The 258831-nt window shown below is 39.9% G+C and overlaps 5 protein-coding genes and 1 long non-coding RNA gene across 14 annotated transcripts; 2 read left to right on the top strand and 4 right to left on the bottom strand.

Moving 5' to 3' along the window:
• Positions 1 to 17059: 17059 nt before the first annotated feature.
• LOC137194227 (dipeptidyl aminopeptidase-like protein 6) lies at positions 17060 to 110657 on the top strand. Of its 2 annotated transcripts, XM_067605906.1 has the most exons (27): positions 17060 to 18337; positions 18656 to 18731; positions 81124 to 81238; positions 85045 to 85143; positions 90717 to 90811; positions 90945 to 91019; positions 91107 to 91159; positions 91601 to 91682; positions 97479 to 97599; positions 103238 to 103392; positions 103570 to 103667; positions 103802 to 103928; positions 104222 to 104260; positions 104375 to 104482; positions 104576 to 104667; positions 104751 to 104798; positions 104904 to 105016; positions 105789 to 105836; positions 105954 to 106052; positions 106164 to 106233; positions 107087 to 107281; positions 107367 to 107421; positions 107509 to 107611; positions 107731 to 107786; positions 107912 to 107984; positions 108109 to 108182; positions 109249 to 110657. In XM_067605906.1, the coding sequence occupies exons 2-27, from the start codon at positions 18675 to 18677 to the stop codon at positions 109393 to 109395; spliced, it is 2397 nt and encodes a 798-aa protein (XP_067462007.1). In that variant the 5' UTR covers positions 17060 to 18337; positions 18656 to 18674; the 3' UTR covers positions 109396 to 110657. The 2 variants fall into 2 exon arrangements, with proteins under 2 accessions (XP_067462007.1, XP_067462006.1); XM_067605905.1 differs by lacking the exons at positions 17060 to 18337; positions 18656 to 18731 and adding an exon at positions 64311 to 64613.
• A 1153-nt stretch (positions 110658 to 111810) lies between these two features.
• arhgap21b (Rho GTPase activating protein 21b) lies at positions 111811 to 151702 on the bottom strand. 2 transcript variants are annotated; one of them, XM_067605903.1, is made up of 24 exons: positions 151330 to 151702; positions 150188 to 150390; positions 141791 to 141973; positions 141588 to 141609; positions 135745 to 135837; positions 135146 to 135224; positions 135005 to 135059; positions 126808 to 128380; positions 123135 to 123281; positions 122702 to 122804; positions 122544 to 122589; positions 121826 to 121951; positions 121428 to 121727; positions 120134 to 120195; positions 119864 to 120009; positions 119625 to 119767; positions 119201 to 119359; positions 119022 to 119100; positions 118838 to 118911; positions 118641 to 118730; positions 118357 to 118524; positions 118093 to 118198; positions 115039 to 115070; positions 111811 to 114923 (listed from the first exon to the last, which is right to left on the bottom strand). In XM_067605903.1, exons 2-24 carry the CDS (start codon positions 150260 to 150262, stop codon positions 113340 to 113342), a joined length of 5445 nt encoding a protein of 1814 aa, XP_067462004.1. In that variant the 5' UTR covers positions 150263 to 150390; positions 151330 to 151702; the 3' UTR covers positions 111811 to 113339. The 2 variants fall into 2 exon arrangements, with proteins under 2 accessions (XP_067462004.1, XP_067462005.1); XM_067605904.1 differs by having other exon boundaries at positions 111811 to 114920.
• A 1750-nt stretch (positions 151703 to 153452) lies between these two features.
• On the bottom strand, positions 153453 to 163382 carry prtfdc1b (phosphoribosyl transferase domain containing 1b). Of its 2 annotated transcripts, XM_067605901.1 has the most exons (9): positions 163163 to 163381; positions 162774 to 162880; positions 161553 to 161736; positions 160910 to 160975; positions 157874 to 157891; positions 154708 to 154790; positions 154434 to 154480; positions 154218 to 154294; positions 153453 to 154022 (listed from the first exon to the last, which is right to left on the bottom strand). In XM_067605901.1, the coding sequence occupies exons 1-9, from the start codon at positions 163208 to 163210 to the stop codon at positions 153975 to 153977; spliced, it is 678 nt and encodes a 225-aa protein (XP_067462002.1). In that variant the 5' UTR covers positions 163211 to 163381; the 3' UTR covers positions 153453 to 153974. The 2 variants fall into 2 exon arrangements, with proteins under 2 accessions (XP_067462002.1, XP_067462003.1); XM_067605902.1 differs by lacking the exon at positions 157874 to 157891 and having other exon boundaries at positions 163163 to 163382.
• Positions 163383 to 166988: 3606 nt separating this feature from the next.
• On the bottom strand, positions 166989 to 214064 carry pbx1a (pre-B-cell leukemia homeobox 1a). Of its 5 annotated transcripts, none has more exons than XM_067605896.1 (9): positions 213363 to 214064; positions 212480 to 212553; positions 179901 to 180145; positions 177515 to 177705; positions 177044 to 177179; positions 175944 to 176103; positions 174903 to 175015; positions 173575 to 173673; positions 166989 to 169025 (listed from the first exon to the last, which is right to left on the bottom strand). In XM_067605896.1, the coding sequence occupies exons 1-9, from the start codon at positions 213545 to 213547 to the stop codon at positions 168933 to 168935; spliced, it is 1296 nt and encodes a 431-aa protein (XP_067461997.1). In that variant the 5' UTR covers positions 213548 to 214064; the 3' UTR covers positions 166989 to 168932. The 5 variants fall into 5 exon arrangements, 4 of the variants coding, with proteins under 4 accessions (XP_067461997.1, XP_067461998.1, XP_067462000.1 ...); XM_067605897.1 differs by having other exon boundaries at positions 173584 to 173673; positions 213363 to 214055; XR_010930939.1 differs by lacking the exon at positions 174903 to 175015 and having other exon boundaries at positions 213363 to 214040.
• Positions 214065 to 241394: 27330 nt separating this feature from the next.
• LOC137194222 (uncharacterized) lies at positions 241395 to 245454 on the bottom strand. Of its 2 annotated transcripts, XR_010930938.1 has the most exons (4): positions 245372 to 245454; positions 244232 to 244304; positions 243034 to 243374; positions 241395 to 242767 (listed from the first exon to the last, which is right to left on the bottom strand). It is a non-coding gene; the product is annotated as an uncharacterized lncRNA (long non-coding RNA). The 2 variants fall into 2 exon arrangements; XR_010930937.1 differs by having other exon boundaries at positions 241395 to 243374.
• A 119-nt stretch (positions 245455 to 245573) lies between these two features.
• Positions 245574 to 249508, top strand: glula (glutamate-ammonia ligase (glutamine synthase) a). The gene is made up of 7 exons (XM_067605895.1): positions 245574 to 245722; positions 246395 to 246583; positions 246689 to 246850; positions 247742 to 247888; positions 247982 to 248109; positions 248214 to 248413; positions 248507 to 249508. Exons 2-7 carry the CDS (start codon positions 246418 to 246420, stop codon positions 248817 to 248819), a joined length of 1116 nt encoding a protein of 371 aa, XP_067461996.1. The 5' UTR covers positions 245574 to 245722; positions 246395 to 246417; the 3' UTR covers positions 248820 to 249508.
• The last annotated feature ends 9323 nt before the right edge of the window (positions 249509 to 258831 follow it).

Raw genomic sequence — 258831 nt, 5'->3', positions numbered from 1 at the left:
AGCAAAATAAAACATAATTACATGCTGAGTGGATAAATGCTCAAGGAGCTCTTTTCTGGATGTTGAACTTAATTGATGCCCTTTGGCTATCAGCATTAAGGACTCATTTTCAAGAGAATACCAAAGCACTGTGACTGCAAGATAAAATATGCTCTTTCGAGGGTAATGACCTACACATCGCTAGCCATGCAAGCCATCGTGTGGGTGTTAGTAAAGTCCTGAAGTGCAGTGGTTCAGCTATGCTATTCTTATGAAATAATTGCTTTCTGTTTATGTCGGTGGTTGTTTTCCTTATGGTGATTCGAATTCATGCCACACATGCAATTTAATGATCATTATACATAAACGCTTTGAAATGTTATGTGATGCATCGGTGAACTGTAGGATAATGCAAAACAATCAACATCTTCAAAAGATGTATACCAGTACTGAAAAGTGATGCAAACCACGTTGTCAAAATTGTCTGAAGAAACATCAGATCATTATTTTGCTCTTGTTATGAGAATAAAGTTGCTGATAACATCAGAGTTTCGGGTTAACCACCACCTTACTTCTCATTTTTAGTTTTCCCTGAAAAGTAAGGTTCCCCTTTTCAGGCTTTTAGTGACAAAGCACTGATGCCGCTTAGGGTAGGACAAAAAGCAGCTGCATAGGCAGTTGCAGAATAATAGGACAGACAGCTGGCAGGTGAGCAGATGGATCATATTAATATAACAGAGGAGAAACATGAAACCAGATGCTGGCTGGGCTCTTTGTCTGCAGAAGAACAGGTATTGTCTTATTCAGCTCATATTAATTCACTGCACAGCCAGCTAATTATCTTCCATCGTTACACGCAGAACACATTTCAAAACTTTAGCATGTTGTTAAAAAATTAGGCTCAGTGTGAGTGCTGAGAACCACAGAGAGTACACAAACTTCAAAAGGCTTCAGGATAGGGAATCTGTTTTAATCTTTAATTTCAAAGAGATAAAATGATAAATATTTCAGAGACGAATTTGCATCATAATTTCCTCTGACAACTGGGAGTTTAAACTCAGTGTGGAATGACTGTTACCTTTAAATAGAGAGGGTTTTAATCACAGTCTCATTAAAGAACAAAAAATATGAACTTTTAAGAATAAAACTTCTAGAAGGAGTTTGTTTGATCGATGTAAATTTGTAAAACAGGCAAAATTGGATGAGTGGATGTGAGAAAAAGAGAAAGAAAAAATGAGTCTGTCTCTTCTTCTGGCCATATCTCAGAAATCAAAAGTCTTTGGTCTTGACAAGTTTTGAGTAAAGTGGATAAAAGTGGGAATTGAAAGTTTTAGGTCTCAGCAAAATTAGCAAGTGTACCCAGTGCGTTGGACATTATAAAGGAATAGTATAAATTAAAGCTGCAAGCAGCGTTGGTCGAGACCTCGCACTCTGGCCCAATCAAAATCATGCAAGTTTTGGGCCCATTCACTTGAATTTCACTTAGTAAATTGAGAACTCTTGATGAATTTGTGTGTAAAACAAATTATTTTCCTAATTTTCATCAAGTCTATTTTTAGAAAAGGAAAGACTTTTAACCCACATGACCTGGTCAAAGTTTGATTGACATGTGTACTGTCAGGTGTGTAGAGACAATAAGTAACTGCAGCTGGACACAGAAAAGTACTCATATATTTGAATGGAGAGTGTGAGCGAACCCACACCTTTTTGAACATTTACTGCTTCCACATAGTTTTAGATACAAACTTCATTTGAACTTTAAATGAGTCACGAGACTTTGACCTACAAATCTCGAATTTACATGATTTTTCTATCTTTTATTGTTTTTGAGATATTAGAGTGTGAGTTTTAAAGTCTTTTGTTGATCCTCCTGTGATTTTATGAGTGTGTATTGCGGAATGTTTCACAGCACTGAGGGAGTGACATCACCAGGAGCAGTTGCAGAGGAGGATTTTAGAGAACACCTCTTGTGAAATCTCCTCATAAATCCCATTACTTTGGCCAAATCTTATGTTAAAAATTATATTTTTTTGTAGGAAATTTCGTTGAGAATCCATTGATACAGGTTTGAAAGTGGTCAGACTTATAGTTTAGATGTCAGAAGCCTCAGTTTGACACAAAGTCCATGCTCATAGATTGCCTCCCCATTGGTTTACATTGTAAGGTGTGATGTGGCACTGCAACTCTCAGGGCTTATAAAATTCAAACCATTTTCAGCATAGCATCATAAGTTACCTATTAAAGCTTGAAGCCTATACCATTAACGCCCTCGGAGGAGATAGCGTTTGTCCAGGGGCCAAAATTGGGGCAAAGTCTTATTTTGAAAGGCTAATGGCAGACTTCCTGTTGGATTTAGGTCAGGGGTGTCAGTGTATGATTTGTAGGTCTTGATGAGACGAATAATTGAGTTTTGGTTCGATCTCTCTATGACATTCCTATGGGCCGTGGCAGCCATATAAGATACATAGGTGGCGCTATCAAGCACATTTTCGCACTTTGGGGGATAATTTTTACATTTTATCAAATTTTTCACCAGACCTGATGTGCGTGCCAAATTTGGTGAGTTTTTGAGCATGTTTAGGGGGTCAAATTTAGGGTTGAAGTGGCGGATTAATAAAGAAAGAAGAAAGAAAGAAAGAAAGAAACAGAACAGATACAAGAGGGTCTTCATCCCTTTGGGGCTCAGGCCCTAACAATAGGGTCCTTGTTGCTGTTTTACAGTAGTCCTCTGCCTTTTGGGCTCGGTCCCTAATTATTCAGTAATAGATAACAGGAATTTGGGTAAGCCAGATGGGTATTGGCACAAATATGAACCTTATTAAGTAGATTGGCTATCAGCCACAATACGACTGATCCACATTAAATACATCCTCACCAACAATGTCTTTATAAAATTCAGGATTTCATCAGTGACTATTCAATCATTCACAGTGGTCTGCGTACACAGCTTTTGTGCCACAACAAACCCTGACCTCATGTCTTCTTACATAAAAGAGTGACATGAGTTCCATACCGTCAAGTTCACAGATTCTGGTACTGGCCAGCACTGGTATTGGATCTGTATCAGCAGATACCCTGAATCAAGGTATCAGAAGTGGTATTGGGGGATAAACAGTTAGATTGGTGCATCCCTAATAAACAAATCAGTCAATCTATTAGTTATCGGTCAAAAGATAAGGACACACTGTTTGGAATGAGTATTCACCTAATTTCAGTGTGGCCTCAAAATCCTGAAAATGATTATTCTTTTCTTTTTTAACTGATTGAACACATTTACTCTTTAACACTATTGTATTTTATTACTTTGTACTATATCAGTGTCTTATGATTTGGTGTGACTTTCAGTCATAAAGGTCAAATTGACCTTTCTTAGTCTTAAAACATGGGCGAAATTGATTATAGCACAGAATTATTTTTGAACTGATAAAATATTGGAAAATTAATCTCTGCTTTGTAGAGAAAAAAAATAAATTGAGGCAGGGGGGATTTGCTATTCTTCTGACTTTTGCAAAAGCTTTAATGTATAAAGGCTTCTGAGTGCAGTCCCTACTTGATGAAGAATTCTATTGCCCATGGCTGGAGGAGCTAATTAGAATCTATTTATAATCATAGGGGAATATATCCAAAGAGCTAAGAGAGTGAGAGGATAGAGAAAGAGAGAGGGGGCTAAAGGGGGAGTGAATGTCATAAAATCAGTCTGCATGCTGTGATATCTGAAACCAAGACGTTCACATCCAAGGAGCTAGACAAAACCAAATTAACAGGTTGGCACAGACAAGACAGAGTTTCTTTCTTTTCTTCAGAATCTAGAGAGAAAGGAGAGGAGCAGCAGTTTGTGTGTGTGTGTGTGTGTGTGTGTGTGTGTGTGTCTGTGTGTGCGAGCTTTGTACCTGCATGATGACCAGATTTCCTGAATAAAACACTTGATACGAAGTGAAAATGGTTCAGACGCCACCAGCTGACAAATTCATGAGGCCTTAAAGCAGTCAGATGAAAAACAACATAGTTTTGAAAGTGGAAGATTTTAAATTGGTCAAATTTAATCAGAACACATCACAACGGTTAAATTTACAAGTTTCAGAAACTTCTTCTAATAGCTTTCAATAGTCAAGTCTTATGTAAAGCTCTCATGGGCCAGTACAGAGAGGCCTTCCTCATGAGGACAAGAAAAAGAGAAAATGGAGAAGCAAAATGTTCAAGCTATCACAGCTCATTTGTCAAAAATGAATATTATGATACTTTTGCATATTAACTAGCAGGATTGTAATTCTGCTCCGTGCATCTCTGTGGCTAACCTTTGCACTCAGCGGTTGCATCTTTAAAGATTCCACTATTCTGTGCAAAAAACATGACCATGCCATCAGCATCTCTGTTGCCAGACACTTATGTTTATGCAATTCTATGACCTAGAGCATATGCAAGCCAGCAAGTTCAATGTGGATCACCCATCATCCACTTACATGAAGGCATTAATAGCCCTGACTGGACTTGTGAATCACTAAAACATGCAGTCACATGTGCATAGACAAAGTAGGACACCAGCATGAGCAGACAGGTCAATACACTATGCTTTAGTTATATAACATAGGTTGTTTATGTCACAATAGCTCAGATGAAAAAAAGTTGCTTCACCAGTATTTATTTAAAGGCAGAAATATAAAAATAGTACAAACTGAAATAGCCTCTGATCCACATATAACATCCTGATATACTCAACGCTGATCAATCATTCATTGATGTGACAGGATGAAAACCAGCATATAAAATGTGATGTTTTTGTCTGCCTGTATTTATTAAACATGGGCTTTTTGCCATTATTCTCCGTCACATCTTCTCTCTCTCTCTATGCTGTCATCTTTTCTCTACTTTACTCAAACTGTCCCTACGTACGTTCCTCAGAGGAGAGACTCAGCCCCTCTCCACTTTCTCTTTTGGAAAAAGCAATGAAGAGCTAGTAGACAGTGGGCTCTCTTTCAGGCACACCCAAGAGGCCTTATTAAAGCCAAGGTTAAATCCCACTCTGCTCTGTCTTACACTTCATACTAGTATCCACTCTACAAGTTCTCTAATATCTTGGATTCTCTCCTGCACTCTTTCTCCTCACTCCTCAGAGACACTGGGGGCACTGTACAGGATAGCATAGTAATCCTGGTGGTGTTAAAATGAGCCCAGGCGAGATGCTTCTCTGTTTTTACCCTGAATACCCTGAGGAAAGAAGAAACAAAAGGCCTTCTCAAACTTATCTCGCTTAGGTCAGAGGTTATTCACCTCATCATATGTTATCCGTAGTAGTTGTTTTTCCATTTTATGTTGCTGTTTTTAAAGGAGGGAGGCAAACACCATTGTTGCAATCCCAAGTGAGCCCTCAGCGTCGCCACCTCTCCTGCAGTCATTTGCTCGCTCATGAAAAACTGCAACAGAAACCTTCCATGTGCGAAGCTTTTGTTGCAGCATTATCCCCTGTATCTCAGAAAATTTAATTTGGTATTGTATGGCACCATAAAGCAGCCCGTTGCTGCATAAATCAGTTGTCTGACTCAGATAATGCCTTATGGAATTTCTCTGCCTGCCGCAGCTGTAGAGGAGATGAATTCATAGGGCTCAAGTTCCCATATAAACCCGGGAGAAAGGGTAGTGGGCCATGAGACACCAGAACTGATGCTCTGTCCTCAAGCCATATCGGGGAGTGAAGTGAATGTGACAGAGAAGATTGAGGCAGGCTTAGCTCTGAGATCCTTGGCCTGTTGACAGTATGGTCCTCGCAGGAAAGTAGAGGGGGGGGGAGCAGGAGTGAGGGTGCGAATGATGGTGGGGGTTGGTCAGGTTGCCATATCCTAGTTTTCACCTAAATTTCTTATGCATTAGGATATAGTAGTATATATTTATGATTTGTTTTATTTCACAAAGCAATTACAATAAACATTTTATGTATTAATTCACAGCAACAGCAGAGTTTCCAATCCCTTCACCTCAGTCATCACCACAGATGGTATATAAAGAGGGATGTAGCGAGGTGTGATGTCACTGATTGGTTTGCATTGGAGCCGGATCAAAACATGATTTAAACTGCAATTCTGCAATTCTTGGAGTTTGTTGACTGTTGTACATCTTTTGTTATTGTGCTCGGTGGGAGGAGTGTGACTCCAGAATGAGATTTTAACCAATTAAAGAGAGTAATATCTATTCTGTTAAAATAGATTACATAAGATTAGAACAAATTGTAAAGGGGTTCATCTATGTTTTATTTTTCATCTTATTTGACAAAGTGATGGCAGGTTTACAGATTGAATCTTTCACTGTTAAGAGATCATGAATGATGAACTTGACATTTTTTCAAATGGATTTCTAAGGTTTTTGAACTTTCCATACACTTCATTGTGGGCTTAATTTTTTCTCTTCACTGAACAACATTTCACTTGGATTGCTGCAGTATATGAATTTCAAAGAATTCTAAATGTTGCTGCTGTATGAACCATTGCAGGTTTAGGTGATAAAATAATCTCAACTCAATGGTCCGCTTACTGCTACTTATTAACTATTACTTTCTTTCATTCATTCATTCTGATTTTCTTTCTTTAGTTTTTCTTATATTTTGTTCATTCTCTGACCTTTGAGTTAAGGTGAATTTGTCATATATACTGTTCTAAAGGTCGAGATTGAACTTCCATGTCCAAAACTGCAGGCTTAATTTTAAAACTTTTTTGAAAGATAACATCCCTGCCTGTAGAAAGTTTTTATAATTTATCTCAATTTAGCACATCAGGACATCCGCCTGACAAATCGGAATGACATAATCAAATTCATCAAGGAAAATTGCACATATTTTTGTTTACAGTGTCTGTTTTGACAGTGAGAGTCCAAATGTGTTGCATATTCACTGCACTGATGCTTATCAAACCTGTTGGAATAATCCTATAACATTACACCACACATCACACTCACTCCAATATCAGCGTGCCAACAAATGTCAAACCATCCTTCAATTTGCCTCTGTTTTATTTATTGTTTGTCTCCCCAGAAATATGAATCCTGGTAATAAGCTTGTGCAGAAGGGAGAAATCTGTGACAGTTTGTTGCAAGTGTAATTCTGAGCACTAGACAGGAAATACAGCAACTCATACTTTGTGTTATCAAGCTGTCATGTTGTTTGTTTACATAGTAATGTGTCACAATTCCTGCCTCAGTCCTGTGTCTCCTTACCTGTTGCCAATTCCCCAGTGGCTCTCCTCCTCCCTCTCCATGTGTGTGTGATTGTTTGAGTGGAGACAGGTGTGCTGGAGTCAGAGCAGAGCCCCACCAGCTGCAACCCGTTCCAACTCAACCCTGCCAGATCCACACTGCCAGATCGTAGACTCTGCTCAGTCAGTCTATGCTTCAAGCCATTTTTTTCCCTGCATTTTTCTTGTTCTTGCCTGTTTTCCCTAGCCTGACCCTGCCTCCTGTTCCCTGCAATCCTGTCTTCTCTGTCTCCTGTCCCTCGTCTGTTAGGCCGTGCTTCTTTGCCCTGGACCCCCACTCTGCCCAGCTTCCACGGATTTCACTCCAGACCTGCTCCCCTTGCCCCAGCCTGCGTCAGCTCCTAGTTAGAACTTCCAACTCTAGCCTCAGCCCCAGTGTTCTAGCTACCAGCCTGAGCCCCAGTTACCAGTCCAAGCTTCCCCAGGCCTGCATTCCCTTTACCTCACCTTAAAATAAATACCTTGCTCCTACCATATTCCTGTCTCCTCGTCTGTGTCTGCATTTCATTTCACCTGCCCCACCTCACCTAACAGCAATTAACTATGATGAAATGTGCATACTGTTTCGGAAGTGATTTGCAGGCACCCGCATTTCTCCTCATTACTTCTCTAGTCTCAGCATAGTGTCAAAATCTTAGAAAAGATTAATAACTTCTAAATTAGGATTGGAGAGAGAAAAAACTGAGGTACTTTATATACAGTACCAGTCAAAAGTTTGGACACACCTTCCCATTTACCTGAAGGTGAAAGTGTGTCCAAACTTTTGACTGTACAGTAAGTGAACTTCTCTGTTCTGTGTTCCTACGCCTGAATCAGCACCAGTTTGCCTGCTATCTGGATATAATTAATGTGACTTATGTAATATAATATATTTGCTAGAGAGATGCATGCAATTTACATTTTCCTATTTAGGTAATATGTAGATGATATGGAAACGCTGTTGGTCAGCATTTTGTGGATGGGGCAACCAGTAAAACATGAAGATCTCAGTATCCATCCATCCATCTGCTTATGGAGCCTATCTCAGCACACATTGGGCAAGAGATGGTATACCTGGGCAAGGTGCCATTCTACCACAGGGCTAACACATTAAATTAAACACTATGTATTTCAGCGGTTCACCAAACCTCCACTGAGAGCTGTAGTTTTTAGAAATGATGGTCCTTTCCATTTGAATACTCTGCAATCGTCCACACAGCTTTGGTTTCATTTTGTTATTTGATGAATGAACTAAGTGGTTTTTCCTTTTGTGTCTGTAAGAGAGATTTAGATGTGCAGTAATATTCTAATAAACTATGCTGTTCCAAGTAATAAAATATCAGATCCCAACTGATGAACTAAGAGCATTCAGCCAAGTTACAGTATGGAGGCAATAAAACTGCTCATAGTGCTGCCAGATAAATAAAACTGGCAATGATGCAACTCTAAAGTCCTATGAAGGCTTACATGTTACTGTGGACCTGCTCTATGTGCAGCTTGTATGTCATCGCTGGGGAACGACGAACACTGGCAAGCAGAGTTGATCCAGGTTTGTATTCAATCCAGGTGTTTATACACTACAGCAAGTTCAATAAATAATTCCCCTCACATTCAAATGATTACTATACAGCACCATACCTTAAATACAAGAAGGCAGCACCTGAGGAGTCTGTTATTCAAAAGAATTCAGTTAAAGAATCCTGATTTGTTTTGGTTGTATGAAGGTGATATTAGGTTGGCTTTTTAATTATATTTTTGTTTTGGCAAGTTTTTAGAAAACTAGACACTGTTAAGTACATTGTATCTTCCGTAATAAGATATTTCTGTAATGTAAATTGAATCTTTTGAAATGTTCTCTTTTTGAATTTGTGGAACTGTCTATTATGATTTGTCCTGAGATCAATTTAGTTGTTGATTCTGTCTAGTATCTGGGCTTAGATACTTCAATAAACCAGTCAATCAATCCCCTTGTTATTGAAGATATTTGAATTTAGATGGCATTTCATTTCGGTTTTGATATACTACTGTTAGTCTGGCCAGTTTTCTGGTTATGGTTGTTTCCTGTTCAACTGTGGGTCAGAGCACATTAATTAGCTCAACCTTCTACTGACAAGTTGACAGTTGCAGGACCATTAGGGTTATGAGTGTTTGATAATGTTTTCATCAGTCTTCATCTTATTAACTATGCCTCTCCCTTACGGTCTGATTTAAGGGTCCAGATGGAATATTTCCAAGGGGAGCCACCTTTGAAAATAGGCCAGTTTCTTGAACCAGTACATGCATCTGTCCTAAATCTCTCAGCTGGGCATGAGGGTGAGGAGTCCATCTGTCAATAGTTAAGTATGTACTCATAGGAAATGATGTTTGCAAGCAGTAGGTTATTCATGTAGTAAGCACAGTAGCAGTCAAAAATTTGGACACACCTTCCTATTCACTTGCATGAGAAAGTGTGTCCAGACTTTTGACTGGTACTGTATATTCATGCGTAGTCAAAAAATATTTAGCAGCTTCAGTGAATTCTCATATCTAGATGTCACTCTTGTTTTGTGTTTGTTGTTCTTGATGTTTAAAACTTTGTTTCACAGTTGGTCAGGGAGGAGGTGTTGAGGTCAGTAGCCAAACTCAGAAAAATTAAAAAAAAAAAAAAACAGCAGCTGCTTTACAGCTCTGCTGGCAAGACATAAATCATGAATCTGTGTCTGTTTGTCTGGTTGAAAATTAACATCCACATAAATCCTTGAAAGCAATTGGAATTAACAAAGAGACTAATTAGGATAATATACAAGCTGTCTAAATGAGGTCACTTGGGTTATTTGCACAACTATTCCAAAAAACCAGCCAGAAGACCGTAGCACAAACCTTCATGTTCTCATGTATTTTAGAACAGGGTCTTTGACAATCCAGGAAAAGATGCAGTGAACCAACATGAAATGGGTGACAACTATCCCAAATTCAGGTGCTGAGCTGAATGTGAGGCTGCTGAATAAGTCATGGCATCCAAGTCCATTAGGGAATTGCCAGAATTCTCTTTGCTGGCTACTAAGGGATCACTTCAAAGTTTGATGAGGTAGGCGATGAGATCCCACATGTCACAAACCCAACCAAGGTTTTTCCAGATGTTGTAAATGGAGATCACATGTAAAGAAGTTCTCTGATTGTTTTCACCGATTTATTTATCCAATATGTTGACTGACAAAGGTGATAAACAAGGTGTTTATGTGGACAGCTTTAAGAGAGAGAAAGAGACAGACAGAGAGAGAAGGCTTCTCAGATTAGATAAGGTTGTGCATGTTGCCTGGAAGTAGCCAAGAAAAAAGCCTTTAAGTTTGGCAGATCACAGGCTCTTTGAAATGTTAAATATAATCTCAGACATAAAACACTAAAGGTCTTCTCTAATCTTTAGCCAAACAGAGTGGTTATCAGGCCAGAAGTAGTGCAAAAACATTGTGGGGAGTAAACAGTCTGTGGCTGAGGCATATGCAAAACCGCAGGCAACTGATTCAGGTGTAACCTGAACAATATGCGTTGGAATTGTGGTTCCCAGATGTTTTGGCTCATTTCGGCCCCTTTTAATGATGCAATGTCTGCTTAAACATCTTGTCAGTGGTTGCAGAAGTCTACCAGTTGTCATGTTCAAAGAATGATTGTCTTCATTATTTTATTGGAAAAAATGTATAGGTGTTTGAAGAAGTTTTGTTATGCTTGTCAAGAGAGGGGAGCAATTTAGAGAAAACCCTCCTTAAGTGGGAGGCATTCTGGATTGAGAGGGTTAAATTAGACTTGAAGCTGTCAACTAGATTGTATTTCTTCTCAAAGAGCAGAATTTTTAGAACAACTTAGTTAAGGTTTATTTGTTTTTGGGTCAACTGCAGATGAACTTTATCCATAAATATTTAAGAGATGGTAGAGATTTGAGTGTACTGTGTTTTGAAAGATAAGTTTGAAAAATTAGGTCGAAAGAATACATAATTTGTTGCTTTGTATTGAAAAATGGATATTTAACCTTTACATGCTGTTCATGTTCTGATCCTTCACAGTATCCCTTCATAATTATGCCATATTTCTGAGCTATAAATCTGTTCATAAATACCTCATCAGTCATTAACAACTGGGTGATTCATCCTTAATTAAGCTTCAGAGAGCCTAGAGAGTGTATTCTTTAGGTTTTACACTATTTGTTTATGAAGAAAAAAACATTCTCACATTATATTATGGTCCTATGTTACATAAAAACATGAGATCATAACAGCCACCACAATTTCAATGAAGTTTATTGAACGTGAAGAATTTCCATGTTTGTACATTCTGGGTCATTTTAGGAAAAGTCTTAAAATTTTAGGTTAAGATATTTAGGGTGTTTTTACACTCTCAAATGTAAAAATGGGTCAAATTTGACCTCATTGATGGGTTAAGATGAAAGATTGTATTAGGTAGAGAAAGGATGGTTGTAGTTATATGCTCTTCAAAATTTTTGTATCCATTAAAAGTAAATATCTTTTTTTTTTATGGTGATGACAATGAATGAATGAAGTATGATGATAATGTCTTACAGGTATCAATAGTGATCTATAGGTGACATGACTGGTCAAAGGAATGTTTATAAGTAAACTGGCTTTAGACATCACCCTGATGAAGGCAAGATAGCAGAATAAATGTTCAGTGAATAAAGCATAGTGTGCTGGAGAAGAGTTGCGCAATGGACTTAGATGGACGTTTTTAAATTTAGAAACTGTAAAAACTGTAGAAGTAAAAATTATCCAATAATCACAAGAAGCAAAGCAAAATTGAAAGTCATAAAAAGATAAGCATAACTTAGTGCAGGAGAAATATGATTTTTTACTTCTTTCCTCCACTTGATCATTTTGCAACTCCTAAGATTTATCTCGTGGCATCATGTGAGGATCCTGATCCGCAAGTTGAAAAGTTCTGCAATAGAGACATGAAATGATTGTGATTGTGACTGTAGAGTAAAATGTGATAAGCTATTGACCTATTATGGCACTGCTGACCTGTTTAGCTTAACTCATGAACAATGTTATAGAGCACCAACATTTCTCCCCAGTGAAATATTTACCTATGCACGACAGGCTTGTTTTCCAAACCCAAAGAATCATAAATCATAAACCACAAATCACCACTGTCTCAAAGCCAAAGATCCAGCAGCACTGACTGTGGCTGAATATGCTAAAGTATAGTACAGTGAAAATTCGCAGTGTCTCCCTCCATTCATAGTGATGAATGGTCCCCCTCGCTTTGTCAAAACAACAAAGCACGCATAGACAAAAGGCTCTGATGATGAGTAATTGTTTTTGAGCTGGAATATGTAGACCTTTGTGTGTGCAGAGTATTTCTGTCAACGTGAGATATTTGGCTCATATTTCCCTTCATAATCCCTCTACATAAAGCACATAAGGCTAAATGTGCTGCCAAGGTGATGCATGAAGGTCCACAGAATAATGTGATGGAGCAACAGAGTGGTTGTTTCCCTCTTGTGTGGATCTGATTGGAGTGTGGGTAACATCTTGACCTTTTGATGCCTGTAATTGAGAGCACTAAGCATTTTAGAGGCATTGTAGCTATGGGAAATTACTGGGAATGCAGCTCAGATTGGAAAAAGGAGAGATTTATCCATGCTGTGTGTACCTTACATGACAGCCACTTACTCAGAGTGTATGTTCGTAATGTTGTTTGCTTAGCTCCTCAGCGCAAAACACAATGTTGTGAGCCCACACAAATCTGTCCAAATCAAATCTCTTGCAGGCTTATTTTGTGGACTATATGTCTCCTCTCATCCTTGTGTTGACAAATTCTGTAATAACATATGACAGTTTGCACACAGACTGTGGAGGTTATTGAATTGTTGGCTTATTTTGAAGATTAATCTAGGCCAACATATTCCTTGTAGCGTTGTGAAACAGTATTGCCACTAATGGCATGATTTATCCCTCTAATACAGCCACAGCACTGAGTCTGAGTTGGGAATCCTCACACCGATGTAAGATTGTCATGTTACACATCATGTGATGAATGTTCACCCCACAGAGTACCCATGAAAAGTCTGACAAAATCCCGTAAACAATTTTGAGTGTGCCTCACAACAAATGGCCATACTGCATGCAGTTGTACATCTCTTATATACCCAAGTGGCAAAGTAGCACTTCCACATTACAAAACACATTCATTTGTTGTTTTTTGTGAGAATTTACAACCCTGAGCTGCTTCTAATACAGATGACAAGTGCTTATTTTAATACAATCACACTTTGTATCTCTCAACAGCCAATCTTCTCTTCCAATCTGCAACAAATAGCTTAGGAGAAGAGGTTTTGCTATCCACCAGGCACCAGAGAAAGATGAAGATGCACAATTCAAATTTAATATACAGATAGGATATATGGACTTGCTCCCTGCACAGCCTGCATGCAGTGTGCACACACTATTTCTGTGTAAATTCTAAGAAATTGAATGTGCCCCTGTCAGGGTCAGTTATAATTACTGTATGGATGTCAGTGGAGTGGTAAACAGGAGCTGTGTGGAACTGCATTGCTGAAAGGTAATACGACAGGAAGTCTACATGTCACTCTTGACCACAACCTGAGATAAAGTGGCTGGAAGTCTGAGACCTGCCCCTGAAAGCTGATGCAGGCTGTGGGTCTTGGTCAGTGTGTGAGTGTGTGTGTGCGTGTGTGTGTTTGTACCTTTGTGAGGACAAATTTGAGTTTTAGACTGGGGAGTGAGGACATTTTGGCCTGCCCTCATTTCTTCAAAGGTTTGTTGTTTGAGGGTTAAAACTTGTTTTAAGTTTTAAGGTTAGAAGTGGGCTTAGGTTAAGTGTAGGTTAATGGTTGGGGTCAGGCATTTAGTTATGATGGGTAAAGTTTATTTATTTATTAGCTATGCTAGCACTATTTATCTAGGTATGGCAACATCCGTCTGTTGGATGGATTGCATTCATGGTCTTCAGAGGATAAATCCTACTGACTTTGGTGATCCCCTGACTTTTTCTCTAATGCCACCATGAGGTTCACATTTTTTAATTTTCATAAAATCTCTACAACAATTAAATGGATTGCCGTATAATTTGGTATAGATATATATGGTGGCCAGAAGATGAATCCTAAAGACTTTGGTGATCCCTTATTTTCATCTTGTGCCACCAGCACTATTTCACTCATCCGGTGAAATATCCAAACAACTACAAAATGGATTGGCACAAAATTTTGTACAGTTATTCATGGTTTCTAGATGATGTATCCTAATGACTTTGATGCTCCCTGGACTTTTCCTCTAGTGCCACAAAGAGGTTCCACAACTTTTGGTTTCAAATGAAACATCTCAACAACTATTGGAAGGTTTTCCATGAAATCTGGTGCACACATTTATGTCCCCCTCAGGATATGACATTCCCATCAGCCTCAGATGAACATTGTCTTTAGTGCTATTTAGCAATTGTTAGCATGCTAACACACAAAACCGAATATACTGAATATTATACCCGGTAAACATCATGCATGTTTGTATTGTCATTGTGACCACAACCAAAGCACCACCATCCCTTTAAGTACAGCCTCACCGAGCTGCCAGCATGGCTGTGGGTTCTTTTCCTTGTTTTGCAAATAGAGCACATTTGAACTTGAATGATACTAACTTGAACCTTTACAGCAATAAAGCTCTTATCTCTGGCTTTATAGTTGTCCTGCTCCTCTGTTACAAGTGGTTTTTTTGGAAAGTGGCTTGCCCTCTAAAGTGCTCCTCACCAAATCAGCCACTACAAATGGATTTCAGAGGCATGACATGACCGATGTTCCTGCAGGCAACTGTGTTAAGTAATTCCAGGCAAAGTGGAAGAGTGGAAATGAATGTCAAATGCAGGGGTATTGCTGCTGCCTGTATTCAGTCTTATATCACTTCAACCTCATGTCAGCCCTTCAGCAGCCCACACATCATTAAGTGGAGAAGCTTTTTAAGCTGATAGTGCTGCTTCCCTTGGTCATTCAGGTGATTATCACTACAGGACTTGGTTTTCCATATACTTCCACTGTTCCCCAAAAACCCTGAGATCATCATCCATTAAATCAGTGGTGCTCAGAACAGAGATTTATTTATCACTCAGCTGGGAGAAAAATTGGATTTCCTGCAAGAAGATGATTTATTCTGTGTTAAGATTGCTGTTTCAGAGGTGGTCATGGAATAAATAAGTCATATGCAAATCCATGAAGCCCATTTTGAAATAAACTGGCTTTTGCAGACATTTTTGCCTCATTATTATTAAAACTGTTGAAACTGGATGCTTCCGTCAAAGCCTGAAATCCAAATATCTTGTTAAGTCTTGTTAAGTCAAACATTTTTCATTTATTAAACTTACTTCTTGAACGCATACAAAAACAATACCACTGCAGATCAAAAATAAGAGTAATAAGGCTGACCTCTATCCTGCCATGCTGTATGTCTTTTTTTAATGTCTGAAGCTTATTTAGCTTCATCTAAATAAAGTGCTTTGACCACAGGGACTGAAACAAGATCTGAAAATGCAGCATGGGATACACAGTGCTCTCACGTACCATCTGATAGGAAATACTTTATTGATAACAGGAAACCTTCAGGAACACTGATACTTTGTAATGGTCAGCTGATTTCTTGCTAAAAACTTGTAATTCAGTACAGATAATCACTCAACTGACATGATGGCACAGGTCAAAGAGAGGGCATGGTAATTATATATCAAGTCTTCAAAAGGGATACTGTAGTTATTATCATTATTGTCACAATTTATGCCCCATTTGCCTTACTTTTAGAGAGAGTATGGAAACAGCAACCTCTGCTCCAACCTTTTCTCCAAAGTTAGATCATGAATCTAGTTTTTTTTTAAAAACTTGTGTTGCCAAATTATCTACCTCAACTGTAGATTACTGGAGTGATACTGAAAGCTGACTCTTATATGTTATTCATACTATGTTATCTATTTGTTGGCAATAACACCACAAAGCTGGTTCATAAACACAGACAAAGAAAGCCAACAAGAAAAAAAGAGAGGAGCATCATAAAGCATTTCTGTTATGCAGATTCTCCCCCCTTCATCCTCCTCCACACTATTTCATCTGGCCGATTTCCAGTTTATCTGGGTTCGGTGTAACTCAGTTCCTGGTCTGAAACCTCTACTCCACTTGAACATTTCTACAACAGTATAACAACTGTAATTGGTCTCCTGTGGCTTTAGAGCCCCCTTGTCTGTTCTTCCATTAACACCACCACAGAGCTGCCTGGCTGCTGTCCATGGTGCTGATCTGTAAATGATGGCTTTGTGATGGAGGACGCCTCCATGCTGCTCAGCCCTCTGTCACAAACACTCTACTTTCTAGTATCTCACGCAGGATTGTTTCTCTGGAATACACATGTCGCCATGAAATACCCTTTTTGAAGTTATGACATAGGAAATGCAAAATCCACCTGAAGGAGATGCACCAGCGTGGCCAACAGGAATGACTGAGCCATGATATTCACATTTGAACAAAGAAACAAACACTGAAATCAGTTTTGAATTATTTTCACACACAATTTGAATTTAAATGGATTTTCAATGGGAGCTTGGAAGTTACCTGTGTCTCTACACCATGAGTGTCCAACAAATAGCATGAATTTCGCCTGGCTTTGTTGTGTCTTCTTTATCATCTGCCTTAAAAGGGAGGAGATATGTTTTGTGTTGCCTTGTTACTGTTTCGCCAACGCAGTCCAATTGGGAATTGTCATACCTAAACTGTGTGTCTTTGGGCATTATTCACTACATTTCTACTGTTAAATTATTTATGCTCCAACACCAGTGCAATGCGGCAAAGAAATACCAAAGAAGAAAGAAAGTTGAGGTTACAGCAGACTTTATTTTTCTTTCAACACGTCCTCAATTCTCCACAGAGAGCAGTGTCAGGGTTGTCTTTGCTGGCCAACGGCTCTAATCAGTCATGTTACTCAGTGTGATCTCTGATTTGAGATCGCAACATCAAGCGAGTCTGCAGAATGAAGAAAGAAAGAAAGAAAGAAAGAAAGAAAAAGAAAAGAAGAAAGAAAGAAAGAAAGACAGAAAGAAAGAAAGTAGTGAAAAAAACAGTGCTGTCCCTCACAGGATTTACACAAATATCTTTGACTAAACATCAGTCATATTTTTCTCGTTAACAAAAGAAAAGTCTGTCCTTTGTTCTCTCTAATTAGCTGCAGCTGAAGTTAGAGAAAACTCCGCGGCCCCGGATCATTAGTATTTGCAGAGTGCGCCGCCACTTAGCTCCCTGTGGTTTCACTAAATTCACACTTTACTCTCTATAATGAACTCTTTTGCATCCCTTCCTCATTAGGCCAATGGAAAAAATATTATCCGCCGAGGGGCGAGAGGGTGACATAGTTTCGCCTTTGATCACCACCCACCGCTAAAAGCCTCTAATTGCTGACTTTGTGCGGACGTTTCTGCCCTGAAACAGCAACGGAGGGCAAAAGACGCGCAGGGTCGCGGTACTGCGTCGTGGATGAGCTCGTAACAGGATCAGAGAAACCAACAATTCAGGAATTTTGAGATGCCTTGTCAAAGGAGAGTCAGATGTCTGAACATCTCCAGATAAACAGAGACGCTGGTTTATATTTACCCCTGCGTCCCACAAACGTCACAATCCATCTCGAATATGTTCTGACATGCTAGATTGGGCGTGAACATTTCAAAAAGGTGCAAATGAGGTGGCCTACACAGACTCTTATTCAACTAAGTGGATTCAGACTGTACACTAAGACGTAGACACTGAGGATTGCAGTGGCTCCTCACTCCTGGGAAGGAAACGGATAAGCAATTTGCTGATTAAGCGGCAGCATCTCTTCTCCCCTTTTTCGCTTTTGGTGCATATTCTAATTCCGAGTGCCGACACAGTCTTGGCCGTATATCAGCTCATTTTAAGCAAGACCTAAAGAAACTTCACTCGCTGACTGGAAATCGCAGTGACCTGTCATCGTGAGGAAACTTTCTGCTGATCATCTGTCGCACTGGCTGCCGGCGCGCAGGCAGAAAGCGCACACTGTACTGCCAGTATACTGTATCTCTGGAGAGAGGCTGCGCCTATAGCGCTTTGGTTTGCCACTGGACAACACTTTTTAATAGCATTACTACAGGTGGGTGGCGTTTCATCTCGTTCGTTGCTGGAATAGCTTGAGTTTAACAGCATGCAATTATCAGCAAGCGGATGTCGCCATCTGAAGCTTTTCAACTTGCAGGATTCAAGAAAAAAGCGCAGATATTCTGGTGGTTATTAGCTGATGTCGTGCACCAGTGTTTGTGTGTGAGAGAGACAGTGTGTGTGTGTGTGTCTGTGTGTGTGTGTGTGTGTGTGTGTGTGTGTGTGTGTGTGTGAGAGAGAGAGAGAGAGAGAGAGAGAGAGATATCAAAGTTGATTGTTCAGGCGGCTTCAGGTGAATATTTTTGCATTGCAGACTACTGCTTTATGGGACCATGAACTCATCAGCAGGTGCAGGAAACTACCGCAGGACATCCACCAAGGGAGAGAAGGTAATTTATGTTTTAAACCTCCTCTTTCCACTCCTGGCTCACATTCACCCGGAATTTCTTTTCTTTATTAGGCTTAAAATCCACCGTGGCCAATTGGCACAGTGGTGTTGCAGTAGTTCTGAAGGCGCACCGATGCGCAAGGAGACGATTTTATTTCCTCTGCTGTGGACTCATCCTACAGCAGTAAAAGAAGACGATCAGAGTCGTGTTACGTGCTGTTTAGATGTTGAGGCGTTGCTGTCATCTGGGTGATTTTTTCTTAAATTTAACTTTGGGTACTTTTTGAGATCAGATTCAGAGTTTCCTCTCTGTGTCAAAATGAGCATGTCTCGCTGCACAAATGTTAGTTGTAAATGTCACTTCAGTATTACTATCCCTTTTCACTGCAGTCATTTAAATCGGTGCATTTCTGGAAACAATAAGTGTCACTGTTGTCAAACAAATCCCTCTGCTGGTATCAGGCAAATACACTATCTCAGTTATACTTTCCCACTGGCTTTTAGAAGACTCAATATACCAAATCATTTGATAAGATACTTATTTGCAAAGTTTATGACCTAAATAGTGTCTCTCCAGCTTGACCATGTGCAGTTGAGCCAATTTGGTTGTCCTGATAAGAGTCTGGTTAACATTTTCCATTCCCTTACAGCTCTGACTTGATGTTTTCATCAACTTTTGCTTTGTACATCTGACAGATTGTTTGGGACCTACTTAGTATAGCTGATTGGATTGCTCTTTTTGGATGCTCTTACAAAGAAAACAGCACAAATAAACCCATAGGGAGAAAAAAAAAACACATCTTTTTTTATCTGCCCAGAGATGCCCCAGCAATAACACTCCCATAATGCCATTTCCGAGCAGCACTCACATAAAAAATCCAAAGTTAACTTGAATCACACAGACGGACGCATCGATTGTGGTGTTCAATAAAGGGACAAAAATATGTTGATGCATGAATCAGTTTTCTCTGTTTCTCTGAGGAGCTGTGAAAAATTCAAATTCTTACAAATCTGTCTGCCTCTAGGGGGCACGTCATCTCAAAAAATGTTTGGAGATTACAGGCTGCAGTGGGATGTTTTAGATGCCTTTGTCAGATCAATGAGACCTAGAGTACCACAAGTTCACTTTTTAAGAAGACACTATTTTGACTTTTCTCACTTTCTCACTAATATACAATACATTCCACATACTTGAAAAATCCCTCAAAACAATAGGATGTGGAAAGCTCAGTGTTTTACCCCATAAACTGACTGGAAAACTACTTTAGTCTTGTGAAACGTGTATATGTGTCAGGAGATGCTCATCTGTCAGTGCTATTGGATTGTAATAGATTAGGCCTACATTTTTATGTGAATCACTCATGATTTAATCCACGTGTTCAGATCAACCCATGCTGGAGTTAGTTTGCCCTCTGCTGGAGGCATGAAGTCACATACTGATTCAAGATCAAGATTCTTTCCCAGGCATTTGCAATCTGTTGGCATCTCAGACAGATTTCTCTCCTATCACTTAGGCTTTAGTGCCTCCAGTCAGGAGGCACAAACAAATCTCACAACTGCAATGAGAAGCTCTACCCCTCTACATGACATATTTCTGCTGCCACCAAAACCACGCACAGCTTGATGCCATAAAAAATTGCACACAAAGATCCTGAATATCAAAGTTTCTGTGACCAAAGTTTGACTCATAATGACTCCCAGGCACATCCTATTATAGTCAGCCATAATCTGCCGTACATTTGCATAGAAAGGAAATCATTAAGTCTGGCTGTGGATATCCGAGCCTCCCACCCTTCTCAGAGGACAGAACGTGTAATTGGGACTAAATGCGGACATGTCTTCTCTAAGACTTGTTACATCTGCTATAGTTGTTATGATCCTGTCCTACGAATGAGAGAGCACTGACTTACCGAGACTTAGCTGAATTTACATGGATGCCTTCATAATAATCTTTTTCTTGTATTCTTTTCCTCCTCTTGTTCTGTGTTGAATTATTGCTTTATAAGGATATTAATTTTAGTACAAGTAACATCCAGGATGAGACAAGACATCAGAATCACAGGTCATCAGTGACAGTATGATAATTCAAGCATTTAATCCCACCAACTCTTTTACATATACGTTTTAATCACACTTTTCCAGTAAGGACATTTCAAGATATTGTTTGGGAATCGATATTAAGCTGTGGTAACATACAGTACTGTGCAAAAGTTTTAGGCACTAAAATTAAAATAAGGATGCTTTCAAAAATAATGCCATGGATAGTTTTATTAATCATATCTTCATACAAAGTGCAGTAAACAGAAGAAACATCAATCAAATCAAGATTTGGTGTGAACACACTTTGCCTTAAAAACAGCCCCAGTTCCTTGGTACACTTGCATACAGTTTTTCAAGATAGTTGGCAGGTAGTTTGTTCCAAGCATCTTGGAGAATTTGCCACAGTGTCTCAGTTGCTTCTGTCTCTTGATGTGATCCAGACTGACTCCATGATGTTGAGATCCAGGCTCTGTCGGGGTCATACCATCTGCTGCAGGACTCCTTGTTCTTCTTGTTGCTGAAGATAGTCCTTTATGACTCTGGTTTTATGTTTGGGGTCACTGTCATGCTGCAGGATGAATTTGGGACTGATCAGATCTTTCTAAAGTCCCTAAAATGTTTGCACAGTGCTGCATATAGTAAAGAAAATGTAGGTTTTGGTTGTAGAGAGACTAAGAAGAACACACAATTATATGCAATACTTATTACATAATTATTTCAAGTGTAACATATGAGTGAAAGTTCAAACAAGTGTCAGCACATCAGGGTGTATTGGCAGCGTTCATGGAAGCAAAGCCTCTAGATATCAAGCTTTTTTGCAGTATTTGTTGTGAGTTTGTAAGCTGCCTCTGCTGCTTCCGCTGTATTGAAAATGTTTTTGATGTTTTCTGTGGAGATTATGTCCATGGCTGCTTTCATAATGAAATGTCACCCATGAGGATACACAAATGTTTCCAACTTCTAGAAATGCTTTGTGGAAACTAGTCTGTTACACAGACGCACATTTGCATTTCCTGATATCATGTAGTATTCAGTCTTATTTTTCATAATTTATCATTCAAAACCACAATTTTACAGTAAATGCGTTTAAATCAGACAGAAAGGTTACTCAGCATCATTTAATTATATCTATACGCAGCCCTTGTTTGAATCACCGGCATTCATTTGCACCTCCTACACCACAGAGCAGAAAATACACTTCATATTTATGCCTTACGGTTACTCGTCTCATCTGTTGTCCTGGCTTCCTCTGGTGATGGCCGTTTCCTGAAGATTTCGAGGCCAATACCTCTCTCCTGAGTCTAGACTTTCATTATTTGCATTTACTGAGAGGCACTCAGCTGACAGCTCTCTCTGTTTCCAAGATACAAGTGTTTTTGTTTCAGTCAAAAACATTCAAATTGCAGTTACTGAACCAAATGTTCAGTCACATAGAGATGTTAAAGTGTGTTTTATTAATTTGTCTGTGGGGTCGTGCAGCAAGTTATTATTGTGATAATTCAAGTATATTTTGTGTCTTGGCAAGGAACATGATCATAATAACTTTAATCTATTTGATCAGGTTTTCAGTCAATCTGCATCAGAGCTGTTTGAAAGTGTGTTAAGGATTTACCGGGATCCTGAGCTGAATGTTAAGGTTCCCTGGAGTAGAATTGTACAGACAAACTTTCACTGAAATGATTTGTATGCAGCAGGAACATGTGCGGATGAAATGCCTTTCAAAAGCATTCTGTATTCATCTGGTGAGTCCTCTGTATTTCTGCATTGAACCGTTGCACTTTGAATCGCCTGCTTAAAATATTTGTATTGCTGCCACTATTGGCTGTTATAAAATGACATTCATTTTCCTGATGTGCACATATGCACACATGCTACGTTGTCATGCTGATACCATCTGTTTATTTTATCCAATGACCGTATTGAGAGTGATAATGCAGTGGCGAACAATAGCACATTGTTCAATGAAATGAGAGAGAGAGAGAGAGAAACAACCGGGGATGCCCAGCAGCAAGGGACAACACCATTCAATAGCAGTCATTTGTCACCACTAACTGCTGTGCCGGGGTTTCGGCTCTCCAGGGAAGGTTTCCTGTAGATGAGAACCATGTTTATGAAAGCTGTCCAGGTTTTGCAGCTCCTGCCCACCCTCAAGCACCTAAAGCTCTTCATTCGGGACCCAATCATGCTCTTGCATTGCTCCCTGGGGCACAGGGTTCATCTGTACCTGTCACCTGTAACAGATGACCTGATAGAGCTCTGTCTGTATTGAACGTGCTTGCATGTTGTTGTTAAAGACACATCAGAGCCGATTTGCACGTATTCCTATTCTGACAAACAGCGTTGTGTTCTCTATTCATATCTTGGCACCGCCGCCCTTCCCTGAGCTCAAAGAGGAGCTGATCTGAGAAGCATACCAAGTACAGCGGTATGAATCTTAGGGATCCACAGGGAGGAATGCTGGTGGAGGATGCTTGGGGCCTTTGAGTCGATTAGCCAGGGATAGGCACTGTGGTCTGGCTGAAGGTCAAGATGAAGACATAAAGGTTTGACGGCATCATGGGACACAAAGTTGAATTGAGTTTAGATTATACACTCATACTGCACAGTAGCACACATACAGAGGCACTAATGTATATGTATGCACATTAATGCACACTTAGGCACTTAGTCACATAAATCCTGTGAATGTCTTCATTTGGGTACTTCACGTAGACCATAGTTCTATAAGGTTGATAATCTTTATAGCAGTGCTGAAAGTGGGAAAACAAATGCTGCTTGCTGGAAGAAAGCAACAGGAAAACACTATTAGGGATGCTCCTTGCAGTCCATAGAGAGCTGTTTGGTATTTACCAGACTTATTTATTGATCAGTTTATGATTTATCAATTTAATTCAGCAGCCGTAGACAACAGTTCAGCAAACACTCTTAGATAAGCTAAAATCTTAAGTGATGATTTCATTATCCTCACAGTATCCAATGATAAATCCTGCTTTCTCTTTGGATCTAGAGGTGCTTTAGGCGATTCTCCTGAAAATGCTCATATATGTGATTTAAAAAGACAAAAATACATGCTGTCATAACAGTATTTAAGAGCTTAATAAAGCACCATGTCTCCTTCTATTTGTCAAAGCTATAGATCATGCCTTTATTAATGATTTTGTTTTGACATCAGCAATGGTTTAATAGCAGCTCGTGTTTTGCAAAATCAGCAGGAAGTGACAAATGGGTGGAAATTTGTAAATGAGTGTAAGCGGCGCTTTACAGGGAAGTAAACAAGTAAAGAAATTCAAGCTGTGCATTGTTAATCTTCTGTCAAGCATGATAAAACACCACATCACCTCTGTGCACTACAGCAATAATGGCAGTGACCTTTTACACTAATTGCAATTACATTGACTTATTGTGAGCCAGCAACCTTCATAATCATAGGAGTGTATGTCATGGCTGTAAATGTGCGGAAGATGACCAATCAGACGCTTGTTTAAAGGACCCTGGGGAAATGTCAAGGCATAAAATCAGCTTGTTAACAGCAATGGCTACAACTACAACCACAACGTCTTGTATTAACTCAAAGGACTTTATTATTCCCTGGTACAGTCACTAGAGCAATTATTCTCTCAGATGAAACCTTATTTCCTGTGAACTTTGCAGTATCTCAGCTTTATCCTCAGTATATGCATGGCTTTGTATGTTAGCCTGATTAACATAACCTACGTGAAAACTTTAAATGAATATGTGTTCTTTTCTTCGAGTGTTCTCACTTTGAATACCAACTTGAATTGTCTTGTGTTCAACGATTATATTGCTTACTTATAAAAAAACATATATAAAAAAAATGCAGCTCTTTTTCAACTGCTGCTGCCATTGCGGGTTTGTTGCCTGTGTGCAAATCAAACGTGTAAAATAGGAACCGAAGCCCAGCAGCCATTAGTGATAAACTGCAGCAGCTGCAGGGAGGAAAGACTCCTCTTTAAACGAGTCCATGAGTCACGCTCGAAGAAGAAATTCAGCTGACTTTAAATATAAGTATTTATGAAGTGCTGTGAAATCTCCAACCAGTTACTACCACAGGGTATAAAACATTCCCATGTCCGTGGAGTAAGAACATAGACATCTCAACTTTATTTCATTCACTATTCCACTGAATAATTGGCAAGGTCATGTTGAAATAGTGTACATTTTGCTCATGAATGTTAAATTAGACACCAGCCTCCATAGCTGTAAGGGGTAAAACTTGAGGCGTTGTTTTGTCATGTGATGGCGTCTTAATGACCTTGTGCCATATACAGTGCATCTTCAATGTTCAGACTGCCTCAGCATCTTGATTTCAAACGCAAAGCAAAATGCTGGACAGCAGCATCAATACGAGCCATGATTCAGCCCCTCAGCACGTATCTGAATGGGCAGTGACTGTGGGTAACCTTGTGATTCACTGCTCTTGGAGCCTCCGTGCACCATTTTTAATAAATGAGTTATGAATGTTTTGCTGTACAAGCTGTCTGCGCTGGTCTTCTCAAGGTGCTGTGCTGCTTGCCTCTGGCTTTTGGCATATTTTGTTGAGCAGATTAGATTAAGGCAGGAAACAGAGGGATTTGGATTTTCATTGAGAAATATCACTGCCCCTTGTTGTAAAAGCCATTTCATTCCCTGTCTCCCATGGCTTCGGTTTAGTTGAGTAAACTGGTTACTCAGTCTCAGCCCTGGGATTCAATACACAAGGCACAAATGCTACATAAATAAAGCAGCAGCATGGCTCGTGCCAGGCTTCTGTCCTGTTAGCATGGCTTGATAGGTGTGTGAGTGAGTGAGTGTGTGTGTGTGTGTGTGGGGGTGGTGGGGTTGTATTTTACGATGTGGAAGACAGGCAGCATAAATATTACGTGTGCTTAATCACAACCCAGCTGCAAAACCGACTGAATTGATCCATTTCTTGGTAATATGTGCACACACTGCACAAGTAAAAACACACACCAACATACATACATACACACACACACACACACACTTGAAGGTAAAAATGCCTAGCAGGCAGTATTGGTACTGATGTGTTGAGAACAATTTGTCTTTACTGCTCATATATAGAGCATGCCATGCTGTAAATGCATGTGTGTTTAGCTCCCACTCTCTAATTTACTTACACTATTGAATTCTTCACCTCTGCTGAGAAAAGTCTTGTTGGGAGAGTTTATATGAGAGAGGCAGTGAGTGAGCCAGGGAGGGAGGGAATAAGGACGAGAGAGATAAGTCGCATTCGGAGCAGCTTGAGCGAGGAGAGGCACCCCCCTCCTATCCCACCCGCTCTCCCTCCTGTGGAGGCGATGCCAGTGTCTGTTTGATTGATTCACCCAGGGAGGAGAGAGGGCGGCGTTCTGGTCGGGCTCCTGGACCCCCGGGTCATCCTCTCCCTTGCTATAGGGGAGGGAGGGAGAGGAGGGGGTCGAGGGTAGAGGGGGGGGGGACTTCTCAGACACCTCCAGCAGCCCAACTTCACAGCACAAAGGTGCGAGCACAGCGAGGGGGAAAGGCAAGTGGCACTTTTCACCATGTCTGTTCTCATAGCCACCCAGCTGAAGATAGACACCAGCACTCCTTCCAGAAGGGTAAGGGCCCTTTTAGCATGCATGGCACGGTGTGGGGGAATGTCTGTGTTTATGGGTGAGTCTCCTGCTCCTGACAGAAAAGGCTGCCGGCTGTTTTTGATAGCAACTGGACAGGCAGGAAGGGAGTGGCGGGTCCCGACATCCCCCGTGAGGATCTTGACGGACAAATGCTTCCCGTTTAATTTTCTTTCAAGTGCTGACTTCTAATGAATCCCTCCACACGCTGTGGAGAATGTTTAGTACCTCATTTTTATTCTTTGTGATGTGTTGCTGTCTAATGACTTCAGTGGGAACTGGCCATCATGGGGAAAAGTTGGATAGAAGTACGTATGCATTGTTGTGTGAGACATTCAGATATTTTCAAATGACTGCTTTGCATTCCTTGTTGGCATGTTTAAACATTTTGTTTTCTCTGTGTTTATGTGAAAATCATTTACCCGGGGGGAAAGTAGATGGATGTGAGGTCAGCTAATTACTCAGTTTTGACTAAATGCTGATGACTTTATGCTGCTCTCATGCTTGCATGCAAATGAGTTGCAAGGGCAATTGATGAAGAGCAGAAGTTTGGCATAACTTTTGTTGTTCTTGAGCAATTAAAATGATACAAAATGTAAAAACAGACATAATGTGAGGCTAATTATTGGATGTTTCTTGCTGTTGTTAGATAAAAGAAGGGCTTGTGTCTATGGCTCCAAATCCATCACCAGCAGAACAACACTTACATATACAAGGACATTGGGATAATATAAGAATTTTGAAATTTCTCAGGGATTGAGAAGTGTGAGTGTAAGTGTTATGAGGCACTCCAGACTGCAAGAATGCATAAATGTGGAGCCATATGGAATAATAAATGACCAAAGAGGTGTTACAATGAATTTTGTAGCAGAGTAGGAGATGCAGGGTGGTTTTAGATTACGTCTCATACTTCCCTTGTGATAAGCTACTTAATTTCATTCATAGCAACCACTTTTCAATCCATGTTTTGCTGCACACTGATAACCCTGCACATATAACAACAAATTTCTGGTGACACGCTCTTGTTCAGTTCGCTCGGTTCCTCCGCTCCCACCCTATCTCCCTCCTTCCTCCTTCCATCCTCCTCCTCATCTGCTGCTGCCACAATCCACGAGGCAACTGTGGTCTGCTGCTCCCCTCAAACGTAGCCACAGTCTATTCTACCACATCAGCCAGCATTAAACTCCATTTCCTCAGTGACTTATCTGCTGCCATTTCAATTTGGGCTCACTACATAGCTTCCCTTCATCCGTAATGTACTGGAAGATTCAGCACTTATTCACTGTAGAAGATAATGCCGGTTCCAGCAGGCAACATGCTCAGCTAGTTTCAGTCCTGGAAAGCAGTTAACAAAGTCGAATTTTATACGTGGCTCAGTGAAAAGTGTGCTTAAAGCAAGTTTAAAATACTGGAATATATACATTAATGTAAGCTGTAAGTTATCCATGCAGAAGAGGCACAAATGCTATAATGAGACTCATGAGTTTATGCTGCTTGTTTTTGCATATTATCAGCTAAATATGACCTGAATTGAATTCAAGACTGATGAATTTTTGGAGGCTTTCTGTTTTTGTGCCACGACTGTAATGAAGTTGTGTGACTTACAGCAGGCAGTAATTGACTTCACCATCATTACATGGACCAAAATGAACCATGTGTTGTAGTGTAGTGTAGGGATGTAATATGGTGATAAGGAATGTATTCCTCCTCACAATACTATTGACTTCGGCCTTCAGTGAGACGTAATTACATTTTGATAAACACTGACAGAGAAAGATGTTTCCACCCTGGGAGTAATGGTTGTTATGGGTCAATAGAACATTGTGATCCTGGTGGGAAATGAGTCATATAACATACACAGTTTTTTTTTATGTTTTCATTCACTCTTGTAATAAAACAGCAAAGTATGGAAATTGATGGTGAAAGCAGCCAGGAATCATCTTTGTTTGTCCATACTGTAATCATCATCTATCCGTATCTATTCCTGCTTGAGGACTGGTTCTGATAATTGGACAAACTTGATGTACACGATTCAGTTTAAGTGGATTTCTAAAGATTTTTAATCAATGAGAGAGTAAACTATTTACAGGGTGAGTACTGTTCTGAAGACAGCTATAAGATCAAATATATGTGTCTAGGCCACAGCAAAGCAGGGTATGTACAGTAATCCGCCACATACAGCCAGCGGGATGATAAAGGATAAAGAAACTTGTTGCTGCGGTTGCCCTGGCTCAGCATCAAGGGAAATCATTAGTGTCCAGCTAATACCAAATGGAAAATGGTGCAAAAAATGTGATTATGGTGAGCTGTAACTAAATCCACTCTGTTACATGCATGTAGAGAAGCGCAGTAATTCCCTTATTCAGCTGAGTGATGTTCAGAGGAAATTAGATATTACTGCCCTCGCACCAGACATTGACTGATTGATCTGTTTTTTCTTCCGTCCAATTAATTTGTGTGTCATTCTGTTTCAGTGTGCAGCATGCTGATTGAAACATGTTGGCTCATAGTGGCTACTGCGAACATATTACTGCTATGTGCATTGCAAGTGCATTATATTATTCATGGTTTTAATGAATTATGTATGACTGTGTTGTGACACGACTACACCTTAAGCTATTCACCCCACTTGACTAAATTTTTCATAGGTTCAAACATCAAAATACTATGAATTGTGGTTAAACATGCACGTGTGAAAGAAACTGAAAGGCAAAACATAGAAAATGTAAAATGTTAAAAAGCATTAATCGCCACAATTTACACTTTGCTCACCATTTTTTTATGTCAGGCTGTATATTTCTCAAACTTCTTGGTTCTAGTTCAGCCTTTCTTTTTCATTTTATCCCCTCGTTTCAACAATGAGACGGTGTGATTTCTTTCTGGCACTTACATAATAAAATAACATCTGTGCATTTTTCAGTTAGTAAATCTTCTGGTCACTTTTGGGTGTAAATTCCCCTCTGGAATCAAAAGTAACCTCACCCAGGGGAGTTTATTGCATAGCAGAGCCTCATAACGCTATCACTCAATGAATCATAAAGTGCACAGAAGTGAATCATGTCAGTCAGATTAAAATGTTATGTACTTGAAATATAATTGCAACGTCCCATAGCACACCTGAAGTAAGTTTTAGTTTGTATCGATTCCAGCAGCACTATTAGCTGCCCGCAGAGACATTAGGTATGCTGCAACTCTCAGGAATCATTATAGCTGTTATTACAGTTATTACATGCCCTCCTATAACGCCGAACTTAATTGACTGTGTAGCTCCAGTCGGCTGTTGTATCTGCGAGAAGGTGATAGAGGAGTCAAGCTGAGCCCAGGCTTCCCGCCACGGTCCTGAGGGGCGCGTTAAAGCAGCCAGGCAGTTCACAATAGCTACCCAACAAGGTGAGAGAGATTGAAAGACATCCATCAGAGAGGCTGGGATGGATGTCAAGTGACGTGGACCTATTTCCCGAGAGTGCATAGACCCAGGACAGGCATTTATGAACTGGAGAAACAAATGATGACAGGGACCAAGGCGAGCCACTGTGGAAGAGGAGGCTGCTGGGAGCCCAGAGATGCTCAGTGCACAATATAAATCTTAGCTGAAATGCCAATTAAACTGCAGGCAAAAGCATCAAACAAAGATGTGATTCAATTCATTTATGAATCATACCGAAAGGTCAAAAGTGAACTGATTCAAACTGAAGAGGAAGGGAGGGACTAACTTTAATTAGGCAAAGGCATGAATGTCCTATATCCTTGTTTTTGAATGAATGTCCAAACCTTTGAAATCAATATTCTGTATTCCAGATACATATCCTATTATAGAGGTTATATTCATAATTCAAGCCATGAATCAATGAGCCTCCAGCAGTTCTTTCAAACCTAGAGATGATTCGCCATTTGTTAAAAAAATATTAATTTAAACTTGCTTTTTGTTCATAGTGGATAGAAAATTTTCATTTCTGCTGTTGTAGTCAGTACACCTTGATTACTGCTTTGCAAATTACAAAATTAGCTTGATTTGACTGGGAGATGCAACACAGTAGTATTCAACAGTGGAGCTGTTTTGAGCCATGCTTTAGTGCTGCTTTGAAGTTGTACCCCTGTGAAGATGACCTATTTCCTAGAATTACAGCTCGGCCCTGGTGGAGAGACAGTTAGAGCTGTCACAGTTAGAGGGTGAGGGGTGTTCGCCTGTGGCTTTCGTGACAGGGGTGGCAGAGATTTTAACACTTCGCTCAGAAGCCCCCAATCCCCCCACCCCCAACCCCACCCCAGCCCCGTCCACCTCATATATATACCAATATTCTGCATTTACCAGAGAGCTGCATTGCTTTGGCCTGTGTGAGGCATGAAATCACTTGCAATGTGGGATATGTGCTGAATAACACTTCTGGATTTGAGCTGACTGAAAATATATGATAGAGGGAAACTGCATAAATTAAAGGAAGAAGAGACACTTTGATGGTTTGAAGTATTACAGTAAGAGGGGATTTTAAGAAAAACATTTAAAGATTCTGCATGAGACAGATTCATGGAAGTATTTTTTTTTTTAAAAAACCTTGAGAATAAATGGTTGTCATTTTATTTTCTCACAGGACTTGAAGCATTTGCTGCCTGAAAATGATTTTTAGGACTTTGAAGCAGAATTTGAAGCATATTGATCCTGACTTATGCTTCACAAGACTGACTCAATTTGTAAGAGCTGCACTCTCTATGAAAACGTGAACAAAAACAAGTATATTTGTTGTTTGACACTTGAATACACCTCCTCAGCGGTGTGTGGTCAGCCTGCCCTTATGCAGTGCGCCACAGAGAGGCACTCGAGCTCCTTCCTGGGACCGTGAGCAAATATTTGGGCGAAAATTTCACGACCCCATTCAATGTACTCATTAAAGGGTTCGACTTGCTAATCAGAGCTTTTAAATGAAAGTAAAATTCAGGTGAGTGCTGTGCAGTGCCGGTGCATGTTTGTGCGTAAAGCAGCACACAGAGACGCGCTGTGTGACAGTAGCGCTACAGTAAAGCTGCTCTGTGCTGCTGGTCACTTCTCATGCAGAGCGCGTCTGCGGAGAGTACCGCCGGGCTCTCTGCGTCCTTCACACTCTTCATGCGTGAGGACAGTCTGCCAAAAAAACAGAGCCGAAAGTGTCGAAACATTATCTTTTGGTCTTTTGTTTCGTGGACAATCAGGCGTAGTCCGGGGAGAAGGGGATCGTATATCTTATCGGAAACTCAGAGCATCCGCCTGCTATCTCGCTGTGAGGAGGCATCAGGAAACTGAAGAGGGGAGGCAACGTGTTGTGAATACAGAAGAGAGCAACTATTGACACCTACAGCCCACCAGTCTGCTGTGCGTCTGGACAAAGCTAAAAGGACATCGCTACGAAGAAATCAGCTTTATATCGGTTTTTCACTTCAGCCTGTGAGTCTTCCACTATCCGTAGATGCTTATTGACTAGCGAAGTACCTTCACCTTATCTTTTTGCTCCACCCCGGAGGTGAAAACTGGCTGCCTGCCATCGGTTCCCCTCGAAGCGCACAGAAAACCAATAGATCTGCCCCGAAAAAAAAGCGAACCAGGCGAGATCCGTCTGTGTCTCTGACATGCTGTAAGTTGTTTTATCTGGACTGGACCTATTATGGCTTCGTTGTATCAGAGATTCACCGGGAAGATCAATACGACCAATTCCTTCCCGCACCCACCTGAGGCCAGCCACCTTCTCGGTGGACAGGTTGCAGACGAGGAAAACGCCGCGAAGACCCCCCAGCCCCTCGCTGATGGCAGACCTCACGGCCAGTACCGCAAGAAATGCTTGCGAGAGGATGAGGATGTAAGACACTTATCATTTATTTGCCAGCATAACCACCCCCCAACCCCCTTCCCCTTATGCAAAATCTCCAGATGTATAGTTTAGATTATTCCCCTTCAAAGAGACACACACTCAGACAAGCATGCAGTTATAGGCCTATACTGTTTATCCCTGAAGATGTAGAAGCTCTCTTATTAGTTTCACTCTAATTGGATGGTCAAGAAAGTTTTTAAAAGGTTGATTTTTATGCTATGGCAGTTGCGCTCTTTTTTGAATTTGTGTTTGGTTGCCCTGCAATGTTTTTTTTATGCCAATCTTTATGTCAATATTCTCATATTCCGTTGGTTAAATACCTGAGAGGGCCTGATGAAAGCTGGCGTCTGTGCCTTTTGTCAAACTGATAATCAAAGGTTGTCAGTGCCTTTTCATTTTTTAAAAGCATCCACATCACTGGCATGTTCATAATAATGATGATAAGATGATGATGAAACTGATGATGATGATGATGATTTAATAATCACTGTCAGCTGTCTGTGGATTTTGTGTGTAGAGAGAGGCTGTGATTTCTTCTGGCGCTGTCCATGGTGCTGAAATGGCAAAGAGCATCAAAAGGCTGTTTTGGTCTTAGACTGAGGGAAATTATGGATGTAGTCGTGTTTTTGACACCACTTAGTGGGCTTTTGAATGACCATTTTTAAGATTTGATTTGGGTCTTTATGCTGGATACAATCTTGGCAGTTACTGGAGCCACAGAATTTAAATTTGGTCAAAGAGGAGGGAGCAACAGTGGAAGGTTGGGGCCTTGATGAGTAGTGAGATGTCTTTGAGTGCAGTAGCCCTTGGCCTACTATTTCCAGTTATTCAGTTTGTATTTTGAGAGATAAATTGCACTTTTTTCAAAAAAATACATTAGGTGTTTTCATAGCAGATACATCACAGCCATTTAACTGTTAAACATTTTTCTTCAAGTGACATGAAGCTGAATTAAGTTAAGAATTAAGTCCTTATATGAGATGATATATGACCTATAATTTACAGATATAGCCTCATGTATGTGCGTAATGAAGGTAAGGCTTTGCTTTTGTTCAGGTGGACCAATGTATACCAAAGATTTGTGGCACTTAGAGATGTGAATGTGCAGGTTTCGTCTTCGACAATGCACACGCAGCAAGGTGCAGACCAGTGTGATCTTAAATGCAAATTCTTGGGCTATTTTACTGCATCAGGATGGCATCTAAGTTTTCTTAGTAACTTTTCTTGTTTCTTCATATAAGTTTTCTTTCCAACCAAAGATGTCAGAAGCAGATTTTTGCTGATTAGCCCTCCTTGAACCAATGTTTGTCTGAACCAATAAATGAAATCAGCTGTTTTGGAGTTTGATTAACTAGAGAGCTTGTACACTCTCTGCCTGCACATCACATGGAGTGCCTGGTAAAACATCTTATTAATGACACCAACACAAACCTACAACATGCACAAGTAGACCACTCTGGCCTTTTATCTTTAAATGGCTGCAAACACCGGGATGTTCCTCTGAATTATTGATGTCTGTCACATTGAGAATCAAGTGATAAGGCTGGAAACAGGCTGAACACTGACGTTACTTGGGCTGTCAACAACAACACCTCAGCTGGGCAAAGGGGTGACGGCAATTTCTCAGTGGTCGCCACATTCCCTTATTTCCTTGAAAATGCCCCTGTGTTCATTTTAATGAGGTACCTCATTGCTGGCAAATTGGAAATCATGCTTTTCTGAAGCAATTAAACCTGGGGATTGCATTTTAGGATTGACCAGGAGCTGTTATTCTACTGCTGGATTTCTAACATATTTATTAGGTTTGCACTGTTAACCTTGAGGTCACCTTTAGTCCTGATGTCCCCCTGAGTAGTGCTGGAGCATGAAATTGCCTTTTGCCTCAGGAGATGGGGAGACCATTTCAAGGAATACTATTTCCATCTCCTTCCCCCCTCCAGTAAAAGTTTGAACGAGCTATTGTTGTTTCCATTTATTTTGCAGAGCGAAAAGGGCAAAAATTGACTTGGAAATAGCATGAATTTAATTTCACTTATCTTCATATTTAGCTTCACAGTTGTTCAGCCTGTTTCTAAAATCCCTCAGTTCCAGATGCAGGTAGTGCTGTTTGAGGCAGCAGATTAGTCTGAGCTGGTAAAAAAGGAAAGAATTAGATTTTTTTGTAAACAACTGTTTAATTTGTTTACTGCAGCACTCTTCTGAGCTCACAAAATGCAGGCACTGCATCTTTGTTTGTAGGAGAGCTGTGTGTGTGCGTGTGTGTTGTGGGATTGATTAATTGTTGTGCTTTGTGTGTGAGCATCAGTATTTCGTGGTAGAGTTTGAGTCACCAAGGGAGATATCAGCAGCAGTTCTTTCTCCTTCTTGCTACCCTTTACTGCAAATAGAAAACCATGAATGCCCTTAATTAATGGTCGTTGTTTGCAAAGGTGAAATATAGTGACATTTCACCTTCAGACTGGTGCTCAGGGACAAATATGTGACCTGGCCTGTATTGACTTTTCCTTTATGCACAGACAATTACAGAGAAAATGTAAACATTTCCTCTTTGTTTGCATCTAACATTGTGATAATGAAAGATGACAGGTGACTCTGCTGGAGTCACAGTCAACATACATATGATGGGTCACAAATTAAAGGAACAACCAACATAAAGTGTCTTAGTAAGGTGTTGGGCCACTACGTGCCGCTAGAACAACTTCAGTGCGTCTTGGCATTGATTCTACAAGTCTGTGAACTCTACTGGAGGGATGAACACCATTCTTCAAAAGGATATTCCCTCATTTGATGTTTTAATGATGGTGGTGGAGAGCACCGTCTAACACATTGGTCCAAAATCTCCTATAGGTGTTCAGTTGGGTTGAGATCTGCTGACTGTGAAGGCCATAGCATATTTCATACTCATCAAACCATTCAGTGACCCCTCGTGTCCTGTGAATTGGGGCACTGTCATCCTGTAAGAGACCACTCCCATAAGGTTAGAAATGTTTCATCATAGGATGAAGGTGATCACTCAGAACAACTTTGTTTTGATTTGCAGTGACCCTTCCCTCTAAGGGGACAAGTGGACGCAAACCATGCCAGCAAATGCCCCCCAAAGCATAACAGAGCCACCAGATCCCCTCACTGTAGGGGTCAAGCGTTCAGGCCTGTATGGTTCTTTTGTTGTATGCTACACATGCCCATTTGTCGAGAATATGATGGTCATGACTCATCTCACCATGTCATCATCTTTGTAATGAGGGGTTTATACACTGCAGCCCTACTATAATATCCGTCTCTATGTAATTGTCAATGGACTGTTCTTGCTGACAGTCTGATCACGCCCCGCATTGACCTTCTCAGTCACCTGAGGAAGAGTTGCTCCTCTGTTTTTCCTTACATATCACACTAATGCACAAGCATTGTGGTCACCAAATGTCCGGTGTCAACCATAATTTCCAACCCTATTTACTGATGTCTTTCCCATAGATCTAAATGCAGATGTCACTTTAGTCACTGTTCCTATAGAAAAACTATCCAGTTGAGCAGTCTTTGTGACTGAAGCTCCTGCCATCCGTGCCCTGAAAATGAACCCTCTTTCAAAGTCATTTAGATCTTTTCCTCTTGCCATCTTGATACAGAATCAGAATCAACTGGGACTACTCAGCATTTTTAAACATGCCACAGAGCATGATTGGATGTTAATTGCTTAATTTTACCATGCAGTGCACCTGTGAGAAAGCACCTGCATTCATTATGTTTCTAGACTCATTTATTCAGGTTTTTCCTTCAATTTGTCACCCGTTTCTATATCAAGTGAGTAATTATTCATGCAGTCTCTCTTAGAAGTGTGAAACCTGAGGGCTCAAAGATTTGCAAAGATCTCATTGAGTTTTTATTAACTTTTCCAACACATAAAGACCATAATGCAACCCAAGACAACACCTTACAATAAATCTTAGATTACAGAACTAATCTGGACAAATCAAAAAAATGAAAAAAAATGCTGGAATATTTACTTCCTGTTGTGTTTCCTTCTTTATATGAATTAGAAAATGAGACCAGACTTCAAAGACTTCACAGTGGCTGAGAACAATCCTTACAATAAACAGAACTAATCTGGGCACATAGCTAATACAAATAAAATAAGACAGACTAATATAAAAATAACAAATAAAATACAACAAAGTGGGGAAGCACATTTTCACAAAGAAAATGTAGGAATATTTACTTCTTGTTACGTTTCTTTCTTCATATGAATAAGAAAATGAGACGAGACCTCAAGTTCCCTTGACCATTGTAAGTCCTCACAATCAGAGATTCAAAGGAAGTGATGTCCATTTGAGAATCAACTGACTCTTCCAGCGGTGAAGAACAATCCTTAAAGTGCCACTAAAAATAGGTTGACTCCTTGTTTTTCAGTCAAGCTTCCTTCATTTCAAAGGGACGTTCCTCATAATCCTTTTGTGGAGTCTAATTTTTTAGGAGGAAAATTAGTTGTGTAACATTTATTACATTTGCATTTTCTAAAAGAATTTTACGTTTTACTGATAATGAATGAGGTTCCTGGCTCAAGCTGCTTGCTGCTTGAATCACAATTATATAGATAAGATTATATTTAATCATATTATGTTGATTTTTAGATGATTTACCATCATGAACATCATATTTTTAAAGAAAATATAACATTTTTACTCGAAGATGCTTGAGATAAAATATACAAATTATTGTCCTTTGTGATGGCAACTGTGAATTCATGTTTAACCACAAGGTCTAGTCATTAGTAAAAAGCTTATCTCCCACAGGGCTACCTTAATCTGAGGCTGGCATGCTGCTCTATAATGCATTAGTCATTTTTTTTTCTCTTCCCAGGCTGCAGATTTTGATTAAAATTACACAGGAAATGTGTTTCAATATGATGTTTCATGGGCTTCTCCTGCTTACATTTACTCAGCCTACAGCAATGCCCTTAAAACAGAGAGAATGTGCGATATTCTCCCTGAGGAGGCTGGTGGCAAAGAAGAGATTGTTTTGAGACAGTAAGAGTACACAGGCTACACCTCTGGGGATGAACACAAAGAGCATGAACTCTCTGATTTCTCTTTAGAGATTACTGGGGTGTTTTTATAGTGTGAGCATTGTATTTCAGGGTGTAGTCTTAGCTGGATATTGCAGACCAGCAGCCTTTTAAAGAATCATTACACCAGCATGGCGGTCATTGTTTAATTAATTTGTTTTAGTTTTGTGTTGGTGAACTGTACTTTATCAAAGGTAAACTCTCTGTCCGCATAATGTTGTTATCTTGTTTTGGATCGCAGGAAATTGGAGTTCAAAAGGAATGAATCATAAATTACCCTGACTGTCTGATTTAAGTGTATAATCTAATTCACTTCTGCCCAGGGCCGACAAACACACACATACACACGCGCTGCCTGTCCTCATGAGCACTTCACTGTGCCTTCTACTTAGAGATACTCCAGATCTGAGTAAGGCAGTTTGGCTCGGTTCCCAAGTCTTACTTTAGCTCTGTGCTCCCTTTGAGGTCCAGAGCTCAAATAAATCAGCCAGACAGAGCTCAACAAGAGCGGGCAGATAAAAGAAAGAGAGCAGCGAGATGTGATAAGCTGTCCTCATTATCTCTGCGGCCAGACTAACTGTATGCTTCAGGTGATGGCTGCTTACTGAAGGCTGCAACTAGCTTCATTACCTGCTGCACTCATCCAAAATGATGTTGCAGTGAAATGACCGCCTCTTACAACACAGACCTGTATACATTGCCAGATGGGGAGATGTCAGAGGGGAAGGACATGCAACAAACATCCCTGGCCAGATTCCAGCTGGGGATGTTGTGGTTCATAGTCTACACTTTGTACCTCTTAGGCCACCAGGGCACCACTCTATTTTTATGTCACAAATGACAATTTTTACTTATGGTGTGACAGTTGTAAGTGCGGTGTTGTGGTCACATTTCACCTGCTGTTTTATCTGACTATTTTATCATATGACAACTGTAATGTTGCCTGTGGAAATGTAACTTGGTCATGGGAGGTTTTTCATGACCTCATATGACATAATATGTATGTGTGGGGGGTCTCATTGAATCCAGTAGCAGGTTGAGACAACCTGTCTCACATACTAAACAGTATTCTGGCTCTTTTATCCCACAGGGGATACAGCAGTATAACCAGAACTTTGTATTTTTATTTTGTTTTTATTGATGGTTTAAATGTTTCATATTTTATTTACTGCATTTTTGTAGTCAGCATTGGTTGATTAGGACAGGAGCACTATTCCTGCTCTTATGGATGAATAAATTGAACCTTTAAACCTTTTCAAAAAATACCTCCCTTGTCTTACATTACCTTAAAATACGCACATGGTCTTGAATTATTAATTGATCCCAAAACACAATAACTAATACAACCTAAAATTCAAGATTAAATAATCATAATCTTTATTTTTAGAGCACTTTTGCACTTCTTAGCACATCTGTGAGGCTGTATGAAACTGAGCTAAATGCTGGTGTCAGCATGTTAACATGCTCACAATGACAATGTTAACATGCAAATTTTTAGGGATCATGATATTTACCATGTTCACTGCTTAGCATGTTAGCACTCACATTTGCTAATAAAGTCAGGGGATCACCAAAGTCAGTAGTCTTCATCCCAGGAGGACCGTGAATGTACAAACTTTCCCAGCAAACCATTCAAAAATTGCTGAGATATTTTAGGACCAAAGTGCTGATTCAAGTAACTTACGGACCAACACTGCCATCCCTAAAGACATGCCACGTGTGGATAAAAAACTTCTTTTGTCTGACCTTACCTTGCGCACATGGTCAGGTCATAAAGTCTCACTTGAATTCTACAGTCATTCTCAAAGCACCATAACAAATTTAGGCTGAAGATTTGCAAAATACAGTAATCACAATGTTTGTTATGCATTTCTCAAACCCCCTTAATCTCTCAAAATCCAATTAACAAAGTGCTTCACACTTAAATGCAAAACATTAAACTAGGCCACATTCAAAACAAAATAAAACAGAGTCCAACAAAATAAAGGATTGCTGATCATTCAAACCTGTACGCAGTAAAGGACACACAAGGAAAACGTGCTTGCTGTCACCCAGTGCAGCTCCTCCCCTCCCTCAGGACAGCACAGCATCCTCAGCAGGACCTCTTGCTCAGCGTTGCCATGGTTGCAAAGGTGGAGAGGGTGAGGCTGTGAGCTCTGGGAACACACATACACACACACACACACACACACACACACACACACACACACACATTGTTGCTCACTGGTGACTCCGACAGCCATCTGGAGATGACGCAGCTCTCACACTGCGCACTGAGAGTCCTCTGCTTGTGTCATGCAACAAGATACGTCCACCATAACGAGCATGATGTATATTGTTTTTTTTCCTTGAAAACAGTCTTCCCCCTTTGGCTCCTAATGAATATAAGCCTCTATGCCAGTTTCCGTGTCCTGCTTCCTGTTGACAGACTTATTCAGTGTTGACCTGCTATTTTTTTTTTACGCCTCTGTTCCCAGAGGGCATCTCAACAGGTCATCCATCCCCCGCCAAGCATCTCAAAGCTCTAGTGACACGCTATGTATCATCCCTCGCCACACTGCCCTCCCCCACCACCACCGCCACCTCCACGGACCTCCACTGTCAACAGCACGTCAGCAGGTCGCTGCCTCTGCCTCGCTGTGAGACTGTCCCCTCTTCCTCTTGATGATTTACTGTATTGTTACACAAGCTGACAGCGGGTATTAGTCAGTGTTTAAATACAGAAGCTTTATTACTCTGTGATGAGAAGAGGATCCTGCAGCTTCGGTCTCTTGCGATAGATTTTCTGTTCTGAAGATCATGTGAAGTAACAAAACACACCATCAGTTGTCATTATGCCTCCGTTTTATTCATATCACATTCTAAATCCCTTTCACTTTGAATGATATTTTCATTTTAACAGCAACTACAATCTGTGGTTTAGCTGATTAAATATTCATGCAGTAAAAAAAAAAAAAAAAAAAAAATCACTCTTTTGTCAGCCTTCATTTGTGATGTTCTGTTTCTTGATGGCAGTCACATCCTCTCCCTGCTTTTCACAGGAGATTAACTCACCCCACAAATGAAACTTCTCCGTGGATCTTAAAGATTTCTGCTGCTTTTTTTTTTTTTCACTTTGTGTGCAGCTAAATATAACAGTCTTTTAACCCAGCTTGTTCCCATTTCCTTTTCCTCTTTTGTTCACATCTCTGTTTTTTATTTATATCTTCAGACTATCTTTTCAGTGTTTTCCTTTTGAGGAATAGCTTTATTAGTTGCTTTAGTAGCTGTGCTGCTCTTTTTGAGAGAGGAGGAAAGAGCAAAAAATCTAGATCAAGCATGAATTTACCCCGTGGTCTGCCATTTGTTTTAAGAACAAGGTTTTTATTCAACAGACAGTTTTATTTCACTGATGTTTTAGATGCCAAGCATTTTTATAACCTTTCCATGCACTGCGTCTCTTTTGCCACTAGAGACTGTTGTGTTCCAGTCAATGCACCATTTCTTCACTTTACTGTACACATCAAAATACAGTGCAGTATAGGCTTTGGTTTAGGTGAACACAGACTCAGACAAGCTATTCACCACTGCCATATCAGTATAGGACTTTACCGTCAGCACTTGCAAACCCAAAAATCATTTCCAAGCCTCAAAGTTGCAATGGGCTCCTGCAAGACTAACTAAAGTCAACCAGCTGTCAGAACTGACAGCATATCATCCAGATCCAAGATAAGGAAGATAATGTCACCTCTCATTAGGATTGGAAAGGTTATACGGTCACCTGGCAACGGCGAACGCACCGAGGGATTTTTTTGACCTGTAGACACAGATGAAGACTTTGGCAAACAAGACAGACAAGGTTTCAGGACAGACAAAAAGTTATCAGTGGCATTGCTAATTGCAAAATTGAATTCATGAGAGAGGGGAAAGATCAAATTATCATATCTGTTGCAGAAAGTGTCAGTGTGAAGAGAACCCAGAGGGTAACAGGTGCGTTTCAGCTCCCAGAAGCCTATTCGCCCTTCAGCAAATGTGATCTATTGTAGTGTTTTTTGAGCAAGGCAAAAACACTTCAATCCTTCCTTCAAATCCGTAACTTTACTTTTGTTTCTGCTAAAACTTTAACTCTCATCTTCTGTTTACTTCAAGGCTTTAAAGCTGCATTACAAAGAAAAGAATACAAAATTTCTAATCAAAGAATTAAATAGCCAGATAAAAGAAAATTATCAATAATGAAGACAGAACTTTAAAGCAAGTGAAGGAAATTTCTTCTACAGCATTTCTGTCAGTTAGAATTAGAGCAGCGGAGCAGAGCTGCCATTTCTCCCGAGTCTTTTTCTGAGCTGAGACCAGGCAGCAGTAATCCGTTGTGTCACACGGGCAGATTCGCTTATCGACCCCGCCATGATACAGCAGCGACACACCCCTGGGAGACGCACAAACGCAGACACAAGCACACTGGCACGTATAATTTCACTGGCATACAAACACATGCACACACGGAGAGCGGTAAAAGAAAGGCAGCGCTGCAAAGTCAACAGGGTCGCAGCGAATCCTGCAGGGAGGCAACAACAGGAGCAACGAGTTTTGCTTTCATACATTTTGTAGTAACAGTGTCACCGAGGAGAAGAAGTGATAGTGATGTTTGTGTTAGATGTCACAAAGTGTTAGCTCTATCATCCTTTCTGCGATAGATACATAGATAGATGTCACAAAACAATACAGCATGAGGACAGTCAAGAAAGGAGGCAGGTTATATATAATATACAATAAAAAACAGATAATAAACTAAAATCTTCAACTGAAACTACTTATTTGCTCTTTACAAATAAAAAATCTTGTCAAAGTCAAACAAATCTTCTCAAAAAACATAGTTGAGCAAATTATCCACCCATCTCTTCTCACTTATTATTTTTTTGTCTCAATGTTGCAGCAATAGCCCGTCTTCAGCTGGGTCAGAATGCAGCAGTAAGGCTGCAGGCACTACATACAGTATATCTCTCCGGTCCTCGCTGAAGAACATTTGTTCCCCGTTCGTTTTAGAATTCTATTTAAAGTTTAACTCCTTATTTTGCAACAATACCCCTGAAGTCTGGCAACCAAATGTTGTTAAGAGCTCATCGGTCCAGGTTAGAGACAGGAGGAGATTCACGCTTTTAGTATTTTAGCTCCAACACTGTGGAACAGTGGGAGCAGTTTTGAAATGTTGTTAAGGACTGAGCACTTAAGAACTGAGCTGATATACTCAAAACCACTGCAATGATTTTAGAAATACGTTAAAAAAGAACAAATTTGACAAATTTTCAGTAGGATGAAATATTAAAATCATAACAGTCACATTTTCACAGCTGTATTCATTAAACACTATTATAACAAATATTATTTTTACAACTCTTACTCATGTAAATTTTACATGCAGATTTTATGTTGTTCTTCTCTATGTTTGACCATTTCCTTAATTTTTTGTTGTATTTCATGTTATTGTATTTAATGTAGACATAACTCTGGTTTCCAAAGGTGCAACAGAAATAAAGTGTATTTTATACTAATTTTCTGGAAATCTTCTGAGTAATTTGCAGGTATTTAACAGTAAATTTTACTGAGAGGGTGGTACTACTTGGTACAAATTATAAGAGAAAACAGAAAAAGGTGTTAAGTTGGTTTAGTTGGTAAGTGTTGATTCATTATATTTGGTTTCATATGTATATCATATATAAACTGAAAGGAAATACTACTTTTCAGTGTGTCATTTTGTGTGTCAAACATATTAGCATATTAGGTTGTTTCTAAAGAACTCTATAATGAGCACATTTTCCATATACTACCAAATTAAATAATTCTTTCAAAGAAATGCTTTAAGAATGAACAGTTACACAGTACTACTGCTATTAGAAAATAATTGAAAAAAACCCTAAAATGCTAATATATTGTTTGACACACAAAGCTACACACTGAAAACTAAGTATTTTCTGTCATTTATTAAGTTTTGCAAATTAACAACTATGTATGAACCCAAACATAATGATTGGATACTTACCAACTAAACCAATTTAACACTTTTTTCTGTTCAAATTGCACCACCCTCTGTAAAATGTCTGAAAGAGTAACCATTAAATACCTGCAAATTACTCAGAATATTTCCAGGAAATTAGTATACAAGTGAGGGACCTGTAAAATAAAGCGTTACTCTTACTACATATATACAGTGGTAGTGTTACTCTAGAAAATACTGTATATGCTTCAGGCATTTTGACTTGTCACAGCAGGAAAAGCACACATGTAAGTAATAACATTAATGTTATTAAGATGCACAACACCAGAACACCTGAATGAAAAGCTATCATTATGAACGTATCACCTGTTTGACAAGCCAAAATGTCTGTAAGGTCTGTCGGTGTTGGTTCACCCACAAAATGATGCCACGACTACTTGGACCCTGTCCTGCCTCCGGGCTCTGGTTTAGTCTTCTGCTGAATAACACATGAGATAGGTTTTCATGTTGCAACCTCGCCAGACCTTTTAGAGCGGGGGGAGAGAAAAGTTTTGTCCCTCCGGCTGTGAAGGTGAGTTTTTGGCTTGTTATTTCCTCTAGAAAGCTCGGCATGGAGGTCAGATTCAGTGTGGGGTAACAAGGTGTTTGTTGCATTTCAGCTCTGAATTGGTGGTGTGTGTGTGTGTGTGTGTGTGTGTGTGTGTGTGTGTGTGTGTGAAAGTGTGTGTGTGTGTGTATATAGCCACTTGCTCACGTCCTGTGTACAGGCACATATAGGACACTATCATTGTGGAGAGCTTTTTTTTCCTCCCTGTGTACCAACATCGCATTCAGTCAGGCACATTCTGTATTGCAGAGCTTCTCCTGTGTGTACATCACCTCCAGTCAATATTTCTCTCCTGTTCCTCTACGCCAGGAGTCAGGAGTCTGAATGAGACCCAGAGCTCCAGGGACAGAGGGAAGAAGATTGCTTTTCCCTGAGCCGGGAGTCGAGCGCTGACTTCTGTGATGATGTTCAGTGTGGAGCTCACATGGAGCAGAACAGAGATGGGGGGAGATAATGATTGTTTGGTGTAGTGGAGGTGGAGAGAATGGGGAGTGCTATGGAGTGACTTGCTATTCTAGAGCTGGCCGCCTGTCAAATTGTACCCCACCGAAGATGGGAAAGCTGAACCGCAATGATTGATGTTCCTTCCCTCACCAGATTGGGTGGTGCATCATGGGAATATAGGGACTTTATTGCTGGATGTGTTAAGAGGGCATCTTGCTGCAGTGACATTATGGCTCATGTGTGGAGACATACACTGAGAAATTTAAGTCTATCTTTCAGTCTATCTGTCAGCTGGATATCTCAAAACCTACAAATGTTGTCCATGATATTTTATTGTCAGATAGATCTTAGTCTGAACAACAACTGATTTGATTTTGGTGATGATCTGAATCCCACCTTTTGATGTCCCATATTCACTCTTGCTCCGTTTTGGTCTCCACCAACTCCTGAAGGAAATATCTGGCTCTTTAGCCACTAAATGCTCCACTATGTTCACCAGCTAGTTGCTAACTTTGTGTGCTGTAGGGCTGCAACTAATGATTATTTTCATTATGGATTAATCTGTTGGTTGTTTTCTCAATTAATTGATTAGTCGTTTGGTCTATAAAATATCAGAAATGGTGAAAAATGTCAATCATAGTTTCCCAAAGCCTGTGGTGACAACCTCAAATGTCACAGTCCACAACACAAAGATATTCAGTTTACTATCATAACAATTGTCATTTTTTTTACTAAAATGATTATTGATTATCAAAATACTGGTGATTAATCTTCTACTACTACTAATTCTACTTCTACTAATTGTTGCTGCTGGAAATTATGCTGATGATAGTGACTCGAAACAGTAAAGTCACGGGCCGTGAAAAAAAGGAAAACAGTAAACATAAAGATGCACACATTTTCATTGTTAATATAATTTTAATTAGTGCTGTTTTAAGCTGTCATCATATCATCTGGAGAAGTTTGTGCTTATAGCAATTTTTCGACCTGCACTAACAGAAGAAGCTCATCATGGAGAGAATTCGAGACTACATTTAACATTCTCACAAAGCCTCAGATAGTATGTGTGCTTCGTGACACGTTACAGGTATTAGCTTCACGGAATCTTTGTACATTTGACCCCCCAACACTTCAGCAAATTCTAGCCAGCATTAGTCCAGGAGCTGTAGCTGTATGAACAGCTTTTATCAATCCAGAAAGGTGGTGTTATGGGCAAATTGCTCCTGGGAGAAAAGTGGAGAGGAGACGGGATAAACAGCCCTGGGTAAAAAGCACCATAAAGTGGTCCAGCTCTGTATGTGATGTGTAATGCTGATCTGTGCTGAACAGCAAGATTCAGCTAATGGCCCAGGTAAGTGGTTCAGTGCTGATTGTTCTGAAGGGGCCGAGCGCTTTGGCTTCATCCCTCACTCTCCTGCAGGGTTGTGTTTCAGAGATTAGTGCAGCTGTCGGACACCCTGTTCTGTCTGATTCTCCCTTGGGGCTCTGATGTGACCTCCTCTGGTGTGGCACAGCAGCGGTGTCGAGTTCTCGTTGGCATTCTGGGGTCCCCTTGATGACGTGCTCTGCACTTGAGAAAGCAGGCAGTGTTGCAGTTGGGAAAAGTCAATGCCAACATCCAAACCACACACACACACACACATACCACCACACACCCACGTGGGCACGCTCACTCATTTCAACTTAATGTGTGGAGTGTGGAACTTAGTGCTGGGATGCTGACTGTGGGATTATTCTCACTGAGAGCTGAGGTGTGTCTGTTTTATGTTCGGGTCATTATTACTCTCCCTTTGCATCCTCATCCCTCCTCACTCTCTCTTTCTAACACTGACGCTCCATACGCAGCCGCTCAGTCAGAATGAAAACACGAAAGTTATCCCGAGTGGAGAGACTGTGGAAGGTGAGTGTTTGAATCTTTTTAGGCACATCTGTGACTTGTGTTTGCATTTGTTTTGCAGTATGTTTGTCTTGTGAAGCATTTTAGTGTCATTCTTCTTACTAATTATGCTTTTAATCAGTCTGTTATTGAGCACTTGAAGGATATTTCCGAAAGAAATTACAAGCTGTTTCTATGCTTGAGGAGGCGACAGAACTGTTTATTTATTTATTTAGCTTTCACACAGTGTGATGATATAATGAGCACTTCATGTTGACAGCCACAGTTGTAAGTTGTTGTTGTTAGAGTTTGCTGCAAAATCATAGTCATTATATCTAAAAACTTGTCAGCTGGCAAATTTTAACACCAGGCTGTCCATGGGGATATGCTAAAGGGCAACTTGGTATTATAAACATTTATTAAGTAGCGCTACATTACAGTTTATATAAAGTATTATGGAGTGAAATTTACTTCTGCATTACTTACTGTGTGCATAAATTAAATTTAAAACATTACCCCCGACTATTTTACTTGACTGCTGCAGTGAGATGTAAAAACTAAAACCAGACATTCAGGATCCAGTGTGGAAAATAACTTAATGCACTTTCCTTAGAGACAATACTTGTGATTAAGCAATGGCTGCACTGTAATGCACTGAGTGCTTCCCCGTCATGCATCAGCTTTCTTACGAACATACATATTTAATATATACCCCACCAGACAATGATGGAACCTCAACAGTGCAGACATTAAAGGATACGTTTACAATTTTTCAAGTCTGTCTTAAAACAATAGTCAGGTGCCCAAATGATCATTGACACATGTTTTTCTTGTCGTAATCATTCCTCCTGTTCATACTGACATTTAGATAATGCACTTACGATGTAAGTGACATGGGACAAAATTCACAAGCCTCCCTCTGTGCAAAAATGTATTTAAAAGTTTATTAAAAGATAATCTGAAGCTTTAGCCGTTCAAATTAGTCAAATCAAGTGTATATCTTCCAGAGTTACAGACTTTTTAGTGCCAAAGTCCCTCTTTGTTAGTATACTTCCACTGCAGCTCAACAGGAAAACACTGTAAAGATTGTAAATGAGGAAGATCTACACTTAATTTGACTAACTCAGACAGCTGCAGCCTCATTTTAACTTTAGATAAACTTTTAAATACATTTTTTTCTCCCCCTCTAAGGAAGGGTGGCATGGTGGTGCAGTGGTTAGCACTGTCGCCTCACAGTAACAGGGTTCTGGGGTCAAACCCACTGGCCGGCTGGGGCCTTTCTCTGTGGAGTTTGCATGTTCTCCCCATGCTTGTGTGTGTTCTCTCCGGGGACTCAGGCTTCCTCCCACAGACCAAAAACATGCAGTTATACTATAAGTTAACTCTGTGATTCACTGGTGACCTGTCTGGGTCCGGTCTCACTCAGTGTCAGCTGAGGTTGACATTGAGCTCCAGCTCCCTGCGACCCTCTAGAGGATAAGTGGTAAAGAAAATGGATGGATGGATTTTTATTTGTTTTATCACAAATTATCTTGAAGGTGAAATTGATCTTAAAGCATCAGTTTCTTTTGTGGCAAACTCTGCTTTAGTTCAGGATATATTGAATTTAGTGTCTGAATACACTAGTGAAACTCAATCAGTTTCACCAAAACAGCAGAACTTTTTTACTTGTTCAAGTACAATCTGGGTCATCCTAGTTGCTTAGGTGTTTAAGACGCTGCCAGCCAGCAACCTTTGTAGCATGTCATTCCTCTATCTTTCTCCCCTCATTTTCTCTTCTCTCTTTAACAAACGTGAAAAAAATTTCATTCAAACACTACTTTAATAAAGGAAAATTCCACCAGTTGCGGTACACTTACTGATTAAATATTACTTCATTACAGACATGGTAATACATATTTCGTGGTGTTGGTAGACACACTTTGGGGCTCAGCAGGACAAGATGTTTAAATTGATGCTATCAGCGTCACACGGGGAGCAGGAGGCACCAATGAGACACTGTCTGGCTTTGATAGACTCAGGCTACAGCTTAGCAGCTGATACTGATCTAGCAGTGAGTCCTGGGGTTTTGTCCTTGTGGCTGCCCAGACGCCTTAAATATGCATTCGCTTTGACATGATATGAGTTTGACACAAGTGTTTCAAAACTGCATCCAAATCCCCCGAGAGAGTGAGCTCTGACAGAGAGCTGACAGTGTACAAGCTGTCACAATATGTTCATATTATCTGTGTTTCAAGGTTACCACAGTTACTATCACTATTACTGCCAACACTAGCCTACTAGTTCTATCACTACTTCCAATAATAATAATAATAATAACAACAATAATAATAACAATAATAACAATAATAATAATAATAATAATAATAATAATAATAATAATAATAATAATGTGCTTATTTACAGTTTTTACAACATGTTTGAAGGGGCAAGTTAATGGGTTAGTTCACTTAAATTACAAAAACATTTTCTTACTTAATGGTATGTAGCCATGCAGATAGTTGCAGATTTTGAGACATTCTCTGATATCTACTTCCATACCAAATGCAATGGAGGCCAATGGGATTTTGTTTGTGGTGTTCACAGAGGACATATATTAAAAAATCCATGGTATCTTGCAATTTTTCAGTGCTGTGAGCACCACAAATGAAATTTTGTTCACCCCCATTGTATTATCTGCATGGCTACAATCCAGTAGATTTAAATGAGAAAAACATGTTTGTTTGTTGTTGTTTTTTTCCGTTGTTTTTAGCCACACTAGCAGCAGAGCCCAAGAGATGAAAAGGTCAGTGTTGGTCAGTCCGTTTACCTGTCTATGCACCACTTTGGTCCAAAAACTGTTGGATAGATTGACATGACATTTTTTTTAGACTTTCTTGGCCCCCAGAGGATGAATCCTAATGACTTTGGTGATCCTTTGACCTTTCTTCTAACACCACCATGAGGTTGATCATTTTGGTTTTGAGGAAAATAACTCCACAAAATATTTTGATGGATTTAATTAAATTTGGTACAGATATTCAAGATTCTCAGAGGATGAATCCTAATGACTGTTCCAACAGGATGAATTGTAACAACTTTGGTGACCCCTTTTCTTTCATCGAGCGCCATCATCAGGTCAAAATTCGAATTAGCTCATTACTGCACTGTATGAACAATAACATGCTAAACTGATGACATTTCTGTCAGCCTCTGTGCTATGTGTTTATGCTAATTAACAAAGATTAACATGCTAACACGCTAAACTTAGATTGTTAACATGGTAAACATTATACCCACATAATATCAGCATGTTAGGAGTAGCTTTGTGTTTATTCTGGGTGGGCAGCTCTGCACATCTTTTCTCTCTCTCTCTCTTTGTGTGTGTGTGTGTGTGTGTGTGTGTCTGTGTGTGTGTGTTAAATGCCTCATTTGGGTCTGAAGTGCTAATAAAGAGAGATAGAGGGAATAATTACACATAAACTAGATTGGAAATTTTTTGTTAGTTGGCGGGGGTCCTTGGAGGCTTGGAGGAGCTTGATGATGAAAACCTTTTCAAACGCGCAGTGAATGGGTAACGATGAAGCACTATTCATTCAGATGCTTCTAATTTGCTTTTAATCACTCCCCTTGGTATCTCTGCTACTCCATTCTTAAAAAGAATAGAAGAGTACTGATATATTAATTATCCTTTCCTTGTATGTGATTAATTATAATTTCTTTGGCCCACTGAATCACATTTTTTACACTTATGACTTTTGTTTATTTGACAATTTGTAAGCCCCTGATTTGAATATACCTCACATGTTGCTACTAAATCTTTGTTTATTACCCTTGCGGCTATGCTTTGTCTCCAACAAATTTCCATAACAACTTGCAAAAATGCAGTTTTAACTTTAAACTTTTTTTCTTTTATTTCATTTTATGACCCTCTTGTAAGCCATTGATGAGCACACATAAAGTTCATGAGGCTCGTAAGTCTGTTTTACGAGGACTGGATCAGCAGATGGGTTAACGCTCTGTAAATGCATGCTGACTCACTCTCCTCATCTCCATTTTGTATATATGCCAGATGCCCATGTGCTATACTTAATGAACAACTTTACTGCTTCCTTGTTGACATAATTTTCTTGGTGTTGTGTTTTATTATCGGACTCTTATCCTGCCAGTAAGGTCTGCACTCAACTCCTGTTTGCCTAATTTTGTTTTAGATCACAGTTGCATAAAGGTGCCTTTGGGTGTTTTTGCAAATTACTGCCATCTTGAAAAGACACTTCGATGAAATAAACTCATGAGGGACACTGAGGTGGTTTCTTGGAGTTGTAACTTTCCACACCCAAGATTAGGATGATGTATACAATTCCAGACACCTGAAAAAAACATTGATTGATAATTGCATGTATGCAGTTTCAAGCATTTCAAGTGTTGTTTGGAGAAAGAGCCTGTCTGTGTCATCTCTCTTCTAAGCCCTTGAACAGTGGTTACCTTCCATAAGTTCTTATCGCCCAAACATAAACTCCTCAAGCTGTATATGGGAAAGATCCCCTGATTGCTTCAAATACAGACGGTACCAACAACCGGATCAGCTCTTTCTTCATCGTTGGCCAACAAGACATCAGTGAGATTTATAACGTTCTGCAAACAGCAACAATCAGATAAGAAGACCCCTTTTCGCCCGCATTGCCACTAAACCAGACCACTGACACAAACCACCTTTGACCTTTTGAGACCTCCAAGAGCCAGTCAACCACAGAGGCTAGCTGGCACCAACTTTTATCCTGCTGTGAACACTGATGCTGTTTGCACTCAGACCAGAGAGAACAAAGGACTGACGACCCATGGACATTTTGTCTAAGGACAATTAATTATGTTATATTTGTATGTGTGTGTGTGTATAAAACAATATGTGTTTCCTTTAGTTAGACTTTTATTCACTGCCTTTTAAGCTAGTGTACCACTAAACACTATATGGTGATGATATGATAACTCATATTTGGCACCACTCTGCTTGTTTCATTCTCAAAACGATACAACTATTATGAAAAATGCAAAATTATAAATCATGCAGTTGTTATAAAGCTAACAATTTTGACTAAAAGAGTAAAAGCTTTCAGGAGTTGAACCTGCCTGTCCATGGACAGGAGGGGACTGATGTGTTTGATGAGTTTGGTCCACACCCCTGTTTATTTCTTAACAGCATAGCTAACTCTTTAGAAACAGCTACATTTATTGTGGTTAGGGGCCTTAGAATTTCTGCTAGTCATTAATACAGTGTGAGACAATCATTGTGCACAAAAGAGAGGGACGCAGAGTCCAGAATAGTCTGAGTGTATGAGACAATTGAAAAGTGCTTATCCTGCTTAGTAAAAATTGAGGAGGATTTTGAGATGGAAAATTACTGTGCTGCTGCTTAAAGTTTGTTACTGTGCTGCCACATAAAATGAGAGTAATCTTAGAGGCAAGTCAGAAACAGGACTGGATAGGATCTCACACAAGGGGTAAGCAGACCCCAGTTTAACAGCCACCATCCAAAAGGCCACATAGAGGATAAGTAACTGCAGTTTTTATGTTTAGCAGACAGTAAAGTTGTCTGTCTTTAAGGTGCATATCAGGACAGATTCAGGCAAGATTCCTTGTCTCTCAAGTCCCAGGGCCTTTCTTTGTTAGCCAGCTTGGATGTATCCAGGTTTCTAGTTCATTACAAGACTGTGCTGTATTACCCCCCTTGACCATTAGCTGTGCTATCTAGTGGTTACTCTCTGTGCTAGCTCAGGAAGAAGGAAAGGCTAGACAGGAAAGCATAGAACACAAGCCGTGTAATGTAGTGTGGCTAGAATTTAGCCTTCTTTGAGAGTTTGTGCTCCTCTGATCCACTGCGATCAGGAGTGACATTTTGTACATTGCATGTATTGCTAAAGTGAGTGTACATTCATTTTGTTAATGAAGCAATTGTGAGAGTGCTGGGCCCATTTCTTAATTGCAGTTTGGGGTAAATAGAAGTGCAGAGCATTTACTCCTCTATTTCAAACCTCTTCCAGGATCTCTGCTTGTCGTATGTGCGGTGCAAAGCTGCACTGAACGCCATCTTGTTTTCAATTGGAGGTCGATAAAGCTAAGCAGTCTAGACAGACAGGCCAGCCGTGACCAGTATGTGTTAGTGCCCTCTCATGAGAGTCAGAGTGATTATTCATTCACAGTTTTACCTTAACTGTTAAAGTGAGACCTCACTTTAAGTGATGATAGTTTGAGCTGTTTTCCTTTAGTCATAGCTTAAAGAAGAACACAGCCTAATTTCAAGGAATTATTGAATTTTAGTCAAAATAAAGCAATTTTGCATAGCATTTGACTTGCCTTCATGCTAATTCTGCTTCATAGTGATTCCAAGAATTGCTTTAGTTTTACCCCAAGTCAGACCCAATTCAATTGTACTCAGAAATGTGCATGCTACAACCCCTATTCTAGCACTTATAAAAGCATTCAGTGCTAGTGTCTCACTACAAGCATAAGGAAAGGCAAAACAGTATATATATAGTGAATCTGATTTTAAGAGCAAAGAAAGTCATCAGATAATAATTAGAAGGCAGAAGTAAAAATATTTTTAGAGGAATATATTCAACATAAGAAAGGTAGCATAGAACATCAATACTTTATTTGCATTCATTAGAGTGCTTTCCAGCTTGACTTTATGTTGACACCTTAGCAGGACTTCCAAGACTGACACAAACAGGTAGCCACCATTGCAAAGCAAGAATAGATTGTACTTAAAGCCAACTAATCCCTATAATTGACAAAGACATTTAATGCAACTCCAGTTCCTACAGAAAAGGAACAAACTTTTTTTACTCCCTAAACATACCTTGCCCAGCTAATAGCTAGACTAACAATAATACAGTTACAAACTGAATTATTGTCAGTCTAGCTGAATTAAGTTTGATTGACAAAGGCCAAATTATTAGACAACAGCAAGGTTAACTCTTGTCCCTTGCCAAGTAAACAACCCTGATTGAAACAGCGGGAACACCAAGAGTGAGTCAAAATTTTAACATTTGATTTTGACTGTCAATATTTTAATGACACTTTGCGTCACTATATGATTGTCATTCAATCAATAACTACTGTTTCTTTCGCAGTCTATCTCTCCTTCCCTCTCTGTCTCTTATCTCACTCCCTATCTCCCTTGGCTGACCCCACTCCTCTTAGCTCAGAGGTATTGAGGGCAGAAGCCTTCCCACTGCAACAGCCTATGAAGGCTAGGCATAGCTCTGAGCAGTAAAACTAGAGGTAACAATTTTCCCCAGCACAGTAACAACCAGTCCATTGCAATTAATTGTTAAATAGACACAAACAACTTCGTATCTCTACATGCATACATGCAGTGTTGTCAGTCCTGGTAGAACAATTTAACTAGCCTTTTAAAAGAGTATAGCTTTTATAACTGTGAAGTTTGAACTAAGCACCCCCCGTTAGTCTGTGTGGTAGTCTGTTACAGCCAAAATGTCTCCCAATCCTAACACTTTCACCCAGTGGGAGATCCTGACCAACACCCTCAAGATCCAGGGACCAGACCAGCTGAACAGCCACACAGCTGAACTGATGGTAAACACCCTGGCACACCACCTGATCACCCAGCTGAGGCAGTGAAAGGGAGATAGCTCGGCTAGAGCAGAGGACCAAGGTACACCAGTAGTTGTTCCGAGCCAGGCCACGCATCAGACAACTGGAAGAACCAGAGGAAAGACAACAGACTTAATGCAGGGAGTGAAAACCTACAAATCCCTTCAATGACCTGCAGACTACTTCACAGCATAAAGGACAATTAGAGTGCATGATTTTAAGACACAGCAAGCCAAACGACTCAGTTGTAAGGTTGAGCAGGAATTCAAAGACAGGAATTCCATGATAACCACTTTGCAAAGCCAGCTTGCTGTTGGCTTTAACAAGGACTGAGAGAGAAACTAAAATACAAATTAAAGACTTTGAGAGGAGACACTAAATTGATCAAAATGTACTTGACTCCTGAGGAGAGAGTTCAAATACTCAAAAATACGAACTGAGGCAAGAGTTCTAGATAGGCACAACTAGGTCCTCACCAAACAGCAGAGACCAGTCACCTACCTGTGACCAGCTGCATCATACCTGGGTAAACAACAGCCAGAGAAGAGAGAAACAGCTTCTTCCTCAGGAAGCCACCATCACCTCCACCCTGAATGGGAACCCCCCAGAGGCAGATGACAGAGTTTTCCCAGCAGAACACAGCTCCCTGAGACACTTGCACCATCATGGGGTACCCACTAGAGACCTGGACAGAGTGACCCGCAACATCAATCCCTTTGTACCCAGCCTCTCTGGTGGCTATGACATCCATGCCCACCTGTGAGACATCGACTTCTTCCTCCAGAGGTTAGACCATGCCACCACAGAAGACAAGTTCTACCTCATCAGGATGACCTCTAACCCTGAGGTACGCAGCTTCCTTGACCGTCAGCCAGGCCATGTCAAGGCTGACTACCAGCTGCTATGCCAAGCATTAATATGGGAATATGGACAATCAGAAGCTTAACAAAGCCTCACAGCTGCTCTAGAGCAGAGCAGGAAAGACGGGAAAGACACACAGGCCTATTATCATTGCATCCACTGTGCATACTTTAGCCCCAAAAATGAACAGAACATGGAAGAGGACCTAGACGTTGCACCTTTCTAATTAATGGACCGAATATGGTGTCACCCATGTCCCTTGTTGGACACTCCCCTTGCCTCTGTTAATCTTGGACAATGATTGACCAGAAGCCACATGACCATATATCCAACCCATCTTTGTAGATGCCCCATTGGCTGATACGTGTCTGGATGTATATGATTGGTTGTCTTTTATATATATATATATAAATATATATATACAAACCCTGATATATATATATATATATATATATGTGTGTGTGTGTGTGGGTATATATATATTTATATATATATATAACTTTTTTACCTTTTTTCATACCCAACTGTTGTTTGTAATGTGTTTTACGATGACCCTGATGAAGGCCACAAGCCGAAACGCGTCGGTCAACTAGTAAAGTTGTTTTTGTAGAGTTCTCATCTTTCTAGACTTCTTTCCCTTCTCTGTGCACCTTGGATGTAGGTGAAGTTGTACCAGAGACCCTTACTCTGCATCTAGAGGATCCAGACATCAAAGCTCTGTTCCTCAGAAACATGCACCCTAAAATCAGTCACCAGGTGTCATGGCCTGCCCCCGCACCATGACAACTCAGCAGCTGTGTGACCTAGTCTTCAAAGCCTACAGCAAGCGGAGGCCTCAGAGCAGAGAAGACATTCAAACAAAGAACTGTCCTGAGTCGCCCATGGGAGCCCAACCTCCAGCAAAGCAAAAACATCACAACAGACAACGATGCCCCCCAGTCAGCCATGACAACTCCTCCCAAAAAAACTCATGGCAACAACACAACAACTTAGACTGGAGACCAGGATGTCAACAGAGGGACAGACTCAGCTGGACCTCAATCATCATACAGTCAACATACAGCTCCAAGCAAAACCATACAGGCTCCAGGAAGGCCAGCCTCACATAAGCAGAGATGGATGAACGGGTATAGATGAGAAATGAGACTGCCCCAAACCTGATCTCTGCACATGAATTGGCATGTCCCTGACAGAAAACAAACCCTGAAGGACTCATGTCAACACATGACCTCACCTCCCCCCTCACAGAAGTGCCTGCAAAGGAGCAAAGACCATAACAATTCTAAGTGAGAGACATAGCCCCCCTCACCAGGCATTCACCAACCAACTGGGGAACATCAGCCACCCAAGACTCATAAGGAGCATACTCCAAATCACAAACTGTCAGATACCACAGTGACTAAATCCATGATAATTATAGTGCTTATTAATCATTTACAACTGGGGGTGTACTTTTATCAATTCAATTTACATAAAAAAACTCAACTTTCTCTTTCAGGACTGAATTATTAATATGCTCTTTTTCAGGTCACACCCATAAAAAAGGGTGTAAACTTAAGACAACCAGTGCAAAACCCATAAGACCAAATTGTGTCATGCTGACAATAGAAAAGTTAAAAGAATATAAGAACCATTGTTAGACAGATGAATCACAACCTAACCAAAAGTCTTTTGGACCTTACTGTATGTGTGTATTAATCTCTATCCCTTGGTAGTTCAATAAATATCTTGATTTATCGCCAAGTCATTGTATATGTGTATTCCTTTACAACAGAGATGAAAATCCCTGTATTCAGAGTTCACAACTTTCAGATATAAGACTAAAGTGATATTAATTTGGTTTAATTACTTCAAATTGAAGAGTGTTGCCCCCTATAATTTTACGAGGGCGAATTTAAATCCAAATGTAGTGAGATTCCCTACAGCTGTCATCTATCTTCTAACATGGAGATATTGAACACTACAACATGGCAGTGTCTGGTTTTGTTGCAGGTTAGCAGGCTGCAGAGTCCTACATTAAAGAAAATTAGGTCCTAGCAGCCTTCAGGTGAGATCATAAAGTCATGGGAGCCTAATGTCAGACTAACAAAAAGTGACGGAAAACACACCACTAGCTGATTTGGACTGAGATCCACAGTGGAGGCCAAACTGGGACTACATTATGAGCATTTATTATCGGCTACTTTAGTCCTGTCTCCCTCACAGTTATTTTCTCCAAGGGTGCAGTTTTCTCTTGGAATAATCACATTTTGGTCCCCAAGGCTAATGTTTTTGTCAGACAATGATTCGTATTGAATCTTTTGTTTCTGTTTCTATTTGGAGACATTTACTGAAATGCGTGTTCCTCGCTGCTCTGTGTTGTGTTGTGCAGATGAGATTATCTTTTTCCTCAGGAGAGTGGCTCATGTTGAAAGTTGTGAGTGCAGGTAGTAGAGAAGTGATGGGATTTTGTTTAGCGTTCACAGGAGCAAAACCGTTTTTAGGTTACTGCATATGGAATTATTTTATGTAGCACACAGCAACACAGTAGACTGTGGAGCATAAAATACAGTCAGGAGCTTGAGTCAGTCAGAGGAGGCGATGTGAAAAACTGCCATAATGCAAAAAGCAACATGTGAAATAAACCAATTTCATACTCAGTGGTCTTATTTTTCTACAGACATTACACTATGCTTTTCAAATAATTGGAGAATATTTTTTGCACTGGATCTTCACAAAATGCCATCCATTATTAAAACACATTTTATTCAACATTCGTAAAATGGAAATTGAAAGTGCAGACTGATGAGAAATTATGCTTAAACTGGAAAAACTATGTTTTAAAAAACCAGTTCCTAGTGAGATTTGAAACATGACTTTTGTGTCTTACTCATTGACTGTATATAAATACGGACATCATGACAGCTCCCCAAAAGTGAGGCCAAAACAGCTCGACTGCCCCCTGGTGGCTGGCTGTAGTATAGATCATAAGTCCCGCCCCCTCCATGTTAGCGGATGGGATATGAGCCAAACTAAAAAATGAAAGTACATGTCAAATAATTTTTTCCCAAAGATGGTTTCTGTAATTTTAGGTAGCTCTTATCACACTGATGTTTGTCCAAATGCTCATTTTTCTGATAAGTTTGTTTTTAATTAGTTATTAAAAAGGGAGTGGGATGTAATGATTGACAGCTGTGACAGCCGCTCTCAAACCTCCATTAGGCGGCGGGATGGCTGAGGGGCATGTCCCGCTGGTCGTCATTGCAGTCTTGCAGACCTACACGACACACCCACTTTACCACATGACACACCCACTTTACTACACAGTACACCTTCTGCGATGTTGTCACCATAACAGCATGTTACACGACACACCCTCCTGACCTCTAACCCTAACCATCTCACTGCTCATGCCTAAACCTTACCAAGTGGGTGTGTCACGTAGTAAAGTGGGTGTGTTGAGTAGGTCTATCTGTAGAGTTCGCAGATAGACCTACTTGCATCATCCTGCCACCTGACTCTACTGCGCAAACTCTGGCTCCAAATGACATCGCACAAGCAAGATGGCAGCTCTGAGAAACAAGATATTTTGGCCTCAGTTTTGCTTAGCAGTAGGAACTGGAGACGTGTCGTCCATCTTTATATACAGTCACTGGTCTTACTTAACGAGTAAGTTGACCTGTGGGCCAGTCTTCCCAGAAAAACAATTAAGTATTGATGAGGGTCAAGGAGTGAGGTTTAGAGGCGAGGGAATGATACAAAGTTAATGTAATTTTTTATAGTGTGTGTGTGTGTGTGTGTGTGTGTGTGTGTGTCTAAACAATCCAGACAAGACAATGGTAGATTAATTGTTTCCCCCTGAAAGTCCTCTCTTGGTAAAGCACCAATAATGAGTCTGATTAAAGGCTTGTGGACTTGTTAATTACCCCTCTGTAATGTCCAGACAGTGAAAAACTGCCTCTGCCTGCAGTCTGAAAACTTCTCTGCCTTTCATCACTCTGTGACTTATGGAGGCGTGTTTCCTCACGGCCGAATGTGTGACCTTTAAGTACAGTAATGATCAATGATGAACTATGAAGTGCTGCCCACATGGTGGCTCCATCTTTAACCTGTGATTTACAGCCGTAGTTCAGCAGACTGAGCAGAGATGCAAACAGCAGTATTTACACTCAGTGATGCAGGTGTGCCGCCAGTTGGACAGCTGAAGGTGTCTCGGCAGGCCAGAGGGCGAAGGAGATGTGACTGATGATTGAGTTGGCCGGGCTGACAGCTGGCACCACGCATGAACGGAAGCAGCTTGTTCTTAAATCAGCAGCCCTCATTGATTGATAGGGTTTTATTGGCATTGTGGAAGAGAACAATTTATTTAAAATTACTGTCAGGCTGATTTATTGTCATTTGTTTTCTTTGCATGCTTTATTAAATTATTCAAAATTTCAATTCCAGTTAAGGATAGGGTTCAACATGCCTCAGAGAGCCCTTAAAGAGTTTCACTCACTCAGTGTCAATGGTTGAAACGCTGCCTGAGAGGCCGTATAACTGGGATTTTAGATAAGCTACATCCCCCCCAACACAAACTCAACCCATCAGAACATTTTGACCAACTGACACAAAAATAAAGTCAAAATGATTTGTATTAGTCATATTTTATGTATTCAAAATGTAAAATATATTTTCTGTAAAAGTTTTACATTACATTTACCTAATGGTTTAATGCCTGTTCATAGACATCTCCATAACAACAAGAATAAAGTTCTGGTTGGGGAAAACTGAATCCTTTTTTAAAAAAAATATTGTGACTAAAAATATAGGAATCAGCCAATAATATACCCACCACATGTTAGTGTTTTTAATAGTAGCATGTAATATTCTTAGGTTGCCAAAATGCCCAAATTACCCCCCAAAAATAAACTAAACTACAGATAAAAAGACTTCACTAATTTATAAAATACACTAAATACTGCATGTGAGAAAGTCAGATTTAGACATTCTTATTGTCAATAAACAATTTTGGCCATTAGACCAATCCAAAAATGTGGGTTACTGATTAATAATGTATGAAACATTAACAGCAACATCACAACTACAGAATCAACCATACAGTTGAATTAGCACCTCTCTGACACAGTTTAGACTAAATGTGAACATTATAAGCTTCCCAAAGCTGTTTATTGTAACGTATTAAATTGCACAGGTGTTGATGATATTATGTGCATCCCCTGTTCATCAGCACAGCGATATTATGCCGTCAGTGGGCTGGGAAAAAAAAACCCTCCGGGATGCATTTACACAAAAACATGGATAATGGTTCGCTGCCTGGCATTGTTGGTTTTATGTGGCTGTGTGAGGCTTTCAGCTGTGCTGTTTGGTCTGTGGAGAGAGAGCAGCTGATAATGATCGGTTATCAAACAAAAGTGTCCCGGCCTTTGTTAGGCGTCCTTGTCTCTCTCTCTCTATCACACTTTCTCTTCAGTTTTAACTGACAGAGGCAGGGAGGGCCTGACTTTTATATCCACAATCTACTTACTATAATACTTTCATCAAATGAAATGATTTGCTTTTTTAATAACTGTACAGCTCCCCCAACTTACAAATTAATGTCTTCATAATAAAGCCTAGTTTGTGTTTTTGTAATAAAATGAACACAAGCCCTGAAGTAAAAACCATTAAAAGAGGAATTGTCTTGTGAGAAATGTATTTTTTGACCAACATAAAGATGTCAGACATCTAGTGATCACTTGGGGGAGCTAGCACGCAGTCGAAGACTTTCACACTGTTTGTTGACAGTTAAATAAATGTCTGTTTGCTGGTCCCTGGGAAAGAAAAAAAACAAGACACTGCCAATAACTTCAGTAACAACAATGCACATTCAACACTTGGTGTAAAGTGCTTGTTTAAGAGCTCTGGAATGCAGGATTTATTTGACAGGTGCTGCCTAGAGGTGCTATCTCAGGCAGTCCATAAACCACTAAATGATAAAACAGAAAAGGATAAAACAGAATATAAATGAAAATGTTGTCAATTAGCTGATGAAAATGCGGTTTAAAGGAGAGCGTGTGTTTTAAAAGCAAAGGCTCTGCTGGCACACTCTGACCCCACACGGCTGCAGATTTTCTTTTGCTTCTCCAATTAAGCCTCATTGTCTCTTGTTTCTTTGGTAGAATATTATTGCCAGGATCCAACATGTACTTTATTGTGATTATCAGTCTTCGTACCCCTCACTGTGTTTGGGTTTCTCGTCTTGTTTATTGGAGCTTGGTCGGTCTCTTAGGCTTTCCTTGTGTTTGCTCTTTGTTTAATGCAGTGTTTATCTTGTAAATGCTGGGCTTTCACTTCTCTTAAAACTTTGTTGAAAATTCTGTGTGGCTCATTGTCAGGAGCTCTGACAGCGAGACGAGTTTAATCTTCCACTGAGCGACCGCGGAAATCACCATAGTGAAAACAGATAATAGGGAGAGCGGAAAGGCTGTCACACATTTGAGGATGGAACTGTAATCTTCTGTTGTGAAATTCATTTAATTCAATGCTGTTTTCTTATTTATTGCTCTATATATCCAAAAACACACCCAATTAGATATGTGATATAACTGAATTAGATGATATGAATGATTATACGAATGTATTTTGGTGAAAGCTGCACACGCTTTCTGCTCATGTGTCAGCGGAGCTGTCCACAGCACCAGTGCTGAAATAAGCCGCGGCAAGAGGAGAGCTGGACATGCAGCTCCCTCAGACCATGTGTGGAGGTGCACAGTCGCAGCAGCACCAAATGTAATGTTTGGTGCCGTGTATGGCCTTTTAAAGTCAACTATCAGATCAGTCAAAGTCAACCAAAATGTTTCATCTACAACGTTATGAAACATTAAATATGTATCCAACTGTTTACGGTGAATCTATGTGTTTACTGTCTATCTACTTTTCTCCTCTAATTTTATCCTGACTATAATGTTGAGAGGCAATAACTACCAGGGTAAGGCTGCCAAGAGTTGTGACCTCTGTGGTGATGATGTAACATGCTGCTCATGATGTTATTTGTATTATTAATAATTGATTCATATGTCTATCTCTGTTATTATGATTGTGCTCATCCCTGGGCTCTTATCTTTTGTTGTTGCTGCTATAATGTTTTTTTATTTGTTTGTTTGTTTTGTGCTTCACATGGTCACTCCACAGTTTGCTTATTATGAGCAGTATTACTCAACCTGTGAAAACAGTTGTGCAATGTCTTTTGTGGCTCTGGAGGGAGTTTTGTCTAGAAGATAATCCTGTTGGTGTCATCATAGTTATCTCAGATTGCAACAGAAAATCTTTGTTACAAACAGGATGTATTTGAAAGGGAAGTTTGCCAAATTTGTGGATATAATATACTAGTCAGTATGCGTCTGGGGAATAATGCTATAGAGCTGCATTATGGGAAATGTAGGATCCAGCAGTTTTGGAGCACTAGGCACTAAAAGTCAGGATATCTTGGATATCTGTTTCAGATATATCTTTTGTAAGTCCTCCAATAATACAGAGGTGCAAACCTAAATCGCTGGAGTATCCCTTTAAAGCATTTCTGTCACTTGTTACATTTAATGAAAAAAAGGAAAATTATCTATTTCTCAGTGTATACAAACTTATATTTCTGGCATAAAGAAATATAATCATAAATAATAAACTAAACCCTAATCTCAAAGTACACCTGATGGGCCTATAACTAGGATGATGATGATGATGATGATGATGATGATGATGATGATGATGATGATGATGATGATCAGGACATGAGAGCACAGGAATTTTGAAAAGGTGAATTATGTTCACCAAGATTATAGTTTCACATTCTGAAGAAATCTTTCAAAAGAGGAGGAAAAAATCTCTAAAAAGGTAATTATACTTAAATGACTTCTTTTATAGTGTGCCGTGGGCTGAACATGTTCTGTACTTTTCCCTATGACTATATAATATGACTATATGATTTGGCAGAATTTCATTAATCTAATGTTCGTAACTTCTAAGTAAGTAATGAACAGAGATGTAATCTTAGAACTCAGATTTCACATCTGAATTTCCAAGAGTTATTCGGGCAATCAGAGCATTTAATGACTTACTTTACTTTACTTTTTTATTTATCATTTATTGTAATCAACATGGAGTTTAAAGATTTTTATAATGAATGGACAATCTCCTCTGAAGTTTGCTCCATCGATTCTCATTAATTTATAGATCCACAAATGCCTGAGAGAGAATGAATCATCTCTGCCTTCTCTGTAAAAACAATAATTACCCCTTTAGAAAATACACAACACTAATCCGCATTATGCTGAAGATATTGTTGTAACAAGGGAATTTTTATGTCAAACTGGTGCCAAACATATTCTCTTCTCTGCTTGTGGCTCACTGCATGGACTTTCTTATTTTTCTGATGTGAGATTGTTCAGTTTTATACTTTTCCTCCAACAGATGATTGGTTCAAAAGGCCAGGAGCTCTGCAGAGACTGTGTATGACTTTTGAAGAAACACTCTCCAGTACAAGAGCAGTGTGTGCGTTTGTGTGTGTGTGTGTGTGTGTGTGTGTCAGTGTGTGTGTGTGTGTGTGTGTGTGTGTGTTTGTGTGTGTGTGTGTGTGCAGTAGAAATAGGCAGACGAGCTGTGCTAACAAGAATATGGATTGTGCGTGCACAGAGATGTGACACACGGTGAGCGAGTTGCAGCACAAACAATGTTTTGTTAGGAACTGGAACTATTTCTGCTCTATGTGGGAGGACGGTAGCACTGCCTCTCAAGAGCCTGGCCAGCAGCAACACTTTGTTTTATTGGCAGACAATACAGCAGCATTGGCATACAATGGAGTGAATATGATTTTTATGGGTGCTCTATAGACACACCATGTAAATCTTTTGTCTCCTACTCCCTAAAGTGCAATCCACAGAACATTGCCAATCATGAACGTACTTCTAAATTCAGCAAGATAGGACTAGATCTCACCTGAAAAGATCTGCACTGATACCTGAAAGTACTTTTGTTCTTGTTGCATTGATTCCTGTTTCCATTTCCTGTGTAATGGACTTGCCACTAATGAGTGCCTACAGTGATCTGATCCAAACTGACAGGTCTCCATATTATCAGTTGCTCGGGGAGAGCTGAGCGGTGGGAAGTGGAGTCTGTGGAACTTAATATAGGCCCAAATGGAAGGACAAAACCTTGAGCTCTCCTTTATATTGTGGAGGAGAAGTGAAAAAAACGGAGAAATAGAAATGGCAAAGCCTTGCAGCTTCAGATTGGACTGCGGAGGAGGGTGAGGAGACTTTTACACTATACCTGGAGCTGCTAAGTTTTGTAAATGAGGTTATTTTTGGCTTCGTTTTCCTGTGTAGGTCTGAGCTCTGTACTTCGACTTTGCTGTAAAAACGAAACAAACCTGCATACATACACCTGATAGCAGTCTGCTTAGTGGGCAGGCAGTTTTACAGCTGAAATGATCGCCCACTGCCTGCTCCATGATTTTTCTTCTCCTCGAATAAATCGTCTTAATAGCGCAGATTGAAGACTAAACCCTCTAGAAATCAGGTATATGTTTGAGTAAAAGGGGTCCATTCAGCTGTGGGTGATGACACTGCCTCTCTGAAAAGGTAAACTGAACCTCCCACATCGCGGCGGACCACAGTTTCCTGCGCATCAGCTGAACCCTGCGCTGTCTGCACCCACGGTCTTCATTATTTTAGCAAATCACTGGATATCCTTGAACACTTTGTACGCCTCTCTCTCTCTCTCTCTCTCTCTCTCTCTCTCTCTCTCTCTCTCTCTCTCTCTCTCTCCTCCCCCGGTCTGCGCGTCTCTTCTCTCCGCTTCATTATTCTGCACCTGTCAGCAGCGGACGCCGGCGCGCTCTTCCCTCCTTCCTCTCCTCTCCTTTCCTCTCCTCTCTTCTCTTCTTCTCTCCTCCGTTACTGACCGTCATGACTTCTGCAAAAGACGCGAACGGGCCGGTGAAAGCGGCTCAGCAGCAGCAGGATCAGGTAAGGACTTCAGACGTTGTTTCCTATCTGTGTTTATATGATTCCGTTGCGTTTTTCCTGTGCGTTTTGGCGCTCGTTATCTCTCATAAACAAGCACACAGACGTGAGCAGCAACGGAAACAGCTGATTTTTAACAAGATCACCAAAATATTTCACACAGCGTGGTTTCCATTCGATGTTGCGTTGAGCATTTTAACACTGCTTCTGTTTTGACTTTTGGATTTCCTGGCTGAGAATATGTAATTCCTGCACTATAGATGTATGGGCCAACAATGCCCAACTTCTAAACTTCTGCCTAAATATTTAATGAACTCCTGATGTAACCTCAGCACACAGGAGTGGCCTCTATGCCATAATAGCAGGAGTGGTGTCCTGTTTTCATGAAAACAATTTGACTGTGTAAAAACAGCTTCTGCTCTAGTGATACACAGTATTTTGAATAGTTTTAGTTTCAAGGACAAAATTTATTTATTTTTTTGGTTCTGAACCAAAGATAAAGAGCCAAAAAGGAAAAAAGTATGTGTGTGAATGTGTGTGTGTGTGTGTGTGTGAGAGAGAGAGAGACAGAGAGAGAGAGAGAGAGAGTGGGTGTTAATTGCTCTGTATTGTTCTGTCAACTCATTGAGTTTAAATCGTGCTGTAGGAAGCCATAGGGAACACTGTGAAGTGATGGTGTGTAGACACACGATCCACTTTTGGGTTTACATAACTGAGCTTCTGGCGGTGATATTATAATTTAGGTTGAAAGGTGCTTCAGCAAAATAAACACATGCTTGCTCATATTGAGTGAGAACATCTTGACAATAAATATCATTGCATAACAGTGGTTGATTGTTGAGTATTTGGATGTTGAGTACCTTTTCAAAGCCTGCAAAGTAGCTATAAAAGGGCTTTTTCATTATGAGGTGAACGCTCTCCACTTACATGAATGCCCAGCATGTAATTAATTTTGGTATTTGTCTCAAGTTTCCTGCAAAATTTAAAGAACTTCATCTACATTTTACTTTTTTATTTCCTTGTGCACTTGAGTGAACAATTGCATGAAGATCTTCCTGTCTTGAATGCAGTCAGTCAACAGTCACTTTTGAATATTTTAAGTGTAAAGTGTTTATTTTTGCGCCCTATTCATACATTTATGAAGCGGGAGTGCAGAGTAGACAGCAGCATAGTAGATATTTAACCATGTTCAGATCGAAAAAAAAAAAGGGGGAGCGCAAACTCTTTCAAAGGTTGAGAGGAAATCGGATGTCAGACTTGAAAAAGGAAGCTCGCAGTGAGTGAAATGCTCATATGCCCATCTGCATATGTCAATGCAACACAACAGAACACACTGTGCAATCATTACACATGTGCAGCAATCATTTCACCTTTGTTGAAAAGGATTGATACATCTTTATTTGCTCCGACTGATTTTTACATGTGGCCGGCCTTGACTTCTTTTCTTCTATTCAGTATGAGCAATCTGTACACAAAACACCATTTCCTGCTGGATGAGAGAGCTTGGAAAATACACTCCCCTGTCACTACTGATGCCTTAGCTTCAACAATGACCTTGCTCATTGGTAATATCAGTTTCAAATCCAAATGCCAGCATGTGCATGTACTCCTTAATGATGCAGAGACAGAGACAAAGATATCATAGCACAGGAAAAACCATGCAGCAAAGAAGCACATCTGAGATTTGAACTCCAGCCCTCCGGACTGCACCATCACTGCTGCTAGCAGTAGAGGTTTTAATGCACTTTGTTGCTTTGTATCCAGCTTAAATCTGAAATATAAGTGAATAAACAGATTGAAAATTCAAGGCATCTTATCTTGTCCTCCATTAAAAATGCTGCTGTCCTCATCAAAGGTTCAGAAAATGCATCTCCACATTCTTTATCTGAAACACCATCACTCTCTCTTTTTGCACTACTGCAAACAGCCCTCACATTACTGCTCATCGTGATGCTTTAAAGACATACAGAATGAATACATACAGAATCACAGAATGTTTTGTTGCTTGCAAAAGTGCCCTCTAAGGTGCCCCCAGAGTACAGCAAACATGATAAAAGGCCCTTTAAGTTGTCTGCACATAATGACTGTCTTAGTTATGGGTAAACCAGGATGAAGTGCCCTATAGAGTGCCTCTATATGTGTCTGGAATGACGTGCCCTCATGGTGCCCTTTCAGTCAGCGAAAATGTGATAGTGCTTAGTAAAGCAGTGGTTCTCAAATTTTTTCACGTCAAGGACCCCTAAACTGACACACATTAGACCAAGGACCCCCATCTGATAAGATTTTTGCTTTCAGATGTTTTATTAAAGAAAGTATATGAAACCCATGACCAAAATAGTCTCACATTCTGTCATCGAGTTACTTATGGATGGAATTTTAGTGAAAATAAATTATTCCCCTTTTTGCTTGGGACCCCCTGGAACCACCTCAAGGACCACTGGGGGTACCCGGACCCCACTTTGAGAAACACTGTTGTAAAGTATCCCCACAAGATATTCAGTTCAGAAGATCAGTTGTAATGGGGTGAGCAGGAGGTTCTGTATACGTGTCCTTCAGTGAAAAAAAGTGGAAAATGTGCCATTTAGGGTTTCCCTAAGTCTAACATATGGAAGTGCAGAATTGGGTGCCCTTTCAATCAAAGAAAATACATGGTGGACTGCCCTGTAGGATGCCCTGTATGGGAGAAAAACAAGTACCCTTCCAGTGAAGAACATACTGTGCCCTATAAAATGCCCTTACAGTGAAGTAAACTGGCCCTTATTGTAGCAATTAATATATCCTTTATGTAGGCTGACCATTAGGAAAATAAAGATGATGTAGTTGCTGTAGTTGACATTATTCCACTCAATTGATTTTGGTACAATACCACTCACTAGTTTGCTCAATCACAACACCTGTTTTGGATTTAGATTGTTTGGGTCAGAGCAGTCTAAGCTGTAACCTTGATCCTACTACAGTTTGTTTGTTTTACAGTTTTTGCAATTAAATTGAGTTTGTGGATTAAATATTATGAAGGATGCATTACTAATGTATATTATCTGTATTTCCTAAGTTGGTTTTATATGTAGACCTGTGAAAAGCTGTATAACGTGATAAACAATGTGCTAGATGGATAGCGGCTTGCTTGCTGCATATGTACTTAGCCACCTAAATATTTGATACAAAGTGGAAGTAAATCTTGTGGTGTAGTAAAACCTTAAAAGGAAGTCATTAGATTATTCTTTCCTCAAAATGCATTTACAATCCTTTAGCTTGGTTTAACTTGCTCTTGTAGGGATGGAAATTAGCATTGGGTTACCCTATGATTATAGAATGACAAGAAGAGACAGAAAATTGAAGACAATACAAAGAGAAAATACAAAATACAGCTAGAGGCAGCGAAGGGAGGAGATGAGAGAGATAAAGGTTTGCATTAGCCATCAGCAATTTGATGGAATGCCCAGTAGAAAAAGTTTTTTTAATTTATTCTGTCATGAAACTTATGAAATCTGGAAGAGAACCTTTTGAGTAGCCCTGCTAATAGACGAAACTCCTCACAAACTGGCTACATTGCCAGTGAGAACTGGCTCGGTCGAGCGTTAGAGACAGCTTAGGAACAGATGTGGAGAAGGAAGGCTCTCAGATCTTCTGCTGCTGTCCATTGAGAGGGACATCCCAATTGACCATAACGAGGTCATTAACATTTAATAACTCATGACCAAAAAGATCTTCCTTTGATTTCACCGATCTTGCTTCTCGCTTCCCTGACAAGACTGCTAAAAACAGCTAATTCTCAAAATGTTAATAGTTTCATGTTTTTACTATGGATGTGCTTGAGAAATAAACTTTTAAAACATTACCTATTCCTTGTATTTTATTACAGAGATGTTTGCAAAATAAATGTTTTAAAAAGTAAATCATTTTTAATACAGAGGTGTTTTCTTTATATTCTGAATCACCCTATAAAATGTTAATTTTAATTGGGGATGTAGCCTTTTTACTAAACATGTGTCGTTATTCTCTGCTGATGTGGGCCTATTGAATGTATCAGGTGCCCTTTATATTCTATTCACCCCTGCCCTTCAGACAGCCTGAATCCACCACTGATAATACTGTACCTCCTCCATTGCTATAGCAGCTGCTTTTCAGCTTTAGGTCATTGCCTCGTTCATCCACATTTACTGTATCCCATTTCCAACAGCTGGGTAGTTGTGTGGTTTCAATACGGTAATTTAAAAACACAAGTATCCATCCAGACTGAGGGGATCAAAGGTGACTCATGCAGCAAAGAAGTGCTGTATAAAAATACCTGTTCTAAAAAGGGTGAGATGGGTACACCTCCAGCCTCTAAATATCCCACTGTGGTTAAATACAATTTGAATGTTTTTGTGGTTTTCATCATGCCAAATCCATCTGGTATGCACATAATTATTCTGAAAGGATAATACTGTAGGTCTCTTATCTTTCTTTTAACACAAAATGGATTTAATTTTCAGGGACATTTTGAGGAAAACATTCAATTAAAAAAAAAGAAAGAAAACAGTGAGGGTTGTTTCCAACTGATCCATTCTTCAGTGATTCAACTTCAGTCAAATTGTTGTATGCTACAGTTCTTCTGATGATTAAAAGATACTTTGCAAGTTTTGCCCAGGGGCAGGTGGTAATTAATATCCTGTGAGAAAACACTTTCTCTTCCCCAATCTTGCCTTTTTCACATCAATAGAGTCAGCAGGAGTTACCACTGCCTCAATTTTACTTTTCTCATCTCTCTCCCAGTTCCACATACTCAGTGTGACATGTTATTAATTCTTTCAAAGACCAATGAGCAGGAAGGCACCATAGCTGGAAGCCTCACGGTATCACGGAGAGAGTGAACATGGTGGTGACCTACCAGCCAGGGGTTTACCACTTAGGTGAAGCTTGACAGCAGAGACAAACCAGCCAGGTAGAAGAGAGAGAGGCTGAGAGGAGAGCAGGAGGAAGTGCTGGTGGTTGTGTTGGATCAGATGGTTTGTTCAAATATTTATATTCCCTTGATTTGGCAGACTGGACTTTCCCTTTGGTTTTGGGAAACACTTGCAGAGTGTATGGACTAAAGAGCACAGAGTCAAGTAGAAAAAAGTACTGGGAACTTCAGGGAGGGGATGGAAAATTAAGGAAGAGGGGGAGTCGAGTAAATTCCATGGGAGAGAGAGCAAGAGAAGTGGAAGGTTTTGTTGATGGACCTGGCAGTGTGCTGGCCAGCTGTTCCACCACCAGACGTAGACTTGTCAGTATTACACACAATCAAGAAGAAGGATGCAGGTGATCCTGTGACTTTAGTCAGTGGATTATATACAGATTTACACCGATGGCTCCAATAATCCAAACAATGGAAAAGCTGCAACAGGAATGTGCATTCCTCAGATACAGATACAGAATGGAAAGCGGATGTGTCAGTCTTCACTACGGCGCCTGTGGCAATCTTGTGGGCACTTTGTTGAGTGGAGTAAATTAGGCCAGAAAAGATGATTATATGCTCAGATTCTACTGAAGCACTAATGGCATGAATGATGGGAAAAGTAGGGCCAGACTAGATCTAATAGTGGAAATAAATGTCTTTACCTTTCTCGTTTGCTTCTTTTGTCCACAACAAGTAACTCTACATTGATGCTACTGGGACTTTCAGAGGGAAGTGTTGATCATATTTGGCAATCTGGGGGCATGTCAGTATGTAAATGAGCCTGTATGTGCATGAACAGATGGATGAAGAACAGGTGAGATTTGTTCATTGCATGGAGTTGTGCATGTGTCTGTTTGATAAATACCGATTGTCTTGTTTGTACGGCCCTTCCCTACACACACATTTAGAACTTGTTCTACGCAGGCTTTGATAAATGAGGCCTCAGGATCTCCCTCATTGACGTCTTACACCAGCAGTTTCAATCCTTAAAAGAGTCTTCAACATTCACAGAAAAAAACAAACACTTCACACAAATTTAAAAACACTCATTACACAGATATCGACTCTGGAAAAAGACAACAAAGAAATGAAAGAGACAATTTTATATTTTCAAATCTGCAGCATGAGCGATAATTTAATATTCACTGGACTCCAGAAAGAAAGTCAAGAGGTTCATGCAAACTCAACTAAACATAGCCCCGGAAATAGTCAACAACATTACCTTCCACCGTGTCCACCACATCGGATACAAAAAACAAAATAATGACAACCACCACAGGCCCACCGTAGTAAAATTTGAACATTACAAGAACAAAGAGCTGATGAAGAGAACAAACTTAATGATGAGTCCTGCTGCAAGATCCTGGGAGGTGTAAAAAACTGTTAGATGTCAGAAGGCAATTACTGTAGAAAAGAAAACTGTCAGTACTTCCTTTTGACAAACTGTATGTAGATAGGCGGCTCTATCGAGATAAGTCTGTCACTACCTGAGTATATCGCCATGGTAACTTATGCTGAACAGCTAACCGGCTCTGGAGCAGGTTAACTTCAGAGGATCAGATCACAACCTGTCAACACCACGACCACTGACCAATCAGATCACTTGAAAAAAAGAGTCGTCATTCCTACAGGATCCCAACATGGACAAAAGACCTGAGTTTACAATAAAGTGACAAGTAAAAAAGAGCGATATATATTTTTATAGGTCAGTGGAAACATTTTACTGTTCCAGTTTCCTGTTTTTGTTTCCACTCTGGTTTTAAAACAGAGCTTCTAACAAACGGAGAAAACGTTTATGACTCTAAACTCATGATGATGATTTTAGCTGCATTTTAATTGTGCAAAGTTGATTTTCTCCCTGGAGTGATAGTTGACAGTATGGACGATTTTACATTCTGATCCCGTCTGCAGCTCAGAATAACATGAGACAACTGTGTGATGATAATTAGAAATAAAAACGAAAGCTTGTCTTTAATTAGAAAAATAATCCACACACTGTTAATTGGCTCCCATGATTATAAATGCAACATTTGGGTCAGAGAGACCTCATCAGTCATTAACTACTTTTCCGATCTTTGCTTCGGCAGCAGAAACAGTCTGTCATTACTCTTAAGTTTTTTTTATGTGACATATTCAGAATGGTTTCTTCATCTTCCAACTAAATAGCAAAAAATACTCACTCTATAGTCAAGTCATATATAATAATTCCTACATGTATTTAAAACCTTAGTCCACTTTTAATATTTGGAAATTATTTCTAGTGTTTCTACATCTTCTTACTCAGGCTATCATTTACATTTCACTTTGTTGAATATGACTTTTTGCTGTCACTAAAACAGAAGTTGTCAGCTTGTACTTGGTATCACTGTTTCATCTCATATCATATAAAGTCCTTCATTCATGCTTCTGATGATGTCGCCCATAATTAACAACCTCGAATCTTTCGCATGAACGTGCTTGTAGCTGGATAGGAAAACTGGACGGCTAGTGTTAGGCTCAGTGAAGCCAGCTCATGAAAAGATATTCTAAGTATGCTGAAGTTGCTTCGTAGTAAACGCCCCTGGTTGTTTTAATCAGTCTATCTCACTATTCTATTAAGGTTTCACTAATGCGTCACTACTGCACCGTCTTATGCTGTGCTCTATGTTTTCAACCTTGGTGTGTGCTTATTCTAATTCATTTCCTTGTCATTTTGTCCATGTGTGTTTTAGTTTCATTTCTTCATTGTTATCCCCTCCTCCCCCTTCTCTCACATCTCCCTAACATACATCCCAGAACAGTCTCATCCCATTCATATCAACAAAGCCTTTTATATACCTACATCCCTCTTTATGCTACCTGCTCCCACATTACAACGTTCACTCCCATTACATAGACATCACCTCACTTCTCTTTCCATAAACATGTATTGGTTAGTATACAGTCTGGCCCTACCGTAGTAAGACATGCTGCACTCAACCTTTTATTATTTGTGACACAGTCTTTTATATCCAACATCCACATAAAGTCCGTATCCTCCTTTGAGCATCTATTATGTTTTTTCTCACATATATATGGCAACTCTCTATATACTCTTATTTTATTTTGGTTTATTTGTTCCTGCTCTTTTGTTCTGGATGGTATTAAATATAATTTCCTTTGTAAATATAATCATTGTCAACATTATTATCATGTTGGCGTCACAAACATGTGTTCTCCTGTCTCCTGTTGTGTGTTTTTTGCTCTCTCCATTGGTATCAATGATATATATATTTTTTAAAAATAGCAAAAGACCAATGAAACGCCACACAAATCCCAGAAAATATCTACTGATATCCTGAAGTTTTGTACTTTGTCTTTTTGTTGTCACAGTGACTCACATTCTTGCTTTTGTTCTGTGCATTTTTTTCAGCAATTAACTTCAGGTGGGGTCGCCCCAGAAATCTATATACTTTCAGTTATGGTCACACACTAAGCCACTTTGTTATAGTTTCCTTTGTTTGAATAACAATAACAGATTGGAAAACACAGATTTTGTATCCATGAATCCATGTGTGTGTCTCTTGGGATTTTTGTTGATGCCGATGACTCAATAATAACTTCACCAGGCGGTGAGATTTTAAGCTTCTCAAACTTGCTTCTGTTTTGGAAGAAAAACTCATGGAAGAAAAATTCTTTACCCCCACCTGCTGCTTAATGTTGGAGGACGACGATGAGCAATGGGCTTTGGAAAACATTTTGTTTTCATGCGTAAACAGAAAATGACAGAGCATTGTTATTATTGTTAAATTATTTAGCATAGTGCTGGGTGATCATGTAACTAATTGTTTTTGTTGGCTCTGTGCTCTAATTGCTGAATTATGATGAAAAAGTGATTATTTTTTATGTCTAGCAGAGGAAATCTCTGTGTTTAGAAAACTTTTAACTTTTTAACTTTCGCTTGGCTTTGATCCTGCTATATTTGAGGTTGTTTGTATGTTGCACTGTATATTTGTCGTATGTGCAATTCATACAGTATGTGTTTTTGTATTTTGTGGGTGGTTTGCATGCATTAATGTGCACAGTTATTGCTTAAAATATCCCTGTTTTAACTAGAAAAACATGTCCCACTGGTTTCAAAACTAAATGTAGAAAAGTACACACACACACACGGAGAAGATGTAGATCAGATCCCTCGAAGCATCTCCCACATCGGTCTCGTAATGTATCCGTTCTGATAATAAGACAAGTGCTGCGCTTAGGGTATTTTCAAATGAGACACACTGACTGGATATAATTTAATTTAAGATTGTTAACATACAGGATACTGTAGCCGACTGGAAGAATTTAAGTGTCTAAAGCATGGAACAGAAAAAGCATCTCATCTGATGTTAGATAATTTATCCCCAAGTGAGTTCAGATAATGGCATAAAAGGCAGCGGTCTAAATCATTTAATAGTATTTTGACTTGTTATGAAAGAACAACACAATGCACTTGTCTTCTTCTCGCTTCCCCCACCAACATATCAATGTTACTACTGGCAATACTACTGCCACCACTACTGCTACCACCACCACCACCACTACTAGTACTACTACTCATACAAAATAAGTAGGTACATTTGAAAGCTGCATTAAGCAGCATTTAGAAACTAAAGAGCAGGATATTTTTTGCTCAGGAGTTGGTGGAGACCAAAAACAGGGCTAAAAGGGAGTTACTATTGGACTTACATGCATCATGTTACCAGAAATGAACCGTGACTCGAAATAAATGCTGATGTTGCTCTGTATCTGCTGGATATGTAAGTATTTAGCTATAACAATTATTATAGCTTTAAAGAATTAAAACTGAAAGAAATGTCCAACCCATTAAACATTAGATTTTCCTACAATTCATTTTAATATGGCTAAAGTTGGACTCTGCCTCCCAACATCATAAACATGCTAAATTTGGATCAGTAAATACAATTTTGTAATTATGGTTTTGTATTGCAGAGTCGCTCATAGTCAGATTGGAGCTCTATAGGCGGATTTCATGAGTACTTAGCTACTTGATAGTTATGATGGTACTGGAAAATAGAACTTATTTGTGGTATTGCTTGCAGGTAATTATAGTTTTTCTTAGCTTCTGAGTCAAGTCGAAGAACTTTATGTAACATAAGAGCAGGAACAGCAACTACAGACTCTGTCTTGACTGTTGTGATACATGTTTTCTCTTTTTTTTTCAAATCCTCCACTACAATCAGTGACTTTTGTTACCTTCATTGTGCAGACAGAATAGGTTCCACAATATTATTATATTATTTCCCCAATCTATTTACCATCTTAAAGTACTTTTCTCCATGTTTTTTTTCAGATATGTTTATCTATGTGATCTGGTTTACAATAGGCTCCGCAGAGTCTGTAGAGGTAGCTTGATTCAAGCCTGTTTTTAATTCATAATCATTATCAAAGCTGATCTCTTATCAACAGATATGTCCACAGGTCACAAGATTGCATCTAAAAAACATTTTTGTTTTCTTTGTCTCACCTCCAGTCAGTTGTGTGTTATGCTCACAGTCCACATTTTCCGAAGTAGACAAAGACAAGCTGGATACACAGACAGGCTGATGTCCTACTATCCATGAACCAAAAGCCAGCTGGCATGAATTCTTTATCTCACTCATGAATGCCCATAATTTATTGATGCGGTTCCAGAGGAAAAGTTTACCCCCCTGTCCACAGGCTAGTGCTTCACTCTCGAGTTTGACTGTTCTCAGACAGCGACTATGTTACAGTGGAGTGATATATGTATCGTGTGTCAAGTGTCCAGTGTCTTTAGATGGCTGGAGTTTGCTTTCGTTTCAAATATCTATATTCCCACGTATCTTATTTAAGAGTGGCTTTTTTTCTGAGTCCTGGAGTTAATGTTGTAAGCCCTGGGTCACATTACCCACATGACACTCAGCAGCAATATTAGTCCCCACTGTATGCCAGCCGGCACCATCTTCACTGCAAATCTGACTCAAATGACTCTCTTGGTTCCCTTGGAAACCAGGTGCTCAGAGATCAGGAAAGATCCATTTCACACTTCAGTAGCAAGCGGAAAGACAAAGAGACAGTAAGACGAAGGGAAAGTGGGAGGGAGAGAGGATTAGAGAGAGTGGAAGCAAGCTTGACCGTAAAAGATGCTTCATTCTTATAGCCCCTTTGTCTCAAAATAGAATGAAAATAGTAAAAAATAGATTGGAAAGAAATGTGTTGCTTCCACTCATGGGATTTTCTACCATTTAGAGTAGTCAGTACCCCGATGCAGAGCAATGGGAAAATGCACAGGGTTTGTTTAGATGTGGTATCTGAAGAGAAGAGGGCGAAAATGGCTGCAGTTCTCATTTATTGATGCAGCTTTTATTGTTATCACTTGTAAGGCATGCATGCCTGCACTTCACACAGACTAAAAGAAGGAGATGGCTTAATGCAGACAGCCAGTTATATCTCACCATGTCTGAAAACACTGCCAAAGGTCAAGATTTCTTTTGGCACACAGACGCATTTTTGCCTCTACAGAAAGGTCAGCATCCTGGGAATACTAAAGTTTACAGCTGCACAGTTTGGAACAGTATATCCTTAAATACACTGAACGTCGGGGGAAATCAAATCATCCGTCTGAAGTTAGATTTTGTATGTGTCTTTAGGGTTTTCATTTGCTGGAAACAAAGGCGGTGTTTATCATTTTCATACATTTTATATGCGTGAATTTAGCCTGAGATTGGAGCTCCCTGTTCATATGTGGTTGAGTAGGTGGGTGAAATGCTCCACATTTCACACAGGGATAAAGTAGTCTACCGGGATAAAGCAATCAGAGCTAAGACACTTTAATAACATTGCATTGTATGAAAGAACGGTGCTATTTTAAAATATATAGAGAGTGCTGTGCCTGTGTTTTTTTATTGCTGGATGATTGTAATCACTACCTTTGGTTTCAGCTTTAAATTCACTGATTCAGCATGGAAATTAGAAGAAAAAGAAAGATGATGAATAAACAGATGAAATGAAATAAAATATAACAAGCTTCTACCTTAATTAATGTACTTGATAGATGTTGGTTGTAAGGAGGTGTCATTTTCAGGACGGTTTCCTAAAGAATGTCCTGATGCATTGTATCAGTGCTGATTTTCATAATATTTTTTGTAAAATACAATATTTCATCTTATATCTTCAATGGGTAAAAAAGGTTGAATCTCCACCTTTCAGAAAGTGTGCAGACAAGCGTCTCTATACAGTGGTGCTTTTAGATAAATGTTAATGTCAGCATGCTCGTAGATCTTCATCATGTTCACCATTGTGATTGAGCGCATTAGCATGCTAACATTTGTTAATTAGTGCTGAACACATGACAATTGAGGATGATGGGAATGTCATTAGTTTTACAGGTATTTGGTCATAAACTCAAGTATTGGACATATTAAAAATCTGACTAGATGAAGGTGCTACATTAAAAGTCAGGGGGTCACCAAAGTCATTATGATTCATTGTCTGGGGACCATGAAGGTCTACAGAATTTCTTACCAGTAATTGTTGATAGATTTCAGTTGCAATGCCATGCTGCAAGCAGGGCTAAAAATAGCAAATTAAGCTAAATTCAACAAGTTGTACATCGATAGATGAGTTGTTAAATTTTGATGTACTTAAGCTCATGCTGGTCCACACCTCACAGTAGGTGTGTGTTCTCAATGTTAAAAAGGATATAAACTTTGGTTTATAGGTTGCCATTAACAAACCATCTGTGCTTGTCCTCTGGTGCATCCAACAACACATTTAGATTTCCTCTCCACCATCGTCCCTATGGCAGGTTTAATGTTAGACAGACTGTGTTGTCTGCAGTGCAACTTGAAAAGAAAAACTAAAACAACAAAGGCATGACATAATTTTTTTAAATGTCCAAATCAAATAAAGATCAGCCTATTGGTGTAGACAAATATGTTGCAGCAGCAGTTGTGATCATCCCAATTTCTATAAGATAACAAAGAAACTCTTGAAGAACTTATAAACATAAGAAACACAGGAAGCAACCTCAAAAAAGGCAATTCAAAGAGAGACAGCTGTATGTCAGTGTGCTCTTTGTATTCATATCTTCATGAGGACCAGATAACTTTAACGCCCAGGGTTAACAACTGACATTATCTCAGTTTAGAAAAAGCTTTACTTTGATCTCACAACTGAATTCCGGCCACAAATATTGGTTATTTTTTTCTAAAAGCGTAATTTAAGATCCAGCATTTATTAAAACAGCAAACTTCCTGATGTGAACTTTTTGTTGTTGTTGTGGATGTTGAGGCGCTACATTGTTGTACATGGCTTTTGTTGATTGAGTGGGTGGTTTAAATAGCACAACAGCTGTCCTGATGGCTCTGTTGACTACCACTTAGCTTGTCACAGGAAGTACGATATAATCAATCACATCTTTCTCAAGTCGTTGTTATGTATCCAGGAATATTGACAAAGGTGAAGGTTAATGGTTGTATCCATTTCAAAAGGACGCTGTTTTATTGAGAATTTTACGTTGAAAAAGGCAAACATCCAACAGTATTTGACTGTCTATTGATCTGATTTGTAGAAAAGCTCCCTGACCTCTGATTGATTAATGGGGTGTCTGTTTACAGAAATCACAACCACAGGAGCAAAGCTACTCGTGCGCATGAAGTCATCTACATCCCATATTTCCACAACTTTAATTAGCTAGGGGTGGGACAAAAAAAAAATATCGCAACATATTTCGATATTTCCACTTGCGATACGTTATCGTTACACTGGTGCCAAGTATCAATACATTTTTTTCAAACAAAGGACCACTCAGAATTGATTCAGCTACCTCAGCTTACCACTACCAGAGCGCCACTACCCACAGACTGGTGACAGTCAATTGTAGGTGACAATGAAGAAGAAATGCAAGCAAAATAACCAGCCATGAGCCGCTGCTTTGCTGGAAACACATAGAGTCCGCTGGAGCTTTGACAGTCACCAGAAGCACATTCATGGCCCTTTATAAAAGTTTCTGTGTGGTAGCTGTTTTGTAGCAGAGCTAGTGGCTCTATGAGAAGCTCTCCAGTGTGTGTGTTTGTGTCTGTGGTGTAGTGTCAGTAAGTAGCCTTAGCCCTGCTATTTATCATGTTAATGTTACTGTTGTTAGGCCAGAATATCTCTTAAAGCTCTGAATATAGTTAATTATCGGCTGGTTGTGTGTTGTGTTTACTGCCACAGAATAAATCTTTGGGTTATTAGCATGACGTCGCCTTTCTGTTGCCTCTCATCAGACTTGTTAACGCTACCAGCAGCGCTGTGCACAAACTGAGGCTAAAGTTAGCAGTGTTTTGATATTTATACAAACAGGCTACTGTGAAACTACTGTACTGTTAATAAATATTGCACATTATCTGAATATTTCCTGCTCTTTGAAATAATTTTTTCTCTCTTCTTCAGTTTCATATATCATGATGTATCTTTGAGTATTTCTTGTGATATATCGTTATCGTGGGAAAAATATCGTGATAGTATCGTAACGTGAGTTCAACCCCTTGAATTAGCCCATAGGGCCTTATGGTAGATGTGTTTTAAATTTAAAAAGTAGGCTGTCTGAAATAATTTTACCTTGTACCTCTTGAGCTTGGGCATATGAGTATGGAGGGTTTGTCATGGGTGGAGAAATGACACTTTTCCTCTGCTATGTGGCACAGATCCAGCTGTCACGTTTATAGATCTGTACCTCTCAGTCAGGTACAGCCTGCGCTGAACTGGACAATGTTCTGAGGTACATTTAAATCACCTGCTTGTACTAAATGGTTTGATGTTTTCAGCACAGATACACAGAGAAATAAGTAAGTGGATGCAGAAACAAGACCATTATCTGGATGCCTGTTACAGCATCTGATTGTTTTATATCTGGTTCAGTCAGAGGTCTGAATGATTGTTGATATCATATTAAAGGCAACTTCAACAGCGTGCCTCTCCTCTTATTGTATGATAACAGAAGGAGATTAATATCTTATGAATGCAGAACACAAGTCCGTACACCTTATCTTGAAAATCCTTACCTCTGCGGCAATAAATCAGCTTATTGATGTGCCTGCTGTTTTTCTATGTGTACTCACTGCCTTCAGTATTGATTGGCTTCGCTGTGAGACAAACTGTGCAGAGACAGTAGTTGCACAAGCAGTGTAAATATACACACTCACACACACACAGCGGTACTGTACATTTTAAACATTAAAATGGAAAAGAACTTGTTATATAGCATTTCAAAGACTTTAAAGAATATAAAAAGCACTGTCTCTGCTGCAGAGTTGAGCTATCTGTTTCGCTCTCACATGTACACACACACACACACACACACACACACACACACACACACACACACACACACACACACACACAAATGCACCCCTCATTAACTTGTGGATGGCTCACTGAGCTGCTGCATACTGTATAACCACTCACTGTAGGCAGGCAGAGACCAGGTCTAATTGGTTACAAGGATATCAACAGCTGGACTGATACGGGTGGCTGCTCACTTTCCTCACTGACTACGACCACAGAGATTAATGTGCATATGTGTGTGTGTGGGTGTGTGTGTGCACACGTGTAATTGAACACAATTAAGTGGATAGGAATGACACCTGACAGAAAGCCTGATTTCTGATCTTCCCCTTCAACTTTCTGGAAATTTGCAAATTTCACCCATTCATTAAATGTATCCTAAAACATCTATAGTGCCATTCACATGCCAAATGATGGCATTTCAGAGTAGCCTAACCTGTCCTAAAAATAACAATATACGACATGTAGTGCCTATGCCACAAGCCTAGAAATAAAGGGAGTTAGAGACAGACAGAGTTCACAAGGTTAACTTGCATCTGCAGTTATTTCAGAAAACTGTCTCTCCCTGTTGCTTTAATATGGACAGAATATCCAGGAGCTGCTGTGTGTTTGTGTGCGTGTTGGCAGGCCCACCACTTAAATCACACAAGAAAACCCTTAATGGAGCCTCAAGATCAAACTTGTTTAAGATCTGTATGTTATGAGTGTTGGGCAGCCTTCAGAGGCCATCTGACTGCTGCTTACTGCAGCTAAAATGTTGTGTATGTCCTGTGGATTGTTGCAGTGTACGTTTTTTAAATAGCGCTTATTAGCCATCTACCATCTGCTGGGCTGCGCGAGGAGAGCAGCTCATTATTCTGCCTGTTGTGTCTGCGTCGAAGCCGTAGCTCCACTCAAGCTATCAGACAAAGCTGCAGGGACCGTTCGTATGCAAGCAGCAGGGAGCAGCTGGAGGATGCGGTGTTACTGCACACAAGTGGGTTGTGAGTTGTATCTGGCATCTGTCTGATAGAGAATGAGCTGTCCTCCGGCCAATTTCTGACTCCAACTCTGACAGTGCAAAATACATCTGTCTTATGTATGACAAGATTGTCTCTAAAACGCTGCATATCCATTTTGAAATGAAACTCATTACAATTCAATAGCTTCTACAATGCAGTGGAAAGGATCTAGCCTGTAGGAACAAAATCATTGTATTTGTTACCTAGATGCTTAAAACGTGACACTTTGGCCTGTGTGTGTGTGCATCAGTGTAATGTAATGTGTGTTGTTGTTTTTCAGGACCTGGTTGGCAGTGCTCCGCCGCAGAGGAACTGGAAGGGAATAGCCATCGCCCTGCTGGTCATCCTCATCATCTGTTCCCTGATTGTCACCTCCGTCATCCTGCTGACTCCTGGTATGCACAGTACACACACATGCACGCACTCACACACACACACACGCACATATATCAGCAATCAGAAAGCACATACCTCCACCAAGGCTGCACAATCCTCTCAAATGATTATTTTACAAGTAGAAAATGTTTAGAAGTTTGTAATCTGCATCTGCATCAAAATAACATAGTCACAGACAATCATGGGATGCAGTGTGCCAGATTTTGCATAACAGATTCATGTAAAAATAGCTGAAACATTCAGAAAGTCTCTATTTTGCAATCTTGCAAAAAATAAAATAAAATAATAACTTTAATTTTAAAAAAATTCCACATCCTGAAATCTTCGAAATATTTTGCCAATGAAAAAACAAACAATATGCAGTATATATGTTTTAAACACACTGACTTGACTTTAAATTGAGAACAGCAAACACCACAGATAAACTCAGATTGCATTTCTCTACCAAGGCCACACATTCCTCTCAATTATTATTTTAAAAGTGGAGAATGTTTAGAAATGTTTTTTTTTCATGCATCAAACTACGCAGTGTTAGACATTCACAGGATACAACATGGCAGATTTTGCTCAAGAGATTCATTAGAAAAGAACAAAAATGTTCCAAATCCAGCAGTTTCACAATGTTAAGAAATCAATTAATCTCATCAACACTCATTAAAAACATATTTTTGTTTCTTGGGCCGTGGTCAAACATTGCACCAAATTTCACTCAAATCTGTTCACCTTTTGAGATATTCTGCCAACTAACAGACAAATGGGACATTAAACATGTTATCATGTAACAGGAATTCACACACACAAACGTGCGTTTAGCTGTATTCTGCCTCGTGTACATGTATTCTACATAAAGCCTTTGACTTTAAATCAAGAACAACAACAAAACATTTTACACACCTCAAATGAAACTCAGAGACCACATCTGCCAAGGTTGTACAATCTTCTCAAATGATTATTTTTTATAGTGGAGAATTCTTGAGAAAAGTTCCAATCTGCTTATATATCTGATTCTGCATCAAAATAAACAAAAGGTGCTGGAAACTAATGGGATACAATGTGCCAGATGTTGCAGATGTTGTTGGATCCTTATCAAAAAACCATTGTTTCCAACCAAAATCATTGTTCTTACTGTAAAAAGACCTGATGTACCATCAAGTTCCATTTGAAATCTGTAAATTTTTTTAAAACTTCTTAAAACTTTAAACTTTTAAACTAGATAGAGCTGCAACAATTAGACGATTAATCAATTAGTCGATCGACCAACCATTTTGATAATCAATAAATCGTTTTGCATCACTTTGTAAGAAAAAATACAAAAAATCTCTCATTTCAGCCTATTAAATGTGAATATTTTCAGTTTTTTTAGTCCTCTGTGACAGTAAACTGAATATCTTTGGGTTGTTGGCTGTTGGTCAGGACAAAAAGACATTTGAGGTTTTACTTTGGGCTTTGGGAAACAGTAATCAACATTTTTCACAGTTTCCTGGTATTTTATACAGCAAACGACTGATCAATTAATCAAGAAAACAATTGACAGATTAATCAATAATGAAAATAGTTGTTAGTTTCAGCCCTTCTTCTACATATTCTACACACAGACTGGGCTTTAAATTTAGTATTGAATCTCAAAATGTTCAATATTACTGAATTATTGAATTATTTAGAAGACTAATTAAAGAAAACATTAAAACTCAATTCATTATTAGGAAATGTAATTCCATCATTCATTTTCATAATGACATAATTTAATTGGACATCATTTAACTTAATTTCAAATAGTCAAATTTTATTATTCATTGTCATTTTTATTCATGTCAAGTTGTATTCAGCCAATCACATAATAACCACTTCCGTGTTTAACCAGTTAGCTACTGTTAGCTGAAGCGACAACAACGCCAAAGTAAAACTGAATCCATCAACTAGACAGGGCTGCTGCTGTAAATAAAAATAGTAATTAGACACAGTAACTAAAACCCTTTCAGCTTTTAAGCCTTGGCTTAACAAGGCTGCTACTTACCTAGCTGGTTTACTATTACTATTATTACTATTGTATCAAAGTGAAGAGTCAGTGTTAGTGAGTTCCTGTTGGCTTGAGTGGCAACAGCAAAAGATTCTGTCTCTTTTTCATCTTCAGAGAGTTGTGTGTCTTTCTCTGAGGAACATCTTTGAATTAAAAATGTGGCAGAAGTAATTCTAAATCTCTTCGCTTTGATGCTGAACAATAAACCGAGCTCACAACCCCACCTAGCTAGGTAACCAGCAAGGTAGCAGAGATGCTAATGTGTGTGTTTACAGCAGCTGTGAGACAGTTTATTCAGAATTATTTTGACATTGTGCTGCTCCAGCTAACAGCTAACTGGCTAAATCTGGTAGCAGTTACTGAGTTTGCTAGAGAGACTGAAGGGGCGGTGACAACACTGCGGTTATAAAAAGTGACATAAAACTTGACATGAAAACAGTGTCAATAAAAATGTCAATAAGAAAAAGAGAAATACTGTTGAAAACTGTTGGGCATTTTGAAATAAAAATGTCGAACGAATTCATATAAAGTTTTTTATGAAAATAAGAATAATCATTTCATAATAGTTGAGCCGTAATAATTTCTTACATCATTTCACCAATTATCGTCTCATTTTTTGTTCAATGTATTCATGTGATTATGTATTTCATAATTATTTCTGTTTATTCCACATTTTGGGGCTCCATACAGCCCCTTTCTTTATCCTCAGCAGGATTCTGCTTTTTCTCGCTGTACATGCAGGCAGCTACATTAATTTGATAACCTTGTATCAACAGGAGCGAGATTTTACAGATGACATGATGGCTGCGGTTGGTGATTGTGTACAGATTTTACAAAGAGGTGCGGTCATCCTCTCACTGGATAATGGGCCTTTTAATGGTTAATGCCATTCAGGCCTGTTTAATGGAGATTATTAGTAATAGCTCCAGCCATTTGTCGGATTGTCACAGCATCGGAGAAACCATTTACAGCGTGATGGAAATGATCTTTCTCCCCTCACTCTGCAGCTTCCTGCCAGACAAGAGAATTTCTCTGATTTTTGAAGTCGATAAACACTTGACGATTTACATTCACTCAGATCTTGCTGCTCAGTCGCAACGTAAAGCCTGCTGAAGAATCTGTCAACTTACTGATTTGTACAGTCCGACTGGGTTGTCAACCGTTGTGATAACTCGTGTCTAAGGAAACGATTGATTTCCCCTGGTAAAGGTATGGTGGAAGACAATTAAAAGACTCACACACTTGCTATGTCTCTTCCCTCACATCCACATAAACCCATTGGTGTTCTCATGTTGTCTGCTCCACCTGCAGTTCAGCTGTCAGCTTCAGATTTCATTTTGAGTTTTGGGGATGGAAGGAGTCGTCCTCCCGCTGCTGAAAAACTTGTGAACTGATACTCTCAAGATCAATAGAGCAATACCAGGGGCCCCTTTCTTGTTTGTACCTTGTTCTAAATTGCTCTACCTATAGGGGGGAATAGTTATTGAAGGTGCTATCTCCAGAGATAGAAGATGAGTATATTATAGTGAGATGGTGACAGTCTCTGGGTGAGGCTTCAGCCCCCTGAGCAACACACTGATGAAATCAAAAGTTTTCTTCTTTTTTTCCCGTCTGAATCTAGTAAACTCACTCCCTTGAAATGCTAATAAATCTCACAAGACTGGCTTGAAGTTTTCTACAAATTTATTTATCTAGATCATCCAGACACTTGTGAATTTACATATGAGCTGCTGTGCGTCATACTTAATTTATGTTTGTTTATTTATCTTTTGGTGATGCATTTGACAGGTGAAGATGACAGTCTTGCCCTTAAGAAGAAAGTGGCTATAGAAGATGTCTTTGGTCCAGACCTTCACATCCATGACCCAGATGCCAAATGGCTCAGCGGTGAGTGAACAGTCTGTCTGTTGACATTTAAAATCTGCCTCTCGTGTCAAAACACAAAAAATACCCAGACACATTATGACAGCCATCATTGTTGTCCATGACTCAGAATATAGCGCTGGTTTTAAAATCAGACGTCCTTTCTTCGATAGTAACAGTACTTGTTGTTCAGTGTGTCGTGCACACGCAAGTATCCAGTTCACATGGACCTGTTAGACAAAATATCATTGTAGTGCTGAAACAACCAACTGAGAATATAGCTTCTTACATATAATATTACTAGAGCTGCAACAATTAGTGGATTAATCGATTAGTTGCAAACTATCAAATTAATCAATAACTATTTTGGTAATCTGTTAATCATTTTGTGTCATTTTTTTTAAGAACAAAATGTCCAAATTCTCTCATTTCAGCTTCTCAAATGTGAATATTTTCTGGTTTCAATGATAGTAAACAGAATATCATTGTGTTGTGGACAAAACAAGACATTTGAAGACGTCACCTTGCGCTCTGGAAAACAGTGATCGACATTTCACTATTTTCTGACATTTGATAGACATAATAATTAATCAAGAAAATAATCAACAGATTAGTCATTAATGAAAATAATCATCAGTTGCAGCTCTAAACATTACATTGCATCTTGCAATCTTCAGTCCCAAACTCTACAAATGGAATAAGTTATCTACTTTAATGAAGGATGAGTCAAATACTTCTAACTTTAAGTCAAAGGCAAAACAATGTCTGCTGGACAGAGTTCATGTATAGAATGATGATAACTTTATGTTTTTTGTATCTAACCTTTTATTTGCTTTTTTTATTACTGCATTTTGAACTAGTGTCACACAACTGTTGTCTCTTATGATGTGATGTAATATGAGTCTATGTTGCCTGTTGTCTTGAGTGAGTCCTGAAAACATTTTTTCAATTTCTTGTTCTTGGGATTCAAATCTATGTTTGGTGCTTGTATTGTGATATTTCTGCATGCCAGACAATGAGTTCCTGTCTCCATTTTGTTGGATGGTTGATGGTCTGTGAAAACATCAGGGACAATGACGGTCTAGGTCTTTATTGTTCTATCCCTGAAAAAGATGTGGGTGTGTATATTTTAAAATATACTGGAGTGTTCCCAAAAGACCTAAAAAAATTAATTAATTAATTAATTAATCTGCAACAAAAAAAGGCTTCCTTCCTAAAACACAACTCAATATTTAATCTAATAAGAAGAATTCATCAGAGATTAAAGACATATTTACTGAAGTATGACCCTTAAGTGATCATAAGAAGCAGATTTTTAGCAATAAAACATAAAATGGTCTCATCTACATTAAATAACAAACACATCCTTTCCTCACCAAGAAGACCATTAAACCTGCCTGTTTCCATAGCTAAGAGAAGTATATCTGTGCACACAGAGATCTCTGACTTTTGCTTAAATTCTTGTTTGAACAGTTACAGGAATCATTTATACTGTGTTTATAATTATTCTCTTTCAAAAAAAAGCACACAGATGTTAAGCAACATTATGTAGTTGCACATGAAGCTATTGTAGCTGTGATATTTTTCTGTCTCCATGGCAAAGAGAGGCCACCAGTTGTCAAGCTCATTTTGTATGCACTATAATCCAGCATGTTGTGTGCTGAGCCTACAGTGACGTGGTCTAAATTGAACAGATGTACAGCAGAACGGGTTTGCCGTGGCCTCTGTAACCTTGACAAGGTAGTGAGTAGGAAGCTGCCGGCTGAGCTCATGAATGTTGGATCAGCTGACTCAGTGCCCTCTGGTGTTCGACAGGAAAAGTACTTGAGATATTTTTCAGCTTTTTCATTAGAAACCGAATAAGTGGTACTTTAGTCTGAGATGGATTAGAAGATGTTATCGCACACTGTTTACTGTTAAAAACACAGTAAGAGTCTGAACCAGTGGTTTCTGTTTGTGGCCAACTATTGCTATTGATTCCTTTTTTTCTTGCACTTGTTTGTTTATTAAAGCATTTTTATAATCCCATACGTAAATAATTTGTTAAGAGGGCTTTAATTCAGCTGAGGTTAAAAAACAGATGTTTGGTTGTCATCTGATGGAGGAACAAGGATCTCTGAAGCCTTTCCATGAGTCAATTATTAGAGCAAACTAGTTAAAGTACTTCAGTTGGAAAACAAAAAGACTTTTTCAGGTCATTAAATTTCAAAATTGAACTTCCTATCATGTGAATACAATTTGGTGATTTCCACAGCACTTTGGAAAAAAGGCCTCTTGGATTTCACCTCCTGGTTGGTTTAGAGTTTACATATACAGAGCAGACATTGTCACCTTTTGATTGTCATCTGAGTATTAATATTTTTATTTGACAATTAATTCTTAACCCAAGGTCCACTTTTATATATTTGTTAGGAGCTTTCAACCACAGTCTTCCTCAGTGGTTCGAGTTTGCTCGGAGCAAAATGAACCAGCATGAGCTCTGGAGAAAGAAAGTGAACCTTGAGTGTAGATTTGTTTTTGTCAAACAGCTACGTCCAGGGTCATTGATATAATTAATGCAGATAATACACAGCTGGTCATCTGACATCTGGTGAAACAAAAAGGAAAGATAATATATTAAAGACTATATAGCAAGGATTAATTATGGGATATTTCATCACACAAAGTTGTTCACTATTCACCTTTAAAGCTCTTTCCAGAAATTGAGCGAGCAACTGATTTTATTTTATCTTTTTATTCCTATCGATTTCCCTTGAAGCAATAAACATTATAGATCCAAGTTTATAAAAGAGCTTTTAACTATGTGTTGTAAAATGTTATGCTGCACCACTGTAGCTTTTTGTAGCGTATTGTATATAGTCATCATGATAATCAGTGTTTGTTGCCATTATAAAAAAAAAGTTTTAGTTGTGTTTTAAGACAAAACTCCAACACTCAGAAGAGAACAAAACCACCACAACCAGGCTGAGACACTAATGTACAGACAGCTAAATCAGGAATACCCAGCTAGAAGGGAACGTTCCCTCAACATTGGCCAATGTTACCTACAAGTTCTAATGTTTTAAGGAAAACGTTTTAATGTAATGTTCAAATAATGTTCCTATGAGGTTAAATGTTAACTAAGACATAACGATTTAACAGCTCTTCTGAGGATGTTTTGAGGACGTTGTCGAGGTAACATATTATGGTCTACAATGGTCTATTATAAAACATTCCCACAATGTTACATGATAACAAAGAACATTCTCACTGCAACATTCAGAAAATGTTTTGAGAATGTCAGGGCATAATGTTGTAACAAGGTTATCAATAAACATTTTTAGGATGTTTTTAGAGAACGTTATCCTAAAACCAAAAGAAAATTTCCCATTGAAAACATTATTAGAACATTACATGTAACATTATCAGAACGTTTTTAGAACAAAACATTTCTAGCTGGGTGCACCTAGTGACTTGCATGCATGTAGCTGTACTGTATGTATAAATACATTCACATTATCACCTGCACATATGGAAACTCACATCTTCTACTTGTGTGACAGACTAATGGTGACCTCACATCTTTGCTTTTGTTCTACACGTGCAGAATGTTCCCCTGATTACTTACATTACCAGCTTATTAACATATAATTAGTTAAGTTCCTGTGTTTCTATGCCCTTGATGCACGACCATGATGAAAATGTCCTCAGCACTTGCAGAAACCCCGGCAATCAATCGTGTGACATTGCATCTTGTCAGTTAACTTAATGCAATCAACTCCCATTTGGTACTAATGACCTTCTGATAAGGAGCCCGATGGGACAACCTCACACTTCAGTAGTCCTCATCAATATTTTGTGGGCTTCATTCACAGCAGTGCGTAATTGATCCCTGTTGCTCTTTGATCACTGCTTGCCTCAGTAGTCTTTGGACTCACCTCCGAGTTTCTCACTCACACTCGGATCCAAAGGCAAAGGATTCAACCTTCAGACTGATCTCTGAAACAAAGAACTGCTGCTGCCTGTCTGGCGCATTCATATTTCTGAGATCAGAATACGATATTGTCCAACAGTGAATATAAGTTCAACAAGCAATGTCTGTGGCTAAACCTACTTTTACTATTGAGGAAATAAAAGCAGTGACTTTGGCAACTGCATCACCATCACCATTCTTTATGACTCCGAGCTCAGATCTTCTCATAAAACTGATTTGACTTGATGACAGAGTTCCCATCCTGAACTCAGTATGCAATCACATAGTCAACTCTTGTTTGTGTTCCTTGTCTCAAAAAAGAGCATCAAAAGAAAACAGAATAAACTGTGCAGCTGAAAGATGAACATTTTAACGAAACAGGTGACACCAATTTAATTTGGTTAAGGTGTCATAGCTGGAGCCAGGCATTTTCACACCCATGTTTGTTGAGCATTTGTTGCTGCATTTTTTTTTTTAAATGTGTTTGATCACATTATTAGGTCATACTGTATAATTCAATCTGATGAGGAAAAACATTTTTGTGTTCCAAAGAGGTAAAATCGCCTTTGTTTAAGCCTTGAATAATAGCAAAATATGTGCATCAGTGTTCAATTTTGTATCTTGAATTTCTAAGGTAACCAGAGAAATAATGGGAATGCCTAATCAGATATGAGACTGTTGTTGTCTACAGGGCAGGATGACAAGCACAACAGTATTATAACAGTTCTGTTGTTCACGGCGCAGACAAGCTGTGCTGAGCCTGGACAGATCATATATTCACTTTCTTATGAATGTCTTCCAGCAGGAGATGTTGATCATTTAAGTGAGGCTTTAAGAGAGACCTGACAGTAAGAACAAGCAAGAACAAGAGCAACAGCTGCTTGGAATTAACAAGTGGTTTGTGAGCTTGCAGAGCTGTTTACACTAGTCGTTAGTTGAACATGACTGAAACCAAATGTATTCTTGAGATCCTGATATGTATGTTACTTTGAAATGTCTAAATAATAAGTGTTTGTTGTTGTTTTATTTGTTTGTTGTTTAGCATTATGTGCATCTTTACACATTCAACATTCAACATAAATTCAAAATGGATGCTGATGGATGATTTATCTGGGTGTCCACAGTGGGACTTTGAAACAGGGTTCACTCATGTGCAGGGAAATCTTTATCTTAGTAATTACATAACATGTAAAGAAGTACCTTAGGATGTATGTTTGGATGTGTGTATTGTATCTGTAACAAAATACACAGAAAAATATGACAGACTGAGTTATGACTGATTATCTTACATTTACTGATTTGTACACATTCACAGTCTTCATTTAACAAAATGTCATACATAGAATGATTTACTAGTATTGTAACGTATATTTAGCCCCAAAAGTATGAATCTAATTAAGAAATAATAAGGCTTATTTAGTATAGTTCACATATACTTCATTATTATCATTAATTATTAATGTTACTATGTGTAGTATCATGGAAAAAACCAATATGGATTATCTTTAAGTGTTAAAGGTGAAGGAGGAGGGCAAGACATTATGAAAAGTAAACTTATAAAAAGTAAACTGGGAGTACAAACTGTATACTAGTGCCGTTTCTATTGTCTTCTTCTCTGATGCTTGTTTTTCTCTCTCATTTATAGACAATGAACTGCTGTATCGTACAAGGGATGGGGACGTTGACAGGCTCAATGTTGACACAAAGGAGAGTGTCGTTGTTGTGCCGAACCAGTTGTTTGTGAGTGTCGTCTTTCTTCCGCATTGTTTTTTCCAATTTATTTCAAGAACAGAAAGTATTCTGTCTACTGCTACTGCACTGGATGTGTTAGCGCTGCATTAATTGTACCAAGTGTGTTTTTGATCCTATCCAGGAGAGATCCAGAGCCACCAAGTACCAAGTGTCCCCAGACATGCAACATGTGTTGTTGGCCTTTGAAGTGAAACCGGTGAGAAAATCTTGGGAGTTCTACCTCGCGTTGTATATTTTTCCAGAATTTTTCCTCTTTTGACTGTGATGCTGTTTGTCTCTGCAGATCTATCAACACTCCTATGTGGCCAAGTACATTATATTCAGCCTTGTGACACAGTAAGACTCACTTTCTTTTTATTGCTTGTTGTCTTTTGGTCCCTTTCTGTCCGTTCTGTTCCTCTCATAGATCTCTGACTGGACAATATGCCCTCAACCTGACCTCATGTAACCAGTCCGCTGTCGTCAGCCCCCATTTACCTGCTTTTGCTTTGTGGGAATGCATTTAAATCCCATTTCATTTTGTGTGCTGCAGTCAGCATGGCCTGTTTTTAGCCTTTCATCCATCTACGTCCACTTATTTCCCTACTGTTCCATATTTGTAGTGAGTCAAAGCAAAGTCAGCTTGTGCTAAAAAAAAAAGGCCGTGGATGATTGATGAAGCCTACAGTGAGGGAGAAAGCCGAAAAACACGACTTCCTTGGTCTGACTGAGCATTTGTGTTAAGATATACAGCATGCACACATACTGTATTGGGTCTTTAATGTGTTGTCTCCACAGGGAAAGTTGGCCTCTGACCCCCCCTGAAGTGCATGACGCTGTCTTGCAGTTTGCTGGATGGGGACCCAGAAACCAGCAGCTGGTAAGTAGCCACTACCCTCGAGATTACACTCACTAAACACTGGCACACTGCTGGAGATCTGTCAGAATCCGCCTGGCATCGCAGAGGAGGAACAGCAGTGATTTATGGTTTGTCACAGAGGATCAGACGAATGTGGAGATAAGAAGTGTCTGTACAGTGGACGGTAATGGCCGCCTTAAGGGTTCTAGGGTGAGTTGTCTTTGCTTCGACCTCAGTAAGTGTCACTGTGAAGCCAGAATGATTTTTACTTTCTCAACTTTGTGACAACACATGAGCTGGGGAGAGCCGCAGAGGCAGATGGCATCTCAGTGGCACAACCCATGGTTTGGACAGTCTGGGGTTGCTGGGGGAGAGAAAACACATGGCACTGACACAAGTGTGTGTGTGTGTTTGTGTGTGTGTGTGTATGTCATGAGCCTCATTTGGGGACAGATTTTGTAAAATGCACCAGTTGGATGGAGACAGTTTGTCCAACTGCACAAACAAAACTAGTGTCTTCAGTTTGGTTTTGCATTTGGCATTTCCATTCACTCATTTTTTTCATTAATATGCAGGCTTTATAGAATGAGAAAGAAGCTATATTAAAAAGTTTTTGTAGCTTACACCTGCAAAAATATTTTCCAGGCGATCAGATGCCCTTCACAGTTGTGTCGATCTAAATATTCACTTCTTTGCATTTATTTCCAAACCTTAAATCCTGACTATGTCTGTAACGAGCTGCACGAGAAAATTTAAAAAGACAGTAGAGCGAACTATTGTTTTTAAATTGAATATAACATAATTTCACGTTTTTAATAAACTTCAGTGAAGATCAGCTTCATGGTCCAACCTCTGCAATTCTTTTGACCATGGAAAGTACAAGTACATCATGTTCACATGAGTTGTGACCAGACCGTCCTTCCTAGAAAACGACAGTATAGGTCATAATGTTCAAAAACGACCTATAGTTGTGTTTGAGTGACAGGTGGGTAATTATGACCCAGAAGAGTGACGCAGTTCAGATGATGTACTATATAAGGTGACAAATTTCCATATTAGGAGGTGATTGGTAGGGTGGATGGCTAGATAAATAGATGGCAAAAAGTGGACTTAACTGAAGGAGACCACCGGAAACAGGAAGCGTACCGTTTTAAAAATTCCTTACAATTGTTGTGGTGTTTACTGTTGCCATGATGACAAAGGTTGCCTAACTTTAATTAAGTAGTAACTTTAACCCACACCACATTTCAAGTGATCATGTAACCAAACCATGATCTTTTCCTGACCCTAACCAAATGGTTTTTGCGCCTAAAGCTAACCAGACCTTAACCACAGCGTTGTCACAAAAAATAAAGCCTAAAAAAAAAACATAAAACATTTTTAACAGTGATTTGTTTGTTTTGGAAAGCACTCCTATGGGTCGTTCTGGAGTGCATGGTACAATCGACCTATGTGGTCAATTAATTATGAGGACGTGTTGGCTCATGGTTGATGAGTCACAGCCAAAAGCGTTCCTGATACACCTTCATCAGAAAACATTAATAAACAATCTTAGTCCATGTATTAAAGGATGAGTAGATCAGTTTGGTTGGGAGTAAGTTATTAGGTATACCTGCACACCTGCTCGTTACTGCAAATATTTAATCTACTGTGGCAGAAACTCAATGTATGAAAGCATGCAGACATGGCCAAGGGGTCTAGCTGTTATTCAGACCAAACATCAGAATGGGGAAGAAGTGGGCACAGGCTCACCAAAACTGGACAGTGGAAGATTGGAACGTTGCGTCACCTGACAAATTTCAAGATTTCTGCTGAGATGTGCAGATAGTTGGGTCAGAGTTTGGCTTAAACAACAGGAATCCATGGATCCATCCTGCTTTATGGCGATGGTTCAGGTTGGTGGTGATGAATATTGTGGAAAATATCGTCTTGGCACACATGGGGCCCTGATTCTCAGCATGACTGTATGGTCAACAAATCAATCTGGAAGTAAAGGGATGTCCTACCAACCGAGAAGATTAGAAAGGTGTTCCTAATAAAGTGGTCATTGTATAATGACCTCTAGCAGCTGGAGAGATCATGACTCTTGTCTGTCTGGAGTAAAAGAGGAGGTAGTGTTACCTTGTTAGAGAGCCACAAAGTCTGCAAAGGAAGTAGTGTAGGGAAGATGTGTGGGTTAATGAAATGTGACCGCAATTATTAACCATGATGACAAAGGTCCTTCATCAAAACCACAGTTTTCCTCCTAACCCTAACTAAGTAGTTTTTCTGCCCAAACCTAAACAAACTTTAACCACACCATTTGGAAGGCACTGACGAATGATGTCATCCCGCCAATAGAGAGAGATCATTTGCTTATTTACTTGGTGTTCATTGTTAAATGATACAATACAATATTACATTATTCTTTATTTTTCCGATTGTCAACAAATTCCACGAAAAGACCAAAACCAACAACAAATTTATCCTGTGAAGCTACAAAGTTCCTTTGTAGCCAAAACCTGATATAGATAGCTTTTTTCTTTGTGCCATTGAGCTCCATTAATGAGCACATTAATGAGCCTCACTGCTGCACTGGGTGACATGTTTATTTTGAATATCATAAATATGGTCTCTGTAATTCAATCATTCCCACATCAACCATCCTGCTGCAGTACATACACACCACAGCACCAAATGTGTATTAATCCGCTGCCAAAAACAGTCTGCAACAAATGCGCTATTTACTTATGTTGGAGAAACATTTGCTAAAAACTACAGTGTCCAGCAGGTCAAGACAATGACTAAGCCTTTTCAGAACAATATAGTTTTATATTTGTGACTTGAGTATTTACCTATAAAAGATTATGTCTGGACTTGGGGCCACAGACAGGGTCAGGAAGTCAGAGAGTACTGAGAAATGACTAACACATGTTGATTTTGGTCATTTCATGGGATTTGATGACAGTAAGTAAATAGTGGCAGCCTTATCCTATAATGAGCTTAAAGATTTCATTAACTATAGAAACATCCAAGCACCTGATAATCTTTTGTTTTATCCTTACTTCATATAATACTCCACTTTTTTCCCCCCTTGTTAATTTTAAATTAGTTTCTGTTTGGATTATGGTTCTTAGACAACAGGCAGCGCTGTGTTTCATCAGCTATTACTTCAAAGCTTTTTTTCCCCTGCATAATTGTTCTTATCATATCATTTGCTTAAATTACAGATACACTGCTGTGAGAAAATATTAACATTTCAATTGTGTGATGAGACTTTGCCTGCCGAGGGAAGAAAGTCGATTAATTTGCATATGGTAATAGTGTACCTGATTGTTCCTTTCGTAATGCTGTTTCATAATGCTGATGTTACTGTAGCTCCATGTTTGATTTAATGAACAGCGAGGTTATGTGAGAAAAACGAGATGAGCTCTCATCTTTTGTCTCCGTCTGACCTGGTGATGTCGGATGTGTTTTCTGTTTTTTTTCCCCTCACGGTTTCTGAATATAATGATTTCTCATTAAGTTTATCAGAATTGGAGCAATTTATCATCAAGTGTTTCGTCAATATGTAAAAGTGAGAGGTGTGTTTGTGTGTGTGTGTGTGTGTGTGTGATAGTATGGCTGTGTGCAGTGAAGCATCAGATGTACAGTGAGGAGAACAGGGAGATCAATCCTGCTAGGCTCCCCTCATTAAACCACAAGCGATTACTCTACCGTGACAGAGCAATCAGTGAGGCTGGGTCAACAGACACACACACACACACACACACACACACACACTCACACACACACCTGGAAGAGAGGTTATATTGACACAAAAAAGGAGGTGAAAGTAGAGAGAGATGATTTTAAAGGAGAATGAAATGAAACCAAATGACAAAATAGGGCAATAATTCATAATAAAAAAACACACAACCACATGTGCACACACTCAAACAACAAATATATATATTTATATATATTTTTTAAAACCTGCTATTTTCTGATCCACAGGTATCTTTGATCTTGCTTTCATCTCTCCAACCTTTTGAAAGGACTTTTTTTTAGCCTTTGCTCACTCTCCATTTTCTCTCATCTAATCCCTTGAAGATTGAGAAATCATCGAATAAGTGAACACAAGTCAAGAGATTACCACCTGCTTTGCAAACTGTACAAGTTTTCAGAGGCCATTCAGGATAATTTAAAACTAAATGCTGTAATGCATTCTCGGTAATGAGTCCCTCAACATGGAGACTTTATGTATCTCTACTAATCATTTACAATATTATGAAGTAAAATTGAGGTTTTGAGGTTGAGCTTCGAGGGACCTTTGGCCAAAGTGTAATCCATAATCATTAGAATACTAAGAATTGAGCATAGCGTTAGTTCAGGCAGGCCACAAAGACAAACCCAGCCTACATCAGCTGATAGCAGCTGATCTTAAAGCCAGCCCGCATCAGCTGATTCCCTTCTATGTGTTCAATTGGCAAATCTCATACAGGGCACCTTATTTAAGCTGCTCAGTCTGCCTACCCTTGCTGCTTCCTCTGCAAGCCACCTTGCAACCCACCTCCATCCTAGCTCCTCCTTTACATATGTCTGATTTAATCAATGTCATTTCTGTTGTCATTGCCTGCTCAGTTCTGTACCCTACAGGGGTCTTTGCTGCTGCCCTCCCTGCCTAAAGATTTCCATATATGCACGTGGAAGGGCAGGGAGGTCCCAGAACAGAGCCATAACCCCAAATATAACTTACTGCAGATGGCAATAAAAGTTTTCTTTGACTAAAGTGGTCTTGGCTGAAATTCAGTTTTTATGTAACTCTTTGAAATCTGCCTACAGTTATCGTTATGTCCCGTGGCGGTTTTGCAACATTCACCAACCAGCAGCTTCCTTTTGCTTTACACAGCCTTGCATTGATCTGTTTTCCTCAGATGTTGATCCCACAATATAAAACTTTGATTTTCTCAACAGCAGCCATAGATCAGTGCGAAAGAGCCATGTCTTTCTTTTTCTGATTCTTGTGCCGACTATTGGATGCTTAGATTTAACTTAAGTGGTTTCAGCTGACATCCCCGTCACACCAACACGGCCTGAGCTTCAGATACCAATCAATCCCACATTCATCTCCCTAAGACTGGCACCAGACGAAGCAGCAAAAACAGTGGAGTGGATTGACAGAGGGTTTTAAGTGTCACACACTCACATCTGTTGGCGATGTGTCTTAATTCCTTCAGGCCATGCCATCGTTGGCTCTGAGGGCTCAAATCAGCAGTCTAACCTGCAGTTTAGCTCAGCCATCTCCTGCCCTCAGCAGACAGCGTAATGTCTCAATAAGCACAGAGGGAAAAATGGTCTGCTTGTGTGCATCTTTAATGATATGTGTGTGTGTGTATGTGTGTGTGTGTGTGTGTGTGTGTGTGTGTGTGTGTGTGTGTGTGTGTGTGTGTGTGCCTGTGGGGCTTCTGCCAGCTCCAACGCCTTGATTAGCAACAGAAAGGGTTTCATGCTGCTTTGGAGAGGGATTCAGCACAAACTGTAATGAGGCAAAGCAAATATCCGTTAATACAGCGCTTAAGGCAGGTGTTGACTGAGTCTGTATTAGCTTATAAGTGGCATCGAGTGGGTAGCCGTGTTTCTATCTGGATTAAGATAAAGTCATGTTTTGATAAAGAGGCACAAGTGGGTTTGGCGTAAGGCTCCAACTCAAGATGGAAAGCAGTCCCAGCTTCGCACTGCAGGAAATTGAAGTTTAGGTGTATGAAAGCAATACACATAACAAGTCTTAGAAAGTCTAGACATCATACGGTGATGCAGGAACTAATGATGGTCACTGCTCTTCATGTCTCTGTCCAGATCTTCATATTTGAAAACAACATCTACTACAGATCAACAGTAGAGAGTCGCTCGATCCGCCTCGTTGCCACTGGTAAAGAGGGAGTTGTCTTCAATGGCCTTCCTGACTGGCTCTATGAAGGTAAGACAACTACCTGAAATACTGCATCACCCTGAACAATATCATTTCATTGTTGCAAACGGTGGACTTTTTTCAAAATTTAAAGAATTGGTGAATCCTGCCACCTTCTGAACTGAAAAAACTGAGTGGAGTGAGTGAAATTGTACCAAATTAAATAAAAGGGATGTATCATGCACATTTCCAGGTCTATATTTTTATTCTGGGGCTCTACTGGAATATCTTTGTATGATTTACAGTTTAAAAAACCCCTTATTTATCTTATACTGACCCTTTATGCAGCCCCTCAGTTCAGCGTCTGTCTGAAACAGACCATTTTAGCTCCTGTCTCTTTAAAGCCCCCCTCCAGATGAACCCACTCTATTCTGATTTGTTAACTCCCGGATGTTTCTGCCAGCTACAGAGGCTACGTAAAACAAACAGTAGTAGGATTTCACATCTTTATCACATTCTGTACTCAAAATCTCAACTTATCAAATACAAATACATGTTCGAGCTGAAATCCAATCCAACAAAGCCTAGAGAACGGACAGCCGTTTATGAGCATGCGCGAACAATCTGACATGAGTTCAATGAGGAAGTAGAGGTGATTATGCAAATAGAGTATTCAGAGCAAGTTGTAGCCTGGGCTTTTGACTTACAGGTAGCATTTTTACATATGTTTACCTCATATTTTTGACATAGACATCCAACGTTACAACAGTATATAAATGACAGAAGATGACAAAAAGCATGTTATGTCCCTTTTAAGATTTCTGTTCAACCTGTTTTAATGGGTTGTTTTAGCCACTTGAGGGCATCAGAAATGAGCTGCAAACACAACATCAACATACTGTATTATCGCCTTTTAAGTTGATATAGCAAACTGTTATTAACACATTAACACATCCAGAAGACATGGAGCAACATTAGCATTCATTTGGAGTCATGTTTCTAGTCATCTGGTTAATGTAGAACACAAAAATATTGATTATAGCAGCTTTAATTGTAATGAGGGTGCCTAGATCAAACCATGAAAAACAGCCCAAGTACACAAAAGCATGTGTATACTTTTGATGGAGGTTGTGTCCACTAACTTCTGGGCATATAGAGTATTTAAGTGACTAAATTTGAGGAACATTTTAATCCAATCCCCCACCTTGAGGCCTGTCACATGTTTGTGTGCATGATTCCGTTTGAAGGAGCACAGCTGGCTGCGTTTCAGTGCCCCTCCTCTAGACCTCCCATAGCTTGTCTTTGTGTTCAGGCAATTTTAATTAATTCATGTCTGTAGCACTGCAATCTCAGCAGATGTTCAAAAGCCAGCATACTCGTAATATGATATGAGACATTTTCTGATCACTGCATATGTGAGACTGACAGTCCAATTACAAAGCACTTGAATATGGCTTTGTTTACAGATGCGCTGCCATGTTTGAGACTAGCATTCCCAGTGTGCATTCATTTATAATAAACTTTATAGGTTTATTGTTTGGTAAGTGACGCCTGCTGTTTCTGGCATTGTTATAATTATTCATTTTGGATTTATTCAGAGGGCAGTTTGGCATGATAATTGTAATTTAATTTAAAATGTAATTGCAGTTATTATGAGAGAAATTCTGTTATAGTTCATGAACTGCTTCAGGGTCGGTTATAATCGTTTTTTTTATTAATGGAATTATTTCTTTGTTGCTGACACAGAACATGACATGAAAGAAGTAATCCATTTTCAATGCTAAAGAGAGATTTGCCTTGTTATGTTTTCCCGCTGTGTTGTAAGAATTTATCACTGTATAACAGACAGATTCACAAAAATACAGATTGTTCAGTTTTTACACACATTGCCTACAGTGTTAATATTTGCGTTTATATTGTTTATATTGTTCGGGTGAGACAGACAAGTTTTTCAAACATAGTTCAAGGTGCGGCTGCCTCGTCTCTCTTGGGTATTTACTGTTGTGCAGTCAAACATCCTCATCCTCATATCAGAGAATTTCAGCAAATGTTCCCATCACAGTATTAGGAGTCTGACTTAGAGAGGTATAACAAGTGACTTCTAGTATTTATATCCACACTTTGTCATTTAAACATCACAATTTTTAACATGTTAAGTTTTTTTTCTGTTTCTAAATTTCGTGAAAGGGCTGAACAAAGGTCTAATTCATTGTCCATTAAGCCTCTAAAACTATTTCTACGTATGTTGCTTCAAACTTTTTTCATATGTTCAAACGTGCCATATATGAATCGAATTCTGCCGGTTCCACAGTTCATTGAAGTTAAGGTTTATCATGCTGTTACTGAATGAAATATTCAAAGAAATCGTACCATTTCTGTGGATGCACCTTTACATCAAATGGAATATTTTAGATGAGAGACTGACAGCATATGTGTGTGTGTATCAAATGATTCACATTTTTTCAGACATATTAGTTGGTATCGATGGAATCACTGGGGTTCTCACTAAACTTAAGAATATAGTCCTGCTGGTTTGAACAATGTTTGGTCAAAAATGTAATTATCCTCAAGGTTTTGATGTTGATTAGTGTTAACAATTATTCTTCAGTTGTCATAAGGAAGCATCGACAAATGTGAGCTGTAACTTTGATCAAGAGATGAAAGTCATGGTTTTGAAGTCTGGGAGAAATCTCAAGTGTCTCCTGTAGAGCAGCAGAGATGAGAGAAATTGATTTATTAGAATGCCACATGTGGGTTTATGTGTTTGCATGTGTGCTCGTCTGTACATGTGAAGATCTTTGATTTGTTTCTTGGTTTTTTTTTGTTGGTGCACGTGCGTCTTCCCACGCTGATGGAGGTTTAGACAGCCGTATGTTTGCCTGTGACAGCAGTGATTGTCATGCAAAGCAGCAAGTGTGTCACACGAACCTCACAGCCGATCCACAACACCCCAACTCTGATTCACAGTGGATGTGCGAGGGCAGGAAATACAAAGCCATCCTGTCTTTCTGTGAAGACGTTGCATTAAATATGAAGATTTTGTTACAGTTTGTCTCTGATGGTGCATGTTTAATGTCAACTAAGGCAACATCTTGAAAGAGTAGGAGTCTTGTTAAATGTTCCGGCCTTCATAAAATTAATGGATAAAATAAATGTTATGTTATGTTCCTCCCGGGTTATAGAAGAAATGGTACAGACAGGCCTTGAAAATCCTGCTGCACTGCAAAAAAAAAAACAGTGATAACTCAATCAAATGATGAGAATTCAACACTGAAAAGTCTGAACTGAATTTGCTCACTCTGACCCTGTTACAACATGCTTCACCATCTGCAGTCACATTGATGTGAGGAAATAATTATAGCGTGACAACGTCAGTAATAACAAAATTACCCAGACCTAATCAAGGTTGAACTGATCTTCTTTGCCGGGAAAAGGCTGTTGTTTGATTATCCTCATGTAGGTACAGAAGAGTAAAGAATGTAAATGCTTTCATAGAGCTCTTCTGCCCCCTGCTGGATAAAAGTTACTCTTCAGGCAACAGTTGAAAAAAAACTTGGTTAGAGTTGTTTTTACAGAGTTATGGCATGAATAGCGAGCAACAGAAAGCACAAAACCTCTCAAAATATTGAGATTTATTTCTGCATTTTTACTGAGGTCTCTTCCGAAAAGATCTTTCAAAGCTGCTGCTCCATCATCAGCTAAAAAACCTTAAAGTCCCTCTCCACTCAAATGTTTTTCTTCTTGTTCTTTTAGTTGGATGTTTGAGCTTCACTGTGCAGAATGACGTATGTGCAGAGTTTGACACTAGAAGGTGTTTTTCACATTCATCTGCTGAAAATGGAAAGTTTCTCTGTGTTCACTGAAAATCTACTTTTAAGGGGCGGGCCTACGAGCAGGATTTGTGACATCACAACTAGTTTTGAAGCCAATCCTGGTCGAATATTCAACTTACACAAGTGTGATGTGGAAACTTGAAGCCTCCACTGCACAAACACTGAGAATGGACTTTGCAATGAAGTAGGAAACATCTTGTGTCCAGCAGATAAACTTCTTAAATGAAACAGATTTACATATTTATAGATTATGGAATTTTAAATGAGGGAGAAGGAGTAAACCAGGCAAGGAAAGCTTAATTTCTGTAACATATTTCATACTAAGAGGGAAAACTAGTTGACGATTAAGAAAGAAAAAACAAAGAGGAAAAATACAACAAAATGTCTGTAATTACATGTACATGCGCACAGGTGTTTTGTGGAATAATCCGTGATCAATGAAGATAACAGTTGTGCTGATAACAGTTATAATAATCATATATTTATGATATGAATTTAATTGTCATTATTTGATTCATTGCCATCTAATTCACACCAACATGGTATATCTCATACCAAGCTGCTAGTTTTCAGTTTTTGGATTTCATACTGTCATAGTTGAATATGAGTAATTGATACGTTTTGCCTTAGGGACAGTGCAGGAAATGAGCATCATAAAACACAAATGCTATTCAATAATAAATAATAAACAAAGTCAAGTTGGATGTGGAGGTTCTTACTCCATGCAAAGCTGCACTGGATCTTCTCACATCACATCCATACCAAATAGCAGGAGAGAAGGAGGCTTCAAACATTTTCCTTTTGATGCTAAATAAAGCATCATGATTTGTAACTAAAAAGATTATTAGTCTTTTTAAATGTTCCAGTTTCTCTTTTGCACGTAGTTTCAATGAGCACTTCAATCAGAGATGAATAAAACATCAAGATGAGTGTAACTATCACACTGCCTAACTGTAAAAGAACCAAGGTAACTTTGCTGCCAATCTTCAATAGAGCCCCTAATTACCATGAACTCAACTCAAACTCAAATGTTTTGTTCTCATCTCTGCTTCAATAGGCTTCAAGGTATGCAAGTTTTTTTTTCATCCATGAAAACATGAAGCAATTTATAAAAACAATCTTCTCTATTTCTTTGTTTAAGCATTCTTATTAGTGTGTCTACAAAGTGCACAAAGAGGACGGCTATTGCGGACGTTACCGTGGTGGATCCCAAAATGCTTGTTGTGACACTGGACATTGACATCAGGGCTTTAAAGTCTCCGTCCACTCAAAAATGTTTTTCTTCTTGTTGCTACAGTTGAATGTTTGAGCTTCACTTTGCAGAATGATGTATGTGCAGAGTTTGACACTTGAAAGCTGTTTTCATACATATTCATAGAATCTGGAATTTTTAATGAGGGGGAAGGAGTAGATGTCATTTTAAAGGTTTTAAAGTGGTGATTATGCTTTTTTTTTTTTTTCAGAGAAACCATATCAGACACACATTATTGTTCCAAGAAGAGTATTTTTGTACGCCTTAATATATGTCTGGAGGGGATGTTTAAGCATACTGATATGGTACTGCAGTCTGTGCTTTTTAAAATTTTAAACATTTTTCCTCCTGGCACAGAATCATATTCTTTAGAGATGTCTATATATGCAATATGCTGTTTAATAGAAATATATAAGCCTATTATTTAAAATTTAATCATATTATTTTGGCATGCTGTTAATCACGATTATGCAATGACAATTATTACAGTTGGAAGAGATACCTTTCTTAAATATTATTAATCCAGCACACAGGATGGAAAGAAGGTGAAAAAGACACTGATCTTCTGTTGCATGAATTCTTCACAGTGTTTTTTTTCTCTTTCTTTCTCTCTTTTTTACAGAGGAGATCCTGCAGACCCATATAGCCCACTGGTGGTCCCCAGACGGGCTGCGTCTGGCCTACATGACCATCAACGACACGCTGGTGCCGAAGATGGAAGTCCCCTTTTTCACTGGGACGCCCTACCCCAACAGCTTGGAGTATCACTACCCAAAGGCAAGTCTCCAGCTACAATCGCACACCTCTAACAGCTTAGAAAATTTAAATACTAATTTTTGTGCATAGAAGGCTTTGACAAAGCTTCTTTAATCGTGAAAACAACAGAATAACATGTCTTTGGTGTCTCAACTGAAATCCAAACTCACCTATCTAATTTCCTCTTGGCCCTTGCAGGCTGGGGAAGAAAACCCTGCAGTGCACCTGTCAGTGGTGAGCCTCAACGGTCCGCTGCACACCGTAGTGATGAAGAAACCTGATGACCCCCGAATAGGGTGAGTGACAGCCCAAACATGTCTTATTGAATCTGAAGTAACAAGCATCAAAATAGCCTCGGGGCATTTTCCTCAGGTAGTGGAGACAGAGGCTGTCAGTAGTGGTGATGTATTCTTACTTTCTGGTTTTCCAGGAGGGAATATTATATCACCATGGTGAAATGGGCCACCAGCACCAAACTGGCTGTCAACTGGCTGAACAGAGCTCAGAACAACTCTATACTGACACTGTGTGAAGCTACAACTGGTGTCTGCATTAAGGTGAAACATTTTCCTCGGCAAAGTGTGAAATCTGCTGTCACTGTGTATAATGTGTGTTTGTTAAAGGGTAATTCTGCTTTTTCTTAGTCAACACATTTCATTGAAAGACCAAAACCAACAACAAATTAAATATTTCATCTATTAACAAGTGTTGTCTGTGTAGGTAAAGCCTGATATGGTGAATTCCTTTAACATTTATGTAATCTTTTAGGCTCAGAAAAGCTTTATTCAAACATAAACCTTTCAAATAAATTAACAAATTCAGATTTGACTTATTCTCTTGTTGTTTACAGAAACATGAGGATGAGAGTGAGAGCTGGTTGCACAGACAGGTAGGTGTAGAAAACACAGCTTCATGTAGCTATAGGTTAAAAAAAAAAAAAAAGGAGATATTAAAGCCCTGCAGGGACATATCACATCCGGATATTTTTCTCTCCTTTCTGCAGAATGAAGCGCCACTCTTTTCCCACGACGGACACAAGTTCTTCTTCACCAGAGCAATTCCTCAGGGTGGGAGAGGAAAGTTTTTCCACATTTCTATGTCCACCTCTATGGTAACTATAATGGTGAAATCATCCTTTTTAACATATGTCCTTGGAGGTTTAGTACAAAATGTTGATCTGTCCCCTTGTGTTATTTTCTCTCAGCCTAACACGAGCACAGACATACTTCAGTCCCTCACATCTGGAGACTGGGATGTCACCAGCATCTTAGCCTACAATCACGAAAGGAACCTCATGTAAGATATTCTGATATTTTTACATGCACATTTTTAACAGCCAGTGGTGCAGAATCATGCTTATTTTTGGTAATCTTTTCCAGATACTTTCTGAGCACAGAGGATGACCCCAAAAGACGGCACTTGTACAGGTGACTTTATTAGAGATCATCTAACTGCTTTTCTTTAAGTGCTACAGTGTGCTATTTTTCTATGAGTTCTGTATGTAGCATAAAACCACACTTTCCATCCTACAGTGCCGACACAATTCCTCCTTTCAACCGCTGCTGCCTGTCTTGCGAGTTCAAGTGCGGCTATGTGGACGTCTCATTCAGCCACAACATGCAGTACTTCTTACTCAACTGTAAAGGTGAGCATCCTCGGCCTTGAATCTCTTGAGTCAAAGCTCTTTTTTTTTTTTTTTTTTTTTAAACGCCAGAGAGCCTTACATCCCAGCACTCACGAGAATGAAAGTCCTCTAGGGGAGCAGAGAGCTGTGTTGAGGGGAAGGGATAATTGAATTAGTGCTCCATGTCAGGATGAGAGCTGATATCGAACTGGACATTAGTAGATAACCTCAAACCACTGCTGGATCCCACTGATTAGCCACAGAAATAAATGCCTTGTCTGACAGCATGCCAACAGTCATGTGAGCACTAGAACTGCTGGCAGAGAGAGCGAGTATTCAACAAATGGAAATAAGACTTTGTGTTGTTGTTTACTAGATATTCTTCATGTTACTCCTTTGAGACGCTCTGTCATTGTTTTTTTTTGCCCTTGTGGCTTCTGCACTGGGGCTCAACAACACGGTTTCCATGGAAGCTGATTTGTTTAGGGGGCTCACTCCAGAGAAGGAAAAGTGCCAGTGGCTTTCTTCATTAATTAGATCTTTGGAGAGTAGCTCCATTGTGAAATAATAAGCTGGGATTCAACTGCTTCTCATGGGACGGAAGTAGATTATTAACTGCAGCGCTGGCTGAGAGGGCTGTTTCTGAAGTCTGTTTAAGATGAGACAGAGAGATGATTCTGTTGCAGAGAAGGATGAGGTTTCAGTGTCTTGATTACTGGGATGTTGGAGGCGTTTTGTCAGTGTCTTGTTACATAACTGTTTTTTTTTTCTTTCCTTGAATTATTCTTTGTAGGCCCTGATATACCAAGTGTGGCTATCTATAGCACCGAGGACAAACAGAGTGAGTGTCGTCTCGGTACCCGGTGTTCTTAATGAACTCTACTGGATTCCTTGTAAATAAGTGGTACAATGTTTTCATGTTTCACTGAAAAAAGTCTTGTTTTCTTCTTAATTGCAGAGGTGTTTGAAGTGGAGACAAACCAAAGGGTAAACGACACATACAACAACATGCAGATGCCAAGAGTGGAGTACGAGACCATCACCATAGACGACTACAGTATGTGTCCATGATGTGAATTAGCAAACAATTATCTGTGTGTTTGTGTTACATCCTAATACAATTAGAAGCTGTCTAAGATCTCCATTAACCTCGTCCTGTCTGTTGCAGCCCTGACGATGCAGATTCTGAAGCCAGCTGGATTTGTAGATACAGCCCATTACCCCTTACTGCTGCTAGTGTAAGTATGAAGTCCAAAAAGATATCTATACAAAATGTTATCAACACTTGAATGCAGCAACTAACAATAACTTTTAGTATTGTACCGCTCTAAATTTGGGGAACTCATAGAAGTCATATTAAAAAATCCCCAGAATGCTGGATCCTACATTTCCTATAATGAGACTCATTTGTGTCTCTTGTTAGACTTTTCCTGCATGGTGAAATGCGTACTCTCTCACACTCCTGCCCCTAGTTTGTAAGGCAGTACTCTTTGTTTAGAAATTGTCTCCAAGCCCAAACTGAGAAAACCATGATGACGTCATCTGAGGTTATTTTCTCAAACTTTGGAAATCTCTCTCCAGAGCCACAGAGGATGATGTACAACTGTTTTCTCAGGCTGAGTAGCACTTTCCATGACGAGCAAACTGACCTTTATTTGTATAAATGGTGGAGTGCCCCTTTTACTTCTCTTTTTTTTCCCGTTCATCAATTGTTTGGACTATGAAACCTAAAAATTTGAGAAGCCGGAAAGTGCAACTGTTGATTGATCTTCTGTCTATTGATAAAGCACTAAAATAATGAACTCCCATATAAAAGCCCTGCACTTGATACAACATTTACTACACTTTGTAAAAGATGAGTTGGTTTAACTCTGTTAGAAGTGTTGTTGTGTTAGATTTCATTATATCGCAAGTTGTTGTTATTATTTTGTCCACCCTGAATATCTGTTTTGTAAATAGTCCAATCATTCTATGCAGACTATGAATGTGTATGTGTTTCTCTTAACAAGATGTCCATGTGATATTAATCCCAGAGAAATGACCTAATCCTTAAATGACTAACATGGTTGTGGTTTTGTCGGTTTTCCACAGGGACGGTACGCCTGGCGGCCAGATGGTGACGGAGCAGTTCCATGTGGACTGGGCCACCGTTCTGGTCAGCAGCTTCAGCACCATTGTCATCCGCTTCGATGGCCACGGCAGCGGCTTTCAGGGCACCAACCTGCTCCACAAAGTCAGGAGGAAGTTGGGAAAGTTGGAGGAGAGGGACCAGCTGGAAGCACTCAGGTCCGGCTTCTGCTAGAGCTGCAAGCAGCTCCTCATAGTCCTGCAGTCCCAAAACATTTTTACCAAGATTTTCTTTCATTTTCAGGTTCATATCTAAAGAGCCTTACATTGATAAGACTCGAATGGGCGTTTATGGAAAGGTAAGGTGAAGAAATGCTCAAAGTGGTTCCTCAGATGTGTATTTTTGTCGTTGATCTTCTTCTTGATGTGTTTCTATGTGTGTGTAGGCCTATGGAGGATATTTAGCCACAATGCTCCTGAGCTCTGAGGAGTTCACCCAACTTAAATGTGGAACAGCAGTGTCCCCCATCACAGATTTTGAGCTTTATGGTATAACTATTGATATTTTTCTTCAACAGATATCTTATACTGTAGATGTCATGCTCTTAGTCAGTGTGAAAAGGCTCTGCATTCTTTCTAACTCTGTTTTTCTCTTTTCCAAATCGCAGCGTCTGCATTTTCAGAACGATACCTCGGCTCAAAGACAGATTCCCGAGTATACACGGTACAGTTTCAATGATTCAGTCTCCTTATCAAAATCATGGATCACGATGTTTAGCTAAAAAGGAAGAGGATGGAGTTGAGGTTCATCATTTACAGGATGTTGATGACTCTTTCTCGTTCATTCAGATGGCAAATCTAGGACACAGAGCAGGTCAACTTCTGGAGAAGCAGTACTTAATTATTCACCCGACGGCTGATGGTAACAATGATGTCTGATATATTATTTCTCAGTTCTGCAAAAAATTAAAGGTTAACTATTTAACTGTGATTGCAGCCTAATGTATCTCTCTATTCTTATGTTCTCTTATGTTCCACTACCACAGAAAAAGTTCACTTTCAGCACACGGCCAAATTTATCAACCATTTAATCAGCGAGAAGGCCAATTACACTCTACAGGTGAGCTGCAGACTCTGTCAAATGTTTGTGTAACTGCCATGTTTACTGATATGCTCTGTAATCTACCACTGAAACGATAAGTTGATCAACAGAAAATAAATCAGCAACTATGTTTCGATATTTGATGAATTGTAGGTTCACATTTTTTGCACTCACATGCCCGTACAGTATGTACATTGAAAGTTTGTTTGTCGCTATACTTGTTCTTTCTCTCCATACTGGCCATGAAGCTGTTCATTTATAATGTCCAGTGTAATTGATGGCCAACAAAATCCACTTTTTTTGCTCCCAGCTGGTATAAGACTTCATTGGGTATCTTCCAAATTTTGTATTTTTAGTATGAAAGACTGTCTTTATGATTCCCTGGACACTATGTACTTGCTGAGAAAAGGGATTTTTGTTCCAAAAAGGCTGTAAACTTGGAAGATACCCACTTGATTTGACTAACTCATACTGAACTTAAGATTGCATTTTTGTAAGGAACAAGGATTTACCACAAGGTCCATCAGTAGCTGTTCTGGAGCTTCCTCAGCAGACGTTTATGGAATTGTGAGGACTTCTCATCTGTGTTCGCTTAAAAGTTGAGTAGGAGGGATGAACTTCATCCGCTGATAAAGGGCGTGTGATACTATCAAAAGCTTCAGAACAGCTACCAATGGATGATGATGAGATTGTTTTGTGTGTCAATTAGGCCTGCATTTAACAATTATTTTTAATACTGATTATCAAGATTATTTTCTTGATTAATCAATAACAGTTTAGTTTATAAAATGTCCATCCCAGTTTCCCAGAGTCCAAGACTTCCAAAGTCTTGTTTTGTTGACCTAACAGTACAGTTCCAAAAAAATATTCAGTATACAATGATGTGAAATAAAGAAAAATAGCAAATCTTCACATTCAAGAAGCTGAAACCATCAAATTTTATGCATTTTGCTTGAAAAATGGCCTTTTAAATTTAATCTCTTTGAGTTTTGGACTGTTTGTTTGCTGCTGGAAAATTGTGATGGCCACTTCTCCCTATTTTAGAAACAATACTAAAAGGCTTCATCTCTGTATTTATTGTCAGATCTACCCAGACGAGGGCCACTTCCTTCACAGCGATGGGACAAAGCAGCACCTGAGCCAATCTTTGGTCAACTTCTTCGAGGAGTGTTTCCGGGTGCCGGAGATACTGACCAACGACCAGCAAGAAGAGGACGAGGACGACAGTTAGACCCACCCCCTCTGAACAGCCCCCACCGGCCAGCTATTACAGCACAATATGCAACAGATCTTTCTAACACAAATCGACCCTCCACCTGCTGTCTGTCCAATCTGATTCTAGCTCTACTCTGAAGTGCAGAACGTGCATGTGCAAAGGGGCCTCGGCCTACATCTGTGTTTCCTCACCTTGTGCTGGCTGCTGACACTGAAACCAGTCAGAAAGACATAAATAAATCTCAGATGTAAACAGTCATATCTCTGTCTGCTATTGGAATAAATGGACTTGGTGTTGAAGGAGCCGCCTCTCTAGTACTCCCTCTGGTGGACCAAAAGAGGATCAACACGACGTCCATAGAGCAACGTGTCTCCTCTCCAAACCCGGCACATTAATAGAGCACTTTTCAGCACAAAATACCCCCTGTGAAAGTTGTCACATCAGTTCATTATGTTATGAGATTTCACTTTTGAAAGGCGGCCAGTTTCCAATAACCTTGCCAACCAACTTACTGATTATTGTGTTCATGAGTATGATTACTGCTACTTGTTTCTCAGATTTTCTCTGTTCAGTGTCTTACAGTAGTACCGTGTCTATGAGTGGACGTCTGGCTGCATCAGTCCTTAGTTGCTTTTACAAAATGACGGCACAATGTTGTACTCCAAAAAACAAAGTGTCTGTACAAAAATGGTATGAAGTCATATTTTCCCTCTTCATATTTCTGGATTTAACTCTTTGTTCTTTTAGTCACTGTGCCTTAATGTGGGTGAAATGTTCATGTTAGGAGCCCACATGACACTGAAAACGAGTAAACATGGATAGGCCTTGTCTCAATTGTGCATTCCGTCGATAACTCGAAAGCCAGGTCACAATTTACTTTTCCTCAAAGGATAATCAGTGGGTTTAACACAACAACGTACGGCACATTTATCTCAAAAACCTGGAAAGAACTGAATACAGAAATTATTGTATGTATGTCTGCTTGAAAGATGGTATTATACTGACACAAAATGTGAAGAATATTTAGTTTGCAAATACAGTTCTTGATGTTTACCTACCAAACTGGCATACTGGTGAGTTAACTATGCTGAATTTTTCATTATTTTGTGAATTCCTTTGACTTGTGTGTTAAATGGCTTGACTCTCTCTCCCTCATGTCACTTCTGTTAGTGTTGTCAGTGGTTTCTAGTCAGCTGATGTACAAAGTGTATAAATCTTATATTGTTTAAGTCTTTATGTTGTATGTGCAACTTGTATATAAAGCATTTTCAAATGTATCTTTTGTTGGCTTCATTTATCACATTTTACATCACTTCTATATAAACCTTTGTCAGCTACAGAGCGCGACTACCACCTTGTGCTTCAGCATTTTATCTGTTGCTTTAAGCCATTGTGCCCTCTTGTGTGCTGTACGAGTATTGCAGCATCATCGAGGGCACAGAAAAAACATTTTAAAACTCACAAGAGGCTGCAAAGAAAGGCCATACTGATTTAAATTTTCTACACAAGTGAATTCCTACTAGGCTTTTCGCAGCAGACATTTTGACTTTGAGAAAGAAGAAAAAGCACAGGTGTTACTATTTTAAACTATCGATGTGCAGGTATATTCAAGAGTCCCAGTAAGCCATGGCAGAGAGCCAGCATGAGCAACACCAGGACCCTGAAACCAAAGCAGATCAATGGAATTCAGTCAATTTTATTACTTTCACGTGTGCTTTTCCTCCTGTCACATGTAAAAAGGTCTATTGTGAAATGTCACCACTACTGAATACATTTGATATTTAAACACCACATTTTATAGCATTGGAATATTTAACTTTGAAACGCTATCTGAATTAATGTGGTTTGACTTCTCCTCTTTCAAGTGTACAGAAAGTTCTTTCAAGTGGTGCAATTTAAATTTCAAGAATTTTTGAAGGTTAATTAATTCAGACAGGAAATGAAAGTGACAACAAATTGTATTTAAGTTGGTCAGGAGTAGTTGGTTATGTTCAGATGGAAACATTCAAGTCAAGAAAAAAAAAAACCTGGTTGCTCAAATTCACTAAAATTCAAGATGTGAAATTTAAAAGTGAATATCCAGCCTGCTGAGGATAATAAATCAGGCCTGAATGGAATCGATCAGACATGATCAAAGTAAGAGAAGTCCCGGATGAGCCACTGAAAACTTCACATACTTTTCTGAAGCTGAAACTTGAGATTACCTATAAATTTCAGAGGGAAATTCAAACTTCATACATTCAGATAGATGTTTTCAAAGCAAAATATTTAAATTTTATGAATTCAGTTTAAATTTCAACATTACGTATTCAGGAATGATTAAATTTCACAATTAGGTATTCAGAGATTCAAATCCATACAGCCTTTTTTTGCTTCCACGTGCTCCTGTGATGCTTAGAAAGTGTGGTGAAAGACAAATATACGTCAACATTTGCCATTGACAAAATTTATTTCCAGTGTTTCAGGAGTCTGTGCACTCCCCTCTCAATCAGAGGAACACAGCATTGGTACAAATGGTCCACCTCAATGACATGTTTCCTCATGCAGGGAACTCTCTCTCTCTCCACAGAGAAGTATCCAACTGCCCATAACATCCACACATGCTCCGTGAGCAGCATCATCGTCATCATCAACAACTCACAATACTGAACTTAATCCTGCAATCTGATGGAAATGAAAAGTAAAGCAGCTAAAACATGGCATTTATATGTACATTAAGTTACTTATTTTACAAGGAATATTTAAAATTCAAGTTCTGTTAAAATCAAAAATGAAAAAACAGGGAAAAAAAAAGAGAAAAGTATAAAACATGTTAAGACCAGAGTGGAATGCCTAAGGAATGGAAGCTCGGCATTTTGTTACAGAACCTGTAGAATGACTGTGAGAGTCAACAATAAAAATGTCATTCACAGTAACATCTTCGTGTATCTCAACAAAGACAATATATGGCACCCATAACATTTCATTGTGAGGCACTTCCTATTGTGAAGAAACATGATTTTCTGATTTGATTACACAATTTCTTCTTCTCTTCCAACTTTTTTTTCCCCCCTCCCTCTTTGCAATCTACCGCCACTCACTGACAGATGTTTGAACCACAAACACTAAAACACAGCATTAACATTTGCATCAGAGGGACGTTGTTCACTGCTCTTTAAACCATGTAACTGGGATGAATAAGAACTCTTTTTCCATTTGCATAAGTCCAGTGTCTCCTTGTCACCTTTGTACCTTTGGAGAAGCCCCTTTTTATAGGCAGCTCACACACAGGCTGTACCAAAAACACAATTCAAGTACACAGAAAAATAGGGATATGTACACTTTAGAATGAAACACAAGCATCTAAAGCTTTTAGTCTGTATTACAGCAAGCATGTCTGTACATTCTTCATTTGGTTACTGAGAGACTCACTGACTTTGAACATTGTAACTTTCTTTACACAAAAATAGTTCCTCTGCAATACTAAAATTCTGTACTTTTCTACTACTTCCTACTCATCCTAAAAGTCAGTTCATCCTTAAAGCCTTAGCTAAGCCTTTTAACAATCTTAACTCGAATGTCCACACTTCCTTGCACGTACTGTACTTCACAGGCTCATTGTTTCATGAGTTGCAGGTCCTCTCAATCTTCAGCATAACAGGGATTTGTATTAGAAGGGGATGAAATCACCCCTCCTGGGCCATCCCAAAGTCATTTGTCATTAAAAAAAAAAAAGAAAGAAAATGTATGATCGACATTTGTTCCATGCCTTATACACGAGCAAGATCAACGATCCCTGTGTGCAGTAATTCTCTTTTCACAGGCGCACACACCAGTTACAGACACACTCCAGACATTTTTTTTGTACAACATGCTCATTCACAAACATTGGTCACACGACAGACATTACTCTAACAGACTCCCAAGTACGTACACATCTCACAGACAGAGAACGAAAAGTCACACACCTCCAACACTTCTCACAGGTACTGATAGAAGCGCGAATGGACCACCTGGGAACTAGTGAGTTTATGCGGGTGAGCGGTGGCTGAAAGGCTCAGATTTTTACTCTGGGGGACGTCCCCGTTCAACACCTCAGCTGGACGATGTGGCAGTTCAGAGGAGGACGAGGCTCCGAGGTTTTGGGTGTTTGTGCTGCACAGCCCCCCCTGTTGTTCAGAGAAGTCCAGGCTAACCTCGGGGTTGCTGGTGCGGTGACGCTCGCGGGCAATCCAGTCCCCAATGGAGAAGTCCTGAGAGCTGCACTTAGGCTTCAGCCGGTCCACAGCTGACAGCTCCGACCGAGAGCCTGAACCGATGCCGACCTGTTGCCAGTCTCCCAAAACAGACAGCTCAGCAAAGTCCCTCTGGCCGCCCATGGTGTGTCTGCGTCTGATGTTCTTCTTCTTACTGCGGCCCTCGGGGGACCGGCTCCTCTGGCTGCCAACGCCAAACATGTCATCCACTGACATTCGCAGACGCACCTTCAGTCGGTCTGTGATCTTCAGCTTCCATGCGGGCTCAGTCTTATCCAGCTCGCTCCGAGACGATGAGCTGAGGCTGCCAGTGGAACGACCCTTGACTGACCCCAAAACACGTGACAGTCTGTTGGAATCTTTATCACTGCGAGCGCCGTCAAGTGAAGACTCGCTGTCAGTTTTCTGTTGAGCAGCTTTCTTTCTTGACAGTGTGTCGCATTCGATTAGTCTGTGGGAGGGGAGGGGTCGTGGAGCCTCCTGCAGTTCTCGTTGCTCAGCTGCTCTTGCGTTCCCGACAGTAAACACCGACAGATCACTCTCACTGTCCGTCTCCATCGGCCTTCCCTCGCTGATGAGCTCACTGCGCTCGTCATCCGCATCATCTCCACCCCTGCTCTCAGCCACAGACTGCACTTCAGGACTGAGGGTGCTTAGCTCAGCTCCAGTCAGGAACGTCATGGATGATGTGGTGGAGTAGTCAGAGGTGATGGAGCAAACCTCTGCTCCCAGCCCGCTGGGTCCCGCTTCTGGTCCCAGAGCCAACATCCTGCCGCGCCTCATTCTGGGCACCGAAGCCTGAGAGCTGGTGCTGTTCATCGTACCGAGGTCAGACACCGTATCGTCATAGTTGGAGGGTGGGTCTGATAGGGAGGACTGGTGAGTCATTGGCATGCGGTAGCTGAGGCTCGGGGAGTGGGAGGGTGAGGCGTACGGGGAGCCAGTTTGAAGGGTGGAGGAAAGGTGCTGGGGAGGCGGGGAGGGAGAGGGCTGCGACGTCAGGCTGCTAGAGAGAGACTCTTTCCCGTTGGTTTTGTCGAGCTGTTCCTCTGAGCTGTTCCTGTGCTTCTCTTTCTCACTGGTTTCATCCGTCTCCCCCTCCTCCTCGGTCCGGCTGCCTGGGGACCACAGAGGCTGCTGCTGGCTCTCCTCTGGGAGCTCCTTCTTGGGGAACACAGTGTCCAGGTCGTCATCTGAACTGCTGGGAGGAACTTTGTCCTTGGGCTTCTTGCGTTTGCGGCTGACGAAGAAGGAGGAGCGCAGCATCTCTTTGCTACACTGATCCTTCCCTGACCCCCACAAGCCCTGCTGATACAGAACCAAAACAGCGTTATGGACTAATTGATGTGAGACCGTTAAAACGGCAAAAACAGAGGAATGAAGGCTTTGTGAGAAAGAAAACGAAACAAGAGGAGAACATTACCTTTGATTTGGAGGAGTCACTACATGCTGAATCTGTATTAAAGAAAAGAGAATCATTAGTAACCAACCGTCTGCCACCTCTGACTTTCAGAAAACAGTCAACAAGATAAAGAGAGAGAAAAGGCAGATTGAACGTTTGGCTCAGGGTGAAACTGACAGACACAATGAGTACAATGAGAGCAGCTGGATGAATGCAGATGACGCAGTTTCAGCTCAGAATAAGAGAGACAGGAGGAGGACGACGAGTAACCACATTAAGCAGTATATGGAAACGAGAAAGCGGCAGAGGAGGCCTGAGATGAGGGATGAGAGGAAAGGAAGTGAAAACCCGGCAGTAAACCAAGACATAAAAAGCAGCTCATGCTCATGTAACGATGGAACGACGGCACATCACGGACAAACACGCCAGTCACGGAGCATCACATGTAGCCACCAACCAGCTGTAGGCATTCTTTCCCAACTCAAAGACATCACAGAGGAGAGGGAGTGATGAGCTCGCTCTGACTTAAGGGGCCTGAGCTGAACAGATCAGTGAGTGTGTGTCGTGGTCGATACAGCTGGCGCAGGCAAGCCTTCGTATAACGGAAAGATTGCTCTTACTCCAAGCTAGATTAACTCCCGTGGTGCCCTTTAACATGTAGCCTGTCATTCCCAACAACATAAAAGGCAAAACAAAGAGTTCACAAAACTTTCTTATCTCACTGTTCAAAAGGAGAAAACACGCAAACTGCAGCTAACAAAGATAAGCAGACTAATAGTCCTTTCCCACCAAATGGTTCCAGGAACGTTGGAGCAACAGGAAGTAAATTCAGTTACTAAAAGTCTCCTTTAAGCACTCCTGTCTACATTTCCACTGAATCTGTATAACCATATAGATGAGACAAATTAGACTGATGGATTAAAAAACTACAGCAGTATTTGAGATGTATTTTCAGACACGAGGAAACAACAAAGTAATTCACTTTGGCGCTGATATTTAAAATGGAGGTAACGAATGGATTCAAAGGAGACCTGCAGTGGTGGATGGAGACTGAAAACTCCAGAGCACCGGTCTCCAAAGTAGAAAATCTACTAAATATTTTATGGTTATACATTTCTGATTTACAGCATAACCATGCTCTTGTTCATTCACTTGTGCTCTCAGCCTTCGTCTCTTCTTTCGAGACAATATTACTTTTTTTTTTCTTTTTACATCAAACATCAGAAGAAATGTCCTACCCTTGTCCTAATATTGTTGTATGTTAATTGTACGAGCGACAGGGGTGATCAACTAGCGACATTCAGCACTAAAAATTTTGCTTCAGTAGTTCCAGGGTCCCCAGAAAGAGTCAAAAAAGCAGGGACTTTTTTAGGCACCAAAACTATGTCAGAACAACTAAATATAGACAGGTAAGGTTCCTGAAATGGTTCCTGAGTTCCTGATGAAGTTCCTGTGGTGGAAATGGGCTATTAATTATCTAATTTTGGTTCAAACTGTGTGTATCTGTGTATGTAGCAAGGTTCTGGTAGGGATACAGCGTGAGGGACATGTTAGTGATTAATGTGGGTGTTTTACAGTATGTAACAGTAGGTGATGAGGGAGTATGTGGCAGTGTTTGTCTGTAGTTGACAATGTGATGTTTTTAATGTTGAATAAAGACAAAGATTTTGATATTGGGACATCACAGACAACAAAAAACAAATCAAAAAACACAAAAGGAGGCACCTGAACCAAAAAAAAAAACTACCTGTCGCGGCAAATACCGCTACATCTACCTGCTTGGAGTCCCATCCACTGCTATTTAAATACAAAAGTACCTACATACAGTGCTTATCGATCTGGGACGTGGTTGTATGTGTGGGTTTGTTTGTGTGTAAACGAATGTGTGCTGGGGAACATCCAGCTCAGTCCCACCACTACGACCCCACCCTCAGACATCATGACAGGTTATGCCACATGACCGGGAGAGAACCTGAGGTTGACCGTACCATGCTACTTGTCCTTGCGATCAGCTTAAGAGACAACAAGAGACAGCAGAAGGGCTTTCAGAGAAAGTACAGCAGCATCGCTCTGTATCCCCTCAATTTAGGGTATTGGTTTAAATATGAGACGTGCACACCACAGGAAAAATGACAAACATCGACTTCTCTTTCTTTCTTTTTTATCTTTTTTCCTCCTTTCGCCCAAATTTAAAAGAGCTGCGGGTTTCTGCAGACTAGGCAGCTACACTGGGCACAACACTCGTCCTTCTTCCTACAGTCCCAGCTGTCCATCACTGACAAAACAGAGTCCATCAGTGACATCATCGAGTGATAGACGCCGCCCACTTGGCCTGTGTCAAGATTAGGTAATGTGTGAGTGCTGGACAGGGATAAGGGAGAAAAACAACACACTACACACAGAAGGGCAGAGGTCAGAAGGGTTAAAACTTCCATTGTTTCTTTTTGTTCGTTAGATTTTCTTTGGGAAAGAACATGCCGGGATTATGTGAGACGAGGAGGAGGGGAAGAAAAGAACTGAAAGAAAAGGAGTCGTCGTCTCAACACAGGTAAAGCACAGGGAGTGAAAAAAAATGGACTTGAGCAAGAGAAAATAAAGAGTAAGGCAAAGAAATGAACAAAAATAAAACTTGAGGACAATTTTTTATCTCTTTGGGCAAAAAAACATCAACAGCAAAACAAAACAGACTTTAATCCAAAAATAAATAAATAAATTTAAAAAAAGGCTTGGCATTCTGCAAGAAATTTTTCAACAATTTTCCAATGGTGGATCCGCAAAATGTAGTCATTGAAAAATTACTGAAAAAGCTTGCATTAACGGAAACATAAAATTAGTAGACTTGTTTTAGCTCAAAGCATTTTAAATTATGGAAAATAGGCATGATGTTCTTCGTCTTAACATTAACAGCTGAGACACTGCTTGCCTTAATCTTAAAATAAGTCTATAGCACATATCTTTTACACTTAAATCTACTGCAATAATAGTAATGAAATATAATATTGCTGCCATGGTAAAATATTTGCTGTGGTGATGCTTGATTGCCGAGTCCCTGAGAGAGAAATCCCGGTGAGTTACCTGAGACTTCGCCCGGCGAGGCTGCGGTCCGTCCGATGTTGGAGAGCAGGTGGTCGATATTGGGCACAGGCTGAGACTGCACTGTGCTTTCCTGCTCAGCTGTGGTCTGGAGCCACGCATGGGAGGAAAAACATGATTGGAAGAGAAGAGAAGAGAGAGAAGGTAGATGATAAGTGAGTGAACACAGCTAATGTAGGGAAACAACCACAGCGACACAAAAGGGAAGCTTTCAAAAGTCCAAAAAAAAAAAAAAGTGTCACATACAACAGGATCCTCATCACCGTCGTCGGTGAAGAACCAGTCATATTGTTGGATTAGGTTCTCAACTATCTTGCACTGGTCCGGCATGTGATTGACCATGTTGGTCATGTTGTCCTCAGAAGTTCTCACCAGCGTTGGCCCAAACACAATCGCCAGGTTACGAGGCTCCATCTAAACAGATAGAGTTAAGACAAATCCGATTTATTTGATGAATCCTTAAAGGGAAAGTGGATTGGAAGGTTCGACCTAATGACATTAACACTGACAGATCCTGTTAGATGTCCTACCTTGTTCTTTTCACAGTTTTCAGAAACCCTCTTGAGGTGAGCACAAAGGAATTTCAGAGTTTCAAAGTGATGATCAGGTAATTCATGGATCTGCAAAAATTGACAACAAAGGGACAGTTTCAGCATTACAGTACTTGAATACTATTCACATACTTCTCTTTAAGATTTGAGAAACCGGTGCAAAGATGTTCACTCACCAGCCTCTTAAGCTCCTTTAGTCTCTCAACGGAGTCTTCTGTTCTGTTGGCTTCAATAAAGTCACCGTACTTTTCTGTTGAACAGAAAACAAAACCTTCAACTTAGAATGGGACAAAAGAAGATTCACATAGAAACTTCACTCCAGTTTCTGTTTGGACCTTCAGTGCATTTACAAGATCTTACCGTTTGTAAACAGAGGTTCTGGAAGTTTTCGGAAAAAGGACTTTAGTAAACTACTGATGACATTAAGGTCCCGCCATTTCTGCAGAGAAGAAAAAGATCAAGACAGCATTATTTTAAAGAAATCCTTAAAGTAAAAATGAATCTTTTTAAAGAAATCAACTTGTGTGTGAGTCACTCACGTCTTCCTGGATGTCGATGTCAGTCATGCCTTTACTGTTGAGCTCCTCCTGCATGCTGGAGATGGCAGCATTGTTCCCAGGGACCCTGTAGATCCCTGTGTACTCAAGACCTCTTTCCTCCACCACCTTACAGCACACCTCCACAATCAGAGGAACAAACTGTACAACATACAGCAAAAAAACATTAGATACAACAAATCATTGATTATGTTATATCTGAAAATTGAACACAGACCTACCTACATACTGTGCGAATAAGCACAGCAGTTTGAGTTACTCTAGCACGAATTAGTGGCCATCACGGCTGACAAGTTGAAGCAAAATCAATATTTTATGTGTATGGAAGCAAGATGCTACTCACATCCTCTGAATGTTTAACTACACAGCCTGTTCTCTTAAAACACCAGGAGAGATTGAGACTTACTCTGTTAGTCTGTGCGGGTGGGCAGTCATCAAGTCGCACCCCAAATGTGACACCAGCTGGAGTCTTTTTTTCAAAGGGCTTCCTCATGATCCCTGCAATTCCAATTTTCCAAGCAGCTCTGTCCCTTGGTGGACTGGAGTCATCTGACATGGTACACACACGCATAAATACATAAATAAGCAATCTGATGTTTTTAAAATAAGTGATATCGTACCACAGTTTTGAAATGTTGTTCTTACCTTTCAGCGCCCTCCGCTCCTCTCCTGTTTTGGGTGAATGAGGGCTGTGGATCTTGCCGTCTGTTTTACTTCCCAGGAGGGCTTGTTTGATGCTGAGGGATTGTCGGGAGGTTTTGGGGGATGGTTCAGACCTGCTGCTGGGTGCACTGATCCAAATGAAAAGTTTTAAAAAAGCAAAAAATAAATTAGGTTGATATATAGTTAAAATGAATAGATATGTGGCTGAGTACTGTGGATGAGCCCCAGGGGGCAATATAGAGCGCTTCATACCTCATCATGTTGTACTCTTTGATCTTTCGACTGATCAAGTCCTGACTTGTTACAGCAGCATTCTGAAATGACAGCAAAAATACAGTAAGGACAGCATAAGCACACTAAGCACACTCATCTTTTGCCAGGTGGAGTTTTATTTAGATGTGTATCTCTGATATGATTGAACAATTGTTAGTTACTTGATATTTCTTGTAAATCCAACAAAGTCATTTTGTAACAAGGTGTTCAAAGTCAGTGATACATAAATGCAAATCACTAAAATGTCATAACAACAACCGCAAATCTAAAAGTTTTACTATGTGGCAATCAGGAAGTAGTCAGTCATTTGACTAACAAACTGAAGATGAAACACTGGAGGCATAGTGCAGACAGGCAAATAACTGAACAAATGACTCCAGTTTGCTTCATGGACCAACGATGTTCTGAACCAAATAGAGAATGTAGAACAGAATCAACTTCACCATTATGTCCAAAAATGTGAAGTCTGCCTGTATAGCCTAGAAACTCAAAGCATGACTACAAGAACATCTTAAAAGGTCTCATGTTTACCAGCGTACAGTCTTGTTAGATGTTAGCACAATATGATTTAAAAGCACAAAAATATTACAAACATACAGAAAACACTGTATGGTTCACTTCAAATATTCTACTGCCTGATTGAATAATAATGTTTCTGGTCAGTGGAAACTGTAACTGCGCAGTGTCACTACAATATGTGACCCCACCTAATCATGTGCTGCCAGATACTGAAATGAATCATTGCCAGGAGATATCAGTGAACAAGGTCTTGCTTAAAGGCAAGATTGGTTCTCAGTTTGAAATGGAAATTTCCCCTCACACCCTGAGAAATGCCACCTGTTTTGTTTTTTTCTGCCCAGGTAAAACTAGTTTCCTGTGAAACCTTATTTCAGCCTTTGTTATTCATTTAATAACTAAAAGGTTCTAATCTTCTCTATCCCTCTGACACTTTTATTTCATTCCAAGGAAGACTTTGGTAGAATTTGTTGCTGATGCTTAACCTGATGGGTGTGCCTGTAAAATCTGTTAAAATTATGGTGCAGTCTGGTCTAAACTTTTTTGTTGTTCCTCAGCAACTGATCACCAGTGCTATTCACTTGACCTGATGAAATTTGACTGGATAGAAAGACGACTGCAACACGCACTGTCAATTGCATTTTGGTACTTTCCGATGTCTGACAAATGTGTGAATCACATCTAACTTGTCAAGTGGCATTCTTCTTAACTTGATGGTGCAGTTAATGACACTACCTAAATCTTTCCAAAAACTCACCTCTTCATCAAGGTTACTGTTTTCCTGAATGACTTTGATCCAGGTCAGCATGTCGTCCCTCCCTTCTGCCTGGAACAAGTACTCACAATCCGAGGTGGTTAGTCGCAGCACATTCTTGCGTCTTGTATCGCTGTAGGATATGTCAATCAGACAGGCCTTGATGCTGATGCGCAGGGGGTCCTCATCAGACTGCGATGAAGCATGAGACAGCGCATCTTTTCTGTCTCTGTAGAAGGTCAGGGTGTGACCTTGTAACACTACATACATCTGCTTCCATGATCTCATTCCTCCACCAACACGCTGCAGAGGCAGAGAGAGAAGAAACACAGAACTTATTTACACGTTGACACATATAATATTTATCACTGTTCACTATAAACATGAGTTTACAGGCATACCTTATTTTTATCTGTACTAAGTTGCCTAAAGTTAAGGAAGCCCTCTTTGGACGAATCAGCAAAGATATCTGAAGAGGAGTCCCTTCGAGATCCAGAATCCACAGAAGATTTATGACCATCCAGAGCCTGCAAGTGTGAAAACATGACATGCCATTTATTTCCTTTATTAGATAACTGACAGCAGAATGACAGGAAACATGGGGAGAGTGAGAGAAGGAGATGACATGCAACATAGATTTCCAGGTGGAATCAAACCTATGCCCCAATGACTATAACCCAATATCTGAGACATTAGTGTCTCAAATCACTTCCCAAGGATGCCAACAACATTGATGGAGCATCAAAGCCGGTCTGACTATAACTGATAAGATGAGTTCCATATTTTGCCCTTTTTTACTCTTTTTAAGTTAACATGCCTTATAAAAATGTGTCTCTGGCAGTGCCAGTGTCCAGCCTGCTGCTGGAGTTTTTCATCTATAATGTAATAGTTTACTTCCTCAGTCATGCTAAAAACAGTACTAGACCTCATTTCTCTTTCTGGTAGAGTGATTGGGTCTATAAGTTTAGGAAAAAACTACAGACTTTTCATAAAGTATGGACAAATATTTCAATTTACAACTTTTTTGAGAGTGTGTACTGGGCCACACTGTCCCAAAATAAAGGACTAATATAATAGGATGCCTGGTGGCGTGTTGTGATTAATCCAATAGTTACTCACCTTTCTCAGCCCCCTGAGACTTGGCATATGCTTACTGGAAGAACGTCTAGAAAACAAAGAAAAAGAGAAATAAGAAAGAGCAGAAGGTCAGACTGATCCATAAGCAAACACAAATAAGAAAAAACAAAAGCAATGACCTATTAACAGTCTGCACTTACCCTCTTCCCTCCTCCTGGTAGTTATCCAGACCTTCATCGTAGGATTTGGACCGCTCTGTTTTGCTGGCTGTTTCAGACTCCAGCAAAGCACTTCTTAGGGACTCTAAAAAAAAGTGTTTGACAAAATATGATGATGATGATGATTCACCTGTATCAACTGAGCACAAGAAGGTAGGCGTCCTGTGACAGATGATTTTAAAGAGTAACTAAATATCAAATGAAAATCTGAGGCACTAGAGCTAAAATTATTCAATTTTTGATATGATTTAAATAAAATGAATCAGTGACGATTCTGATAAGTGTGGAGTAGTCATTATCAGACATTTCTGTTCAATAACACAACCCAAAAAGTACTATGTTCTTTCCAAAGGAATTTTAGACAGCCAAGCCTTGACTGATATAACCATAACCCAACGAACCCAATGCCGTTTACCTTGGTCATGTGACAGCTGTCGGCGAATGGGAGGGCATGGTGAGCCTGGACTGGAGGGACCTGTAGTTATCGATGGTGCAACAGATATCACAGCAGAAGGTGGAATAGGAGCTGCTTCCCGGTCGACACTGGGGCTGACTGGCTCATCTATGATGACAATAACACGTTCAGTGTGAGCACAGAGTTCAAATACAGTTTCTTTTAAATATATAACTATATTACACGTGAATATTTAGGCAGGTGTGTTATGTGTATGTTGTTTCATTAACTGACGCAATACAATATTTATATTCCCTATTTCTTAGGACATCTTTAAAACAAAAACAAATTCAATAACAATCATTTGTGGGATTCAGGCAAAATTAAAAACAGTCCTTCTGTGACTCCCATCGCTAACATGCCACAACACAGCTGAGAGTGGGAACAGATCATCCTCTGACAGGTTTTTTTGAGAGAGAAGGAAGTTCTTGACTCATGAGTACTGCCCACTCCAGGCACTTCAAGCCTGAAACAGCTCAGAGTACAAAGCTGCTCTCTGCAGCCAAGGGGCTTTTGGAGCTAAATTTAAAAGCAACTGTCCTAGTTCCAGCATGTACCCAACTTTGAAACGGGGCAAAGGAAAAAGGATGTCACCATCTACACAAGAAGGCCTGTTAAAAGGGAACTACAGTAAAATTATGTCCATCACTGTTAAACATTTAGTAGTAACAACCCCTGTCTTTATCCTTTATCTACTCTCTCCAAAATATCACATGATCATTCTCTTCTGCTCCATTCAGCATAAATCCAAGTCCATAACACACTCAAAAGAATTAAAACTTACATTGAAACATGTCCGGCAACTTCAGGTGCAGGTCTAACTCTCACAGTCCAAACAAACCCTACTCAAGCCAGCTTAGTAAAGCTGAGTCCAAACTCTCACCAGCACTTTAACCAAAGTGGTCAGGACATGCTCACCATCTTTCCCATAATCAACTACATCAAAAACGATCATTCTCACTGACTATGATGGATCAGTACATTTCCCCCAAATGGGTCTTATAAATAGCTACTGAAAAAGTTTTCAAGAAGTTCATATTACAAAAGACGCTATTCATTGGACACATCTTCCAATGAAGCAATGAAGACCACAAACTAAAATAAGACTATGCGGCCATGAGGTCAAATGTGAATTCTCATAAATTTATTCTAAACAACAAGCAGGGAATACTGTACCCTGTGTATGCAGCAAAATAAGTGAGAAGAACAGAGGCTCTTGCCATCTAAAGAAAAGATACAAGAAGTGTCTGTGGGCTACTTAAATAAAATGATGATCTGGGCAATGCGAGCAAAGGCTAATCTCACATGTGGACCGGTGACCTTTCAAACAGGCCATTGATGGCGGCCCAGCAGTCTGGTCAATCAGGACACTGTTCTCCTGAGCCAGGGCACCAGTCCCAGAAGGATGGTGTTGCTGCATTATCACTGTCACTGCCTGCTTTGTGTGCATCTGGCCTGTCAGGCCTACTCAACAACCCACATTGCATGGACCACAACACTTGCTACCAAGATTCAAGACCCCGATCTTTTATCAAACATGTTTAGAGAGAGGGCCAAACACCTAGAACTAAGATAAGGATCATAAGCAAACTTAAAATGCTCAACAACTGACAAAATGAATTCTGACAAGCTTTAGCCTACAGACACATTTACTCTCACTTGCACTACCCCACAACTGAAGGCGTTCCTCCAGCCTCAACATGCACAGGCCTCCACAACAAAAAACACTTAACAAGAAAAATAAAGGCCGTAAGCGTTAACATCATATAGCCCTGTATTAAATAATTTAAGTGATTAAAATATTAAAAGATACGCTATATCTTCTGTATGGCCATGATGGACATAAAAAGCATAACCTCTTCTTCATCTCTTACTCATCTGTCAAATGGGAGTATTCTGCTGCTTTAACTTAGAAAATCAATACTTGCACTTCATGGATTAAGCAGTGCACTTATGCCATTAGAGGAACGTTATATAGCTGATGGACATTTAATATGTCAATAGCTAATGTGTTTGTGTTCTACATGTTTATTACATTTTTAAATACTTTAAGGATAGCAAATACCCCAAGGGGTAATAAAGGTTTTCATACATTTATACTGAGCATTATTAAGATGTCTAAAACTAGAGCAGGTAAACAGGCCTCTGTGGGTTTATCTTTTGAGATTTTGTAAATTCTGAAACGTATGCTAGACATGCTTCAAGAAGACCCAAATTCAACTCTGAAACTAACTCATCTCCCATGGGTCAACCTAAAATTTTCCACTGCTGATGCTGCCTGCGACCTAGTTCCTATATGCAGTCTACCTGCAGAGTACAGCATATTTCCTTATGTCCTTCCAAAACATAAGCAGATCAGCCACCAGACACACTTTACTAAGTTAGAGCCACAAACAATGTGCTGAATTGGGTCTTTCAACTTAGAAAATTTGTCTCCAGCTTCTTTTCGCTCTCAGGGACTGACTGACCATTTCTCTGAATGAACAGCTTAATCATACAGAACTGACACTTAAACCTATATCAAATAGAGCAAAAATGAACTGTGAATAACATGATATCTCTCTAACAGCCATTACTTCTCAATTTTACTTGTCATAATGTGGTATCATAGAAAGGCAAAAACAGACAGATGGATAGACACGCACACAAATATACATAATAAATATATAAAGAGAGACAGATGGACAGAAAGAGAGACAAACAGGGGGACAGACAATAAAAAGAGATATCTAAACAAAACATGTTTGATACATTTTCAATCTGACTGTAGATTTCAAGTAACATTTAAGAGGGTGCCAAATCTAAAAGGTCTTTCATGTGCATAGTCAGTGTTGCCTCTGGCAATGTAACTACAGCAATGTTCTCATCAAGGCACACCAATAAACAGACTGAGTTCCTATTAATTATGAATATTTTCTCACTGCTGAACTGATTACAGCAGATTCTCTACAACAGGACTAAATACACTGAAAATCTTGGCTATGAAATTCAGTCTACGCTGTACAGTGTCATTTCCAAAATTGAATATAAAGCAGCTAAAAGCAAAACATTATGTAACCTTTTAAAATGTATGAGTTAAAATATTTTGGTAACTGCTATTCTAGGGCCTGAAAACACTTCATATGTGCATGGTTAGACAGTTTTTTGAGATGACAAAACGCATTATGTGACTACTAAACCATAAGGCAATCCATTCTGGAAAGACAGCATCCAAGAAAACAATGTATCAAGAGGAGAAATACAATATATTCCAAAAGGCTTAAGCCATCCTTCACTCCGCCCCAGTTAAGCCGAACATCCCACAAACCCTCTCTGAATGCCACAAAACCTGATTAATAACATCTTCCCAGGAAGATTAATTTATTTGTGAACATCTCCCCAGCACTATATATATATCTATACACAAAAAAACAATAATACACTGCATCAGATGAGCAATGAAACCATGGTGGTCTGTTAGTCTACAGGCACTACAGACAACAGTTTTCCATCCATTTCAAACTGATTCCTATTACCATCTATGGTGGAAGCCCTGTGACTATCAGCTTTGCTGATCTGCCTCATGTTACTACTGGCTGCTGCCGTTGCCATGACAACCCTGTTCGAAAAGGCTTACAACTGATTTTTCTCTTACCGATGAATGGAATGGAGTCCAGAGACTCATCCAGGTTGCTGGAGCAGGAAGTGTGATGTTGTTCCCCAAGGCGACGTATGTGTATCTCTCGACGTGCATCGTTGGGAAGCCAGCATGCCACCACATCTGCTGTGGAATCTGGTCCGTCGTCGTTTACAGCCAGGATATAGGAGGGGTGCCGCAGAGGGCTGGGGTTCTTGCCAGAGGGGGGTTTCTCCCTTAGAACGACCCCGGTCTCCGTAGGGCTCCGTCCATTCACCTGGCTCTGAGACTCTGGATGGGGTGGTTTGAGGATGATAGGTCTCTTAGGCATCTGTTTTGGGGTAGAGCATGAAGAGGACCTGTGTCCCACCAAGGCTGCGTCTCTGCCCGCCTCAACAGCCTGTATGGTTTCAGCTCGCATCCTGCCCAGACCTTGTTGGGTAGTGTGGCCTGTGTGGTTAACTTTGACTAAAGCTCTTTGGTCAGCAAGAGAATGTTCAGCACTTGTGCTCTTTCCAAAATGTGGGGCTCTGTCTGCGAGCATGGGTGAGGAGCGAGTCTGAAGAGAATCTGGTCCTTTAGTGTAGAGAGAAGAATTGGGTGGCCCCCTCATGCCACTGCTGTATCCAACAGAAGGCCTGTAGACCATGGCGTGTCTGGGGTTAGACTGTCTGCTGGGTCTTGTACCTTGGTCTGCCCTTCCATATCCTCCTCTCCTCTCGATGGGCCGAGACAGCTCTGCAGGGTCAACATAGTCTGTGGAGTGTGACCGGGCTTTGTGCATAAGGCCATCTTGAGACACACTGCGAGGTGGCCAGTTTCTGGCTTGGCTCATCCTCTCGGAACCACTTATGCGGTCCTGTGAGGCACTGCGTGGGGCAATCTGAAAGTGGGGTAGAGGTCCTTGGTAAGACCGTTCATGGGAGGTACTCCTCCGTCGTATCCCCTTAGGTCCCCAGTTTCCCCGGGGAATGTGATGAGTAGCTCCAAAGGTGTTTTGACTGGCAGCTCGCAGATTATCCAGCCTCTCCTGGATAGTCCGACTACCATGGGAATGGATTCCTTTGTTGTCAATGTACTCCCTGTACGTTTGGTAAGTACGCCAATCAATATTTTGATGGTTGGATGGGAAGTGAGGTGCGGGAGCTCCAAATGGAACCATTCCTGGACCACCGGGATAGACGTCAGCCTTTCGAGGATGAGGATACTGGGCCAATGACCCAGGCCTCCCCCTGACAAAGGCGGGGTCCATGTAATCTATTCTATGTGTTGGACCCATGCGCCCCATATGGGCCGAATCAGGAGGAACCACCACAGTCCTCACACTGTCATTGCGCATGCACACTGCCATCTGGCTTTTTGGATATGACTGAGGAGGAGGGGATGGGGGCACGGTGATCTCCTTGCGGTACCCATGGTCCGGAGGTGCTGCTGGCCCTCGGCAAACCTGCCCCACTGAATCTGTTGCCTGGGCCATGCCCGTAGGCTTACAGTCTACTCTGGGGTAGCATACAGTGGGTGGATCAGGAATGTGACAGGCATTTCCACTGTAGCTGCTGTGGCCACGGAGGTAGGCATCCTGGGAGTAGGCCTAGGGACAAGGCAACAAAGCACTGTTACAATGGATATAGGACAAGCTGCATTTACAAGTGTGTGTAATATTCCACAGTGTGCTACTAGATGCTTACAGAGATGTCAAGCGTGATATTACAAATGCTACTGGATGCATGTGTGTGGGCAGTGCATGTTGCAGTACGAGTGAGCGGAGGCGTTGGCAGTGCAGGAGTGTCAGTGGTCTTCATCTGCTCCTTATTTAGAATTCTCATGGTAATGTTAATATCAGGCACAAAGACAGATCATAGTACATTACTATGTTATGATGGTGTTTCAGACAAGATTTATTTTTATTTTTTATAAATAGTACAGAATTTCTGTAAAATTCCTGCATATCTTCTCAAGACAACTATGGTTTGCCATTACTCCACAAGTGATATTATCAATATGAAGGGGGAAAAAAATGTACGAATGAAATGAACAGCTACCGCGACTGCAAACATCAAACAGTAAAAATGTTTATTTGAGCTAGATTCAATAGTGTACTGTGACATTTTCAGCCAAGATTGTTTAACAATCAATATAGAGGTTAGAAAAGGCAATCAAGCTCTAACACTCAACACATTTGGACTAATGTGATAATATATAAATAAATATACGCACATAAATATCGACAGGTAACCAGTTTCTCCATTTACCCACCTCAGACTGACAGACTGCAACTTCAGACAGACAGGAGGTCCCCATCCCTCATTGTGAGAGTGCTATATTTAGCCTGCCTGATTATCCTCCAAGGTTCGGAAGCCTATACTATTTCATTGTGGATACTATTAAAAACCTTTTCAATGAATAGAAAATTAAAGTGAGGGATTCTTTCAATTTTTAAACTATGGCCTGGTGGACAAATAACCTTTACCTGCTTTATTCATAACATGCTGTACATGCAACAAGCAAAGAGACGTGTAAAAAGGTATGTGTACTTTGATCCAGCTACCTGGTGTTAAATGACAATCTTATATAATGCTGTGTGTTGCCACAGCAATCAGTGCCAGGCTCTGTTCCTCCCTTTGTAAGCATAAATATACTTGAGAGTTCAGAGGTCACTGGCCTTTATCATACTAATGACATCTGGCATGGAGGATGAAGGGGCGAGGCTTCACTGAGATGCCAGCTGGAAGCCAGTTCGAGTGCTCAATCTAACAGGTACTGCAGGCACAGTGCATCGGCCATTTCTACAGTCTACACATCTGAATCACCAGCACAGAGCTGCCCATTAAAGAGTCAACCCAGACAACTAAACGGCAATAATGTAAAAGCTGAAGACCACATCCTGTAATGATGATGCTGACATGCATGACATATGCAAAATGAGACAGCAAGCACAACATGACAATGTCAAGTAGCTACCCAGTCTGCTGTTTGCTTACCAGATTAGTGGTTTCCAGAGAAAAAGGCTGCCGTTACAGCATGTGAAAACGAGAGCGTTAAGAAATCAAGAGACAGAAGGTGGAAGAGAAAAAGCTGCCAGCAGAGCAAAATGCACACATTGTAAAAACTAGGCGATTCAAAGAGGAGAGAACGTGAAACAGCCAGAGCAATGCCTGGGCTTGACATGCTAAAAATATACTAGAGCTGCAGCAGCAGTACAGAGGGATGAAGAAGCGTAGATGTAGCAGGGGTTGCCACGTTACGACCTGACTGTGCCAGCCTGTCCTGGGTGAGGTGGCAGGAGCAGAAGCTTGCCTCTCATGCTGCTGTTAAGTCTCCATGGTTCTATCCATCTTCAGCCAGAATATTACGCTAACTGAACAAGGTGCCTCCGGTCTATGTCTCCCTCCCTCCCTTTTCTACTGCTCACATGACAGAAGCAGCAGCTGCTGATTATACATTCAGCTCTGATGGTACAGCTCCCCCTCCCACTCTTCTCTCCTCTCCTCTCCTCTCCTCTCTCCTTTTCCCTTAGCATCAACCTGTTAAAACACAGAGCAGTCAGCTGATTTTATCCACTGGTTTCTGCTCATCATTCATGCTGTTCCCTTTTTTTTCTTGCTCTGTATACCCTCTGCTTTCCTGGCGTAAAGCTGTAAGGCTCCCTCCCTTTTCTGCTCCCAGAATTTAGACTCTGTCTCTTTGCTAAGCAACTGCTGCCTGTCTCCAAGCAGTCAGTAGATACATCTCAAGTCTTTTATTTGATATTTCTTCACTCCTCAATCTTCACTTGAACCGGAAATAGTTCTGGTCCACCATTTTGAAGGCCACCTCAAAGCTTTTATTTCTGCTCTGAGGAGCGAAGAAGGATTTCTGAGGAGCCTTGAGCGAGGATACATGAGAGCAGCCTTCACGGAAGTCTTTTACTGGCTGACACACCCTCTTATTGGAAATCAGTTATTGACTGGACGCTGCAGCTGATCAGAATGACCTGATACATCACAACATCGCTGAGTAGAGAGATTACAGATTAAACTCAAGCATATCACTCTCAAGTTTGATATTTTATTTGTTTTCTGATTTACCATCTAGTTATAAATCTGTGTTAATTGTAGGTCTGAACAACAAAAGAATCATAATAAACATCCTCATTTATTAGTAAGATTTTTCGTTTCATGATTTATTATTTCCCCGATTAATTTTTATTATGGATAAAATTAAAGTAAGGGAGAGTCTGTCAGTCAGCAAAAAGCACTTCGTAATCACATTTATGTTTTACACCATTTGTCATCATTTCCATTCAGTCACATGTGAGGCTAGAAACTCCTGAGCCTTGGGTTTGATATGAGTTACATAATTTCCATTTTCCCTGAAACATTTAGCCTAATAAATAATTTCCAGTGTTCAAAAGACACCCTGATCATATTCTGGGTTATTAAATAATTAATTCACAGTCAGAATACCAATAAATACAGACGCAAATAATTAATAAATAATATAAACACATTCTGCCAGTAGAAATGGCTCATGTGCCTCTGAGCAGGACACAGTATAAATACAGAATTCAGGTTCTTATTCATGTGCAGGTGTTTATTAAAAAGGTAACAGGCTGCAGAGAGAAAACAGCTGCTCTGGCAGTGGTAACTGTGCACCTTTATTAGTATTAGGACTGTGCACATGTGCAGACATAAATTCCATCAAAAGTCACTACAGCTGTTAAAGCCATCTGACAGGTGACCCAGCTGCGATCAGCTGCCGCTGTCATCAGAAACGGACGTCGCTTCATGTGATGCTTCATGCATCCTTGGTGGGAGGGACACGAGGGGTGCATCCCAAGTCTCTTAAATTGCATCCACGTTTCCCTCACTTGCGTCTTTTCCTTGTGTCTTAGTCCCTCCCATCGTGGATGCAAGGAGAGACGCAAGGAAACCAAGCGAGGAGCGAGGAAATGAGGAAATTTATTTTAAGAGACATGAGACATCCTCTCCTCTGAAGCGTAACGTGAAGCGACGTCCGTTTCTGATGACGGCGACAGCTGATCACAGCTGGATCAGCTGTAAGTCGGCTTTAACAGCTGTAGAAACTTCTGATGGAGTTTGTGTCTGTACACATGTGCACTGTGTTAATACTAATAAAGGTTCACAGTTATCACCACTAGAGCAGCTGTTTTCTCTCTGCAGCCTGTTACCTGTTTAACAAACACCTAAATAAAAACCTGCATTCTGCATTTATACTGTGTCCTGCTCAGAGGCACAGGAACCATTTCTACTCGCAGAATGCATTTATACTATTTATTGATTATTTGCATCTGTATTTTTTGATAGTTCTGATAGTGAATTCATTATTCAATTACCCAGAATATGATCATTTCTTCTGAACACTGGAAAATATGTATTTGGTTAAATGTTTCAGGGAAAATGGAAATTATGTAACTCATATCAAACCCGACGCTCAGGAAATTTCAGCCTCACATCTGACTGAATGGAAATGACGATAAATGATGTAAAATATAAATGTGTTTAACTGTTATTATGGATAAAATTAAAGTCAGGAAGAGTCTGTCTGTCAGCCAGAAACAGTTTAATGGAGGAAATAATAGATCATGAAAAGAAAAATCTTTCTAATACATAAAGAAAGTTGTTAATGGTTCTTTTGTTGATCAGACGGACAACTAATAGATTTTAACTATATGATGAATCAGAAAACAAGTAAAGCATAAAACTTGGGTGTGATACATTTAAATTGAATCTATAATATGTCTCCACTTCGGTATGAAACTGCAGTGATGTATCAGATCAGTCTGATCAGGTGCAGCATCCAATCAATAACTGATATCCAATAAGGGGGCCTGTCTGCCGGTAAAAAACTTCCGTGAAGGCTGCTTTTGTATTTCCTTGCTCCTCAGAGATCCCTCCTCGCTCCTCGCTCCTCCGAGCAAAATAAGAGACTTGGGACACTCGTCAAAATGGCGCATCAAGAACAACTTCCGGTTCAGGCGAGGAGCGAGGAGCCATAAAATAAGAGACTTGAGATGTACCCATGGAAAGGACCCAAGTGAGGGATTTGTGGATGCAATTAAGAGACTTGAGATGTACCCAGTGTGTACTGCCTCCTACAGTTTAATGTCATCCTGCTAGCATCTCTTGTTCTTATAAATAGACATCAGTCTGCCTGCCTACACTGCTGGTTATTTTTTGTGTGGCTGCTGGACATTTCACGTGTAATACTGTAACCAGTAGCATCACAACACACGTGTAAGATACAGCAGACTTTAAAAATGTGTATGGAGGCAATAACGGAGGCAAGACAGAGGAAAGACCTAACTGGGAAGAGGGGTGGAGTAACAGTTGAGCTGAATAACCTATCAAGTTAATTATGAGAATTAAATCTGGCCATAATGAATCCACAGGGGGAAATTTCAGGTAAAGCAACAGCCATGGTCTTTCATTATATAATTCATGAACAGGCTGTCAGATAACAATAAGCCCTTGGTTTCTAAGCATCCTGACAAAGCACTTACAGATATAGAACAGATGAGTGCACCTTTGCTTTGCCCTGAATGTGCAGAATGCATAGCAGCTGCCAACAGCTGCTTGCAATATGCATAAAAGGTTAATAATGAGCTCTAAAGTGGACATGGGTATGAGGATTTTTTTCCTCTGCACTTGAAATGGTTTTGGGGACATGCAAATTGCATCTGCAATTAAAACTCTCACAATAATCTTTTGGCAGAGCGAGATTAGGAGGAAGGAAGACAAAGAGAACATGTGAGGCCAAAGTGGATTAGTGATGGATTATTAAAAAAAAAAACATATTTTAGTGTTCATTTTAAGTGCTGAAGATTGACTTTTATGAATACAAGGTTAATATTGAACTATATCATTAATCAAAGAATATTATGATAATTTAAAAAAGCTTAATGTGCCTCCAGCACACTTACAATTTATCAACTAAAAATGTTAGAGTCGCCAAACTACAAAGACAACATTTGTGTCTTAGCACCACATAAGAATCTCAACATTTCTAACATTGATTGCTGAAGATATTCAGTTTTTATCTAAGAAGCCTGCACCAGCCAATAATGTGATTTAGTCTTAAATCTAAATTTCAATATGGGATAAATATTCTGCACTAAAAACTCAACCAAAATACCAGTGTTTTTTTTTTTTTTCATAAGGATTCATTCATAGCCTTTAATTTTTTCATTGTGCATGTCTTATTCACACTTCTCTGAAGCCATCTACTCAGATTTATTTCCATTTACATCAATTGTTTCAGCCAACTCCTTCCTTGAGAGTAGTCATAGACATCCCAGTGGAATGTCCCAATGGAAATAGCACATCACCATCATCTTATGACAAAAGCATTGGTTAGAAGGAAAATATTTGTTTCACTTCATGTCCTTGTTGGGTAGAATAAGTCACGTTCAGATGGTTGATAATCTACATTAATCAGACTTACAGTCTCTCTTACTGCATCTCTGAAAACCAATCTGGTGAGTCAGAGGTTCTGTCCTCAAGGGTTGCAGACCAACTACAACACTTAAGACAATATAATTTGACAACCTTCGAATTATTTTGGTTCTTTTAACAGTAATTACAATCTGCCACAGGTAACAGATTACTGGCTGTCACATGTACTTCGGCATGTGATCCATATTGCCAAAACGTGTTGAAGACTAGGAGGTGCAGTCAGATTAGTGATGTTCAAAATCTTTTACATAGTTCAGCTGTTTAATGTAGGTCTATTCCATAGAGACTTAAGTTTGAAAACAATTTTTAGGAAAATGCACTCTTATAATACATTTAGCAAGTCGAAACATTTCAGCTGTACGAATGGGGTTGTCTATATTTATCTATGATAATATATGTATACGTATGTATATTTGTATTTGAGATACTGCTTGCTCAACTACTGCAATCAGGCCATTTTCAGCAGCAACTTTGGAGGACAGAAAGGCTACTGTGGCCTGATTAGGAGGCCTAGATAGAGAGCTGTGATGAGATAGGCAGGCTGCCTGTATCTTATGACTGCTGTCCCAACATGAACACCTTAAACTAGAGCAGCTCTGTGAGACCAGATGTAGTGGAAATTTGTGTGGAACTGGAGACAAAGAGAGCATTTTCTGTTTTAAAAACTGAACAAACTGTTTTGAAACTGCTTTTTTGTTTTAAAAGTGCGGTAAAATATGAGGTGAACCTTTATAAAAGTATGGTTGTAATGAGAAACTTACCAGTTGCAGAATATCCTCATCTTTTGGCATCACACAAATTTCAAGAAAGTCACCACTGTGGGGGAACAAAAAGAGATTCAAAATAGGAAAAATACACTAACAGTCCAAAAATCAACTATTAGAATTTACATTAAATCTCACCTGTCCTGGATCAAGGATATAACCTCACAATAGGCTTTCCCAATGATGCTTGCTCCATTCACCTTCACTATGCGATCACCTAATAGGCAATGAAAAACAAACAGTGGTAATGACATCACCAACAGAGAGAAGTATAAAAAAATGACTGTAAGCTGTTTGCCTTAAGAAAGCAGCCGCCACGCTCATGACAAAGAGGAGGTGTGCCTTCAGCCGGAGGGTGAAAAAGAAAGCAAATAGCCTAAAATCAGTCACCTGATGCTGATGCCTGATGTTCACAGTAGCTGTACTGAAAGTTATCTGTATCCACTAAAACATTAAAATCATCGGGGTATCTACATGATGCCCAGGCAAACGTCTGTGCCCCGCAGCAGCAGTTCTGTCAGGCCACTACTGAAAACTGCAATTCTTGCAAGTTTTCTTTTTAGCTTCCAGCACTCTAAAACATTAATGCAATACATTAGAGGAAGAAGTCTGCTCTGTATGACATAATGTACAGGATTATGCCTTGGTTGTTGAAATTTCATGACCCCCTAGTGTTACAACACCCCTACCTTTAGTAGGTTTTGGTTAATGAAGGAGACTGATTGATTGATTATTACCTGTACAAAGCCCAGCTCCATGAGCGGGGCCACCTTCCTTGACTTGCTTCACAAATATGGTGTCCATCGGCTCTAGCCTATTCCGCTGTCTCCCTGATGATAAGAGAACAGTCAGTACCAATCACACAAACAGTATGCAATGCAAATACATAAAAACATAATTGTAAATAATACAATTTTAGACATGTCTACATTGCATAGGTTTCCTTTTCTTACTACAACTGGAGCAAGGAAATTAAAGCCACAAAAAACAACTTTGTATTCTGAATCAAGCAGCGCCTTACTAGAGGTTCATTTACAAACTTTCACAGGCACCGGGGCTGATGAAAGGTGAAAAACAACAACTACAAAACCGACCAATGAAAATCAGCCTGAGCAATAAATTGTTTCATGACATTTAGGTGAGAAGAGAGAATGGCTGTGTATGAGAATGAGAGAGAAACTGGGAGGTTCAAAGGCATGTGAATCAACATTATGACAGCAGAACAGACTGTGTTCTGGCCGATGCGTGCCTGCATTACAACAGTTTTGAATAGAAATGATAGTTAATTGGTTCTGAGAAAAAAAAAGTCTCAATAGGGAGAAATTGTGTGGGTTTAGGAAGGTGGATAAAAGCAGCTAAAGAGAGGAAAACCTGTTTGCTCATGCTGTTCCTGTCTCCTAGCAGCTGCATGGCCGCAGAAGAAAAAAAAAAAGGAAAGAAAAGAAAGAGGGAGGGGTGTGAGAGAAAGAGACTAAGAGAAGGTGGAGTGACAGTGTGCTCAGCTGCACAACTCCCACTCTTTCCTTATAAACTGAGAAATAGCTCTGGGCACAGCCAAAGAGCGGCTAAAATCCTTTCTCGGTAGTTAACATTCTGGTAGCGAGTTAGCGCACGATTCAACACAAACTACAGTGGATAGGGACCAGGTGTGATAGTTAAAAAATAATATAAGTTTGATGAAAGAGGTTAAACATCCTTAGTGTTTTTAATAATAGAGAGAAAAAAGAAATTAATACATGAATGAGAAATATGACCTTTGGCTCTGTAACAGACCCAAAACTACCAGCAATTTGTTTTGTGTTTTAGGAACGAGGAAAGGGAAACAAGAAAACAGGTGGCTTAATATTACTTAATGGTAAATGAAACTCTTGAAGTAATAATCTATACAACTTTGTAAACTGCATGAACACAGATGCACTTGTGCTCCATTTTTCCCCTCTTCCAAACGAGATTACTCATGCAGAATCACATCCTGGGGACTCATATTATGTAATACTGCAACAGGAGTCTCATACAACTACAGCACTGAGACATGCTCCCTCTAGTGGTATGTTATAGGATTGCACCTCCATTCTCACAAAGGAGCTGTTCATGAATCCACATATGAGCCAACATTAACATTTCAATGTATGGTGGGGTTTTCAGCTTCTTTCCTGAACTGTGAATGAGCTCACTGATTTTGTCTTTGCCACCTTGAAGAACATGAAATAACATCTGAAACTTTAAACGTTTGTTTATTCATATTTTGTATTTTTCAAATTATATCAATTTAAGACAAACTGCATAATTGGTAAAATGGTGCTTTGTTTTTACAGTACTCCAAATCAGTGTCACTTATCTTTTTCCTACAGGACTGCCCTGGCACCACCCAACAATAGAAATCATAGACTCACCGCCTCCCTAGTGATGATGGCACCCAACCATATCTAAAAAAAACATTTTAGGAAGTACACACCCTATGAACCAAAGTGAGACTATATAAATTCACATAGACTGCTGAGCTGTGACTCAAACTTTTATCAGTCTTCCCTTTCCCATAAACAAAGGGCGTGTACAAAACATTCAGGTAGCGGATTCTTATTTTAGCTGACCACTGCTTCCGTTAGTTTGCCAGGAGCAAGGATATTAACTGTCAATAATTAACGTTAAATCCGCAAGTAACTTGATGACAGGCCAAACTTAACTTGGCTGTTGTCAGCTTTGTGCGCTCCCCGCATGCCGGTGTCTGCCCTTGGCCAAATACTGCACAGGAAAAAAAACTCCAACAGAAAGAGGAGACTTCCCTGGTAAAACAATCTAGCTGATCGCAATACATCAATTTAAAAAGTTATATTCTCCCAATTCAATCATATCATATCAATAATTTAAGCCTATCAACATAATACTTTGGAACCAGGTGCACCAAATGTAGTAGGCAACACCTAGTATTTGAATCTCTCAGATACATATTTAAATATAAGGTAAATAGAAGCACTGGATCAGTCTCTGTTATTGGCAGAAACACAATAATAAAGGATTCAGATTGGGGCCTAAAAAACTTGATCAGGACATCCCTATAAATTTAATCTAACAAAATGAGCATAATTCCCAAAATGGTAGTGTTCCTATAAGACCGCAGAACAAACTTCTCGTGTCATAGAACATGAATAAATTTATCCAGGTTTCAACTGCTCTATTTTAATTATGTGAACAGAGAAAGAAGACGACAATTAGCCTATATTGTAGTTGTCTCATATTTATGCTCATTTACTATAAGGATAATGAATTAATTTAAAATATTTTTCTGAATAAAGCCCTTTATAAAAATGTCCTTGTTGTCTCAAAATGAACACTAACAACCGTGCCTGCACACAATGAGCACTTACACCGAATGACAGACTAAATGACAGCTGTGATTGAGGTAAAAGGCAGCCTTTCTCGATGTGAAAATGACTGAAGAGATGACAAGGGAACATTAGATCACAAGTGCACCCAAATTTGACCCCAGAGCTGTGACAGAAGAGCTTTGTCTTAGGCAGCAGCAGACTCTAATGCAATAAAAGAATCGATGGTGGTGCTGCAATGTGGAAGGACAACACATAACACTCATAACTCATGAGCACACTTATAACTCTGATGCAATGTTTTTGTTCATAAATCGACATGGCGTATATTACCTTCCTCAGATAAAGCCACACCGTTTGAATGATCAATGATGTCATGGGGCAATTAACACGAAGATGGCTAAATAATGAGCTATTCAATGTTTTTTACTGTTTTTTGATCATAATAAGAAATTTTTTACCCATTAATAAATTTGTATGAAATAGGTCTGATTATACACAAGAATGTTTTAGGGAACAAAAAGGTTAACCTTTATTGACACCTGATTTTGAAAGATGTTGAATTCTTGGCAAGTTTTTCCAAATTGATGAACTTCCTCAGAGTGATTATGATTTTTTGGATGACAAACATTTAGTAATTCTTGTTTTCCACATCGTGCTATAATTTATAACAATCCAACATGCCATCAGGACAGTGTAAGTGCTGCTTTTCATTCTTGAACCTCCCAATTCATCATATGAAAAATATTTAGATATTACTTTTTTTTAAATTATTAGAACTATTCTTTGACAAAAACCTTATTAGTTAACCTACATATACATAGACATTGTATAATAATGTTCCACATGATAGGGTCTCTATGTGATGAAGCACCTTATTAAAGCCTGGCCTTCTGACTCTACTGCGTCTAACTCTTGTCTTCTTCTCTTATCTTCTCTCTTCAGCTAATATTGTTCTTACTTGCGCTCCAAAATTATTTTTATCTGCAAAAATGTGGAGCATTAATGGACTTAAATATGGCTCCTTCATATACCTACCTGTACGTCTGCCTGCCATTCTAAAGTTTAAAGGTGCCCACACATGATCAGCAGTAAAACCGCTCTGCTCTGGCTGTGCCATTGTTTTCCTATGTGCTACGCTTTGCCTCCGCACCAACTGTCTACACTACGCTCTGTACTCTACCTCACGGTGAGCAAAGAGCACATTTCTTATCAGCTGAGGGCAGCTTGACAGTCCTCAATCTTAGATATAATCTATTTCCAGATGGTATATTAATGAAACTTTATGAGCTTTTTCATAGTGTAAATGATCTAGAGGCTATCCAAAGTTATCATATCGATAATGTATGTTTTTATTCTGAAGAGGAAAGTAAGTGCCAAAAAAAAATAAGAGGAAGACTGCATTAGAGGTATGAGTGTGCGACTCTTCATTCCATTTGATTTTTCTTTGGTGTGGCACAGTGACCGTGCTCGTTCATTCTGTACTGAAAGCTTCCCAGGTTGTCTCCCCCCCCCCCCCCCCCCTTCAATTCTGGCCTGCTGCCTACACGCCTCTGTGTCCAGCATTATGCAACTGCGAGGATTCTTAATATTCTCTGACGTACTCAGACTGAGGCAGCAAAGCTCCAGGCTAAACGCTTTACATCTTCAACAGTGTTTTATGTTTTGGATGAAACATAAATCTTGAATGCTTTAATAAAAACTATCTCTCTTGCAGTGTTGCAGATATTTTAAATTTTTCTAGCATTTCCCTGTTGTTGCAAAAATCACAAAGGCATCACAGAAATGGAGTTCAAAATTTAAACAGAGACACCACGATACCATTTCATCATGTGGTTATGGGCAGATGGTATACATCACAAGTCATTTGCTATTTAAAGCAGCCTATGAAGACAAACTGCTACGTTGTGATTTTTAAACAGCATGTCTATGCCTTGGTGGATGTGTGTGTGTCTACAGGATTGACAACAATTATCATTTGTTCAGGACTATAAACAAATTCAAGCATGTGTCAGCCAGTATGTGCAGATGACCGAGTGACATCCTGTATATTCTGCTTTCTAATGAGTGGTGTCTAAACTTCACACCACACAAAAGCCTTCATGGTTAGTTGCCCCATAAACTTGAGAAATCCACAACTACAGCTGTGTGATAGATTCATATAATATCAATATTGTGATAAGACCAGATATCATCTTAGATTTTGGTTATTGTAATAGGTTGATATCCCTTAAATTTGTGTTTTTATGGACTTTCAGGTTGCTTTACAGTCATGAAACACAAAGTCCAGACTGTAACTGTTCTAGCTTGAGAGATCAATTATGAATGCTTCTACCTGTTAGGTCATCGTATCACATTACTGATGTTTATCTCTTCTCAGAATTGTCTTGCGTGAGAATATCTTCTAAAATCCACCAATAGTCCTATAATAAAATAATGTCAATACATATTGATATTGTAGTTTTAGGTTAAAAATTTGAAATTTTTGAAAATTTAGATTTTGTTGGTATTACCCACCCCTATCCCAAACACTTTCACAACTGTACATGACGGGCTATGAGTAATGCTGAAACAGACTTATGGGGTTTCCCTGTGTATAATGAGCACAAAGATCACTTGTTCATGTAATAACTTATTTCCTCATCATGTGCCAGATGAATTACAGTGGTGGTTTCCTGTACAATAATTTTCCTCTCCAAGGAATATAAATGTCTTGTGTTTTTTGTGAGCAATAACAAAGACATTAAACCAAAAACATTTCTTATAAGGATTGAGGAAACATTTGATAGTTATCTTCCTCGAAGTATGAAAGGTATGTCACTTTGTAGATAAACAAAGCTAAGTTAAATTGCAAATTTATGACAAGGGTTTGATGTGAGGCTTGGTCCCTTATGAGGAGAAACAGAATGGTATATTTAGAGGGGAAAGAGGGTCAAACACACACAACCCAGTAAAATTGAGGCCATCCCATTCTGACAGGCTATTTATGGTGAGGGAGAAAAAGCAGCAAGAGCAACAAAGTGAAACAATATGAAGAGGTGGGTCAGTGCAGGACAGAAACAGGTGGTGCTGACCAAACCTTTCATGCCACCACAAAGGTCAGTGACACACAGGAGCTACATTGTTCTCATCGCATAAGGAAGCAAAAAGAGCCAAAGAGTGGATGGATTAAGAGTCATTAGAAGTCAGAGGCACTGCCCTGACTCAGCAGTGCTGAAGGGCGGGCATGAAGAGGAACAGCCAAAATTTCTGCTTACCTCTGCGGCCATGATCTTCCTCCTGTAAAAACAGAGAAATGTTCAAGTGACTTTGTTGCTCACGGTCACAGAATTTAGCACTTGGCTATCAGACTTTTTGTTGACTCAGTGTTATCTTACATGATAGGCGAACAATACTAAGGTGGATGAAACTCATGAAAGTTTCTGACAAATTTAATAATAAATACAATTCTCATACATACCGGGAAGCAGTGTGAAGTTGACTCCGGTGGGTACACAATAAAGTGCCGCAGGGTGAAGCCGAACCCTTGAGAAGTGCGGCGCAGATGCACGGTTTTAGGTCTCGGCCATGAGAACGGCTCCTCCTCTGTTGGGTACTGTGCTGCAGGAGAATCCGCCAAGCTTCTCCACTCAGGAGAGTCATTCTACACAAAGAGAAAAGTGGAGGAAGAAGTTGGTTTTTTTTTAGAAATCACGTAGCCTTTTTTTTTTTTTTAACTTTTACATTCAGGAAGAGATCCGATAGATTTCTGCTGAAAATGTGGCTATGATTCTGAAATTCATAAAGTGCAAATGTTGTAAAATAACTGTGCTTGAATCCAAAACCACTTTCATGTAAGAGCCACTCATTTGTTCTTAATGGCGCGTACGAGTAATTTAAGAAAACTGTATCTAACTGCATGTCAAACCATTCCCTCTTTATTTCTGTCACAGTGCGGCACTGATGACACATCTGTTTTGCATTTTATAATGGTTTAGGGTCGCCTAATGCAACTACTGGCACTCTAAATGTAGCAAGGTTTTCATTTACTGATTTCCAACAGCACTTTCATTTACTGATTTCCAACAGCACTTTGCACTTTTTGTTCCTCTTTTTACTCTCGGGTAACATTTTTGAGAATGAAACTTGCCCTAAAATGGAGTGGAACAGGTAGCCTTAATTATCAAATTGGCAGTTATGTTCACCAAAGAGCTCCTTCTCATAATCGGGTGGCATTCATCAAATTGAAACAACCGAGTCTCTTTGAAAAAGTACATGAAATCTAGGGGAAGAATAAAACAAAAAGTAAAAGTCTACGTTTATGTGCAATTTACATAAGTTAATATTTAGTGGGGTTACTATATATAAACAATAAGTGTCAGTCATTCATGAAGTTGGACAGGGTCATTGAAGTTGGGCTCTTGAAAAACATTACTAGCTATCCAGTGTTACGGTGTCCCATTTTCACAGCTGGAGAGTAGAGCATGTCAGGCTTCAGGGCTTTGGACATCCACCCCTGTGTTTACTGGCTATTTATAGCCTCACACCTTTGTGGTATCATGTGTTCAACAACACCCCCCTTTTACTCAGTTCTTCCCATATCATATTCTCAGTTCCAGTCCAACTTTCAGGAATTCCTCTGTTCAAAAAGTCCTGTATTTCCACATGAAAAAAAATGTTTTTTTCCTCATCCTGTCTCAAACAAACCCTCCCCCTCCCTCCCTGAAACATAGACTTTCCCCCACAATGTCAGGAATTTGATGAGCTTGCATTCACGCTATCTCTGCCTGGGCAGATATGTTGAGTAAAATGTCTGGTAATTGGAATGAATTACCTGAATATATTAACACAACCAGTACTGAACTATGATAAACAAAAAAATCACAAGGTTTGTCTACTTTTAGTCAATGCAACTGCAAAACTAAAAATACAAATTCTGTACATCTGATCTGTATATTTTGATTGGAATAAATCTGAGCAGCACTCCCACTTGACACAGCTGGAAGTAGTGAATGAGCCAGACCACATTTCAAAAAACAAACAAAGATCAACAGTGAGCATGCTCCAAAAGTATAAAAAGGCAGCACATCTCAAATTTCTTAGTCAAGGAGGGCAAACTACTAACATTTCACTTGTTTTGTCCAGTTGCTCTGAGCATGTCACAGAATGAAAATTCAGTCTTGTGCTCAGTAGCCCATTAGCAATATAATGTGTGCCTGGAGTAAAGAACCAAGTTAAAGCATGTTTCAGTGTGTCTTTGCAGAGAGTTTTACTGCTTCTCAACAACAAAGTCTTCTGGTTTTAAACTATATATTTCTGAAAGAGGTAGTAACAAAAACCACTTGAAACAAAGCGTTTTTTAAGTGGCAACCTGAGCTGTTGAGCATACAGTATATAAAAGGAGTTCAAACATGTGTGTAAGGACCCACACCACTATTGTGGCTGGCTGGGAAACAGTGCTGCAGGTGCAGCTGACACCCATGTATTTTGATGAAACTAGCAAAACAGGTTTTACCGTGTATAACCAAGCTTTGGCTGTTCTCTGATAGCAGCACTTCCAAGTTGAAGTCAGCGTCTGTATGAGCACTGGGTGCTTTCACACCACAAACACACAAACATTCAAATCTATAACCGTAGAGGCGCTTGTGGTGATATGACAATAGATCAACTGGATGTTTGAAATGCTTGCATTGCTCCTTTCCCGTCTCCAGGGCAAGCCAATCTCAGTTTACTGGATCTTATTTAGCCGCCAGTGCACGGGGCAATTTCCAGCCCTCTGATCTCTAGATGTGGACAACAGAAGGGGGTGTGGGCCTCCTGACAGACACATGCCAAGCAGTGTTATCATAGCCACTTGCATAGTTAATACTGTCGTGACATTCCAGGTCAATAAATTCCAGACCCGCATTTCCCACATGGGTTCCCCTTACTTAATCAAAAATACAGCTATTATTAAGAAGAGGGAACAGAGTCAGACCTCCAGTATAAACCTGATAAGACCAGATTCATTTACGTTTATTCATTTGGTTTTTAGATTAATAATGCTTAACTGGGACAAGAAAAGGTAATCCAAATAAGGGGAGAAAATTATAAGATTACTTGACAAAAAGTGGGCTACAAAGAACAGCATTAAGATACACACCTACTCTCTACAGCCCATAAATGAATGCCTCTCACCCATTTATGAATCACCAGAATGCCAGACTGATATTTGCACTGGGTGAGGCAGCTGGGACAGAGTTTTCAGTAGGCATTTGTTCTCCTGCTGGATATCTCTTGGATCTGAGCAGTGACCAGGCCTGTGTCTCAGGGCAGTAGCAAACCACCAGATCCTGGTTAGTCTGGTGGTTTATATTTTTCTTATTGCCAACAAATCCCATGAAAAACACCACAACCAACAATAAATTCATCCATCTGACAAGTACTGCCTGTGTAGCAAATGCCTGAAATAGCCTAATCCTCTGTGTCATATACCTCTATTGTTTTCCAATAAACTATTAACACATCAACTGTTGCACATGTTCCACCATTACAATGAAAATGAAACTGTTGTTTATTTTGAGTCAACCTACATACACCGTCCTGCTGCACATAATTACTCACTGGAGCACCAAATACAATACACTGTTTACTCCCGTTTTAGTTAGATTTGCTTAAAAACTACCACACCCTGCGGTTTTAGGAAGTTTATAAGCCTTTTTTAAAAGTGAAAGTACATATTCGTGACCCACATTTAAAGAATCCAATGAATGAACTGGCTTGGGGCTGTGAGCAAGAGAGAGGCTGGAAAGACTAACAAACTGTTGGTTTTGGTCTTTTCCTGGGATTTATTGAGCCGTATCCTTTAAACACATCAAATGAACACATAATGGCATCAGTTCAACACTGTCAGTGGCTGTTTTTTTTTTTTTTTTACTGTTTCTTCTCCTCAACATGCATAGCTACTACATACAACCACAATGACCTGCCATGGAGGGCTACAGACAATACTGTAAGACATTTTCTTACATATGTAACAGTACAGTCATGTTGACGGAGCTATGGCAACCAGCCCAGACTCTGAGTCATTTAGATTGAGGCTGCCTTGAACACGTTATCTGTTAAACATTATCTGTACGCAATGAGCATAAAATAACTCTAATGATCTTTAAAAGACTGTTCTTGCCAACAAATAGTCCATTGTTTGTATGAGTGTACAAGTGACGCGCTAAACCCAGAGTACTGTACATGTGGTCATTTTCAGAGTGATTGTAACGTGACTACATAAGAGGTTCCCCTACCAGAGAGATTAGTGGGCAGTACCACCCACTAACATCAGACATTTTAGGGGAATAACTTTACATGGACAGTTGTTTACACAAAAATACACCACGGAGGTAGACATGTGGAGGCTATGTACACACAGAAAAATAAACTGGAATTTCCACCCTGTTCATTTTCAACAAATATTATAAAACCAAGCCACATGGCCTGTGTGTTTAAAAACCTCTGCTGACATCACCACATGACACATTACAAGCACCGCATGACATCAGCTCTGAAAACATCACACAAGTACACACAGCCCTTTAAAATGTGAAGAAACCTAGTTCTCTGTGGGCTGCTAAATTCTACACCACATCCCGTCCAAACCAAGCACTTAACTGTGAAAAGCCGAAGATAATGATACAGGGGGCCAGTGGTGAGCCCTGGGCGTTCCGGCCTTGTAGTGTAGGACAAGGTTAAGATTATTATTACTCAGCCTATGAGGACACGTGGTTTGCTTTGTGCACGCCACACTTCTAGTTCTAACACACATATGGGACACAGAACAGTCCTGTGGGCTACTATTCATTCAGGATGTCACTCTACGATGCCGCCACTCTTTCATTACAATATTACAATGTTACAATACTTCTGACATGAAATGAAATGTTAAAGATATATTTTTAAGCATAATCAGTGGTTCTGTAACAGCAGGAAACTGACTTTTTTTTTTTTAAAACCAAAGTTAGACAAAAAACAAATTTCATACTAAAATTGATGTTTGCATTCATAGTTTGTGTTTCATAAATGTTGTTACAGGCAGTAGACCTAAATGAATGCAGTGAATGGACACAATGATATGAACATATGTCCAATATAATGCAATCTAATCCATTAGCCCAGACATATTACCCTTGTGGCACTCATAATATAAAATTATAATGTGTAAAATAAACATAATTCAGTACTGCAGCCATTTTTGAGGTCGTACTTTGTGGTGGTATGTACTGGACAGAGAGGTGCCCCACGAACTGCCCATCCAAACAGGGTCCGTCACAGGCAAATAGAGAGAGCTAAACTGTGGTTCAGCATATAAACCGATCATCTAATTATCCTTTTTTCACTATGCTTTTCCACATTTCCCAGAATACCCAGGAAAAACAACCCAGAAGCAAAAGCATAAAACATATGGTAGACACACCACATCTGCTGGAGATAGTAACACTGAATGAATGAAGAATGATGAAGGCTGTGCATCATCCTTGAGTAAGTCTAAATCCTTTTTTTAAAATGCAAAAAAGGGCCTATTGCCTATAGCAATTAGTGCTACAGTGACAATTCAACTTCCCACAGCTGCATTTAGCAATGAGACTGGACTGCTTATGCATCCCGCTCTCATCCATGGGATGAAATCACTGATGTCTTTGGTTTCCTGAGGAGAGGAGTTTCTAAAACAGCTGATAGTAGTTATTTTTCTCCAAAGCTTTGTCAAAGCTGTGCAGTTAAAGCTTACTTTTTAACAAAACGTGGTAAATACAAAAATATGTTTAGCTTGTAAGAAAATGTTTTACAATGATTTTTGACCAAAGACATTGTTTTTTCCAGCACCACATGTCTCTAAACAGTCATTTAAACTGTAAGGAATTGATTTAATGAGCAGCATTTCTGACAAAAGGAAACATCTGCTAGCTTTCTAAAATATCACTTTCTGTTTTATGCATCCCTGGTGATTCAGCATTCAAACTCATAGGTGAGCTATTAAGAAAACATAGAAAATGTACCCAGGCTTTTCCATCCAAGATGACATGGATGTTTTTACTACACAGAAAATGCGATGAGGAAAAACTGAACCACATATCCTATCCCTGTCTTTTCCCCTGAGACACTGCAGACACGACCATAAGGCAACAGGAAGTAACAGACTTCTTCTATCCAATTGATGGTCAATTTTCCCTTCCGATTACCATCAGTTAGCCATACAATGCCTGCGCAGAGGGTTCTGTAAAAGGCAGCCAGTCTAAATGAGATAAACACTGAGCTTTAATGAGGCCAAGATTATGGGGACAGGGGCGGGTCTGTTTGTCAATAGCCCCCTACAGAGCTAAATATGGATCATGCTTCATCATCCAAAACAATAATCTATTTCACTCCACTCTCATTTCTGTCATTCTACTGAGGTATAACAAGCTGACGAGCAGGTATTATGAATCATGAAAAAGACGACTCATGAAACACTGATATGGTTTGACACAAATGGGACCTTCAGCTAATATAGAAAAGACTACCACAGACATTTCAGACAAAAAAAACAGACCAATGAGCAAGATCTGCTTTACAAACTCAACATCTGACCAGAGGAATCTAAGTAGAGGAAGGAGACGTGAAGCCCACTCTGTCTGAAATCTGGATTCAGCATTCAGCTGCAGTGTTTGAATACCATGCACTATTCAGTTGATAAAGCAGACAAACGCTCCAGTGTAAAAAGGGAGGAAATAATTAAAACCACCAGCAGAAGCCACACATTGAACTTGGATTAACTGATAATTATTTAATTATTCCTCCATCAAGATATCAGGTTATTTTCAGCCCAAATTTCGGCTATCATACACAAGTACTAACTAGCAGGCCAAAGATCAAAATCAAAACTGCATGACTGGTGCAGTAGTCAGAGGATGTGTATGTGTTGTCTTACAAGCATTTGAAAGTAGCTACCAGTGGAAGATAACACAAGCAAACAGACAGACCCTTACTATTAAGTCAAATACGTCTGTTTTTTTTAAATAGATAAACAAAAACAGATAGATACATTCTCTTAATACTACTAAATATTTTTCAGTGATATATCAACATCTGTTCCACTCATTTTTAAAGGCAATTGCTGAGGATCTCTAAATGGCTTTCAATATGTCTGGGACCGTGACCCATCCGCTTCTTTTAATCCCAGCTGCTTATTTACAACACCATCAGGGCCATGCTTTCTCTGAATGAAAACAAAAGGCACACCCATTTACCATCAAAATCTTTTGACCAGTTCCCATAAACTAAGACCATCACAAGTTGCTTTATTGCAGAGACACGTTTAAAAAAGAGATTAAAAAACAGATAGGAGAATTCTTAAATCTGCAAATCCAAAGTGTCATCATTTCCCGAAAATCCCAGGACCAGAAACTCCAGGGGGTTTCCGGCTCAAAATTAGCACATGAATTGGTTTGTGTGGTAGCCTTATTAGAGGGACTGCTAAAAGAGGGATTTCGACTGGCTGAACTGAGGTTTTCCTTCACACTATACTGACGTTTGTAGCAAAACAACTTCTAAAACATGTTTCATATGTATGTTAAAGATTTTATAAAATGCAACAGGGTGTATCACTGAAAATTTGACTAATTTAGCAACATTTTATAAAATAAATACTGGCACCTGTTTATAACCAGGAGTTTCTGAGGAGACATGTACATTTTAAGCATAAGAATTAAATTTGTTTAATTCAATTCATTAAGAAGTTAAGACATTAAGCACATCACCTTTTTTGGGTGGGGAGAGGGGGGTTGCCGTGACAGTGAAAAAGACAGGGATGCAATACAAGATGTTTCTGCAGTATGACCTTTGAATGGGCTCCAGTGTGTGTTGTTTTTACAGCATTACAGGTTATCCTTGTTTGCTATGTTTAAATATCATTGTGCAGTGTTCTTATTTTTGTTTTATGCTCTTAGACTTCCCCAAATATCATTTTCAAGGCTCTGAAAAAACACACAACTGACTAGATTAAAAAGAAATCTAATAACACTGAGCCTGTTATTGGCTAATTTCTTTAATATCTTGTTGAGGGATACTTTGCTCCTCTGTGATCTGTTCAACTGATGTAAGATCAAATTCAGCACATCTAGCCTGTTAGAAGTGACAACATGAGGAGCTTTACATCCCTCATTTACAGACTTTTCACACGGAGGCAGGGAAGCTTAAATGAGGAGCTGAATATTAGATTAAAGTTGGTACGGGAAATGAAAGAAAACTACAGTTTCTATAAATAGGTGTCCTTCCATTTCAAAGAGTATGGGTTGCTACCTATTTTACCATGAAGGTCTTCATTCAGACGACAAGCTTTCAGAGGAGCAGATGGTGTCCTGTCTGGTATTAGAGGGGTCACAGCTTAAAAATCTGAAAGACAGCTTGAATAAACTGCTTCAACGCTAAATATTGTCTCCTCCCACTTCCACCAGAGATGACTTTGATTAAAATGTCAAATCACGTTAAAAACTATTCTGAAAGCAAAACCTGTCTTTTGTTCTCTTCATCTGCAACAACGACAAAAAAAAAACCCTCAGAAAAACTTGTGACATGTCTCCACACAAATGTCTGTAACAATCAAAACCAAACCAAAATAGGGAAGCTTTGGTGAGGTAAAGAAGAAAACAATCTGAAAGGAGCTGTTACATGCACAAGCAGCTGGGCCAAAGTGTCAAGCCCATTACTCCCCCACACCAAACTGAACAGAGTGAAGACACTACAACCACTGAATCAGCTGCCCAAAACAGAGATAACTTTTATGATCACCATTTGAATAATTTAATTCATTATTTTATGAAGACCATTGTCTAAGATACAAAGTCTGAGGTTTGGCTTGTGTCGTATTTACCTCACTACAGAAAGAGGATCTTGCTTGTTGTCTCTCATCATCTTCACAAGAAGGAACCCAACGTGATGCCATCATTCAACTTCACTTAAAATCCTGTTATCTGTGAACGCCCACATCGAAAAGGTATCTCCAGCAGGATGCAATGTAATATGTTCCGGTCGGTCCAATTCACACCTTCATTCTTGCTTGATTTCTTAATCCATCTGTTTGAGAGAGAGAGGGGATGAAAAAACTTGGGTTATTAATGCGTTTAGATTTGTTTAAAATCAAAGGCGGATTTGTGAATTAATGGCTCAGGTATGACTTCTCACATTGCTCAAAGGGCTGTAAAACAACATGAGGCAATAACTCAGTTGTTTAACGCACATAATAGTGGACCATCCCTACCTAATTCTGGACAATCAACATTATGCAACAGCCCTTAGCCTAACGCAATTTTCTACCTGATGTTTTTATATCTTGATTTTATAAAGCTTTAGACCGGGATGCTGGGCAAAAAAAGTACACTTAATTAACTAAGTTACCACCTTAAGTTTCGTAGACAAGCTGAAGACAGTGGTGTGATAGCAAACAACATCATCACCACATTATTCATGCAGAAACTATTAAGGCTTGTTGTCATCAGCTTGAAGCACAACAACGTGGATAGTCAACACTGCATAATGAATGGCCAGCAACAAGTGAATACAGACGGGAGGCAGGGCGAAATAAATGTCCGTCATACTTGAAATTAAGTTACAAGAAACCCATAAAACCGAGGTTATAGGTATAAATCACTTAAGTACGTTATACTCCCTATATCTTATTACTAATAACATCGGTTTCGTGATTTAAAGAAGGTGAATTTGGATTTTTTGTGGAGATCGATGGTCAAAGGAGGCACGAACAGAGCGTGTCGGGCTGTTGTTCTCAAACGACCAACTAAAGTAGCTTCTCCTTTGTTACTTTTAATAAAACAGCACCACAAAAATATCGATATGAGACGCTGTAGCCATTTTCCACGATACATACTTTGAGAACGCTACCTGTAAAGCTTGTAAAGTAGGTACAAAAAAGGCAACAGTCAAAAACCAACTGCGGCAACAGGCTGCTAGCGCTGCGGTTAGCATCCATGCTAACGGCTGGAGTTTGAACAAAGTTACCTGTGTAGTTGAGAAGCGTCATTACAGGCGGGCAACGGCGGCGGCGGTTGTCCATGAAAGCGAGGAGACGAAGTAAAACCATAGCGTGGGAGCTCCAAGATGGTCAGGCGTTGTCATAATTTAATATATTTTGAGTACAAACGGCTTCCCGGTGATTATTCCAACCCCACTCAGGGGAGGCGCATGGTGCAGCTCTGTAGCTGGAATTTTTTTTTTTTTTTGCTTCCAGCGTTTCCAACTCTCTGGGAGTCCACCTTCGGTCAACAGGACACTCTGAGCCAATCAGAAGCGGCGTAGTATTTGATCGGACCAATCCCGTGCGAGCTTACAAAAAGACACCGCTGCGCTGCTAAAAGGTTGTGTTTTTCAACCGTTCCAGCCAACGGAGTTCAACCCAGCCGAGAGAGACCAAGCAGTCACTCTCTCTTCCCCTCTCTCTCTCTCTCTCTCTCTCTCAGGGGGAAATTATAGGAAACACTCACACGCTGTTCATTAAGTCCACAGTTCAGTTACTGCTTTTCACAATGCTGTCCGTTTTCATTTAATTTAAACAACAAGGCTTGGACGAGGAGTCACATGTCCTGGTTCAAAGTGAGGTCGAGCAGGGCTGGCATGTGGATGGCAGTGGATGAGGAATGTGAGTTCACACATTCCACACAGCAAATAATCTTTGCTCTCATCGTGCTGCCATTAGCAGATAATTCAAATTAAATGTTTAAAAAAAAGCGGACACTCCCTTTACTACACACTAAATGAAGCCGGAGACTTAAAAAAGTGCTCAAATTCTCGGGGCCCTGACAAATGTCCCTTTTATTCCTCTCCCAACATAAGGGGCCACCTGTTCTTGGGATTGGCAGCTTTTGTTGCAGAGGTCAGTTTAGGGAGGAGACTTTCACAAAGCTGTCCTGTCCAGCCAGTTCTACTTCCAGTGGCTTTACTGTGGATATAAACCTGCTAAATAACTTAACAATTTTTGGCCAATTTCAGACAAAACATCTTTAACTACTCCCACAAAAAATGTTTAAATATCTACACAAACACTCAAGTATTTAAGTACTATTTTGATGTTTTTTTTTTTACATTTTTGGCATACGTCTACTCCATTTCAGGGGGAAAATATTGTACTTTTTACTCCACTGCATCTATTTAACAGCAAGTTAGCAGATTTTTACATAAACATATCAGCTATAAAATGACACACTAACACTAATAGCTAAAACAAGCTTAGCCTTAACCAGCTACGACAGTAAAATGCTATTTACACATTCAAGCATCAGTAATAATCAATTCAACATTCACATTTTTCTACTACATACTACTACTACTTTTGATACTTTAAGTACATTTTTCTACTAATACCTCTGTGCTTTTTACTTAAGTAAAGGATCTGAATACTTCTTCCACAAGGATATTTGTTTCATACTATTTGACTGCTTCACCAAGATGTTATCCTCAGACCTAAATTCTGTTAAAAGGTCAGACAGTCAATTCAATGTAATTCCCAGCAGACCTCAGTACCAACAGAAAAACGGTCTTGTTGTAGCGCTTGGCGTTCCCTGCTTAAAGACCGGGAGTCATATGTCAGGTGTAGGAACACAGCAGTTCAACACAATGGACTCCTTTTTGTTCCTTTTACTAGTTCTTTTGTGGGTAACCTATTTTTTCATTCATGAATGGCAACCTGATGTTTACCAAGTTCGCCATGTTTCAGGATGCAGTTTTGGTCAGTCTTGGAATCAAAAAGACACAAGCAGTTGACAAAAAGTTTAGGGAGGGGAAACTGACGAGTCCATGAAGGAGTCAGTTTTCTGTAACATTACGATCATCAGTAAAAAAACAAAAAAAAAAACAAAACACCAGTTTAATACCATAAAACATACACTGTAAGGACTGTATAAAACAAAGTTATTAAAACACAACATTCAACAAGACGTTTTGATCAGAGTCCTCCTTTGTATATCACCAGCCTAAGAAAAACATGTGAGGTACACAAGATTTTTGTATCTCATGAGCTCCACCAGGACACCACTTTAAACAGTTTTTATAAACATTTGAAAATACATTTATAAAATCATTTAAAAAATGTTAATAGTGTAGTGACACATTACACTAGAACACAGAAATGTTAAAAAATACTTTATTGTATGTTAAATTACTACTCTGCTGCACCTCAAACACTGAAAAACCAAAAAGAGGTAGTTATTGCTCTCAGCGTTTACAGAACTACTTTGAAACATTAGTAAAGGCAACGTACAGAAGAAGCTAAAATTGAGTTTCCTCATCACAGTCACACAGATCATGATTATCACGTCCCTTACATTGCATACAAGGAGCATTTGCATTAGATAGAAACTAAAGCAAAAAGCAGCAGGATCCTAGCATTAAATATTTAATCAGAATCTGTAAACATGAATTAAGTTGCAACTTTAAAACATGGTGAAAACGTGCTTGTTTGCTAAGATTATCAGTTAAATGTCTGTCTACTGTGAAAAAACGTTTCATAGAAGGAATGTTATAACAAAACAGGGATGCTAGAGATCAAATATCACGATAGCAGCTGTAAGTGAATGGCATCCCAAGAAAAATTTTCAGGCTTGCTGTGAGATGACATGTGTGTGACAGTCGCCTCTTTTGCCGTCCTTCATTTAAATCTTATATTTTGTCTTCCCACTTTCGCTGATCACACAGATATGCTGAAAAAAAGGAGGACAAACAACAAAGTCAGATTGGAGAATATGGGCAAGTTAAACATCTACCATAATCCTTACAGTACATTACTTTAAAATGACGTATTGCATGACAGGCAGTGTTAACAGACTCTTATCGTGAGCACTTCCTCGTAAACAGGATCACTGTTGTCTCGAATCACAAAAAAGGTGCTCACTTACATTCAAGTCTCTAAAATACTCATTGTAGTCTAAGGCATATCCAACCACAAAACGATTGGGTATCTCAAAGCCAACATCTGAAATCAAAGACAAGAGGAACATTAACTGCAAGTTTTACCATAGACCACTGACTCACTGACTAACAAGCTTCAACTGTTTTAAATGTGACGGAATAACTGACTCATAAACACATAACAGGGTTGGTCAGATACATACAGTCGGGGAGGCATGCTGTGTTATGTGGCACTCTCTTCACAAGCAATCTGGGGGAAAAAATGAAAGCAGACGTTAGCATAGAATATCCCCTCCTACCTGTCGCATAGGTTGTCAAGGGGCAGAATTAATTTTAAAACCGTACCACCTGAAACCTGCGACACTTATTCTTTTTTTGTCTCTATCACTGTCTAGACTGGAAGGCGGAAATTCAGTGATTCACAAAGCAGTTCAACTGGGCTGGTTTTGTTTAGTGGGCCATACAGCCATAACTTACCCTGCTACTTTGATCATTTTGGGCCTGAAGGCTTCAACATGCTTCAGGAGAGTCTTCATTGTTTTTCCGGTGCCTACTATGGCCTGTGAAATGTAAGATAGAAAAACTGGGTTGAGAAGGCCTGATATTGCTAATGAGGAAATTCAGTCAAAAATAGATTCATTTCACAGTGTGATTCAAGTGAAAATGAAGAAGTTGGTCACACTGTACCCATATTACCAGTTATAGAACGAGCATTCTCTAAAAAAAAACTGACTTTTACTGAAAAAGAGAATTTAAAAATCAACATGTGATGTTGTCACAAAAACACATCTGACCTCTCGCATTAGGATGAGGGGTAGTAGTGGTCGAATGTAGTCGCTGAAGTATGCTTTGTCATCTTTGTCATGTAAATGTATGTCAACATGCCCTACATATAGAGTGGATTGCCTATACACACTTACACTCAACATTTTTCAATAGTGACTAGACTGAGCGGAGGGTAAATACAGGTGAAAAGAGCACTGGAGTGACCTGTTACTCAAGTAGAAATGCAATTTTTTGACTTGAATATTACTCAAAAAGTATGAATAGGTGAAAAAAAAAATCAAAAGAACATTTTATTCTACTTTTTAATTTTGGTTTTCGTTTTGATTTTGAATGTTGTTCTACTGTGTGTATTTTTGCCTTATGTAAAGTACTTTAAATTACCTGCAAATTTGCATTACATATGACCAACACTGAAGAACCAGTTAGTCATGTATCCTATCTATTGCAGTATCAATACACTCTACTTTATATCCCTCTGAAATACAGTGCTGCTCCCCTAACTGAAGACTGTATTTTTAAAATGTTTCATATGCAAAAGCTTTTTCCACATATTGTCAGTGAGGAAAAGAAAACAAACAGCTAAATGGCATATCATCCAGACTGTGATGTGTAGCTCTGGCCCATTTAAGCATAGATAAGCTTACTACTCCCATCAAAAGTAATACAGCTGAAAGCAGAAATTAAAAAGTACAGGTACATGAAAATGTTACTCAATCACAGTAACTAAACCTGTATTAATTGATTTTATGGCCAATTGGAGGCAGCACACCAAGCTGTAAAGACAACGTTGACATATTATCACCTTATAAAGTTGATTTGGCTGACATGTTAGCAAACGGTTGCCTATTTACACATCCAGCAAACACTGAGCAGCTGTGGCTCAGGAGGTAGAGCGGGTCATACGCTAATCGGAAGATCGGCGGTTCGATTCCCGGCTCCCCCAGTCCACATGCCGATGTGTCCTTGGGCAAGATACTTAACCCCAAATTGCTGTGCTGTGTGTGTGAATGGTTAGTTTCCTCTAATGGGCAGGCTGGGACCTTGCATGGTAGCCCCTGTACCCATTCAGCGTATGAATGGGTGAATGTGATTTGTAGTGTAAAAGCGCTTTGAGTGGTTGGAAGACTAGAAAGGCACTATGTAAGTACAGTCCATTTACCATTACCATTTAACTTCAGCATTACTTTGGAGTCATGTCTCAGTCACCGGATCAATGGAAATCCAATATTTACTCTCCTTTTAGCTCTGTTTTGGTTTCCACCAACTCCTGAAGGCAATATCTGGCTCTTTACCTGCTAAAGGATCAGACCAGTTAGTCACTGTTGTTTGTTTGTAGTCACGTGTTGGGCAGGTAGTGTACTGTACTGGCTCCAAAAAGAAGTCTGAAATGACCCTTGTTCTCACTTGATTTATTACCTCAGTAAACCGTTTCGTAATGTGTTTATGGTCTCAATCGCTACCTTCATGTGATCTTCAATACAGCATGATATTCATTTTGTAAATTATGGTCTCATTTAATTTAAATTTGACGATAAAGCAGGGTATGTTTAGGGCATGGCTGTGTTGTGATTGACAAATCACTACCATATAACCACAGATTATAAGCATAGCCATAGCTGTCGCTATTTCAGTGTGTTTTCAGTTCATGAAGGTTAATTGTAACATTTTGATTGCCTAAAAAAGTCTCACTCCGCATTTGGTTGTACTAAAAGACCCTCTAACGAGTCAGATGTTCAGTTTTTTCCCATTTTAAGTCTGTTTTTCGCTAGAGAAAATTGGTTAGCATTATCACAGTTAAGCATAGACTGTAAACTCACCATGCTAACCAAGCTAGCAGCTAGCATTAGGTTCAGATCCACCCTCTCATCCAAATATTGTCATTTCTCATCGCTTCTGGCTCCAAAAATCCAAGATGGCAATGGTCAAAGTGCCAAACTCAAGGCTTCAAAATGAGTCCACAAACCAATGGGTGACGTCACAGTGGCTACGTCCATTATTTTTCTACAGTTTATAAGTGTACCGTGGGTTCATCAGAGTTTTACTGAAAATGGCCACCTGCTGCTGGAAACAACGTTGGCGAGAGCGAACCATAACAGTAAAGATGAAGGTCATAATACCAAAACAATGAGCCCAAAGATGCATCAAAGCCCTGTTGAGCTGAGGTGAACCACGTCAGATGATAATTCTCTGTGGGTTTGCCACTATGAGTGACAACTTCTCTATTATACATGGTCATTTCATCCATTGTTAAAATAAAAATATTGATTAGAGCAGCTTTAAATGTGTTAATTTCCTTCCTATCCTTTTAAAAACTGCAATATCTAAAAGACACTTGTGATACTTAAGAATCAAATAAATCACAAATAGTCAAAAAAAAAGATTAATTTGAAATACTGCAATAGTAAAAATGCCATTACTTTGCAATAGTAGTTGCAGTAATTCATTGACTATAAGGGCTTATTCAAAGATGTCTGAGCATTGACTAAAGACTGCAGTTTCAAAATGTTAAATCATGTCTATATAAAGTAAGCAGTCATCACTGAATAACCAAAACGATTTCTTGACTGCAAATGTCATTTCTTCACAGTGCACCTATCCCCATTACAGGACTCAATTATTGTGCTGCTAACAAGAGAAAGTTTACCGTGGGATAATGTTTGAAAAACAGTTCTCAAAGATTTCTCAAATGTAGGGCAGCTAATTAAAAAGTTTCCCACATGTTGAACTCAGGTTCTGAAAAGGAAAGAAAACTTTAAATAGCTCCTCTTGACCTGGATAGCCAACAACTGCAAGAAATACAATAGGCCTATTTGATGAAGAGGAAAAATAAAGAAGCAAAAAAACATGGTTGACTTACCTCAACAATCAGTACGTTCTTATGAGAGCATGTTGGGGAGGGAAGCAAACAAGTATTCTTGGTTAGGAACCGATAACAAGCTGCTGTATCTTCTGATCAATCACACAGACATTCCAAGATAACACAGACTAATGTAAAAAAAGCTACACAGATGGTTATCTAAACAGCAACACAGTACTCATTTACAGTTAAAAATAACAGTGAAAATTATTTTTGAATACATATTAACCTGTACTGCAAGTTTTTTCTCATACTGCAACAACTGAAAAGGAAACTCTAAAAGGAAATCATAATCTATGAGCATCTTGTTTTGGAAACGTGTGGAGGAAGAAGTGTTAAAACATGGGTTATCAACTGAGCCATACCCAATCACATTTATTAAACCAATCACTACATCAGTAAGACTTTTATTACATTTTATGATATCAATTATTACGCATGGAAATGAATTCAGCAGAAATATGTCAGCCTCATCCAGATTGGAAATCTGTGTTCCTGCAGTCCTTCTTTGAACGTCACAGTGAAATTGCTGAAATTCTGCAAATGTTTGTCTAATCAACTGGAGACAACTGGGCACTATTTATATTAAGAGTCACAATCCAAGCTTCACTTCAGCTTAGCTAGGTCAAGATAACAAAACAAACTGCCAAATGTATGCAGTGTACTCTACTTTTCAAACAAAGGATTCACTCAAGTACGCAGTCATGCTTTGTTTAGGCCTCATTATTCATACAGATTTAGGTAGACGGTGGTAAACCTGGGAGGAATATAAAAGAATAAGCTTATTATTTATATTAAAGCCCATACAGAAAGAGGAAGCTACTGTCTGTTACTGTGGGGAGGTGAAGGATTAACTATGTAATGTGTTCCTTGTCACATACGCATCTCACTTCTTCCAGCAAAACATCGCAGCATTCAGTTACAAACGGAAGACTAAATTTAGTTGTACATCACAAGGGGCTCAGGGATTTCACAAGCAAACTTAAAATACTGTGAGAAAAGCAGCCGACAATGACTCAAGCTTACTACATCATATCCTATTCATGTTTCAGGCATCTATGCCACGCCTGGCTACAGGGTGATTTAGTGTGCGTGTGTACATGTGTGAGCGTGTGTTCAGTTAAAGGGTGTGTGTAACTGTGAGTGTTCGGATCAGCTGATTTATATTACCATATCAGAATACTCTCGCTGACTTATGACTTCTGTAGTAGGTTGAGTCATTTATCTTTGTTTACACAAACACACACACACACAGATATGTACGGATGTGCGGAGAGAAAAACAAGACTAACAGTCTACAGCAGTTCTACGAGGCTTCACTAGAGGCACAGTGGTGCCGTGAGCTAAATGCTTACATTAGCATTGCTCACAATGACAATGCTAACATGGTAATGTTTAGCAGGTATAATGTTAACATGTTGTTAGCATGCTAATATTTTCTAATTAGCACTAAACACAAAGCTATTTGATCATAAATCAAAGTATAGCACAAATTCAAACTTTGACCTGATGACGTTGCTAGATGAGAAGTCAACAACGTTATCACAGTTCTTCCTGAGGGGGACATGATGTCTGAACCAAATGTCATGGCATTTTATCTGATCAAAACCACAAATGGCTACTTCATGGTGGTGCTAGCATAAAAAGTAAAAGATCACAAAATTCATTGTGATACACCTTCTGGGAACCATGAATGTCTGTATATAATTTCATGGCAATCCATCCAATACTTCTCATGATATTTCAGTCTGTGCAACATCCGTGTGGCCGCGCCGCCAGCATTGCTACAAATGAAAAGTGCATACAAACAAGCTGCAGACAGGTCAGCACTTATAGACACACTGCATAATTTCTTGATGTCTTCATTAGTTGAAGAAACACACAGACACAACCTGTAAATCTGATTGAATCTAAAATTATGGTGCACATCATGACACATTTTAAATTCTAAGTACAAAAACAATGCCTTCTCCACGTTGTTTTTCTAGCTGTATCAAACAAACAGGGCCTCGTCTCCTGAAAAACATTGTACTGAAGGATTGTTCTACTTTCAAAATAGACACATTAGTTTTTTTTGTTTTTTTTGTTTTTTTTTTACATTTCCAGGGTTCAAGGTGATTATGATTCACCATCATTTTTGCAACACTGTAGAAGTACAGTATTATTGTTTTTACCAGTGGCTCCTAAACTGTTTTGTTTGTGACTGTTTAATTCAAAGCTAAGTCTACTTGCACCTCATCACAAAGAACATGTCTATGAGTTGTGAGAAGTTCAATCAAAGAATGATTTTCTCTTCTCAGACTGTTTCATTTGAATAGGAAAGAAAAGTCTGAAAAATAAAGCTCATTTTTGTGTAACAGAATTTTGCTTTTTCTTATTTACAACCCCAGAAATTCCTTTGCCTTTCCCCTTCAATTAATCTAATAACCCCTTATAGGGGTTGAGAATTACTGGTCTATACTGTCTGATCAAGACCCTTTAGTAAATATTAAACACGCTGACAGAGCTTGGTAACAGGATACACACACACACACACACACACACACACACACACACACACACACACACACACAAACACACTCTAGTTCAGTGAGGAGTTGATTGTGATAACACGATAAACAGAAACACACATGAGCAGTGTGAGTCTGTGTCATTCTCCTGATCTTCTGTGATACCCAATCAACATATCCTCCCATTTACACTCTGATGCAACATTTAGCCTCCACCGAGATAAAGCAGGAGAGGCCTTTTTACCAATTACATGTGGCTCAAGAGAGAAAACAGTTGGTATCTGATCATTGGTGGGTTTGTCAGAAACTGCCATCTTCGATCTCCTTTACAGAAGCACTCAACCATTTCCTCAGGATGGAGAGGGAGAAGGCAGATTAGAGGGAAGGCTGCCCTCTTGAGGCTGCCATCCATCAATACTTTGCCATGCCACTTGTCTGAGTGTGTGTCTTATTGTAAACTGAGCTCATTATAATGTCTCGCTGGACTTAATAAATAAGCTGTTTTCAAAGATGATGAGAATATTACCTTTCCTTTTAAAAAAGACAGATCCTCTGCTCCAAGTATGTGAAGATCCTCTGTTGACTGATCATTCTGTGGAAGTAAAAACCCAAGAGACATATTTGTTAGACACTGTTGTGATAGTGCTAGTGAAAAATATGCTATACTGAAAAATGTGAACACATTCTCCATTTAAAAGAAGTGATTGCTACTCTGATAAAATGTCTATCAATAAAGTAAAGCACATAATTTGATGATGAGACCACATTATTGTGCATTTCATTGATCATTTCCATAGAGACAGGAACATTTATGGACAGGAATCGACTTTGAACTTGAAATAAATGATGCATTTCAGGTCAAAATTTATTTTACAGAACAACACGATAGCATAATACTCGTTTCAAAATCTGTGGGTTTTTTCTCCTTTGCGTGGGCTGTCATGACCACATGAAAACAGCACGGTCATGGCAAAGTTACACAAAGATACCACTGTCATAATGTTGTATAAAGTATAACTCACACATCTTCTGACTAAGTCATGGGACTCACAACCATCATGACTGATAATCTTAAGCATGAAAAGTGCCTTTCCATTCTCCCACACCCCTACTTAAGCCAAACTGTCAGCGTCTGAGTGCCTTCGATCACGCAATGGACAGAGGCTCACCAGGTAGCTCTTAAGGCGGATGAAGTGGACCCTCATGGGGATCGTGCGGTTGGAATTGCGGCTGAGTGCCTTGATCCTGTCCACCAGGTCGGCGCAGAACTGGTAGCCTCCTTTCAGCACGCACAGCACCACAATGTCATGGTCCCCCAGGTCATCCATGATGTTTCGTGCGAGACGTTCTGTTCTGTTAACAATGTGAAAAGTGAATTTTCTTCTTTGACAGCTCACACCGTGTTTGATTCACATAAGGACACTGAGCTCTCTGAGCTAATGATGCAAGTATTACATGTTCATTTCCCTCTACATAAAAGCTATACTCTTGTATTACAGGCTTCTAGCTCAGAGTTGTGGGTGATCCAGGTGTGTAGGCTAACACAACCCTCCAGAAATTTCCAGCTGTTATCACAAGGACAGCATAGTGGCCTTTACAGTACATCCACCATGTTTTTAGTGCTGCTTGTTCTTTGCAAATTAGCAGAATATCAAAAAAAAATGTTAATAGATTTAAATTAAAGTTGATGGAAGATTAGGATATGGACCAAAGAACAAGTGAATATGTATGTATATAGCTTCCTAAACAATGTCTTAACATTGCATTTTTGAAAAAAAAAAAAAAAATCACAGTTTTTCTCAAGAACTAGTTTATGAAGAACACATAGTTCTCATTTTACAGAATTCTGTGGATCTAATGAATGATTGAGCAAATTTTAATTAAAAAGTATTAAAATTTGCCATTTACATTCCCGCTTCAAATGTTTAGTTTTGTCTGATACAGTGAATAACAATAGAACAAGTCATTGCGCTGTTACTATTCTATTTGTGATATACTGTATATTGCTATTGCTAAAACAAACTATACTGTACTCACTGAATAAAACATAAAGACACATAATTTACTATTACTGAGTAAGTAAAGATCAAGAATCAGATTACATTTTCTAGTATCAAAATTACAGTATATAGTGTGTATTTTTCATTTTGTGTCGTTGTAGCTTAAAGATGGTCATTTTATAGAAGAAAACCTCAACAGTTTCACATCACACCATAAAGTCTAGAATAACTGACATCCCCTAAATCTTCCTATCTGTCAGAAGCCACGTAGTATAGCTTTAATGCAACCTGAGGAACGCCAGCAGAAACATCTGGAAAGCTCATGTAGCCCGCAGCAGCTCTTCAACACAGTATTTGTTAGGCAGCAAGAAATAATATAGTGTTGTATACCTGTCCATAATAACGCCATGTGGGACGATGACACAGTCTAAGTCTCCGGAGTAGTGAGCAGGATAGCTGAACAAGTCTAAACTGTAGCCTGGCCAGTCATCGTTAATCTGGGAGATAAAGATGAACACAAATAATATATTGCAGTTTATGCCTGTAACTAGTAAAACCACACAAACGATGTTTGACTCTTGCTACAAAGTTGCAGACATGCTTGGCTCAGCAACATCAGAGACACATGTGGCTCCAAAGGAAATAAATCTACAAGGTGCGCAAAGATATCTGATCCCCGCTGCAACCAAGCCCATGTGTGTATGTGTGTGCATCAATGAATGAGTAAACTTTTGTTAGAAACATATCCATTCCCTGTCCGGTTTTTCTTATTTAATTACCACAATCCCGCCGCTTCTTCCCTCGGATTGGACGGCGATGTTTGCCATGTTGTTTTCCGCCGACACAAAAAGGCCCCTTGTCTCAAGAAAAAGTGGTGGTGCAAGCTTTCACAAGGATTTGGCACCGCGGGGAGGGAAGGGGAGAGGAGGAGCATCGGGGTGAAGGAATGTTTTCAGTTTGTTTCTGGTGACTGGACATTTTGCACCCCTTTGTGTTGTGTTGTGCAGCGCTGCGGCCGCCAGGGGAGCTCTAACACAACACACGTCTACAGGTCTGCTACTGGCGACCCCCCCCCCCCCCCCCCCCCCCCCCGCCCAAACCCCCTCCTCCACTGTCAATGTGTGGCTGTTCATCAATACATATAATATGATCAATAGGCGAGGGGAGGTCGGTCAGGAGGTTTAACACACAATCCAATGACAAGGGAAGTACTCAGAGACCTACTTTAGTAAAAGTAGCGATGACACAATGTAAAAGTACTTTATTATAAGTCCTGTGTTCAACATTTAAAAGTAAATTAAAGTACATAAAATTAAGTGTTAAAAGTAAAAGTGAAGTTAACTATTCGCCTATATATTATATTGTATAAGTATGATTGTTGCATTGATGTAACACTAAAACATCCACTACCTACAAATTATACATATTTATATTAGTTTAAAATACAAAATGTGCAATAACATCTATACATATCATATCATCCATCACTGTCAAATATATATTTAAGCAGGCTGTAAATACTGTACATAACCATATGCTGTATATATAAAGTAACTCATTACAGAGCCCATCAATACTCAATACTCTAACACAGCTTTGCACTACTTGTGAGCCTATTTACAAAAACATTGTATATAGACATTGTATGCTGTCCATTTGTTGTTTCTACATATAGCCTATATATCTATTATTTTCATCTACTTGCTTTTACATAATGTAATATGTTTATGTTTACTTATCTTTGTTCAGCTTTGCTGTCCTTGTTTTGGCTGTATGTCTATGTGTATCTTGAGAGCCACTAGAAACCGGAATCAAATCCCCTCTATGTGTAAACAATAAAGCTGATTCTCATGTTGGAGCAGTGTTATAACGTTGTAGCCAGTCAGGACAGAGCTGATTTAAACTACTTTATGTACTGTTGGGTAGTTAAATCCATAACCATGCGTCATATTTTACAAGCTGATCAGATGTTTTGAATGTAAAATCTGCCAAGTAACTACTAAGTACAATACTTCACTCTGAAATGTAGTGGAGCAGAAGTATCAATTAACTTTCTACTTGCTTCTCTGCAATACACAACTGACAATTATACACACTGTATTTTCTGAGAATTTGGGACAATGCCCTTCTTTAAAGACAGACAGAGACTCTGACAGTACTTTGAAGAAGTAACAGAGTAACAAACAAAGTGGGACAGAGAGATCAGCAGGAAAAGCAAGCAGAAAATATGTCATCACCCTGGGGACATTAAAAAAAATGGTTTCAGAGTTATGCAAGGGAAACTGAAAAAAAAGAAAGTGAAAAGTAGAATATTTGCAAAATTGTTTCAGTGGAGTAAATGTTATTGTTTGCTTATTGCAATCACACAATCTAATAGTAATAGTCTGGCTTTTCACTTAGATTCACAGTAAAAAGCACATTCATCATGTGAATAACAAGTAGATTTTTAAACAAATGTGTTGACATCGCCATCTTGTGGAGAGACAAGAGACACACTTATGCTTGGCCTATAGGCTTATGTTTGAGCCACGTTTTTGTGTCCTTATCAAATCAATTTATTCCTAATATAATTTAATATTACCAGTTTTTCCTCACTCATATGTTCCCTGAAACATTGTCACATCTTGTCCTCATGAAACAAGTGATAAACAAAGTCTTGTAGGCCTGTAATTTAAGAGATCTACATGTCACACCCAGTCTCTTGTGCATAGTATAATCCCAGTTTGTGTGACAGTGTGTGAACGAGTGAATTTTGGATGTACCACCCAAGGACTCATGTGGTCAGTTAGTTCAGCAGCAGCAGGGTCGGGGCTGTTGTGTCACTGCACATTAGAGCAGTGTGCTGGGCTCTGTTGAGAGGGTGAGACAAGGTGTCTGGGCCACCCACCCATGCTCCTCCACAGCAGCTGTAATTATAAACAGCGGTACAATGACAGCTGGGGAGGCAGATGTCAACAGCAACATTAGATTTCAATCAGCCTGCACAGTACCACCTCTGAGGAATGAGGAGGTGATAAAACCACGCTGCATGACAAAACCCCTCAAAAATGGGAGAAAAACTGTTATCATTCTCTGCAGAATTTATTGCACAAGATGTTGTTTTTTTTGTCTTAAACGATAATGCAGCAGGCTTGATGTTACGATCATCACAAACAGACACAAAGCTCATGAGTGTGTAGCACTGAGCGATTGCTGCACAAGCCGGGAGATGTTTTTTGGGATGAAGTCTTGTCAGATTGTTTTTGATGCCCACTCTGTTGGTGAGATCAGGCCGGCTCCTTCGCTCCCCTCAGGGCGCAGGGGAGCAGTCTGGCCTTGGCATTTCACACTCGCTCAGCAGTCAAGGCCTGTGACCGTCTACAGACTTTACCGCCAACTGCTCCCTTATACCCTCACCCCTGTGTTTGGCCAATTATGAATATTCAGTTGCTATGAAAGTAATTCTGTCAGACATGCAACTGTCCAGCCAGATAATGTCAGCTGTGTTGTTTGTAGCATTTGAGGAGAGAATCTCACAAGGACGTGACCATTCTTCTCCTTTACTTTCAGATTTTGATAATATGATGATGACAAAAAGTAAAATCTGAGTGTAAGATGACCTACAGTAAATACAGTATATTCTTCCTTTCATGCTTTATTTCTTTCTATGTGTATCCAAAGCCTGATATAGGTAATTATGTGCCATAGACCTTCATTGTTGTCAAAAAACAGCCATTATTGCACTCTGTAACATGTTCCTTCATGACCAAGAAGATGGGCACTGTACTCATTTTGAATCAATCCCACACATACACTCTGCCGCTGCTGTTAATACTCACAAGGACACCAAATGTGTATTAATCTTGCTGAAAATAGTCCCCAAAAATGCACTATTTGCACTTGTTTGTGTGATGTATGCTATAAACTTCAGTGCCAAGCTGTTTTAGAAAATTACTGAGTTTTTTTTAATGCAACTATATATTAGTGGCTAGTATTTATAGATTCATGTGTTCAGCAGGAATGAATGGGTTTAGAGCTGAGTAACAAAGACTTTTGTCAGGTCGTCTCATGAGATTTGTACAGTAATATAAATATACAGTATCTCCAGTCTTATCCTTTTATTAAAATGAACAAAACAGAATATACTGTATCACTATGGTCATGTGCTGCTGTGTGTATTGCTTTATAAAATATTCTGAATGTAGAGTAGGATATTCAATGTTCACCTGGTCCTAAAAAGTAGAAAAAAAGATCACATAAATCCTAAATTCAAATGCAAATATGAAAGCTTCTCCTTCTCATCAACACTAAAAAAGCTGACATATTGTTTTAAAGTGACTTTCTTTCTTTCTTTCTTTCTGAGATAAATTACCTAACCTTACTTTAAGTATAGTGTACATGTGGTTGCCTGAGTGCATGTACACTAATATGTTGGATAGGAGCCATTACGGAAGGCAGAGAGAGGCTGGGCCATAAAGGGAGGAAGTCTACTGGCAGTCACTAACCTTGGTTGACTTTCACTTACTCTATCACAGAAGTGACCGTGATTACCGTCGTGCCACTGATGCCTTCGTGTGATGTTGAGTCTTTGCTCTCTCATAAACTCCACAATAAAAAATGCTGATGTATGATCGTGCCGTATTACATATCATTTTTAATGTGTTGAAAACCCTTTTCAACAAAGCAAGTCAAGCACAATGGTGCACATAAACACATGTTGAAAGTTCATGAGCTAATTCACGAGAGTAGGAAAGCAAAAAAATAGCCTACATTAAGCATAACAATAAAAATAAAACAACAAAATACAAAAACAAATAGGCCACACAACATAAAAAGTGTCTATAAACAAGGTTAGACTGTTCAGAAAACACATTATTTGACATAATGACTTGTCCCTTCTTTAGTGTGTAATGGTTAACATTTACAATGTTGATACATTTTTTGATGCTGAAAGAAATCAGTCTGATAGTACTTGAGACAAGCATAAATTCAAATGTCTATATTTGTTTTGGTGTCAATTCTAGGGTTACTAAAGCAGTACCAGCAGAATAATATGTTGACTGCATCTTGAAAATGATTCGTATGTAAATAAACGCCCAGAAAAGGACACTAGTCAACAAAATGTGGAAAGTAACAGTATTTGTACATCAGAAATGTCCTCGGAAGAGCTGAGCAGCAGGTACAGGTTCATCCAGATGCTTCTTTCATTGCGATGTTCAGTGGCTCCACGCTACAAGCATATGTGGACCTGTGCTGTAGATTCAAGAGCAAGGATCCACTGTGTAAGCATGTAAAACTCTATTAACGTAATGACTTCCCTGTTTAAGTGGATTGCGGTTCATGTATTGAAAAACAAACTCAGTTACAGATGTCCTTGACAAACTTTCTTTTCCGTAGAAAGTGATATTTCTTATTTCTTTCACTGGGACAGCATTATTCGCTTGATTGTAGCACCAGATCTAGCTAAATGACGGGGGATTTAATTTGTTAGAAAAGATATGATGCAACATATTCAGGATGGATGTATATCTTCATAATCTGATGACAGACTATATTAAAACTGGCTTCATGTTGACACACCTTTCTTGACAGTTTTGTTTTTGGTTACGTCAGCATTTTGGCATCAAAAACCTGGTGGTGGTGGAGAACAGTGAAAACATCATGAAGGATTCAAGTAAATTAAAACTTTTTTTAATATCACTGTCCAGCATCGATCAACAGAAAAAGACAAAATTACTGTTTTTCTTACAACATCAGTGAATCTTGCATTTTTGCGACTGCTCTTTACTGTCGCTCCACCAATATGCTGTAGAACCAAAACCAACAGAGCGAAAACAAATGGTTTTAGCTTGATATATCCTCCATCTTAATGAATGATGTCAAGCTTGTCCGATTTGATGACAAGTATTTATTTATTGTTTTACAGATAACATACTTCACAGGGTTACCTTAGAGGTATAATCTCCTGACAGAACTCTGTTTTAACTTGTCGGAGCCAAGAGGGGAAGATGAACATACTTTATCAAGCACACATTGTAAACAACTGAGCAATATTTAAGTCTAAAATGGCGTACCATAGAATAGGTGAGAGACAACAAAATGTAAGTAAGAAGATGTGCCTCTTGCTTGCAAAGACAAAAGTTTCATTTTTACAAAACAAATAATGGTCACTGACATTTTTTCTACTTTCTTCTTTTAGTGGCTGAGAGGTAGAATGACGTATTTTCGGTTAAAACCAATGGTTGGATTTATTTACTTTATCATATCATTTCATCATGATGAGTGAAAACATTACGAGTGAATAAGTAACCCCAGCCCTCTGAATATAATGTGAAATCTGTACAAACTTCTCCATCGATCGCAGTGTTGTTTTGATTTTTATTGTGAAACTTGTTGTTTGTATCCCAAATGTCCAACGTTATAAGCAGAGGAAATATGATTTGTTTTTTCTGGTTAGGATTTCACAGTCCATCTCCAAACTGTGCGACAGTGAATTCCTTTTGTTTAATACTGTGGATAGGAAGGTCAGTTCATGTTTTTTTTATGGATGAGGTGTATAGATGGATATATTCAGTTGGAAGTATCCGAATGAACGCTTCCGGGTCCTTCCGTGGGTGATGTCACTGACGAAGGAGTTGGAGCATCTTGCCAGCCACCGTTTGTCTGTGGAGACACGACAGGAAATGGTTAGCTTAATGTTAACAGAGAGTACTGTATGATACAATATGGGTATACAAGTATCTGTAAGGATAAGGTTGGCACTATTCTGTTTTTCTTGCAACAACAGATCACATTACTTGATTAGCTTAGCTTATTCCTCTGTGCCATAGACCTCCATTGTCATCAAAAATTATTAGACACACATAAATGAGGGTTCCTTCATTACACTAACGGGTACTGTAGTTTATTTTGAGTCATCCCACAGACACCAAAAGCAACAAAAGTGTATTACTCCACTGCAAAAAATAGTCCCCCAAAAATAAACTATTAACTCCCTAACTTTAAAAAATGTTTGCTAAAAACAATAGTGCCCAGCTGTTTTAGGACAATATTGATTTTATATCACCAGCCATATCCTTTAATTAAAGGAATAATTTGAAATTCTGGGAATATGTTTATTTGTGTGTTAGATAAGAAGATTGATACCACTCTCTTATCTGTCCGTTCAATATGAAGCTTGAGGAAATGGTTAGCTTAGCTTAGGATAAAGACTGAAAACAGGGTAAAACAACTAGCAAACAGGCACCGATAAAAAATAAAAAAAATCCCAAAAAACTACCTAAAACTCTCTAATTGACACTTTGTTTGTTTAATCTCAAGGAAGTCCCTACCTCCAGCCAAGAAATAGTTTGGCACCCTACCCCTGTAAAACCGCAACTTGTCATCTTGACACTTAAACAAACAAGGTATTAGTGAGCTTTAGAGGTTCTGGCAGTGGGATTTTGTTACCTTTGGACGGAGCCAACTCAACTGTTCCAGCCTCATATTTGATAGACAGGTATGAGAGTGGTATTGATCTTCCCATCTAACTCTCTTCGTGCATTGCTTTATGAAAATATTCAGAACATAGAAAAACAGCTTTTATTGAAGATAGAAGGGGTTTTGAGTTGGTTTATTCCATCCTAAAAGCAAAAAAAAATTAAAATGCAAATATGAAAGCTATAACAGTGATGTTTGTCCTACTGCTACTTGACAGTCAATACTAAAAACTGACAAACACTGTTTTTAAGAGACTCTTCATTAAAAATATTCTTGCACCACTTCCCTAATTTTTCCCTCCAAATGGCTGACATAATGTGAGATAAACAGAAAAGATGAAACGCACAATACGCAGACCTTTCATATATCTCAGAATATACCCCTGAGATGGTTGATAAAAGAATAAATTATCACAATAAAAAAATAGCTCTTTAAAATGGAAGCCTTCTCAAATCATGATAAAAGGTTGACTAAAGACCATTAAGGACATTAATTGCAATTTCCATGCTATTAGTGAGAGCTGGGAATGTGCTTTGGCAGCCTCTTATTTCCAAACCCTGTTATTTTGCGTACAGACTGTCTGTCATCTTATTCAGAAGCGAGAGGGGAAAAAAGAGAGAATGAGAAAAAAAACATTTCCAGTCTCTGGGAGAGGCAACACCCACCAGCAATTTGAGGGGTGTAATTGCTGTTCAAGGATAAAGAAGGAGATGTGAACCACGAGAGTTCAAGTCAGTAGATCTTAGAGAGAAAAAATTTCATCGGAGCTAAATAAATAAATAAATACAAGTACCAACACTTCATTCACAACTCTTTTTTTTCTTTCTTTTTAATTTTTCTTTTTGGAAAGTGTATTCACTATAAAAACACTAAGACCCTCATATTGTCATCACTATTATCAAATATTGTTATTTTAATTCTTTTATTGTTTTTTTATCAAATGTCATTCTTCCAAAATAAGTATTTCTACTAGGTCTGGGTGTTATGACTCAAATCTATATCACGACAAATTATCGCAATATATTCTGTGAATGGTAATGATATTTTTTAATACATCACTGCTATTATATTTTATTTGATTGTTTCACAGCGGTTACGTTCTAAAGCACAAATAAACAGGCCCACACCTCCGCACAACCCTGCGGGAAGGTGCTGCGTTGCCAGATTTTGTGTGAATTCAGAGCGTCATCCTGTCTGCTGTGGCCTCTCTGCTCTGTGTGTGTGTAGCTCAGTCACACAGACCCACAGCTCTTTATACATTCATGACACAGAGACAGAGAGCAGAGCAACCTGGAGGTATGACCTGTAACCTGGTCGCTATGCTACGAGACCCATCCTCACACCCTGCACGCTGTTATTGGCTGGGGGGCTACACACCCACTGCCCAAAGGGTGATGCTCAGAAGCGTCCTGAACACACAGCAAAATAATAAGAAAATAAGAAAATACAGGCAGAGGGCAGAGTCTCTGTAGATAAATACACCGCCACACACTTCTAGTGGGTCATAAGAGATGACTGAGAGGGATTATTTTTGTATGGGTCTTAACTTACTGTTGTTCTGTAGATATTTCCAAAAAATATATATGTTGCATGATAAAATAGTTTTTTAACCAGTTTCTCAAGCTGCTCCTATCCAGGTAGCTAGAAATGACATATATCCTCTTTTTGTAAAGCACAAGCAAGGTTCTTTTGTATGAAAATATAATATTTGTGAACAAAACATCAATAAGTATTTATATATAGAGGAACTTGAGAAACCGGTTAAATGTTTTTTTCATCTAGAATGTTGGAAGAGTCTTTAAGGATTTTTAGAGCAGCCGTTAGTTTCGTTAATCTACCTTCTGGCTTTTTCATTCACTCATTCATTCACTCATTCATTCATTCATTCATTCATTCATTTATTTTGACTCAAGACCATGATCTCATAGTATGGAGCACAGACAGAACATAACAAAACAATAGCACACCATGTGGCTAAAGTATAACAAATGTTATTTAAACAATGGAAGGACATTCTTCAAAAACAACTTTTGGCTTATCTGATTGTAATAACAAAATTAATTTAAACATAGATGGGCATTTTAAATAATACTTTGTCAAGCAACTTTCTCTGTAAATCATCATGCTTACATTCTTACATTCAAACAAAATATGATATTTGTCTCCCAGACAGTTGTAATTACAAAGTTTTATATGCAGCCCTTTATATCTTCCAGAGACAAGTGGGAAGTCGGGTGTTGTTCACCCTAAAGTTACAAATAGCCTGTCTGTAGTCTACTTTTGGTTTTCATACAACAGATACTTTTCCAATTTAAGCTCTTGTTTAAATTCTACACAAAGATCACATGCTTTCACACTTTTGAGCTCACTTTGCCACTAACTTCAACAGTTTCAACCAGTTGATGTTGTTACACTTTTTGTGTGAGCCAGAGGTAAGACAAACCACAGTCATCCAGTATCTGATTGAACTGCAAGACCCATGGCATAGACCATATTATTGCAGGATGTTGTTTTAACTTTTAGGGTTTTTCCAATGTATCTATTTTTTCAAACCCCCAAACTTCACATGCATACAACATAACTGGTGTAACTAACCTGTCAAAATGATCTAGTGTGACATCTACAGGTAAATCAAATGTTGTGCATTTACAAAAGAGGGCAAACATAGAACGGGAGGCTTGCTTATGCAGCTCCTCAATGGTATTCTTAAATGAACCATTATCATTCATAATGACACCGAGATATTTAAAGCAGCGGACAATCTCTAAATTTCCTTAATTGCATACAAACTTTAGTTCAAAAATTGTCGGGTATATATTTTTTTGAAAATCGGATGCTTAGTTCTGTGATTCGCATGTAGTGGTAATACATGAGAGATTCATAACACAACTTCACATTCCTACTAACACTTAAGTTAGGAGGTTAGTTTTGGTTTTGACATTTCGCGCATAGATTTTGTCAGCTTTCATTAGCACCCGGACAGTGTGTTGAACACCTATTTCCACTTGAGCCTGTTGCATGTTGTAGCGAGCTAGATGCATCCACATTCTTATTTTAGCACGAGGCGTGTTGCAGACTTGGCTGTCAGTGTCGCTGTTCCTGTGGATGAATGATCTGACCAATGTGCTTGGACTGTTAGCCCAAAGCCCCGCTCTTTCTGTCCCTGTGACTGTCGTATTGATTCTGTTCAGCCCTGCGCAGCCTGTCGCTATGGATCTACATGCTAACACACTGCCTCCAGTGTTGCCTGTCCCGCCCTGACCAGCCCAGCAAGGAGACCTAGAAAACTGGCCCAGCCTTTGACAGGCTAGTTAAAGAGTTATTTTAAGAATTAGCGACTGGGAACTTTTTTCTGTGTAGCCAGCTTGGAAGGGAAGGGAGGTATGACTTGTCCTATAGTGCCAATGTGAGAGCAGCGTCGGGAGGTAGGATGACACCTGTGTCCTTGTTCCTGTCGACTGCAGGTGCCTCGCTAACGCTAATATCCTCCGACAGACTAGGAGCGTGTCCAGCTACTCAGCCTGGTAGCTGCCTCATTGCCTGCCACCCAGGGCACGACTGGAGCAGGGGGGGGCAACTGGCTGGACAACAGCCCAACCCCAACAAACTCTCCTAAGTGGCATCCCAGCATGCACGCAGAATTACACGATATTATACACATCCTGCAACTGGGGAATCATTGCAAAGTGAAACAACAAAGAAATGTTGAGAAGGACAGAAGGAGATTGTTTACAGGTCTTACGTTGATGCCCTGTGGACTGTACATCTGGCTGGCTGCGAGGCTGTCACTGTATCCTCCGGTCTGGCTGATAACATGGCGAAGGGTATCCACCTGGAACAACAGGGACACACAAACAAAAGGCCTGGTCTGACAAAAGATCCGGATAACAAAGACAGCCATGCACAAGGAAAGGTCAGTCTGATAGTAAAAGGGTACCATAAACAGGAAAAGGTTACAAACAGAGAATCAGAATGATTTGGCTGCTATTACAAGCTTGATAACAGACATTGCAAAAGGACAAAACTACAAAAAACACAACATGAAGTAACAAATTGTGAATATATTTGTAGTCGTGGTTAAATAATACATCTAATGCAGACACATTGACCTGTTTCTTTTTTTTTATACCACACATTGTCAATGAACTAAATACTCTCAGGAAACTTCACATCGAAACACGTTTGCCTAACATGGCTGCCAATAAAAATATGGCGTAGCTGAGGTAACATCACATTATTTTGTTGTAACAATTTTATTGGAATACTGCCATATCCATGTTCTTCACATATTCACTGGAAGCAACTTTGCAGCTTTTGGCAGAGCAGCCAGCCAGGTTATGCATGACAACACACCTGCCATCTGGATTTCACAACAAATCAGACTACTCTACTCAGGAGGCCAATTTAGTCAAAGTTGTTCCTTCTTTTTTCCCCCTTTCATTCAATTGTACAGCTCTGGGAGTGAGGCCATTCTGACACATTCAGAAAAATAATCCTTTAGAAGGAACATGAGTTTCAATAATTAAGGGCCAACCCTGAAGACCACTTTACCTCCTATAAGGGTCATTCCTTTTGCATATTCATGAACGACCTAAAGCATTTGGAGAGCTGATCTGAATAGAAAAAAGGAGGGGGTGGAGGGGTTGAGAAATGATGCCAAAAGCACTGAAAACAAATGAGAATATCACCTCGGGTAGTGATTCTTTAATCTATGGTGAGAGTTGTAACACTCAGAAACACTACGCTGGTCATCACTGTCCACTGGGGCAAGGTCAGGGAGCTACAGTGCACCAGTGGCTATGTGAACCCTTGTCAAGAGTGCTGATGAGTGTTGCACCGTTTCCAAAACTGTCTGCAGTCGTCTACTCAACTGTGGGTTGACAATGGCTCTTACATTAATGTAACGCTTAAGGCTACATGTGACCTCTGTTTCTCTGTGTGGGTCAAGTTATTGTGTTTCTACACCCTCAAACTGGTCAGTGGTTGAACATTTTTACATGTGATCTCAAATGCTTGTGAGCTTTCGGTCATGTCAGACACTGAACTTGGAAAGGCGCCTACCTGGGATTGTATGTTGGCCCCAACCTGCCCCCCTTGGTATGAGTCCCCATTGAGGGACTGCACACTCATGAACAAGTCTCCGGAGTTTGACATGTTAAAAGAGCCAGCAGAACCTGAGAATACACAGAGTCAGAGAAGAAAAGAGCAAGAGAGCAAGACAACAAATAACAGAAAAGAGAGAAAAAGTAGCAGGGAGGAAGAGAGGGACAGAAAAAGGAGTTAAAATGATCATGCATAAGCAAAAGTGCATTGAGTGGGTTACAGTAGTTTGGGAGGGCGGCAGCTATCGTGAAAAAGGGTATTTCTATAACCCTGCACACAACAGACGCAGAAGGTGCACATTAAAATATCTCCTCACCATAATTTAAAAGGAAACGAGAACCATGAGACAGATAATCATCGTAAAACTGTTTAAGTCCAGTTAAAGCGACCCTTATGGATTATATTATTGTTAAATGCCCATTCTGCTAGTGTTTCATTAAGGAAGTAATAATTGATCTGCAGGAAGACCCAAAGAATCGTCTTCGTCCTTTAATGGACCCCAGCTCCCCAGATGTAAAGAGACCATCGCGTAACTTGATTTCAACACCCGGTCCTAATCCAATACAGTTGCGAAGTCTCTATATGACAAAAGACTCCGCTTGCCCTTTGAGCAGCTTAATGGCATGCACGAGGTCAACCGGACAAGAGGCAGGAAAAATTAACGTCCACAAGACCAAGAGGTCAATAACAGAGAGAAAGAGAGACAGAGAGAGAGAGAGAAAATGAGGGAGAGAGTCAGTCAGCAAAGGCAGAGAGAAGAGAAAAAACTGAACAAGAAGGGCAAGAAAGCAATACTACATTACTGTGTTAAGAAAGGCTTTCTGTTAGTCAAAATGAAACCACACCAGAGACAGAATTCTTGAGTTGGGGCTCAGGTATGAGCACATTATTGTACTCTATTGTGCATCTATCTGCTTTGGTATAAAAATGAAATCTTTGCTGATTCTTTTAATATCTATAGAGCTCCTGGTTATACAAGCTAGCCAGTCTGAAGCTCACCTGCTGAATTGGGAGTTGATGGGGAGTTTGCCTGGCTGCCGTGAGCAGACACACTGGTTGCATTGACTGCGGTCCTCGCTGCGTACATATTGGCCTCTTCTTGGAACTTGCCGATGTTTTTCTTGTATCGGATTCTCTTGTTCCCAAACCAGTTTGATACCTGAGAAAACAGCAGTGACAAGACACAGTGGCTTAATTATAATACATTTTATTCGACATCTATACAAGCAAACATACAAAAGACAGGAATAAAATTTGATAACACTTCACTTGGAGTGTTTAATATTAACATTTGCTGGGATTGCGCTTTCTGCGTCAGTTCATACACCACATTTTAACACAGGCTTTTGTGGCTGCTTTGACATAACTGTGGCTTTCAGTTGGGATGTTTTTTTTAATTATTATTTTTTATCACTATCCTACAAATCTGGAACCTTCAAAATTAAAAAGACACCAGAGACATGTTAGCCTGTCCAAATTTGCAAGTTTATCTTTACATGTTTTTGATGGTTATGAATCTGACATAAGGGGAACTTCACGGACCAGCGCTATACAGTTTATGCCTGTAGTTGGACTCCAATGACAGTGATTAACTTGTTTGTGGCCGGTCATTAGTTTACGAGGATACAGATAACCTCTCTTATCATTTCATCTTACTGACCTCTCTGTGAGGATGAAAATGATCACAAATATACAGTAGACTTATGCTGCAGATTGAACTGCATGCATATTGAACTTAAACTTGCAAAATAAAGATAAATTGAGAGAGCAAAAATTCACAACTTATTAAAATAATGAATCAGACTGAATAAACTACTAAGTAAACGCAGCATAGTTTTACTTGAGTCAACGCTGACACTTTGATTATTATTGTCGATAATACATCAACTGGGTGCCACAAGCTACTGTAAGCTAAGCTGGACATCTAGTAACCATAACTGCAGTATTGTTTACACTAAAGCTCACTGTAGCGCAATACAGTGTTAAGATTGCCTTACTTGTAAAACCAATAAAAACTAAAACTACAAAAAAAACTCCTGGTTAAGTCAGATTTAAAATCCATCACATTTTTTGTAAATTCATTTGTTTATTCTGGTTACCTGTGACACTGTGATGCTGCATTTTTTGGCCAGCTCTTCTTTGGCCTCCTCGCTGGGATAGGGGTTACTGAGATGGGAGTAAAAGTACTCGTTTAGAATCTCTGTCGCCTGTTTGTTGAAGTTCCTCCTCTTTCGTCTGGACAGAGAGAAGCAAAGAGAAGGAGAGAATGGAAATTAAATAAATACTTAGAACAGAAATATATTAAGTAGATTCCTCTTCATTGAAGCAAGATAGTTCAGCTGTCAGAACAGTGCTTTAATTATTAAAAACTGTCAAAACAACAGAAAAAAGACAGAACATAAACCAAAAACGAATAAAGGTAAAGACACAGTTTGATGTCTGACCAGTGGCAACAGAAACAAAAATGTAAAAAAAACCTTTTCATAAAAAATAGAACAATTTGGAGGAAAGTGCATTAAATTAGAAGGATAGGCTTTGTACTACACATTCACATGGACACACACACAGACCTGGCATCGAGAAAGCGTGAGCGCAGGATCATGACGGCCTCGCAGGTGCTCTGTTTCAGCTGCATCTGGATGGAGCTGAATTTGCGGTGGATGATGCTGACCATGCGCTCGATCTCTTTGGGCGAGATGGGTCGTGTTCGAGACTGCTCCCTCAGCAGGTTCATCACATGGGTGGTGAACTCATTGCACGCCTGGATGCACAGACAGACAGGATTCATAAAAAGAATAACTATCACGGCGGCTCGACAGCTTCAGACAGAACAAAAGGATGAAATTGGATTCTGGAGGGACTGCGCCTTCAGTGGTAGGCCTTGGCCTCAGCAGAAGCAATGCTGACAGTATTACAGGAGCGGCGTAAGAGGTAGTAAGAATAGTCTAAATTAAAGCAGCAGACACAGCGCGAGGTTTCACGCCAAACAAATGTGGCAGTGGAGTCATACAGTGGAGGCAGCGAGACTCGCAGTGCTCTGAATATTAAAAAGACTTCTCTTCAATGGAAGCGAAAATGTGACAAGTGAGGAGAAATCTAAAATGACAGCAGGCTTTCAGTCCCGTTCACGTTCAAGAGGTTTAAACTGTCTCTCTCTCTTTTCACTCCATCTTTCAGTCTACCTCGTTCTCCCTCTGTCTGAATCAGTCACTGGATATGACTGCATTCAGAGTCAAGGTGTCTGTTGCTTGTCAACACCAGGGTTACGTCAGTCAAAGTGATGCACCGAGCAGCCGTTCTGCTTGCACACACACGCCAGACACTACTCACTCACATGCGCGCACGGCGTACGTAGCGTGGTGACACAAAAATGCTCAGGTGTATATTGACTGTGACAGTTAGCGATGACTAGCCTTCCTCAGAGAAGATGACAAACCCAGAAAGCTTTGACTTCCGAGGGAATGACAAGACGTTACAGTCTTTGGAAAAGAGCTGGTGTGTGACTGATATAATGGCTGCTTGCCTGCTGAAGATAACATCTCTGAAAGCTTGGCTTGTCACGAGTTGGTCTGCGAGAGCTGATTTCAAGAGCTTAGTTAAAAATGCTCAGGAAAATATCTCGTCCATCATTTATACAAACTTATTCCTATTTAGGCTCACAGATGGAGCTTTTTCCAGCAAGCATTGGACAAAGGGCAGAGAAATGTGCTAAAACACAAACATTCACTCCCACATTTACAACTATGGGCAATTTAGAGTCTTCAAATCACCTCAGCTGCATGTGTTCGCACCGTAGAAGGAGACACAAAGAGACTTCAGGAGAGAACATTCAAACTCTGTTTAGATAGAGCACATACAAAGTCTCAAACCCTCATTATTATTATTTATTTTTTTTGCATTTATTGATTCTATTTCTGGTATCCCAAAAAAAGAGATCCATTTTCTTGCTCTCCTCCAACAGGGGAGGTCAGAGGTCAGAGTCAGCTACTGAACATTGCCCCTGAAAGTGGAATGAATCTCATTTCTGTAGGTCAAGTTTATAGTGTAATACAAGAGATGGGGTCTGTATAATGTATCGCTATATGTTTTGTCCCCATGAAGAACATGAGAAGAGTTTTTGTAATTCATCAGTCAAGCCACATTTTTGTCCATGTCAATATTTTATATGAAATATAACCTTTACACTAAATTCACTTATATTTATTGAGGGTTTCACCTCTACTCATATTAAACATCAGTCAAGACTGTTTTCAGCTGCTTTGAGCATTTAAACAGCAATAAATAGAAAATCAAAGTTAAAAAGTTGGCTAGATTTGGCACCTAGCAGACCCTATCAGTGGGATATAAACTGTCTGTAGTGAAAGAATGAGACAGACCCTCGGTGGGGCGCCTTTGTTGCGTAGGGGTTAAAGAGTCAGCCATGAACCGCAGTGTTGCCGGTTCTCATCCAGCCTGAGACCTTTGTTTCATGTCATTCCCCATCTCGCTATCCATCAATTTCCTGTCATCTCTCCAATAAAATCATACAAATGCCCATAAATATTTTAAAAATTACATCATTGTTCCCAAAGGGGGGAGTCAACACACTGAGGTACAGTACTGCAGAGGATTCCCCTGAGTGTTTCATTGTGAAGGGGACATAAAATACTCGAAAATTAGATCCTGACAGTGTCTTTCTTATGGACACTTTAACAGGGCAGACACTGCCTATCATGGGGACTTTAAGGCTTTCTAGATGATATAAAAGTGGTGCTGGCCAAAACATGTGGCAGGCTGGAATCTTACCAATGCATTTCAGTATTAACTAGTAAAATAAAATATATTACAAATAAAATGGCCAAATGAAAATCTGTTGCAGGAGAAGGGACTGAGCTAAATTAGATATGATATACTATATCTGAGGAAATGCTGGAAGAGATTTGCTGTTGTTATAAAAACAAGGTTCCTCTTCCCCACCTGTTCATACTTCTCCAGCTCCGTGTGGTAAATTTGTCGGATCTGCGACAGCTTGGCCCGGTAGTCGGAGTGTTCTGCTGAGTTATCGGCACCGACGCCACCGGTGGCTGCTGCTGCGGCTGCTGCAGCTGCTGACCCGCCGCCTTTCTCTGGCCCGGCCACGCCCTCCGCCAGCAGCATGTTGTCCAGTCGCATCAGCTGAGGATCTGGAGGTTCCTCCTCCTGGGCACCACGGATACTGAGCACTGTGGGGGACAGGAGAAGATACAGTAGCATCAAAACAATGATACTAAACATCCTCATTTGTGTTTAAAATAGCTCAACAAATGACTGAACAGCAAGGCAGAAGAATTTTATTATGACTGAGAGTCTTAACTATTCCTCCTGCTTCAGCCTACCAAGTGAACCCCTTGAAATATGGCCGTCGTTTTAATAGTTCAAGTCTGTGCCGTAAAAACCTGCAGCCTCACAGAGGCTGGCAGCTAGGCAAGACCATAAAACTATCATTTCATTGATTCTGACTATCATTTCATGTAAAAAATTAACACAGCCTTCCACCAGAGTTCATCTTTCATTGCTCTCCTTATGCTCAGACTATGTTTAGTTTCTGGCTGATGGCTTTATTATCTTGTCAGATGTTATCTGAAAAGGGAAAACAAACTAATAATACAAGTCAGACGCAGTATATTAATGCAAAGACACCTGGCTCAAATAAATCAGTGAAGGAGATTACAGAACCAGGACTAAATCAAACGGTTTCAATGCAAGATGAAGATACACAAATTGAAGATTTAATGACTGCAAAATAGTGCTTGTTCAAAAGGTAAAATGCTCAAAATTCACTATCAGTGTTTGTTATTTTAACACTCAGATATTAATAAAACATTGATCAGTGATCAAACATTTCTTCTTTTTGGATTGTTTCTCTCATATCATATCATGTAAAAAACTATTAAATCAGCCATCTAACACCTCACCTGGAACACCAGCGCTGTATTCACAATGTTGTCATCTTAATTTGCCCTTTACCACTGAGTCTGAGGTCTGTTTACACTCTTGTTTAGCTAAGACAGTGTTTGAACCTGCAATGAGCCTTCACACACCCACAGCTCTCAGCTGACACTCGGCTCCCATAGTGTGAAGAGTGAAGGGTAAACACAACAAAGACAGGCCTGCTGAGACGGACATGCACAAACAATGTACAGCACACGCAATATCAACTTAATGTACACATACACACATCCAGATCACTTTCAATCACGCTCAAGCTATTTTTACTATAGGTTTAAGGTATAAAACATAATGTGAGCTGTAATTTTTTCTTAAATCTGAGGATGAGCCATATTGCCCTGCCTCTTTCTGCCACCAGAAGGCTCCCTCGGTAAAGGAGCAGAGCGTCCTGCTTTTTCTCAGAGGTGCTGAAAACAGCCGACCAGGTGCAGCCCTCCATTCCATCCACTGTCTTCAAGGACAAAGACAAAGCTCACACCGCCACAACATCCTTCATATATACTTTAATCTACGCTTCTATCAAGATGGTTCAGGAGGACGATCTAATACTACATACTGTATGTCTCCTCCATGATGACAGAAGACAGTGAGGGTAAATGACAGGTTGTGTGACAGAGCACTAAGCCGTATTGTGCCCCTCAGACGGTCACAGCGACGGCTCTTTTGTAATGAGGATGTAAGGTTGAGTCGCCCTGTGACCTTTCTGGCGAACAGGGGGTCCAGATGGATTCCTGGGGAGCTTGTCTACCCTGGTTCCCCTCTTTTCACCCCCTACACCGCCCCCACTGCCCCTTTCCTTCCTTCTCCTTTTCTCCTCAAGCAATAACATCATCCATTCCCATCAGCTCCAACACGTGAGCAAGCTCAGCTCAAGAGGCAAATGTCAATGGCTATCAGACGGCTGGAAAAGGTCAGGAGTTCAGATGGGGAGCAGACGCGTGCGTGTGTGTGGGCGCATGTGTGCCGGTAGGGCGTGAGCCAGATGAATATGTGGATATTTTTCATGTGAATCACACCAGCGGGAAATTATAACACTCGGCAATTTGATTCTGACAAAATAGTGGCACATCCCAACCAGAGGGGGAATCTAATGAGCCTAAGAGTGATTTATTCATTCCCTCCAAGTCCCTGAGAGCACAACTAAAAGCATGAAATGGATTAAATAAATACAATTAATAAGGAAAATCAAACAATTCACTGTGCTGTGGCATAATTACCCTAACCACAGCCATCAGCTTTATTTATTTCTGTTCAGTAATAGCAATGAAATCGATTAGGCCTCAATGCCAGTCAGAGTGCTTGTTGTGAACTCTGCAACCATGGACTAAATATTAACATAATCACCTGATAACCTGCATAATAACACTAAAAACTTTTTATACACACTTTCATGGGAAAGACAGAGGTCCATACTGCGCTGCGATCCCTTTCCTTCATGGACAGTCACAGATTAGTATCTATAAAAGGAAGATGGCCATCATCTCATCTTGATCATTACCGACAGACTTAATTGAACAATGAGAGGACACAATTCCCCTCTCTGTCGCTTCCTCCCTCCCTCCCTCTCTCCCTCCTTCCTCCTCTCTCTTCTTCTCTCCTTCCCTTTGTGCATGCTCTTGTATAATTCCCTCCCTGAGATGTGGGGCAGTAAACCCAAAAAGGCAACGCATTAAAAATGAATACGTATCATAAACAATTCTCCAGCCGTTTCCTGAATAATGAATGGAATTCTAAGAATAAGCCTTTGTTTTGGTTATTGACAAAATTAATTTCTGCTGTTTTACTTCCTTAAGAGTTGGCTCATACCCATCGCCACACTGCCTGCTGTTTGCAGACAACAGGAGTGTAAATAAACATGACGATTAAGCCGCCCACTCATACAAGGAGAATCAAGGTGCACACAAACACACACTTTGTGCACAAATATAAGCACTCATATAGGCACACACACGCAGGAAAAATACACAGCTATGCACATTGGCAGACTACCCTGAGCACCCAGCCTGGCGCCCTGCGAGTGCTTTTAAATGAAAACATGTTTAATTAATGATGTTGAAGTATTCTGTCACAATTAGGAAGATTTACGGTCAAACAAGGCAGCAGTGATGTCCCTGACAGCCATGATGAAAGTTTACCCTTCGTGCGTCTGACTGGCAGCTAGCAGCCAACGCTGGACTGGATCCATTTCCCATCAATACAGTAATGCAATACACTCCACAGCACTGTAGTGTATGCATGTATGTGTGTGTGTGTGTGTGTGTGTGTGTGTGTGTGTGTGTGTGTGTATGTGTGTGTCCTTCCTTGTCTAGCTCTTGTCCACATCACATGACCCCAGAGAGGGCCAGGCAGTGGCTGTGCTCTCTATTGATTGTGTGGGCACACGTCATCTAGGGTTTCAGCAGTTAATAAATCAGGCCTGCTCCTGACACAGCCGTGTGTGTGTGTGTGTGTGTGTGTGTGTGTGTGTGTGTGTGTGTGCGTGTGTGTGTATACATCCATGTGTGTGTGGGCCTGTCACAGACCAGTCAGCAGGAGTGAAAGCGACAGCCACATGATAATGTAACATCACCACCATTCATCCCTGCCACACAGCATTCTGAGACAAAACAACAACCTAGGAACCTGGAAAAAGCAGCGTGATTTACAGCAGACATGACAAGTATCACTAATACAAAACCTCCCCTCCTTGCTCCTTGAAGGAGTTCAGCATCCTCTCATCTGCATTTCATACTAGCAGTCTTCATAAGATGCAGCATTGTGCCGTTTTTCATACTGACCCACACACTGCAGCTAAGCGCTACAGCGCTAAGCAATGCTATTATCATTAGTGAGGACACTACATTAATATTATGTTACGTTATATCCCATTTACAGCATACATTACTATTTTTACTGAACTGAATCTAAGCTTTAATGAAGAAAGGACCATCATCATGAAATTACATATCATACCCCACAACTAATTTAAGTCTATGTCATGAAAGCTATTGTTGTGTTTTCAATATTCTGTTGCTCCAAATGTTCTGTACTAGCAATTTAGAGGTCTTGAACGACGCTAGTTTTGTACTATATTGCAATGTAAGCTGAAAGTTATAGATTTGCAGTCTATCCATGAAGTCATGAGAACTTTCTTAGGCCAAAAATAAGTTGTTAAATGTTATCTGAATGCAAGTAGCCATCCAAGAAGTTTGTCTAAAATGGCAAAATTGGGATTTAAGTCAGAAACTGTCTGTTGAAAGAATAAGTCAAAATGATTATTTTCATTATCAATGCATATGCAGATTACTTTCTCAATTAATCCATCATTCATTTTGTCAATAAATGTCGGAAAATATTGAAAAATGTCCATTACAACTACGTAACGCCAAAGGTGATGTCTTGAAATAGCTTGGTTTGTCCAAATAACAATCCAAAGTGGCAAAATATAAGACAAAGACAAGCAGCAAAACTTTAAACAAGGTGATATTTGTCATTTTTGCTTGAAAATTGACTCACACAACTAACAAATACAAGCCAATTAATTTCCTGTCAACTGACTAATCAATAAATCAGATATTTTGTTCCGGCTCTAAAAAACAGTATGAATTTTTTTGATGGCAGCTTTCATTGCAAAGCAGTTTTCAACACTCAGTACTATTGACTCAAAAAAGTATTGAGCTTCAATACCTTCTCCTACCAACAATGCAATCATCATAAAATGCAGCATTGTGCCATTTTTCACACTGACCCACACACTAGAGGTAAACTACAGTGCTAAGCAATGTTATTATCATTACTGAGAACGCTAAATGAATATTGTGCTGCATTACATCCAATTTACTGTATATGTGGCCATTTCTACTGAATTAAATCTGAGCTTTAATAAAGAACAGACAATTGTTATGAAATTACTAATCATGGCTCACAATAAAGTATATGGCATGAAAACCATTGTTATATTCTCAGCGTTGTGTTGTTTAAATAGTCTTTAAATGTTCTGTGCTGTAAGCTGAAAGCTAGATTTGTGGTCTATCCATGAACTCATGGGAAACTTTCTCAGGCCCAAAATGTTCCCTCCATCACCAGATAATGGGAAGCTGTACAGCCTCAGTACACAAGGGCATAGTCATAAAGTACCTCTAAAACAGCTTTATGTTTTATCAGCCATCTCGAGTATCATGTGCAGAAAGGGGGCAGAGCTGGAGTGCTGTATCTGACACTGGGTGGGGGGATGGGGGATACCAAGGACAAGGAAAAACGCCAAAGAAATACTGGAGGGACAGGGAGAGACAAGGAGATGTGGATGGTACAGGCAAGGAGGGAAGAGAGTGATGGAGGGAGAATGAAAGGCGAAAAATAGAAATGGAATAGGAAAGCGAGGTGTCAATTAAAAAAATGAACCCCAGTGCATTTGGGAGGTGACAGCTGGTGGGAGACGAGCTGACAGGCGTCACATTAGGCGGATTTGGTGGCCGCTCCCCTCATCCCCTCCTTTTTTTTTTTTTCCTCCTCTCCCTCTGTCTCTCTCCCTCTCTGGCTTTCTCCACTGGCGATCGGTAGTTTCTCATGCGGCAGTAGTGGCGGCGGCGGCAAGCGAGACAAGAACTCAGCTTGGTGTTTTTCAGAACAAGTTCCCCCTGCAGCTACTCCTAATAACGGTAATTATCGTCATCATCTGAGGCTTAAGCAGGCCAGTTTGAGGCCTGAGGGGCTGGCCTGATAATGAGGCAGCCAGCGCCAGAGGAGAAGACCATTCAGAGCACCGCCCTGCCACCAACGCAGAGCACTCCCATTTAAAAACCTTCATTAAAATAATTCATTATTCAAAATAGGCAATACATTAGCCCCCCGGCTGTCAGTCTTTCTTAAGGTGTCTTAAAATATATATCTTCTTGATTGAATCAAACTCATGCTCAGCCCATGCAGTTTCAACAGCTCCAGGCTGCACTGGAAACCGCTGTGTCTGAATAGCTGAGGAGAAGTCACAAGCTTGTGGAGCAGCGAGCAGCACAGTCAGCCTGCTAGCAGAGAGACAAAGACATCTCTATGGAGAGAGGGCCACACACTGGAAAACACAAAGTACACAAATGAGTGATCACACTAACTTTTTGATAGATCTTGGGCAGGGCTTGATACATTTAAAGTACTTTTTTCAGGCGTTTTTTGCCTTTATTTGACAGCAGACAGTGGAGAGGCAACAGGAAATGAAGAGACAAACAGAAGGGATGACAATAGGCTAAATATAGGGAACCAGGGAAGTCTGTCAGCATCTTCGAACCCAATAGGCCACAATTTATTCTTTTTTCAATCGTAACCGCCAAACCTCTCAGTGCATCGTTGCTTAATTTTGTCTTAAATCCTGTTCCAAGCAAAATCATTTTACATAGAGTAGCTGCACTTTGCCATAAGAATACACTAATGAAACTTTGCAAAGTTAGTATTTAGATCAGGAAATATTTGATTGAAGAATCAATTAAAAAAAAAACTAAGAACAAATGTTTAATACTTGACTTTACATACACATTTTGGTTGGTACTTGGAGGATTAGTATTATTAGTCTTTAGTCAATTTGCTATAAAAATGTCCCAAATTACTGCAGACAATCTTAGCAATATTTCCTTAATGTATCACATTTGTCTTATACTTCTCCACAAATAAATGCAGCCTCTAATCAAATGTCAGCCGGCATAGTGATGCCGTCCCAGATAACAGTTGGTGAGGAGGTGACGAGTGAAGCATTCAGAGCCAGGAGGAGATGTTCCATGACAGTTAGCGTCCTGCCCGCCCTACAAGCCCTCCCAATGCACCAGGACAAGACATGAAACAAGAGGTCCGGTAACACAATCCTCCTAAAGTCCCCGTGGTGTGTGTTCCTGTGCATGGCACATTTCATAAGGCTCCGCTCTTTGACTGGTGATGAGTTTATGCGAAGGTAATTAACAGTAATTAATCCTTAATTACAGCAATTAGCAGAGTCGCAGTAAATTAAGCGACATCTGGAGGCATGGTACAGGGTAGGGGTGGGCTTTTTTACAAGGGGTAGATGCAGAGTCCACGTGAAAGAGATTGTTTAGGTCTACCTGGGATGCCCGGGTTGCCATCCCTGCCCCAGGCGGTCTGTCGGGACCTGTAATAGACTGTGTGGCTCTCAGAGGTGGGTGATGGGGCAGGGTCTGATGAACACGGCGGGCTGAGAGAGGAGGTTCATTTCTGAACAAAATTGTTTCATCTCGGGGAGAAAGGCTCCCTTAAGCTACCACGCAAGGACACCCACCATATGGCCGCTCATAGACAATAGTGCTTGTGGTTCTGCTTCGCTGTGCTCGGCTTCACTCGACAACATGTGAACATGCGTTTTACACTACGTCGCTAGAAAGCAAACCTGGCTCGCAGTTTTCCTCTCTGGAAGAACCAAAACTGCACAAACCATCCACACAGACAGAACAGAACCTGACACACAGATGCTGCTGGTGCGTTATTATCATCCTGAGACCATTCAGAGTCACATGGTTAAGTCTGTAATATCCTCTACTATTAAAAAAGATTCCGAGTGGTTACTTAGATTATCCCATGATGCATTTCATCTCCACTGGGAGCAATAACTTCCATGATGACAATGCTCCTCTCCATAAAGCACAAGTGGTCACTGAGTGCTTTGAATGGCATGATAATGATGTTAGCCATATGCCTCTTCTGTAAATAGATATGATCATGTTGTCTTTTCTAAATATAGATATGTTCCAAAGTGTGCATCTACGTATATATATCTGTGTATCTCAGGTCAAGCAAGTGTTACGTCATAAAGTGAATATCTTTCAAAGGAGGATCCGGATAATATGGATTGACAGGTAACGTTGGTTATGATAAATTCTGATCTTGTGCTCCTCTCAGCTGCTCTGGAGTTGCTGTAACACTTTCAGCTGCAGCCCCGTTTAAAGCAGTTTAAAGATCATATGGGTTAAAACATTGGCGGCCCTTTTAGCTTCTCTCATTTCTAAGCTGTCATAGAGCAGAAGCCCTGAAGCCCTCCACAAGTTCAGATCACACAACCACAAAACTACAAAGGACACTTTTGTTGTCCCATGACAAACCATGGCAAAGCTAAAAATATCAATATACTGTCAGTGTGGTGGGTCTTGCAGAATGACATTCCAGAGTGAAATTAAGGCTGCAATGAATGGCTGCTTTCATTACTGAATAATCTTGCAATAACTTGAGAGAGGAAGCAAAGGTCCCCAGACGGACTCGAATCCCCGGGTACATTGTAGTTCATGATCAGCGTTGTAACCCCTTAGTTACATGGGTGCCTTGCAATATTTATTTTTAAATAATCAATTCATTGTTTAGACTAGGGCTGCGACTAATAGGCATTTTCATTATCACGACATTATCAGTTTGTCTATAAAAATGACAAAAAATAGCTAAAAATGTTCATTTTAATTTCCCAAAGCCCAAGGTGATTAATTAAAACAGCTGGTTTTGTTCAAGAACAGTCAAAAAACTAAAATGTTATCAGTTTTCAGTCAGAAGAAAGGCAACAAAACCTCATAACTGAGAAGCTGATGAATAACTTCAATTATTAATCAGTAAAAAAAAAAAAAGTAGATTTTTTTGACTAATCTAGTAACTGCGTCAACTCAAGATTAAAATACTCAAGATTTGTACACTGATGTAATTGTTTTAAGCAAAAATGACTCATCAGTCACGTGTTAAAAGCACCTCTATTTACAGTACCACGTTATAAGGTAGAATCTGGCAGGTGGACCGATGCCATCCAAATGTTTGATAGGCTATGAGGAGCCATTAATACTGTAACACTTGAAGGATTCGCTCCTGCAGGAAATAAAGTCTCTCGCTGCATTTATCAGGGAGCCTCCCATCAAGGCAGAATGAGTCAAACCGGCTTTGTTTTGCTGTGTGTGCAGTTTGTTTGGACGCTGTCACAACCACAGAAATCCCAGTGAGGTTTACTGTTTTTACCAGGCCTGGTGGCTCAAAAGACTAGTGATGCTTAGTCTACCCCTGGCTGTCAGGAGAGAAAAACAATGTGAGGGATCACTGTGCATTAGTGAGACCAGCTCCATTTCACACTACAAATTTCTACCAAAAAAATCAGTGCTACAAATTTTGCATACACATAATAGGGTCCTTAAAACTCACTAAACACCATCAGAACTGTCCTGATGCAGAAATTATACAAATAATATATGACTAATGTTTGCTATGAGAAGCAAACAAAGACAAAAGCAAATACTCCCGGTTCATAGCACTGCTGTACAAATTCATACGTTGGTGTGTGTGTGTGTGTGTGTGTGTGTGTGTGTGTGTTTGTGTGTGTGTGTGTGTGTGTGTGTGTTGAGGGGGTCAACTTAGGACAAAGGTTTAGAGCTGTAACAATGAATATGACGATGCGATGCCTGCAGGCAGAGAGAGAGAGAGACATAGAGAAACACAGAGGCAGAGAGAGAGAGAGTGTGTGTTTACAGCAGAGGTAGTGGTCCAGGCAATCTAAGTGGCCCGGCTGGCAGGCCTACCACACTACTAGCGGATAAAGCCTAGTCATTAATCACAGGCCTGTGGGATCGTCCCACTGTAGCAGAATACTGGGTCAGAGGGAGCTCCTGCTGTCAGTCAGCGGTGAAATGTGTGTGTGAGTCTGAGCGGAGTGGGACTCTAGCGGGGGAGTGTGTTTTTTGATGAGAACGTGTCATTTTGCCTGCAGCTACAAAAAAAGCATATAGTACTGAGGAATTAATGCATTAATGCAAACAACAGTGTGCAAGTGCTAGACGTCATTTACATGAAAGGCATATCGGCATATCTCTATCTAAAAGCTGAGGCTTAATTTTAAAATAAAGAAGAATTTAAAATAAAGACAACACCGCTCTGTGTAACACAGCTTACCACTATACTATTCAGACAGCCCTGGGCGATCAGCCGCACACGCCGGAAACACTAAAAGTCGATTGAATGCATGTTCAGCCAATATTTGACCCATTTTTATCAGACTGCTGTTACTGTTCACAGACACTTCCATTGATTTTAGTGCATAAAAACACATGCAAACATACATTCAAATCAAAAAACAAGTTTAACTCAGGTCATTGTGTGGGTCTAAAAGGGGGACACATAACAGTCAACACAAGGAAAACAAAGAATATGTGTAAACTCTTAAAAACAATAACCCACATTTTCTGTATCATTGTTCACTAATGTAAACACAGATTTTAAAAAAATTAATTCTGCAAACTCAAAAATGTATGTTGCAGCTTCAGGGAGTTGAACCTGTGCAGATGGGACCAAGATACTGAAAGAAACACTGTAAGAAGGACTGGTACAGTTAAGAGCCGAGGTCTGCATTCAACATTCAACAGTCAGTCAACTGTAACCATGGAAACAGCGTCAAACGCTCCACCATGATTCCAGCCTCGACCAGTTCATACAGCTGGTACTAAAGACTGCTCAGGTAGCCTATTGTTTATCAAAATGATGATCCGCCTGTTTTTAGATAAACCACAATTATTTTTCTAATCTTTAGATAACAGAGATATTTTATTTTTTTGTCTTATTTCTTTCAAATTGCTTTTTCACTATTTTTCAGTGCTTTCTCTTAAAAAAAAAAACTTGACCACGTCTGTCTCACCATCATTGTGGTCTTTATTTACAAAATTAAAATAATTGAAGCTAAATTTAAGTATTTCCAAATAAAAAACAAAAAAAACCTAAAGAATTTTTTTCATTTTCTGATTTTTTTTTTTTAACACAGAACAGATCTTTTACTCTTGTACTTGTATATCACGGCACACATATCACTTAAAATGTACTTTAAGTAGATTTTTTTTCTTTGTTTACCACTGAAGCTCAGTCTTAGTTTGCTGTTTTATGTATTTAGATGTAAAAAAAAAAAAAAAAAACAAAGTTAATGTTGCGAATTTACACAATTATTACATGTAATAATATATGTGGAAACAAATAAGCAACCTATGATTAATAATGAAGCCTTAATATAACAAAATTTCATCCTGAGGTCACAAAAAGTCACTGTTTTTTCTTCTTGTTTGCCATATTATTATATTTTGACAAATTTTACTTATTGTTGTATCAAAGTTGAATTTCTCCTCTCCCTGAACTGGATCGAGATGCAGCTCCACAGCCTCTTTTCCCTCCGGCCCCCTGGGTGAGACAGCAGTCGTATTCTGTCGGTCAGCCTCTACACACCTGCATCCCCAGCTGGACCTCTAATCCCCCCCCTCCCTTTCCTCCCTACACAACCCCCCCCTCCCTTGCTCTACAGTGCTCTACTCCCAGCTGCCTGGGCTATTTATAGGCCCTGTTTCATTTCCACACCTGCAGGGAGGCCGAGTTGTCACAGTGGGCACACAGAGCCTCTCTGGAATACTGCATGGGAATGAAAATGCACCTTGCTGATGCAGGAACTTATTCTTGTCACTCTCTCCCCGCGGACTCGCATGATACTATTTTGTCGTGGATGTGCAGTGCAGTATGTGGTGCAAAGATAACGTGTAAAAAGGAATCCGTGTAAATAAGATTCCCCTGTGAGGTGTATTGACATGGATTACATTTTTTTTTGAATAATCACGTATGTGCAGTCACACACACACACACACGCAGACGTACACCAGCTAGATGTAATATCAGTCCTCACAATAGACTGCGTGGACATTACTCCTGTGTAAACTTTATTAACTACAGCCAGCGAGTTAACGCTAAGTAAGTACAACAACACATAAAAGTTCCCATTTTCCTCCTACATTTCCGTTTCTTCCTGTCATGCTTTTCTCTCTGGATGTAGTGGGCTGAGGATCCAGTCAGCGGATTACATTATCAGTCTGACCTAGTTGCCAGCTATCTCCTGAGACCTGAGGAGCCAGGCTTTCTGCACAGCCTTCCGCTGCTACAACACGCACACTGTGTAACTTTAATTTATCAGGGGGAAGAGGAGGGAGAAATGTGACAGGTTGACAGTTCTCTTTGCCTGCCACTCCGAGCACTCCCTCTCCCCGCAGTGTGCCGGTTAAGGGTCCTCGCTATAGAACAGTGCATTACCAAGAGTGACTTTTATTCAGCGCTCTGAAAACTCATCAGCAAGGTTGCAACCCTCTTATTAATGAGAACATTTAAGGCGAGCCTTGCAGAGAATTATGTGATTCAGGATGTGGGCAAAGAGCTGGATTTCAGTATCTCTTTCCTGATTGAAATACAACAAAAAACACAGATGTTCACTGAAAAATAAAATATCTCATGGAATTATGTTAAAAAGTTTACAACAAAGCATTAGCCCAGCATTTTTTTTCTTCATATTTTCTTAAGTATACTGCCTCCATTCTGGGCAAGTAGTGTACTATTAATTTAATAAAATCAATCATGTAGCAATTAGTCGAGGAAAGGCATAATTTAGGCATTCAAAAGAGAAGCACAAAGGACTTAAAATCACAAAGCAGTTTGCAGTAGCAGAATTAAAATCATGACACACTCAGTCATGTGAAAGGCAGTGTGATGGTAATATACTCCGAGAACAAAAGAGCGAACTAATCAGCCTGCAGATTAAAAAATGAAAATGGAGTTGGCGACAAAAGGAGCACCGATGTCCAAGGAAAGAAAAGGTGAGCGCATAACTGATTCAACCCCACCAAATAAAACCTTGAGAGATGGGAGAAGAATACATTCAGCAAAAAAAAAACATCACGTGTACATGCGCCGATAGACGAAAACGCAAAACTAGCTGCGCTAATACATTTACACCTGTTAACATTCACTCAACTCGTCCAGTTCAACTTATATCATCTAATATTTAGGCTGAGCAGGACCATACATGCAAACCAGAGATATAGGTGAAACACTTTTTTTTTCTTTTTGGGTGACTGTTTCCAACTGTTGAGAAAAAAATAACCAATTTCCTGTGAAAATTTTAGGGGGTGGAGGTAGGGAGAGATGTGCTGCTGCCAGATTAGGCTACAGCTTGTGCCAAGGTTATAAACAGGCTGTTATCAGGCTTCCAAACAGAATAATCCTCCCTGTATCAGCGCCCAAACATATGGGGCCGCACAAAGCACCAGCAGCCCCTGACAGACACCCCCTTTTAATTACACAGAGGAGGGGGGCAGGACCTTTCTCCCCGTGCCTTTCCCTTTTCTCCTGTAGTTTCTCTCTGTCTGTCTGGCTGTCTGGGAAGCATTTTTTTTTTCAAGAAGGAAGCTCATACTGTGTGTAGTGTCACATAAGGCTTAAGGCTAAATCTTAGCAACCATGTGTCACATCAGCATTTCAAATATTTTAGATTAGAGCTGAAATGATTAGTCGAATAATCGATTAGTCGATAGAGAAGAGAAAAAACAGCAGCTATTTTGATAATTTGTTTAAGTCGCTTTTCGAGCAAAAATGAGAAAAATTGTCTCATTCCAACTTAAATTGTGAAGATTTTCTGCTTTTCGTTTTCCTGATATATGTATATATATATATATATATATATATATGCATGTTTTAGATGGTTGCACTTTACACAATTTTCAAACATTTTTTAGACAAAATGATTAATCTAGAAAATAATCAGCAGATGAATCGATAATGAAAATGATGTTTAGTTGCAGCCCTATTTTAAATTTAAAATAAATTGACAAGAATGTAAATTGATTACAGATATCTACTCTAAAATATACTTTCTCTTACAAATCATTTGCTCCAACAAAACCGCGTCAATCTGTTGCAGTCAGGGTCTCAACTGGTGGAGACTCTTCCCCCCATCTGAAAGAAATAAATTCCTCAATCTTTTATATACTGCCTGCAGATTTTAAAGTCTTGTTCCATAAAGTTTAAATGTCACCGAGGTGTAATAACGGGGATCATATAAACTCTGGGTTTGGAAAAGCTATGCAAAAAATGACGGCGTCCCTTTCCGCTCGTGCAGTAAAGTTTTATTTGGCTGAATCGGCCAATAAAAGTGGGCTTTGAAGGTTGTCAATGGGGAATAATTGGTCCGTTTTACAGGAGTGATCATATTTCTCAGGAGCTTTTTTTCATACGGAGTGAATGAGTCTTGACAGGGACACAAGGAGAATCTTCTTGTTAGGGATGTGTCTTCCCCCAATAACCTTCAGCTACAACAGAAGGGCAAATAAAAATGGAGGCAAAAAAAACCATCTGGAGAACCACTACAGTGCAGGTAAATGACACTGCAAGATGAATATGCAGCTCTGGTCATCTGTGCTGCAAGCCTTTCTTTGAGATTTCACATGAACGATGGAGATACACAATTACAGTCCATGCTTTTGGCAGCATCAGAAACCATTTCACACACCTCCAGACAGCGGAAAGAGTGTAGACCTTAATGATGTCCAATCTTCTCTGTCACGCCGCGCTGGAGGCTCACCAGGGCAAAAATCGACCGACAGCTCAAAGTGCTGTTAACCGGTTTTGAGGACTGCACAAAGCACACCTTTATTTCTAACGCCAGTCGCAAAAAGCACGCCATCACTTTCTTCCCTCCAATTAAAGTTTACAGATTCATGCTCCACATAGGGAGACAAATATAGATTCACAAAATATTCACCCGCACTGCTGGTCTCACGCTGGAAATGTAAGATATTTGGTGTGAAGTCAATTTCTCTTTTGATAAAATCCTGAGGTTTTTTTTTTTTCAACTATGAAGTTATGTTTTTCATTGTACCTGGTAAGCCATAAACGTCAACCACTGTAATGATTCATAAACCAAACAAACACCGACCAAAGACGGTGATAACCTCGAAGAAAATAAAAGGATGTGTCAAAGTTTATTTTGCCTTTGACGATCAGTTTGAGATCTGAAGGCCTTTTTTTTTTCCTGCATGCTTTTCAGACTATCTCTGTCTGAAGTCAACTTCTCTTTTGATTAAGACTTGCGTTTTGAACTATAAAGATATGTGTTGCGTTCTAGCTTGTAACATAAAATGTATGACTACACCTGTGATCTTTTTAATTAACTTCAGTCAAACACAACCTTGATGCAAACAAAGTAGCAGCCACTTTCAAAAACTCGAAGGTTTGAAAGGTTTTTAATCCTTATTTTTTAAATGACAACATTTATGGGCGCAATCACTGACTCGCTCGCGGAAAGTGAGAACTCGATCTAATAATATCAATGGAGAAGTCGATGAGTTTTGTTTTTGTCATCAGATCTAAGCCACCTCTTTGATTTGATTTCACAGCTGGAGAAGCATTTGGTAAGGAAATATTTGAGTGCAGCTGTAAGCCAAAGTGTCAGTGTCTATCCATCCCGGTAAGAAAGGCCCAAAATAATAATCAAACACTCTTGCCTCTATGGAGCAACGCTGCCAGCGCCACAGAAAACAGACAGACAAACACAATGAGTGTCTCCACATCCCTGCTCTGACAGGAGACGCTGGCAGAGTCGGGGTAAACGGACGGCGCGGTGCGGCACGGCAGCCCCTAATGATCTCCCCTCTGTTTCAGCGGACTGAGAAAAGCCATTACCTCCCGCCACATTACCCTGCCATCCCTCACATGGTGGATGGCTCCTCTCTCCCATGAGCACCTTGCTCCAGTCATGGCTGGCAGTGCTCACCTCCTTACCACCTCCTCCTCAACCCGTCCACCCTCCTCCCTCTGAAACCCCCAGCTCTATACATCACATTTAACACTTTGACACTAACAGTCTATAATGTTTCTATTCCACAAAATCACTCTGCCAACTCCAGGATAGCAGAGCAGAGTCTGAGGAAAATAAATACCACTCTCAGCCGCTGGCAGTAAATTCTAAAGGAAAAAGAAAAGTACAAAAAAAGAGCCTCTTATACACTCTGCCTCCTCGCCCGGCATCTGAGAGGTCCTCTGGCTGCAGTGGAAGTGAGGGATAATTTCAATCGATACACATTACAGCTTCTACTGACAGCAACAGCTCACACTTTACATGGAGGATTGTCAGAGCCGTATAAAGAAGCCATTTAACCATATTTTCAGAGATGTCAACACTCCTTGCGAGCACTTTATAGCTGTATAAAAGAAACATTTCACTGCATTAAATTATTAAAATCAAAAAGTGGCATGAATAAATAAAACCAGCCTGAATAAGTGATGTGACAAGACAGACTTGAGGCATGACCTTTGAAAGTGTCTCAATGTGTCAGCAGACAAAAAGAGAAGGACGTACTTTAAGTATGCGGCTAAAAAAAGAGAAATGAAATAACAAGAAAAAAAAAAAAGAGGTTGAATTGTAGAAAAAGAAAAATGGCTGGGAAAAAAAAAAACATATAATAAGGCCGTAAATGAAACATGTCAGGAAAGATTAGTCTACTCAAAAACAAAGAAGAAACAATAAACATAGAAAGCGCCCACACCTCATTGCATTACAATTTGTTTCTTTTGTCTCTTTCTTTAATATGAGTGTTTACTTGAGCAAAATCCAATCATTTCATTCTCTCCGAGTGTATTTCATGTATATAAACAAACATTTGCTCGACCTCACTGGAGTATTAGCTTTAATGTATCGTCAGCAAGCCTGGCTTTGAGAGGGCATTAATTTCAATTCACCGATTTAAACACTCCAGTTTGTCGCAATCCTTCATCGCAGTACGCCACCAAGTCAACACACACAATGGGCCTATTTTTCAATCTAATGGTGGAGCTTACTTGTCATTAGTGAAAAAAAAAAAACTGCTTTTGCCTTTGAACAAGCCACTCAAAATGTAACGCGCATTTCAAAATGAATTTGAATAATTAATTGGGAGTTAAAACAGACATGAACCCCAAGAAACAAGCTGGGGGAGCTGGAAATATATTTTTTTTCGCCCCGAGGCCAGAAGATCTCTCATCTTAGAAAGCTGGAGAATCTAGTCTTTGAGGATAGAGTGTGTAATCTCCAGTGAATCTAATGAAACAAAGTAAAAGATAATGCCACATTTCATCACGTTGGAGACAGAGTGCTTCCTCTGGCCTGCCCTTAAGGTGGCAGGAATCCATAATCTGAGGAAATCATTCTTTTTATGTAGTTGAGGTGTCACAAGCCCTTGTCTGACCCAACTCTCAAGACAATTGATTTATGAGCAGATCCGAGACTTGAAGCCAAAAGTCTGCAACTCTCCTTCAAATGATTTTTTTTTTTTAAAGGCTTTCTGGAAAAGAGTCTAACTACTGTCGCGAAGCAATTTAGATGGAATATGACCTCCCCTTTTCCTTTAAATGACCCCTCATTTAATAGATAGTATAAAATAGTGAGCCAATATCTATAAATAAAGCCACATATGTATATTTTCACACACACTGGATCGTGGATAAGATATATTGTTTCACAAATGTTTACAGCAATTTTCATATATGTCAAAATCAGACATTTCAAGAGGCCACCTTCCCTTCTGACTTGTCCTTGGCCCATTCCTTTGCAGTGAGCTTGTCTTTATTATTTAATTAAGCCACTACGGCCGTTACATTAATAATTGAGTGTGAGAGGAGACCCAGGGCAGCCGCAGGCTCTGGTGCATTGGGCTTCCTGGTGAGGAGTGTATTAAAAATGTGTGTGTTTATGTCCCCAGGGCGTCTGTCCTGGCTGCATAAAATTGAATTGGTTATATCTAATATATCATCCCCTAAGGGTGGGAGGGTGGGGGGAATGGGGGCGGTGGGGTGGAGGGGGGGGGGGGAGCAGAGATGGTCGCATCCTGCCAGCAGGGAATGAGTCCGGTCTTAGAGATTCAGAGAGACGCACAAGGCCGTGACGTTAACGTCCCTCAGAATCAAATCGATGGCCGTCCAAATACTCAATGTGCATGGCCTTAAGCTAGGAGCACAAGACAAGCCCAGAACCAGATTAAACCCACTCGTTACTGCAGTCTTTGTTCACTTCTGGTGTCTGGTGATGCATTCTGTGCATCAGCGAGAATGGGTGGAGGATTTCCTATGAAGACGGATTACAACCAGATACCAAATACAGGCAAGAAAAAAAGCTTATGGCATTCATATAGATACTAAGAGGATGAATGTTGGTGACAATGTGAGTGTCTGAATGTAGAAGCAGGAAAAACATCACTCATGATCCTTCTTTTCACAGACTGAGGGGCTGACTGCAAATACACTCTCTCTGTGTCTTCCTCCACCTCTCCTCTTATCTGCTTTTCCCACCATCCCCCACTCCACCTCCACATCCAACCAGCTCCGTAGCTTTATCCAACTCTGCACCTTTAAGGCCTCCAGACTCCAGAGGAATGAGCATTTTAACACCACCATTAAGGTCAGGGCCTAAATTATTGATCTGCCACCTCTATCAGCATAACGGTCACGTAGCCAGTATCACAATCTAACCCTGCCGCCCTCGGCCAGCTCGCTGCAGCTCCCTCAATTAGAGAGAGATTCTCATTACAAAGAGAGACAGCGAGAGCGAGAGTGAAAGAGAGCAAGGTAGAGGGAAAAAAAGAGAGAGAGAGAGGGAGAGAGAGAGAGAGAGAGAGAAGTCCATTTCAGATGGGAAAAAAGGGGGACAGCAGGCATTCTTTACACCCACCCGCTCCCTCCTCCCTCCCTCCCATCCACCTCCTCCTCCCCCTTGAAGTCTCCCATCATCTCCCCAGACAAGACCCAAAGATGACAGGTCTTATCCTCACCAAAATGCGGGCGATAAGGCAGCTGTAAAAGAATAATAAAAGAATAATGCATGGAGGATGAAAGAGGAAGGCAGACAGGGAGAGAGGCAGAGAAAGAGAGAAAGAGAGAGAGAGGCAGGCCAGGGATGGGGCAGCAACATAAATAAAGATGCGGCACAGTTGGGCTGGATCTCCTCTAATGAATTCGGAAGGTCCTGGATCAATAACATCAGCGCGCTGACGACACATCACAAATGCCAAAGGAGCTCTCCGCTTTAAGCCCAGCTCGAAGAAAAACAGGCATTTACTGCATGCTTCTGCTCTACAATGTTAATAGCGGAAATGACCGAAAAACAGCCAAAAGGTGCAACAAAAATCGTCTTTGCAGATTGAGTGAAAAACAGCGAAGACTGTGTTTGTGTGTGATGCTGCAGCGAGGAGCATCAGGAAGCAGGAAGCAGCCTTGATGCTTGGTAATGGGGAAGATTTCCACCTAGAAGATGCCGTGATAGTGGCCGTGCTATCAGCGTTATTAGTGATGCTGATGACAGATGGGTTCTTTGTCTCTACTCAGATTTATTTTCACAGCTGTCAGAGAAAACACACACTGAGTACATCATTACCAAGTACAAATAGCCTGAAATGAAACAACCCCTGACATGACAGTCAAACTGTTTGCCGTGCTGCACGTGAACGAGCATTTCTACTGGTGAAAAAGAGAAAAAATGTTTTGGCAAAGACTCTCCGAGAAGTGGATCAAAGCAGACATTGACTTGGGTCTCTGAAAACGTGCCCTCTCTCCCCATTCGCTCATACACAATCATGGCCTAATGGCATTCCATTAACATAATTGCCAACATAACTAGTGTTCCGTGTCTGAGAGCCATTCCCCAACTACACGGGTAAAAAAAACAGAAAGATGAGAGGAGATGAAATCGAGCCAAACTGGGACCATCCCCAAAAACATATTGTGGGTGTTCAAGCTGGATCCCCCCCCCCTCCTCACCAGCTTTTCAAAGCTACAGCGCTTTGTGAAGACCCCCTGGGAAGGCTCTGGCATCTCAAGGAATGTGATGCCAGAGAGCATGTGCGTGTATGTGTGTGTGTGTGTGTGTGTGTGTGTGTGTGTGTGTGTGCGTTTGAGGGCACACATGTTTGTATGCAGCGCAGATAGCGAGTGGAAGAGCAGAGCTTCCTTCACATGTTGGGAGCTGCCTCGGCGTTCAAAGATTGGGCCCCGACGCACGCTTCACACCAAACACAACCTGCCAGGCGAAATGAAATTCCCATTATTTTTAATTAATCCCTAATTAAAATATATTACTCCACAGATTCCACAAATCTCTCTTAATATGCAAATGTGGCCAATTCAAGGATATTTACATATCATTAATTAAGGCAGGCACATTCTCTTAGTCTAATGAGCTGTGGCCTGGGTCTGCCAAGGAAAACTAAATGCCGGGCTCAGGAGTGAGTAAGCACAGCCACAGGGGGATGCCGACTCTCTGTTGAGTCAGGACTATCAACCGTTAACGCCGGGGTGAAGTAGACGACAACAACTCCTGTAGGCTCAAAGGAAAATCCACCCTGAAACACTTTAACATCGTTAAAACCTGCTGCCGGCAATGAAGCTTGCATCTTTGTGCTTCTTTAGGCGGGTGGTGTTTTTCTCATTCCTGAGGATCATTGACCAAAAGAAGAGGATGTGACATCATGGTGAGATATTTCCAGCGGAGCTAAGAAAGAGTCTGATATGTTATCACTGTCACTATCGCTATTAATCTGTGCTCCTACATACAGTGAATGCAACAAGTTCATGCCCTTTTCTCTGGAGACTGTCGAAAGGACTTATGTTAAAGGCCCCATGAAAGAAAAAATACATATTCCCAGTTTTAATCCTGCGTCCCTGTGTTAATTGTTCATTTATCTCTATTTATATGCCAAATATATATCGAAAAATCAGTATCAGAGGGGTTTTTTTACATCAAATTCCCTCTTTTTCTTTTCTCTTCCTGCATTAAGGGACGTTTACAAAAGTTTATCCAATCAAATGTGACTTAAGGCGAGTAGTTAGCCTCACTAGTCATACAAAACCGCACTTCACCGTTTGTGGGTCGATGTAGCTAACTGAGCAACATGGAGAGAGATAGGAGATGTGTGATTGGATATCAGTGGGCAAAAACATTGTTTTCATTTCCAAAACAATGTGGCTGAGGTCTAATTCATTCATCTCTCCCTCGTCCTCCTCCTGATCTAACAGCATGTGAGGAGGTGTGCGTGGAGCCAACAGTCCTCTGTAGCTCCGTTTCTCTATGCAGCTCTATATCACGCTAAACTCTAAGCCCTGCCCATTTTTTAGCAGCCCAATCAAATGCGAGGGATTTGATTTAAATCCCTCTTGTAACTGTACACCACTCAAATATTTCACTACTTAATTGTACAGAAGCTAAAGACACTCTAACTTCCGTTTCATGGGGCCTTTAAACAAAGGAACTGAAAAAAAGAGTTAAGCTGAGGTTAAACCCATAATATGCACATATTTTGCTTGACATATTTAGTATCTTTTGAAACTTGGGGACCTCCTCTGGAAGCTAAAATAAAGCTCTGGGGCTTTGAATAATGTTTGGCTGCACAGTGTGAGTTTGTTATGACTGGGCCACTGGCAAAGCAGTGGGGTTATTTTTTAATTGGATACACAAAAATATATATATTAAGTGTTTACTCAAGTATTTCAATATCATACTACTTTCCATACAGCCCTCCAATCATTTAAAAGCTATATTTAATTTGAGGATAAGATTTTAAAAACATATAATGAGCATATAAGATACAATCTATTGTTATGTAGTTCAGATCAGTAGATCAGTGGTTCTCTGGGGGTTCAGTAATCCTCAAACTGGTCACAAGATATCATATTTTCAGACTGTTCACTAATCTTTTCTTTTTCTTGAGAAATACTGAATACTTTTTACCTTTTTTGGCTGCTAACAATCCTTTGAATCAAATAGTTTGAGATGTGTACATGGAAAAATTACCCTTTGGTGGGACTGCTTATGCAACATGTGCCAAGGGGCTGCAAGTACAGACACTGTTTCAAGGTTTAAGGTTTACAAACTACAAAGGTATATGAAAGGTATATAAAAATACATGTGTATTCATTTCATATATACAGTATCCTATATAAAATAAATTAGCTGCAACATTAAAATGCTATTTAATATTATAATAAACACTAACAGGATCTGTTATTTTTGATTCTTTGAGTGCATTTTGCTGATAATAGTTCTTTTCTTTACATTACATTTACATGTAATCGAGTATATTTACGTTGTGATTTTGCTATTTTTCTTAAGTAAATCCCCTGAATACTATTTCCATACTGATATGTAACAGCTTGAAAGTGCCTGAGGGTGGATTTTACCTTAAACTGTATTTTCAATGCGCACTGCTGTATGAGTAACATTTTATTAACTGCAGTACCAGCTCCCCAATCATTAATGCGAATAAGGGGAGTGCATCCAACCATTTTTGCATAGTTGTTACATGGATACTATTCATGAATATCATGTTGTATTAGGAGATTTGAAGGAGAGTCAGAAAATGAGGTGGGGTGAGATGTACCTTGCCCGTCTCCTTGTTCTCCCCTTATCCAGCAGCTCTAATTTGACACCTTGAGCATTGGAGGGGGGTAGGGTTAACTAGGTGGGGGAGTGCAAAGACACAGTGGAATTCATTAAGAATAGCAACCCCTCTCTCCCCTCAACCTCCCTCCAACGCTAATGACATCAGAGGTTAGCAGGGAGCAGACTAGCCGAGAGACGGGAGGACAGGAGCAAGAAGAGAGAAAGACGGAGGGAGAAACCAAGAAGGGGGGATGCATGAACTGAGGAACATTAAAAATAACTGTATTTTTAATGGCAACAAATAAAAAGGTGAACGGCATGAAAAGGTGCAGCTCGCACATGCAGTACTTTGAGTGAACAATATTACAGAAGCCTTGTTTGCTTGGTTTGGTGTGAGTGTATTTCTGCATCCTTTTAACATTCACATGAAATGAAAGGTTTCAAAAATTGCCATTTTGCCACTGACAGTCCTAACGCACTATGATGACATACCAACAACCGACTGCAGACCTTTAAAAACCCATTTATGCCACACTTTGTAGGTTAGATGGACTGCAATCAGACCTTTTTCAACATTGTGATTACCACGTACTGGCACAGTAATCTGTGGCTGAAGAATTGGCTGGCTAATGGCAGTTTCACATCAGCCATCTATAGGGACCTTCCAGACAGGTAAAGTGGTAGTTGCAAGATATTGAAATGGCCAATGCCACCTGGGATGAAAGGCCTTTAAAAAAAAGTATTAAGAACTTATTTTTTTCTCTCCAGAAGCAACAGCACTGTGTGTAAGATGAGCAGCTTTATCTTTGCAGTCACTTAAAACATCAAACACCTTGCTTTCCCTCACAGCCGCTCTGAAGCTGGTGCTTGATTTCAGAGCTGGAGAAAAAATGATTGAGGGGCAAGAAAAAAAAAAAGTTTCCAAGCTGAGCTGAAATCCTTGCTGAAACGGTGTCCCGAGACCTTTCAAATGCTCATTTCCATTTATCTACCAGTGACATTTTTCATGACGTACTCTCTGGCAAACTATCTGACTCATAAATCCAATTCAAGCCTATTACTGAAGAACTTTTAAAGCTACCCTTCATTAATGTTAATGGGGTTTTTTAGTGGAGGCCAGTGGTGGTTAGGACTACATGGCTGCTTTCCCAAGCTTGTTTAACAGGCTCCGGACAGAGATGGATGCTTCTAGCAGTCCGATAGGCTCTCTGAGCCATCTATCACCCAGAGGACCCACCCACAGAGCTGGCGTTCCATAACAAAGGGCAGGCAGGAAAGCTCTTGATTGACAGCTTTATGTGTGTGGTGGCTAGTCAGACAGCAGAGAAGAGACATGGTATCTGTTTCTGGCTTTAGCGCTGGCCCTCTTTCTGAAAATGAGTTGTGAAGAACAGAACAAAATAATGAGCAAGCAGGGGAATCAATCAATATGCCGACACATGAGATAAATGAGAGAATCAAACACACACAAAAAACATCCCTAATGCCGCTGAGTAGGTACAAAACTAATCAGGCAAATGAAGCTGCCCGAGCAATGTAAACTGTGAATGGAGAGCAGTGTTAAGGCATAAACTGTTATTATCGTAAAGATTATTACCCTTACACCTCCAGACTTACTAATTAGCGCAATAAACAGCCATATTCTAAAATGTATGGCTGAGGCATGCAATAAAACCCCCCGCAACATGTCAATACAGATACTGCACAAATAAAGAGGCAAAACACTGTGCGGCAGTCACTAAATTCCAGCTCAAAAACATTAAAATCTATAATAATATAACACATGTACAAGAAATTGCAAGCATAAAGTGCTTTGCTGCTGCTACAGCTGTAATCACTTTATGAGAGGCCACAGTTCCTCTCAGGGCTGTATATATTCTTGAAATGCAGACAAAAAGGAAGGGGGGGTGGGGGGGGGGGGTGGATGTTTCAGAAGAGACACACTAAATTTGGACAGTAAGTAGTATCACCCCGTCGGCGCGGTACACCGCACATTCGCAACGCCCCATTTAACCGCACACGGCGCTTCCCTCTACTGCCTTCATTTGCATACTTCAGCGGGGCCCTGACGGATGAAGACGGATGGGGCAAAATCAGCCTCACTGAAACAACTGTTTTATCAAGGTTAAACTATCCAAGAAGCTCTTAACCTCCGCGCCTTTATCACACTACAGCTCTCCCAATATCAATCTATCAATATGATCTTCGGCAGAGAGGGGTGAGGGGGGGGGGTGGCGAAGACACTCTTCATAAACTCAAGTAATAGGAACATAAAGGAATTTTATGTGTTTAGGGGAGGAGACTGCTAAACATGGTGCTGAAGGACATGTCCAATAAAACCGGCTACAAGGTGGTGCCAGCAAGCCAAATAAAAAATAATAGAAGAAGAGGAGCAGCTCATCTCAAGGCGTGAGAGGCGTACATGGAGTCACGGGGTCGTTGGTTCAAATCTTGTGAACGACTGGTGAAAACATGAATAAGAAAATACTCAATACTATCAACAAGGCTCAAAGTGAACTTGAACGTGATACTGACACCGACATTTCCATAAAAAACAGACAAAATAGAGATGAGAAAATGACATTAAGCAACAATATGAACACTGAGAACACACTTTGGAGAGGTGTCCTGCATTTTCATTAATCTTGAAATAAGATGTCTCTGTTATTTTGTCCAAATAACACCTTACAACATGACTCCATCCAGAATAATTACACCACAAAAATGGGCGCAAAACCCAAAGAACTAAACTTATAAAATTCATAATGTTATCTTTATTGCACAAACAATCAATCAGAGTATTAATAAATGATTTGTATCACATTTTTGCTCTAACTGATTTTATACCTGTATAAAAACAACCAATTCAAAAATGTTTTATTACACAACACTGCTAGTATAATCACAGACTGTTCCACTAAAATGACAAATTGTTGAGAATGCACATTTGTGCACATAAAACCACATGTAAATACAAACCATAACAGCAAACTGCCTCCTAACTTTTGATCTTTGAAGGGTAAAAACTCTGTTAGAAGTGGCTTGGTAATAAATGAACAGAAGTATATAATTTGCTGATTATGCTCAAGTAGAAAAAAAAGAAAATGACAGCAATTAACATAATTTCAGTAGGAGTTAACTGTCCAGAACTAACACCGCCAAAGGCAAGCTGGCAGACAGAAGGCACAGAGGAAACCCACAGCTCACACTCTTTGGGTTGGGATAAGGATATCGACAGTACAGGGACCCGGCAAGGAGGCATCGCTGCATTATTAATCCTCATAGCTGTTACTGTGAAACACTGTTTACTTTGTTAGAAATCAGAACTGAAACTATACAATTTGAGGTGTGGCTACTTTTCACACTGAAAAAAATAAAATAGTCCAGTAATATTTATATAAAACAATTTTTTCTAATAAGAACAACAAGTTAAACCAGCAGGTGTTTGAGAAAATATCAGTTTAATGAGAAATTTCATGAAGCAAGATGCAATAATGTAAACTGAGAGGAAGAATGTGAAACTATCTCACCTATGACTCTTTAACTGCTTTGGGGGTTTTTTTTATAGTACATTAATGCATCGCTGCAGACAAAGCAAACATGATCCACATTACAGTGAGTTTTCATTTATTCATACATGCTGAGGGCTCCCTTTTAGAAAGAGCTTACAATACTTCAGAAGCAGATTTAAGGGCCCTTATCTGGCTCTCTGAGATGGTCTTTCCACTGCCAGGCAGCCAGGCCAAGTGCAGACCTCTGCTAACACTCATGCTCTCGCCCCACTGTGCTAAACGCTACCTGTGGTGTCACATCTGCCCTGGGAAGTGATCCAAAACTGCAGCACCCCATGTCTCTATAGGCCCCACGGAATTAGCAGCAACAATCCCAAGAGACTGCCTGCCTGCCTATTTCTGCCCCTCCAACACACACTCTGACACACGCGCAGGAATAGTAGATACCACACACCACACTGAAGATTGCCAGCATGAAGCTGTTTGATTTTGCAGCCACAAAAACAACTCTTTGTGTGGCTAAATTTATCATCTCTCTCCGCCACAGTATTTGTGTCTTTCTCTACAGTTCAATATCTCTTCTCTCTTTTCTGTGTCTCTGTGTGTGTGTGTGTGTGTGTGTGTGTGTCTGCATTGTTCTTTGTCTGCGCCTTTCCTTCCAGTGAAGGTGCCGAGGTTACCAAGGCTCATCTGTGGCCCCTTTGTCTCTCACGGCAACGGCAAGGTTTATTAACATAAATTAGAATAGCTCACCAAGAGAGTACCTTGTCGCTATGCGTTACCCACGGCAACCTCTCCTCCACTCTCAATCCACCTGAGCGTGTGTGTGTGTGTGTGTGTTGGTGCGTGTGTGTGAAATAAAGAAAGAGAGAGAAAGAGAGAGAGAGAGAGAGAGAGAGAGCACACTCCCCTGCATCTAAATGTGAAACTACTCTGAAACGAGGGAGACACATCCACACCCATCTCTCCCCCTGTCCTGATTAAAATAAATGGTGCTATCTGCACTGCATGACTCACTACACCATGGCATTACTATCAGTAATTGAAACATCCAATCACTACTGAGCCATCAGCCTCACTGCTCTTCCCCATCTGACTTTGTGGCACCTGATTGAACACCCCACTGTATGGGAAGTAATACAGGATATGCCTGCTAGTTTATATGGAGAGATGCCGAAGAGAGAGACATACAGTATATGTGTCTGACTGCATCTACAGTATATATTCAAATATGTGTGTGTGTGTGAGTGTGTGTGTGTGAGTGTGTGTGTGTGTGTGTGTGTGTGTGTGTGTGTGTGTGTGTGTGTGTCCCACTCAGCGTCCTAAGCAGATATCCAGGGAGAGTCGGGTAGCCTCATTGATTGGTGTTGATTCCATCTGGGCAGCGAGCAGCGACTGACAGTGGATCTAAGCCGCTGCGAAAGGCAACCATTAATCTTGGTCCTGTTTAAGCAGCATGTATTAATTTATGTCATTTTTACTAAGTCAGCCAGGGAAGAGAGCTTGCCATTTTACGTTTGACTGTTCATCGAAGTCGGGGGGGGAGGGAGGGTGTGTGTGTGTGTGGGGGTGGGGGTGGGGAGGGGGGGTTCCTTTGTACAGCCCCAGCATGCTGCCAACACGCCACTTATATCGTAGTGGCAGGGTGCCAGAGAAATGAGATCCCACACCTCAAATTAAAGGTTATCAACTGCCACAGCAACCATCTCCATCAAAGTGCCCATGAAAATCTGAATGTGTAAGTTATATTTTTGATACAGGAAAAGGATATGACTCTTCAATCTAACAGCGGAGGGGGGGGGGTCGGGGAGGGTGGCAGTTAAAGGCCACGGCTGATGTGACGTGTGCATGTAACAAAACAGATTTAACAACATGACAAATGAGAAAGTAAACAGTATAATTCAGAGGTAGTTTGAGTACACAGTAGGAACCCCATGAACATATCAGTAATAAGATCTGCAGGTGTTTCAACTCCAACAATATGAGGATATACACATCCGTCGGCCCTACTGCGTGAGGCAATTCAACGAGACTGTGGAAAATCCAATCAAATCCAAGCAGCAACCAATAAGAAAAACAATGGCTGAGGCAATTGCAACTGCAATAATGTCACCGAAGCTGTTTTGTAGACACTAAAAGCTGCTCCAGAGACAAACATCTGATAAAAAAGAAACTCCACTCCGCCATAGAGCAAATTTCCTCTCTAAAGCAATTTTATATTCGATAAGTGGGAAGGCATTCTTAGCGTAATGGATCTGAATATGATCTCTGTCAGAAAACTAAGAACACAGCCTTGTATAAAAAGCCCAGCGTGCAGAGTGGCCAGGACTGCTGCATCAGATAACTAAATTGAGAAGTGCAGGAAACAAAGTATAGATAGAGATGCAATGCATTCATGTTTCTGTTGAATAGCTGAATTGATAGATCTCTGTTTCTCCGTTTACTTAGAGGTGAAAAGATGCAAGGTGAAACATGTATGAGGAGGGAAAAATACTTATCTGTGCAATGAAACAGACACTGACACACATTTACTTGCATGCGCGCAAAGACGCCAAACCCAAAGGAAATGCAAATGAAAAACTTTGTTATTTTTGTTAAAGGCTGAAAAAGAGGCAGAAAATTGCATCCACAACTACCAAAAAAAAAAGCAAAAACAAACACAAGACACACCTAACAACCTACTTACGCTCTCGCAAACACACACACACACCATACGTCGACACGCAGAATATGACCATTCTACAGCCAGATCTGTTATCACGGCTAATTACTACTCCCACCTCAGATATACAGGGCTGTAATTAGCCTCTTAAAACATGATTAACATGTCTCAATTAAGCCAGTCAACATTTGCATAATATATTAGCTGCCCTAATTGCAAGTGAGTTTATATCAGAGGACAGGGAACAGCAAAAACACTCGCTGTTGTTTCTGAAGTGTGTCTGCACCGATAACGTGGCGAATATAAATATGAATACAGCGGAAATGTCAGTGGGTAAAAGGGAATCCGGCCTATTTATGTATGACATAACTCACTTTAAAAGCAAATATAAACTTAAAAACATCCCTGCTCAGACCACTTATAAAAATGTATCACTTGTTTATTATTATTCACTTAGATGAACGTTTCTGGTAAGTGGTGGAAGAGTTTCCTGTAAACTCGCAAATCAAAGCCCAGCAACGTTTTCTCAGGAAAAACTTTGCACTCGTTCTGAAGTTATTTATTTTAAGTTATTTATGAGAGAACAGACAGGGTCCTGTTCAGCCTTATTTCCGTGGAAACTAAAACATGGGGGGATAAACTGCTGCTTCGGCACTTCCAAGCCGGGGACAGATATACAGTCTCCCAGCTAGCGCGGGGAAACCAAGGACATAGCCATTAGTTTCAGGACAGCGCCACATTGGAGACTAATGCCTCCATCTGTCACTGGAGATGAGAGGAGAGTAACAAAGAGAGGCAACACTAACCCCTGAACTCATCATGGACAGCCATGTCAATTAAATACTGAAAAACAGCAGCACTGGGAGCCATAGTGACCAGTCTCTCCACTGCTTCATGGACGCTCAACTAGTACTTCCATCACCGTTTGATGTTAATGTTACAGAAAATACCATGACTTGTTATTCAACATTTTATCACAAGACACCTTTTCTTTTCAAGCCTACCGACTACAGCTGAAACAACTTCTAAATTAATCAATTGTCAGAAAATGAATCATCTATTAGTTTTGACGATTAGAAAATAGTTTTCACTGGTTCCAGCTTCTCCAGTGTGAATGCGTTTGCTGCCTTTCTGTGTTTTTCATCAATGCGAATTGAATATATTTGGCTTTTGGACTACTGGTTAGACATAACAGACGTTTAAAGACAAGACCTTGTGCTCTGAGAAATTGCCATTTCATAAACTAAACAATAACAACTAACTGCAAATTAATCAAGAAAGTAATCGTCAGACTAATCGATAATGAAAATAATCATTAGTTGCAGCCCTACGACCACGAACACGAACACAGCACTTGTCAAAAGAAATTCCTTTGAGTGAAACTGCTTCTCCCAGCATTCATGCATCCTGCCACATTAGGAACCTTGAAAGTGACATGATCAACACTGTGAATATGTAAAATGTGTGTACATGTCTAATTAGCAGCGCAGGCTTTGGGAGGGGGGGGGGGGGGGCAGCAGTTAGCCGGACCGACTGATTCAGCAGGTCTCCAGCTTTGATAAGTTCAAGCGGTGTAATGCATTATCCGTCTGATCACATTAGTCATGCAGGAGCTCTCCATCTGACCCAAGCCTGCATGGGGGTAATGTGAGGCTGCTGACACAGAGTGGCCTGACGAAACAGTCCCAGGCCCACAGATAGAGAGTCACAGAAACAGAAAGAGGGAGAGAGGGAGAGAGAGAGGGAGAGTAGGCCTGAAATCTGACACCCAGAAACACTGACTTGGTGTCTGGCTTCTCTTACTTAGTCAACCTGTACGTGCCAGCTTCCTCTGCCGTAATGGTTCCACACAAACAAAGACGCTCTCCAACTCTCTTCACAGGATGTGAAGCAAGAACAGGAAAACAAATTCTAAGTGCTTTCAGGAACTGTAGAAACAATGATGACAAAAAAAGAAAAAAAAAAGTGAAGAGGGGCTGGTTGTCGAGGCAAGAAGCGTTTTCATGAAATACAACACTGGTGGCCAAAAGGAACGTCTGTAAGTGGTAACACAAGCCTCCGCTGCTGGTCTTCCAAAAGCCAGAGTGCGAACCTGAGCTTGTTTAAGCTTGCTAAATACTCTCCCACCATGACATGGGCCCGACCCCAGCGCAAATATACAGCGAGCGGCGGGGTGGGGTCATCAGTTAAGGCCTGCTCTATCCGCTGTTGGCATGTGCTCCCGCCTTGTTTGTCAGCTGCTCGCCAGTGGACACCTCACTGCTGCAATGTCTCATATTGCTGCTGTCAACACTCAACTGCCGCTAATATACCGTAAGGAAGAGGTGCATGCGACACATATATGTGTAACTACATGCAACAAATGATATACGTTACAAAGCAGAAGGCAAACGGTCGAGGACAGAGAGTTTCTTCAAATCTGAACTGCTGCTCATCTCTCCCCCTTGCTTGCACTTCTTCTCAAAGACACTCTGACTGCAACAATGTAAAAAGTGAGGAGAAGCTGACTCTTTATAAAGAATATAAAAAAGACCTGACAAATTACAGGCTGTACTCCGCTCGCATACACTGCACTCAGCACATTTGGCTGTAAATGCCATGGTGAAGGTTTGAGTCATTTTCTCTGTCACTGCAGTGAAAAGGATTTTCAGTTTCGTCTGCACAAACCTCCTATGGGCGAAGATGAGCCGCAGCTCAGCAGCTCAGCTCTTCAAATGTAGACAGGGGGACACAGTAAGGTAGCCGTTAAGTCTTGATTCTCTCATAATTTGTTTTCGGGGTTATTCTTAACTTTTGAAATGTTATTCTGTCTTCATAAAAAACAAATTTATCTAGAGCTTTTTGATTTGTGGTTTGGAGCATGTTTTCCAGCCTATAATTGATTCAATACAACTGTAAATTATATAAAAAAAAAAGAAGAAAAGAAAATATAAACCATGTTCATTTCCAAACTTGGTCCTAAACAGAGGGGAAGAGGATTTGCAGGCCAAGGAGAGCCTCTCTCATCAGAAGCTCTCTGAAATTCTGGTTGCCAAGAAGAGTGGGAAGAGAGGAGGAGAGGCAGGGGGAAAAGCCAGGAAAAGGTCCAAGTCACTTTGTTCTTCTTTTTGGAAACGAACTCTGGTTGAACCCAGGGAGACGCCAGACAGTTTACAAAGAGCCAGGCATTACTCTCTCACTTTTCCAAGCCTTGCAATTTAGAAACAGGGCCCCAACCTACTACAGCTTCCTCCTCACAGACCGCACTCTTTAACCTTTATAAATCTGGTGAAAATCCCGAAGTGTCTGCTAGCTGCTTCTCTCTCTTTTTTTTTTTTTTTTTTTTTTTTGTAAAAACCTGTGCCAAACTCTGACTCATAAGAATGAAATGTCAGTGAATAACAGTTGATGTTAAATTAAGGAAAACGGTATTGCCTCCATACTAGCCCTGTGTTTATTTTCAGCTGTCTACATGGCTGTGAATGCAACAACACCAGCAGACAAAGTGACAAGGCTCTCTCAATAATCTCACAGACAGCTTCAAAGTTGTGTTCAAAGATAAGGTCATATTGGATATTTTGTTTTATTTCCTCACTCGAAAAGCCGTCTCTTAAACAACGCTCTGCCATATCCCTCAGAGAATAATCACAGGCTTTCATCATGTGAGCCCGCTCTTCTTTTAATCTTCTGTTAAGCGAGTAATAATTCACACATTCCTTGTCATGACTTTGACCCTCCTTGCAAACATAAACAGAAAATCCCTCTGACCTGCCTCTGCATGTAAAACAGCTCACTTAGCAAACGCCATCAAACTCGGCCAAGGAAAACACACAGAGAGGGGTGAGAAAGCCCAGCCCAGAGAGGCCCAAATGTCGGCATGAAAACACTCCTGTAAACTGACAGCAACTCATCCGGGGCCAGTACTGCTCACATGCATGGTGTGTGACATTTGTGAGGGAAAACATGTCGCAAATCATTAAAAAATATGCGTGTTTTATACCAGTGAAATGTACAGTCCTAAGAAAGGAATGTCTCCACGACTGTGACCTGTGCTTTGTAGAATTATTTCTAAAAAAAATCCTCCAATAATTAAAGAAAGACTTAAAATATTATAGAGAAAAGTGATACTCGGATACTAAGAATACACTCTTAAATCACAAAATGGACAAAATACTAGCAAAAACCAAAGAAATCCAGCAAACAAAAGAAACTATTAAACAGAACGTACCTGTTTTCTCCTTTATTTCACACAACACGTTGAAGAGAGCAGGTTTCATTCTGTGGCAGTTCAGTGCATGTTTCCTAAAAAGAGGACAGGAAACCACTTTCCAGATCAATATTCAAACAAGTGGCAACAGTCACAAAGCTACTTAAAAGAGCAGGGCATCCTGAAATCACCAGATATCATCACCAAGAGTCAATTTATCCCTGATTTCCCAGCTGGTTTTGCTATAAGATGCAGAATTCAGAGAACATTCAAGAGCCAAAGCAAAGAAAATGTTAATAATATTCAGACTGAATACATGGGTGTTTTTTTTTTAAATGTATTTAATTGTGTGACATAAATACACAATGGAAGACCAAAACCTTTGGAAAATCCACATTTTCCTCACTTACAACCTAATATGCAACAAACCCACTCAGTAAAGATGATGTGTTTTGCATCATCTTTTAGGTCATCATTAATAGTTCAAAGGGTCAAAACTATCAAAGAGGATCTGCAACACGTTATTATAGCACAGGATTACTATGTAAGCTCCTTTGTAACAAGGTAGAGGAGTCTCAGTGAAACTGAAGTGCCAACTGCTCCTCAGTTTTTTTTTTTTTATAAAACCTCTGAATAAATCACCCTAATCTTCAATAATCGTACAATAATTAATAGTTTTGATTAAAAATGTGACACAGAAGTTTAATAAAAAATTCAAATATGAATCGTGACAAGTTTGTAAGGTCTTTTTTGTCGCTTTCACAGCACTTCGGTGGGCGTAATTGCTTTCATTTAGAGGCTTCATACAAACCACAATGTTATTATCTCGCCCTCCATCCCCAACAACATTGCCTAATATTTCCGCTCTCCGATTAATAATACAAGTGTTTTGTTGTAGCCTCACCTCGCCTGCGCTTCGTCTAAGCTTTGGTCTGTGATGGTCATTATTTGCTGTAATATGTCTCCGATGTCCTGCTTCCTTCCCTCTCCGTCCGTCCCCGCCGTGCCATCCTGCATATGCTGCGCCAGGCCGGGGTGTCCGGCCATGCCTACCCCGTGCGAGTGCATCAACCGCGGCTGCTCGTCCATCCTTGACCACGGTCCCCGCTGCCTCGCCTCCAACTTTTAAATTTCAATAGCAAGAAGAGAAAAAAAAATAGAGAAAAATATCCTCGGAAATTCCTCTGGATTCCTCTGCGTATCTCTCAGCTCCGACACTCCTCCTTTTCCTTGGTAAGCTTTTCTGGATTTGGGAGGAGGGAGACTGACAAATCCTCTCTCTCTCTCTCTCTCTCTCTCCCTCTCTCTCTCTCTCGGTTTCTCTCCCAGCTGGTTTAGGTGAAATCTGATCTGAATCGCTGCTTTAGGCTTTGGCCACTCCTGCACCGCTACTGTAGGGAAGAGGGAAAAAAAACAGGATCGAACATTAAAGGCTCCTAATCTCATTAAAAGTGGAGCGCGTTGTGCTCCTCTTTATATGAAACCCCCGAGAGATGGATGCGCAAAAAATGCTCTAAACACTCAACTTGCCTTTTGAGGGTTTTTGAATAGCAACAAAGTAACCAGCAACTGTTATTGTTTCGCATATGTCTGGTAACTGACTCATAATCAGAGTATGGATGAAAAGCCTCCGCCCCTCGAGCCACGATTGGAGAAGAAGGAGCGCGCAAGTCCCACCTCGGTCCTCTCCGAAAACGTCAATCATCCTCCTCGGGAAGGTGGGACACTGTAATAAACATAAAGAGATGTGACCGGACCGGGTGGCAATACAGTGATGGATAGAGAGTGAATATGTAGCCTAATAAATAATTGTGAGTGGCAGTGAAGCTCTGACCCAACAGGACAGAGTGGTGGTGCTTGGAAAAGACACTCTGTCAACGAGACTATATATTTTCCTGCTGAATATTTACATCCATGTAATCAGTCAAAGGAATAATAAATCAAAATGAATTTATTAGAACATGCAGCAGTTTGAGGGAGGCATTTTTACAAGCCTCGCGTGCGTGTTGTAACACAGGATCACAACAGAGGTTATGACAAATATACTGATCCCCCCCAACATCCTGACACTCTTGGCATGAAACTTTAGTGTTTGTGACTTTTGTCAAGAGATGCAACAAATGGTTAATTAATTGATTAGTCAAGCAACAGGAAATTATCTACTATTTTCATGACTGTTTTTTCACTGAGTTGCTTTATTTGAGCAAAAATGCCCAAAATTCACATCTTCCAGCTGCTCAAGTGTGATAATTTGCAGGTTTGTAAGGTCTTCTGTGGCATTAAGAAGAATATCTTTACTTCAAAACAAGCAATATGAATATGTCAGCTTTTTTCTGACATATTATAGACCAAACAATTAATCAATGGCTCAAGAAAATAATCGTCAAATTAATCGATAATGAATATAATTGTCAGTTACAGCCCTAATTGCTGTAATCACTTAATCATCCCCCCCATTAACACTCACTTTAAACAATCTAAATAACAACGCGGGCATACTGCAGCACTGTGGGGTATTTTCCTTCCTCAGAGTCTCGTCTTGTGCTATATCCAAATGCCTCCTTCCCTTCTTTTACTGGCCGGACAGAAATCGATCAGTCCGTTTTCTCATTACGTGCTGAATAGGGAGGTAGGGCAGTAATTGTCACAAGGGGCAGGGTGAGGTTGAGGGTAGTGGTGGTGATAATGTCTGACACTCAGGAGCTGCAAGACTGCACAGCGCAAGCCCTGAAATGAAAGTCTGCAGTCCAGCAGCCATTCTGCTTTATTCCATTCCCTATTTAAGAGGGTCATAATGTGACAGAGGCTTATCTTTGTCTTGTATGAAGGAGACGGCAGCTCAGTTGTTAACATGCACACTCTAGAGTGGAGAGAAAATATTCATGAGACATGACAAATATCCAGGTCTTTTTTTTCTTTCTTTTTCATCCTACTGTTCCCTCATTCAGAAGTCTGAAAAACAGTGAATATAAAACCACACTCGGGTGTCAGGTTGGTTCTTGAAATCCCGATCCATACCTCCCGCACATCAGTCTTCTTAGGTCTGATTTAAAAATCAAGGCTGCATTGATTAGTGTGAAATATGATCTAAACAGCTCATTCTTTTTGCTCTAAATTCAAATTTATTCCACTGTACGCCAATAGACAGAAATGACCTTATTGCTCGGATGCTTTGGGTGAAGTAAAATTTGAATAGAATAAATAAGACCTTGTTTGTGACGCTGATTGCTGTATTCAGAAAAGCAGCATTTCAGCCTTAATGAAAAAGAAAAAAAAATCATCTGACATTGAATATTTTCCCTCCATTAAAACCAAATGTGTTGTTGCAGCATTAATAACCCCACAAAAAAAGAATAAGCAGGATTTTATTATAATTGCAAATTAGTTTTGATGTAAAAATATTCTTGTAAATAGCAGATGTTTTTCTGCAGAAGTTGTGGAGTTGTTTCTTCAAGACTAAAAAATGTTAATGCTAAGCATGTCGTATTCCCAACAGAGACGTGAACTAGTTGAATTTGTTGGGTTGTGTTGTGTTTACTATCATCCAGTGAGGCTGCTCTGATGAATATGGAAGAAGACAGAATGTACTGTAGATTATAATACATTTGCGATTGGAAAAAAGTAGGTTTTCATTTAATTTTTTTACATGAAACACCTCAACTAAAGCAATGTAAAGTCCCATGTAAGGTGTTTGTACATTTAACATTCATAAGCAATACATAAACATTTAATAAATGGTTTATAACACACTACAACACACTTTAAAGTAGCTGTGAGCAAATATAAGGACAATTTGAATCTATCTCTTCTTATAAAGCAACCATAAGTGGTGTGTAAACTGTTTACAAATGCTTAATAACACTGTGTAACATAGCTGCATGATTACACATATGAACTAACTCTTACAGTGCATTATAAAGCATTTATTAACTGTTTCTTACTAAATGAAAATTCTCATTAACAGACTTTAAAGGGATTTAAAGCCGTTTATAAATGTGTTACATATAATTACATATAATTATAACAATATTATGTTATCAGACATTCATTAACAGTTTATGAGGAGTATAAATAATAAATGTATTAACTGACACTTAAAAATATCTTTGTATCTGCTTATAACTGCATTATAGTGTGATATAAACCATTTATTAAGTGTTTATATACTTAAATGCCATTTTAAAAACTCTATTAATAGGGGGATTGAAAATAAAGTGTTACAAGATAACATATAATCAGAGCCATGTAAACCAAACCAAGATATTTCAAGCTTCATAACAAACTCATGCTGACTCCACAGCACATGTTCTCCTATCTGGACCAGGGTCAAACAACTCCTCCCAGAGAGAGCTGCAGGTCAGATCAGGCTAAGTTATGTATGAGCTAGGAACACACCGAGGGAGAAAGCAGCCACTGCATGGCACATCTCTCCAGGAAGTAACCTTGATGAAAAATTCAGTTGTTTGCAGCTCCTGGCGTCCCTCAGGCATGAATAAAGTGAGGCCCAGACAGAGAGAAAAGGCCTGGGCTCAGCTTGAAACTACTCACCGACCCACTGCTGAGGAACACACACACACCGGCTAGCATTAGGAGATGGGCACGAATTAAACTTTAATCACGCCTCAAATAGATTAAGCGACAGGAGCCGAGTCAGCAATTCTGAGCCCTTGCTCTGCCTCCATTGACCATCCTCCTTTGAAATCCTGCTAAATTCAATATCCACGAGTACCAGTTTCTTTGCACCTCAGATAAGTTTTCAAGCAAAATAGTTACATGAAACAACCCTGAAACACAATCAGCACACGTGATCTTATACATAAATCCTCCCATTAAAGATATGCTCCAGTGATTTATTATGGCACTTCCATGAAATTGAGAAACATATCTGTAAAAGAATAATCAAAAGTGATGCAGCAGAGGCTGAGATATTCTGACTTTAAAGGATAGGTTCACAATTTTTCAAGTCTGTCTTAAAACAACAGTCAGGTGTCCAAATGACCATTAAAGCAGGTTTTTCTCGCTGTAATCATTCCTCCTGTTCATACTGGCCAATAAAAGATCATCTCCAAAGGCGCTTGCAATGTGAGTGTTGGGGGACAAAATGCACAGGCCTTGTTTTGAGCAAAAATGCATTTAAAAGTTTAGCTGGAGATAATATGAGGCTTCAGCCATCTGAGTTAGGCAAATAAAGCGGATATCTTCCACAGTTACAGACTTTTTAGTAAAAAGATTTTGTGTCTCATCTCTTTGTGTCTTGATGGACGGTGTTTTCCTGTTCAGCTGCAGAGGAAGGATCGTAACAAAAAGAAGGACTTTGGCACTAATAAGACAGTAACTTTTTTAAAGAGAGAATAAATTTTTGCACAGATGGAAGACTGTGGATTTTGTTCCCTAACACTTACATTGAAATCACATTATGAAGGGATCTCTTAGTGGTCAGTGTGAACAGGAGGAATGATTAGAGCAAGAAAAACATGTGGCAATGTTCATTTGGGCACCAGACTGTTGTTTTAGGACAGACTTGAAAAATTGTGAACCTATCCTTTAAAAATCCTTAGTATAGGTGGATTTACAGTTGTGTGTAGCTACAGAGTTTATGAACTTAGCTGTCAAAGCTACATCGTAGCTATAAGTCCCAATAAATGCAACTACACATCGAGGCAAAGACAGCGACAGAGATACTACTGGATGTCGCAAAATCTCTGAGGGTTGGCTTTTTGAGAGTGAAAACATCACGAAGCAAGTTAAGAAAACACTCAGTAGTCTTCTTCTTTTCATTAACACACGTCTCGCAAAAGCCATTTCCACTGCTCTCTGGGATCGTCGCTCTATATCACATTTATTCAAGGACATATACAGGGGCATTGCATGGAGTCAGTAAATATTCAGTAATAAGAGAAGGCAAAACCTTCCAACCATCATCTATATCACAAAATAAATGAGAAAATGTAAAACAAAGTTACTGTGAGGAAGGTTGGTGAAATCCAATGCCAAACTATGAATCAAAACCTGCACCAAACTCTACAAGGACTGTTAACCTTTTGCGTCAACTACAAACCCGACTTCTCGCTCAAGCTTTAGACATGCTGGATCCTACAATTTCCAAAATGCAATTCAAAAGTATCTTTAGTCGAATCCTTATGTGTGAAAGTTTAATTGTGGAAAAGAGCAGGAATTTTCTAGAAATTACCGTCACTATTTCAAACACCAGACAATGAAGCTTATTGCTTTATCTTCTCTAAAACTTGACTCCAGAGATCTTTTTTTTTTAAAGTCAGGTTATTTTTCTTGGAAAGGTGTGAACTAATCTTGCCCCTGTTTTTGTGCCTTCACTTAAGAAAACAAGATTTTAGGACTCACAAATAGACTAGTTAGGATGGAGATTTTATGCAGCATTGCCTTGTTAGCTTGAGTAAACAGATTCCTGCCTTTAACCCAGCAGGATTCGTCTGTATCTTGTAACTAATGATCATTTTTAGTGTGGTGGAGCTGGATGTGTCTTTGTGCAGCTGAGGCTGGGTCAGGGTGAAGGATGACTGATATGAAGGGGTTGACCTGTCACATAGCATTTGACTTACTATCCTTGGAACAGGATAAAAGGGGAGCCAAATGTCAAGTGATACAAGTGACGCATCCTCATACACACACGTATCCACACTGAGAGGGTTTAGGAGATGAATGTTTTATAATAAAAACCTAAAAACCCACCAGCCATTCTGTGGATGGCATGTAAAAACAGTAAGCTTATCATTTTTGTGAAAATAATAGTCACCGATGGCACTCGCAGTGTGTGTCAGCCACAGGATTTCCATGCCCTTTTGCATGAGTGTGTCTGTTCTTGCTGTAGGGCCCCTGTAAGCCCTTGGACCTCTTGGCAAAGCGTGGGTTGTGCCTGGTGGGGGGAGATGTGACGGATGCCGGAGCCTCAGAGCCTGCTAGCTGCTCTGTGAATTTTCCCAGACTCATTTGCATTCATAAAGAGCCTACTCCTTGTCAGAGTGTTTTCTTTTTTAGTATGCCTCCAAAATCCCGTGCGACTCCTGGTGGGAGTGCGCCGGGAAAATCCGACTGTCAAAGACGACAAGACGAATGAATCCCTGTGTCAGACGCGTGTGGCTTCAACGATGACAGATGGAGGAGAGTTGTCCCTCCGTCGGTCGGCAGGCTTCATTTTGGAATAAATAAATCTGAATTTCACCCCCTCCCATAATTACAAGTTGCTTTATTTGACAGCTAGCTCTCTGTGTTTGTTGATGGAAGTGTGTGTGTGTGTGTGTCCGTGTGTGTGTGTGTTTGATGGGCGGTGGCACTGACCAGGTGACAGCTTGATTTAATTTCACATGGGCGTGACTGCAGTGTGGTGCACTGGTTTGCATCAAGACTTTTCATTCTAGCCTCCACATTGGAAACTCATGTTCACCTAGAACTGCAGGTGAATGTAAACATGTAATTAAATGCAATTAATTTCCAAACTCCCCGATCTCTTCTGCTGCTTCTGTTCTGCTAAAGTGTCCATGAGCAGAATGTTGCATCTCTCTTGCCATCAGGAAGGCTGTTTGGTACGTGACCCTGCACTTTGACCTCTTGTGGAAGAAGGGCAGAGGCATCACAAGGAATTCTCCTGAAGGAATATTACTCTGCTCCCTCTTTCTTTAACAAATTAATCAAGTTGGACTTTTTGTGTATTTGCAGCTGTGGTTCCTGTGAGTATCACTATATTTCACCTCACCAGCAACAAGCACTTAACAAACACTCCAACTCTAATCTTGGTTTGGCTTTAGACTCCAAATTGATTTTTTATTATTATAAACTGGAGGTTCGAAAGACAAATGCATTTACCAGGCAGGTAGGGTCAAACGAAAGACACCATTGAGTTGCAAATGTAGGTTTCAAGTCTAGATTTTAAATAGCGAGCAGTTAAATGCTGTGTTGGTGGAACGTACACGTCTACAGTGGTGTGTGCAATACTTAAGTTATTGATTTTATGTTGAACAGGCAATATGTTGGTACAATGTTCAATGCTACTGTAATGTTATTTTACTGGTTTCATAAGTTCTATTGGTTTTATTGGTTTCATGGGTCTTATTGCGTGTGTGCGTTTTTAATGTAAGAGTGATTGTAAATATATTGGAAAGTATCTAAGTCTGTCTGGAGATACATGTTCTGTGATGCAGCAATGCTGAGCTGTAGAAAATGTCCTTAAGGGGACAATAAAGTATAGCTTATCTTATCTTTTCCAGGGTTCCTGGGGCTGGTCCCCAAATATGGAATAAAATCAAGATATCTCTGCTTCAAATTTGTAACATTTAAAAAAAATAAGTCTGTCTCTTACAAGGTCCCAAATGTTTTGTAAGTGGAGTACTACATTTCTGAAGTGAGTAAAAAGAGTTATCACATTATCACATAAAAATCACATAATTAACAGTACAATAATTAGATGCTTAGTGTGTGTTTGGTGTTTATTGTGTGTCTTTTGTAGCATCTTCTTCATGCCAAACTTAAGGGTTGTCTGTGGATTAAATATTAAATGGATTGAGGATATTGTTCTTTGTGTATTTAATGGTTCGTATGTAACATGTTTGATTTTTATGTAATCTTATTGTGTTTGGTATAACTATGATATTACTTAAATTGGTAGAAGTCATTATTATTACAGTAAGTGTATTAAGTGCTGTATATTGTGGAAGTGTAAACATTTGTTGATTAAACCCCAGGAAGAGTAGTTTTACCACGTTAACAATGAATGGGAATCCAAACAAACAATTAACAATAAAGGTCACCAGTACACACAGTGACAGTAATGACGAGAATAAATCAATTAAAAATAAACAAATAAAATACTTCAAACTAACCTTAAGATTATTCTCCTCTAAAGACCAAACTATTTGACCATGAACTGCTGCTCCTGGAAGACCTGAAAACATTCATTTAAAAAGCAGCTATACGAGGCTTTGACGAGCTTGTCGTTTTTCCACAAAACAGAAGAAAACAACAGAGCAAGTTGAATGTGAGCGACACAGATTCCCTAAACCTCAAAGAACACGGTGCAAGTGGAGGATGATAAAAAAGGAGAACATCTGGTGAGTCGAGCACGGTGCCAGGACAAGACAAAGCCATGTGTCTGGCAAACACATACCTAAACACACACACACACACACACACACACACACACACATACATATGCACTGACACACACCCAAACATTTATTCATGCATGCACGCTCAAACCCTCCTGCCCCCGAACTTGCAAACAAGCAAAAATCCCCCCTACACACACACAAACACACACACAAACACACACACACACACATGCACACTACATTCATTGTGCTTGCACTCACGCACAGCAGGGTGCAGTTAGAGGAAAAGAAAAAAGAAAAAGCAAAAGTAGGATGTGATTGGAGAGTCCACTGTTCAGACAAGACTAATCTGCATACTCAGAGGCTTAGGAGTGAATATGCATGAGAGAATAAAACGATATGCCTTCAAGCAGACCACCCGCTTTCTTTGGATTACTGTACCCACCTCCGAGCCTTTTATCTTCTTGCTGGCATGCAATCAAGCTGATTTAGTGTGCACTGGCTGATGGTTTCACACAATAGATTGGACTTAAGAGATGTTAACCTGTTGAGAAAGGGGAAAAAACAGTCACCAAAGCAAAAGGAAAATTCTAAAGAGGGTGATTTAGGTTTAAAATTTCACCAAAATATGTACAATTATCCTAGAAGGCTTTTTTGTGCATATTTTTCATGCCTGATTTGGTTAACTGTGAGAGGATTTAACCAACAGAAGACAGAGAAGCAACACAGAGAAAGTATTCAGGAGAGCTGCGCGGTATTAGACACAGAGCTGTGATGACCCATCAAATATTGAAGAAATGTCTGCTGGAACCATGAATTCACATTTCAAACAGACTTCCTCTAAGACTGTCCTCACCAATGAATGAATATTTCATTTCAGAAAATAGAGTGGTCCTGAAAGGCACCATTACCAAACCCTAATGTCAGGGGGAAAAACATTCCCCACATTTAGTTGAAAGTTAGGGTGAAATGATAAGAGCCGTCCATGCGTAACACAATCTGATGGTGTAATGCATTGGCATCACATTAGCATGACTGTATTTGCCTGCGTGGCAGCGCGTGTGTGTAGGTTTTCCCAAATGACAAAAATGAGAAACTGGGGGACTCGGAGCACAAGGGTTTTCAATTTATCATCTCGCTCATCTGGTAGAAAGGAACAAAAAGTCAAAAACTCAACTCACACACAGTCAGTGCATTAACAAGTAGAGCAGTAACCAGAAATCTTTAAGTAGTGATATAATTTTAGTTAGAAATCTGATTTCAGAAGTGTTTTTTCCCTTTTCAGGCTGCAAATATCCCAGTTAACACATCTAAATCCCTGCTGAGGAAACAAAATTACTTGGCCGAATATACAAAGTTTCTCAGAGGTCTTTTAAAGCGACCATCTCCAGTAATCTCACGTATCTCTGAGTGAGGCTGAATGTGTGGGTGGAGTATAATTACAGGAGGGATTTAAATGAAATCCTTCACATTGGATTGGTTTGCTCAAAAGTGGGCATGGATACGGAGCGATACAGAGCTGTAGAGGACTGTTGGCCTCCACCCACATCTCCGTCACCTACACTGTTAGATCAGGAGGTGGAGGACAGAGAGAAAATGATAAATTAGACCTCAACCACATTCTTAGGAAATGTAAACAAATAAACACCTCCAACTATGAAATCATTCTGCTAGTTACTACAAACCCAAAACATTCCAGTGTGGTTTTATACAATGGTCGGGGTTAGCCTGTTGCCACAAAATCAAATTAGATTGGATAAAGTTGTGTTTATGTTTATGACCACAATTTCAAGACGAGTCATTAAATCTTTATAAAAACAATCAGAAAATATTTTTGACATATATTTGGCATACAGCAATAATTAACTGAACAATAACCATGCAGAGAAGGGATTGAAACTTAATTGTTAATGTGCATGAAAAAAGCTCCTCTTGCAAAAATAAACTGTATATAAAGGGATAAAATATTTTATGCAGGCTATAGTCACAACTACGGACAAGTGATAAGGTGTATAGGTTTGGTTTCAGAGTTAGGAGGGACAATAAAGGATGTGGAGGAGGTGGGTAAATCAGAGGTTACTGTAATTAGAAAAAAATGTACATATATATGTGTGTGTGTGTGTGTGTGTGTGTGTGTGTGTGTGTGTGTGTGTATGTGTGTAAGAAAACATTCAAACTCTACACAAACACTTCTATATATCACATGTCAAAATTATATGATAAACTAAAAGAAGTGAATATTGTAACTTTGGCTAAACTAGCTAGTTGAAGGTATGCCAGACGTCTGACAAATCAATTTTACCTCAAAATCCGCTTTTTCCTAAGCTTTTAACTGTATTTCATGGTCTTCTTCAGTGGACAGAGTTTGCTAAGTTGTCATGAAGACGATTCAGTTTCCAGAAACGCTTGGTTAGCTTGAATGAGGGAAAGCAAGCTTAGTAATGTTAGTTATGTTCAACAAGTAAACAAGCAACAAGATTAAATAAACTGAGATTTTTTCTTCTAACAGGTGTGAAATTAAGAGGTGGCACAACTGCATATAAAATCAATGGTCTGAAAAGAGTGAATGCAAATTTACAATGGGAGGCACAAATTGAATATATGGAGCCAGAAGGAGAAAGGAAAGAAACTAGAGAAACACAACAGAAGAAGCAGTTGGTGCTTACATGGCTAGCCTAGCTGCAGCTAACGTCTAGCTGAGGCTGACAAACATGGATTGTCAAAACAGTCCAGTTGTCAAATATTTGTGCTTAACGGAAAACTAAAATTGGCTTTCATTTTATAGTTATAACCTAAATCCATACAGAGATTCCCATTTTTCCTTTTTTGTGACTCCCAATCTTCAACGGTTAAATTTGCTAGCTAGTTAGCTACATAGACTAGAACTTGATGTTAACAAGGATGAGTGAGTGAATGATTTAGAAGTTGGTATCTATGTCAATATTCATCTATATGCTGGAAAAAACTGAAATGGTGGTGAAGTAATGTCTTTTTTTTTGGAGGGTGTAGGAGGAAATCTAATCACTGACCACACTGCATGTAAACTGGTGTTTTAGAGTAATCAGACTTATGAAAAGCATGCAGACACTTTATTGGATTTTCTGACTTTAATCAGTTTTTGTGTGTGTGTGTGCATTTAAACACAGTCATCGACTTTCATGTCATACAGCGCCGTGTATACCAAGAGGAGCAGGAGAGGTCATTCCTGAGTAACAACACCTGCTTCTATTCCACTGTTGAATTTTCTCTGTACAGAAAGAAAGACAAAGAGAGAGCGAGAGCCACAGACAGAGATGTCCGTGGTGTGGAAATAGTTAAAGCCATAAAGACGTACAGTACCTCAGCCGTGACCCCGTGCCCTCCTAGGTATCCCCCTGCGCAGAATTCTTATTCCCTACCAAACTGACAAAGTGTTTTTAATCTTTTCTTTCCCTCTCTCCTGGAGATTGGGGAAACAAAAATCAATAGCTCCTGGCAGGCGATCTAGCAGGCTGGTGAATTACAGGGTCTGCGCTGCAACCAGAGCGCTGCATCACAGGGGCCTTGGAATGAGAGACCTTGGGAGAGGCATCAGAGACACGGAGGTTGCAGGGTCACTCTGGGTCCGCAGTCTGAGGAGCAGGGTATTTACTGCCTCGGCCAGCTCGCCGCGATGAAAAATAACTACCACGCAGCTCAGAAAGAGGGATGGCTGAGGTGAGAAAGATGGTGAGAGAGACAGACCGAGAGATAAGACAGACAGGGGGGAAGAAGGTGAGACAGAGAGTCTGGTATACGAGCAGCTGAAGTCTTGGGAGAGTTTACCATGGCTGTGATTTGTGTACATTCACGTCATGTGCTATGCGCGGTACAGGTATGATGTCAAGCGGAAGACAAATGCTTTTTTCCCTTCTCTCTCCCAAATGGGAAATGATTCATTAGCGTTTGGTGATTTAGAACGTGGCAGTGCTGGCCGATCAATATGCATAGGCCCATCTGTCAATACGTGATTTCTGCTGGTAATTAGCTGATGTGGGCCAGTGGTTGGGAATATTGCCTGGCAACTGACAGCCTGGTTGTTTCTGTCATCACTGGGGGGTGCACAGGTGGTAGTAGCTCACTGCCGATCGATAAAATACTGCACTTCAAGGCCCAAACTGGGTTCATAAAGACATCCTCCGTGATAAAATACGGAGTAAAGAGGCATTTCTAAATTTTTATTCATTTCAATATGACGGAGAGTTTAGATTTATGCTCAAAAACCAAAGTAATTCACGCCCGATATCATAAATAACAAGAGAAATCTCTCCTAACAATGAAACTCATAGTTTTACATTTCAACATAAACATACATTTGCGCCAGAGGTGGAGGCTGCATCTCAGGCACTATTGAGAAAATGTGTCGTATCACTCAATTATAACAACTCGAGACAGCTGGCAGCGAGACAATTAAGAGTGTGAAAATGATAATGATGATTATGATGAACAAAATTTTTAATTGCTTTGTTTTCAAAGCAAGCGGATATTTACAGGCGAGTGTGCAACGTCAAGTCTGGCTAACGTGAATTTCACCATTGGTTCAGTCATCTTCTTTAAATTGAAGTAACTTCAACAACGGATGAGAACAAAACACAATAACAGAAAAAAATGTGTACAGAAACCATCATTTCTATGCTGTCATACAAGAAATATTTGAATCTTTTAAGCTGCTTACATTTAATCAACTAAACCTCAATGCCAAATTAGACGTATTGACTTTGTTTTGGCTTCTATTTGCTTTCCATTACACTAGTAGCAGCACTAAAGGGAGTTTATTGAACTGCACCGTCTCATGTCAATACAACGACGCCATTCATTGAACTCTAAACATTAAAACCAGTTATATTTGCCTTTACTCTTCTGTGCTACACCTGGGCTGTTATATGTGTTATATTTCATCATTTTTTTCCTCACAACATGTGTCTAAGTTCACAAGTTCACTCACAGTGAAGAGCCAACAAGCAGAGGTATTGTAAACCCCTGCAGAAGGATGCCTCTCTGTCTCTCATTGGCATTTGCATATTAGAGTGTTTTCTGGGGAAAATGAGCTGTAGAAATTAATTCAGGATTAATTGGTGCCTTTATCTCGTTAGGACAATCTAATTTAGGGGATGATGGAATTGTTTAGACTCCCTTTTGCATAATTGGATTGCGGTGAATGGCTGTCATTACCGTCTTTTTAGCATCGTCTGTGGGCCCCCTCTCTCTCATGCAGGCCCCAGCCTCATAAAGAGCGATCATGTGTTACGCCGGTGTTTTGCTAACCCCTGGAACACACCAGCCATGCTGCAAGAGGCAAGCATGTGGCTAACCGCGCAGCAGTGATTAGCTCTCTTTTCAAAGCCATTAGCATACAGCAAGCGGCACGCTGTTGAGGAGATTTCTTATGAACACATAAGCATGTGGCTAACAACACGGCGATGATTGACTGTTAGAGACAGCGATTAGTTTTTAGACTCAGCCGCTGTCACGCTTTGTGGTTTGTGGTTCTGACAGCATTACCTGACCCTCGGAGGAGCTGCACATGACATCTCAAAATCTCTCAATGCCTTTTTTGAGAGGCTTTTATTTTCCTTTCTTTCTTTGTCTAACACATTTCCGACACATTTCGCCCTTTCATTACCTCCACAATATCTCTGAGACAGTTTGCAGTGGGCTGTTTTTTTCAACGTGGGATGAAAATCAATAGAAGTGCAAAGCTCATGTAAAGGATCACTCACTGGAATACCTGATCTTCTCACTTCAACAACATTGATGTAACTATGGAAACAAGTTCCCAAGATGAACGGGGATATGCCTACAGTATCTCCTGACAAAAGGCGTTTTTATATCTCTCCCAGCCAGTTACCCTATACCACAACGCAGGAGAAGCTTATATCTGCTGCTCCACAGCTATGATACCATCATCATTTTTCTGAAAGCACAAATTGTATAGATATTATTCTGCGGGCCGCTCTCTGGTAAACAAGGCAGAGTGAAATCTAATCTATGGTGCTGATACTCAGGCTGTGCCAGGCTAATTGAGTTGATGTAGTCTGTCCCTGGAGGAGCTGGACATACAGTAAAGACAGACTCTATCAAGTCCTATAGCTCATGTACTGTACTTACTGGAAGTGACTTGCGTTTATATTGTCACAGTTGTCAACGGTCGCCATGCAGATGAAACTATTGCTCTCTGCTATACTACAATGTGATTACTTGTAAGCTTTTATGAGGAATAAACTGCAGAAAAGAAACATGCTTTTCTGTCTTCCTTTATGTCCGCCGTCATTCTCTATGCTTCCCCCCGCATGTTCGTGATGCATACTGTGTCATGCTTTTGATGCATTTTAGCCCCCCTCTCCTCGTCTAGTGCCATTTCCATTCTTTGCATAAATGCAGTCTAACAGTATTAAGTATTCATGCATGTTGGAGAAGGTGGTGCCTGTCCTTCAGGGTAAGTGTCAGGCCTGCGTGCGGCACAAGAAAAGCCCCGGGGAGAGGAGAACATTAGGATCCATCAGCCTGACAGACAAATCATTCTCTCATGTAAACATAAATATGAGGGTATGTTTCCACCGCCATCCCACTATCTGTTGCTAGGCTACCTTGCATTAAGCAGTGTAGCTGTCCCTGTTCATTTTGCTCCAGGGATTCCAGCAATACCATCATATAACCTGCTGAGTCTTAATGAGAAGGCCTGCTCATATGAGTGGATATGAACATGGCGAGATGTGAAATTTATTCAAAACACAGAAATTCAGCTGTCTGTCAGCGTAGTGGCGGCACGGAAATGTTTATGAATCTGAAGTGTTTTGGAAAAGAAGCTTTGAGGGGAAATATTGCTCTGTCTCTGCACAAACACACCTGACACAAGAAAAGGTCACAATGGATCAACACACACACACATACACACACACACACACACTCACATGCAAGCATGCACTGATGCAACACACATGGGCTCACACACTTGCTTGGGCGCACACACACAATAAACAATAAGTGGCGCTGAGCTCCATAAAGGTCATTTGTTGTTGAGAAATCACTGATCCCCAAATGCATTAACAAAGTCAATTAACTATTCTCCCACAAAGAAGAAAGGAGCCCATCTCCAATAAAAATAGAGCGCCAAGCGGCGTCCAAGCACCCCCACAATTACAACAACTGTGCGTCCCCAGATAATTATGTGAGCCATAAATGGGGAGAGAAAGACAGTAGAAGGCAATGGTCACTGAGAAGAAAGAGCAGGGAGATGAGGGAAAGGAGCGCCAACAGCTGGTTTGAATAGATTGGGTGTGGGATGAATTAAAAAGTTGAACCTTTCCCTGGCCGTATTCAGATGTCTGCCTCTGGGTGATTAATCATGGCCGTCAGGACCTGTAATCCTTTTCAATGGGAAACAAATGCAGCCACTGTCCTCTCTTCTCCAAAGCGCCCAGGGCCCAGGGCCACCAGCCCGCCTGCATAGTCACAATACCTGAGCCACAGAGAAGGCACCCTGGGGAGCGAGGATGTGTGGACACACTGTAATCTGCTCCAAACATGATGGGATGAACAAAAACGCCGGATTTCAACAAAATTGTACGGCACCCTTTATTGGTTTTGTGCATCCCTTTTTGTATCTCGCAGTCAATAGTTGAGGCAGGTGGCACAACTGCAGGTCCAACTGGTGAAATGGCGCCACTATAAAAGAAACACATCTTTTGAGCTGCAGCATGGTTTTTGTTGTTTTTTTTTTGAAAGAAGAAGGGATTTAAAGAAGCTTGTGAATGGTGTCGGGGCATGTGACTGGATTTCAGATGACAGAAGAGTTTTCTCTCTGACTGATATCAGTCCGCTGCTTGCAGCTGCTTTAGTCAGTGAACTTCATGTCACGTTCCTACATGGTGGTAAACAGCTGATCTAGTTTAGAAAAGACAGTGAGAAAGTCAAGAGCCAGCAACATTGAGGGCCCGGGAGAAGAAAGTGTGTCATCAGCATAAAAATAGAAGCCCACTAACGAATTCCTAATCATATCCCCCATTTCCTCGAGGGGCTATGCTAAAGAGGTTAAAACACCAGCCGCTGGATGAGAATATGTGGCGCATTAGCTCTAGAGATTATTTCTTGGCATTCCAAAGGTTTTCATTGTTATTGATTGTTAAATTCACCATTATCTCCCCAGAACTACAAAACATAACTATTCTCTGTGCGGCCATATATCCTTTCTGCAAATGTTAAAAGCGCAATAATGGAGAGTAATTTCTTCTCAATCTCTAACACTAGTGAGGATATCAGGGCTGCTTTGCGCCTACTTTGTCAATCAATCAAGTGAAAATAATATCTTAAAAGTAAAATGCACCACTTGAGCTTGACTGAATCAAGTGACGCCTGTGTGGCTTTTACGAGTGAATAAAGTGAATGCCCTTGAAAAGAGAGACCACATACTGATTCTAATGGTGTATATGACCTCGGTGTAATCACCTAAAAAAAACTTAGTATTAAAAAATCCTTTGTATTCATCAAAAGGGAAATGTCAGTGTTCCCACTGAGTGAAAGAGTGCTTTTATATGTGTGAAAGGTTGTGAGGGTAGTAATTCAGCGCGGCTTCAGAAGGTTGTGTATGTTGGCAGCATGGCAGACTGTGGAGAATGGGCCACGGACAGCCATTTCCAGAGCCTTTGTGTGTCTCTGTTTGACCAGGCGTCTCCTGGTCCACAGGAGCACAGCTTCAACACATCTAGCAAAGGAACAAAGCAGCCATTATTAGCCCTATCTCATCCCCACCCTGCCTCGACTCACTGACACCCAGGGACAAACAGTGGCAGGGCCCAGCCGCTCAGCTTTGCTGGGGGACTCTGAAGCGGACACTGAAGCGGACTGGGAGGTCCATTAAACACATAGGCGACACCTTAGCTGTGGACAAACATCAACACAATAGCATGCGGCCCTGGTTGCCACAGAGATGGGAGAAAACAGAGTACAGCGCCAGCGGTGACAAAGAAAGGGAGGGGTCAGGCATCATGGGCCACTGGCAACTGAAAAGCTGCCCTGTGAAACACAACACCCTTTTTATTTCACGTCACAAACACTGTATACTTAAAGCATCCATTCAGTGACATGTAGAAAGTGTCATTAACAACAAGTCAGCCTCATTCAGGATCTCTGCACAGAAATTACTCTGCAATAACACAAACTTAGTCTTTTTTTTTTATTATTCCCACTAACCAAATCCCTTATTTTTTTTACCTTAAATTTCCATTTTTTTTCCCTATTAATAATGCTGGAATTGAGGTATTTATTAATGGGTTTTTAAGGGAATAATTAATGGATTCATTAATGCCTTGAAACTAGGGATGCATGATATTGGATTTTTGCCAATATCTGATATTTTCCAACTCACTTTGGCCGATTGCCTTTTTGCACCTAATTGCAGAGAACATCACGTCTCTCCTTTAGTTGAATTAACATATTATTATGCCTACTCTTATCATGATGGCCCACTGGCAGATGCAGACATAAAATACAATGCTTTTCCATGCCACAATGCCATATTTGTTTTTATGTAACATTTTCTAACAAAACTGTAAGATTCTTCCTACGTTAACAGGCTTAGATGATGCTCTCCCCGAGACAATCCTGACAATAGCAACAACCAGGGCAAATTTGACCTATTTCACAAGTTGCAAGTAAAGAAGTGTAATCTCTGTCCACAGGGATCATGTGAAAGTAAGTGTGTTGTACAACTGTACAGCAATTAAAGCCAAATGAAAGAACATAAATAGACATTGTGCTCTGATGATGTCATATATAATAATATATGAGCCAGATGGACCAAAGAAGTACTTTTACTTTCATACTTGAACTTCATCAAGCTGATCATATTAGTACTTTTCCTTGAATGCGGGACTTTTAGTTGTAATGGAGTACTTCACATTGCTGTATTGGTATTTATACTTCAGTAAAGGATCTGAATATTTCCTCCACCTCTACAATAAAGCTGGATAAGATCCAGAGAGTTAATGATGCAGCTCCTCCACGCTGCACCGGTTAGTGCTGCTGCCGCCTGTTTCTAGCACGGAGGATAACTAAAACTGCTCATGTTGACAACTGACAACAAAATAAATTCATTTAGCATCTACAGTGTTTGATCTGGGCTCTTATGGCGGTTAAAATAAAGCTGACATATTTCCTCACTTCAACAGTAACACCGAGCATGGACTTAGCAAGAAACATCTTTCTCCTATTATGCAGGACCAGCAGGGAGAAATATAAACCTTATAGAGTAATCTTGCAGGTAAACTTCATCCATTAAACCCGTTACCTCTTTGCCTCGCAGCTATGTCACCAAATGTGTTCAGCAGCATGAAGCTAGCCCACTAAACACAACAGCACTGCTTGGTTACGCACATAAACAACACGGGGGTAAAAATTCTCCAAGTGCATTCATATCACTGCTTTTTAAATACCCTACATGGTGATAACATCCACCAGCGTGACGCATGTTTACCAGACAAACAGTTAAACAGTTCGTCGAATGGTTAGCTTATTGGCCCATCATATCAGCAGAAATGTTTATGTCAGACCAATGCCAATATTTCATTTTAAAGCCTTTATTGGCTGATACCGATGACTAATATCATTGTGCATCCCTAACTGAAACAAATTAAGGCATTTTAATAGATTAGTAAAAGGTAAAAATCCCTTAAAATGGACTGAAAACAGCCCCTTAATCTAAATCTTAAAATGCCTTAATTTTCTAATTAAGGGGAAATCACAATGGTTTTCATGGGTTTTGGTCCATTTTGAGTGTTTTTACCTCTTAAAAACCCTTAAACTGTGCAAATAGCCCCTTTACTCTCAGATTAAGGGAGTTGGTTTTCAGAGGCAAGATAAGAAGTAATTAAAGGTATTTTAAGGAATTTCTGTTTCATAGTGTTCTAAATATCAGTCGATCTCCTGTTAGCTAGCAAACATCACACATTCCTTCAGTGAGTTAAAATATGCCACGCTCTGTAGTAGGTTTACAAAAGACCTAATTGACCCTTCAAAGATTTTAAAAGTTACTTGAAAAATCACTACATATGGATCTAATCATGAGAAAAGTAATGATCCTCAGTTTATCATTCAATATCTGAAGTGGACACATTTGTTGATCTACAGAACTTAGATCATTTTGATGAGCAAACATTAACGTTTTTCATGTCCTATATCGCTGTCCAGTGAAAACCATGTATCTCCTTATTTTTTTGTGTTTTCACAAAAAACAGAAGCATCAAATGCCCCAATTAGTTGGAAACAATAAATTGGGTGTTTACGACAGAGATAAGTGTGTGAGTTGGCAAAAATTATCTTGCATCTTGTGCTAAAAATCCTTCAAAAATGAAATCATCTATGTAACTTAAGTTAAAACATAGTTGTTTTCCTTATTTCATGAAAAGCTAACTAATTAAGCTAATTTAGGAAACATTTGTTTTTCATTGGACAGCGATGATAAGTTGTGCTAATGTTGTGCTATCAATCTGTTAACAAGAGTTGCTGTTGTTTATTGGAAATGTACGTTTCACCATCGGCTCTGATTTGCGGTAAGGCCACAAATGCACATCAGTTTGTAACATGGACTGTGTTTCTGATTTTGTACATAAACTGTGAAAGTACAAATGAGTGCAGTGAAGAGAGTGAAATGAGAGAAAATTATAATGTGTGCACACACAAAGAAGCATTTACATGTTTCTGTCAATGTCTTTACTGGATGTTGATGTGAATACTATAAATTTAGAGCTCTGAATTACAAAACATCACATCCTCACAAACCCAAGAAAACTGCTGAAAATGTACTTGATTCTGCAAAGTTTACATCATGGTAACCAATGCAAACACAACTGACCAGTTACATGTTGGGCATTTGCATTAGCTGGTGCAAAAGGTGTAGTGTCACATTTAATGTACTGGAAAGGATTATATTATTGTGCTGGGGAGCTCTGTGCCTAAGTCTGGAAATGCCACATATGATATCCATAAATCATAATCATAAAGTATTCACAAATGAATGGAGTTGAGGTTTTGACTTAAGATGACGATTCCAAGTGTATATCCAATTCAAAACTGCCAAATTAAATTGGACATGTTAGCTGAGGTGGCAAATATGCTTGAATTTATTGAGGGTATTGTGGAAAGTGGCCACATACTCAAGATTGTTTCTAGCTCTGATTCAGTTTTCATTTAATACGAACTGTACGTGGTGATTTATTGTGCTTTTCTGCATCACAAGCTTTTGCTGTTCAAGCCTGCTTTCTGTCTCTTTTTCACTTATGACCGGCGAATAAATCCCATCGATACAATCATCCCCTCTGACCTCTGAATCTGACAGCATGTCTGCTAAACACTTCAAGTATAAGACTCCAAGAAGCGAGTCCCCCTCTCTCTTCCGCCGTCTCTTTTTCTCTCTTTCTTTTCCCTGTCCTCTCTTCCTGTACTGCTTGTGTGTACAGCTTTTTCTCTCTCCACCTGCCTGAGCTGCTGTGGCCTTGTCTGAATCCTCTGAATTCCCAGTCCACTGCAGTGTATCCGCCTGGAAACACCACAGATGCCAGCACTTGGTAAGTTACAAAAAAAGAAAAAAAACAAAAAAAAACAAGGAAAGTGATGGGATGAAGATGTCAGTTATGGCAAATAGAACTCTGTCACACTCCTATAACATCTCTGTCACTGATTATCAGACCGGAGAGTCGAACACACACACAGTCACACACAGTCACACACACACACACACATTGTGGGACTGATAAACAGAAGTAGGCCTACAAGAAAAGCTAGGCCTATAATGACACTGAACCAGATGTGACAGATTTTTAAATTAAATATTAAGTTTTGAAGGAGAGACGGAAATACCGTAGAGCACTTTAAGAAAACAAGCTGAGAACCCTACGTTGATTTCTTATCTAATTTATTTCTGTCCAGACAGGAGTTTGAGCGGGACGCAGCGAAGGGAGGGTCCAAAGCACTTGGGTTGTTTTTCTTGAGGCCTTCGGGGTGGGAGAGAGGGATCACGGGGTGAGGAGTCAAGGGGAGGACAAGGTGACTGATTGAGCAGAGGCATTAGGTCAGCATCGGGCAGCTGAATCAAACCCAACCAAGACCCTCCTCACAACTAACTATGATCAAATACATCACCCAGCTCTGTCAACACATGCGTCCTGCTGGACGCTATATCACTTCCACATGTGCACATGAGCCCAGCTACACAGCTAACACACATTAACGGGCTTATCAGCACGCAGCTCACAGCACAGCACTGACAAAAGCAGCGTTTCGGCGGAATAATGGATGCATGAAATCAATCTGTGAGTTTCAAAAGGTCATCATGTGCAAAGCTCCCAGAGTAACAAGAGGAAACCCTATCGTCTCTAAAAGGGTCCATACAAAAAGATTCAACAACAGGACATTAATTGAAAACGGGTGAACACGAGTTAAGTTGTTTTAAAATTCAAAATGTGTGTGCTTTATACATTAGCCAGATAATTAATGTGCAGCAATCATCACTAGCCGCTATTGGGATGAAAATTAATCTACACCAATCGCTCCATTTCAAAGAAAATGCATTACAAAGTACATGATTCTTTTCAGTATTCTTCCAACATTCATCCACAGTATTTTCAATACAGAATTCAATTATGCGGAACACCTGAACAAACAATATCTCACAGCCAATTATTCAGCGCCTTGGAAACCATTGGCAAACAAATTAGCAATGTTAATGTGAGAGAGTGTCTTGATATTTTTGGCTGTGTGTGCTTACAAAGGCAGCAGCACAGCCCTCCGCTCTCTAGTTTCTTTGGCTATTGTTGACTGATGAATTAAACAGATTGGACTTGATTTGAGAATAAAAAAAAGGAAATTTCAGGTGTCAGCTTGCCCCCTCTCCGTCAAACAAGACTCATCTTCAGAGCACGATCGCTGGATTTCTGTGTTCATTATTTTCAGAAGAATCTACATCATAACAATGACGTTTTTGACTACAGACAGCCATATTTCAGCTTCAGTTTGAGCAACGTTATTCTGGTTGACATTTCAGCTTCCAGACAGAACAATGAAAAGCTACCATGAGGTATCTTGGCAAGGCTATTGCCCTGTGTATTGATTGGGCAAAGGCCCAACATCCCCTTACTAAAAAGAGATTAAAATATCAGACTTGTCTAAGACATTTATGGAGTCTGTGACCTCAGCCAATGCTAAAGTGGAGTACATACATCATAGTCCATCTCTGTAAGCTACTGAGTCTTGAGTAGCACTGACAGAGAGACGAAAGAGGCTGAACATTCAACTGCATCTTCATGGGCGGATGCAGAAGGGATTTAGCTACAAATCGTGGGTGTAAATCACCGTAGTTGCTGTTTCATTAAAAATTCACACCACGTCCTTGCATGTAAATGTTTAACACTGTGAGCTGTTGTCTAGGATGCTTCTCTTACACCTTCTTTTTTTGGTTAAAATGGATGAGATAGATTCTGTGGGAAAGGCAGGAAGACAAAAGCGTGAAAGATGTGTGTATCCATTCACAGCTCCAGAGGACCTTCATTACAGAGCAAGCAGGTCCTGTCAACGTCTTTTCATTACATGGTCCCATATATCCACCCCTGGTGTCCAAACAGTCCGCTCTGTCGCCTGTCAAGAAAAGGCACTCTCGGGGAAAGTCCTCCTATCTCTCCGATCCCCCTCACCACGCCTGATTCCAGACTGCGAGGCGGGAGAGGCCAGGCAGAAAGGGAGGAATCGTGTTTGCCATCAACAGCTCAAGAGAGTAGCATGGCAGCAAGATTGATGACACCCTCCCTGAAAGTAACAAAAGAACTCCTGTGCACGAGGGCCCGCTTATGGGGCTTGATAGAGTTGTCATCCTCTTAATAAACAGCTCTGATATGTCAGCAGCAGTGGCAGCAGGGACTACACCAAGCTCACCTACTAAGCCATGGGCAGGACCACCTACTGGCATCACGGCACACACATCCGTGGGCGATCTCTCCATATGGAGGCCCCTGCGGGTGTCAGCAGGGCAACTACTGGAGAGGAATAAATTTATGACAAAAACATTCTTGTCTTTTGATTTCATTGTTGTGCAAGAGAGGCTGAAGGCAAATGATGCAATGACACCTGGATTTGTTGTGGTTGAGTTTATGTGTGTGATGTTAACAAGAGGCATTTTATCATTTTGAGCATTATGAAAACAGGAGAAGAGGGACGACTCCAGAACAGATGACATGGATAGATGAGAGGTTTTCATGTGTGATCACAGTACAAATAAAACCCAGAAGGTTTTCAGTTCAGCTACACCAAGAAGTACAGTTTCTCTATGCGTGACAAAAGCAAACTGGGCATTAGCTAACACAATAAATAAACAAATAACTAAACAAGTCCTTAATATCCATTACAAGTGACATGTCAACAACAATAAACAAGAACCATAGAAATAGTAAAAAACTACCAAAGCAATTGTTTAAGGTATAGTTTTTGGGAAAATACAGATTCTTTGCGATCTTGCCGAGTTAGAAGCCACAGCCTGTAGCTGGCTAGCTTAGCTTAGCATAGACACTGACGACAGGAGAAAAACAACTAGCATAGTTCTCACCAAAGGTTAAAAAAATCCCCCTACTAGCACCACTAAAGTTCACTAAATAGCACATTATATCTTGTTTCTTTAATCCATACAAAAACTGAAGCGTGAATACCACACATACGGTTATGTGCTGGACAATTTCTTGGGCAGGATTAAAGACTTCTTAGTGTCACCATGAGGTTGCCGGGCAGCCTACAGAGAAAACAGGTGTTACATATTGAACTTTAGAGGCGCTAGCTTTTGTTACGACAGGCTAGCTGTTTTCCCCCACTTTCCAGTCTTTATGCTAAGCTAAGCTAACCGGCTGCTGGCTGGTATGAATCTTCTCAATCAATCTTATCAATGTCAAACTGTTCCTTTAACATCAGCTACAACAGGTTCACTGTAGGTTCACCAGATTTGATCAAAATCACAGTGTTTTGCCGTGCTCTCACGCTACAGTAATTGTTTTTGTCAACAGTAGTTGTAGTTCAGGTAGTTGTTCAGGTATTATGGATATTTAAAAAAAAGGATATATAAAATATTTATGTTTTTCACAATTCAAAAAGACTGAAACAGTGAGAGCATAAAACCAAAACCAAATACAGCCACAGTCACTGACAACTACTACTACTGTTCAGGATGTATTCTGTCGTTGTATCTGCTTTCCTTATATACAGTCTGACAATAAATAATGTGATTTACTGTATAAAAAAACAACATTTTAGAATCTTGCACCTCACTGTGTTTGTATTCTCAAAGTTAGAAAATGGTGACAACAGTACATTAGCCAAAAAAATCTAAAACATTGTTTTTCTCATATTGTTCAACAACAGAAGTTCTTAAAATGTATTAATCAAATTACAATGACCAACTAAAATATGCGCAGAACTTGTAAAAATATTATTTGACTTCATGTTGCATGTTTAAAATTGGAAGGCAAGTAGATATATGATTGCAAACTGACTGAGTTTTTAAATACACAAGTTAAAAACTAAAATGAAACTAAATATATAAAACCCAGTACATTAGCTATTATGATAAACCACAATGTTATAGTTTCCTCTTTAATCTACAATCATGAAAACTAAAATTGTGGTTTGCAGGAGCATGAATTCTGTATGCACTGCTCTCTGTTTAAGATACAACACTCAATTTACAGACCAAAAAAATAAATAAAGGCAACAAATTTTATCAGCTGTAGACATCCCATATGAATGTGAGAGACCAGGATGACAAACACACAAATTCATGCCGAGAAAAGGGAGCAAAAAAATAATTTTATATAGTCTGCCACTTACAATATTCACTTATTTTTCACCAGAAACGTTGTTGTCTCTGTCACGATTCAATCTGCACACTCCCCTCACGCTGTATAATACCTAGTTAAAGCCAGCAGGGTGTGAAATGGTATTTGGAAATAAATGAAACTGACTATGAAACAGTGGAGTTGGGAGATATTGCCATGTCAAGATGACAGACAAGTCCTGGACTGGAGCAAAAAAGTTATTATCCCAAAGAAGAGCAAGGCTGGATTAAATATAACCCATGATGCCTCACACTGCTCTGCCTTCATCCTCGCTGATACCGGCGAGAGAATATAGACAAAAATCACACACATGCAACAATCCATGCAGCAGCTAGTGCTCCTGCTGATTTTCATTTGAACAATCAATAGTATTTCATGCTGCCATGCCAATAAGGGTTATTGCAAAGTGTTTGGTTATTGATGCTCCATATAAAGTGTTTTTGAAGGAGCTTTAGAGGAACAGAATCCCTTGAGGCTCCTCCTGGCCTGATTTACAGCTGAACTGATGAGTCACAGAGGACATGCTGGGCATTGAAATAGCGACAAGTATGTTGTCAGCCTTATTAATTTTTAAGGTAGAGCGTTGTCCTGTGGTTTGTAGAGGACATGATGATATATGACGGCTAGGGGATTGCCGGGGTTAGGGCCTAATTGTTAAGAGGTTGAGTGGGGTGAAGGTGTTAGATGTGTGGAGGGTTATTCATCACCTCTGTGCTGAGTGACGGAGCTGAAAACTAGGAGGTGAGTTTTAAAGTCAGGAGGGAAAGTTTGTGCTGCCCTTCACGATGTTTATTTTTGCTCCTTTTGACCAAATTCAACCAAGTTCTTCGTGTCTTTTATTCCAAAAATCTTCCCTCAACAAAGTACAGAGGTAAAATAACATCACTGTGTCCTGATCTGTCTCTTCAGATTTCATTATAAAGGCCTTAAATTATATTTTGACAGTTTACATCATACAAATTGGACACGTAATAACTGTTCTTGTAGTGAGTGGAGGATATTGGCTTGTGAATTTTAAATTTACAGAATTATACTTTACAAGATTTGTTTTTTATGTTTTTTTTCTCTATTGAATGCCCATTGAAGGGTCGTCCAATAGAGAAACGTCTACTGGTTGAGTGAAAATGTCCCCTTGGTTGCTCATTGAAGGACCTCAGTTCTGCCAAATGAAGTCCTGCACTGGTAGCTGCTGCCCTCTGCTGGAGTTATGAGTGATTTCCCAAAACAAATAAATCTCAGCGTTTTGTTTATCACACTACTCTACATTCCAAATGTTTTACATTCATGTTTCAATCATTTGTATGTTAGAATCTAAATAATTAAGCTGTATGCTGCACTTTAATCTACAGCGGTGGTGAACTCAAAGAAGATTTCACATTGGAGATCTTCAAAGGTTCAGTGAAACAAATCAGAGCTATATTATATTTGATTCTGCAATATATAAAGAGTAACATTAATGCTCAAAACAGTATAAACTTTTTGAACTCACTGCCACAGTCCATGACAGCTGCTATCAAAATTAAAATGGACATCCATATTATATCTGATATTTAACTATTTTTAATTTCCTTGTCTGTTGGAGAACTTTTGTCACACACAGTTCACTCATTTTTGCAGCAGAAAGCGACCACAGCTGCTAATAGAAGTAGCACTGGAGGCTCCACATCCAGGATTTGAGAGTCAGTTGCTGCACAGTGTTGTGTATATGACTTATGTATATAACGTTCAGAAGTTAACTCAGCACCAACTAGCAAAAGTTATTAGATCTGTTCCTCTTCTGTCTACTGCATCAGCACATGATGATAATGTAACCTTGACCAAGAAAAAAAAAGGCAACGCACCTTTAACTCAGGCAAGTTTAAAATTTCTACAAGTTGATTTTCATATTGTGAAACCAAACTAGTGGAAACGTATCAATATTACGTTTCAATAGCTCTTCTTAAACTCATTCTTTTTTTTAAGAGGATAAAACTATTTTAAAAAGCTTTCACATTTTAAAATGTGTTAATACATTTTACTAATGTGTCTCCCTTTTATATTCCATCTCATGATTAATTTCCCTCCAACAAGTTTACAGTCTCCATTTTGTTCATGCTTTACACAGACTTCTGTTTACGGGCAAAAATGAGACAAGGTCCCACCTCCAGAGAAGTGACGGACGCTCTCGGTGTCCAGTCACTGGAAAGTGAGAGTGTTGATGAAATTGGAAAACACTCCATCACTCTTGGCATCAGAGAGAAGTCCTCTGAGCTCTTTTTTCCCTTGGAGAACGCCTCTCTGATGAAGTCACTTGTGTTTTTTGTTTTTTTTATGTTTATCTGTATGAGGACAATCAGGGTGATACAGTGAGACATGGTCCAATTCATAAGACGTAAACGCAGGAAAATTCAGCTCACTTCAGTTCTATTATGAAATAAATGTGTCACTGTGTCCAAGTGACTGATGAGGCTCATACCAACAGTTACATCAGTATCGCACAGTATCGCTGCAATGATGTATCCTGGTTAAAATGTCAACAGCACAGCCCAGTACCAGTCTGTGAGGTTAGGGTTTTCCTCTTGACTTTACGATGAACCATGTTGTCTTGATGATGCTATTTTTTCATTATCTAACCAGTCACAGAGTGTTTAGATAGATAGAGCTAAATAATTGTAATTCCTACATATTGGGGAAAATAAAAAATAAAGACATATGTGAATTGCAGCAAGCTTTGCAGTAGAATTTGTAGGAATTAGGGTTAGGAATTTTAAGATATCATCTTCTTTGTCTGCATCTTTTGAAAAATTGGTAGTTCTGCTTTTTGTTTTGATGGAGACAAGTTCAGACAACTTCATGTTACTGACAAAAAACGTCTTTTTGTAGAGATAACACATTTGTCTGACAAATCATCACTACTGGACGAGCTGGAAAGGAGCTGAAAGATACACAGTACACATTTATTTTAGTTTTTTTAATTGGCATATTGGTCCTATTAGCTACAATTTGATTGACTAATAAATTATGAAAGAAATACAGCCGTGACACAGTGACAGAATAGGTGTTCCCTATACTGTATATGGCAAAAAGCACCTTTATGCCCTGTGGTGCACACTATCTTTTGACATAAATTTTTAAGTATTTATTTGATTTTTTTTTTTTAACAATTAAATCTCAAAGAGGGAGACTGAAATCAAATGTAAAATTAGGATGAGAAAAAAAAGACCCCTCCCCCTGCTCTTCCAAAACATCCTGAACCCCCTCACAGCCTTATAAGTTTCATACAGTTCCCAAGTTTCCAATCAAATCTCCTCTGAGCCTTAGCTGAGATATCAAATACTCATCTCCAACAGATCGTTTGTCTGATGAAAAACCTGGTGGGCTCTGACAATACCAGGTCCAACGATGGAAACAGGTCCACAAATTTACAGTTCTTTTCCCAACAAAGTTTAATCTTACACATATATTATTAATAAACCAAAGTGAAGAAGGCATCTCCCCAAAATACTAATGTAGAAATCAGTCTGGTAGTGCTGGACATCGACCCAAAATGTATCCTCACGCTTCAAGTGAAACCGGTGAGGACTTTCCAGATATGTATGTTTTTGTGTGCAGGATGGAGAGTCCCATCCCTTTGGTTACTTATCCTCTCTGAACATGAGGCCCTGGTTCACAGAAAACTCACAACAGACTGGTGAGGCAGCTTGCATCGTGCCCTCAGGCAAATGTGACAATGAATAAGCTGTGAAAATTCAACATGTTTTGTCTGAGAACAGCAAGTCACTTAACACAGGCTGAGATTTCATCATCCACCAGGAACACAGCCTGAATCTCTCAGAACATAAAGTCACAAGTTATTAGAACGTTTTTCACAGTTTTTCCCCAGTTAAAGTGTGAGGACCTGGTGGGCTTCTACTCCAGAATATCTAGTTTGAATGTTTTACTGACCAATTTTAGGCAGATTAGATGCTTTGAACAAATGACTGACAGAATGTAACCTGAATTTAACCAAAATTCAGGATGAGAAATTAAAACTTGAACATCTGAGCGACAGAGGATAAGCAGTCAAGCGTCTGTCCTATCAGGTTACGTGCTCTTAGTGACATGATCCAAATGTTTGATCTGCCTTAAATACAAGAGGAGGAAGAATCCCTCCAAACATATTCTAAGACATAAACAGTAAAAATATTCATATCTTTCAACAACAAATTATTCAAACTATTCTTTGTCTTTCAGTCTTACTGGTTTTTCTGTGGTGCAGGTGGAGGGATCTTCTCTTTCTCAAGTCTTCCGGTGTTCCTGTATCCACAGCGAGCCTAAAACAGAGCCTTCATCATCCTCTTCACCTGCCATTAGGTGGTGCTGTATACCCACTGAGCAGCAAAACAAAACCATAGCAGAAGGTTAGGGTGATTTTATGTTGTGATATATTGAACGTTCTCAGTGTATCACTGATGCAGGTTTAATTACCAGATGTGTGAGAAATGTAAGAGGGAGTTAAGCAATTCAAACAAAGAGCAAAAGATTTAAAAGCAGATAAAAGTGTGAATTCGCAGAGGAGGACAATTCTGTGTCAACATGTTTTCATGCATAGAAGAGTCTGTTAATATTAATACTAATATTTTGTTACTGAATTCACCTGGCATGCTTTCTGCTCAGTTTGAATCACACTGCCAGAAGTCAGCATGATGATAACACACACACATTTGTGGCTTCATGCAGAGTTTTAGTTCATTTCTGCCTTTAATGGCAAAACTAAGGTTCACTACAACAACATTCGTGGCCAGAAGCTGCTGCTGCTGCAGGACTCTGATGAAGACATCCTCTTATCTTCAGAAGCAGGTTCAAAGAGGTGTCCAGCTCCTGCCACAGTCACAGGTGGTGCAGCCACAGGCCCTAAAAATGTCCTCATAAGGACACCAGCTGGAGTATCAGCAGACAAGCCTGGGGAGAAGTGTTCATACAAGGACAAAGTCTGGTCTGGGAAGGAAGGGAAGACAGAATTGGCAATGATGGACAACGGATGATACAACAGTGATTGCATGAAAACATAGGAAGGGCAGGATTAAGGGTACATCTGTAATGGAACGGTTTTCCTCATGGCCATAATTTAGTTCACTCCACGCTCTTATGTTGTCACTGTCTGTGTTTTTCCTCCATCAATCTGCTCCTGGCGTGAATTTTGTTTGTACCCTGTCTCCACATCGCTGTCTGCGACCTGCTCATTCCTGTCTTACTGCAGCAACCATCAGATGCTCTTCAAAGCTCAAAGGAAGCTGTTGTTGGAGGCCTCTGATGATTCCATATTTGTACTCACACTGTCTGAACAAATATACAGAACAACTAAGGGGGTCATTTGCAGGGTTGATTGCTTATTTAGCCCAATAACTGTATATAATGAATAATAATCACACAACAGTCAGTATTATATTGGAGTAGATAACCTGAAGGAATAGATAGTTTGGTGGACCAAGTGTTCAGGTAGAGAGTTCAGGATTTTCCAGGCTAAATCATTTCAATGCAAATTAATCCTAATCCTATTTACAAATTCCACTGTCTAACTATCCTATTATGCTCTCTACTTATCATACTAAAAGAAATACCTGCATCCCCCCCAGAATACTCACATCCTCACATTCAGGAACATTCTCACCTGTGCCTGAACAATGCGACAAGCCTCCTATAAACACATTTACTATCCAATAGCATTTGCAAGGATAAACAATAGGACCCATTGACTATGTAAATGTGGTCTTTTACAGATTTACAGATTTTTTTTTAGGACAGCTAAAAGTGATGTATGTGTATATGATGTATTTTGCAACTGTGGGCCTTACAGGGTTAATGCCACAAAGTCTGCAGGTCTCTTCAAGAATAAAGCTCAAAGCAGCATCTTCTTGTTCTTTGGTACTGAGGGAACAGTCATTTCAGGCAGAAGGTGTCCAAAAAGAGAGGTTTAGATCTAATGTGCATCAGTCTCCCTGGCATCTGATTAAAACTGAAACTATTAGTCAATGAATCCATTAGTCAAGAAGACAGAAGACTAGTCAGCAACTATTTTGCTAGTAAATTAATTGTTTAAGTAATTTATCGAGCAAAATAGTCAAACATTCTCTGGTTCCAGGATTTGGATGCTTTCTAAACTGAATCTCTTATGTTTTGGACTGTTTTCTGACACAATGAGATGTCTGAAAACATCACTTTGGACTCTAAGAAACTGAGATGGACATTTTTCTGACATTTTATTGACTAAATGATTCACAATATTGGTAACATTTTCTTTTAAGGGTCCCGTTCTTTCCTACTAATTTCCAGGACATTCTTTCAATCATTTCTCTAAAGTAGCCACTGAGTAACTGTTCATTCTTAGGACATTTCTTTAAAGGGTTTATGTAATTTGGTGGTATATTGGAAATCTAATCAAGAATATAATATAATATTTTCTGTCAGTTAAAGATTTGTATATGTGATATAGCCTACATACAACATAATGAGTGGGTACAACATTTCTCTCTATTTTTCTTATAATTTGTAAATTACATCACCCTTTCTGTAAAATTTCCTTTAATCTTAACGGTTAAATACCTGCAAATTACACAGAATATCCTGGAAATTAATATAAAATTGAAGGACCTGTAAAATAAAGCGTTACCTATTGTTTTAACAATGATCAATATGGGTACATTTATGCATCATTTTCTCACGTGGGATTCCAGTGCAAAACCGGAATGTACCAAATCCAAAGCACTTTTTTCTTAGTGGAATTACATAATGTCTCCCAGTAAAACCAGTATACAATGGCACCGCTTTCTACCACACGGTGGCGTCTTAGACTGAGATTCCCTGATGGCTTTAAGCTGAGGATGAAGATGTTGTACATTTTGTTCCATAAGATTGTCCCCTTCAATGAGGCACGTTTTCTGTCGTTGTTTTTTTTAAAGTGATCGAGTCAGCCTACATCACACTCTTTGTCTTACTTTTAACTGTGCGTAATTCCTCGGATTGTGTCTCCATGTGAGGATAAGGACGCGCAGCGGAGGGTCACTCACGCACAGTAACACGCGGCTGAGCTGCTAGAGGGCGGTGCGGTTCAGTTTCCATCCTGTCCAATGATCGGGCTACATGTGCCTTCAATCACCTTGGAGTAAAAACACGGCCGTCTCTCTGACCAATCATAGACGCGACGTCCCAGTTCCTGCTCTTATAAATGTGGCCGGACCCGGAGCTTCGGTACCGGAGAATGAGAGAGTTACTAGCGAGACATCACACCACAAGACACTGGACCTGTCAGTCCTTTAGTTTTTATTTCAATTTCCTCGTTTCTCCAGGTAATTTCTTTTATATTTTCATGGTGGGGAGGAGCTCTGCAGCTTCTGTTTATTGTGCCAGACTTTTCATTGTTTCAGACTTCAATGAACTGTTACTTAATGTGTGTGTTTATCTCGCCTCGGTGCCTTCAAATTGAGGTTGAATGTGTTTACAAGTTTGGTTATGTGCGTCTACAGGCTTTTAGTTGTAAGTATTAAGGTGATGGAGCTCAACGAGGAAACCTATGATGTAATATTGCTTCACTCTCAACTATTGTCACCATGACTACGACAACAGGCTCTTGCCAACAGGATGTTGTGTAGAGATCCGTTTTTCGGCTCAAGTGTCTGGTTTCCCTGTAATGTGGGTTTTTCCCGTTAGTCATCCTTTGTGAGCTGGCGGCGTTAAATAAGTTGTTTTTTTGTTTTTATTTGCTCATGCACAGGCGGTGGAAAGTGGCTTTTTTCTTTTCCTTCCAGCATTGAGAGAGGAGAAAAAACTGGAAATGTGCCATCTTTTACATTTTCAGCTTGTTTTTCATCCCTTTCTCCTTTCTGGAAGAAGAAACAATAGTGCTGTTTTTTGTTTTTTTGCGCCCCCCTCTCCAAACCTCTGGTTACGCAACATATGATCCAGAGCGCAACGCGGTCTCATACCTGATCTCTCTCTCTCTCCTCTCTCCTTGTTCTCAGGTGTGTTATAGTAGGAAATAAAGATGGCCACGTCCGCCAGCGCCAGCTTGAGTAAAACTGTCAAGCAGCAGTACATGGAGCTCCCTCAGGGGGAAAAAGTCCAAGCTATGTATATTTGGATTGATGGAACCGGAGAAGGACTGCGGTGCAAAACAAGGACGCTGGATTCTGAGCCCAAGAGCATCGAAGGTAAGCCTCCTGAATCCTCCTAAAGTCTCTGACTACTAAAAATGTCCTTAAAGATAATGTTCAATCATGTATTATAATATAACGGTTTTCTTCCTGCTTGTGTAGATCTGCCTGAGTGGAACTTCGATGGCTCCAGTACCTACCAGTCTGAGGGGTCCAACAGCGACATGTATCTGGTTCCTGCTGCCATGTTCCGTGACCCGTTCCGTAAAGACCCCAACAAGCTGGTCCTGTGTGAAGTGCTGAAGTACAACCGCAAGCCTGCAGGTAACAAAGAGGCTCAGAATCTGTAAAATTTGAGCTGTAGTGAACGGAGTAATACTCAATAATGTCATAATAATCAATTATAGTGACATAATGTCAATAATAATCAATTGACCACTGTTAAATATAAAAAATATACCAGCAAAATGTACAAATTTTAAAACCACAGTAACTTTAGGTCCACCTTAAAGAGAAGCAAATTACTTGATTGGTCAGTCAGTGCAATGTGGGCGGGACATAATCTTTATATAAAAGAAGGGGATGAAACCCAAAACCTGAATCAAGAGGAAGACTCTTTAGTTGCCAGTTTTTAGTTTACATTTTGAAATGAGAGAGCATGAAAATGCCTGAAAATGAGCCACTTTCCAAACTTTGAGCAGATCATGCAGATGTCTTATCAGCAATTTAACCCTGGATGTGTTACATTTGTATTGTAGCAACACAGTTGAAATTCACAGTTATGAATACACACACACATGTGACACACAGAGACAAATACACTAATTTACACACACTTGTTCTGTCTCATGTGCATGCACACTGATGCAGGTGCTGTAGATCTAGAAGTGATAGACATAGCAGTGAAGTAGTCCTTAATTTAGTAAAGTGAACACAGATTATTGCAAAACAAGCACAGGAAACAGAGGAAGCTGGCAGATTTAACTCTTCAGTTTCTCTGGCCTATTTTGTTTTGGAGGAGAAAGTCACTCTCATTGCTCTGGAACCCAAAATGATGATGGAAACCAAACTACTGGGAAAATCTATTTAGAAATAGTGTATAATTTGCATTTTTACTATGAACATGCTTCAGGAGATTTGCAAAACTGGCCCCTGTACCATATTTGACTGTACTGGTGTTAGTTGGTCTTCTAATCTGAATGTTTCTCTCTGCAGAAACCAACCTTCGAATCACATGCAGTGCAATTATGAAGATGGTAGAGGAGCAGCATCCCTGGTTCGGCATGGAGCAGGAGTACACAATTCTGGGCACTGACGGACATCCTTTTGGTTGGCCATCTAACGGTTTCCCTGGACCACAAGGTAAGCAGCTTCTCAAGAGTTTAGTTTTAGTGTAAATGTGTTTTTCGGGCGTTTATATGTGGATGGTTTGTTTAACAATCTGCCTGTTTGCAGGTCCATACTACTGTGGTGTGGGAGCAGACAAAGCCTATGGCAGAGATATAGTGGAGGCCCATTACAGAGCTTGTCTGTATGCTGGAGTCCAGATTTGTGGCACAAATGCAGAAGTGATGCCTGCTCAGGTAAAAAAAGAAACTAATCATGTTTGAAGTTTGCACACATCTTCATGGTTTAAGGGCCACTTAAAAATGTAATTCATAATAATCTTGAATCTTTTTGTGTTCAGTGGGAGTTCCAGGTTGGACCTTGTGAAGGGATCAACATGGGTGATCATCTCTGGGTGGCACGCTTCATTCTGCACCGTGTCTGTGAAGACTTCGGCGTGGTCGCCTCATTTGACCCCAAGCCAATCCCTGGTAACTGGAACGGTGCTGGCTGCCATACAAACTTCAGCACAAAGGAGATGAGGGAAGATGGTGGATTAAAGTGAGTTTCAAAACCTGTCAGAGGATTGATTTGACAGCTCTGCCATAATGTCGTGTTTTGCAGGAATCTCTAACGGAAAATTTCTGCTTTCAGATCCATTGAGGACGCCATTGAGAAGCTTGGAAAGAGGCACAGCTATCACATTCGTGCCTACGATCCCAAAGGGGGGCTCGACAACGCCCGCCGTCTCACCGGCCACCACGAAACCTCAAACATCCACGAATTCTCCGCAGGTGTGGCCAACCGCGGCGCCAGCATCCGCATTCCCCGCAATGTCGGCCAGGAGAAGAAAGGCTACTTCGAGGATCGCCGTCCATCAGCCAACTGCGACCCGTACGGTGTGACCGAGGCCCTGATCCGCACCTGTTTGCTGAACGAGGAGGGAGATGAACCTGCGGATTACTAAATCCACAACTCATGGACTGACTCCTACTGCCCTCCTGACTTTATCTTTTCTTTTAACTAGTACTGTATTTTTTTTCTCTCCCATTGAGATGATTTAACCTGCATTTTTAATGGATTAAAGTTGGCTGGTCAACTTAAACATGACAAGGTATAATCATATCCTTGGTAGTTATAAGCTGGTAATGGCAGGGTCTGTCTTCCCCTCGTCTTTAGAAGGGATTGGCTTTTGTAACACTGTTTTATAGCCCATGTCATATCTTTCCCTTTTATGTCTGGTGACTAAAAATGAACTAAAGCACATGGACACTGAAGCGTAGAGCTGCTAAGGCTGGACAGCATGTGTAACTTAATAAATCTTAGTTCATGTATTGCTAATATGTTGACCTGCCTTTTCAACTATCCAGTCTTCAATGTTACTAATTCTCTGATTTTATGAAGTGTCTATTTTTAAATGGCAACGTTTGATGTCACTGGGTCAACTTGTATGGTACGCTTTGTAGATGTCTGTGCCCAGATGTATGTTGTTAAAAATGTGGTGGATCTGTCCATAATGCCATTTGTAGATTTCCTCAAGGAGTTTTATCCTTTTGTTAACTGCGATATTGTAATGCACCTGATTTGGTAAAACATCACGTTTACTGAACCTGGTGTTTTTTATTGATACACTTAAAACTTTTATTTTTATCACAACATTGCTGTCAGACTCTTGACTTCAAGACTTTGAAGGAATAGTTCGACATTTGGGGGAAAATGCACATAATCGCTTTCTTGTCGAGTGTTAGATGAGAAGATTGCTACCACACTTAGCTTGATGAGCGGTATTGATCGTCTCCTTAAACTTTCAGCATTTCCCCAAAAGGTCGAATGATTGCTTTGTCAAGGTAATAGGATGTCACAGCACTTCATCTTCAGCTGCAAAGGCTTAATTTGTGAGTTTAGCGTGGAACAGATGATTCACAGATCTACACAGGAGTCTGGAGCTCAACGCTTTTTCAACAAATTAATTGATAATTATAAGGCAGACATCCCATAAAATTCAACTCTGGCACTAATTTCTCACAATTTAGCCAACTTGTTAACACCATAATGAATTCATAAATAGAAAATATCCATCTCTAGTTGGCTGCAGGAAGAAGAGAGGCTGATTTCCAGACTGCTTTCCTCTTTAAAAGCTGCTCAGACAGCTGTTGACAGCATTTTACTATAACCAGTAAACATTAAAAACCTCACAGTAAAATGAAGTGCTCCTAAAGGTAACCCTAGTAAATGCTCTCTGGCTGTGCCTTCTTTTACCAAACCTTCTGATGTTTCAGTCTGGCTGATATCTTGGCAGGAGCTCAACAGCGGCTTTGTTCTGGCTGTTTTTTGTTTTTTTTTCAAGGCTCCTGTGCGAAGGAACTGGAAACTAGTGTACTCACGAGACAGTCATTATACTCCCTCACTGCAGCCCGAGGCCAATATTCCCAGAAGTGCTTTGTCATAAACAACTTCATTGAACCCGAGTTTGTTGTGGCTGAGAAGTAGTGATCTTGTCTGGATCCTGTAGTTAACCAACAAACAACATGTTAGAAAAAGCTAGATTTGGGTTGTTTGAGGACATTAAAGGTAACACTGCTGAGAAACAGCTGTATGGTAGTTTCTAGATTTAGAGTCAGTTTTAGATGCAATTAGTCAAGCATTTCTAGCTCCAATCGTCAAAATACAGGCAAAGTGTAACTTAAAGAAGCTTGTAAACATCTCCTCATACCTCATATTTGCATCAATGATTGTGACCAAGCTTTGCAGCCTTTTAAAAACAACATAAATGTATCTTACTTAAAGCTGAATCTGGAGTCAGAGCTTCACAGATTTGAACTCTGTGAGGGAGTTTTGTTCTCCAACAAAGAGAACAGGAAGACTTTTCAACCACAGTTCACAAAAAGTACACGTCATCCTCACTTCACGGGACATAAACATTTACTTCTGGTGTTGTCTCCCACATGTCGGGGGAAGGGCAACAAAAAGTTTGCTTTGAGACCTTTCCCCTACATCCCATCTGCCCTCACAACAGAGCGTTAGTCAGCTCACTGATTGGCTTCGCCAGAAACAAGTTAACCAATCATAAAAGTCGAAGGCAGGTTTAGTCCTGTTTCAGGGTATGTCGGCTGGCCTGAAGCCAACAAATGTACTCTAACTTTGTTTTTGTGTTGTTTTTTTCCTCCCAAATCTGAAACCTCTCCGCCCTTTAAACTTTGTTTTTCTGCATGCCTTTGCACATTTCCAAGAGTTTGCATTGGATGTTAGACAGGATGCAAAGTTTGGAAAAACAACTAGAAAGGTGTCATGAGTTAACTTTCTTTTTAAAGATTAAATATAACTGTAACATACTGTGGTTAATAATTATGATGAAGCTAATCTGGAATATTCCAGTTTTTCTGAAACAATTTCTGCCTAAATCCACACAGAAGCTGTTGTTCACTTCAGCTTGATAACGCATGCAAGGAAATGCAGTGTTAAATTTCCTCCTACACACATGCACTCATGCAAACAAAAACAGAACCAAACTGGGACCCCTAACAAAGATGACGTAAACCTAAACCCAGAAACCCTGATCGCTAACTGCCACAAACAATTACAGGGTGGAAAAAACTGGCCCAAACACGACACACTGTCCATTTCTGCATTCCTCGTAAAACTCTCTACGTTCCCAGAGGCAAACAGGGACACCATGTTCTTTTCTCCAACCCGCCCACTCATCCCACCTGTTTTTTTTTTACATCCCTTTGGACACGTGGATAGTCAAAACATTACCAAATTTCAACATTTTACGGGAAGCACATGTCATTAAGCCCAATCACTTCCTCTGACTGTGTTTCTTTTATTGTTATTTTACACAAAACTGTATGGATCTCTTGTATTCATCTGTTTTCCTCTTTGTCTCATTTAACATCTGAGTGTTTTAACGCCATTGCAGAATGGGGGGAGTTTACCAAATCGCTCCGAGGCTCAATTAGGGGTTCGATTTGCATGCAGAATCCACACCGCCTTTCCGTCTGGGAAGCTCAAACGATGGGGAGACACTGGACAAAGGATGGAGAGAGGGATGCTGCCTTGTTGCTATGACAACCACCGGAATGTACAGGCTGGATCGTGGTGGTTCCTGTGCAGAGCGGGAGAAACAGTCATGGGGGGGGGACCACATCCATGTTATGTAAGGAGAGAAAAAAATAAACATGAAATGGGGTCTTATAAATGGAACCGCACAATAGCCCCCCTGGCCAAACACAGATTTAAGATGCTTGTCAGTTAGCATGTAATCACACTGAGGCAGAAGGCAGTCCAAGTTCATATATTTTTACATATAATTAACAATTACTGACTTAAATTTCTGCAATCTAATATAAAATAGCATGTGGAGCTGCAGGGAAAAACAGCACGTGTAGTAAGCATCCATTATTTTTAAAGCTTTTCTTCAGTGCATGTACACTGAAAATTCTCCTCACTTGGATTGTGTTGTTGTGTAACACATCATACTAGTTCAAACCAGTAGTGGCTCTTCATTCTGCAATGTGCAAGAAGAGAGGAATGCATTAGAGGCAGGAAGGGATGAAGGAATGCCGAAATTTAGAAAAAGAAGAAGAAGACAGTAGCTTATTGATTTGTGCAAAATTCTGCAGAGGGAACATCAAGAGAAGGAGAGGAAATGTCAGTATATGGCTCATGTTTTGGCAAGATGCATGTATAATCCTATTAAAGAAAAAAAGACAACAACTGGAGGAATTTCTGTGTGTATCTGAAGGAGTTTTGGATATTTGGATATAACAAAAGTGACAAAAATGTTGCTGATTATGTGAAAATGTGTTTTCGTCTGTGACCGAATCTTGCTTTCTGAGAATAAATGACCTTTCTTGCAGAACCCGCTCCCACACATGTACACAAAAACTCACTCTCACATGCATTTACGCACAAGGGGAAGCTGATCCCACGTGCTCACATTAACTCTGGGAAACACATGTGCTGACACAACCCTGTCTGCAGAGGTTGCAGAGAATAACAAGCTGCCGCATGTTTACATCCACCACACATTTAAACGGTTTGGTATTTTCCACACAGACAGATGCTGTGGCCTGACAAGAAGCATCCTGATTGGCTGAGCACTCCAGTTACGATTGGGCAGATGCTATATCCCCTTCATGCTTACCTGCGCCGTGATTGGCTACACCATTATGTATGACACAGTGACACAGATTTGAGTGTGCTGCTGCAGCAGAGACACAGTTAGTCTGCCTTTGTCTCTTGCACACAGCAGATAGTCAGAACAGATAATTTGCAGCTAAATGTGTGTGTGGTTTTTCAAATAAAGGTGAAATAAACAGAAAAGGAAGGAAAGTTTGACTCACTGTCTGAAATAGCTGCTTTCGGAAATAAGAACACCGTAAATATGGAATTAGCACAGACATCTGTTCAGTTATTTATAAACCAATTTCCAGATTTAAAGCTTATAACCTGCCGGCAGTAAAAGGCCGTGCCATGCATGTTCTTCTACAGTCACACTTGACCTACTTGGACTGCTGTGCAGAATCTACATTTTAATTCTTTGCACTTGAGTAAACATTTCTTTTGTACAAGCATCCTGTAATACTTAAAACCTGTTTGTTCTGAATTGTAGCTCCAAGGCTCGGCCATGAACTTTTGTGAGCTACTCCTTGGAGGAAAACTAGTGGTGAATTTATAATGAACTAAGTGTATCTTTAACATTTTAGCTCACAAACTGTTCTCCTCAGTTTCACCATTCAAACAGTCCTCACTTTCATGGCTTGAATAGTTGGCAGAGGGAATGGCCAGATGCCAGTACTCTTTGCAGCTCTCCCTTCCCCCCAAAAAGCCTCTTGCTGATTTATCTGCAGGGGTTGTCCTTTCTTTAACACACAAAACAATGGCTGACCCGCGTAACCCTTCAAGTCCACTTTCCATCTAATTTTCCCTATCGTAACAAGGCATACAATGGCCTGACGGAAATTAAAAGATGATGAGAGCTTGTACACTTTGTCCTCATGTTTAACCAGTTAGTTTGTCAAGTTAACTTTTTCATATAATATAAACCTTTTTTGCTTTATGTGGGTACATTATGTCACTGCAGCAGTAAACAGTAAAGAACAGAATATGCACACACGACAGGGGCCAAAGGGGGATGTTGCGAACACTAAAACATGCAAAATTAAATACAAATGTTTATATGTAATTGCACATGCAGAGATTCTTGCAAATTTTGAATGTGGTTGCTAAGTTATTGAAAGATTCAGAGACATTATGACTGAAACCTGATCACATGTAATCAAAAGTTTATGTGTAGTTTTTAAAAAACAATGTAATGACTTCAATTTGTTTTATAGGCAAAAAAACATTATATAAAAGCAATGGATCATGCACATTAATACATACAAATATAATCCTACTGCATTCATCTTTGAGCATAATATAAATAGCACTTTGGAGTTTTCAGCACTACAAAGAAGTCATATCTGTGCTGCATGATACTTTTCACATGGCAGCTGTTTGCTTTAAACACTGACCCATTAAGAGGTCAAAGTTTCAGGTCAACCGCAGACCTGAGTGGACACATCTGCAAACAGACACTTAATCAACAGCGGCACCTTACAATGAGTCATCCATAAATTCCTACACACCAGAAACACCCTCCCTCACACCCACTCCCAGCATGAGTCACAGCTGTACACACCTTTTGTAAATTAAAAGTTGGATGACCTCACACCAGCAGTCAGGTAACATACTCAGCACCTTGTGTGTTATGTAAAACTCACTCGTTTCTTCTTGCTTGACACAAAACACTTTGTACAGACAATCAGAGAGGAGGAGAGAGGGGGCTACTGACTCCACTGGAACAAAAAGCCTACTTAGCAGAAAAACAACAATAACCGAGGAGAGGATGTTGCTGCGGGTACAGTAATATGCTGATGTGGTAACACCATTGACCTGGCAGTGAGTCTGTGAGGCAGATGAAGTGACTTTGAATATTACAAGGAGTAAAACTTCATTATATCATTCCATCACATGTCAGAGGGAACCAATAAAATCTGCAATAAAGAATCATTTGATGCATGGACATAAATTCTATATTTGTCTTAAAGCAGATTTCCACACTTTGGACTTGGCTTTAAGACACATGTGGCTTTTCATTTCAGCTTCCTCAGATGTCATATGGTGTTTAACTTAAACTGACCTGAATCTGGTTTGGCCCAGCGATATTCTCTATAATGAGACACGTAAGCAAATAAAAATGGTCTTAAGAAGCAAATAATAATGTTTCTACTTGTGCTTTTTACGTGACGCTTGTGTTTGCTTTTGCAGTTACTCGTTTACTCTTTTCTACGTGGCTGATCCTGGATGTCAGCGTGCGCTACTGTGCAAATAAGAAAAGGTATCAGGTCATGACTATATGCTAAAAAAGAGCCAGGCAAGCAAAAGGTAAGTGGCTCAAGGGAAATATTTGACAACATTTTGGGCAAAATTCCTTGGTATGATAGAAAAAGGTGGGAAAATACTGCCCATGTCAAAAAAAAACAGGGTTTATATTTTCAGCCCTGAGGAGAAATGCTTGAGTAAACTTGAGTACAACTTCCACAGGGAAAACCTTCACTTTCCAGTTCCACTGTTCACCATTTCTTTGATGGTTTCTTTGGTTTCCGCAGTGCTTATAGTGTGCAGTATTTCCTAAATCCAAACTTCCACAGGCCAAACAAGTTTGTGTCTGGTCAGTCAGAGATCTTTCCTGACTTACACCTGTTCATGTTTAACAGCAGTTCAACACACCAAGTCCTCAACTGCAGCTTCCATCAAAACTATCAGTGTTGGAAGTGACTACATTTGTATCCCAAGTACACACAGCTCATACAGACTAGTCAATGCATTTGATGTGATGACAGGATATCAAAGCTGTACTCTCTTGCTGGCTCTGTTTTGCCTCCTAACATGTTTTCTAAACCGTCTCTTTTCGACTTGTCAAAACTAATTTGTTTCACGTGGTTTTTATCCGTCAAAACCAAAAGCCTTTAGAGAATTTGGGTCACTGCAGCAGTCAGGAACATGATATAAATAAACACAAAAACACAAAACAAAACAACACAAGAGTCTGATCCTGTGATATCAGTATCAAACAGTAGAATACTGACCATACGCTCAATAACACAATAAATCTATAATTTTATACATGTGGTACCAGTACATGGTAGTGCTTTCTAGTAGAAGAAGAAGGAATGAGATGGGGAAGGATAAGTTAAGATTTGCTGAATTTTATTAAAGACATTGTTATGGATTATAATGTCTAATAATCGACAAATAGTCTACTTGTTGAGCATTGTGTCCACAATCACTCCCTCATGAACTACTAACTTAACCATGTGTTATATAATAATCACTCAACAGTGAATCTGCAGTACATTGTTATTTTTTTCACTACTGAATCATGATCATTTTGCGTCAACACTGACAGGTTTTGTCACATTACAGTCATTGTATTGTGGGATTGTCAGCAGACATTTGAGTCAGTGCCATCAATTTTCATTTCTTTCTTGGAATTGTTGAGGGCAATATACGGTGGATAAATTTCTCGAAATTCGGACACTCAAATAGTCAAGTTTAGTCCATTTTTATTTACATCACAGATTAGTTTTACAATCTGTACAGCATACAGTATCCTCTATCCTTAGACCCTCAGTTCGGATAAGAAGAACTCAGACAGACATGGAATGGATGTTGTGTGACAAAATAGACCAAGAACGTAAAATTACAGTACAGAAAAACAAATAAAATGGTGGACAGTGACAGTAAACTAAATACTAAATAGGCAGCGATATCAGACACAGTTTTAGTGTTTGTGATCTCATCAAAAGTTAGATGTCTTCACCCTAAAGTGCTGCAGCCGAGGGGTTGTTAACATTACATGTAGACGCAACTACAGTGACAAAAATACTAATCTGACTCTACTGTGGATGAATATAGAGTTGACTCATACTTGTGCAACTTCTGCAGTACTTCCTTGATTTCTGGCACTTGTTCACGCTTTATGAGGAAATAAAAACGATAAAGTTACCATAGCAACAAGAAAACCTGTGATCCAACAAATACAAAGAATGTGACTCTTGTTGAGGAGCTGATACTGCTTAAGAAATTATAATCTATAGTTGAAAAAGCTTTCTTGTATGCAGATGATCAACGACACCGGATACAACTGTAACCCTACCACCCACTCCCCTTTCGTCCACTTACGCTCCACTACACAAACAGCACACTGCATGTCCTCAGGATAGTAAGACAGGCCTAAATTCTGCATAAGGCGAACAACGTAGGTAAAGTCCATTGTTGGTTATGGTAAACAGGCACTTCCTAAAGTCCAGAGAATGGCCGTGGGACCGAGAGTAAAAACACAAATGCTTTGTCTTTCTTTGTTCATCCATCCATGTGCTTCTAGTCCTGACCAGCTAAGACAGGAGAAGCCTGTTTGTCAATTCTCCATTGAGCACCTCTCACTATTGTTTATAGGCGTAACAAAGGGAATGCTTATTCTTCCAGGATTCATGTTGACCTGTTTTTCACCTCCCTTCAAGCACGCATGAAACATGCATATACTAATGCCACACATGTCTCTGGCTGCATTAAAGCCTTATCACACTGGGTTGTAATTACAAACCACTGTACACTCGTTAAGATGCTGCAATATCAAAGTGTTTCTTCATCGTTCAACATTGTTACATGTCCTGACCTGAGTGTTTGATAAGCTGCAGAACAGTTAGACAGAAAGCAGCAGAGATTATATATCATAATAATTTTAATCTTGATTTTATTTGCTTTGGCTTTAAGATGCAGATATGGCAGGTACTGTTGCGTAAGATTCCCAGCTGAGTGGGTGAGGCACAGACGTAGATGATGTGACTTTGTACTGTTAAAGGTCCATCAAAGTAGCTGGTCACTTGCAAAAAAAGAGCTTATAATTATCTGTATTCTGAAGATACAACTTCAAGCTTTTGAGGAAAATATTAAAACATATTGTTAAGTCTGGCTAATAATTAAGTTCGGTCTTCATTCATTTTCCTGCCGTTCCTTCCCTTCACCATATAAATCATATTTTATTTCCGCACTGATTTTATGACCTTATTGTCATGTACAGTGTACTGTAACTCATTTAGTTTTTACTGTGCCCTCTAATTGAAGTTTGAGCACTTTGTTATTTGTTAAAAGTTATTATCAATTTTATCTTTAAGAAGAAGAAGAAGAAGTATTCATATCTTTTAAATAAGTGAAATTAAAAATATAGCACCAGAATGTAAAAATACTCCATTGCATGTGAACTTTCATTTGCATAAAAGTATATATTTTCTTAGCAGCAAAGACATGAGTCAGTTTTAACTAGTTTTTATACTTCTGGGTGGTTTTAATCCACAATAACACATCAGATATATCTTTTTAAGATGACCATATGTGTTGTATAAATGTATGGGAGTAAAACAAACAATATTTACCTCTGAAATTTACTAGAGTAGGAGTATAAACTTGCAAAAATGAGTACAAGTATTCAAACTTGTATTTAAATGTACTCAGTTATGTTCTACAATTGTTTATTCAGGGACACACCCCTGAGATTAGGTAAATCTTACCCCTCATAATGTAACACCTTATACACATAAAAACTGCTATAAAGTTTCTTGCTTTTGTTAAACATAAACTGGAGCAATTGAGCAAGCAGAGAAGTGAAAGCCATGAAAGAGGATGGGTTAGTACATGGTTTATCCCTCGTTAGTCATGCTGGGGCGGATATTCAGGAGAGGACATCAGGCCTGAGTCACACCAACCAGCTCAACAAGGGCTGACAAACACAAGTGATCTGAGGACATCTTACAGTGTGAAGACTGAGGGTCCAAATCTCAGATAACACTGTGGTGTAAATAGGCGATAAAATTAAATCTGAAGTAACGATTACAGAAATAAACAGAGATATTTCGAATCATGTTCTGCACCTG

Source organism: Thunnus thynnus, chromosome 12 (assembly GCF_963924715.1).
Source record: "Thunnus thynnus chromosome 12, fThuThy2.1, whole genome shotgun sequence".
In the NCBI taxonomy this organism is placed as follows: domain Eukaryota; kingdom Metazoa; phylum Chordata; class Actinopteri; order Scombriformes; family Scombridae; genus Thunnus; species Thunnus thynnus.
The sequence above is the reverse complement of the archived record's forward strand: the minus strand, read 5'-3'. Positions and strand labels throughout refer to the sequence as shown.

What these genes read in the sequence shown, in the direction of transcription:
- glula (XM_067605895.1), top strand. Translation starts at nt 246,418, where the DNA reads ATGGCCACGTCCGCCAGCGCCAGCTTGAGTAAAACTGTCAAGCAGCAG. An exon ending in GTACAACCGCAAGCCTGCAG is followed by an intron (nt 246,851 to 247,741) that starts GTAACAAAGAGG and finishes TTCTCTCTGCAG; the next exon opens with AAACCAACCTTCGAATCACA. An exon ending in CAGAAGTGATGCCTGCTCAG is followed by an intron (nt 248,110 to 248,213) that starts GTAAAAAAAGAA and finishes TTTTGTGTTCAG; the next exon opens with TGGGAGTTCCAGGTTGGACC.
- prtfdc1b (XM_067605901.1), bottom strand. Translation starts at nt 163,210, where the DNA reads ATGGCAAACATCGCCGTCCAATCCGAGGGAAGAAGCGGCGGGATTGTG. An exon ending in CATGGCGTTATTATGGACAG is followed by an intron (nt 161,737 to 162,773) that starts GTATACAACACT and finishes CATTGTTAACAG; the next exon opens with AACAGAACGTCTCGCACGAA. An exon ending in AAAATGATCAAAGTAGCAGG is followed by an intron (nt 154,481 to 154,707) that starts GTAAGTTATGGC and finishes TTTTTCCCCCAG; the next exon opens with ATTGCTTGTGAAGAGAGTGC.
- LOC137194227 (XM_067605905.1), top strand. Translation starts at nt 64,554, where the DNA reads ATGACTTCTGCAAAAGACGCGAACGGGCCGGTGAAAGCGGCTCAGCAG. An exon ending in CTTCTTACTCAACTGTAAAG is followed by an intron (nt 105,017 to 105,788) that starts GTGAGCATCCTC and finishes TATTCTTTGTAG; the next exon opens with GCCCTGATATACCAAGTGTG. An exon ending in GAATGGGCGTTTATGGAAAG is followed by an intron (nt 107,422 to 107,508) that starts GTAAGGTGAAGA and finishes ATGTGTGTGTAG; the next exon opens with GCCTATGGAGGATATTTAGC.
- arhgap21b (XM_067605903.1), bottom strand. Translation starts at nt 150,262, where the DNA reads ATGATGGCATCACGTTGGGTTCCTTCTTGTGAAGATGATGAGAGACAA. An exon ending in GATCCTCTTTCTGTAGTGAG is followed by an intron (nt 141,974 to 150,187) that starts GTAAATACGACA and finishes CTCTTTGTGTAG; the next exon opens with AATGACTCTCCTGAGTGGAG. An exon ending in GGAGCGGAGGGCGCTGAAAG is followed by an intron (nt 119,768 to 119,863) that starts GTAAGAACAACA and finishes GTACCATGTCAG; the next exon opens with ATGACTCCAGTCCACCAAGG.
- pbx1a (XM_067605896.1), bottom strand. Translation starts at nt 213,547, where the DNA reads ATGGACGAGCAGCCGCGGTTGATGCACTCGCACGGGGTAGGCATGGCC. An exon ending in TGAAATAAAGGAGAAAACAG is followed by an intron (nt 180,146 to 212,479) that starts GTACGTTCTGTT and finishes TGTCCCCCACAG; the next exon opens with TGCTCAGTATCCGTGGTGCC. An exon ending in AGGGCATCAACGTAAGACCT is followed by an intron (nt 169,026 to 173,574) that starts GTAAACAATCTC and finishes GTGTCTCCACAG; the next exon opens with ACAAACGGTGGCTGGCAAGA.